The following is a 230,913-nucleotide window of genomic DNA, read 5'->3' on the forward strand; positions in this document are numbered from 1 at the left end:
GTGCGGTGCTTAGTTGCTCAGTCATGTCCAACTTTGTGACCCTATAGACTGTATGCCCACCAGGCTCCTCTGTCCATGGAATTCTCCAAGCAAAAGCACTAGAGTGGGTTGCCATTTCCTCCTCCAGGGGATCTTCCCAACCTAGGGTTCCACCCACATCTCCTGCATTTCAGGCAGATTCTTTTACCACTGAGCCACCAGAGAAGCCCTTTTATACCAATACCATTGGTTAACTAGTTTTCTTTCCACAGGACCCAAAATGTCCATGAAACTTGGTTTATTTTTCACAAGTTGTTTTCGAGAAGGATGTTTTATTAATATAATTCCAGGAGGGAGAGATGCACAGCCTTAATGAATTTCTTTTCCCTACCTAGAAGGTCATCCTTCTTGTTTAATTACTCGTAGGGCCGGCTTGAGTCTCCCTCTCATTAATTGAAGCCTTTCTAGACTTCAGACCACTGTGATTACGCCCTTAACCCTCCTGAGTATCTAGTGGCTTTACTAATGACATAGAACCTTTTCCTGTAACCCCTGTAAACCTGTCTCTCAAGAACATTGTTGGCACTTGTGAGCAAAGACCATATCGCACTTTTGTGTATTCTCAGCGTTAGCTCCCTGAATATTTTGGTACTGTACCAAAATGGTACAAATTTGGGTACTGTGTTTATTGCCAATAAAGAAAAGTACAAAGAAACCTACAACTAAGGTTTAGGTTACTGTAGGTCTACTAACTAACTAAACCTACAACTAACTAACTAACCTACAGCTGTTGCTTTCAGTTTGGTCAATTTTTGACCATAGGAAATAGAGCAAGTCAGAAGCCCTGTAGTGCTCAAAGAGCAATTGGTGTGAATGAGGCTCTGCTGCTGCTGCTGCTAAGTCGCTTCAGTCGTGTCCGACTCTGTGCGACCCCATAGACGGCAGCCCAACAGGCTCCGCCGTCCCTGGGATTCTCTAGGCAAGAACACTGGAGTGGGTTGCCATTTCCTTCTCCAATGCATGAAAGTGAAAAGTGAAGGTGAAGTCGCTCAGTCATGTCCGACCCTCAGCGACCCCATGGACTGCAGCCTACCAGGCTCCTCTATCCATGGGATTTTCCAGGCAAGAGTACTGGAGTGGGGTGCCATTGCCTTCTCTGGGATGAGGCTCAATGCTACGTATATTTTAGGAATTCTGAAGGACACATGCTTTCACACAAAGGCAGATTCCTCAGAGTCCCTTATTGGGTACCCTTAATGAATATTTTATTATGACTTGATTTTGGAGGATCAGACAGCCCAGGAGAACTTCTGATGAATTTGGGGCAGAGAGCCCTCTCCTCCAGGTGTGAGGAAGCGTGGGGTTCCTACCAGCTACAAGCCCTGCTAGGAAAAGGAAGCCTAACTGCAAGATGACTTCATGGTGACATATTCAAATTCAGTAATATCAAGTGGTAAGTGGTTTTTTACAGCTGAAAGATATTTTGGCTCTCCTCAGCCCTGAGTTCAGCATAGACCTGGCATGGAAACAAATTATAACCAACAGATTTGATAAATGAAGTGAGGGCCATTCAGATAAGGGATGTAAGAATGTGGAATTGTAGTGATAAGGGCAGACTGGGAACTTCTGTTGTGGCTCCTTAGTATAAACAGCTCAAAATTAAATTAATTGGGTTAAATAGCAGTTTACTTGAGTACGAGTATTTCTTTAAAATGTTTGAGGACATCTTAAGATATCTTCATAAAATACTTTAAAGTGGTAGGGTTTTTTTGTTTGTTTTTGCTTTTAGTTCCTAGGCTGCTTGTTCTGTCTTGACATGCCTAGAGATAAAAGTATAAAGCAGGTGATTCTTGATGGTTCTAACAGCCAAAAGATTGTGTGAGATAAAACTAACTTCTTCTGACAAGGATTTTTCACAGATCTGCATTTCAGCCACTTCCTTCCTTAGGATGGTTCTCTTTGACCTTTGTTTGCCTGCAGAATCAGTATTTGGCAATTGGTACCACTGGCCTGCCATTTGCCATTTTAGCCCTTGAGCTCCAAGTTGCCAAGTGAGGAAGTTATGGGTTCTGGTCTGTTTGCTTCAGTGGCATTATACTGAATGCTGGAGGTGTGATTCATAGAGCAGTGATTCTCAACTGAAGCTCCACAAGAGAATCACCTGGGGACCCTAATTACCCACTGCTGATGACACTAGAGACTGGAAAGCAATCCCACCAAAGATCAAAGATTATTGAGTGTGTGCTCAGTCGTGCCTCACTCTTTATGACCCCATGGACCATAGTCCACGGGGCTCCTCTGTCCATGGGATTCTCCAGGCAAGAACACTGGAGAGGCTTGCTATTTTCTCTTCCCGGGGAATCTTCCCAACCCAGGGGTTGAACCGCGCCTTCTGCATCTCCAGCATTGCAGGCAGAGTCTTTTACCATTGAGCCATGGGGAAGCCCTCAAAGATAATTAAGTCAGCAAAATGTTTGGGGTCCTTTTCCAATGACAACCCCTGCTAACCAGCCTCCATCCAGGCCTCTTCCCCTCCCCAGACCCTTTATTATGCTTTTTCTATCAAACTTTACCTGTCTCATCTCTCCTTCTCTCTTGGCCCTGCTTTCTGGGAAACAGTTAACTAATGTGATAGTGAAGTACATGAATGGATGTTAATAATTTACTATGGTTCCCTTCTCATTGATCCTCTCATCTCAGTACATTTGAATAACAATCTGGAAAAAAAAAAAAGGAATGACTAGTTTTGGCAATTTTAGACCCATTCAGATGTCATGTAATTAATTTACTTGTTACATGGGAGGAGAGTTTGAGCCAGCAGATCCAGCCTTCAGGAAGACTGCCCGGGGGTTTTCAAACCCTACTGCCTCCTCAGATAAGGACCTGTGGTTGTCTTGAATAGGAACATGTGGGTATTGGGCCCTCCTGCTCAGGACACACTGGGGAACCTGCTTTGCTGATTTTATATACTTGGCTCCATTTATTTGACACAAGCACAGTGAAAACTTCGCCTTTGTTATTCTGCCACTGGTCTTCCGCAGAGTTTCTTTGGAGCTGCTTTGCACCCCCCTCAGAAATAAGAGCAAAGGTTAATCTCGTTTTGAGAGAAGTGACCTGAAATGTGCTCATTCAACCAACAAAAAAACACCATGTATCATTCCGGAATTGGTCTTGCTCCTTGTCTCCCTATTAACAATACGTCTCTAAGCCTCCTTGGTATTTTCTATAATATGCTCCCATTTTTTCTCTCGATGAAATATTTGTGGAGTTACATAGAAAATGAGGCTGGTTCTACAGTGCTGCTTTTGTAAAAGAATCTTGTGGATTTTTAAAAACTCAGCCCCTTTCCCTATTCCTTGGGACATTTCTCTAATTGTGTTCCCAGAGCCTGAAATTACTAGAGGTACTGTAAAAAATAGAACCCAAAGTTTAAATTTGTTGCCATGCTTTTTGGGTTTTGTTTTACTCCCAGGTATCAGTTTCCAGAAACTCACTCAACGCAGCCTCGTCTGCAATGCCCTAGTGTCCAGCAGAGGGCACCCTGCTCTCACTAGAAGCTTCAGTGGGTTTTTTTTCCTCCAGGAGTCTGATTAGTTTCATAGTAGCTGTATCCTTGGTGTCAAAATTCCAGTGTAAATTGAAATATCTGAGTTATTTCTATATGCCTATATTTCTAAATATAAATTTATTAATATAATATTAATATATACCTAAAAAATAAATATATACCTATGCGTCTAAAATTGCACAATTTTCCTGGGAAAACCCATGTCCATAATTTGTGGGAGCTGGATCATCACCACAACAGTGGTTCCCTGCTTGGTAAATGACCCACAAGTAAAATTTTCACAGTTAATTTCCCTTCTGTTTGACGTGACCTTGATGGTATTCACAGGCAGTAAAAGATATGTGTTTGGTTAAGATGGGGAAGCGACTACTTTTAAGGGTAATACAGGAGACCTGGATTCAATCCCTGGGTTGGGAAGGTCCCCTGGAGAAGGGAATGACTACCCACTCCAGTATTCTTGCCAGGAGATTTCCATGAACAGAGAAGCCTGGTGGGCTACTGTCCATGGGGTCACAGAGAGTCGGACATGACTGAGGGACTAACACACACCAGTCATTTACACATCTTCAATTTTCCAAACATGAGCAAAGCACAGTCTTAACTTTGCTTCTGCTAACTTACTGATATCATCAAAGGCAACTCAAAGGATACACGAATGTTCAAAGTTCTCCCCTCCATCAGATGCTGACAAATTATGCACAGCACAGTAGCTCAACTTAATGTAGCAGGGGCTGAGCCTCCATAGAGTAAAATGCTTCAAAATACCTTTGATTGCTCCTCACGTGTAAGGCATGCGTTGAAAAGCAAACATTTGCAGAAAGAAGTAGAATTTGCATTTAAAAGCATAGGATAAAAAATAAAATAAAAGCATAGGATATCCACTTAGGCCAATGTAGGCCTTTAGGGACAGACAAGTTCAGCTCTTTGATAAAGAAGATTTCCTTAACACGCAAAGATAGATACCTATTTCTGAACTCAATCTTAGAACTTTATCAGGAATGTATTGAGGTTTGAGTTTTTCATTATTTGGGGGATTTCTTGTTTTCTTTTTATGCTTTTTTACATCCTCTAGATCATCAGATTTGCTCTGTAGAGAAATAATATGAGTAATAGCTGATATTTATTAAGTATTTTCTCCTAGGTGGCTTATGGTAAAGAATTTGCCTGTAATGCAGGAGACACAGTTTGATCCCTGGGTCAGGAAGATCCCTTGGAGAAGGAAATAGCAACCCAATCCTGTATTCTCCCCTGGAAATCCCACAGACAGAAGAGCCTGGTGGGCTACAGTCCATAAGGTCACAAGAGTCAGATATGGCTTAGCGACTAAACCACCACATGTCAAAAATACTTCAAGTTGCCTTTTTTCCCTCATACTCATAATCTTTACAACATCTTTATGAGCTTGATAACTATTATGCTCTTTTTAAAGATAGGGAAACTGATACTCAGATCACCTAGGCAGAAAGTTGTGGACCTGGAATTCAAACCCAAGCAGTCTGTCTGGCACCAGACCTTCCCTCTTAACCATGATCTTACACTCTCATGACTTCTCTTTTAGATATTATGTCTAGGTATCTGGAATGATAAGAAGGGCATAAATAAAGAACAGGCCCTTTTGCAGACACAGGTCCAGATAGCCAAAAATATGGTTTTTCCAGTAGTCATGTATGGATGTGAGAGTTGAACTATAAAGAATGCTGAGTGCTGAAGAACTGATACTTTCAAACTGTGGTGCTGGAGAAGACTCTTGAGAGTTCCTTGGACTGTGAAGAGATCAAACCAGTCAATCCTAAAGGAAATCAGTCCTGCATGTTCATTGGAAGGACTGATGCTGAAGCTGAAGCTCTAATACTTTGACCACCTTATGTAAAGAGCCAATTCATTGGAAAAGACCCTGATGCTGTGAAAGATTGAGGGCAAGAGGAAAAGGGGACAACAGAGGATGAGATGGTTGGATGGCATCACCAACTCAATGGACACGAGTTTGAGCAAGCTCCAGGAGATGGTGAAGGACAGGGAAGTTTGGCGGGCTGCAGTCTGTGGGGTCACAAAGTAAAACGTGACTGAGTGACTGAAGAATAACTACAAGAACAAGAACAGGATCTAGTCAAAGTTGTTTCATTCTTTTACCACCTTCTTATTTTGCCTCCAATAATCACAGCCTAGGGGCTATCCTAGTAAGACAGAGTGTACCAATAATATATTCAGTTTTTGTAGGGGCTTTTTGTTTGTTTGTTTTTACTTTATATTGAGGTAAAGTTGATTTACAATGCTGTTAGTTCAGTTGTGCAGCAAAGTGGTTCAGTCATGGTATGTACATATATCCATTCTTTTTCAGATTCTTTTCCCATGTAGGTTATTACAGACTACTGAGTATAGTTCCCTGTGCTGTATAGAAGGCCAGTTATCTCTTTTATATACAGTAGTGTGTATATGTTATTCCCAAACACCTCATTTATTCCCCTCCTTCTACCTGTTCACTTTGGTAACCTTAAGTTTGTTTCTAAAGTCTGTGAGACTGTTTCTGCTTTGTCTGTCTATGGCCATACCACCCTGGATGCACCTGATCTTGTCTGCAGGTGTTTTCTAGAACACTGTGAGCCCTCAGCTAATTTAATCACACAGCTAGATTAGAAAGGGAGCTGCTTTCCTGAAGTCCTAGAAGTCAGTGGAAATTCCGGTTTCTGATTACAGTCCCAGCGGAATTTCTGCTGAGATGTAAATGGTACATCCAGGGGTCTTGGCTCTGCTTCTTTCTTACTCCTGTGACCTTTTCCCTAACAGTTCTGCTCGGCAGATAAGGTAAAAAAAAATGAGAATACCATCTTCAGGGGACATCAGAGGGAACAGCTTTGAGGAGACCAGTAATATTTTAAGTCATCTCTGCTTTGCTAACTCAAATCTCTGTTTAACTGGGGTCTGGGGACACTGTGCCCTAATGCTGAAAGCTACCTATGTTGGGTGCGTGTAGTACAATCCGTGGTGAGGAGGGCTTACAAAAATGAGGGCAAAGAAGGGAATCTAACCCGTGGACATAGCAGGACTAGACAGGGACTAGTTGGTGAGGGTTGGGGTAGGGGTGGGAGGACTATGAATACAGATCCCTGCAGGTCAAGGGTGAGACCAGCCAGGCAGAGGCAGAGTCCAGTTTATGGTGTGGTAACCAAGAGCTAGAAGGTTTGATTGTTTGTTTGAATATGTAATAACTTCTTTGGTTCAGAATTTAAAAAGCTCAAATGCAATGTGTTATTCTGGATTGGGTCCTGAAATAGAAAAAAAAAACACTAGTGGAAAAATTGATGAAATTTGAGTAAAATCTGTGTGTGTGTGCTCAGTTGCTCAGTTGTGCCTGACTCTTTTTGACCCCATGGATGGTAGTTCACCAGGCTCCTCTGTTCACAGAATTTTCTAGGCATGAGTACTGGAGTGAGCTGCCATTTCCTTCTGCAGGGGATCTTCCCCACCCAGGGATCGAACCCGCAACTTTTGCATCTCCTGCACTGGCAGGTGGATTCTTTTCCACAAGTGCCACCTGGGAAGCAGTAGCACCTAGAGCTAGACATCCTGGAATGTGAAGTCAAGTGGGCCTTAGAAAGCATCACTACAAACAAAGCTAGTGGAGATGATGGAATTCCAGTTGAGCTATTCCAAATCCTGAAAGATGATGCTGTGAAAGCACTGCACTCAATATGCCAGCAAATTTGGAAAACTCAGCAGTGGCCACAGGACTGGAAAAGGTCAGTTTTCATTCCAATCCCAAAGAAAGGCGATGCCAAAGAATGCTCAAACTACTGCACAATTGCACTCATCTCACACACTAGTAAAGTAATGCTCAAAATTCCCCAAGCCAGGCTTCAGCAATATGTGAACCGTGAACTTCCAGATGTTCAAGCTGGTTTTAGAAAAGGCAGAGGAACCAGAGATCAAATTGCCAACATCCGCTGGATCATGGAAAAAGCAAGAGAGTTCCAGAAAAAAAAACATGAATTTTTGCTTTATTGACTATGCCAAAGCCTTTGACTGTGTGGATCACAATAAAGTGTGGAAAATTCTGAAAGAGATGGGAATACCAGATCACCTGACCTGCCTCTTGAGAAACCTGTATGCAGGTCAGGAAGCAACAGTTAGAACTGGACATGGAATAACAGACTGTTTCCAAATAGGAAAAGGAGTACGTCAAGGCTGTATATTGTCACCCTGCTTACTTAACTTCTATGCAGAGTACATCATGAGAAATGCTGGACTGGAAGAAGCACAAGCTGGAATCAAGATTGCCAGGAGAAATATGAATAACCTCAGATATGCAGATGACACCACCCTTATGGCAGAAAGTGAAGAGGAACTAAAAAGCCTCTTGATGAAGGTGAAAGAGGAGAGTGAAAAAGTTGACTTAAAGCTCAACATTCAGAAAACTAAGATCATGGCATCTGGTCCCATCACTTCATGGGAAATAGATGGGGAAACAGTGGAAACAGTGTCAGACTTTATTTTTTTGGGCTCCAAAATCACTGCAGATGGTGATTGCAGCCATGAAATTAAGATGCTTACTCCCTGGAAGGAAAGTTATGACTAACCTAGATAGCATATTCAAAAGCAGAGACATTACTTTGCCAACAAAGGTCCATCTAGTCAAGACTATGGCTTTTCCTGTGGTCATGTATGGATGTGAGAGTTGGACTATGAAGAAAGCTGAGCGCTAAAGAATTGATGCTTTTGAACTGGGGTGTTGGAGAAGACTCTTGAGATTCCCTTGGACTGCAAAGAGATCCAACCAGTCCATCCTAAAGGAGATCAGTCCTGGGTGTTCATTGGAAGAACTGATGCTGAAGCTGAAACTCCAGTACTTTGACCACCTCATGGGAAGAGTTGACTCATTGGAAAAGACCCTGATGCTGAGAGGGATTGGGGGCAGGAGGAGAAGGGGATGACAGAGGATGAGATGGCTGGATGGCATCACTGACTCGATGGACATGGGTTTGAGTGAACTCAGGGAGTTGGTGATGGACAGGGAGGCCTGGCGTGCTGCGATTCATGGGGTTGCAAAGAGTCAGACTCAACTGAGTGACTGAACTGAAATCTCCTTATATTTCTGTTTCCCAGATACTCCATCAACCAATGTGGTTAGTCATGTGTGTGCTCCTAGAGATTTAAAAAAAAAAATTTTTTTTTTAAATGCTCATACAAGCACATGTGTGTTCATTCTATTTTACACAAATAGTTAGCTACTACACACACTGTGTAGTATTATAATGTGTTATAATACTACACACACATTGCTTTTTAAAAAAAATCTTAAGGTATTTTAATATTAACTATTTAGGAGCAATTTATTATTTCCAAACATTTTCAGTTCAAAGTACCCTGTGTACTACAGTTTCAGTAACACCGTGTTCCTTGCTTTTTCACTTAACACTGTAACAAAGGGTATTTGTTGGACTGTGTATAGCATCTGGCAAGATACCCATCTGTCTGTCCTAGAATATTAGGGCAATAATAGGACTCAGGGGCCTAAGACTTTTGCGAAAGGTCACCATGCCTGCTCAATCACAGGGTTTGTTGCATCTTAAATATACCCTTGTGGTCAGGGAGGTACTCATTTTGACTGTTGTTATTCGGAAACTGGGGTGACAACAGACCTTGAACTTAAGCCTCCAGATGTTCTCATTATGTGTTTGGTGTGGGCACCAGATTCAAGGACTCAGTGAGCCCCTGAAAGTCAAAAACAAAACTGCCAACATTTGTGTTATGCCTGCCATTTAGCAAGTCCTTTACAGTCTGGATCTTACTCCTTGAAACAATCCTGAAAGAGAAGTAAGGTAAGCACTGTCTCTACCTTACCAATGAGAAAGCCTCCTGGAAGGCCTTGAATCAGGTCATCTGACTCTAAACCATGTAGATTTCATCAGCTTTTCACAAGGGTCCTCTTTGTTGCCAAAGCTCAGCTGATTGGAATGTTTTCTTTCCTGCTTCTGCTTCCTCAGTAGATAATAACTATTAATGGCAAATTTCTGAGGGCTTAATCTTGTCAGATACTAATCTAGGCACTACATCTTAATTATTTAATCTTAACAACCACAAGAAGTAAGGTTTACAACCATACTCTACAGATGAAGAAACGAAGGTTCAGAGAGGGTATGTAATCTGCCCAAAGTCACACAATTAGTTGGCTCCAAAATCACTGCAAATCATGACTGTAGCCATGAAATTAAAAGACACTTACTCCTTGGAAGAAAAGTTATGACCAACCTAGATAGCATATTCAAAAGCAGAGACATTACTTTGCCAACAGAGGTTCATCTAGTCAAAGCTATGGTTTTTCCAGTAGTCATGTATGGATGTGAGAGTTGGACTATAAAGAAACCTGAGTGCAGAAGAATTGATCCTTTTGAACTATGGTGTTGGAGAAGATTCTTGAAAGTCCCTTGGACTGCAAGGAGATCCAAACAGTCCATCCTAAAGGAGATCAGTCCTGGGTGTTTATTGAAAGGACTGATGCTGAAGCTTAAACTCCAATACTTTGGCCACCTGATGTGAAGAACTGACTCATTGGAAAAGACCCTGATGCTGGGAAATATTGAAGGCAGGAGGAGAAGGGGATGACAGAGGATGAGATGGTTGGATGGCATCACTGACTCAATGGACATGAGTTTGAGTAAACTCCTGGAGTTAGTGATGGACAGGGAGGCCTGGTGTGCTGCAGTCCAAGGGGTTGCGAAGAGTTGGACACGACTGTGCAACTGAACTGAACTGAACATAATTAATAATTGATAGAGCGAGGATGTCAATCAAGGTCTTCCTGACTTGACTGTGTACTGTCTTAACCACTGTATAGACTGGCCTGAGTCAGAACCATCTCTTCCCAAGAATTATATTCTTCGCAAGAATTCAAAGAAAGATTTGCTGTGGAAATCCAATACCTTTTTATTGTTTATTTTCTTGGTCACACTGCATGGCACATGGGGTCTCCACCAGGGATCGAACTCATGCCTGCTGCACTGGTAGAATGGAGTCTTAGCTTCTGGACACCAGAGAAGTCCTCCAATACATTTTACATACAGCGGTGAGCTGTGGCATGGTGGGGCTGGAGGATAAAGCAAGGTATGATGGTGAGCATCCCTGATTATGAGTTCTTCAGCTTCTTTGAGTCACTGTGCGAGTCCAGGTAAAGTCTCTTTCTTTGCTAAGTAGTCCCATCCATAATGTTGGGCTTAAAATTTTGCCACAAAATGGAAGAAGAGAAAGAAGAAGAAAAGAGTTGAGGGGCAAATATTTGAGTCTCACAGAATGAAGACATTCTTTGTATAAATATAAATTTGAAATGTCATTAATGCTATGGTGATAATTACTACTCTGCCATCAATTAAGTAAGACCTGGGAATCGGTTTCCCAGGTTCATCTTGCTAAATGAAGAGGGTTGGAAAGTATCTGTATATACCTCTGGTTTTCTGTGCCTGAACTGAGCCACCCACCTCTTTCTCGATGGCCTTCTCCATAGAATGGTTCTTCTGGGTCTGCCCTGAGAGTACCTCCTATGCACAATTCTCTCTCTGCACTCAGCCTTTGCTCCCAGTGGGGTGACTCTGGAACAGATCAGCACTTGAAGGAGTGCTTACTTGTGGAGCTCTGCAGAAGAGGCAACCCTAGTAAATGTAAAGTAAGAGACAGGAGAACACGGCGACATCATTCAGACTTCCTTAGGACTAACCCTTTTCTATTGCGACACTCAGAGCTTTGGATCCCGTCAGCTTGTGCTTCTCAGCATTCTCCATGCTTCATCTGACCAGGAACTGACAAGTCTAACCTTGTCTTCCTTTGACTGGATAAGTGAACTGTACGTGGGTGTTCGAATTCAGTGCTTTTGTGCTGAGCATATCACCCTGCTTCCCAGGGGTTGCCTCTAATCCTGTCTCATCTCAGTGGTTGTCCCTGATGCTCCTGGGCCACTAGTTTCTTATGGTGGGTGTCGAACAGGGAAAGGAGACCAGAGGGAGCAACAGAGGGGAGAGGGGGGTGTGGAAACAGCTCAGCGCCACAGGACTGGATTTGTGGTGCTTTGCTAGCTTCCAGGAATCCCGCAAAGGAGGGATCTGTTTAACTGGCAAAACCCACAACCAGAAGGGACAGAACTGTTTAGCCATGAGCAACTGGAGTTGTCATTTGCTTTTTCTGGACAGAGTAGCTTCCAGCGGCTACCTGAGCAGACTCTTCCTGAGCAGATGTTTTGTTGACCTGGAAATGATTTTTCTGGATAAACTTATCAAATCAATGACTTTTGAATATGAGTGTACATTAAAATCACCAAGGGGCATGGTAAAAATGTGCCCCATTCTCAAGGGTTCTCATTCAGTAGATCCTGGATGTAGGCCAGGTATCTGCATTTTTAACAAGCATTTTAGGTAATTCAGGTAGTCAGTGGACCACACTCCCCAAAAGACTTAGATTTAGTTCCAGTTTCCCTTCAACCCAATTTTTGAAATAGGCTCTTTCTGCTGCGGTCTATCTGTTTTAATCACTTTCTTTATTGAAGGATTTACTAGCATCTCCATGTTTACTGTCTGTTTCATTCCCACATAATCACAGTAGCTGGAAAGGGAGTCAGAGATGGTTAGCTCCATTTTATTGAGGGTGAGGGGGTGGAGGCCGAACCGAGGCATAGGGAGGGGTAAGTCGTGATGAGTCAGCCACAGAGGTGGGAATTGAAGTCCAGAATTGATGACTCTCAAACCAGGCAATCTTCTGGGGCCTATTTTCTCAGCTTGTGATTTCATATTTAATCATAGTTATTTCATAGGTGTCCAAATCATTGTGCTTGGGTAAGCAAAGTGTATTTGAGTTTTAAACAAAATAGCTTAGCATCCATCAGTGTACTAGGTTTTATATTTAGCATATTGAAGCTTGTCTAAGCTTGAGTTAATATCTGCCCTGAGAGATGATGTGGAACTGACTTAATGTGCTTCTTTCTGTGCTTGCTTTCTTTATCATTTCTGACTTTTTTTTTTTTTTGGCCTGCTTCATCATACAGGATCTCAGTTCCCTGACCAGAGTCTTAACCACTGGATTGCCAGGGAAGTCTGATGAAGACTTTTACGAGAATAGATTTCTCTTCCTCATGTCAACAGGAACCCCTCTCTGGTCTTTTGGTTAGAGGACTAAATCAAAAAACCTTTTTTCTTTTTTTCCAACTTGTATAGTACTTGGAAAATCTTGAAAACTCTGTTTACTTATTTTTATTACAGTGTTACTTAAATGTACAAATATAAAGTAAGAATATAATGATCTTTTATTTATAGTTCTTATATAACTAAAAAATATAAATTTGCAAGTTAAATACAAATGATATCATAAAACTAATACCATTCAAACTAATATTATAGCAATTTAACATGGCAGATGATGTATTTTGCTGAGACTAAATTATCCCTTGTATTGTGATTATGGTATTCCTGTGAAGGCTCAGCTTCTTTTGAGTTCAACATACCTATACCACCAAGTGACCTATATTATCTCAATTTTCTCACCACTTTTCTGTTAGAACTACTGTGACAATGCAGTCTATGATGTGGTTTGGCTTTCATTTTGTGCACGAAAACACATTGTCATTTTAAATCCACCTCTGTTCTTTTCTCATGATCCCAGAATAGTAAAAGCACCACTAAGACATACATGCAAATGCAGGTATTGAAATCCCAAGGCAATACCAGGTTGTAAAGTGGTCATTCAAATAATCCAGAATGCCTAAATTAACCAGATTCACTGGTTCCTAAACTTACACTACGATCAAAAGCCTTATCTACTGTGTTTACTTCCAAGAACCCCATTTTTTTAAAGTCCCCTAAAGTAATTGATGGGGAAACAGTGGAAATGGTGTCAGACTTTTTTTTTTTTTTGGCTCCAAAATCACTGCAGCTGGTGACTGCAGCCATGAAATTAAAAGACACTTACTCCTTGGAAGGAAAGTTATGACCACCCCAGATAGTATATTGAAAAGCAGAGATATAACTTTGCCAACAAAGGTCCGTCTAGTCAAGGCTATGGTTTTTCCTGTGGTCATGTATGGATGTGAGAGTTGGACTGTGAAGAAAGCTGAGCACTGAAGAATTGATGCTTTTGAACTGTGGTGTTGGAGAAGACTCTTGAGAGTCCCTTGGACTGCAAGGAGATCCAACCAGTCCATCCTAAAGGAGATCAGTCCTGGGTGTTCATTGGAAGGACTGATGCTGAAGCTGAAACTCCAATACTTTGGCCACGAAGAGTTGACTCATTGGAAAGACCCCGATGCTGGGAGGGATTGGGGGCAGGAGAAGGAGACGACAGAGGATGAGATGGCTGGATGGCATCACCCACTGGATGGACATGAGTTTGAGTGAACTCCAGGAGTTGGTGATGGACAGGGAGGCCTGGCCTGTGCTGTGATTCATGGGGTCGCAAGGAGTCGGACATGACTGAGTGACTGAACTAAACTGAAATTACATTTATTGTTAATTTTCCTTTTTTATTCATCAGACATATAAAATTACCATTGCAGAGCTTGTGATCACCACAGGTAGCGATCACTCTAAGCAGCATATAGTCCAAAACAAACAAAAAAGAGGACATTCTAGTTATTCCGTGCTGCCTGCACAAGGGTAAATGGAAACTTCCTACTAAACTTTGCAAGAACTCTCATACCCTCGGACCTCCTCCCACCGCTGCCTTTGAGGACTCTTGGAGTTCTAGAGAGGTCAGGTTAGCCTTTCTTGTACAAGCAAAGTAGCCGCTTCACCCAATTTGGAAGGATTAAAGCTTGTCCTAGTTTTGCTTGATTGTTGTACTTCTAGCATGCTAAAGACCTAAAAAATAAGAGAAAGAAAATACAACAGAAGGCAGCATTCCAGTACCAAACTGAAAAGAAACACAAAAACAAGAGAGCAGCATGTTTTTAACAGCTTGCATGGAGAAAGCGGAAAAAATATTGACTGGGGAGTTTGGATAGCACTGTTCATTTTCTCTCACCGCCCGCGGTATTTGTCTTACGGAGCAGGAGCCAGATACAATTCTGGCGCACATGCCGGAGGAAGGGGTGGAGGGGTTCTGTGGAAGCTTGTGGAAGCGTGAGGATATAGCGGGGGAAATTAGGGATGGAGACCCAAATGGCTCCGGGCCAGGATGAGGTCGGGGGAGGGAGGCGCTAAGTCTTTTTTCCTCCTGGCCTCAAGCATCCTCTTGGTCCCCTGAGTCCTAAGAGGGCACAGCACAGGTCACGCAGGTAGGTTCCCGACGCCATCAGATCAGCACGGGCAAGATGAATCCCTGCCCCTGTTTCTTTCGCCTGGGAAAAGGACACGGGGGCTCCTTTCGCCTTCTAAGCCCACCTGTCTTTTGGAGTTCAGACCTACAGCTCCGGAAAAGGGGACCTGGCAGGGGTCTCCACCCGCTCTGCAGGCACTCAGTTCCCGGACTTCGGCTCCCGCCGAGCTCCGGCCTTAGCCCCGCCTATCAGGGAGCGGGGCGGGGCCAGGGCGTGGGGCGGGGCCAGGGCGCGCAGCGAGCGGCGGAGTCGAGGCGGAGGAGGAAGAACATGGCGGGTGCGGCGGGGTCTGCCACCGGCTCGGGGGCCGCCGGCGGAGATGGAGACGATTCGCTCTACCCCATCGCGGTGTTAATTGACGAGCTCCGCAATGAGGACGTGCAGGTATTGGAGTCGCGCCCGGCAGCGGACGCGGGCTTGTCTGGGCGCGTGGTAGGGAAGGGGGCCAGCCGGCCCCAGTGGTCGGGGAGGCCCGGGGGTAGAAAGCCGGGACTCTGAGCTGAAACTTGACGGGGAGGAGGGGAGGGACCCATGAGGGGTTCTGGTGGCTCGACCCGGCGGCCCCGGAGCCTGCCCCGCACGCCATGTTCTGACCCGCTGAGGCGGCGGCCCGGCGTCCCACCTGGTCCTGGGTGCTCGTGGGGGAACCGGCTTGCCGCCCGAGCGCCCTTTCTGGGCCGGGCGGTGAGGACGCCGCGTCCAGCCCGGGGCCGGCGGCGCCCGTAGCGGGGCGAGCGGGAGGCGGGCGGCGCGGGGCCGCGAGGGGCTGCAGGACGCCGAGGCGCCCTGTGAAATGCAGGAGAATGACTGTCTTCCTCGCGGCCTGCTGGAAACTGGCCCGGCTCGAGTGGAGGGGTGGCTAAACTAGCCTAAAGGAGGCGGGATGTCAGCTCTGATGGAACTTGTCTTTGAAAAGCCTGGGGTGGTACTCAACCATCTCACCTGCTTTACCACTGCTACATTTCTCTCTTTTTAAAATTGTCTCGCTTTTCCGGATATTGTATTTTCTTTCATTTCTTTAATGGGCCCGTCAGAGGGTTTCTCCTGAGAAATCTTACTTTAGCTAAAGAAGGCGTGTTCTCTTATTTTTGAGGTTCCTCATAGAATAAAGTGTAAATTAAAGGTTTTTTTTATTTTTCTTTTTATCTGTATGCCATTACCTCACCTGTTTGCAGCTACTCTCTTTTGGTCTAAATCACAACTGCTTCTTTACTTCATTCTTCTTTCTACTTTTTTTTTTTTTTTTTTCCAAAGCTCCGTCTCAATAGTATTAAGAAATTATCAACAATTGCTCTAGCACTCGGAGTAGAAAGGACACGAACTGAACTGCTGCCATTCCTTACAGGTATGTGACTGTTTGAGGAAAGGCCTGGGCATTTCTGTTTTCCAGTGGCTTTCAAAACTTGGACTGTTGTTTTGTATTTGTTGCCCATAGTATTAGTAAGTACTAAACTGAGCCTGTTGTTTCTACTGTGAAGAAACAGGGCAAAGCATATATTGTAATGTTGTGGCTGGACATATTCAGATATTAACTATTCAGCTAATAGAAAAGTAATTGATGTGCGATTATGAATTTCTAGTTCCTTCTGTAAAACAAATCCATGAAGACACTTGATTGAGAAGGAGGAAAAGGCCGTTAGGATGGCGACAGCTTGTCTAGTTACACATGGAATCTCTTCCTAGTTTTGTGTGAGTGTCCAGCTTTGGGCCAGCTATCCTTGTTGATGAGTACTGGGTTCTTGTCATTTCCAGATACAATTTATGATGAAGATGAGGTACTGTTAGCTCTTGCTGAGCAGCTGGGAAATTTCACTGGCCTGGTGGGAGGTCCTGACTTTGCCCACTGTTTGCTGGTGAGTATATTCTGCCTGCTGTCCTTCTAGAACTTTTGCGGTATAAGTAGTACATTGTGTGATGATAGGAGGCACAGTGCAGCATTTTTTTATAAAGATCTTTTTATGGATCTTTAGGGTTAGCTATTGAGAAAACAAATAATGTAGGCATTTTGGACTCAACCTTTCTTATTTTTTCTGGTTGTGAATGTGGGAACTTTATCTTTTCTGACTTGTTACTTTAGCAGTTAGGAGAAAAAGGGCTGGATTGTTTCTGTTCATGATTTTTTTCCCTCTTAACAGTGGAAATCTTAATTCTCATCTAACAATGCTGTGGCTTTGGAAATGTTTATTAGTTTTGTCTTTAATTGTAAGTGTAACTTTTGATTCTGACTTCTTTGTGAATTTCATGAATTCAGTTTAATTCAGTTGAAATTTACTGAGAACCTTCTATATCAGTCACTGAAGTTCCAATGTTCATGTTAAAGATGAGCATTGGGAGTGTAATAAGGCCTCTGTCCTTTTGTGTCAACAAGTAATTACTATGTGGTGTTAGATGGAAAAATTTGAAGCACATAAAAGAGAAAGGGATTAACCCAGGGTGATCAGGGAAGATGTCCTTGGGAGAGAGTGTCTGAACTAGGGTGTGAAAGATGACTAGGAATTTGACAGCTGCACAGGATGATGGGGTTGTATGCTTCAGGGCTTCAATATTGGCTGTATTATATTGCTGACTCTCATGACTTCTGTCTTTACCTCTGACCTTTCCATGGAGCTTCAGATATAGATATATGTAGAAAGATATAAATATCTGTGTTGTATGTATCTGCTATGATTTTTCTACTTGGGTGTCAAACAGGCATCTCAAATTTAGTATGTGTGAAACAGAATGCAGTTTTTCCCCAAAAATGTATCCTAATTAGTTGTCCCATTGCAGTAAATCGCATCACCATCTACCCAGTTAGTTGGACAGCCAAAGCCTGGAAGACATTCTTGAATCCGTTTCCCCTCACTTCACACATCTAATCCGTCAATCACTCCTGTAGATTCTGCATGTATTCCAAATTAGTTCTCTTTCTTCCATCTCTACTACCACTTAGCTCATCTTTCCACTGATCTTTCTAGACCACATGGTCTTTCCTCTAGATTATTGCAGTAATCTAGTTGCTTTCCACTCATGCCTTCTGCCCCACCACTCTAGTTCACTCTTCACCCAGAGATGGATCACTTACTCCCTGCCATGGTTCTTAGAAAATTCATAATTTCTACCTTAGTTTGTACCTTAGTTTATAAAATTTGCCCCTATGAGCTTATCTCATATCATGTTCCCTCTTAATAACCTCATTCCATTCACAATAGTCTTCCTTCTGTTCTTTGAATACACCAAGCTTATTGCCCTGGATAGTCCCTATAATAACATGTGTTTTTGAGCTTCCTATGACTGACTCTTTATCATTTAGATGCCAGCTTTAATGCATCTCAGCAATGCCTTCCCTGACCTCTCAACCTGAAATTCCTTCCCCAGTCATCCCTCACCACATCAGCCTTGTTTTTACCCCCTCTTTGGCTGCACCACACAGCTTGTGGGATCTTAGTTCCCCAGCCAGGGGTTGAACCCTGGTCCTCAGCAGTGAAAGCACAGAGTCCTAACCATCGGGCCTCCACGGAATTCCCCCTGTTCTCTTTACGGAGCATTCAACACCATCTAGTTATTGTCCTGATGAGTTGTTGTCTTCCTCCATTAGAATATAAAACTGTATTCAATGTCCTGTGATAAAACGATAATGGAAAAGAATGTATATGTGTAACTGAATCCATTTGCTGTACAACAGAAATTAACATAACATTGTAAGACCACTGTACTTGAATAAAGTAAATCTTTAAAAAATTAAGAAGAAAAGTCAAAAGACACCCCCCCCAAAGTAAACTAGCGCAAAGAAATCATGGCCTTATTTCTTCCCTCTCCTCAGTGCTAGAATATAAAAGTAAATATCATTTTAAAAGAAAGAGTTTAGGAGCCTTGGAAGTGTGAAACCGGTTGATTGCAAGAGTATAGAGTGTTGGTGCTAGAGTAGGCGGAAGTGGTGGTCCCAGGGCTGTAGGAAAAGGTCATGGAGAAATAGGCCAAGTTTCAATCAAGAGACAGGAGCTTGCTCTTCTGTAGTAGTGATAGAGATTATCAATGATACTGCATGAGAGGAGATCAGAGAAGGCAGTGGACAGATCATGAAAGGCTTTTGCTTTTAAGAAAACAGTGTCTTTTCAGAGGGCTTCTGAAATTTCTCTTAGGAAAGCTGAGTACCTTGTATCAAATAATTTTTGAAATGTATTATGTAGACACCCTTGTTTCCTTTGACTCACAATTCTGTTTCACTCTCCTGGTCAGTTCTACATGTGGCTTTTGTCTATAACGTTGGCACTTCACGGTGTATCCTGAATCTGCCTGGACCGGGTACAAACCAAGAGCAGCAGTTGAGAGAATCAGCCTCTGCACTTTTCCCTGGGCTGTGCTGCACTCGCTCACTGATCCTAGTCAGGGCCAACCCCTTTGGTCTCTCCTGTTTCTAAAGCTGCAGGCAAGGTTTCCTACTGTCTCTGTACCTTTCACTTAATTGTTCTTTCATAAAGTCCCGCTCTGTGTCTGGCTCATGGAAAAATTCTGGAAGCATTCTAAGAAAAGTAATTTTGCACTCAGCCTTTAATAGTTTGGAAAAGGCAGTGGTGTGGAGTGAACTGACAGAGGTAGCTTCCACCTCCAGGAACGGTAGAATGATACTCCGGGCGCCATGCCTCAGTGTCCTGATGCGGGGTCCTCATGTATTGTGGTGCCCAGAGGTGGTCATGTTTCTGCACTCACTCTTGAGGAAGTATACATGGTTCTGTCAACTTTGGCTACACAGCTTTTAAGTCGAGTGATTCAGCTCACAGTGATATTAATATTGTGTCAGGTCTCTTCCACCGTGTCATTCGTAGACACCATCTGGGAATTGCCATCTGGGACATGAAATCTTGGCTGTCCTACAGAAATCGTGTCTTCAGGTTGGGCACAGCATATGCCATCACCGTGTGAACTGAAAGTAACCGTTTGGTGTGATGTAGCTAACATTCTGGTTACTTGTCCCACCTCCCTCCAGTCACTTTAAAAGGTGATAATCCGTATCTAACCTGGTTGAGTAAGTTCTCTCTCTGATTTTCCATTTTGGTCTATGCAGCCTCCTCTGGAAAGCCTGGCAACTGTGGAAGAGACTGTGGTTCGAGACAAGGCTGTGGAGTCCCTGAGGCAGATCTCGCAGGAGCACACGCCAGTGGCCCTGGAGGCTCACTTCGTACCTCTGGTGAAGCGCTTAGCGAGTGGGGATTGGTTCACCTCTCGCACATCCGCATGTGGTTTGTTCAGCGTTTGCTATCCCAGGGCTTCCGTTGCTGTCAAAGGAGAAATTAGACAGTAAGATATGGTATTTTTTAGTTATTCAGGGTTATTGGGAGCTCACAGCTGACAGGATACACAGTACCCTGTTAGCAGTGAGTGGCTGGTATCAGGGTAGTCAGACTGATGAGAGCAGTTCCCAGTGTCCAAGTGACATACCAGTGGGTTTTCCTTTGTGACTTCTATGAGTAGAAGTCTAATGCCTGATATTTGTAGAAGAAAACCTCTGAAATTCCTGTGTGTGTTGGGGGCATGCTTAATCAGTGGCATGTAACAGGAAATACCTTCATTATTTTATTTGCTGCAGGTACTTCCGATCCTTGTGCTCAGATGACACACCAATGGTACGCCGTGCTGCTGCTTCCAAATTGGGTGAATTTGCAAAAGTTTTGGAATTAGACAGTGTGAAAAGTGAAATTGTTCCTTTATTCACTAATCTAGCTTCAGATGAACAGGTAGGTTAACTCTTAGTAATTAAAGTACACAAATATGCTCTTACATTTGAAGAATTTCTTTGGATGTTTTGGTTCTCATGTTAGGATTATTTTTTTTCAGAATTATTACTTAATTCTGGCCTGGCTAAAGTTTAAGATTACCCATCCCAGTGTCCTTATAATTCTTTCTTAGCCAAACCGTGATTTTCTTTTCCATTTAGCAGCTGTTGAAGGGGAGTCGAGGAATTGGAAGCCATAATTAGGAAGAAAGACCAGAGCCACATTAAAGAGTAACTGTACCTTTGGGTACTGCAGGCTGAATTATTGTGGGACAGTAATGTTTCCTGGAATTTTTGGCTTTCAGATAAAAAAGTATAGCATGTATTGGGAAAGCTCTTTGACCCTCTGCATCCTCTGTATGAGTGTATAGGATAACTTTGCATGAGGGCAGTTATAAATCCAAGGATCTCCATCTCATAAGCGTAGAAATTAGCAATAATAATGGGTTTCCCTGTGACTCAGTGGTAAAGAATCCATCTGCCAATGCAGGAGACGTGGGTTCAGTCCTTGGTTTGGGAAGATCCTCTGGAGAAGGAAATGGCAACCCACTCTGGTGTTCATTCTTGCCTGGGAAATCTCATGGGAGAGGAGACTGGCAGGCTGCAGTCCACGGGGTCCCAAAAGAGTGAGACACAACTTAGCGACTAAATAACAACAAAAAGCAATAATGATACACTAGTAAGCACCCAAATGAATCTTTTTCAGTCTGTTTTAAGTGGTTTACACATGTGAAGTAATTCAGCCCTTACAACAGCCCCATGAGGTCATTACTTCCATTTTACGTATTCGGAAACAGGCACAGGAAATTGGAGTAAATTGCTCATGGTTGCATAGTGAGCAGTGTTGGAGTGTGGACTTGAGTCTGCAGCTTAGCTCCAGAGTTGTGACCTTCACTGCTAAGCTGTAGTGCTCTTCTGTATGGTGCTTTGGAGAATCAGCCCCCAGAGTTCCTGGACTCTAGAAGAACAATTTACCTAGTTCCTGGCCTCGGATCACTGTATGTGTACAGGATCCAGAGCAGCAGATACATACCTTGAGTCTCATGTTCAGATTCTAGATCTGAAGATGATAAATTTTTCAAAATAATTTTTAAAATTAATTAAAATAATATATACAAAGTAGTACAAAGTGAATATGCATCTTAAGTATTACAAGGCATGTTATCCTATAACTTTCATCTATGAAAGGAGCCAGAACTTTGATAGCCATCATCCAGGAAGCCCAGCATGATCTGCCACCCAAATACCCCTCGAAGTTCCTACTCCCTACCCCCTTAAGACTGTAACACTCTATCTTGATTTTTGTGGTAACCCCCTCCTTACTTTTCTTTGCATTTTTACTATTCATAAAGTATGGTTTAAAACAACACTGTTCAACAGAAATACAATGTAAGCTACCTGTTAAGTTTCACAGTAGCCATAGTTTACAAAGTGAAAAGCAGGTGAAATTGATTTCAATAATGTATTTTTTAACCCAGTATATCCAGAGTAACTACCATTAGAGTGTGTGGTGCTAGTTACATTCCAGGTACTCAGAAGTAGGTAGTAAGTAGGCTACTGGCTGTCACGTTGGAGAGCACAGGTTTAGAATCCTCATTTGAGATTGTGTTGATTACATTTCCCATGGTTTAACTCAGTGTTTTCTTTTGTCCTGCAAAATTGGTAGTTGAATCTAGAGTGGAGATTTGTGAATTTTTTCTGTAAAGGGCCCAATAGTAAGTGTTTTAGGCTTTGTGGACCGGGCAGTCTCTGTTCTAACTACAGAGCTCTGCTGTTGGGTGTCACACACTGCAGTATGCAAACTAACGGGCATGGTGCTGTTCCAGGAAAATGCTATTTACAGAAACTAGCTGCTTTCCGTATTTGGCCAGTATTTGCCTCGGCCCTGATCTAGAGGCTTAATGAGAGCTGGTTTGATATTTTGGGGCAATAAGATCACTTTGTTAGATGGAGGCTGCTTTTCATCAAGAGGCATGTCTGGTTGTGGTATTAACAGCAATGGAGGCTGAAAGAATTATTTGTTTAGTTGTAACATACGTGTGTGTATGTTCACTGTGACCACTAATAGAATTGCTGCTCCTTTCTTAGTCATTCGTTGAGAAAATATTTATTGAGAACCTTCTGTGAATCAGGCACTGTTCTTCATGCTGGCTTTCAGTGTTACATGAGGGACCATGCTGTCACGCAGTTTATATTTTAATGAAAGAAAGCACAATAAACAGATAAACAAAATATTAGGGATCAAAACGATGATGGAGGGGGACTTCCCTGGTGGTTGGGAACCTGCCTTGTAATTCAGGGGACATAGATGTGATCCTTGGTCAAGGAACTAAGATCCAACATGCTTGGATCAGCTGTGAAGCAGCTAAGCCTTCATGCTACAACTGCCAAGCCCTTGTGCTACAACTAGAGAGTTGGTGCACTGTATCAAAAGATCCTACATGCTGCAACCAAGACCCCAGTGCAGCCAAATAAATGTAAAAACTGATGGAAATCGGGTAGGGTAACATAGTGGTGGGGCGTGATTATAGGCATTCTTTTAGACTGGTTAGTCAGAGAAGGGCCATGAAGAGGTGGCATAAACTGAAACTTGAACAAAAAAATGCCAGCCACGCCCTTTCCTAGTGTGTCAGAGCTCTAGGAAAAGAGAATTCCGAGAGGAGGGGACATTTAGTATATATAAAGATCCTGTGGTTGGAACATAGTGGGTGAAAAGGACTCTGATAGGAATTTGGATAAGGTAATCAGGGCCCAGATTGTGGGGGACCTATAAACAGGGTGTTGAGTTTGGGTTTTCTTTTCTAGGTGTAATGAGAACACACCAAGATTTTAATCAGGGATGTAATTTGATGTCATTTAAAGTTTTAAAAGATTGTTCTGGCTTCTAGGTGGAAAACTAAATTGTAAGGTGGAGGGTGAGAATAAGAACAAGACAACTTAGGAGACTTTCACAATAATCCTGACAAGAGACAGTGGTGAACTAGGGTGGCATGGTGAAGATGGAAAGAATCTGTGATCGGTTTGGAGGTAGTCCGTAGAACTGTGATTGAATTGGAAGAAGGGAAGAGGCATATCAAGGTTTCTTGATTTTACTTGAGAAACTGGGTGGATACTGCTGTCACTGCTAAGATGGAGAAGATTCTGGGAGTAGCAGATACAGGGAAGAAAATCAGGAGTTCTGAGAGAAAAGTAGTTGATTAGTTGAGAAAGTATTGATGGGTATGTATTTACATCGGTGATAGTAGCTCCTTGATTCAGCATAGTTTCTGGAATCTGAAAATAGCTGTATGACCACTACCAAAGGTACAGTTCTGCCTTTTTTAGCCTGTTCATTTAGATAGAGTAGTGAGTGTCTTGGGCGTGTAGTAGGTATTGTTGATCTGTAATTTTTAAAATTTATAATATTTGGAAAGTTGGAGGCACTGTTGCCTCTTGTGTGCATGCGTGTGCACAGATACACACGTGTAAGTATGTTACATACTCTTAGAGTTTTTGACGTTTCATCTGGGGGCTCAGATGTTTATATATTTTCACTTCCTACTAATATGATTCCCCAATCTATAGTCTCAATTCCTAATTTTTCACTGATCTGTCTATTTGTATATTACTACTTTTACAAAGGATATATAGATACTAGGTTGATACTTGGCAGTTTACATTTGGGAAGTTGAGTTCATTAATCCCTTAACTTTCTAATTTTTTCTGCTGGGTTTTCTAGGGTTGGCTATCTCAAAAGTTATTCTGTCCTTGATCATCAGCATTTAAATTTAATGTTTTTTAAAAATTACTTAAAAATTTTGTTTTTCTGTGTATTTTTCCGAGTCATTATCTCATGCCTAAACTCGCATTATTGCCATCCTAAACTGAGTGTTTTGAAAACTGAGCTTCCTAAGTAACTCGCCTACCCGTACCCCCTTTCTCTTCCTCTGTTCTGATCTTCTATAAACAACTGGTACAAGCATGGTTTTCATTTTTATTGCTCAGCTTCTTAAGAGTGAGGATTTAGAGACATCATTAAAATGTTCTTTTTTCACATAATCTTTATGTTTTTATTTCATTTTCCTTAGGAAAAAGTCTGTATTCTAACCAACGTCGTTAACTTTGCTGTTCACTCAGAGAACGGTCATTTCTGCCTTTATGGCTTTGACATGCCTGCTATTTCAGGCAAAGGGAACAGCTATTTCAAGACATAAAGACATGAACTGCTTATAATGTGGTTTTTTTTTTTTAAGGACACCCAAGCACTACCGCAACCACACACTGCCTCATGGCTCTCAGAAAATACTGTCTGACTAACAGAAAGGAATTTTGTTCATTAGGATTCAGTGCGCCTGCTAGCTGTGGAAGCCTGCGTCAGTATCGCCCAGTTACTGTCTCAGGAGGACATTGAGGCTTTGGTGATGCCTACACTTCGACAAGCAGCAGAAGATAAATCTTGGCGAGTTCGCTATATGGTAGCTGACAAATTTTCAGAGGTAAAATTAGTGCGCTGACATTTTTTAAGTACTAAAAGGAAGAAACCCCCCAGAAGCCCACAGATTTGCTGTCATAACTAAAAGTTTCTGAATTGGAAGTGCTTGAGGCAAAAATATACATAGACCTTCTAGACTCATGATGAGGTTATGTCCTGAGAAACCCATTGCAGTTGAAAGTGCATTTAATGGACCTAACCTGCTGAACAGTATAGCTTAGCCTCGCCTACTTTAAACTTTTAAAGAACACTTGCATTAGCCTACAGTTAGGCAGAATACTCTAACAGAAAACCTGTTTTATAATAAAATGTGCAATAGCTCATGTAATTTATTCACTACTGGTACTTAAAATGAAAAACAGAGTGGTTTTAAGTGTATCGGCTGTTCCCCCTTGTGATTCCATGGCTGACAGGAAGCTCTGGCCTCCCCGCTCTGCCCAGCATCACGGCGGGTGGTGCTACATAGCACTAGCCCAGGAAAGGATCAAAATTCAAAACGTGAGATTTGGCTTCTAGGCAACGTCTATTGCTTTCACAACATCCTAAAGTTGAAGAATCTTAAGTTGAACGATCATAAGTTGGGGACTGTCTATACTTGAAGATTGCACTGTGCTTGTTAAGTTATTTTGATTAGAGTACATTAAAACCTGTACAAATTCTTTTATAGCTCCAGAAAGCTGTGGGTCCCAAAATCGCCCTAAATGACCTCATCCCCGCTTTTCAGAACCTACTCAAAGACTGTGAAGCTGAAGTCCGAGCAGCTGCTGCCCATAAAGTAAAAGGTTAAGGTGTCAGTTTATGTTGTAACTAGATCACTTGGGTGCATTTTTTTATGTCAGTGAATTTTGTAATATTTTTTTGTCTTAGATTATGTTTTCAGATAAATAGAGATGATTTTAATGTGTTGAAATGTTAACATTGTCACATAAAGCTACTCCCTTATATATTTAAAACCAAATAGCTTCTGTTTAAAAAAAAAAAAATCCAATCCAGATTGGATTGGTGTGGTACACAGTGGCATATAGATTGACCAAAAAGTGCATTTAAAAGTAGCCATTTTTCTTCCTTGGAACTTATTTGCTTAAACGTATGATTTGATTTAACTTGAAACTTGATAAATCTGGTTAAATTTCTTCATTTGGCTCCTTGTAAATGGCTCTACATAAACATTTTTTTTTTTCTTTCTCTTTATATATTTTAGAACTTTGTGAGAACTTGCCTGTGGAAGGTAGAGAGACCATAATTATGAATCAGATTCTGCCCTATATAAAGGTAAACCTAACTTTAGTTTATTTTTTGTTTCACTTTAGTTTATCTTTGTGAAGGTAACCCTGACCTCAATTTTTGTTTGTATTACCTTAAAGCTCTTTGGGTTTAAACGTGGACCAGGGATGAATGGGACAGTTATATTAATGTGTGACACTCTTGTTTATTACTTACTACTATTTTGTAAGTACAAAATGCTCTTTTTTGCATAGGTTTATTTTATCTGACAGATGGTCTGAGGAAACTTTATTGACTAATCAGTATTGAAAGAGTAATGTCTTTTAAAATTCCTTGGGAAATCATATGGAAGTTTCTGTTGTCTTTCAAAAAAACTAAAGGCTTTTAATTTTGACTTATTCTAGGAATTAGTATCTGATACAAATCAACATGTCAAGTCGGCTCTAGCGTCTGTAATTATGGGATTGTCTACCATTTTGGGCAAAGAGAATACCATTGAACATCTTCTACCTCTCTTTTTAGCTCAGTTAAAGGATGAGGTGAGTCTGGCTATAAATTTTGTTGTCTTTTGATAGTCGGTGATTTGGTTTGATTTTTGTTTGGGGTGTCACTGAAAAAGTAACTTATTTTAAACCATTGATGGTATTTGGGCATGGAGTTACAAGTTCCCGAGAAAATGGGCCACTGATACAGATGTAAAAATGTCTGTCCATCTTCTCTGCCTAATTCCTGATTATATTCATTGTTTTTTTCTTCTCTTTAAACTTAATGGGTCTTTATTTGAAAAGTCTCATTTAAATTTAGATATAATATTATAAAAATTACCCTGTTTGCCAGGCGTGATCATCAGTGCTTTGCATGTGTTATTATTATGTGTAATTTTCACAGCAATCTTATTTTTGGGGGTTGGTCTTAACTATTACTCCCATTTTACAGATGAAGAAGGTGAGGCACAGAGGTAAAATAACCTACCTGAAGTCTCAGCTGTGGTCGATATGGGATTTGAATACATGTAATTTGATTTCATAGCTTATGTGCTCTTTACATTTCTATAGACTTTTCATTGAGAGTTTTAAGTCAACTAAATTATGCACTTTGAATTATTTGTGTACTCGGTATTAAGTATGTCTTCCAAGACAATAGTTTTTTCACCCAAGTAACTTTCTCATTTTAAAATTTATTTGCTCATCATGGTGGTAGGAGAATATCGATCGAGAACTTGATCTTTATATGTGCTTTTTCTGCTCTTGTGTATTTGCAGTGTCCTGAAGTTCGTTTGAATATCATCTCCAATTTGGATTGTGTAAATGAAGTGATTGGAATCCGGCAGCTCTCTCAGTCACTCCTTCCTGCCATAGTGGAGCTGGCTGAAGATGCTAAGTGGAGGGTCCGGCTGGCCATCATCGAGTATATGCCACTGCTGGCAGGCCAGCTGGTGAGTGTGGGCATCGTGTGAGCTCAAGGATAGCATCACATAGTGAAGTAGACTCACCAGGGCCAGCAGGAGGCCCACATGGCTCGTGTGGTTATGTTCATTTCGATGCATGAGAAAGTATGGTCTCTGTCAGTTGCCTGTAGAATGGTTTTCATTTTCATCAGTGCATTTGTATCTAACAAAAAGGTATTATAAAAACACATTTCACCTCCCCACCATCTGGAAAGCAAAGCCGTAGAAGAATATATAATTTCCTGGTATATGTCACGTAGATTTTGTGATACTTAATGACTCTGTGACTTAAGGAATATTTATCTGAGAAGAAAGGGGAGTATGGTTTCGAGATTTGACTTTTGCTCAGGGAAGCCTCCCTCTCTGCCTGTACTCTGAGCAACTGTCTCTGGTTACCACTTTTCTTGCATTCTGGTTAAAGGGAGTTGAGGACTCCCCATATGAAAAAGGAGTGTTGAAGTTTATAATGCTAATATTTTGGCCAGAGTTTGTATTATCACATTATCTGTTACTATTTGAGATTTATGCATAGTTTTATTGATAACAAGTTAATTAAAATTTCAGTGTTGGGTTTTATAGCCACATCCTTTCCTTTCTTTTACAGTAGGTGCCCTAGTCAGTTCTGAGTTTGATGTGCCCTCATCATGGTGGTTGCACGTCACTATTAACTCTTAAAATGTAGATGAGGAGATAGACAACTGATATCTTTTTGGGCAGGGCTGTGTTCAGTGTTTTATTTCCAGTGCCTCCCATGGTGCCTGGCATTAATCAGGCACCTAACATTTGTTGATTGTTGAGAGAAATGAATACTTGACTAGTTTTTGAGAAAGCGCATAATGTGTCAGTTTATAGCCAGTATTACTGCAATTTGTTTCTCCTCTTTCACTTCTGTTCCTTTCATATCATAGCATATGAGATTTATTTTTTCTTTTCTTGGACTACTGAATTTGTATTGTTGTTTTGGTGTACTTAGTTTATGAAATGTGTCTTGTGCATGTCTGTGGGATCATGTTTTGTAAAACTTAAAGTGTCCCATTCTCCATAATAGATGCCAGAGAGAGCAGTGTTCAGGTTTCCCCGCTGTCTGAAAGTAGAGCATCCCTAAGAGCGCTTTTGCAAGCTTAAGGTGGTGTAAAGCAAAGAAGCAGTTACCTTAGGACACATCCTGCTAACAGATACATGAACTAGATCTAGAGAAAGCACAGATGCCCACAGACAGTTTGGAGCAGTGGCGCCTGATGCTGAAATGAGATGTTGAGTGCAGTGCTCAGGGAAGGAGCTTGGCTGTGCCACGCTTGCTGCTGCCTGTCTAAGGGTTCATTGGCTTGTTGCAAAACGAACACTGAATACTGTTTTCACCATTTTTCGTTAAAGGAGAAATGCAATTTAGATTTCTTTCAGTTAATGAAGACATGTACTCTTTTACAGCTCTTTTGTAAAAGTGAAGTGATATAAAGTGAACTTTCAAAAAGTAGAGGATACCTAATGGGGTCAAAGGCATCCTCTCGGTTTTTTCCCCACTGTTGCTGCTGTTCAGTTGCTAAGTTGTGTCCGACTCTTTGTGGCCACAGACTGCAGCACGCCAGGCTCCTCTGTCCTCCACTGTCTCCCAGAGTTGTCCTGCCATTCCCAAGTACTGAGTGTCGTCTTCTGTTCCTGAGTGTTGGCTGTCATGACTCAGAGTGGAAAGCAGCAGTGGTTAACTGGCTTGCTGAAGGTTGAAGTAACTGTCCAGAAGGGAGGGTGGATTTCAGTACCGTTTCTTTTACCAAACTCTGTTCCTTGGAAACAGACACTTGGTGACTTTACTTCATGCTTGTCTAGCAGGGGTGGCATGCATCAGTCAGAAGCATTTTGTTATACAGTTTCAGCATCTGTTAGTATTATATAGTTTATTTTTTTTTAAAAATCCATAAAGACTTTTATTTCAGGTAGTCAGTTTATAAAATTCCTTCAAGACTTTATGTATGGCCTGGTTTATGGACCATAATGAGTAAATGTAAGACTAAACCACAAGAATCAGGAAATAAAAGTTAATTAGGACTCAAAGAAATCCATGACCTGAAATGAAAAATAAATCTTTGAGAGCAGACATAGTAATCCAAATGTATGCTAAAGCCGGTTCATAACCGATTATTATGAAGCCATTTTATTATATTTTGAAAGCATTTGTATAACATTTCTTTATTTAAAATATATGGTCACTGGTCAGAAACTTCTTAGGTTCCAAAGAAGCTAAAGAGTGTGAACATGTAGGCATCAAGAGAGAGGTGCGGGGAAGGCATAGTTCACGGCCATCTCCCACACGATGTGAAGTCCACGGTGCTAGGTCTGTGTAAACCAGCTTGAGGAGCTTGTCTGCGGCCTGTGCTGGTGTGGCCACCGTTGATGGGGAGAACTGGGATGGGTCCACCTCACCTGTAGTCTTGTGCCTGCTTATTCTCTCTCTGCTTTCTCCCATGGATCCCAGGGTGCTCTCTTTAATTAGGGAGGAGTCTATTTCTTCATGTCAAGTTCTTTATCCTTAAGGATTTATTAAGATATTAACCAAAAAAAAAAAAAAGATATTAACCAAAAAGGGAAAATTTTGAGAATTATTAGTATTTCTGACTGGTATTTTCCTGATGGCTGATTTTCACAGATATTCCATAGAGATCTTTTGGCAGACTGTCCATGCTGCGTTCTTTCTGCAGTGTAGTGTCTGGTTCCGGGCCACTCTCTTCTCTCCCACTTAGCAGTCCCTGGGCCATCTCATTTACCTTTTCTTTATGATTTCTATCCAATAAAGTAGTTTTATAGTTTGTAAATCAGACCTCATGGTATTCTTTTTTCTGGCTGGTCCATGAATTCAGCTTATTTGGTAATAAGTGATTTTTTTAGCTTTTAGGTCACTTTGGTGTAATATAAATAGACCTTGATTTTTAAACTTTGGAGACATGTATTAATGGAATCTTCTGTATCCATAGGGTGTGGATTTCTTTGATGAAAAGCTGAATTCTTTATGTATGGCCTGGCTTGTGGACCATGGTAAGTAAATAAGTTAATGGGAGTCCTGTGTTTTTGCATATATCCCATTTTGTTTGTGTATTTCCTTTTCAGAAAGGAACGCTAATCTGACCATATTTTGTTTTACCAGTGTAGTGATGAAGACAGTCTTTCATTAAAGTCCAGTTAGCTTGTTCTGATCAAAAGTTTGATATTCCTATTTTCTACCAATTTTTCTATCTTAAACTTTATTTTCTTCATTGACCAATCTCTTTGTTCTGTTTCTCACTCTTTCCATTATATTATTTTTAACCTTCCTCTTTCATACATATACTCATTCCTTTCTTATTCAGAGTTCTTCTGTTCCACCGTCTTTTGCCATCTTTGTGTCTTCAGCCACTGTAGACTGAGTTGGGTAGGGGTTGGAGTCAGAAGAAAGACCTGGGGGAAGAAATGGCTCGTGGGCTTCTCTGAGGTGACATAGAGAAGCAGGTGTGCAGTGGTGCAACAAAGGTGTCAGGGCGTGGAAGGAAGACATCGCCTGTCCCCTAGGATAGAGAGGGCCCCGGTTTCTGGTTTGGGTGAGAGGCTCGCTATCTTTTCTGTGCATTTATAGCATAACTCATTTCAGCAATCACAGAATCTTTTTCCTCTAGTGCCACATACTGTGTTAAAAAATAAAAGCTGAAACTGCTGCTTATCAAAATACACAGTTGATGTTTTATATAAAACTACTTGATATGTTCACTTGTTAGCAGTTGACTTTTGAACAAGGTTTCAGGTCTGGATGTCTGCTTGTCTGCTGGGCAGTGATGGGTTGGAGAGGACCTCTCTGTACCAGTGAGGTCCAGTGTCAGCCTCCTGTCCAGACCTGGCAGCTCCCGTGTGGTCTGAGATCTGTGCAGATGAGGGCCCTGAGCACTTACAATGTCCTGGGAGCTTTGGTTCCATATTTTGGTGCTTATGATGGGTATCTTGCTTCAGTTCCACAGCACCTTATTATATACTTTAGCATATCTCTGAGGGTGCCTCTGAGACCCTCCTTTGGGAGTAGTGGGGATATTGTGTCTGCTTCTGCAGGTAGGTGGTTTTAAGGGTCAAAACAAGCAAACGAAAAGAAAAAACCCAGCTCTCCTGAGTGATTTAAAAGAATACCTCCAGCGTAAAGCACAGGACTTGGCGTAGTGGGTGTTAAATAACTGTGCTGAACTGAAGCTGAATCAGTGGACAGAAATGCTGACGTCCCGGATGAAGCATCGCACATTGCAAGATGTCAGTCCTTGTCAAACTGATTTTTTTTGAAGAAAGTGAAAGTGAAGTCGCTCAGTCTTGTCCGACTCTTTGCGACTCCGTGGACTGTAGCCTACTAGGCTCCTCCATCCATGGATTTTTCCAGGCAAGACTACTGGAGTGGGTTGCCAGTTGGATCATATGGTTAAAAAAGTGAAGAGGAGAGGTTCAAAAAACGTAAATTTCGTAAAGACATGTAAATGTAGATAATCTCATTGTTTTCAAACTAGATTGCAAAGATTTTATTTCTCTTTTTCGTGTCCTCTAAAGTTGTCTCTGTAAGGCTTCATTTTTTTTCTTAGATGAAACTAAGGTTTGGTGAAATCATAGGAAAGATAGTCTTCTCTTTTTAGAAATAAAGTGTTCATATTATTTCTGATAAATATTAATGTTAGTGAGTCCCAGCAGATTGGTCCATACTTTCTTTGAAAGCTAGTATTCTACACTTAATTTTGACATACTTTTAAAATCCTGATGTTCCACAAAGAATTGAATTCCTGACATCTTTTCTATATAGAATTCACCTGTCAATGCAGGTTAATTAATGCTTTCTTTTTTCTCTGATTTTTTGTCTTCCAGTTTAGGAGCAGAAGAGACCCTTGTGTCTTTTTCTGCAGCAGCATACTTAAGTGGCCTTTGCAAGCATTCTTTGAACCAATGAAATGTCAGCTCTGAAATTGTTGGAGGTTTTGTTTTGCATTTTAGATAACTGCCATGTAGTGATCAGTGATCTGTTAAATTTTTAGAAACTTTTTTTGCTTATTAAAGTACTAAGAGGATTTTGTGAAAAAGTACAGAGAACTAGAAGCAAGACAGTATCACTTACCCTCTTTTCCCATGGTTGAGTGGATAGTGTTGATCAGAGAGAGGAATTTAGAAGGGGAATTTATTTTTTATAGGAGGAAGGAAAAAGTACCAAAGTTAGTAATAACCACATATAGAGTGTGTTAGAAATTCAGAGGAACATTGCACATCAGCCAGACCTTGCGGGGAGAGGGAACAAAGAGGGAGAGAGACAAAACAAGCAGAGAGGAGAGGCAGAACCGTGGAGTGGTTTGTTTGCATTCTTTTCACAGCAGAATTGAGAGGAGCCAAGAACATAGTAGGCGTCTGGCCAAGTGGAGTTGAGTGCAGTTAAGGTCTGGGTCAAGGCCGAGCTCTCGTCTCTGGTTACTCTGGCAGTGAGATCGCTTCCCTATGGCAATGGCATTAGGATGAGAAGAATTTCAAGCAAATAAAAAAACAATGAGGGGAGAAGACACAGATGGGAAGAAGTTGGTGGGGGACGGTGTGCTCAAAACAAAGACTGCTGGTGAAGGGAGGGAGTTTTTGTTACGAGTGGAACAGGTGACTTGAGCGTGTTCCTTCGAGAGTGCTGCTGAATATTGCTGGCAGGTTGCCTCTCCCACATGCTCTGGTCAGGTTGCATGTTGGTAATAATCTAGCCCCTTGTTAAAGTGTCTGGCCTGTGCTCACCAGTGGTGGCGCCCGAGAGGCTCTGTGGCCTGGGAAGAAGCGGCCGTTTCCTGGCTGGGAGCTGTGTGTCAGCTGTCCGGGCTCAGAGCTGTGGCCTGGGTGCCTGTCACTCCCCAGCTGTCAGCCGGGAGCCTTGGGCGCACCTGGATGGAGGGGTAGAAGAAGGAGTCAGTAATGACCTCTCCCCTGTTACCTAAGGCCAAATTTTGAGTGTATTGGACGTGTAAGATGAAGCGTTGCCGCACCTGTCTTCGTTGGCCGCTGTATGTAGTAACTAGTTGTTGAGAAGATTGTGGCTCAGGCCTTTATTATCTAGATTTATGATGTCTTTGCTAAATGACCTTGTAGGGAATTACGAGATTAAAGCAGGCAGGTATATTCACAGAAGGCATTTGACGTGTTGCCTCAACAGAAACATTTTTAAGGGGAAAAAAGGCAAGTCAGTCTCAAGTTTTTATTTGCTGTTGTGTAGACGACAGTGGCCTCTGAATAGCCTCCTCGCTGTCGTTCTCTCAGCTGTTCTTGCTGCTGCTGGCATAATCTTGCTAAAATACCACATTGGTTATACGGCCACATCTTTGCTTTAAAAACCCATCATTGGTTCCCTTACAGTCTAAATTTAGCTTTCATGAAGCTCGGTCTGGCTCCACCCTAACTGTTCAGCCTTACAGTCTCACAGATTTCAGTTTTTTCCTTTGTGCCCTGGGTAACTTTTTTTGTCCTTTCTAGGAATTCCTCCCCTCTTCTCTCCACTTAGACAAATCCTCCATAATTTTTAAGGCCCAGTACAAGGCCTGTATTTCCCACAGCCTTCCCAGACCTCCCTGTTCTCTGTCCTCTAAACTCCTACAGCCCTCAGGGTCTTTACTATTGCATGCTTTATTATAATGCGTCTTAGACCCCACGACTTCTCAGAACGCATTATTTTTCACTTCTGTGCTTGAGTATGTGGTCTTTGGGGGCAAGTAACTTATGCATTCTTTCTGTGACATAGCACATAGTTGGCACTCATATTTGCTAATTAATGATGCCTGTAATGAGCTTCTTACTTCCCTTTTCCTTGGACATTTTGAAACTATAGTCAGACCACATCAGCATATTAGAAGTCATAGCTGAGCATGCTTGCCATTGCAGTCTGACTAAATTTGGAGTGTTTACAGAGTTTTATTTTTGGCCCACCTTTGACAATGGCGTAAGGAAAAGTAAACTAGGTTATGCTCGTGATGTGAGCAGCACGACAATATCTTCTTCACCTCTTCTGCAGTGTATGCCATCCGGGAAGCTGCCACCAGTAACCTCATGAAACTAGTTCAGAAGTTTGGTACAGAGTGGGCACAAAATACCATCGTTCCCAAAGTGTTAGTAATGGCGAATGATCCCAATTACTTGCATAGAATGACCACTTTATTCTGCATTAATGTAAGTATTACGTAGCTGTTTTGTTAAGCTCTGGTGTTAAACCAGTTATTTAGGACCGTATTTCTGAATCCTGAATATGTTGTCCTCTGTTTGGACTATATCTTACTACTGATTAAGTTGGATATTTAGGAGATGAGAGAAAACTGTCAGTTTTTAAATTTGTGTAAAACTCTATAGTCAAGTCAGTTTTGAATTCTGGTCTAATTCTGGGATTCTGTTCTGCATTTTATCTTTCATCACATGCTCACACTAGAAACATTTTCTGGTGGCCAGTTACTTTCTTATCTCTTTAGATTTGGGGATACTTTTTTTAAAAAAGGTGTTTTTTAATGTGCTGTCTTATTTCTTTTTCAAGGCACTGTCTGAAGCCTGTGGTCAGGAAATAACCACTAAGCAAATGCTGCCGATTGTATTGAGAATGGCAGGAGACCAAGTAGCAAATGTCCGTTTCAATGTGGCCAAATCTCTACAGAAAATTGGACCAATTCTAGATACCGAGTAAGATTTTTAATATTCTTTTTTAAAAAGTAGATTTAAATTTTCACCCCATGTAGGCAGAAATAGCTATAACTAGATTTGGTGATTTTCACATCACCTAAGATGTGGTTTAGGTTAAAGAAAATAATAAAGTAATTCAACAACCAATTTTGAGGGTGTCTGCTCTTTATATTTAAGCTCTATACATGTGTAGACCATTGTCCAAAGGTAATTCTGCAGAGACTTAGAGAAATTATTTAGTACAAGTTAATATTATAGGTGTTTTAAAATATTAAAAAAATTTTAAACTGTGAAAATTACCATAGAGTATAATATATATTACATACCATAAAGCATTTCTCTGGCTCAGAAGACTGCCTTTCACAAATGATACTGTTGGATTTTAGTGCTTTGCAGGAGGAGGTTAAGCCGGTACTACAGAAGCTAGGCCAAGATGAAGACATGGATGTCAAGTATTTTGCACAGGAAGCCATAAGTGGTATGTCTGTTTCTGCCTTCCAGCTTTGGCTTGGGCTCACGGGATGTGAGTGGTGTTAAGTGGGCCAGGCGATGAGTACCTGGGCCTGGGGGTGGTGAGCTCCGTCTCGTCTTTGAGTAGAACCTTCTTGGCCCACCACCAGGCAGGCCATTTTCTCAATTCCATATCTAAGGGCTGGGTAGGGAAATGATTCTTACTGGTAAGAACAGTGTTTTGTTTGGATTTTAATCAGTTTTTAAAGTTTTAACTTTGGATTAGCCTGACAGTAAAGAAGCTGACCACTGTGAGAAGCTCTTAGTCTTGCACTTTGGGATCATTGTTGTTGGGCTGAATATTCGCATACATAGTTCATGTACTTTCTGTACCACTAACTTGATTTTGTTTGGAATTTTCTAGTGCTTGCACTGGCATAACGAGGAACGAGGGGGAAGACTTTACTAAATTCTTATCACAGACTTCTAGTCAATGTGTTCTTGAAATGGGTGGAGAGAAAAAAAATGGAAAACCTTCAAGACCTCATCCGAGCAAGTGGCAGCAACTTACAAGAAATCAAATTTCAGTGACTTGATTCTTTCTAAAGATGAAATGGCATTGTTTTTCACTTGTCTTCCTTGTTGGGATAATTTAAACTGTTCTTATTGTTTGTGACCAATTTCTGATACTTGGCACAGTCATTTCTTGACTGTTTCCTAATGATTTATTTAGCACTGTCTGGGCTCCTGCATCGTCATTGTTTAATCAGGTCCCAGCCTGTTTAATATTCCACCAAGCCTGGACGGGTTTTGGACCCAGACATGGAACAGAGTGATTCTTTGGATGTTTACATGTATCTGTGTGTCTCCATTCCAAAGTTAAATGTACATGGTTTAGAATAACTTATTTTATAAGCACTCCACTTGGGAGACACACTGAGATTTAACTGTAGTGAAAGCCATATTCTCTTGGATAATGATGGTCCATGTCAGTGCCTCACGCGAAAGAGGAATGTGGATGCTCAGGGTTCATGTGTTTGTTGTTGTGGTTTTTATTTGCTCGATTGTGGCTGTAATCATGTCATTCAGAAACCTGAAATGCAGATACATCTTGCTCCTAATGTGTCGTGTTGAAACCTAACTCCATTTCCGCAGCTCCCCACTGTGACTGCGTTCAAAAATACTCCTCTTTCTCCCTGCCGAGATGCTTAAAATTTAGTGCCCCTGAGTAAGCAGTGGTTCCATTGTATGATTGTAGACTGCAGTTGCATCTCTAATGAGTAAAGGAACCAGTGGGACAGCACGGAGGATTTCCTGCTCCTTACCTGGTTCTGCTTCCAGCTGTGTGGATGTTTGGTTCTTGCTGTATTGAATAGCTTTCCAAATGGAAGGTTCAGTATTTGTTTGGTATGGGTGATGCTGGAATCTTATCATTTGAAATGTTATTCTACTTTTATAGTAAAACCTCATTAATTCCTCATGGAATTGATAATGACTTAAAGCTGAAGGGTTTGCTGAAGCAAATTAATTGTATGTAAGGAAGCCTGATGTTTCTGAACTACTTAAACGCTCTTTAAAAAGCACCCTTTTCCCACTTGATATGCCTAGTTTCTAATCACTCTCATCAATTATATTAAAATACCAGCCACACCTTTATTTAGATACATTGAATTTGCTCTTTATACCTGATAGATATACACACATATTTAATGGAGGATTTAAGTATTTTTTCTTTTAAATTTATGAACAATTTTCACCTAATCAAACTTGCCTTGCCCTAATGACTTTTTAATTAATGAGGTTTTATTGTAGCTTATTTTTCTCTCAGTGCATCTTGCTCAGTCTGAGTCTTGCTGTAGTCAGCTTGTTTCCATTTTGGTTTTCAGGTAGTTTCTTTCATTTATAGTCTCTTAAAGCCAGTGAGCCCTGTTGTGTTTTGTGAAGACACAGAGACTTCTAGGAAGCTTTGTACATTAAACCATTTCAGAAAACCAAGTTTGACCAAATACTTTAAAGTTTGTCTTACCTTAGAAAAGCAGAACATTTAAAATCAAAATTATCTGAGTGCATTTCAAACTGCCAAACTAGTTTATAGTAATTTTCTATTTTATTACTTCTGGGCTATGGATTAAATATTTTCTTAGGCAAAAAAATCTTTTCTTTCCCTGAAGAAATGATTAATTATTATGCTGTAAACAATGTTTGTTTCATGGTTCTTTTTGTTTTTTTTTATTACCTGCAGTTAATGCTCATCTTCATTGAATTTCATATTTGAGAGACTGTTGTCTTGATTGAAACGAATTTACACAACTGTTGCTTTCCTCTGGTTTGTGGACAGACTGTTTACTGGCCTTGTGGCCCAGCTGGGGAGCACTGTGCATTGACCTCCACCCTTAGATGTGGCAGAGGGGAGACTGTGACCCTTTCTTTCTCAGGCTTGGGGCAGGGAGCTCAGCAGGGCCCTGTGTTTTTGGGTCACCCTGTAGGGACTTTATTGTTTCTTCTGACTTCAACAATAGGGATCCATTTTGTTACTCTTCAGAGGAACTGTTCTTTGGCCCGTAACTTGTCCTTTTCTCCATGTATTAGTTCTCTTGCCTTAGTTTCACAGGAATGTAAGCTCCAGGAGCTCTGTAAGGGCTGGGGTTTTTGTTTTGTCTTCTGCTGTATCTGTACCACCAGCATCTGGGTCAGTGTCTGGTGTACATAGTAGGTGCTCAATAAAAATGTGTTCAGTGAATTTCTAAAACCTGTCTTCTGTTGTGTTGTGTGTGTGGAACAAGGTACCAGACTATTCTCATTCTCCTGTTGATGCAATAAAAGAATTCCACTGCTTTTATGTGGCCCTTCCCCAGTGCCCATCTTAGGCAGCAGTTGTATTTGGATTGTACAGCGCCTGGAATAAACGCCGCCATAGATACCCATCCTAGGCAGTTTACAGCAGTTGTTTGATTAGAAAAGTGAAGCAGAGACATGTATACAGTGTTATGCCAATAAAAGTCTTATCAGGAGTGGAATTCACCTTAGTGTTGTGGGGTTTAACTTTCACAGGTTTAAAAGACAAGATCTTGTTTCTCTGTCTATGCTGTCATGAAGATACGAACCTGAAGTGCATTTGGTTTCGTAAGCATAAACAGGTTAATGTATGGTTTCCAACGTGACTGTTTCCAGTCACGTTGGCGCCCTCAGGTCACAGAAATCCCGCCGCTTGGCCACTATGATTCTAGGCCCTGGGGGTCTTTGCTGGACAGCACGTCCTGAATCAACAGAGACGGCAGCCTGACCTTTGAGCGGTCTTCTCCAAGCGGTCAAGATACTGCATGGACCTCCAGGGGAATCAGACGTGTCGTTCCTGACCCAATGGTTGGGCTGTGGTAACGCTGGCTTGTTGGCAGTGTTGTTAATCGCTGCGTTGTCATGGAGTTAAAAATCTGGTTCTTCCCTGAGGAAATCACACTGGTCCCGTTGCCCTGGGGATGGCAGGGGGCAGAGTGGCCCAGCAAGTTGGGTGCTTGTCTCTCGCCTTTCACTTAAATTCCTCTGACACTTGTTTTCCTTCCTGGCCTTCTGGTCTTAAAGCCTCCTTTCTAAGCACTGCCTGGTTACAGACTGGAGGGGGAAGGAGCGGTCACCTTGTTCTCTCTAGTTAACAATGAAGAGATTGTGGTCTGATGTTATGTAATTGCTTCTCTGGGATTCTCTCATACTCCTGTTTTCCATCCAGCTCCGTGCTCTTCTTTCTCGTTCACTCACATGTCTCCAGTCTTTTTTTGTACCCAGAATAGTCTCACTATTCCCCGTTTGCCTCCACGAGCCTGCTTTTCCCAGGAAATTACATAATGTTCAGTTGAGATGGAAATCTTTCTGGAGGATGAAGAGATTTTAATTACTCATTGGGCAGAAAAGCCAAGTCATTTCTTTCTTCAGCGTTGTTGTCTTAAATTGACGTCGTCAGTTTTGCAAGGAGCCAAGTCGCTCCTGTCTGGCTGGGCTTCTGTAGACTGTCAGTGACCCAGAGGTGGGGGAGCACCCGGCTGGCACCCTAGGCCCAGTGGGGTGGCTCTTCCCATGGCCCTTGAGGAAAAGGCACCTTCAGTCAGGTGCAGGGGTGGACCAGCTCCGTGCCTGGAGGCCTGTGTGCATCCCCATCGCAGGGCTGGCACACCTGAGGGCCGTGGCGAGGAGGTGCAGGGGAGCTCCTGGGGACGCGGCCTGGCGGGGTCTGTTACCGTCTGCTGTCTGTGTCTCTAGCGGTGGCCCAAAGGCTGAGGAAGCTAGATTTTCCTGTGAAGGACAGTGAAGAGCCCAGCGCCCCTGGGGCTGACAAGAACCACTTCCTGAGGCCCAGAGGGCCTGGAGAGGACACAGGGAAGGTAAGTGCCCTCACGCCGCAGGCCCGGGCCCCTTCGTCGCCTGGGCTGAGGTGTGTGGGTGGAGGGCAGCCGGCGCGGCCTGGGGCTGCTGCCGGAGGTGGCGAAGCCAGAGCTTTGAGCTCTCTCCCTGAGAACTCCAGGCGGAGTTCTGGGGACCAGGGGAGTCTGTTTTTAGGTATGTTACGTATATTTCTTGACCTTCATTGTGGGAATGCCTTCTGAAGGGTGGGGTGGGCTTGCCAGCACCCTGCCACCCTGCCCCCAACGCAGAGGGGAGAGGTGGTTTGGTAAAGAGTTGCTTATTGAAGCAGGCTGTTTCTACACACCTCCCAGAAGAGACTGTTCTTACTTGCTACAATTCATCTCAGGTAGTCACTTCATTTGAGGAAAAAACCATTTACTATTTTACTGGGTAACAGTCTGAATGTTTTATTAGGCACCGCCCCCGCCCCCAACCCCGCCCCTTGACACCACTCTGAAGGACGTGTGCCAAGTTCAAGTTCAGCGAAGTTGGTGCCAGCCAGTGCCCTGGGGCTGTTTGTTCGGAGGGTGACGTATGACTTACAGACTCCTTCAGAAAAGCAGCACAGTGGGGCTGGCTGCCGCGTGCTGATGTCAGGCTGCGTTTAGTTTATCTGGAAGATAATGGTATTTTTGTACCCACTCCAGTGCGTTTGCTTGGTGACAGTTCTAACATCAAAACGTTTGTCTTACAAATCTTTATGCCCTCTCCTTCATGTTTTATGAACTGGGGCCATGAGAATCTTTTGCTCTGGCCCAGGCCCTGAGCTGCAACCTCATCTTCGAACGTTCTCCCCTTCCTGCCGTGTGCACCGCTCTCCCAGGGCCGGCGGCTCAGCTCTCCCTGCAGAGGCTGCCCCGCCCCGGAGGCAGGGCTGGGCTGAAGGCACCCTCAGCCGCAGCAGCCTTTGGTCCTTGCCTCTATTTCACTGAACTTGGCCTCAGGGAAACTACCACATCTGAACAACAGTTTCACATTTTTAAGCCTAAGCCACAGACTTCCTTGGGAAGGAGTTATATTTTCCTCCACATTCAGGGTCCACTGACTGTGCCATTAAACACATGGTTTGCCTGTGATCTGCTCGTGGACTAGTTGAGGCGACCCCTCTGTGGCAGACTTGCCGGGTCTGTAGGCGGCCCCTGATGGCCACAAGCTGGGGAAACAGCATTTGCTGCCATGTCCTGAACCCCGAAACTCGGTAACTGCAGACAGCTTGGCAGGCTCCCAGCAGAATCTCCCTTCGTCCTCGCAGCAGCCCTGTGTGGTGGGTGCTCGTGGCTCTGTTTCTCGGGTCGAGAACCTCCCCCAACCCTGTCCTGTCTACTGGGTGTCTTTTCCAGCACTGGAGGCCCAGATGTGCTCGGCTTCTGAGGCTCCAAATCAGTCAGCCCAGTAAAACCCCCTGTCCTGACTCAGGGAAACTTCCCTGAGTCTGTTTCACTGAAGGAAAAGGACTCGGGGTGAGATGGAAAGGGAATTGGCTGTTGCCAGGCAGAGCCCTGTGTGTCAGGGGCCAGCAGCCAAGTGAGTGATCCAGGAAGTCATCCAGTTGCAAACCAGAAATTGTTCTTAACCCCTCACTCACTGTCGGTGGCACATAGAAGATTGGCCCATCTGCCCCGGCGGGGTCGGGGTGAGCCCCGGCTACTGAGAGCCCTGGGAACTGCCTCCAGTGTCCACTGGCCTCTGGGCCCTGCGGGAACTGTTTGACAACCCGGGGCTTGGCCTGCCTCTTGACCCAAGACAGGATGGCCCCGTGGGACGAGGGCCAGTTCCTGCGCTGACGGGTGCCTGCTCGGGGCCTCCCAGGCTGGCCCCTGGTGGCTGCTGTCTGCTGACAGAGCTGCCGACGGTCCTCTGTCAGGCGAGGGTTAACAGAGGATTTGTTTATTGAATCGCGAAGTAGCTGTCACATGATTTTAATCAAAACACCATTTCCCTGACAACAGTGATGTCAGTCTTGTTATTGCAGGAAGGAGCAGCTGTGAGGGACAGTCAGGCTCCACGCTGAGCCCAGGTTCAGAGACTCAGATCAAGTGAAGCATCATCTGTAGAGGTCTCAGGCATGGCCCCCCCGAACCTGCTGTCGTGCTCTCTCTGACTCGACAGCCTGTGCCGTGCAGACGCTGGCCAGAGCCCGGCCACCCCGTCTCCACTGACATTGCCCCTTCTGCACCCATTCTTTCTTCCACCCTTGTTTTTCCTTCTGGTTTTTCCAGTTCTCCTTATTTCCCCCAAGCTCAGCGTGTCATTCATTTGGGCCCCTAGGATCTCTGACCTCTGCCTCTGGCACCTGTCTCCCTCTGTGTTTTAAACCAGCAGTTCTCGCCAGCTTGAGGTGGGGCCCTCCTGCCGCTCGGGAATCTTGGCTCCCTTTGGAGCTTGCTTCCTGGAGGAGAGGGGCAGCTTGTCCTGTCTTTTTCTCTCCCGAGAGCAGGTTGGGGGGCCTGGGTGCTGCCTGAGGGTCTCCAGGGCAGTTCTGAGGAGCTCGGCTGTGGACGTCTAAAGGAGAGGAGCTCCTCAAGGAAGAGCCAACCTTAGGGTAGGAGGTTGGTTCTCTTGAGCCCAGAATGATGAGAGGAGGCCTGCATCCAATCTGGAGATCAGAGCCCAGGGAGGGGGCAGCAGACCACCGCCACAGAGCAGTGTCCTCAGGGCCTGCCGCCTCTCCACACTGCTCTCGGGGGTGGGGACTGAGCAGCCGTCTCTGCCGAGAAAGACTGCGGGCCCTCCAGCCCTCCTGTATCCAGAACAAAAGCCTTCTAGGTGGGACATGGATTCTCACAGCTGTTCTTTTATCTGTGGTACCCATGCCTAGAATTCATCACTGAAAGGAGAAATCCTAGGCGAAGTTCTTGGTTCTTTGTATTTTTTTTTTTTTTTTTAATTTGTTTAGATATTTTTGGCTGTGCTGGGTCTTGGTTGCTGCACGAGCTTTTCTCCAGTTGTGACGAGTGGAGGTTACTTTTCGTTGCGGTGCATGGGCACCTCATTGCTGTGGCTTCCCTTGTGAGGCACGGCTTCTGGGGCCTGTGGGCTCAGTAGTCGCGGTTCCCGGGCTCTAGAGCACAGGCTCAGCAAGTTGTGAGGCCCAGCTTAGTTGCTCCACAGCACGTGGGATCTTCCCAGACCAGGGATCAAGCCCACGTCTCCTGCATTGGCAGGCAGATTATTTACCCCTGAGCCACCAGGGAAGTCCTGTTCTTGGGTCTTAACCTGGAGCAGGTGCTTGGAATAGGGCACCTTAAATCTGTGACAAGATTTCATTGGCACCAAACAACTATTTTCTATGTTGAGTGCTGGGATGATCAGGAGTTAAATGGAAACAAGAGGTAGAAGTGACAAGCCATTGAAGGGATCTTGGAGTCTTCTGAGTGCTTCCTTGTTGGAGGGCAGGGCTAGGCCAGGCTGCACTTGAAGCCCACAGTAAAGCGGTTGTTGAGTCAGCTCATCTGTGTTCCCGAGTCACCGTTGGGATAATGAGCCTTTGCAGTGATTTGCCCAGGTTAGCAGTAGGGCTGGGAATAGTTCCAGGGGCCAAGGACCCAGCCAGGGGAACTTTGCTGCTTCCCAAGCTGTCCCTGGCAGAGAATGGATAGATTCCACCTGACTGGAGGGTCTTAGTGGCCAAGTGACTGCTCCAGGGAGTGGGCGGGGGGGCTGGACCCCGTTCTTCCACACTTGCTCCTGGCCGGGCCCTTCTTGCCCAGCCCTTTCGTCCCTGGAGTCTCCTCCAGCTTCTTGGCTGGCGCAGGAGCCTGCTGAACATCAGGGCTTCTCTAGTGACCGGGGGACAGTTCTAGTAGGCCCCGAACTGGAACCTGAGCCGCCGGCTGGTCTGTGAACTCGGGGTCCCACAGTGGGGCGTGCTTCAGGGAGAGGCCTGGGGGGCTTTCCCTCAGTTCAGTTGCATCCCACCCCCGCCCCCCAACAGTGGGTGATCCCAGCGCGGTGACGCGCTTCCTCCTCAGGGTCAGGGCTCCCAGTCAGGCCCCCTTTTGGTATCTCAGGCCCCGTTTATTCCCTCATCTCTGGGGCATGAAGAGAAAGACTGAGTCAGAAGCTTTCAGAGCCTGCCCGACAGGGAGGCCGACAGCATCTCCCTCTGACAGGCCGGATTCCCGACACCTCTTTCTTGGGGCCCAGACTCCCTGAGTTCTCCACACCACCAGCTCGCAGGGCCGCAGCTGCAGCGGGGTGTCCGCCCCTCCTGGGCAATGCCCTCTCCTGCACCCGAGTTCCTCACTCAGCGGCTCAGCTCGGCACCGGCTTCTCCTGGGCTGCAGACCAGCTCTGAGTCAGTGCACCTAGGAAAGTCCCCTGGAAATTTATACAAAGGGAGCTTTCAGTGTTCCCTCAGGGTATTTGCAACTGTCAGTCCAGAGGAGCTCAGCTGGGCCAGAGGACTGGCACACCTGGGGCAGAAAGGCATGTCAGTTGAGCGGCCGGAGGCGAGCGCCAGCTTCGCGCTCTGCTGACCTGGCTTTGGGGCATGGCCTCAATTGTCTGCCACTGATGTCTGAGGTGACATCCCCCTCGCTTCAGTCGAGACCCACATCTTTCTCCCAAGGGACCCTCCAAAGGATGAGCCATGAACAATATCCTATCCCTCCAGAGCTGCTCCACCCTGTCATTTCATTTTTTAAAAGATTCTTACTGGAGTGTAGAGGACTTCCCTGTAGCTCAAACGGTAAAGAATCTACCTGCAATGCAGGAGACCTGGGTTCAATCCCTGGCTCGGAAAGCTCCTCTGGAGAAGGGAATGGCAGTCCACTCCAGAATTCTTGCCCGGAGAATCCCATGGACAGAGGAGCCTGGAGGGGTACAGTCCATGGGGTCACAGAGAGTCAGACACGACTGAACGTTACGTGCCAGATGCGCCCGTTGATTTGCAATGTTGTGTTAGTTTCACGTGTTCTGTCATTTCTGTGAAGTGGTATCACTGGGACCAAATGAAAAGGGCAGAGTGGCTGGCGCCTGTGCAGGTGACACGTGTCTTGTAGCGATGTGGTACCCAGAGTTCAGTGCACAAAGCCCAGAACTTCCTCCCGTGGTGCCTGGGGCTGCGGGCAGAGCAGGGGGCACTCTTGCTTTTGGGATCCACCCAGGGAGGGGTGGGAACACTCAGAAGCGTGAGCCCTGCTGCTGCTGAGTCGCTTCGTCGACTCTTTGTGACCCCGTGGGCTGCAGCCCACCAGGCTCCTCTGTCCGTGGGATTCTCTAGGCAAGAATACTGGAGTGGGTTGCCATTTCCTCCTCCAGGGGATCTTCTTGACCCAGGAGTTGAACCCAGGTCTCCCGCACTGCAGGCAGATTCTTTACCACTGAGCCACTACCAGAAGGGTAACTGAGGAGCATTAGGGGTTGCAGACAGAGATGCTGGTGCTCTAAGTCGGGGGTTAGAAACCCTTCTGGCCCCACAAATGGGCCTCGGTGGGTCCGGGAAGCAACTCCTCTCCTGAAATTGTCTGTCTCAAGTTGTGTATATGTATGTTTGCTCGTTGCTCAGAAGAGGATCCAGAGCCTTTTATCAGCATGTCAGAGGCATCTGTGAAACCTGTTTAAGAACTAGTGGAGTAGAAAAGAACAGATGGTCAACAGAACCCTGGGTGGGACCCTGACTGGCCGTGATGGAGGTGGACTCTAGTGAGGAGCACTGCAGATGCTGCCTTGCTTTGGAGGTGGGAGCACTCTTGACAAGCTTTAGACCCCAGAGGTCCCATGTCTGGAGCTCAGGCTGCCCTTTCCCCTTGCACTGAGCTTCTGGCTCATAAAGGCCACAGAACCAAGATTCTGCTTGTGAAGGTCAAGGGTTTGACTGGGGGCTAGAGTTCCGGCCAGTCTCTGCTGGCAGGGCTGTTATTTTTGCCTGTACCCTGGACACTGGGGTTGTTTTTGGCAACACAAAATCAAGAGGATGGAGAAATTTGGTGGGAAAGGGTAAAGTTTGCAAAACATTGTTGCTGAAATTGAGTGCTTTCCTTCAGAAAAAGAAAAAAAAAAAAAGCAGCTGAAACAGTTACTGAATTCTTGGGTAGCCAGACAGAGATTAAGAGCCATTTGGGAGCAGGACTGAGTTGCCTGTAGGTGGTGCTGGGACAGCAGGATGGTTGGTGGGCAGGCTCTGCTCTCTTTCCGCCCTTGGCTGTCTCCTCCAGGTCCCCCCCTCCGCCCCCCACCAGGGCCAGAGGGTGACCCCTGAGTTTGGGAGCTGTCTCAGTGCTGTAGCATGGCTCAACTGGAATGGTCTGAGTGAAACCAAATCTTAAATTTGCTGCCAGAAAGTAGGATTTTTTTTTTCTCCGCTTTTAATTTGGCCACACCTCACGTAAGTGGGATCTTAGTTTCCTGACCAAGGATCAACCCTGTGCCCCCTACATGGAGTCTTAACCACTGAACAGCCAGGGAAATCCCCAGAAAGTGGGATTTAATACTGCCCTTTCACTTGGGGTCCAGCACTGAAACAAGTGCCGAGTGAGTGAGAGTGCCCCAAATGCCTCAGCAAATGGGTTCTCCAGCTCCTGTGGGCACTGAGCTGGTTCCTATCGGGAGGGGGACCGTAGCCTGTGTGTGTGTCTGGTCCGGGCAGGGGGTCACAGTGTGTGTGTTCTGCAGAGACGCGCCATCCTGAGTAAGTGCCAGTGTCCCCTTGCCCTGCAGCTTGCTTGTCCTGGGGCGGGGGGAGCCCGAGCTCCCCCTCCCGTTGCAGAGACCCTCGCCTGGCTCCCTCTCTGAGTCTATCAGTGAGTGCCGGTGGCAACATCGCCCCCCCTGCACCCCAACCCGTGTGCAGACTGCAGTCGGCTGTGCTCTGGCCAGCGTTCTCCAGCACTACCGTGTGCTTGGGTGACTTCAGAGCAAGGTATTATTTACCCTGCTGACGTCAATGAGAACATATTATCCACTGTCCTTCTCTGCAGCCTGAAATGAGCACCAGAGCTCAGGGAACACAGCCACGGTCCATACTTTTCAAAATTCCACCCAAGGCCTGACGAGGGAATCGCCCTGCTTCACCCGCCTGCCATTCAGATCACCCGGGCTCTTAGAAAACAAGTTGTTTTTATTTTAATTCAAGAGGGTTGGAAAGGTAGAAACAGTACATTTTCCTTGCAGAAAATTACCCCATTTAAATTACGTTTGATACAAAGATCATTTATTAAACTGTATTTTAAGCAATTTTCTAACATTGAGTGACAGGTTACATTTTGATTTTTTTCACATTGGAGCTATTATGATTTGCACTCAAAATACCAAAGCTATTGAACTCACCATTTTTTCTTAGTAATTAAAAAAAAAAGCACACAGAAAAAATAACTACAATTAGATTAATTTTATCAAAAGTAACTCTTTCACAAAACCAAACATCCAGCAAAGACCACCCTCCTCCCTTCAGAAATAAGCAAATAATCTTGCCTTTTCTACAAAGTGCAAATATCTCTATCACTTTTGTTTTCTAAATTGCAACCCCCAAAGAGAAGCAAACCTCCTTTCTCTGTGGTTCTTTTGCCTTCAGAGATTTTGGTGGAGGCAGATTTCTTTCGCCATCAATAGTGGGATGATATCACCACATGAATTTCCTTGACTGAGCAAATCTTGAACAGATAAGCATCTCACAGCCCCTAGCAAGGCCCAGTTATCTGTATTTGCTAATGTAACATTATTCCAATCTGGGGTCACATTTTTCCAGGATGTTATTTTGTACTTCTATTTTTAAAGCTTCTCCCTACCCACCCACTTTGCCTCTGAAGACAAAAGTATTCAAAGTATGTTATTTTTTTAACTCTATGGGCCTTCACTGTAAATATGCTCCACCCCCCTCCTCAGGACTGTATTGAGCTCCTGATTCTTTTCTAAGCAGGACCCTTTCTTGGGGTTGAGTCTGTTCGTCTGCAATGGTGGCTAAAGCTGTGCAATTGGACCCCTTGGCATCAAGAAAGGGTGTGTCCTATTACCAGCTTCTGCAGGAAATTATTTTATTTTGGGAGATGGAGAAACGAGGCATCGCTGACATGAGCCTGAGCATTTGCAGTTAACTGGACACTGGAAGACGGCTCCTGTGGGCTCTCCGTCTCCCTGGGCCTCGCTCATGCACGGCTGCTACCTGGAGGGCAGCCCTTCCACCAAAGCCAGGCAGCAGTCGATTGGGAATAAGGTTTCGGGGACAATGTCACATTTATCCAGCGCTTAACCAACATGGGGCTTTGCTTATATAGCTGTTTACTCGTGAGATGCCTCAACTGCTACTGAGGAGGGAAGAGCATCCCAAGAGCCTCCCTCAGCTCCTCTACTCCTGAGCTCTGTGGCTTGGACGTCAGTCTTCACAGAGCTTTGGTTTCCTCAGCTGTAAAAAATGAGGACTAACTGCTCAACTAATTTCATAGTACTGCTGTGAGGAATTAGCAGAGATCACTTGTGAAAGTGCTGGGTAAATCAATGAACAGATAGAAGCTACTGCTCCTTTTGGACAGACGAGCTGATGCCTGGCAGGAACCAGCAAACCCACCCTGACTGTGGGCAGTGCTGCTGCGTCTTTCTCAGTCTCTGCAACAGCAGGTGCATGACTCTGCCCAATGTGTTGAAATCTGCATATGAGATATGGGCAAGATGGTGGTGTAACTAGGGCGGCTGTGAGTCTTCTGGAATCAGCCAGGCCACCTTCATGGGGAGGAGCAGTGAAACAAAGATGGGAGGGGCACTGTGAGGCCAGGGTCTCGGGGTCCAGGGTCTGGGGGGTGCTGGGGAAGGCCAGCCTGGGTCCCCTCATGCCTTCCAGGGGCCGCGGGCTGACAGACAGCGCTCCGTCATCAGCCTCCTCCCTGGGACCACAGGCCAGGGACCGCCGCACTACCAAACCTGTTAGAAGGGATACGCGGATTTGTTAAATTCTTTTGGTCCCAGTTTAGAAAGAGGCAGATGACACCGTTCTTGTCTTCCACACATTACTCTGAAGACAAGTTCTAGAAAAATTTCCAGAAGCAATAAAATCATCAAAGATCCCTGTCTGTACAGTGACTCCAACTTACTACCTGTTCTCCAGGTTTTACCTTTGATTTCTAGGCACAAAGAGACTGAGTGGCTCGTGTGGCTTCCGAGGAGGCAGTAGAGGCAGCCCAGTTTAGGGGTCCAGGTGCAGCCAAGGTCAGCCCCGAACGGACTCCGCCACTGCTCACGGGACCAATGTTGTCAAAAGACCCTACGTATTGTCTCAAAGGAGAACAAATGTGAAAAATTAGCTGGAGTGAGATTTCTCTTAAACCAACTCAAGTGTGACTCCTCATACAGGCTTTTAAATGTAATCGTGGCTAGAAAATTCTGACCCCAACACAGAACCCAGTATTAACCTGGGGCTTGACTGCGGCTGGGAGGACCCTGCCAGGGAAAGCATTCCCTTCCTCACGTCCACTCGTGGTAACTGCCCTCACCTGAGCAGGGCCTCCTTTTGACCACTATGCACTTGCACCCCTGACTGGCCAGAGCGAAGGCGGCTGCTTTTTACCTTCCTTTCGTATCTGGTTGGCCAGCCATGCAGGCTTCAGCTATGATCACACCCTTCTTCCCAACTCTGGCAATTAGGCAGAATTCATTTCTCTAAGACCCACCCTTTCGGGCCGAGAGGAAACGGCCAGTGCCGCCACGAGAGGGCGCCACTCCCTCCCCGGCAGGGCGCGGGCCCCGGTCCCTCAGCGGCTCCGGCCAGCCCCAGCAGACCGGCTCAGGTCACGGCTCCGACGCTGAGGGACAAGGGGACGCCGACTGTCTGTCCTTGGAGGTCTGACGCGGGGAGGGAGGAGCCCTTCAGCTCCGTCTCTTCGTCCTCCTTGACGGGCCCCGCATGTGGAAACTGGAGGATGGCTGGCGTGGAGAACCTTCCTCCTCCTCCTGTTCCCAAGGTGGCGGGGGAGGATGGGGCGTCCGCGTCGCCGTTTCGAGAGGACCCTCCACCCCCGCCTGCTGTGCTAACGTGCTCTGTTTGCCTTACAGGGACCCGCGTATCAGCTGCACATAAATACTAGAGACACACTTCCCCAATTGGACACTGCAGAAATAGTGCTTTTTCTCCCAAAGCATAGACTAATATCCCGGATTTAAAAAAGAAAGCATAAACGAAAATAAAGTACCACACATATTGCACTTTTTGCTGAATGAAGTTTTTACCTCACGTTCCTCTCACCAAAGTGTCTTCAGAGGAGCCTGGTTTACAAAGAGGGTGATGCTGCTAATGGTTATCATACAGTAGTGTACACACACTGGTGTGAGACAGACTGCAAAGGCGTCGTTTCAGAGTACCTCTCTTATAAAAAGAGTAGTACAAGCCTTCTTAGTGTTACCTTAGTATTTGTGAAGAGAAAACAGCTTGGAGGCTCACACAGGTCACTAGTCAGGGGACACAGCAAAGGAGATAGTCAGATGGGGTGGGAAAATGCCTGACTGAACAACAGAACCAGCCTCCTCTCACCAGCTTACATTTCAGAGAATACAGATCGTTATGGAATTTATTGATTCCTGCTTGAAATAAATGAGAAAAGCAAACAGGAGCTTACAACACAGTCCAGCAGGACGGGTCATGCTCCTCGCCCGTGGTCTGCGGTCTGAACAGACCCGGGCACTGCTGGGTGCTCCCCAGGGCCCACCTCTGGGGCCGTGACACTCCCAGAGCCTCTGCTGCCTCATCCGTCAGCCCAGTGGTCCTGCCGGAGCCCGCAGCTTTCCTGGGCTCAGCGGCTCATGGCCTGGTCTGCAACTCTGCCATCCTAGGGACTCTGAAATAAGAGGCCCCCGTCTTCAATCCGGAAGGCATTTAATTTCATAAATATTATAGCACTTCTGTAGAACATTTTGGGAAAACATCCTTCAGTCTAAACAAATCAAGCTTGTTTTACAACTGGCTTATTTTGCAAAAACTTAGAAAAGATTAGAGATCTTAATGAAAGGATCTCTTAGACGATGTTGCCTATTTCACAAAATCATCCATCTTAACCATGAGGAGGAATACACAATTCGTAGAAGGAGCCTACTTCCTTCTTGGGTTTCTGCTGCGTCTTATCCAATCACAAAAGCAAGCCCTCCACACCGCCCTCCCATGCTCACACAGAGTCCAGCCCCGAGCAGAGTGCCTGCGGAGCGCCGCCGTCAGGGAACCCCTAGACCCTGCACGCTTCTCCTCGCCTGCCTGCACACGCACTACAGAGGAAAGGCACCTTAAGGGTGTTTTCTAGATGCAGCGTCAGTGTAGTATCTCTCTTCTCTGTGCTTTAAGGGAGATGCTTTGTGCTTACGTGTTCATCTGCTCACAGGACAAGCCATTCTAAGGGACAGAGACGAGAGTCTTTGTACATAATACTGAATTTGTATCACTTGGATCTTACTGTCCCAATGACAGATTACTCATTATTTCTAGGTTACACAGTCAACTAGCTGTGGCATCTCTTTTCACGTACTCTGAAGACTGAATTGTAAGGGTTCAGTTGTACGAGTAATATATGTTTGGCAGATGAATCTGTTCAAATGGTTAACACATCTGTGGTCTTCTGAATATTGCTGTAATACTTGAACATTTCATTACACGTCAAAACTCTAAGGAAATTAAGGATGTGATTCCCACATGGTGGAAAACAAATTCTGAAGTGACTTTGGATTTAGCATTGACATAAATGGAAAACTGTTGATTTCTACAGAAAAGAAATTGTTAAAGCGTGATTTGGGGGAGGGGAAAGGCACAGCACTACCACTTCACATGGGAGATAAAGTTCATTTTTCCTCGTCCTTAAAATTTCTAAGCCCTATATGAAACTGTCCAAATATACAAAGCTCAATAAACAACTAGCAACACCTAGTGTAAAGTCAAAGTAGTTATTACATTTTTAAAAGAGACACGAGGTCCCCTACAGACCAACTGCCCCAAACCGGAAGTCTCCACAGAAGACCGTGCGGGAAGAGCCCGTCTTCCCTGGCCCGGGGCTGCTGCTCTCTACCGATTCTTGACTTTCCCGCCCCTGGTCTCCACTGCCGCGTGTCTCTTGGTTCCACAGGTGACATCTTTGGGAGCTCTCAGGACACTCGGACACTCTGGAACCCCGGGACCTTCCGAGGAGGTGTCACCCATGCTCTGACGGAGGTGGCCGCCGGTCTCAGGGATCAGTGCCCGCTGTTCCGCAGCGGACCCTGAAACAGAGCTCACGCTCTACCGTTTTGAGTGGTCTCGGGAACACCATGCATCAGCAGCTCAGAACTTAACGATTCAGCGACAAAGTACAACTTTATTTCCTGTGCATCAGTTTCAATATGTATTCTTGATTTGCCTTTGAGGAACATGCTGTTGCTTGTTTCAGTGAAAAATATATTGCCTTTTTCTTTTTTTGCCTGCATATAATGGCACATATTTTTTTTCCTGCTTTCACCGAGGTTTCCCTTGATGAACTGATGTAGTTCTGTGCAGAACCTAGGTCTGGATGTCTTTTTCTTATGAAACTTTTGTTAGTGCCTCCGGAGCTGAGAGCTCGGTCCACTTGACCTAAAGGCATGAGCTGCAGCCGACAACCACGTTCCAGCACTTGCCACAGAAAACCACGGTGGGACAGAGCCAGCAGGAGGCGACACCTGGCTGGCCGGCCCTCCAATTCCAGTTGGGTGACTTGACTTCTTCCCCTTCAGGGAGAGGGCGGGAAAACGAGCTTTTACGTTTAAAAGGCTGGAATGAAAATAGAAAGACAATACTCTTTTCACCCAACCCGCCTCACTTCCTGTGAAGCTGAGGTTAATTTACCAGGACGTAGCCGCTGTGCTGTGGGTCCACGGCTTCCAGCATTTCACAATCAAAGAGTCCGGGGAACTCGGAGAGCGCCAGAGGGTCGTACCCGGAGGGGGCCTCCTGCAGTCCTGAGCTCCTGGGACAGTCCGGCCCGTCCATGCTACTCTGCGGGGTTCCATCCGCGGGGTACTGACCGGGAGTGGGGCGCTCGGGCTCCGGGGTGGCCGCGCCCGGCAGCTCACAAGTCTGATAGAACTGTAAGGGGGCCGGGGCATTCCCCGACGGTGGCGGCGGGGGCGGCGGGGCCCCGCGGCCCCCCGGCGAGGCGGGCAGCGGCTGCAGCCGCATCTCGGGGTATGGGCTGAGGAAGGGGCTGAACGGCATGTGCTCGGAAGCCGGCTCCAGGACGGGGCTCAGGGGCTGGGTCAGGCTGAAAGGCGGCGGCGGCTGGGAGGGCGGCGGCGTCTCCTGGTGGGGAAGGGGTTGTGGGTACGAGCTCTCTGCTATCTGCATCTGATTAAAATATGCCTGCAGCTGGGACTGTTTCTGGAGGAAGAGCCGCTTCTGCTGGAGTCTAAGTTGGCAATACCAAAAGAAAGAAGTTTAGGTCTTCTTCAGTGACGGCAATTCTAACGTAAATCCAGTATCAGTCATTAGCGTCCGTCCTCCCACTTCTCTCTTTCCCAAGGCAGGAAAAAAACAAACAAAAAAAAAAACAAAAAAACGGGGGTAGGAACCAGTCATGTTGTTTCTTAAACCCTGTCTTATTTTTTGTCCCTCAATTCTGGCTGATCCCTCCGTGCTCAAGTGAACACAGTGAATTCCTTTTCTCTAAGACCCTTGGGTTTTTCCTCCCTTTGAAGCAAGGGGCTCACTCCCCATCGTAGGGTTCTGAGGTGGGGGTGGGCCTCTGGAGGACCATGGATTAGGGGACGTCTACCTTGCTCAGCTGGTAAAGAATCCGCCTGCGATCTGGGAGACCTGGGTTCGATCCCTGGGTTGGGAAGATCCCCTGGAGAAGGGAATGACAACCCACTCCAGTACTCTGGCCTGGAGAATTGCATGGACTGTATAGTCCATGGGGTCGCAAAGAGTCGGACACAACTGAGCGACTTTTACTTTCACCTTGGCCGAGATGCTTCTACTAGGGAGGCCGGACAGCACCTATTACTATAAGGGAGGCTGGAGGCCTCCTTTCCAGTAAAACCCACTTAAACTGCATTAGCCCCCAGGTCCTGAATGCTTAGGCTTATTCACAGACCAGAGGGGAAACACCAGGAGAAAATGAAAACAAAGCAGGCTTAGGGCTGCTCTTCTCTGACAGGCCTATATTCCACGGACAGTGGAACATCCGAATTAGCATATGGAAACTTGTTGTCCTGGTACAGGGAAATTTTAGAGGGAAGGACAACACACCCAGCTGAAGTCGGCCACAAAGAAAGGGAGCTCTCTGGCCGATCACTGTCTCTCACCTATGTTCTTGCAGCTGCTGTTCCAGGCTCCGTGGCGGTTCTTTGCAATAAAGCTGACAGGTGTTCTGGGCTTTTGACAGAAGGCTGGGCTTCTAGAATAGCAGAAAAAATACAAGCATGACATGCTGTCATCTAGGACACAGTCATCAGCCTGTACTTCTGCCTGGAGGATGAAGCCACGTGAGTCCTCCAGAAGCTACAGGCTGCAGGGACTGACGCTTGCTCTCTGAGAGCCCAGGAGAGCCTGGGAGAGCATTGCATCAGCAGGCCTGGGCGGTCTCAGTTCCAACCTGCTTCACTTTCCTGTCTCTAAAGTCCTCCAGGACCAGGAGGTTCATGGAGACTAAGAACAATGAGAAAAGTGGAGTTAAGTCTCTAGCAAAGGCACCTACTGAATGAGCAAATGATTCATTCTTTGTGGGATCTAATATTTTCAAGCACCAACAGAGAGCTTATGGTACCTTTTTGCTAAGTATTAAGAGGCATAAGGGCTTGCTAGGTGGCACTAGCAGTAAAGAAACTGCCTGCCAATGCAGGAGAGACGTCAGAGATCCAGGTTCGATCCCTGGGTCAGGAAGATCCCCTGGAGGAGGGCATGGCAACCCTCTCCAGCATTCTTGCCTGGAGAATCCCACGGACAGAGGATTCTGGTGGTCCAGGGTCACAATGAGTCGTGACTGAAACGACGTAGCACGCACGTAAGAGGCGTAAAACAGAAGCAAAGAAGCCAGAGTTCCCTTCCCTGCTGCTCAGTGGCAGTACCCTTTCCAGGGGTCTGAGGACAAGCCTTTTTCTGCTGCCAAGATAGAGCATAAGGCTAAGTTTGAACATGTTTCTAGAAACTACAAATGCAGAGTCAGACCTGCTTGCCTATAAAGAAATTAAGCAGCTACCCAGAATAAATACCAAGCAAAATAGGTTCCTGCTGTGCAGAGAGGCAGAGTGGGGATGATCACGGTGAGCCGGAGGGGACAGGGGGAGGAGGATCCCACCTGGAGTCGGTGCTGCAGGTACTGGGCCTCCAGGCTGCGGCGCTGGGAGAGCTGCGGGTGTGCGCTGCCCCCGGGGAGCGCAGACACGCTCTTCTGCTGTGGAGGCGCTTCCTCCTGGGGAGCGAGGGGGGACACACTTTCAGTTTCCCACGTGGGAGAAAGTTTCAAATCTGAGTGAAAGCACCTTGGCAAATGTCCAAGGGGAACTCCAACTGTTAAGACTTAATCCTCAAGGTTTTTATGTAACTAGTAGGCTGAGGGTCAATCACTTTGCAGAAGAGGAATATGGGCTTCCCCAGATGGCTTAGTGGTAAAGAATCCACTGGCTGATGCAGGAAATGTAGGTTTAGTCCCTGGGTCGGGAAGATCCCCTGGAGGAGGAAGTGGCAACCCACTCCAGTGTTCTTGCCTGGAGAATCCCATGGACAGAGCAGCCTGGTGGGCTACAGTCCATGGGGTCGCAAAGAGTCAGACCTGACTGAGCGACTGAACAACAGGATGAATGCATGCTGTTTACCCGCAGTAAACGATGACCGAGTCAGTACAGGAGCAAAGGCCCCTGCCGTCACCAGCAGTTTATTCCCTTCATGTGGCCATCAAACGCGCTAGTATATTTGATGTACTGAACATGGGCTCACATAAAGTGAATTACATAAACAGCCATATTTTTTTGTACTTTTAGCACAAATAACTCACAATATTTAATGAAGTGATATCACATCAAAAATAAATGTCAACAAGCTTCTCATTTATGTTATTACTGATAATCTCTGTGTGTGTGTGTGTGCATGTGAACGTGCATGGTGGAGGGAGGGAGTTCCAGGGAGACTAAGAGGGAATCCATATAGAATCTGTGCGATGAACGGAGCAGAGCGTGAGTGTCTAGGCTTCCATGTGGTACTGACCACCTGGGCCAGTGGGGGTGGGCCTACCCAGCCTGTCAGGCAGACAACAGCTACCCAGAAAGCTTTCAGGCTGCGGGCTTTCCAAAAGGACCTGTCTGCTCCAGGAGGAGGAAATCCTTGGAATGAAATGACACACCTTTAGGACAGACTCATGCCTCGTTCTCACAGCCACGGGGGCAGGGCCCAGAGCACTCACCTGCGGGCAACTGCTGGCCAGGTCCTGGAGCTGAGCGGCGGGAGAGGCCAGGCTGGGGTCTGCCTCTGAGCCCATCTGCTCATAAAGCAGCTGCACTTTGTTCAACTCTAGGATTCCTTTGGTTCTAGCCAGATTCTGAAGGTGTTGTCTAAATGCTACAATTCCTGAAAGAAAGAACAGTGGCCAAACGGTTTAAATAAAACACAAGGCCTTTCAAGTGAGCACAGGTATGAAGCCAACATGGCAAGGGACCCCATGGAGTCCCACAGCAGAAGTGCCCAGGGCCAGCGGAGAGCGCACCTTGGGTGAGGGAGGTGTCCGACGCCCGGCGGCCCTCTCTGAAGCTCACTGGAGACCTATTGTGGGCCTCGCGCTTCTGGGCGCTCAGGGCTTGCATGGCGGGGTTGGCAGGTCTCAAGCTCACGAAGGGAGACGTCATGCGCGGTGAGGGCGGGTTGGCTAACATCATGTCCTTGAGGGAAGGGTTGTCCTCAAGAAAGTGCAGGTCCCTCTGAACAGACCCCATATCATACTCAGAGTCCACACTGTCAAGGGAGGGGTTGTCACTCATGGAGAAAATTTTCCCTTGAAGAGAAAAAAACAAAACAAAACACCAAGATCACCACCAATAAACAGCATCTTCTTGGAACATGGAATACAAAGCATGCACGGCTACCATGTCTTCCACCTCCAACCAAAATGTTTTTTCAAAACTTTTTTACATGTCAACTGAATCTTGTGTGGGAAGATACTTCCAGAATTTGGGACTGTACAATCTTTGCCATTCCAGAAGAGCCAGAGTCCTTGATGCATTACGTAGCTCTCGGATGAGTCCCAGGAGTTGGGTGTGGGGGTGGGGGGCAACTCACAGACATTCCAGTTTAATCTCTGTGAGTTGCTGGGCAGGCCTAATCTCAACTCCTGCTGAATGCTGTCCACAAAGAACGGGACACAAACAACATTCCAGGAACTGGCTGGTATCACTACTATCTCTTGCAGCAGACGACACAGGATGCTGCAGAGACTCACCTCAGTGCTTACTAGAAATCATACCTGAACCAGGCACCACGACCAGCTGATTGGTCACTTCTGACAGCGTGTGCCGCCTCTGCCCGCCGCGTGTGGACTGGAAGGCGTTGAAGGCCTGACTGGGGTCTTCCTCGGCTTCGCCTTCGGTCTCCAGCCCTTCATCGATGGAGGTCTCCATCATATTGCTTGGCAGGGACTGGCACCCCTTCCTCGCCAAGATGGGAGGCACAGGGTCCAGGAGACAGCCGTTTACCTACATGTCAGGGGCAGAGGGACGCGAGAGGAAGCATCAGTTGCTGCGACATTTGAAAAATCCGCAAAGGCAAAAATGTCAAGAGACCTGCGGCCAATCAGAAATTAAGTAAAATATTAAAAATGTCCATATTTGTTACCAATGACAACTGTGTAGACTAGAAGTTATGGCAAGTCCACTGCAGCACTAAGAGACACAAGCCCACTATGTCCCAAACTGGCGCTGCCTCCCAGGTTTCTCTGAGTCATCATTATTACAATAAACAATTTTTTTTAGTGGTTTCCAGATGAATAGGGCATATTAGCTTGAAGCCTACCAGTTATTATTTTTAAGAAGGGAAATGAAGAGGGGGAAGATGAGATTAAAAAACATTCTACTGCATGGCTCATCGCTAAGAAAAGAGGAGTCATCAGCATTCTTCTAATTTCCAACCACAAAACGTACAGGAAGGCTCCAGATATTTATGTTCAGAATCTAAGTACCTGCACATTTGATTTAGTCTTCACCTGGGTCTATGGACCCCAGGAATGGAAAAAAGAATTCTTTAAAGATGTACATAACACAAAAAGGAGTGGAAAAAAAAAAAAATCCAAATGGCAACCGGCCAAGCCTTCCATTATAGAATAACAAATGACTCACAGGCCTGGAATTCCAGCAGAGGTTAACGAGCACCAAGGCTCTGAATTCTCTTTCCTCCAGCAATATACCGGGTATCCACGCTTCCTACCCCAAGGGGAAGAGCTCAGCACAGCTCCTGAGTGAGAACTCTGCCCGTCTCTGCAGTTCCCAAGCAAACCACCTCGAGGTGGGCAGGAACGCACACAAAGGGGAGTTGTGGTTTCAGTTCTGGCTGTAAAAGCCCCAGTGAGGAGACAATTATTTACCTCATTACCTTAACCATTCCCCTGTGGACACCAATCCAGCTTTCTCCTGTGAATAGCTGCTCAGGAGCAGCCAGGCGCGACACTGCATTCCCAGCAGCACTTTCACCTGAAATACACCCGCGAGAGCTATTGTTTCCACTGGAAGCAGGAGAGACTCATGTATGTGAGAGGGGATGTGGAATTGACCGTGCCAGACGCAGGCAACTTTCCTCTTATGGCAACCACTCGGGAGGCGCTGTGAGGCCCTTTATTTGGAGAGGGAGACGGGTGACTCAGATGGTTGTTTGCTTGGGGGAAGGGACAGTTATTCCATAAAAAACTGTTCTGGGGTTGGAGCCATTACTAGGATAAGGCGGCTAATGCACTACAAGGTTTTAAAGTGACAAGTGGTCGTTCAAAGTGAAGGATGACAGATGCTCTTTCCTAGACCGAGACAGATCATGGCACTAGGAAACAACAGCTCTGAATGCTGGCCAGCAGCAATCAGGCCCCCTTTCCCCTTCCCCAGACGAGTGTTTCCTTTTCAGGACAGGACTTCAAAATACAGTGTGAGTGGAAGGTACATTTTCCAATAAAGTGCTTTTGCCTTTCCTTAAACTCGATCAATCACTTCACTTCTGATAAGAGACCTCACATGCAGTAGGTAGCCTACACGTAGGAGTCAGACCCTCAGAAACTCCACCCCTAACTAATAACACCCCTGAGCTTACCACAAATGCAAGATTCTAGTACAGGAGATTGGTAGACTGTTACAGACTGAATGTTTGGATCTCCCCTTAAATTCACCCCCTAACTGGGGTTAAGGGAAGCCCTAACCCCAGGGTGACTGTATTTGGAGATGGAGTCTCTAGAGAAATGTAATTAAATCAGGTCTTAAGAGTGGGGCCCTGATCTGGTAGGATTAGCATCCTTATACAAAGTGACCCTAGAAAACTCTTTCTATATATATGAGAGCATAGAGGAAAGGCCATGGAAGGACATGAGAAGGCACTCCTCTACCAGCCAGGAAGAGCCCTTACCAGAAATCATACTGGCCACAGCCTTGATCCTGAACTTCCAGCCTCCAACAACTATTATGAAAATAAACTTCTGTTGTCTAAGCCACCCAGCTTGTGGCATTTTGCATGGCAGCCTGTGCTAACACAGCAGACTAATGCGTAGTACTAGCCAGTGAGTCTGGAGGCTGGAACATGCCTTATTTAATTCATATCTTAAGTGCCTGGCAAGTTTGTCATATATTGAAGAGGATTAAACCTCAGCTCTTATTAGGCAAGTTGCTTAACTTCTATAAAGCTCATTTTTTTCCCACTTGTAAAATGAGAGTAAAGTTTTCCAGGAGGGATAACTAAAACATTGTATATATTATCATGATTTCTTGACTGAAGCTAATACTTTATAACAATAAAATTGTTTAAAGCATGAGAATAAAGCAACCTTTTCTTTTGAAGCATTTTTACCCTCTTGAGGCAAATTAAAATAAACAAATAACCAGGTAAGGAAGGAAAGAACTGGATAACCCCAATTCTGGAAATTTATCCTCAGGAAAGAAGTGGATAACCCCAATTCTGGAAATTTATCCGCAGGAAATAATCAAAGCTAGTCAAAAATTTAGATACAGGGATATTCAAATCCCTGAGGCATATATAAGGCAGCAAAAAAAAAAAAAAAAATTAAAGTACTGGGTGTTTAAAAATAGGGGAGTAGTTAAATATGGGTACATCTAATATAAGGCAGTTGTTAAATATAACCCATGCTTTCAAACATGATTTCATGGTATGGAAAAAAAATGCCCATGATATATTATGTAAAAGCAGGTTTGAAATTATATATAATAGAATAAGATTTTGTTTTAACAAGACTACCTACGTGCTGAGTCACCCTATACTCATCCACCCACCCATCCATCTATCTATCCATCTATAACATACTCTAAGGAAACATGTCAAAAATGGGCTTACCTTTGTTTTGGGTAGGGGGATTATGAGTAAGTTAATTTTTTCCTTTATCCCTCTCTGAATTTTCTGTGTGTGATTCTGATTGATATTTTTTTCATTATAAATTTAAAAATTCAAATTCAGAGGAATTTCTCCCCTTGACTAAGTCTTAGAGGTTAAAACTATTAAAGGTTTTGACGATCTTTTTTAGACTCTGTCTTATGTGTGCTACCTTTATAATTAAAATATTAAAAATGTCAATAGATGTGGAACAGCTCTACTTCACAGTTTCACAGTTTCCTTCCACTCTCCAGCTATGAAGATGGTAACTTGGAAAATCCTTTTATTATAACCTCTAATAAAATGTTAAAAGTATCTGTGCGTGTGTGTGGGTAAAGTCCATTATCCCCCAAAAACTCTTAAAAGAGAAAGACTAACCCTTCAGGCTTGCTCTGCCCCCTGTATGGGCCTCTGTGCTTCCCAGGGGTCGTGGTGACTGCTCAGAGTTGGATGACTGTCTCAGAAAGGTGCTATCTTTTGCAGCAATCCCAAACCCATGTTTCCACACAGACTCCCTGAAGGATTTTACTGACAGTTTTAAGTTGAAGTTGAAAACTTCCGGAAGGGAAAGAGGTGAAACCTCTGAGAGGCGCAGTACCTGCCACCAACTGCAAGCAGAAATGACGGAGCAACACATCAGTTACTCGGCATCTTCGAGACGACAAACAGGCACTAGAGTGAGGGGTATGAAGCCAGACCAGCAACAAAGGGCCGGTATCTCTGTCGGAAGGTTTTGCGTGTGCGCTTATTTATGGGCCCAGAGAGAGAGGTGCTAGGGAGGCGAGAGGCACAGAGAGCACCGCTGACATAAATGAAACGCTCCACGAATAAGACAGCAGAAGGCTACGGCCTGGCCAGGCGCCAGGGTGGCCCTGTCGGTGTGGGTGGCCGGTTCCAGCGTGGCATTGCTCTTCCTACAAATGCAAATATGCCATCTAGCTTCTGTCTATATCTTTCACAAAATCATTCATTTCCTGTCTGTTTCCTGGTTACGGTAACAATCACAAGCTTTAAAAATAGCCTGCCCTATATAATACGGCAGACAGTGCCCAATCTGTGTTTCGGGCCTGATGCCCTTACAGCCAAGCTTTCAGCACACTGCATTTTAATTTTTTCAAGGGAATTAGATTTTAAAAATAAATGAATCATGTTGTCCCAATTTATGTCTAAATTTCCGGGTGGGAATGTAACAGCAGTTTATGAGGATCTGAACACGCTAGGCAACCGCAGGCAGAGGAAACAGACCGTCCACAGGAAGTGGCCTTGTCCTCAGGGACACGGACGCTAACTCCTCGTGGTCGGGAACCCAGCTTAACACCTGCTTATGGCAGCCTAGCTTCAGGCTGTCTTGATTACGCTCTAGCTGAACTCATTACTTAACTTCCGAATCAGCTCTACCTCTGTTTCAGAAAATGGCATTCACCTTCCTGATCCTCAAGGCTCATAATGCTGTCCTTGGTTTGGACTTCTAACAGTCTGTCAATTTTATCTGTGCAATCTCGTTTATACCATCGCCTCTTGTCCAGTTTCATGGGCACCATGTAGCTCAGTCTCTTATCAATCTCCCCTGGCACACGCTCTAACCTTCCACTGTCCTTGTCACCAGAATCTCTCCCACTCAAGGCAGGCTATGGACATTTCCAAGATTATTTCTGAAGTACAACATGGATCGTGGTGCTTCCTTATCAAAAAAATCTTCAGTTGTTTCCTGGAGAAATCCATCTGAGAAAAACTCTCCTGATAATACTGAAACATGTCCCCATGCTGAGAGCCTCAGACTAGAGAGAGTCTATCCCTTGGCTTTGCCATTCAAGGCAGGCTATTTGTCTTTATTTTGTACGACTCCCCTTCACAGGCCCGCTCCCTCAGCCATGCTGAGCTCCGGCTCTGGCCTGTAGGGACGGGGCTTTCCTGACATTCCCCCTCCGCTGAAAGAGCCAGCACTCGTTTCCATCCATCCTGATTCTGTCTCTTAATTCCCAGCTCTGACAGTTAAATCAAAGACATTACTGATCAAACTGGAACTGTCTCCTAGTCTTGCAGCATTTTAATTTTTGTCTCTTTAAGGGACCAATTAGGTATCAAATTATTCAGTTCTCGGCATCACCGCTGTTAGTTATGCATCATGTCTCTTCTGCTAGACTACAGACTTTGAGGCAGAATTAATGTCTGAGTCATCTTTTTATTACCTAATGAGGCTAAAAGACAGGAAACCAATATTTATTGAGTATCTACAATTTGCCTAGAATCTCATACGCATTCTCTAAATTAATCCTCACAACAGTCTCATAAAGTTGGTATCCTTGCTTTACAAGACAGAATGTAAGTTCAAAGAAATCAGTCACTTTGTCCAAGTTCACACAGCTAGAGAAGAAATGAGTCTATTTTAAACATACTCTAAGACCTGCCCATTAATGTGATCTTCAGTATATCACTTGATGCTAAGTATATAAAACAAATAATAAGTGGAATAAATATCCACTGGGCTTCCCAGCTGGCTCAGTGCTAAAGAATCTGCCTACCAAGCGCAAGACCAGGGTTTGATCCCTGGGTCGGGTAGATCCCCTGGAGAAGGAAATGGCATCCCACTCCACTATTCTGGCCTGGGAAATGCCATGGACAGAGAAGCCTGGTGGGCTACAGTCCAAGGGGTCACAAAGGAGTCAGGACATGACTTGGCAACTAAACAACAGCAAACACCCATTAAATGAGAGAAGCTATCATCTTCCACATACTAAAAGCCAACTTTATACAGCATGCCAGAATAAACTTATCTCCTTTAGGTATGTTCAAACTGGACACAAAGAGATATTTAGCTGAACAAAAAAGGCTCATCATTTTGTAGCTGCAGCACATGCAGAGGAGGGGCCATAGTAACAGGCAAAGCCCAAGTCAGCACAATAGTTACGTTTTTGTTTTCAGAATTACAGTTGGCTTAAAAAAATTCAAAACCTATGAGGGATCTAGAGCTTGTGAGAAGAGACTGGTTAAGGAAACAGAAGGAAGAAAGATTCTGAAAAGTACACATGAGATCTGACGAGTTACATAATCGCGGTGAAGACAAGATGGAGAGGGAGCCGAGGTCGTCTCTGGACACGTTTCTCAGGTCTTCTGCACAAAAACAACACTCCTGAGCGCCTTGAGGAAATGACAAAGTTCAGCTAAGCCAAAGTACAATGTCTGCAGACCAAGCTGCCGGCTCCAGCCAATCCGCAAGCTCGGAGTCTCTCAAACACGTCCGTACCTTTGGAGTGTCGACACACTCTTCCTCCATGAACGCTGTCTCTGCCTGACAGCCAGACGCGGGAAACGCGAAGGCGTCCACGGCGGATGCCTGTGGGAGGAGGGCAGATCGCATCGCTCGCACGCTGGGTGAATGCACGGTCACCGGGAGCCCCACAGTCTGTGCCTGTAAATAGGGCAAGAATGGAAAGTTCGGGAACATTAATCCTCTCTCTATATACATAAATGTACAAATCCCTTGAAATAAGACGATTCTTCCTGGTGCGATGAAAGGATAAACACTGATTTGTTGGAAACTCCAGAAAAGGTGTGATGAAGTATGTACAGGTATAGGTATCCATCTGAAGCAGTCTCTGCCATCATTCTGAGACAGGTTGTACAGAAGTTCGTTCCTGTTCCCACGGCGAGGTGCATAACTTTCACAGATATGACAAGAAAGCTAGTCTTTTCAAGGAAGGTAAGGATGTTCTTTTTTTTTTCCAATTCAACAAACATGGATCATCCGTATCCTTAAATATAGTACTCTAGAAAGATACAAAGCAGCATAGAACAGTCCCAGTCTCAGGGAGCAGGAGCTCAAAATGGAACCAGAGATAGATAGGCACACAACCAAATGTAAGACAAAGTACACTGCAATAAGGGCTATCTACCTGCATCTTTTTTTTTTTTTTTTTGGTGGGGTGTGGGGTACATATTTCTTGGCAAGGATGTGTGTGAAGAGGAAGAAGAGAGAAGCAGTAGCTACTTGGCCGGGGCAGGAATTTCCTTCTCTGAAGGAGACGTGCAGACTGAACACAGCCTGCTTGTCCAGCAGAAACAGAGATGCTTACTGCTGAGCAAGTTATGTTCATGAAGTCAGCCGGCTCTAGAAAGTCCATTCTCCATGTCTCCTCCATTAAACCCTCTAAGTAAACAAGTATTACAAACTTTTCCTTTGAAAATTCATTTAAAGGAGATTTTCCTTTATGATAATGGTATGGAATGACTGGGAAGATGACACTGTTGGGTAATCCTTTCCTCCCCATCTCTTTAAAACTGGCAGAATAATTTCTTAGATCTCTTTTGAACGTAACAGACATTGCAAAACATCGGAGGGAACAATCATCACACCAGTTTCTAAAAGGCAGAGGAATGGCCTATATTTTTTTCTGCCATTATCACTTCAGGAGATACAGGATGGTGAGTTTTAAATTCAAACAAATGAAAAGGAACAGAATGGTATGATGCTAGCTTTTCCTTTCCCAAGACCTGGGTTTGATTTCTGGCTCCATCACTTACTAATTGTGTGAACTTAATCAGTTACCTAAACTCTTTTAATCTTATTTTCTTCACCTCCTAAAAAGGGCATAATATCTACTACACAGTGAAGTTAGGATTGTAACAGGCAACGTGTAAAGTCCTTCACTCAGTAATGCTGATTCCTCCTTTCTCCTTCTTTCTGAAGTCTTAGAATGATGACACAATTTAATATAGGAATCAGACTGCAAAATGAATATACACTTCTGTTCTCAGATACTACCTAATGGTTCTCAGTTAAAATTTCAGACTGATGGTTTTCAATAAAGAGGGGTATGTTAGAAATATACTTTATCCTTGACTATACTTTGAATATAGAATATGCTTTATATCCCAACGTTAACATCATTAGATATACTGCATGAAATAAAGAATAAAATATAGCAATAGTAAAGTGTTGGTATTATATGGATGCTAAAAAAAAGTAAGAAAATGCACTATATACATTCTGAGCATGATAAAGAAATAGCTTTTCTTCTACCACTGCTCCTCAGGTCACTTTTGAAACTAAACATTTTTTCCCCCCCTTTCCAGCATTGCTCATTTAAATTAACTGTTTTAGCTACAATGTAAAAATTAAACTTCCTAATAAAGTCTATTTGATATATTTTCCCTGCTCTTATCATTGTCTTTTCAATCGAAGGATAAAGCTAAACTTTTGATTTCTGTTTCCTAAATTTACTTGACTGCTCCTTATTAGGGCAAAGCATTACCTATAGACGCTGCGCTGGAAATGAGACCCCAACGTGACAACTAGGATTGGGTGTGCTTCTCACTTCCTTCCTCTTATTAGCTGTGACTTTTTAAATGGCAGGATTGTGCTGGGCCAGATCAAGCATAGCACATGTTTCTTGGTAACTTTCACATCCAACCTGGACTACAACAGCTTACCGTGAACTTGGTAAGGACAGAGACATAACACATTTTATTGTGACAATCACTTCATAGGAAATACAGTGACAGATTTAGAGGTCTGCTTTTTAGGATTCTTAGAATCATGGAATTAAATAAATCTTTTTGGTACAAGTTACAGTATAAGTATTCAAACAGCATGCCCAACACTAAGAAGTGAACTAAATAATATGTTGTTATAATAAATAGATGGTTGACTAATATCCCAAACAAGCAGATATTACCCGTTTCTTCAAGAGTGGCCATAAACACGATTGGCACATGAAAAGATGCTTGACATCATTCATTATTAGAGAAATGCAAATGAAAACTACAAGGAGATACCACCTCACAGTGGTCAGAACTGGCTGTCATTAAAAAGTCTTCTCTGGTGGCTCAGACAGTAAAGAATCTGCCTGCAATGCAGGAGACCAGGGTTTGATCCCTGGATTAGGAAGATCCCTTGGAGAAGGAAATGGCAACCCACTCCAGTATTCTTGCCTACAAATCCCATGGACAGAGGGGCCTGGTGGGCTACAGTCTATAACGTTGCAGAGTTGGACACGACTGAGTGACTAACACAAACAAAAAGTCTACAAATAAATGCTGGAGAGAGTGCAGAGAAAAAGGAATCATCATATACTATTGGTGGGAGAGTAAGCTGGTGCAGCCACTATGGAAAAGTGTGGAAGTTCCTCAGAAAACTAAAAATAGTATTACCATCCTGCTACTGCTGCTGCTAAGTCGCTTCAGTTGTGTCCGACTCTGTGCGACCCCATAGACGGCAGCCCACCAGGCTCCCCCGCCCTTGGGATTCTCCAGGCAAGAACACTGGAGTGGGTTGCCATTTCCTTCTCCAATGCATGAAAGTGAAAAGTGAAAGTGAAGTCGCTCAGTCATGTCCGACTCCTAGTGACCCCATGGACTGCAGCCCACCAGGCTCCTCCATATATGGGATTTTCCAGGCAAGAGTACTGGAGTGGGGTGCCATGGCCTTCTCCTAGTATTACCATATGATCCTGCAATCCCACTTCTGGGTGTATATCCAAAAAAGAAAAAAAAAAACTATTAATTCAAAAAGATACACACACCTCTATGTTCACAGCAGCACCACATACAACAGCCAAGACATGGAGACAATCTAAATGTCCATTGACAGACAAATGGATAAAGAAGATGTGGTACATATACACAGTGGAATACTACTTAGCCATAAAAAGAGTGAAATAATGCCATGTGCAGCAACGTGGATGTAACTGGAGATTATCACGATAAAGTGAAGTGAGCTAGAAAGAGAAAGACAAACACCATGTGACATCACTTACACGTGGAATCTAAGACACGGCACAAATGAAGCTACCTAGGAAACGGAGACAGCTCACGGACGCACAGAACAGACTTGCGGTTATTGTGGGAGAGGGGTTTGCAGGAGGCGTGGACTGGGAGTTTGCAGACAGCAGATGCAAACTCTTACATTCAGAATGGATAAACAACAAGGGAACTGGGTTCAATATCCTAGGATAAACCACAGTGGAAAGGAATATATGTGTATAACTGAGTCACTTTTCTGTATAGCAGAAATTAACACAACACTGTAAGTCAATTATACTTTAATAAAAAATGTTTAAGAAGAGTGGTCATAAATAATGACCACGTCCACTAACTGCAATAACTTTTTAGATCACATATTTATTAACTGGAATCTCTTCTTCTGATTTTATGCTTTCCAGCACCATTAAAATGAAAATGCTTTCTCCTATGGGAAAAAATCTTTAGTGCTCCTGAAGGATGGCTGAAAACTAGTAGACAGAATTCACAATAAAAAGGCATCTTTTTTAATAGTCATTACAGTCAATTAGATGTCATGTTTCCTGCATACTATGTGGCAAATATAAGAACTCTCAATCCAAGATGGGAATCTCACTGTTTTCTAAGTAGTAATCATGGGCTATTTATCACTACACCATAAATTCCCAGAAACTTGTTTTCTGGGCACCTATGAAACCGGGAGGGCTGGCACTGTGTCTGGCACATAAGTGTTCTATCTGAACTGAACTGCTGGAATCAATTAACCAATTTCATCTTGTGAAGTTAAGTAGGTACTGCTGTTTCCATTCTATAGTTAAGGACACTGGGGCTCAGAGATGCTGACTTGCTGACGTCACTCAGCTCAGTATGGAGCCCAAGCTCTGCCTGACTGCACCGCTCATGTGACCTCTGCATGGGATCCTGTGACCTCCCCGGTTCCTATCGCTCCATCAAGTAATACGCGATCTGCCACTTCTTTAAAAAGAGAGCAGAACATCAAAGAATTCAAGGGGATAGGCTCTACTAAAACTTAAAGCATATTTATATTCACAAAAACAGAGAATCTATTTTTTAACAAGTTCAACAATAAACATGAGAACCCCAGTCTCATAGGAAAGGGAGAACTTCAACCCAGTGCCTGCTGCTCAGCACTCAGACGGGACTCATACTCTTTAGATACATTTCAAGTCACAGGAAATAGCTTTCTATGATAATTTAGGTCAATGTATACAATGAAAAGAACTCATGGGGTGCTCTTTAATAAAAAGTAATTATCAAATAGAAGAAGCTATGCTAATACATCTGAACCTCAAGCCAAATGAAATACAACTTGAGATCTAAGAAACTGGCATCAAATTTAGCTGTGAAAAGGAAATCATGTGCAATAACAGACGCGTGTGCTTGGAGGGATCGTTTATATAACCCTCACTTGCGTAACATCTCAGAAGAACAGAGGCCTGGGAGGGCAGCTGCTCAGTGTGGGGCTTCCCTGCTTCTTATTTTTCTGCTGCAGCGTTTTCAAGAGGGAAGGGTCCCCTCCATTTCCCTTTTGCTGCCCCAAATTTGGAAGTCTCATTTTGTCACCCCCTCTATCTTGAAAGCAATACTGCTCCACTTCGAAGGATTACAAGTGCTCAGAGATACTTCAACCCAAATATCTGGAACTTTGGCGACACATTATTTTATTCACGTTAGTCTCAATATTCACATTATTTGAGATATTGAAGTATGTATAAGAAAACATATCATTTGCCTATTAAAATCAAGAAGATTTCAATTTCCTTGGGTTTCTTTTTCACATACTCTGGAGAAATCAATGCAATATTCTATTATAATTCTATAAATTTTGTAGGACTGCCAAACAAGAAATACAAAGTGAACCTCTTTTGTTCTTACTCCCACGTTAAATACGGTACTCACGGAAGTAGATGGAAACCCTGAAAGACCGTGTGAGTGATCTGCACAGGCCGTCTCCCAGTTCTCCTTGGCGCCAGCCTCTCTCTGGGGACTCAGGTCCGTTCTTCCCCAGCAGCTGAGTCATCACCACTATGCCTCCCTCAGCCTGGGCTCAACAATGGAGCCACCTCTCCTCGCCCCTTCCTCCCCGACATTATTTATTACTTATCACTTATTATTTATGACTATGTGCTGAACAATTATTTACTAATGTAAATGTCCCAGCATCTTATAATTATTCCCATTTTAAAGCTTGAGAAACTGAGGCACAGAAAGACCTCAGGTAACTTTTTTAAGGCGCACAGTAGGAAATGGCAGAATCTGGGATGTGCTCCAGAGACCACCATGCTGGGCTCCCTCTCCAGACCAGGGCTGAGTTCAGCCAGGGCCCACCTGGGAGAGTTCCTTATGCGCGCCCTTCCTGCCTACTTCCACTGGCACCATGTTAGTTCGGTCGTCAGTATTTCTCATCAACTATAATCATCTATCAGCGCTCGCCAAATTTCTTCTCTCCCCTATCCAGTCTGTCCTTCACAATATTAGCAGATTGCTTAGCTTAAAGTGCAATATAATTTTATCACTTTTTTTGCTTAATAGTCTTCAGCAGTTCCTCATTTCTTCCTGAATTATTAGTAAACCGAAGCTGAAGCACCAATACTTTGGCCACCTGATGAGAAGAGCTGACTCATTAGAAAACACCCTGATGCTGGGAAAGATTGAGGGCAGGAGGAGAAGGGGACGGCAGAGGATGAGACGACTGGATGGCACCACCGACTCAACAGACGCGAGTTTGAGCAAGCTCTGGGAGACGGTGAAGGACAAGGAAGCCTGGAGTGCTGCAGTCCACGGGGTCGTAAAGAGTTGGACACAACTGAGTGACTGAACAACAACTCTGTCCTTTACCTTGGCTTTCAATCCCTTCACAGCATGGCTTCAACTTAACCACTCCGACTCTTTCATTTCCCTATTCTTCAGTTCAAGTGAATTAATTGGAACAAGTCTATACTGGCCCATTTGAGTACTTCTGGTCACACTGCTTCTGTCTACGTGTAATGCCTCTAGCTACTGCCTCTCCTGAACAGCTGTGAGGCTCTATCTTAAATGCCATCTCTCCCACAAAGCCTTGCCCGATCAGATGTATCTCTCTCCCCTTTGCCCTTTTTCTAAAAAATGTTCTATCACACATCTACACAAGTTCAAAATGATGACATTCATAGCATCTTCTAAATTTTGCCTTTTCATTATTTTTGAAGGATTGCTATTCATGATGTTGTCTTATTTTGCTTCTATAATGTAATGACTCTGAGGGCACATTTATACATCCTGAGGGCACGTTTTATACATCTTCTTCCCTGTAGTGCCTAATAAGTGAAGCTTTCACAGTAAATCTGCAATAAAAATTTATTAAATGAAATTGAATGTACAGACTAGTTACATTAATTCTCAACATAAATGAATGATTTTTAAAAAAGAGAGAAGCCTCTTAAAGAAAAAAAAAAACTGTCTGAAATAAAATTAAACCCTTACAAATAGGAAGATGGTAAAGTTTTTGAGAGCCTAGTAAACGACAGACAGAAACTTTACTGAGAAACAAGGTGTAGAGGATGAAATCCTAGCCCTTTGTACTAGACCATGGAAAACGTGTCAAACGTCTGAACAGGCATAGGCACCGATAAGACTATTGGCTAATAGGGCGTTACCTTGGCAACTGTTTGTTCGGCGATGGTGCTAGGCCGACGCTGGCGGGCATCAAGTCTCTGCTCCACAGGAAAACTGCTCCTGTGTGATTTCAGGCGCTCCACCAACAAGTAATAAATGGCAGCAAAGTGGTTATAGCTCTTGTTCTGCAAAGCCTGCAAGAGAAAACAAGTGCCAAAGGCGGAGAACCATAAAAACCAATTCAGTGATTTATACCTTTCTAAAAAAGAGGGAAAAACACAACACTATAAATCAACTAATCTTCAATAAAATAAAAAACATAAGGGAATATATGTACACCTATGGCTGATTCGTGTTGAGGTTTGACAGAAAACAGCAAATTTCTGTAAAGCAATTATCCAATAAAAAAATAAATTAAAAAACAGAATGCAAGGAGTCTGGCTAAAATAAGTAAATAAATAAATAAAAAAGGGAGGGAAGAGATCATGTGTTCTTAAAAAAAAACAACAACAACAACAACAAAAAAAGAGTAACAAGCAAAGTATGCCTCAAAATGAAAGGTATTCCCGATTTCAGAAGAGAAGACAGATAACTTCATTAACTGTATAAGGGTGATACCTCTGAATGACTTGACTGGCGCTTTTACATTAATTGGATCCATTTATTTTTCCGCATTCAGAGAAAACGCCATCCTTGTCTCACGCAGACGCTCCCCAGCGCTGTCACTGTGGCCCCATCTCACGGCTGTAACTAGGCTGTAAGGTTGGTCAGCAACCTGAGCCCACAGGCTCTAATTCCACAGCCTCGACACAAGCCCAAAGCATTGCCAACACTGAGGTCAATGATTAAAGTCTTTGGGGAAATTTCTGGTGATTATTTTGGGCTGGAGAATGACGTTTGGACACCAGGTTGAGAGACGCTGTGTCTCCATTCTTAGGTAATTTTTTCCTCTTGTTTTTGCAGTCCCACCCTCGTGAAACCTTGAAAATAGAGTTGCTTCCCAATTTTTCACATCCCTGGCCGGCCAGCTCTCCAACGATGCTAATGGAAAAGAAAAACAGCGGCTCCTTTGGCTTCTAATTCCACGTGACAGGCTGCATAGGTGCTCTGCAGTGGAGCTCGCATGCAGAGCAGCGGCAGCAAACATCACAGGCCAAGGGAACTGCGCTCACAGCTGCCGTCACGGGCAAGGACACAAAGGCCTCGCCGAGCACGCGATGGGCAAAAGCAGGGCAGCGTGGTTTCACTTATGGCAACAGTGAAGCAAAGGCAGCACAGGCCACAGTACTCTGTCTTCACCGGGGCGCATTTTATATTCTTGTTATACTTCATTCTTAAAAATACTGTTTTTGACTGCTGTGGAGGTATTAAAAATATGTATATCCTATGAATATGCTAACTATTAAAGGACAGAAATAAAGCTGATGAGCAATTTCCCAGGTTCTTGACCTCAGATCTATGACCCATAAAACTTCCAAATCAGGAATCCACCTGTTGTTGCCTTCTGAGTTTCTTCAGCTCACATCTAAATCCCACTGGTTTTCCTAAACCTACTGTCTTCCCTTCTTCCTTCATGTTCAGCTCTCGCCTTGTTCTGTATCTGCACACTTACATCCCATATAAGCTAGCTTATTACCTATAAGAGTTTATGTTTCATCTTAGAAGAAACTTTCTACTTTTTATTTACTAAGTTTCCATCACTGTCTTTCCTCAAACATACATAACACTTCCTTTTGAATTTTTTGGCTGATGGGGCAAAGGCAAGAATTTATATATTGATTAAAAGCAAACAAAAATAGAGTGTGATGAAATGTCCAGGAACAGTAAACTGCACGCCGAGGTGCTGGTTTGGCCAGAAGACCACGATGACATGTATGAGAATGAAATTTTAAGTTACTAAGTATCGATACGACAGAATCCTGAAACATCTTTAGTCAAATCTCCAGTCCCTTTACCTCAATGGTTTTCTGTTGATCTATTCCAAGGCCGTGCATTAATCGCAGAACCTGCTCATTAAACTCCCCGATGGACGGCTCGTTTTCTTGCCCTTGTGGATAGAGAACAGGCCTCTGAACGGGAACTTCCACGAGCATCCACTTATGCTCCTTGATTTGCGCTATGGTCAGCCGTTTGGCCGGGTCCAGGACCAACATCCTTCGAATAAGGTGCTCACAATCTACAGAAAACACAGTGTTACGGAAGTCATGTGATTCTCATTGCACTTTGGCGTGTTTACCTGACTCGTGACTTTGTACAGTGGTGATAATCTTTGTATCCTCCACAGGGCCCACTGGAAAGCAGAAGGTCAAATGAGTAAATAGAACCTGAAGGCTATTTGTATTCGTCAAGTTCACACGATGAATGGTGACACGTGAAATTAACCATCTCCGTGAATGAATACTTAAGAAAAACAGGAGGGTGTAGGTCTATAGAACTGCCTTATGATCCAGCAATCCCACTGCTGGGCATACACACCGAGGAAACCAGAAGGGAAAGAGACACGTGTACCCCAATGTTCATCGCAGCACTGTTTATAATAGCCAGGACATGGAAGCAACCTATATGTCCATCAGCAGATGAATGGATAAGAAAGCTGTGGTACATATACACAATGGAGTATTACTCAGCCATTAAAAAGAATACATTTGAATCAGTTCTAATGAGGTGGATGAAACTGGAGCCTATTATACAGAGTGAAGTAAGCCAGAAAGAAAAACACCAATACAGTATACTAACGCATATATATGGAATTTAGAAAGATGGTAACAATAACCCTGTGTACGAGACAGTGAAAGAGACACTGATGTATAGAATAGTCCTATGGACTCTGTGGGAGTGGGAGAGGGTGGGAAGATTTGGGAGAATGGCATTGAAACATGTATAATATCATGTATGAAATGAGTTGCCAGTCCAGGTTCAATGCACGATACTGGATGCTTGGGGCTGGTGCACTGGGACGACCCAGAGGGATGGTATGGGGAGGGAGGAGGGAGGAGGGTTCAGGATGGGGAGCACATGTATACCTGTGGCGGATTCGTTTTGATGTTTGGCAAAACTAATACAGTGTTTCAGGTTTAAAAAAAAAAAAAAAAATCTGTACTAAACGAACCTTTCTATTGAATTTCTCAGTTGAAAATATCTAGACACAGACTTAGATTTCCACTAAAGAAAGAGAGAAAAAAAAAGTCTTTTTCCTAGAACAAGCAAATAGCAATGGCTCCTTCTGGTCACTTCTGAGGCTGACATACTAAGGTTGCGTGAGGCAAGAGCCCTCCCAGGGACTGTTGCTATTCTCCATATCAGAGCAACTGAGGAAAAGGTAGGTGAAACAGCAGTTACTTCTGTTGACATTAGGTCAACTGTACTGCTGCAATTCTGGGCACTTGCTTATCCTCTGAGCTGATATCACCCTCTTTACTACCCCGCATAAGCTAACCTTCCATCATGAGTTAAGTGCCAGGCACCATGCTAAGAGCTCTACACAGATGAATTTAATTAATACCTCAACACCCCTGTTAGCAACTATTGTTATTTCTATTTTATAGAGTGAGGAAACTGAAGCACAGAAATATAACTTGCCAAGGTCAGACCACCAGTAAGTGGTGGACTCATGATTAAACCAGGTGGTCTGGCTCCAAAATCCACTTTCTTAAGTACTAGAACATTACTTCTGTTACTAGGAACTGGTAAGTTAAGGATGATAACCAAAATCTAAACTGAGTGAACTTAACTGCTGCCTACGCAGCAACTCAGTACAAGACTGGAAGGGATTATAGCACTTCATCTTAATTCAGTTGTTCTGCTAGTTGGTTTTAAGTTTAAATAAAAAGCTTAATTTTGTAACCTCCCACCAGAAGATATGGGAAAATCCATTTCATACTTAAGAGTGACATGGTTGTAAATCTGCATCTACAAAGTGCCTCTCAAAGGCTAAAATAAACACGTAGGACACTCACAGACGAGGGCAAACGGGAAGATTTACTGTTCTTAATCTGGGACACTTTCTGTTCCAGTTACAAGTAGGAAGGCTGGAATTTCTCTCACCTACATGGAGGGGGTTGCTTATTTCTATGACTTTTAAAGTGATTTGGTCACTTTATTTAGCACCCAAACTCTTAGAAAAAGAGAAGCCTTTCTTTAGGCATTCATTTTCAGAAAAAATTCTGTAAAGCACAATTTTAAGATAAACAGGTTGTTACCTTCTGACATGAAATATGGAATCCGGAATCTTCCTTCTAAAACTCTCTGCCTCAAAATTGGAAGAGTTGGTCCATCAAAAGGTAGAGCTCCACAGACAAGAACGTAAAGAACCACTCCCATGCTCTGTGGAAGAAAATAAGGCCGTCATTTTTCTACTGAGAACTTTGAACGCACTTTGTTTTCCAAAATATCCTCAAGCTCTTAAAATTATACGGACTGAAAATTCCTGTTTGAATTTACTACTGTCTCAGGAAAAAAAAAAGCTGGAATGCTGACTACTGCAATAAAGCATCCTATAATAAATACCAAAAGAACTAAACTTAATCATTTTGATGACTAAACTTTAAATCACCATTGATATTAGGATGATAACATCTTCCCCTAGAAATTCTTTCCTAGAATCTTTACTCTGACTAATTACAGGCCAGTGGACAGGAAAAGTATGAACTACTATCTATGTGTTAGGTACCAAGAGCTTCAAAATGGGCCAGTGTACCCAGTATTATCATGATAGATGCATTTAACACAGCAAAGCAAAGAAATACCCAAATATCCAGCTGTGGTCCTTCATACTGCTGCCCTTCAAAGACTTCTGGGGCTGCATAAGGGGGGCTGCCACACCACGTTGCCAGCAGTTCACCACTTTTAAAGAAATTTCCAAAACCGAAATCTAGTGGGATGGAAATAAACGTTACTTTCATCTATGCTCTCAAACTATACTGAATTTCTCATACTAATTTTATAATATGCTGTATCGACAATACTACTACTAATTCACTCTGCGAGCATGGGGTGGCATGTAACTTGTGATGTTTCCTTAGCATTCAGCACTGCTACTGCGGCTGCTGCTAAGTCACTTCAGTCGTGTCCGACTCTGTGCGACCCCATAGACGGCAGCCCACCAGGCTCCCCCGTCCCTGGGATTCTCCAGGCAAGGACACTGGAGTGGGTTGCCATTTCCTTCTCCAATGCATGAAAGTGAAAAGTGAAAGTGAAGTCGCTCAGTTGTGTCTGACCCTCAGTGACCCCGTGGACTGCAGCCTTCCAGGCTCCTCCATCCATGGGATTTTCCAGGCAGGAGTACTGGAGTGGGCATTCAGCACAATGAATAGCAAATATTAAGCATTCAATAAATATTTCTTGAATGAATGTGTTAATGAATTAAGTTTTCTTCTCAAAGAGAATGAGTGAGAAGCTGGAAGAAAGACTTTAAATCATTTATTTTTAAGGCTGAAAAGAAAAATTCCACTGATAAGGACAACCAGCTTGATTTTGATAATTTTAGATTTTCAATGACTCCATGATTAAGAGCTCTTGAGCTTATACAGTCTCTAAAGAAAGAAACAAATGAGTAAAACTCTAAGATATTTACCTAAACACAACCAAGGGACTGGCTGCTCTCATAGCCATTACTCCAAGGTAGCAAGAGAACCTTTTAAGGCAACTGAGGACAGTGTTTCCTAAGTAACAACTCTCTGAAGTGTTGGCTCCCACATCCTGAATAGACAGATACTCATCTGAATAGCTCATTAACATGGGATGGCTCTGCGGCTCGACCACAGGCCACTTATCATCATTATCACTTATTTACTCATTTATGTAATGTGGTGGCATTATACTTCTCAACAGTTAATGGCCTTCCCCTTATGGTATCAGTCACACCAAATCTGCAGCTTTGATATATAGCATGCACTCTGGAAGCACTGTGGCCTTCAATACACATGAAAGTTACCACGGAAGACAAACGCAGTGAGCACTCTGGGGTAAATGCAAGCTTGTACCCTTTTGCTAAGCCCTCACACGGTCCCGTGTTCTCAGCCGAGGAACAAACTCCTGTTATTTTGTAAGTTACAGCCATACTCTCTTAATGCTGCAACAGACTCCTGACTGAAGGACACACCTTAGTGATAAGAACTGGCTCTCCTCTGGCCAGTGTCTGCACTGCAGGGTGAGCTTTCAGAGGTGCCCCCAGGGGGCTGAAGCAAGTCTCCTGCATCAGACTGACTGTGGGACACAGGCTCAGTCTTCCTGAGCCTCAAGCTCCACAGCTGTAACACAGAAACATGTGTAGCCAGCAGGTTGCTGTGCAGATCCAGTAAGTTAACAGAAACTCACACTCTACTCACACCTTGAGACTATGGCACACTTCTCTATTTATTTTTATGTTTGGTTGTGCTGGATCTCGGATGCTTGTGCTTGGGCTTTCTCTAGTTGCGGGGAGGGGGGGTCTACTCTCTAGTTGCGGTGCGTAGGTTTCTCATTGCGGTGACTTCTCTTATTGCAGAGCACAGGCTCTAGGGCGTGTGGGCTTCAGTAGCTGTCTAGTAATTAAAGTTATTTAACTTTCCTGAATCTTTCTTTCTGTACCTATAAGTGTGGGGATAATTTGCCTACTCAGATAGGTGCTATGAGGAGTAAATGAGATTAAGAACGTAAGATTCTTGATTCCTGGAGCACAGTAGATGTGAAGTGTTAGCTCCCTTCTCCATAAGTGAAGCCATCATTACCAATGACTGCCCTTCACAGAAATGGGTCCTGAGAAAATACACTGGAAGGGTAAACAAGGTGTGGAGAGGGACTTTCCTGGTGGCCCAATGGCTAAGACTCCAGGCTCCCAGTGCAGGGGGGCCTGGGTTCAATCCCTGGTTGGAGAACTGGATTCCACATGATGCAACTGAAAGACTCTGTGTGCTGCAATGAAGATGGAAGATTCCACATGCCTCAGTGAGACTTGGCACAATCAAATAAATAAGCAAACAAATAAATACTAGAAAGAAAAAGAGCTAAATACTAAAAAGAAAAAAGAAGCTTAAGGGTTCAGAAGAGAAAAGATGGTGCACGTGGGGAGAGGGACGGTGTGTCTAAAGCTGGAGGAACAGCGGTGTGGCCCATCCTTGGTGTCCAGAAACGCAACGCAACGAGAATGCCGCCCTCCATCACATGCCTACAGTTCAGTCCTACACTTGGCTTTCCAAACTGACTGTCAGAGAGGTCTTATCTTCTCAGCTCCACTCTAAACCTAACAATTCACACCCCATCACAATCCGTGTATTCATATTGACAGGTGTTTCTCATTTTCTAAAAAACTACACTCAAACCAGCCAAAGACAAGATGGTCAAATAATATCTAAAGAGGAAGATGTTAATTTCAGTCACATGGAGAAGCACAAGAAGCTCTGGGATGTGTGTTTGGAGATCCTGAAATAGATCCAATAATTGCTGTCCGTTAAACCATAATCACAGGATGAGTTTCAGCACATGTAAGTTGAGGATACTCTCCAAATAGCACTGTAACATTTTAATGTCTCAAAGAGCCATTCTCAACCCCTTCAATCTGAAACCCTTCCCCCCAATCCCGCCCCAACTCCCTTTGAGTTTAAGTAGAACAAACTCAAAGAAGGACTTGGCTTGGACTCCACTCCTCACAGCACCCTCACTGGACGCTTCACTGGCAGGAAGACAGAAAAACTAGGAGAGCACCACGGTGCCTATGGTGGCCTAGACTCAACCTCAGCTGTACCCACCTGGGACAAAGAAAGCCGCCTGCTACCTTAGAAGAAGAGTACTAAACCGATGTTACCTCTATTTCCTGTAGGTAGCTGAAGAAAATAGGAACTTGAGCCTGCAGGAACATTCAAAGAAGCACTGCAACACTATCAGGTGCATTAGAATTATTATAGTAGCATTTAGGTAGATGTTGTCTATAACCCTGTCAAAGCATTAAATATTTAATTTGTAATCATGCGATCTATGGGTTAAGGAAGGCTTTGGAGTCAGGCAAATCATGGGTTTTCCACTTAGCTGTGTGATCTTGGGCAAATTACTTGATTTCTCAGAGTCCTGGTTTCCTCACTTGCAAAACAGAGACAATGTCTATGCTCCACAAAGTGACTATGAGCAATATATAATGAGTATATGTAGATATGTACACTTAAAGTAGATAATATATAATGCTTTTGGTATGCTATCGAAACACAGCAGGTGCTCAATAAACAGTAGCCGCTGAGTAAGCTACTTAATACGAGGGAAGAATAGTAATTCCTTCTGTTTTACTTATCTGTCTTCCCTATCAGACTAAACTCCTTGAGAGTGCAGAAGGCGGACTGTAACCCCAGGCTCAGCACACTGACAGCCATTCAGTGAAGGATTGCTGAATGAATATGTTGTCATCATCTCTTTAAAAAGTGCCAGAAGCTGATCTAAGCTTTCCTAAGATGATTTCTTCTTAATAACCCCATGAGGTATCCTTATTCTAGGAGGAAGTGAGGGTAGGATGTTAAGGATCTTGCTAGAAATTATACTAAGCTGCAGACTTGCAAGAGGAACCAAATCTGACTACAGAGCATTCACTGTTAACCACCTTTATGTCCTTCTCTGGCCCAGTGACATGTAGCTATTTTTTGAACAAGTTAATAATTATCAGGCAATGGGAAGACACTTAAAAGTCTTTTTATTTCTTACTGGAATCTGGACAACTTGCTTTGTTTACAGTCTGCAGCTTTCTGCTTAAAGGCATATAGTGAAACAAGGGGTGAGCAAGAGGGATGAAATATGAAAACAGCAGAGCTATGCAGGATTTTTTATCATTATTTATTCATATGGAATGGGTTAATGTTTCAGCACATCAAATTCTTTCATTCATCAAACATCTGAATGCATAAATGTGTCAACCATTCTACAAAGAAAGAAAGATAGTCTCCCAACAATAGCAAAAAATCAAGGACCCCACATTATTACCTGATTTTTGAAAAGCATTATGAACAGTCATGTGGGCATTCCTCTCTAAACCAGACCCAGACTCAACCCCTGTCCTGCTGGAAAGGAAACCTCCTTTTAGTTTAATGCCTAGTTTAATGTGTTCTCTGATGCTCTGATCTGCAAGTGAATACTTCAAAGATGGCTGCTATTTCCTCAGACACTTTTTTTGATTCTTGTTTCTCTGTCATAGAATGTATGCCATGTTATGATGGATTCGTTTTGATATTATTTAACTTTTAATTCTGAAATAAATTTAGATTTACTGAAGAGTGGCCACAAAAAGTAAGAAGAACTCCCTCTGTCCTTCATGCAACTCCCTCCTCCAGTATTAACATTCCATATAACTATAAATAATCAAAACCAAGGATAACACCGATGCAGCACTGTTAATTAAAACATGGACTTCATTAAGATTTCTCCAGTGTTTTCACTAACGTCTCCCTTCTCAATGCAGGATTCCACATTGCACTTAGTTGTCATGACTTCTTCGTTGCTGTTTGGTTGCTAAGTTGTGTCTGACTCTGCCCATGGACTGTAGTCTGCCAGGCTTGGTCTTCTCTAATTTGCAACATCTCCTCAGACTTTCCTTGTCTGTCCTGACTGTGACCAGGGCAGATCACATATTTTGTAGACTGTCTCTCAGTCTGGGTTTTCCAGGTGTCTTCTCACGATTAGATTAAGATGATTACTTTTGGAGAAGAACATCACAGCTGCTGCTGCTGCTAAGTCGCTTCAGTTGTTTCCGACTCTGTGCGACCCGAACCCATAGACAGCAGCCCACCAGACTCCCCCGTTCCTGGGATTCTCCAGGCAAGAACACTGGAGTGGGTTGCCATTTCCTTCTCCAATGCATGAAAGTGAAAAGTGAAAGTGAAGTCGCTCAGCTGTGTCCGACTCTTAGCGACCCCATGGACTGCAGCCTACCAGGTTCCTCCGTCCATGGGATTTTCCAGGCAAGAGTACTGGAGTGGGGTGCCATTGCCTTCTCCAAGAACATCACAGAGGTGATGTATTCTTCTCAGGGCTTCATATCAGGGGGAGGAGGTATTATGCCTTAATTACAAGTGGGGTTAATTTTGATCTCTTGATTAAGGTGGTATCAGCTGGGTTACCCCATTATAAAATTATTTTTCCCTTTGAAATTAATAAATATTTTAGAGAAGATACATTGGCACTATATATACCCTATTCTCCTTAAACGTGCACCTATCAGTTTAGCACTCACTGGCAGGTCTTGACTGTAGCAATGATCGCTGTGGTGGTCTAATGGGAAGCTTTTGTTTCCTGTATTCCTTCTACAGTATTAACCACAACTCTTCAAGAGTTGTCCCTTCTTCCCCTCTTATTTATTTATTGGTTAGATCATTTCTTTATTTTTTACAACACTATCATAATATGTTCATCGTAAGTATTTATTTTATTCTTTGGATTATAATTCAATACTGAAAGAAGAAAGCTAAAGTTTAATAGCTCAGTCATGTTCAACTCTTTGCAACCTCATGGACTGTAGCCTGCCAGGCTCCTCTGTCCATGAAATTCTCCAGGCAAAAATACTGGAGTGGATTGCCATTCTCTTCTTCAGGGGATCTTCCCAACTCAGGGATCGAACCTGGGTCTTCCGCACTGCAGGCAGATTCTTTACCATCTGAGACACCTTCTGATGCTTAAATAGTTCCAACTTTGGCCACTAGGAGATAATTCAGGTTGGCTCCTGTATCCTTTCAACATGTTCCCATCTTTTAAGAATTTCTTTTTATTTTAAGTATTTCCTTATCTTTTGGTACCAGAAGATGTTGCAGGCTCATCTTGTACTTTCCTGTCCCATCCCAGGAATCAACCACTTTTCCAAGGAGCCCTGATTTCTTTTACAGAGAAATGGTATTCAAGAACCAAGACTAAGACCTTGATGTACTCACTGCAGCTGGGCTGTCATCAAACAGAAGAAATATACGTATGAATGCTTATTGGTGTACACACATCCACACCCTATATTTATGTTGATTCCTTTCTATATATATATGTATTAAAAAGAGATGTTAACCTTTGAGTTCATATTGATACTTCTTACTCCAATTCAGGGTTTAGACTAGCATTATTTTGATATTATTTTTATTCATACTTGATTGACTCAACAACTCGACAAAATTTTGAAGGTATAAAGTTTTTTTCCTCGAGGTAATTTGTTATTTGTGTGGGAGTAATTGCCTGAACTCTCACTCATAACATACCTTGAATGTGTCAGATCAATCAAGATTTTCAACATTTCCTGAGCATAGCAGGGAAAAGACAAATCTTTCTCAAAGAACTCTTAGCTTCAAAATTTTAAGATATGAACGCATAAGTTTTTGAAGCAAAATGACAACTAGTCTTTCAACGTGGCGTATGAGTTATAATCAAATCCAAACATCATTTACATCTTACCTACTTTGGACTAAGCATTACACACTTGGTATTTTTGTATATATTATCTCAATCATGAATGCCCTTACCTTACAAAGGGGGAAACAGAAGCTGAAAGTGGTTGGCTTAACCAGTATTCAAATACAAGTCCTTTGAACTCCAAGCCAGGTGGGTTTTTTTGTTTTTTTATTTTTAACTGTATCACCATCACTCTTCAGAGAAGTTTAATACAACTTAAAAATGGAGGTAAGGCTATTATAAAACCTGGGGAAAATCCTTTACATTGTATGGAGATGAGAGATTTTCTAATTTATCCCTCTGCTAGCAGAACTTGACAAGTGAGGGCTTTCTCATCTCTGCAATATTGATGCTTTGTTAAAAGCATCCTTAACAAGTGAATGGGAATAATTAGGATGTTTACAAGGCAAATCTCAAATATACACCTACATTCATTTTAGAAATCCATATTTATTTTAAGAATGCATGACATGTTAAAATAGACACATCTTGTCCTTTTCATATGAAGATGATTTATGGCATCTTACACTCTGAGGCATATACTCCAAGGTTTTACTGTGACGTTAGCTTTGGGATTTCCTGCTATATCCATATTTTCTCATTTGATTTACATGTCACATAAAATGTCAATAAAGAAAGCATTTGGAGTAGAGTTTCTAACAACAGAGCAGATTAATTACTGTTGACTAGTTCGCTTGGAAATCAACTTGGCCTCACAAGCTGAGTCCTCTATTTATTTATTATCTAACTAACCACTAACAGACCATGGATGTATTTGAAAACAGTATTAGAACTGCTATTATTGTTTTCTGCTTTATATTTTTAAAGTGATTGACCCAAATCTTCTTGATAAGAAAAATCAACTATTATTACTCTTATCACTAAGTTACATAAATTATCAGTGCTCAAACACCATTAGCAAAGGGCTAATGTTTTAGGAATAACAAGGCCTTACAAAGAGTAAGCAACCTGACATCTGGTCCCATCACTTCATGGCAAATAGATGAGGAAACAGTGGAAACACTGACAGACTTTATTTTTGGGGGCTCCAAAATCACTGCAGATGGTGACTGCAGCCATGAAATTTAAAGACGCTTGCTCCTTGGAAGAAAGGTTATGACCAACTTAGGCAGCATACTAAAAAGCAGAGACGTTACTTTGCCAACAAAGGTCCGTCTAGTCAAAGCTTTGGTTTTTCCAGTAGTCATGTAGGGATGTGAGAGTTGGACTATAAAGAAAGCTGAGCACCGAAGAATTGATGCTTTTGAACTGTGGTGTTGGAGAAGACTCTTGAGAGTCCCTTGGACTGCAAGGCGATCCAACCAGTCCATCCTAAAGGAAATCAGTCCTGAATATTCATTAGAAAGACTGATGCTGAAGCTGAAACTCCAATACTTTGGCCATCTGATGCAAAGAACTGACTCATTTGAAAAGACCCCAACGCTGGGAATGATTGAAGGTGGGAGGAGAAGGGGATGACAGAGGATGAGATGGTTGGATGGCATCACCGACTCAATGGACATGAGTTTGAATAAGCTCTGGGAGCTGGTGATGGACATGGAAGCCTGGCATGCTACAGTCCATGGGGTCATAAAGAGTCAGACACGACTAAGTGACTAAATTGAACAAAGAGTAAATAAGCTGATCCTGATGATTACTGTCTGATGGGAACAAAGCACATTAGCGAATACTGTCAGAGTGAAACAGATCAAATATTAGCATGCATACAAATCACCTGGGGAACCGCTAAAATGCGGTTCTGATTCAGTAGGCCTGGGGTAGGGGAGTTCGAGAGTCTGCAGTCCTAACAGGCTCCAAAGTGATGCTCATGCTGGTCCCCTGACCACTCTTCCAGTAGTCAGGACATAAAGAACAAAACAGAGGTCGTGAAAAAGATACAGAAGATGTTGAACAGCTTGTCACTGTTTATTGTTGTGAAATAGAATTACTAAATACTTTCAGGATTTAATATTTACATGACAAAGACTAAATAGAAGTCCTTAGGTAAACTATTTCAAGTCATTTTTTTTAAAAAAGAAAAAAGTAACCAAGACATTGAAAACCAGTCTTCAGGCTAAGAAAAAAGTAAATGATTTCCAGGAATCAACACAACCCAGGCAACTTTTAATCTCCAATAGTGTTTTATAATGTCTAATTTATAATTTTAAAAATCCTCCTACAGAGAAGCAGATGGCTTTCGTGTTAAATTTATCCTTGTTTCTAAAATTGCCAGTAGAATTCAGATATCCAGTCTTGCTGAAGAGTTACATGTCTTTTGCAGTTATTATAACAGGAGAGAAGAAGACAATTATGAGGAAATGAAAGCTGACAAATGAAAGGTGGTAGAGTGTGGAGCCAGAGCTGACCCACTGCACAAACTGAATGCCAATCAGCCATCGCTGACGTCAATGCGTATTTTGTTGCCCACCGGCAAGAGAAGGCCAGCTGCACAGTTTACTGCCAAACATCAGTCACCTCCTCCCTACCTGACAGGAGGACACAAGAACAATCATCACAGCTGACGTGAAATGTGATCCTGCTGACCGGGGTGAGGCATCTGTTTGTCCAGTGAGAGTTTAGTGAGCTGAGAGGTGAATTAAATGCTCTTCCTCAGTCCAAAATGGAGTGGGGAGGAGGAAGGAGATGAAGAGGGGAGAAATAAGACAAAAGGAAACAGAAGCCTTTGAGCCACCTTCCATGTTCCAGGCTTAACGCCTGGCCAGGGCTAAGCAGGCTTGACGGATAAAGACAAGGTCTCACTTTGCTGATGCAAAGCTCTCTGCACATTTTACATAATACTAGTGGCAGGAAGATAACAAATGGAAGACTTTTAATAAATATTTTAATATTTTAATAAATATTTTACTAACAAAACCTGTTTCAGCCTATCCCACCCTTTTTTGGTTCCAGGGCAGAAAACTAGAATTATATATACAGAAATCTGATCTCCAGTTCTTCCAGTAAGCAGGAAGATTGCTAGAAGCAATCATGAGAGATGATGGGCTACTTGTAGATTACAGGTCAGTTCAGAAAGGAAGTATTCCTCTTGGGCTAACGACAAGAGACCTGTGATGCACAGGTTAGATTTATTAGGCTTATTACACACAACTAATTACACTGAAGGTCCCTCTTAGAAAAATATATTAATTTGTATCAAGCAGAAACAATTTAGAATATAAATGATAAACTTTCCTTGTACCTCTGAGATTTATATTGATAAGACTTTAAGTCTTGGTAATTAAAAAGACATGGTGGGGGGTTATATGGCTATCAATTTTTAAGATTTGTTTTCACATGGAATCAATTATACATTAAATATAAATACCTTTTACTGTTTACATGGTGCCAGGAATTTTAATTAACAATTTATTTAACAAACACTTAACTAGTACTAACTATGTACCAGGCACTGTTCTTAGAAGTGTGCAAATATTAACTAATAACCACTATGAGATATGAACTTCCGTCACTCCCTTTTAACTGATAAAGAAACTGAGGACAGAGAGATTAAGGAACATGTCCAAGGTCACGCAGCTAGTACCTGCAGAGCCAGGGTTCAAACCCAGGTAGGCTGGCTCCAGAGCCCATAATCTTACCTACGAGTTCCCTGTGTCTAACATTATCACTAATCCTTACAATGTTCCTGACAAACAGATTAATCTCTGTTTAATATATTTGGAAACCTAGGCTCGGTGAAGTTAAATAATCAGCCCAAGATCACACAGCTACTAAACGGCACAGCTAGAATTTGCACCAGTACCGTCTGATATCAAACTCCACATTCTTTACGTGACGCCTTGTCTGACTTCTGATATTTTTTGAAAACTTTCTCTGAGTAATTCATACACATTAATTCTTATCTAAGTATTCATTGTAAGCATTTCAGATTAGGAAAGTTGAAAGACAGCATGGAGGAAACAGTACTGCAATTATTAAAACTAAGGAAAGCCAAAATTTCTTTGCATTCTGCCTGATTCTGAATGTCTCAACACTCGTATTCTGTGAAGGCTGGAGGTGATGAGCATATACAGGTGTGGGTGAATCCAGGGCTCACCAGTACCTGAAGTCTTTTACCCATTAGAGGAGCATAAAAGAGAATCTGATTTGAAAGCCAAGATTCTGCATTTATTAAAATAAAGCATGTTTGATACTTCCATTCCATTTTCTGTCTTATAAACAGAGGCAAATATTTTAATTTAAACCTAGTTTTGGTTTACATGTCTCTTTAATTTCACTGTGTGTGTGTGTGTGTGTGTGTGCACACACGTGTGTATGTATGTGCTCAGGCACGTCCAACTCTGTGACCCCATGGACTGTAGCCCCTCAGGCTTCTCTGTCTATAGAATTTTCCAGGCAAGAATACTGGAGTGGGTTGCCATTTCCCACACCAGGGGATCTTTCCAACCCAGGGATCAAACCCACACCTCCTGTGTCTCCTGCATTGACAAGCAGGTTCTTTACCACTAGCGCCACCTGGGAGGTCCAATTTTGACATAGAGGATGGCTGCCGCTGCCAAGTCACTTCAGTCGTGTCCGACTCTGCATGACCCCATAGACGTCAGCCCACCAGGCTCTCCTGCCCCTGGGATTCTCCCTGCAAAAAAACTGGAGTGGGTTGCCATTTCCTTCTCCAATGCATGAAAGGGAAAAGTGAAAGTGAAATCGCTCAGTCGGGTCCGACTCTTAGTGACCCCATGGACTGCAGCCCACCAGGCTCCTCCATCCATGGGATTTTCCAGGCAAGAGTACTGGAGTGGGGTGCCATTGCCTTCTCCGTAGAGGATGGCTAAAACAGTTCATTTATTCAGCCCATTTAGTAAGAGATGTTTATAAGCAGAATAAACACAATGTATAATTTGAGGGAATAATTTTTTTGTACTTTATTCTGAGGTTCTGTAATTTTTCCATGGAGCCCCATCTTTCCTACATGTGTTAGATTTATTTAAAATTCAAGAAGAATCCTCAGAGGCCAGAAGATGATGTTTTGAAAGGGAAGCAGGGCAATAAAAAAGTTAGATGAAAAGCCATGGATAAAAATAAGTACTCTGGAGGAATTCTTTAACAGCACTGGAACACACCTACACTTCTGAGGCTGTGTGGAATCCTTCGTGAGCCTGCACGGCTACCTGTCCAGGCTCTTTTCCTATCACTCCTCACTGACAATTCCTCTCCACTAGCTCTGGTCTGCAGTTTCCCTACACACCGAGTTCTCTGGCCTACCTGCCTCTGCCTGAAGCTGCCATCCCTACCTCACCTCCTCAGCTAACTCTCTTCCTTTCTTCTTCCTAATCCCACCACAAACGCCTCCCTCCTTAATAAAGTCTTACTAATGACTTTCCTCATTCTTCCAGGCACAGTCTTCTTCTAGCCTCATGGCTTGTATGACAATTATCTTTTTGTGCTGTATTCATTTAAAGGTCTGGTTCTGAACAGATTAAGTCCTTGAGGTAAGAGCAGAGTTGAGCTTTTTTGCACTGCTGTTGTTTTTGCCTCGAAACACCTGAATTTCTAGGACTTAGCTGAGGAGCATAGTAGATGCTTAATAAACATTTGCTGAAATTTGGGGTGAATGGTGGTGAGGGTGACAAGAGAAAAAAATGTGGGCAGGAAGGAAATCTGAATGCTTAGCTAAACTGCATGTACATGTATGTGTGTGTATCCACTTGTGAGACACAGAATCAGGGACACTAAACGTATAAATACGGAATGATAGAATCCAAAGTTCAGTGAGTGAGTACTCCCTCAGGAGTAACTGACAAACCAAGCTGGTGAGCTGCGAGAAGCACAGATACTGTGGTCAGAGAGACCAGGCTTGAACTCCGGGTCTGCTGCTTATTAAAATCCGAGGCACCTTGGCAAGTGACTTAATCTCTCTCGTGTTTCAGCTTTTCGTCTAAAAAACTGGAATAGGTGCGCAGCTCCTGGGTTGCTGTGAAGGTTAAATGGCACAAGCACCCAGCAGAGCGCCTGAGGAGCGAAGGCTCAGTAAGCGTGAGCTGTTACGCTAGCGTCACCAGAGGCAACCACGGTAGGTTCCTGACATTTCACCTGTCTTCCAGGTGAAAATGAGAGGATTTTGAAGTTCAAGTATTCAAAAATAAAAATAGCAAAAACAAACAAATAACCAGATTTCACATAATGACAGAAATACTAAGTTTATCTGCTTACAGGTCAGAATTACAGAAGACATTATTATAGCCAGGCAATACTTGGTTATAACCTTAATGGAATATTCTGCATATTCTGGTTGCAAGTTTCTTTGGTGCTCTATTTTGACATGTTTGTGACAGAGAACTTTGTAATTCCTATAATATATGACTCCCACATCTAACATTTCTTTCTCTGCCTGAAATGACTCCCAGAACTCCTTTAATAAAGGTATTGTTTTTTACAGAGTAAAGAACACCCCCCACCCCCCAAAAAAAGAAAAAAACAAAACAAAACAAAACAAAACCAAGAGCCTTCTCTGACAAGGACAACTTTGGGGCAGCTGATGCTTTCAAAGAGAAGAAAACAAAAAATTCCAGTGGTCTGCACTACAGAAGGTTTGCAAAAAGAAGTGACATGAATGGGACCAAAGGAAGGGCCAAAAGGAAAAGTGGGAGAAATGAATATACATTATAAATTACAGAACCACTAATACTGCATTTAAATTACATAAACACTAATACTACATTTTTAAAACAAAAAGACAAATCAATACAAATCTTTATATATATAATGGGAATGTAGCAAAGTAACGTAAAAATGCTGTCCTATTTAGGCAATTCTATTAGAGGAAAAAAATCAAAGACTACAGAATGAAAAATCCATTACTCCCTGAAACATACTTAACAGTGGCATTTAATATTAGTTATTAAAATTAAAGTAAAAAAAAGTAAGTAAAATTAATTTGTTTGCCTTCCCTAAATGCCCAAGACAAAAACTGATGATAAATGGCATAGAAATAGGCCAGCTAAATGCATGAATCAGAGGCTTCTCACTTCTATTTTATACCACGATGCAGCAAATTAAGGCATTTGCTTTCTCCCTAAACTTAGTCCAGTGGGTACCCACCCAAGTTAGTCATCCACTTCTTGCTCAGCTTCTCTCGTGTGGATGTCTGTCCCTTTTTAATGAACCTAGGACAAATCGCCGCCTCTTGCAACTTTGCTAAACTTTTGCTTTGTGCCCTTGATGCTCTTCCAAGCTCTAACCGAAACAAACCTCTCTCCTTCCCACACCTGCAGACTCTGCTGCTGCTACTCTGGTGCCACCCGCATTTTCTTAACTGGACAAACGCATCAGATTCCTGATTCGTCTCCTGCCCAGCCTCACCCGCATCTGCCACCTGTCTGCACTCTGTGGCCAGAGTTAGACATCCTTCTAACACGCAAATCTGATCGTCTTATCCAGTCCCGCTCTATCCCCACACCACACGAAAAGCTCCAACAGGCTATGCTCCCTATTACCTGCAGAATAAACTCTACCGTCTTTTTCATGGTCTGCAACACTTTTCATATTCTGACCCTTGCAGACCTGTTCTTCCTGTATCAACCCCCCATGCCTACAGATTTTTTATTTACCCAATAGTGAGCAATCATTCCCCACCATTTGAATCTCAATCCCTTTCTCTCTCTTTTACCTGTGACATTTACACAGTTGGCCTGCCTGTCTGTAATATTTTACTTCTGTTTATCTCCCTGGCAAGCTTCTGCCTCATCTCTCAAGCTTGAATTCAAGTAGTTCCTTCTCTGTGCAGCTTCTTGATTTCTCAGGTAGACTGATGTTCCGACAACTATACTTCTATTGCAGTCTGTATGTACAGTTTTGGGCACTTATCATGTTGTATTTTCATTATTCTTACTTCTCCACTAGGCTTTTAAGATCACAAGAAATGACTTTTTGATTTGTATCCTCAGTACCTAGCACAGCATAGTACCTGACACATACTTACTGACTGAATGAGAGTTTTGACCATGTGAATAAGTAAACTTGGAATATAAACTATAAAAGTCTTTGTTAATTGTGAAAAGGGTAGGAGGAAAACTAGCAAAAATAATCTTATTCTCCACGTTGTAAATCAAAACTCCACTGTATCAGAAGAAGGCAAGGTGCTTCTGTGTCCCCAGCACTCTCATTCTCCTGCGGTCACCTCCTTTGTCTTATTTCTGTCTGCGACCTCTCTCCAGCCACCAGTCATACTGAAGAGAGCAGGGCAGAGCGCCAGCAACCTTCGCTGCTCCTCCAGCCCCCTCGGCCCCTCCAAATACTCACACTCAGTGGAGCACCACAGAGGGGCCTGAGCACAAACTAGACTGAGGATGCAAATCAGACCCCAGTCGGAGTCCTGCCACGCTGCGTGTTCAACTTATTTTCCTTACTTCTCTTTTTTTCTCTTTTTTCCCTTACTTTTCATTACACACAGGACTAAGGAACAGATAAAATACACTCTGAGAGGGTGTGAAGTCCCAGGTAGGCGTGCTCCTGAACCTCTGCCTGCAGGTCTGTTTGCACACCCCGAGCGCTGTGGCTCACGTCTGACCACGTCAGAGCCAGCAGCGTCCCAGTTACCTGCTATCTTGATATTCATGTTGTTATCCAGCAGGAGATTTTCAGCCTTGAGGTCACGGTGCACAATCTGTCGACCGTGACAGTAATCAACAGCAGACAGGATTTGCCAGAATTTGCGCCTGGCCTCAGACTCATTTAACCGGCCATGGTTAGCAAGGTAGTCTGTAAAAGGAGAAAGAATTTAGAATTACTCATACATACCAAAAAAAAGAAAACAACCCACTGTTAGTATCAGGATTTTTTTCCCCCTCAAAAACTTCTTTTAATAATGCGAGTTAGGGTTGAAGTAAAACAGTTTCCAAGTTCCTTGTTCTGAGAAAAATAATTCCAAACATATTTTACTGGAGTCTGGATAAGTGGACAGAGCCCAAGACCAGACAACAGCAATTGGCATAATACAGCATAATTCAAAAAGCTTCTTTAGGTTAAGAGGTACAAACTAATATGTACAAAATCAATAAGCAACAAGGATATATTTACTGTATAGCACAGGAAAATACAGCCAATATTTTATAATAATTTTAAATGGGGTATAATCTGTAAAAATATGGAATCAATATGTTGTACACCTGAAACTAATAATACTGCAAATCAACTAGACTTTAGTAACACAACACCATAAATCAACTATACCCCAATAAAAATTAAAAATAAAAAAACTGTACTTCAATTTTTTTTAAATGCATTTTATTTATTTATTTTTTTTATTTTTAAACTTTACTAAAAATGCATTTTAAAGCCTCAACATTCTCTTTGCTCTTTGTAATAAATTTTTGAAAACTTTTCCTAACCATCTTTTAAAAATAAAATTTATTTAAAACAAAGAACATAAATAAATTCTCGAACCTCTCATCAGACAAGGGCTATCCTTCCTTTAAACAACCATTTGTGAAGTTATTAGACAAACCATCTGTAATAGAAGATATAACAGTCCCTGGAAGTAGCTTAAATAATTCACACCTTGTTATCTTGTTCAGGGGAGCAATGCTGATCTACCCTAAAACATGCAGACTTGTTCTCAAAACCATGTCCTCTAAACAAGTATACTTTGCAAGATACATTAGCTCTTTCTATGCAATATTATAATATCTATTAAAGTATTTTATTTGAAAATTAATTCTATATGAATTCATAAAACTAAACATTACAATTTATTCAAGTTTCACCTGAAGATCTGAAAGGCCTCTGACATGATCTTTTCAGGAAAATGGGGTCAACATAAAACCTGAAACGCTTTTCAGTTTAAGATTTTTTCTGAAGTTAGGAACTGTATGAGCGCATTAATATTCACAGTCATCGTCACGTATTTTCTGCTCTAGGCTTTGTGGTTTTACTGGTTTTCTAATTCCATCTTTTTGGCTAATGCCATCCTCAATATTTACTTTAAAGTTTACTAACATTTGTATAGCACTTTACAGTTTATCAAGCATGTTCATATCACAGTATCTCGCTTAATCTTCCTAAAAGTCCTCTATGATAACTATTACTCTAGTTCCCATTTTGTAGATGAGGAAACTCAAGGCACCAAGTAATCTGGCTGAATTCAGACAATTGGTAAGTGCATGGTTGCTCTGGTACTAGAACCTTTGAAAAACATTTTTGAAAAACTGTATCAAACTTCTTTATTAGCCTCCTGCTAAAGTCCTAACTATCCTTTCAAAACCCTGCTCAAACGCCACCTTGCCCTGAATGAGCCCCTCATCTCTCAGGTGAAGGAGTGAAGTGAAGTCGCTCAGTCGTGTCCAACTCTTTGTGACCCCATGGACTGTAGCCTACCTACCAGGCTCCATCCATGAGATTTTCCAGGCAAGAATACTGGAGTAAGTTGCCATTTCCTTCACCAGAGGATCTTCCCAACCCAGGGATGGAACCCGGGTCTCCCACATTGCGGGCAGACGCTTTACCGTCTGAGCCGTTTCTCAGGTGGTATTTAATAATAGCTCTCCTCTGGACTCCTTCTCACTTATAATGCACTGTCTTGTACTTTCATTATCTGTATGTATAGCATAAACATCTAATGTGCAGACACATGCAGCCCTTATTCTAACACTCTGTGCGTTAGAAAATAAAAGATCCCTTCATTTAAGCTTCTTGAAGATAGACCCATATCATTCTCTTCTGTACTCCCCACATTGTTTATAGCACTATGCACAAAATAACAGAGGTAAAATACTGAATACACAGCTGACTAAGGTCTTAATACAGATGGTATCATGAAACATTCCAAAAACAATATGATGAAAGTATGGAGCAGGAGTGCTCTACTCTACATGTTACAGGCTTTAAATGTGAGTGAACTTTTATATATTTTTATATATGTACTGTTAACAGACTGAGATGAGTTTGTCACAACTCCCCTTTGCCTTTATAGAGCACAAAGTAGCCATTCATACTTGTAAGAGGGGAAAAAGGATCACTTAAGAACAAATCTGTAGACTTTTCAGCCAAACTGTCCAAACTATCATCAGAGTGACTCTAAATACATTGGCAAGTGAACAATGTGCTTTCTATTCATAATAGTAAACTGAGCCTCATTTCTCTGGATGAGCAGGGACATAAGTTAATTAAGGGCAAATGCAAATTCCCAAGGGGAATGCAGTATGCTTTATGTAGGGATTATCTTTTGACAAGTTAGTTATAACCTTCCTAAGAGTCTAGATAAATGCTACTTAAACTGTATCACTAAATTAGACAATCTTTCCACAGACAAATGACTGACTTTTCCAAATAGACAGAATTTCTTCCTGTTGAAAATTCTGAGTCAATGTGGATCAATGGAAAAAAATTTTTTGAGATTTTTGACAACAGAGAGAAACTTAACAGATGCAATATGAATAAGTACATGTAAATATATGTAGAAAAATAACCCAAACTATTGCCTACAAAATGAGTCCTGGGATGCACAATAGAATCTACAGTAACTGATGGTTTTTTGAAATGATCAGTCCAAACTGGAACTACTATAGCCCAGGGGGTTAAAAAGCTTTGTAGCTTGGCAGGAAGGGACTGTCTGTAAAACAAAGTGGGGGTATATCTGAAGCTACAGTCATCATATGTCAATAAACCTATAACACTGTGAGAAAAACGACAACATTCATGTTCCAGAGAGTAAGACACCATTTACAGAGGTGGAATTTTCACTTCTTAAGCAAAAATCTCAGCACGTATTTCAGCATATCTATGCTCTTCCCTACTCTTTATGATTTCTGCAGTGCAGACAACCCCCAGAACTAACCCCCAGAGATCAGAAAATAACCAAGGTAAAAACCCGTGACTGCAAATTATCATCCCCATGAGGGGCACTGTTATCAATCCAACTCAAATTAATGCACAAGGTTTAAAGATAAAATGCAAAAAGCACACATTTCAGATTAAAAAACTACTTAATTATGGTTACAGAAAAAACTTATAAGTGAAATAGGAATTCTCTATATGAACTGCCTATGTATTTTTGAGGAAGGGATAGTTCTAAAAAATTCTTTCTTATGTTTACATTTGTTCTCATTGCTAATTTTATGTTTTTTGGTTTTGATAACAAAACTTTAAAAAGTACGTATGCACTTGGCTGTACCATGTCTTCGCTGTGGCCCGTGCAGTCTTCAGCCTTTGAGCACGCCAGATCTTTAGCTGCAGCCCGTGAGACTTAGTTCCCTGACCAGAGATTGAACCTGTGCCCCCCTGAGCTGGGAACAAGAAGTCTTAGCTACTGGACTGCCAGGGAAGTCCCAACAAGCCCTTTTAAGGCTATATTTTGTATGTGTGAAAGTGTTAGTCGCTCAGTCACGTCTGACTCTTTGTAACCCCATGGACTTTAGTCCATCAGGCTCCTCTGTTCATGGGATTCTCCAGGCAAGAGTACTGGAGTGGGTTGCCATTCCCTTCTCCAGGGCATCTTACCAACCCAGGGATCAAATCTTGGTCTCCCACATTGCAGGCAGATTCTTTACCATTGGAGCCACCAGGTAAACCCTATATTTTGTATGTCCTTCCCCCCAATTTTGCTCTTATAATAATTGATTTTTATCATATTTTGATAAACATCATGGTCTGTGACATATCGGCCAATCAAAAAAAACTTTGTCTTTCAATACTGACAATTTGAGAAATATTGGTACAGACAAGTAAACAGGCAATTACAATAAACTGCGGTAAAGGCTGGGCTTCGCTGGTGGCTCAGTGGTAAAGAATCCGCCTGCGATGCAGAAGCCACAGGAGATGCAAGTTCAATCCCTGGGTCAGGAAGATCCCCTGGAGGAGGGCATGGCAACCCACTCCAGTATTCTTGCTCGGAGAATCCCATGGACAGAGGAGCCTGGCAGGCTACAGTCCATGGGGTCGCAAAGAGTTGGACACGACTGAAGTGACTTAGCATGCATGCACGTGATAAAGGCTAACACAGGAATAAATATATCCTAGTATTTTTGCATCTGAAATTTATTTTTTTTTATTACAGAAGTTTCAAACATACATGAAAGTGGAGAAAACAGTGTAATTCTCCAGATTGAAAAGTTATCAACATTTTGCCTTATTTGCTTCATTTATCTTTTTCTTTTCCTTTATTCTTCCTTGTGAAAGTGTTAGTCACTAAGTTATGTCCAACTCTTTGTGATCCCAGGACTGTAGCCCACCAGGCTCCTCTGTCAATGGGATTCTCCAGGCAAGAACACTGGAGTGGGTAGCCATTTCCTTCTCCAGGAGATCTTCCCGACCCAGGGACTGGACCCAGGTCTCCGGCACTGCAAGCAGATTCTTTACCACTGAGCCACCAGGGAAGCTATTCTTCCTTGTGATATGGTTTATTTCACACTCCACCAACACTGCTTTAATGTCCCTGGAAACTTTCTCAGCTTTCATCTCTTATGACCTTTCAATTATTAGTTTATACTTAATTGGTTCCCAAAATAAACATCTCTTCCTGTTGATTCTGTGTTTGTCTGGTTTTTCTCCATCTCTTTCACTAATTGTCTCTACTTTCTCTTCAATCACTTAAGACTACCATAGTATAGCTCTGGCCTTTCGCTGTTCTTTTCCTATGCTCCTTCCCTCATAGAATTAATCTAAACTCTTACCTTCGTAGGGATAATCTTTGATCTGCTTCATTCTTTTTTTTTTTTTTTAATGTATTTGGCTGCGCTGAGTCTTAGTTGTGTTATGAGATCTCTTAGTTGTGGCATGTGGGATTTAGTTCCCCGACCAGGGATCAAACCTGGGCCCCCTGCATTGGGAGCAAGGAGTCATAGCCATTGGACTACCAGGGAAGTCCTGGTCTGCTTTATTCTTAACTGAATGATTTTAGTTTTCTTTCACATCCTTCTCATTTATTGCCAGTCTCGGGGGTACTTCTTCAGTCACTTCAAAATATGTTGTAACATCTGACCTGGAATTTTCTGGTCACAAATTCTATTGAGAATCTAATGAAAATTATACTCACATACAAAGACACACGTAAAATTTTATGTGCAATTTCAAGGGGGTCTATAAAATCTTAATTTAATCAAAGTTAGGAAATTCTTCCTTAAGGGATTTCATTCCCTGATTAGAACTTCCTCTAGATCTAGCAAGGGGCTTCTCTTGTGGCTCAGCTGGTAAAGAATTTGCCTGCAATGTGGGAGACCTGGGTTCGATCCCTGTGTTGGGAAGATCCCCTGGAGAAGGGAAAGGCTACCCACTCCAGTATTGTGGCCTGGAGAATTCCATGGACTATCCAGTCCATGGGGTGGCAAAGAGTCAGACATGACTGAGTGACTTTCACTAGATCTAGCAAGCACATTTAACCTTTCAATAACTAACACAATTGTGGACCTACACAGATTTTCTTTCTGCTACTGTGGTGTTATCAAGACTGAGTTCATTTTTCTTTTTATAAACTTCACTACCACCTTCTAAGTCACTATAACTATCATCTTACAGTCACTCAACCTCAAAATTTCAAGCATCATCTTCTACCAATCCCTGAATTAAGTATAGCTAAAGCCCCAATTGCGCTTCCCAGATTGTTCAGTGGTAAAGAATCCGCCTGCAATGCAGGAGCAGCAGGAGACGTGGGTTTGATCCCTGGGCTGGAGAAATCCCCTAGTGGAGGAAATGGCAACCCACACCTGTATTCTTGCCTGGAACATCCCATGGACAGAGGAACCTGGCAGGCTACAGTCCATGGGGTTGCAAAGAGTCGGACACAACCGAGCGACTGGACACGCGTGCACACAAAGCCCCAAAAAGTAGGTTTCAAGATTTAAGTTTTATATGGTATAATTAATGAAAGTTTTCACCTTGCTTTTGTAGGAGTCTAGATTTCATAGCACAGTGCATGACTGTGCTCATATATGCTCAGTAAATCGTAGCTGCTACCATCATCATGGTTGTCCTCATCACCACCACCACCCCAGGTGGCACCCCTTGTCTTTCCCCTGGGATAAGGAGCAGCTTTCCAAGGCTCTTACCAGAGTGGAGAAACCCAGTCAGGTGACTCTCCTCAAATTTCAGGAGAGTCAGACTCTCCGAATGACTAACTTTAAGCTTAATGCTCTTCCCCCAGAAATTATTAGTATTCCTTAAAGCTGGAGCTGGGTAACAGAGGAAAAGATTAATACTTTATGCAATTACATACTTAATGTTATGCTAAAGGGATTTAATTTGTAATTTCATCAGTCTGTAATCTGGGAGTAAAGTAAAAATGTTGATGCCAATTTAATATTCTATGGTGAAATAGCCTTTAAAAAAAAAAAGACAAAAATCAAACGACCTCTGATAATTAAATCCTGGTCAGACATTCCTAACCCACAAATTTACAAAGACTAAATCTGAAGACAGATAGTGTTTTAGGAATCTGACCATTATGAATCCTGAAGCTCTAATAAGGTAATCAAAATTGGTTCATTTATTCTCTTCAAAATACTTTGAAGATCCATTATCTTCAAGCCCCATATTCAAATCTTTATTCATCTTTTCCTCTAACATTCCTTACCTTTAATCAGTACAAGGTATCACTATAAAATAAAACCATCTCACTATAAATTAGGACTCTGGTCTTCATCAATTTAGTCTGTGCTGGTTCTAACCAATCACTCTTGGATAAAATATAATTAAGAAAGGAAGGTGCATTAAACAAAAACCTGAAAAACAGTTTTTAGCACGTTAATACATGTACCACTTTACACTTGTAAACACGAACAGAAAATAGATTAGTTGTATGATCTGTATTGAATTAGGATAACGAGGGTTATCCTAATTTAAAATACTAGACTATAATATTATTTATACTATTAAACTACATTAAACTTTTAATGTAGACACATTTATGAATATGAAACTATAGATTTTAAAACATTTTGCTTTTCTCTGTTTGTTTCTGTAAGTACATAATCATTTCAAATTGGGAGTTTGTCAAAAATTAAAGGAAATTGTTGCTTGTGGTATACTCTGGCAGTTTAATTGTGCTTTCAGCAATTTCCCTACATTAGATTGTTTGCATCTGTTCCTCAAGCTATGTGTAACTACTGAAACAAACCACAGTCTTCTGAGAAGTAAGATGAGCTTTTAGTTACAGAGCTTAAAGTTTTAAAGATTATTTACAATCAACTTCTTTGACTATACATTTAAGTTTTGAGGGACAATTAAAAGCAAATATGGTCAAACTTTTCTAACGTTATTTGTAAACCCCACAGAGAAGCCAACAGATGGTGATATCTGACGACAGTAATGGACACAAGCAGATGACTTCAAAAAATTGTCATATCTTTAGAAAAATACATAAGTAAAATAAATTTCTGATTTCCTTGTACATAGGAAGACATCAAAATATAGCAGAAAGTTATGGGATCAGACAAGCCTGATTATGAATGCTGTTTCTACTTTTCACTGCTGAATGACATTGGACAAGTTATTTAGGCCCCTATCTACTCTGACTTTTCAGTAATAAATCTCAAATTTGTTCTTTGTGGGAATGTCCTACCTTACCTGCTCCTCAGATGAAGTCTAACTTTATAGCATGCTATGCTATGCTATGCTAAGTCACTTCAGTCGTGTCTGACTCTGTGTGACCCCGTAGACGGTAGCCTACCAGGCTCCCCCGTCCCTGGGATTCTCCAGGCAAGAACACTGGAGTGGGTTGCCATTTCCTTCCCCAATGCACGAAAGTGAAAAGTGAAGTCGCCTAGTCGTGTCCGACTCTTAGTGACCCCATGGACTGCAGCCTACCAGGCTCCTCCGTCCATGGGATTTTCCAGGCAAGAGTACTGGAGTGGGGTGCCATTGCCTTCTCCGAACTTTATAGCATAGAACCTTTTTAAGAGTATTTTATTTCCATATCTATTCTAGTCTATTGATTTCTATATATACACAGCAATTTTTATCCTGTTGTATGAAAACATCTTACTCTCTGCTGTGTCTGATATGAGTCTAGTAGTTATGACACAAAATAAGCTTCAGAAAAAAATTATATTTCCAGTTTTGAAATCTTTAATAGAAAAATCAAGAAAGAAGACTTGTAAAAATAAATATATACAAAGAACATGATTTGGGGTCCAGTTTCCATATATGTGTACAGATCTTAAAAAAGCACACAGACACATCTCAATTATGAATCAGAATAAATTCAATCGCAAAGAACAATGAAAAGTCAAAGTATTAAACTAATACAATTATGTAAAGTTTTAAAAATAAAATAAAATTAAAAAAAAAAAAAGAAAGAAAGTCAAAGTATTAGTTGTTCAACTGTGTCCAATTCTTTGTGACCCCATGGGCTATAACCAGCCAGGCTCCTCTGTCCATGGGATTTCCAATGCAAGAATACTGGAGTGGGTAACCATTCCCTTCTCCAGGGGATCTTCACAACCCAGAGATAGAACCTGGGTCTTCTGCATTAGAGGCAGATTCTTTACCGTCTGAGCCAGCAGGGAAGCCCAGGAATAATGAGCATAGTAGCATATGATGACATGGGCCCTCAATCGTACTGATTCTTTTCAGATCAGTCTTGAAGCACAGCGCTTTCTCTCTCATGGAATCAAATTAAGGAAGAAAGTCACACTTTATTGTGAGTTTAAAGTAAACAGTCATCTGTTTATTCATTCGTTCAACAAACACCTTAGTGACCTTTTTGTGTCAGCCACTACGTCAGCACTTTGACCTCATGAAATTTTTATTTGGGTGGAGTAAACAACAATAAATAAGGAGATAAAAATTATAATCATGAAGTATAATAAATGCCAGAGAAATAGGGTGACCCTCTGGAAAGTATCTGGGAGAGGCTATTTTATACAGAGTAATCAGGAGAGGCCTTTACGAGAAGGTACTATTTCAACTCTGGAGAAAAGCATTCAAGAACAGAAGAAACCAATCCAAGGCTAAGTCATAAGATCAAAGAAAAGGAGAAGGCATAGGAGGAAACTGAAAAGGCAAGGTCAATAAACAAGATCCTACTGTATGACACAGGAACTCTGCTCAATGTCATGTGGCAGCCTGGATGGGAGGGGAGTTTGGGGCAGAAGGGATACATGTATATATTTCCTTTGCTGTCCACCTGAAACTATCACAACACTGTCAATCAGCTATATTCTAATATAAAATTAAGAACAAAACACAACAAAAAAGAAAAAACAAACAAACAAACAAAAAAAACCAAGGTCAAACTCAGCAAGAATTTACAAGCCTAAAGAGGGAGTCTATATTTAAAATATTGGGAAATTTCTAAACAGTTTCAAGTAGGTGAGAGACCTGACCTAACTCACAATTCAGAAGCACTTAAAAATAATCTGAAACTCTGAACTCTATGTTAATAAGCAATACAGTTCCATCAAGTAAAATTTCAAATAAAAAATTTAACCACCCCTATGGGAACGATCCTGATGACTGATGCGAGAGCCAAAAAGAAATAAAACTCAGTCCCTAATAATGCAAACAAATTTACAATACACATGAGAAAAGAAGGTTAAATAATAAAAACTAGCTCTTCAAGATAATAGATGTCATGAGGTAATACTGGCTTACAGATGTTAAGATGAGATATTGTATAAAACATTATGAAGACTCTTAATACAATTTTAGAGCAATAGCTGGTTTTCTTACTGATTTTGATATATGTGGTAACATTTCATTAACTGTACCAGAACTGCTTTTAAGATGGCATTTTTTTTTAATGTCAACTGAATAGCCTAGGAAAGTGCCCAGACTCATATTTAATACTACCAGATGATGATGTCATCTCAGTGGCATTAAACATTCCAGACAATTCCTTAAATAGGTATTTTCATCTCACCTATTTTTATCATCTTTACAGGACCTCAAGGTCTGTTGTGAATTATTTCAGAGTAATGAATATGACTGGACTGATAAATGAGTCACTCTTAACTGAACTACTGATGTTGTATGCTATTTACCCAATTTATGGTAGTGTTATAATAATATTTATAAATGCAATCTGGTCACACTTCTAACACATTCTTTACATAGATAAATACATCCAGATAACTAGTTTGATATGCAATTATTTCTTAAGAAGGAAAGAAATACAGGCTAAAGAACAGGCTGTGGTTTACCAAACCATGCAATTTTTAGGAATTAGGATTTAAAAGCCAAACAAACAGAATAAGATGCAGATGAAGAAGGGAAAAAACATGTTAATTTTAATATTTTGGTTTCTGTATATACATACTCGAAGGACACAAGGTTAGCACATACTTGAGATCTAAGATATTGTTGTCATTCACTCATAAATCAAACAGCAAATATATTTACTTATTTTTCACTGACTTCTTCAGGTGAATTGTGAGTGGAAAACAATGAAGCCAGGCTGGATGGGTTCATTCAGAAATGTACACAGAGAACTCAAGACTGTAGTTTAAACTGTGCTGGGAAAGAACAATTTTTCAAGGAATCTCTCTCAATAAAGTTAGTTACAGAGCAAATGAAGTTTCTTGGGTAAACAAGTTCAGGAAAAGTCAAGCCCCTTAATTTATCATCCAGTGGCTTGACTATGATGTATGTTTCCTGGGGTCCTCCACAGGTAAGTAATAATGACATTGTGAAGTCACTTGTCAAAGAGGAGAAAGGAGAACACTGAAAGGGAAGAACTATCTGGAAAAAACGAGACCCTAGGTACTTGATGAAAGTGAAAGTGGAGAGTGAAAAAGTTGGCTTAAAGCTCAACATTCAGAAAATGAAGATCATGGCATCCGGTCCCATCACTTCATGGGAAATAGATGGGGAAACAGTGGAAACAGTGTCAGACTTTATTTTTTTGGGCTCCAAAATCACTGCAGATGGTGACTGCAGCCATGAAATTAAAAGACACTTACTCCTTGGAAGGAAAGTTATGACCAACCTAGATAGCACATTCAAAAGCAGAGACATTACTTTGCCAACAAAGGTTCGTCTAGTCAAGGCTATGGTTTTTCCTGTGGTCATGTATGGATGTGAGAGTTGGACTGTGAAGAAAGCTGAGCGCGGAAGAATTGATGCTTTTGAACTGTGGTGTTGGAGAAGACTCTTGAGAGTCCCTTGGACTGCAAGGAGATCCAACCAGTCCATTCTGAAGGAGATCAGCCCTGGGATTTCTTTGGAAGGAATGATGCTAAAGCTGAAACTCCAGTACTTTGGCCACCTGATGCGAAGAGTTGACTCATTGGAAAAGACTCTGATGCTGGGACGGATTGAGGGCAGGAGGAGAAGGGGACGACAGAGGATGAGATGGCTGGGTGGCATCACTGACTCAATGGACATGAGTCTGAGTGAGCTCCGGGAGTTGGTGATGGACAGGGAGGCCTGGCGTGCTGTGATTCATGGGGTTGCAAAGAGTCGGACACGACTGAGCGACTGAACTGAACTGAACTGAGGTACTTGCTCAACTATTCAGAAATCAAAGAGGACGGTTAATTCAGTAACAAACTGACATTACAAAGTTGAACTATTTCTGTGGCAGATTTTTGTTCCTGTATCTTTCCTTCACCCCTGTAAAAAGATTATATGTATCTATCCTCTCTGCTGTGTGCTTCCCAGTAGAATAGATGCTATACATCCTCGCCCTATGGCCTTTGTGCTTGGTCATGGGAAAAGAGTGTGGTCTGACTTGATCCCATGTGTTTCTACCAAGTGTCATGAGAAGAGCCTCAGAATGAGAGACACTGAAACAGACTGAACCCAACCTACAGCCTGAAATAAAGTGACCCCAGCTGACCCACAGACAAAACACAATTGTTGATGTAAATCACTGAGTTGTGGAGTTATGTAATATTATTATAGCAAAAATATGACTGATAAAGTGTCCAGTATTAGAAAAGAGAATTTGCTCAGCTATAAAATGAATTGTAATTATACAAGGAAATCTTTTGAATGCTTTTGCCACAGAATTTATGCAATATTTTGTGTTTCCTATTATATGTACACCCGTATTATTTTTACACATCTGAATGATTTTTTTAGATATCAAAACCAATTTGATTCCTCCTGAAGAACAACTGCTCACGTAGACTGTCTTAGTTATTGGCTCTGTTATATAAGATGATGCAAAACAGACTAGTCTGGTTTCCTGGCAGAAGCATGTCACGTGATCATGTTTTCCAAGCCAGTCTGCCCATTATCAGCCCCCAGCCCTTGCCCACTGCCTCCTCCTTCCAGATTCAGCGCTGGGTAAGGGGGACAACTGATTAGACATGGTTCTGAAGAACCAATTACGATTCAATTCCAAAGGAAGATAAAACAGACAGAGGGGTTACTTAGGGCTATTCCTAAGTCAAAGAAGTAATTAAAGAAAATGCACCGAAATGGACATGCACTAATGTTGAAAACACTGGACTCTACTCTCAGCTATTATGCAAATCACTTCATCTTTCTAGGTCTCAGTTTCTAAACATACTTAATACACAATATAATTTCTAGGGCTGCTTTTTATTTTGTTTCCAGTTTTATTAAGATAGAATTGATATTCATTATTGTATAAGTTTAAGGTATATAGCATAATGATCTGACTTACAAATATCATGAAACAATTATCAAAATGAACTTCCATCATCTCATATAGATACAAAATAACAGAAACAAAAAAGTTTTTTCCTTGTGATGTGAACTCAGGATTCACTCTTAACAACTTTCATATATAACATACAGCAGTGTTAATTATATTTATCATGTTGTACATTGTACCCCTAGTACTTATTTACTTCATAACTGCAAGTTCGTATCTTTTGACTGCCTCTAAGGCTGCTTTTTAATTCAATATTAATACTTCAGTAGATATCAACTTTGTGTAAAAATGTGACTTCAAACTTCCCCCTGGTTTATTTATTAAAAAAACTTTTTTGTGGTAAAACACACATAACAAAAAGTATTATCTTAACCATTTTTAAGTGTACAGTTCTCTCTTTATTTTTTTTTCAAATTTTTAATTGAAGGACAATTGCTTTACAATGTTGTGTTGGTTTTGTTGTACAACAATGTGAATCAGCTGTAAGTAACCCCCTTGGTTTATTTTTATCAAATCTTTTTCCTTGTAATTGATGGTATAAAAATCCTGAGGACACCTATTTTAGGGCTGGAGACAAGTTAGATGTATCAGGGATGTGGAAAGGACAGAATCCTAAGTGGAGATGATTCGAGAAAACATATCAAATCCAAGATGCTCACAGGAAAGATAAAAGGTAAATGGTTATGCTTTGGGCAGTATTCAGGGGTCTAATACGGTCAGGAAAGCTTGGATCCCTACTTCTGATAGTTTCAGATAACAATATCTGACATTTCATAAAGCTGGTAGTACTTTGATTCCTGGGTTGGGAAGATCCCCTGGAGGAGGGCATGGCAACCCACTCCAGTATTCTTGCCTGGAGAATCCCATGGACAGAGGAGCCTGGTGGGCTACAGTCCACCGGGCTGCAAAGAGTCAGACGTGACTGAAGCGACTTAGCACGCACGCAGTATGCCAAAACAAGAGTACTCAGAGTGACAAAAAACAATTAAGGCCTCTAATCACGTAGCTAATTAATAAATGTTTCTTTTTAACAAAAGACAAGAAGCTGTAAATGCTTATGAAACCTACTGGTTTTAAGAATATAGTGGTGAAGATCCTGAATAACAGAGGAACAGGAATAGTCTTGAGCAAACTTCTCTCTTGTGGCCTTTGAAAGATTAATATTCCACAAGGGACATGACTTCATAGAGTTGGGTGTGCAGATTCAACTCTAACATTTAATGATGTCTCCAGGTGGTTTAAGTGGCTAGCCTTGTGTTACAGGTGTGGCTAACCATAAAAGAGATCAGCATGGGTTTCTAATCATTACTATTAGGAAAACCAAACATACTATTATCACGTACTGCTGACATACAAAAGTTTAAGCACTCTAAGATACAATTTGGTACCAGTCTCACTAATCCAGAAATTTTTATTACAGTCAGAGTTTAAACCAATAATGGTCAGATCTACAGAGTTTAGAAGAGTCTGCACTCTTCTCAAAGCTCCATATCCACTAAAGTTAGAACATGGTTCCATGACTTGAAAAACACGAAAAGTCCTTGTACTCGCTCATAGGTGGTGTACATGCATTTCAGAGCAAGAGTTTTCTGACTACCTTATTGTTGTTTAGTTAGCAGTTTCTCAACAGTCTCTGACCTATCTTTCTAATCAATCTTTTAGATCCTCTTGTTCCTTCCTCTTTGAACAAAGGAAAAAAAAATTAAGAGTAAGCCCATTTTACTTTCCAGGAATTTGTTAAGGCATGCTAAATCTAATAATTAGCCAATTATTACAAGAATGTTAGCAATTTTAAAAGTAGATTCCCTTAATAATTCTGAATTTAAAATTTGCTACTCTAAGGTTTACTAAACATTCTAGGAACAGTCAAAGAATATCCTATAGGAGTTTAACATGTCTCATAATACTATGGACTTTTAGAGCTGTGTAATCCTGAGAGGAGCTGAAGCTAAAGCCTTGGAGAAAGTCTGAGGTTGCTCTATTTTTGAAGTCCATCATGTGCTAGTATTACCAACAGTTCAAATAGGATAGCTTATGTACTATTCAAATATTTGTGAACCATTAAGCTTTTGTATAAATAAGGATGTCTATTAACCAAACAAATTGGAAAAAAACAGTGAGATCTGTCAATGACCTTGGATTTGATCCTTTGAAATCTACAGGATTAAGCAATCAGTGCCAGCCTGTGAGTTGCCTAAAGAAAATTTCATCACGAGGGTAAATGACAAACACTGGACTGGCAGGCTTTTGAACTACTATAATTAAGTTGCAGTTCATGCCATGAAAAGAATGAGGCTTCATCAAACATGCATATCCCCGTAACATACAGAAAAAAGGCAGTAAAGATACTTTGGAAACAGAGAACGCGGAGTAGAGTTAGGAAATGTAGTCTATAGTCCGTAAGGAAAGGATAGCCAAGATCAGAGAGGATGGTAAGGGAGTAAAGAAATGATGCATTCAAAAGGCAAACCAAAGGTGAGGTCTAATGACCATGAAGTCATTATGGCTGGGTAAATTACCATAGCCAGTATACCACAAAATGATTAATATCTTAAGTGCTAAGAAGTTTTCCAACTCAGCTTATTAGGGATTCCTGTGGGAAAACATTTTTAATTTAACATGCAAGTCAAAATGAAAAGAGGTTTTCTTTATAATCATTTTGATAAAACAAAGCAATTTCACAAAGATAGAATATGTAAAATTATTAATAGTAACTTTTTCTGAGGACCGTCATATCTTACATACAGGTAGATTTGGAGAGAAATATACATATACAAGTGTATTCTCCCCCCTTTTACCTCTCCAATCTATTACCAGTTTAATTCAATTCCATTCAAAACAAGACCTACTTGCAAGCAGAGAGAAAAGGACCGTGTAAACGAGTCATAATAAAGCAGTTAACTGTAATTCTGGTTCTCTTTTAAACTTTATCCACTTCCTTCCTAATTTACCTATCCATGATTTAATAAATCATTCATTAATAAAATATTGACCATGCTAATCACTAGCCTCACCTCTTAACTGCCTACTCACCAGTCCACATGGATAACTAATAAGCATTTCATACTTAACATGCCCCAAATAGAATTCTTGATCATTTCTACTAAGCATGGACCTTTCCCAGTCCTCTTAGGAAGGGCTAGAACTTTCATCTGAGAGTTAATATAGAGACCCCTGACAAACAATCTGTTAGAAAATCAAGTCAACTCTAACTTCAACAAATGTCTGGAATCCTATCATTTTTCTTTATCATTTCTCCTTTAGTCCAAGTCACCATTATCTCCCGCCTGAACCACTACAGTAGCTTCTTAACTAGTTTTCCTACTTCTGTCCTTGCTTCTCTATCTTCTGTTCTTGACACAATAGCCAGAGTGATCTTTAGAAATATTTTTATATATCCTGTCAGTCCTCTGCCCAAAATCCACCCATGGTTTCCCATATAGATGGCTTTACTTACAGTAAAGGCCAAAGTTTCACCATGGCTGAAAAAAGGCCCTAACTGATCTGAAAGTGAAAAGATCTTTGACTTAATCAATACAGCAGACTCAAAAATTCTACAATACAATGAAGTATGATTGGTCATAACTCAGCCCTGAGGTGAATGCTCAAATCTGTCAAAGCTGTTGAAACCAAGGCCTAACCTTCGACACAGAATTGCGTTCACAAGTTTACAAGGATATATGCACAAGTATGTTCAGTGCAATATTATTTGAAATATGCCAAAATCAAGCAACAATTTAAATACCCATTAACATAGGAATGGTTCAATAATTTATGGCATATAATCATACCGGAAATACCATGAAGCTGTTAAAACCTGTGGTGAATCTTTATGTATTAACAGGGAAGAATTTCTCTCCCTCTCTGACACACACCCCTCACTTTAGTAAATCCAAACTGAGTGCAGTTCCCCACATCTGCCTGCCATTGCATAGGCTGCTGCCTCTGAATTTGTCTACAACACTCACTGTACTAACTTCTGTGCATCCTTCAAGACATATCACAATAGCACCTCCTTAAGGAAGCATTTCCTGATGCCTCCAGTTGGACAGGACAGGGGCTCAGGGTTTGTTGACGAGATTAAGAGTATCTACTGATACATTTTCTCTATTCTAAAAACTAGCTTGAAACATCATTCTAAAAATTAAGTGGTATCTGTTCTCTCTCTCAAATACAGTATGTTCAATAATTTATTTGTGTGTCACACATTCTACCACCGATACAGAACTATGGTCTTTCCCTAGAGATCTTAACATCTACTCAGAAATGTGTGCAGTGAGGAATAATTTTTGTAACAGCTTTACCGAGATACAATTAGCACAAACATGTAATTTAACCATTCAAATCACACAATTCAACGTTTCCTAGTATATTCACAGGGAGAATTATTATTTTTTTTAACAACACTAAAAGCATTCTTTGACTTTGGAAACCATCAATTGTGATTATCCTAAGATGTAACACAGGGTTGGTAAAAAAAAAAAAAAAAAAGAAGAAGCAATTATTACATCTATGTAATCCATCTTGGGACCACATTATTGAGCTTACAGGAGTAGGAAAGAAACCTGTACTACTTTCAGTCTCATCAAATGTTTTAAAAAAATCTCTAGGGCTTGATAAATATTTATTAAATAAAATTTCCAACTATCTAGTAAATATAATGGATATCATACCAATCCTCATATTCAACAAATTCTGAATGGAACTCATTACTAACTGGTCTTCTTTGTAAGCTCCTCATTCCTGTTAATGGCACCAGTATTTCCTTCATAGTCAGTCTGTGACACCTGGCTCTCCTTCATCCTGTCACAGTCTGTAATTTTTACTTGTAAGGTCACATCTGCAAATTTACACTCAGGACACAATTCCCCCAACTAAACAGTCCACCTGAAAACTTTCTAGCTACTAGCCTCTTAATGTTTTTTTTTTTTTAATTAATTTTTATTCGGTATAGTTGCTTTACAATGTTATATTAGTTTCTACTGTACAACAAAATGAATAAGCCATACACATAAATATATTCCCTCCCTTTTGGATTTCCTTCCCATTCAGGTCACCACAATGCATTAGGTAGAGTTCCCTGGCCTATATAGTATGTTCCCATTAGTTATCCATATTTTACACAGTACAAATAATGAGCCTCTTGATGTGTTTGATGTGAACCACACATTTAGGTCTCAGTCCAAACTCAGTTCACTACCACAAGTTGGGTCTACTGCATCATATAACAAAATAATACTCTTTAATTAAGATAACCAACAACAGCCATTAGTAAGCATTTTAAAAGATACCTCTTGAAGGAGACACAAATCTCTGGTATAATCTTGTCTCTTTCTCCATAATACTTATTATTGTTATCCATAACTAAATTTTTCTTTTTTTTACTCTCCAAAATCTGATTAGAATGCTCATGCGATCCTGGAGACTCACTTTCAATAACAAACATTTTAGAGACTGTACTTATTTTTGGTATTGCAAATCAATTAGCCATTTAGGAATTAGCTCTAACTCTCCTGTTCTCTCAGGTAGTACAAAAAAACCCATGAACACATCTTAGAACTGTAACACAGCATAAATATGTCATATAGTTATTCTCTGCAATAACTCCTAGTTTCGTAACATTTTCTGCCCTTAACTATTATTGTCGCCAGGAGTTACTAGTTGGGTGTTTCTGGAAATTTACATTCAAGTTCCTATTTTTAGCTACATATGGCATCATAAATGTAGATTTAGAAAAAAAGATTGTTAAACTTAAGTGAAGCTTTAATTGAAGCATTAGAAATTTATTAATCTGACGTGAAAATCATGAACATGCCCTAAAACTGAGAAAAAAGAGAACAACAATGGAAATAGAAATGTTTGGATTCTTTTAGTGCCCTAAAAAGAAACAATAAACAAACCAGATTACTGAAATTAGGAGTCTAGTCAGCCTTCAATTTATACCGCAAAATTCTGTTGTTGCTGCCAATAGACTGAATTACTTCAGCTTTGATGAATCACCTCTAATACACAGAATATCTTTTTTATTTTTCAGTTTCAAACATAAATGACTATCAGAAAGCAACTTTCAGGTAAAACTATCCTCCCAACCCCACAGAGGATTTTTATTAATTTCACAGTAGATCAGTAAATAACACAGAGAAGCAATATGATTCCCTGGGACAGTCCTTAAAGAGAATATACAGGTATCTGAAAGCCCATGTCCTTTTCATAACATCAGCATTTAATGAAAATCCCATTGCCACAGTGATGGCTTTATGCTTGTTCCACAAGATGGACTAAAATCTCTAGCTATGCTTGTTCCACAAGATGGACTGAAATCTCTAGCTCCACCAAGATCTCCATAACGTTGTGGAGAAGCAGAGGCACCAGACCTTTAAATCTTGGAGATACAAACAGAAAGCAAACAAGAGTGTTGCTTCAGCATTGGTTGTTATATGAGTCTTTATCCCGTCTACTACATGCCAATGCAATAGTTATAGTCATATCTCTGCTCCACTCAGTTTGGAACTCTCCAAGGTTCTGACCCATAATGGTGGTTGGCTAACCTGGAGCACTTGGAAAACCAAAGTCCAGGCAAAACAGAACTATAGGCTCAGTGGTCCTCTGCCATTTCTAAATCTTGATTCTAATCTCACACCCACTGTGGCCTTACCCTGATCACTTCATCCCACTCTGGATGTACATCTGCCTCACAGCACCCTGATACATCACCAAACTCTATGAAGTTCCAGGAGCTGTAAGAGACACAGGTTTGACCCCTGGGTCATGAAGATCCCTTGGAGGAGGAAATGGCAACCCACTCCAGTGTTCTTGCCTGGAGAATCCCATGGAAAGAGGAGCCTGGCAGGCTACAGTCGTTGGGGTTGCAAAGAGTCAGATACGACTGAAGCGACTTAGCACCGATGTACCGCATCTACTCCCTTCTTCCCAGTTTCAAACATTCTCCCAAGTCCAGTATTTTAGAAACTGGGTTCAGTGGACTGTGGAAGAAGAGTCAGATTTAATTTAACCTTGATTTGTTAGGTTAGATTAGAGACAATGCAACTGGAGAGAAGTATTTCTCTCAACATTTTAAGTATTTCACTCCACTCATTTCTTGCTTGGTTGCTTTCTCATGGAAGCCGGATATACTGGGTTGGCCAAAAAGTTCCTTCAGTTTTTAAGTAAAAATAAAAGACACATTTTTCATTTTTGCCAAGAGCTTTATTGAACAATGTATTCACCATTTTGTTCCATTACCTTCTGCCATCTTTTCAAGGCAACTTCATAATTCCATCTTCCTAAAACTTTTTATCTTTTTGGGCAAAGAACTGTCCCAGGTGCCTTTTATAGTTTTCCAGAAAATTGACATTTTTTCCATTTAGAGAATTTTGTAAGGACTGAAATAAGGAAATCCAAAGGTGTGATATCTGGTAAATGCGGGGGATGAATCAGAACTTTCTAGCCAAGCTATAGCAGTTTTTGCCTGGTCCTCAAAGATACATGCCGTCTTGTGTTATCCGGTGGAAGATTAGGAAATTTTCTGTTGACTAATTCCAGATGCTTTTTGTTGAGTGCTGCTTTCAGTTGGTCTAACCGGGAGGGGTACTTGCTGGAATTTAATAGTCTGGTTTTCTGCAAGGAGCTCATAATAGAAAACTCCCTTCTAATCTCACCATATATACAACCTCACATTCTTTGGATAAAGACAGCCTTTGGTGTGGTTGGTGGTGGCTCATTCCAGTTGCCCTATGAGCCCTTCCTTTCTACATTATTGTACAGTATACACTTTTCATCTCCCATCACAGTTTGTTTTAAAAATGGAACATTTTCATTACATTTAAGTAGAGAATTTCATGTGGAAATAGGGTCAGAAATAGGGTAAAGAAGGGTTGGTTTGTTTTTTTTGCTTAATTTATGTAGAATCCAAATATCAAAGCCATTAACATAACCAAGTTGGTGTAAATAATTTTCAGTGCTTGCTTTGGATATTTTGAGTCTATCAGCTATCTCCCATGTGGTATAAACATTCTGAATTAATGTCTCTATTTGATCACTATCAACTTCAACTGGTCTACCAGACCATGGGGCATTGTCCAGTAAGAAATCTCTAGTATGAAACTTTGCAAACTTCTGTTACATTCAATCAGTCACAGCACCTTCTCCATATACGGCACAAATCTTTGTGCTTCAGTTGTTTTTACTTTTGTTGAAATAATAAAGCATATGATGAAATAATAACATATAATATACCATTGCTTTTTATCTTCCATCTTCACCAGTTTTGATAAACTTTTTTAAAAAGGCAGGCTGACATGACAGCTGCCACAATACTACCTCACAAAACTGAAGATGAAGTTATAGACAACTAAGTGCTAATACAGATATCTTAGAGAAAAAACGGAATGAACTTTTATTGCCAGCCTAATAGCTCTCATCTTTTTTCCTTTATAGGTGAGTCCTCTCCCTCAACCCTCTGGCCTCCTTTGAAGTTTTTTTTTTTTTTTTTATCTTTGATTTTCTGCTGTTTGGATACAATATGCCTAGGTATAGCTTTTCTGACATTTATGCACTTTGGTGTTCTGAGCTCCCTGGATCTGTAATTTGGTGTCTAACATTAATTTGGGGGAAATTCTCAGTTATTGTTGCTTCAAATACTGTTTCTGTCCCTTTCTCTCTTCTCCTCCTTTCTAATTACTCATCTTATACCCTTTGTAGTTTTCCTACAGATTTTGGATACTCTGTTCCATTAAAATTTTTTTTCTCTTTGCTTTTTGGTTTGGAAGTTTCTGTTGATATATCCTCAAGCTTAAGAGGGTTTTTCCTCAGTTGTGGCCAGTCTACTAATCAGTCCATCAAAGACATTCTTCATTTTTGTTACAGTGTGTTTTTAAAAAAATATTTATTTATTTGGCTGTGCCAGGTCTTAGTTGTGGCAGGTGGAATCTTTAGTGCAGCATGAGAGGTTTTTAGCTGAGGCATGCGGGAGCTTTTAGTTAAAGCAGGTGGTATTAGTTCCCTGACCAGGGATCAAACCCGGGCCCCTGCATTGGAAGAGTGGAGGCAGCCACTAGACTACCAGACAAGCCTTCTTGTTTTTGATAGCTGCTATTTATTTTTTATTCTTTCTCAGAATTTCCATTTCTCTACTTGTATTAGTCATCTGCTCTTACATGTTGTCTACTTTTCCAGTAGAATTTTTAGCATATTAATTATAGTTGTTTAATTTCCAGTTTGATAATCCCAACATCCCTCTTATATTTGAGTCTGGTCTGATGTTTGCTCTGGTTCTTCAAACTGTGTTTTTTTGCCTTTTGATATGCCTTGTGATTTTTAAAAGGAGCTCCAGTAAGTAGGTTGTAGCTGTGTGGTGGGAAGAGGTGGGGGAGGGGGAAGCATTCTAGAATTCTAAAACTCTGAGAAGTGTGGAGTCCCCCACCCTGCCCCCTGAAGTTCTGAGCTGTCAGACTTGTCTACACTGACCTTCCAGCTATTCATCATTCAGATTTTCCAACCCCAGTACTGGTTCCTTCAGAGGTTTCTGACTGTAGACTTCCACTCTGGTTAACATGTGGTTCTTTGCATTTGCCTGTCTGCTTTACTTTCCCGGAGGTGGGGTGGGGGGAGGGGGAGGTGAGGGGGTGGGGAGGAGGGAACAGGACAGTCGTTTGCCTGGTGTTGATTTTTCAGTTTGTTCAGATTTTTACTTGTTGTTAGGACGGCGTGATGACTTCTGAGCTCCTCAGATGCCAGATCAGAAAGCAGAAAAAAATGTTTCAAATATGTGAACTCCTAAGACTGCCTCCTCTCTCCCAGAAAGGTCTCTGAAGCCCTCAAGCAAAGGAGAAAAAAGGAAAAGGTAAGAGTAAGATGACGATCAGTAATGAGAGTTCTCCTGTTTCAATCATCAGAATCACTTAAGTAGTCTGGCCCCCAGAGCTGAGCTGGAAACAAAAGGCAGTTTACAACATCCTGACGGCTATCCCATCTCTCTACCAGAAGAGGTGTTCGGGGAGCGGATGTTTCAAAGAACTGTCAGAATTAACCCCAAAGAACACCTGGAATCTTATCTCACTCTCTCCCACACTCCAGTCTGCCCAGCACCAGTTTATGCTGCCCCAACCTTTTCCTGTGGTAAAAATAAAAACTCAAAAAAACATGATTTCCCCTGAGACACTCTGAAAGTCTTTCAAAAATAGTTTCACAGAAAAACAAGGAAAAGGACAAGGCTATGCAAAATTAGCTCAAACATTTTGTAAGCAGATTAAAGAAAAACTTTGATTTTATTTCTAATGAAGTGTACATATATTCAGTTCAGTTCAGTTCAGTTGCTCAGTCGCTCTTTGCTACCCCATGAATCGCAGCACGCCAGGCTTCCCTGTCCATCACCAACTCCTGGAGTTTACCCAAACCCATGTCCATCAAGTTGGTGATGCCATCCAGCCATCTCATCCTGTCATCCCCTTTTCCTCCTGCCCTCAATCTTTCCCAGCATCAGGGTCTTTTCAAATGAGTCAGCTCTTCGCATCAGGTGGCCAAAGTATTGGAGTTTCAGCTTCAACAACAGTCCTTCCAATGAACACCCAGGACTGATCTCCTTTAGGATGGACTGGTTGGATGTCCTCACAGTCCAAGGGACTCCTGAGAGTCTTCTCCAACACCACAGTTCAAAAGCATCAATTCTTCGGCACTCAGCTTTCTTTATAGTCCAACTCTCACATCCCTACGTGACCACTGGAAAAACCATAGCCTTGACTAGACAGACCTTTGTTGACAAAGTAATGTCTCTGCTTTTGAATATGCTGTCTAGGTTGGTCATAACTTTCTTTCCAAGGAGTAAGCGTCTTTTAATTTCATTGCTGCAATCACCATCTGCAGTGATTTTGGAGCCCAGAAAAATAAGTCAACCACTGTTTCCACTGATTCCTCATCTATTTGCCATGAAGTGATGGGACCAGATGCCATGATCTTAGTTTTCTGAATATTGAGCTTTAAGCCAACTTTTTCACTCTCCTCTTTTCACTTTCATCAAGAGGCTCTTTAGTTCTTCTTCACTTTCTGCCATATATTGGGTGAAGATAAAAGGCACTGACCCAAGGTTTTCCTAATTCCTCCCTAGAGAGGGTAGGGGCCACGGGGACAGAATGACTTAATAGAGCACAGTGAAAGTCGCTCAGTCTTTCCACAGGAAAGTCAATCCATAGGAAAAGGATAGATTTGTTCTGAACCTATGTAAATAATGACATGGTCATGAAAAAGTAAAGTAAAAGTAAATGGCACTTTGTGTGATAATCGTTGTTCTGTAGTTTTACAGACAAAGCCAATCAGTATGTGTTACTATTTTCCTCTGAATCACTTTTCTTATTGTTTTGCAGCTTATACAAATATGAAATCATTATGTTGTACATCTGAAACTAAGTGAAAGGCACTCAGTCATGTCCGACTCTTTGCAACCCCATGGACTATAGTCCATGGAATTCTCCAGGCCAGGATACTGAAGTGGGTAACCTTTCCCTTCTCCAGGGGATCTTCCCAACCCAGGTCTCCGGCACTGCAGGTGGATTCTTTACCAGCCGAGCCACAAGGGAAGCCCACAGGCTCTGGAGTTAAGATGCCTGGGTCCACAACCCGGTGCCACCAAGGAAGAGCTGTAGGGCCCTGGGCAAGCTACTCTTCTGTGCCTTGGTTCTCTGAGGTGTAAAACAGAGAAAACAACTGTACCTACCTCACAGGTTTTTTATGAAGATTAAATAATTTGGGTTAAACACTTAAAATAAAACCCGACACATGGTATCATCAACAGAAATTCTTGTCAACTCTTTAACTTTAAAACTTGTCTTTAAGCCAACTTTTTCACTCTCCTCTTTCACTTTCATCAAGAGGCTTTTTAAGTTCTTCTTCACTTTCTGCCATAAGGGTGGTGTCATCTGCATATCTGAGGTTATTTATTTCTCCTGGCAATCTTGATTCCAGCTTGTGCTTCCTCCAGCCCAGCGTTTCTCATGATGTACTCTGCATATAAGTTAAATAAGCAGGGTGACAATATACAGTCTTGATGTACTCCTTTCCGTATTTGGAACCAGTCTGTTGTTCCATGTCCAGTTCTAACTGTTGCTTCCTGACCTGCATATAGGTTTCTCAAGAGACAGGTCAGGTGGTCTGGTATTCCCATCTCTTGAAGAATTTTCTACAGTTTATTGTGATCCACACAGTCAAAGGCTTTGGCATAGTCAATAAAGCAGAAATAGATGTTTTTCTGGAACTCCTGCTTTTTTGAAGATCCAGCGGATGTTGGCAATTTGATCTCTGGTTCCTCTGCCTTTTCTAAAACCAGCTTGAACATCTGGAAGTTCACGGTTCACGTATTGCTGAAGCCTGGCTTAGAGAATTTTGAGCATTACTTTACTAGCGTGTGAGATGAGTGCAATTGTGCGGTAGTTTGAGCATTCTTTGGCATTGCCTTTCTTTGGGATTGGAATGAAAACTGACCTTTTCCAGTCCTGTGGCCACTGCTGAGTTTTCCAAATTTGCTGGCATATTGAGCGCAGCACTTTCACAGCATCATCCTTCAGGATTTGAAACAGCAATTCATCTTAGGTATCATTAGATGATTCTTACTAAAATTTTGCTTTCATGTTATTTCTCTGCTCAAGAACACTCCTCTTTGACCTCAGCAGTTCTTCAATAAGCTCGGCGAGATGTTAATAGATGCTGTATCACAAGAGGGACTTGGTCATTAAGACAGTGTGGAAAATATAGGGAGGAATTTGTGTTCTTTCTCAGAGTCTTTAATATATTAATGTGCATTATAAATCTCCTGGAGAAAGATTTGATATTTCCCACTGTTTGTGACTGCAGAATGAATTCTTTTCAGGGAGCAGGTCAAGGACCAACTTTGTGAAAGATGCTCCAAGTACCTATGGCCATTTTCAGAACAGGCCATCAGGGCTCTAGGTTAAAAGGTGAAGAACACAGTTTCTTCGGTGCTTTCCTAATTCCTTTCCCCACATCCCTTTTCCACATTCTATGGGTCCTCTTTCTTACTAACAGAACTTATTAAGGGGAAAAAACCCATCTCAAACCACAGATATGTGTATTGGCAAATATGTCTGAAAAGAAGAGCCTTTCTGGGCTTCTAACCTACTTTAGTTTTCATTTTGATCCATAAATAATCTTGTTCTTCAATGAACATATGTTATATTTTGAATCTTTTGCTTGCATACGGTATCAAGCAGAGTGTCTCATAGTAGATACTCAGTATTTTTAGATTCATTAGTATGCACAAATTCAGCAAGATACAGGCCATGCAAAGTGTGACACTCTGTACTAAAAATTAAATCTGAAAATCATATTAGGTAACACAGCTTGGATAGTAAATCTATTAGGTTCAGGTTTTGGCAAGAATGTCTCTACTGGTACTATACTTATACTGAATGCTCATTGTGAACAAGGGACTTTCTTTATATTATATTACAGACTTTGCAAAAATTTTATGTGACTGAACATTTTTTTATGACAATAGTAAAAAGCACTGTTTCGCTGAAATAAATGTACTCATTACTGAAAATCTCCCAGGAAGGGCTGTATATGTAAGAATTCAGAAAATGGATCCCAAAGAGGTATAGACCTCATATATTTCAGGGTTCTTGTCTGCCATGAACTTTTGGGAAAGCCCTCACTTACAGTATAAAGTGGTTTTGTTTTATACTGTACATATTCTATATTATACCTCTCTCTCCAGGCCACTGGCTAACTGGGAAAGCAGCATATACCTCACCCAAAATAACTGTATAAACTGTCTTTCATCCTGATAGCACTTCAACTTTCTTTAGGTAAAATTCCCACAGTAAATTTCATTTTTAAAAGAGGAGTTTATATGTCAGTGTACATGGACATACACCTTTGAAGAAAAGGACTTTTCTGGGTTTCCATCGATGGACTGTCATTCCTTTCCACTCTCCAAATACAAGGCTTCATTTAGCACAGAGAAAAGTGACTTCTATTCCAGCTCCAGAGATGGGCCTGATTTAGTCTCTGGGTAATCACGTTCCCCTTGTTAGTGATGGGGCAGGAATGATACAGTCTCACCATTTCTGTTTCTTACTAAAGAGCTTATTAACTCAAACAGATCTCTAACTGCAAATTTGGTCAATGAGACATGAGGAAAAACCTGCTCATTTCCAGAGCAGATTTTAGGAAAAATTTCCTCACTCCTAAGAAAAAGCCACAGGAAGAAATGGCCACCTCCTCTTCTGAATGTTGTGTCTGGATGTGATGCCTAGAATGGTAGGAGCTATCTTACTAAGGATAAAGCCAATCCTAAGGATAGCAGAGTAGAAGGATGAAGAGAACTCAGGGTTCTCAAGAACACTGTTGAATCTCCAATCAACCAAATCTAAAGGCAAATTTCTTCCTCGGAACTTCCTATTATAGAAGATAATGCAGTTCCTCATTTTCAGCCACATTAAGTCAGGTTTTTGTTACTTGTGTTGGCTCGTTAGTCTAGGAGTATGACTCTTGCTCAGGGTGCAAGCGGTCCTGGGTTCATACCCCAGATAAGCCCGGCCTTTAAGTTTGGGCTTTCCTGTGGCTCAGCCAGTAAAGAGAAGGGAATGGCTACCCACTCCAGTATTCTTGCCTGAAGAACTCCATGGACAGAGGAACCTGGAGGCTACAGTCCACGGGGTCACAAAGAGTCAGACACGACTGAGCAACTAATACTAATTAGCTTTATCACTTGTAGCTGAATGATTGCTGGATCAGAAAGGATATGATGACTAGGACTGAGAGAGCTGGGTGAATCAGATTCACCTCTCTTGGGAAATATAAGAATTAAGAGACAAAGAGGGAAGTTGCCAGTTGTGAGGAACTGAACAAGTGTACAAAAATTTGAACTTAACCAAGCCATTATAAAAGGAGTAAGAAGACAGAGGAAGCCAGCTAGCAGAGAGAGAGAACTGGAATACAGAGATGTGCAGCAAGAAGCAGAGAAGCCATTAGAAAGAACAAGACTGCTCCTACAAGAAAAAGACGTTCTTTTAGCTTTCCAGTTCCCCTGGGGCCCACCTAAGCTTTCCCTAGCTCTGAATTACCATGACATCCCTCTAAGCTGACACTGCACTATCCTGCAGGAGTGAGTTAGGTTGAGTGTGTTCTCTGCTACTTCATAAGCCCTGTCCAAGGACACATGAGGGTTGGGGGAGAGGGGAAAGTCAAATTAGACTAAAACTGTTAACTAAAAAGGGCCAAAAATGAAGGACACACAGACAAAAAATGGATGCAGTGATAGCAAAACCTAACAAGGAAGATTATAGAAGGAAATAAAGAGTGAACAAAATTATCACACAATCAGTATCGAATAAACCGGCCACCAAAAGAGAAAAAGATCACGGGTCAGAGATATTCTATACACAGCAAAAAGGTACCCCAGACCCAGCATTAGATTCTCAAATCCTTTCCTGACACATTTTTACCTTTCATTTATTCTTATGCTTTGGAAAAGAATGCCCAGGCCTGACATTTCCTCTCCACCACCTTTCTCCCATCTGGTACCTCTTTCTTCCACTCCCCGCACCAACTGAGTTCCGCTGATATTGCCTCATATTGATTGGTCTTTATTACAGTTCACCTGGATTATTGTAATACTGGGATTCCCTGGTGGCTCAGTGGTAAAGAATCTCCTGCAGTGCAGGAGATGGGAGTTTCGATCTCTGGGTCAGGAAGATCCCCTGGAGAAGGGAATGGCAACCCACTCCAGCATTCTTGCCTGGGAAATCCCATGGACAAAGGAGCCTGGTGGGCTACAGTCCATGGGGTTGCAAAGAGTTGGACATGACTGAGTGACTAAGCAACAACAAACTATAGTACTTGTCAAGGTACTCACCATAGCTCTGGAGTCTCCTAATTCCAATACAAAGGAATCTTTCTAAAGCAGAACTGTCATGTCATTCTTCTTTTTAAAAATCCTCAGGAGCTCTTCCATGTTTATGGCTTTAATTAAGCCCGTATTACTTCTTAGCCTGCTAGTATACAGAACCTCCATAATATACAGTTTCACCCCATTTTTACACCCTTCCTATTTCCTCCTACTCTCCACCTTTCCTCCCCTATTTGCTCCAGTCAACCAAACTGCTTTGTTCTCCAAATAAACCTTATAATTTTTGAATTTTGTACCTTAGCTCATGGTAAGAAGATTCACCTTCATCTGAATCTTACCTCCCCCCACTCTAATTCTCTTCTGCCCTTGAAGGCAGCACAAAGGAGTAATAGATTTTTAGGGATAGCAGCATAGTCTAATGAATAAAATTAGCATATGAATGGATCAGAGTAGATATACACAAAATCAATCTAAGGACTACCAAATCAGTAACCCTTTACTGAAACAGAAAGACAGAATGCAGCCAAAATGGGATTTTGTCAGCAAGGGCAGCAGCGATCCAAGTGCTACCCAAAGGCACTAGTCAGAGAAACTAGATCCTTTCAATAGTCCTTCAAATTCCAACTCAAATGCCACCTTACTAAAGAAAAACTCCTGCCTTGCTCTTTAAGCTTTGTCATTGTTATAGGAATAAGTCTCATTTATTCCAACAGACTTGAAAATGGAAAACCACATCTTATTCAATTTGTAGTCCACAGCACTAAGAACAATCAATCCTAAAGGAAATCAACCCTGACTATTCATTGGAAGGACTGATGCTGAAGCTGAAGCTCCAGTATTTTGGTCACCTGATGTGAACAGCTGATTCACTGGAAAAGTCCCTGATGCTGGGAAAGATTAAGGGCAGAAGAAGAGGCTATCAGAGGATGAGATGGCTGGATGGCATCACTGACGCAATGGACATGAACTTAGGCAAACTTCAGGAGAGGGTGAGGGACAGGGAGGCCTGGCGTGTTGCAGTCAATGGGGTTACAAAGAGTCAGGCACGACTGGGTGACTGAACGACAACATACTGAACAAAATGATCTATACAGGAATACACTGAGGATGTTAAACTTTCTTGGCAAACTGAAAAATAACACATCCTCTGTTAAATAAAAAACTCAACTATTAAAAACAGAGACATGGTTAAAAGCAATGTAATTATGTGTTTGGCTGACTATCTAGGTCCACAGAAGTGCAATCTTATTTTAAAACAGCAATCCCATCAACGTTGCAGAGTCAATACTCTCAATTCCTCAAGTAAATATTTACATTGTATTTACAATACGCTGTGGGCTAAGCACTCAGCCAGGTACTGAAAATATAAATATAAATAAAAAGGACTTCCCTAGTGGCCCAGTGGTTAAGACCCTGTGCTGCCAACGCGGGAGGCGCACGTTCGATCCCTGGTTGGGGAACTAAGATCCCACATGTTCTGTGTGCAGCCAAAAGATTAAAAACTAATAAAAGTGGAGAAAATTACATAAACAAATAAATAAAACACATCTGTGCCCCCAAGGAGTTCGAGTTGGCAGAGGAGGCAGATCTAGAAGCATATAATTATAAAACGGCAAGTACAGCATCGAGACGCACAAGCCATTGTGGGAACAGAGAAGGGACCTCTGCCTAACCTGCCTAGGGAGTCGGGAGAGGCTTTTCACACCCCTGTTCTTTCAATAACTCCTATCACCTATCATCAGTCTATCACCACTATCAAGATCATCATCAAAAGTCTCTGTACACACCAAAAAAGCAAGTGGTAGATTCCCCACAGATTTTAAGCAAGAGCTTCCAAATGGCATAATGGTGAAGAATCCACCTGCCAAGGCGGGAGACACGGGTTTGATCCTTGGGTCAGGAAGACCCCCTGGAGTAGGAAGTGGCAACCCACTCCAGTATTCTTGCCTGAGAAATTCCATGGACAGAGGAGCCTGGCAGGCTATAGTCCATGGGGTCACAAAGAGTTGGACATGACTGACTGAGCAAGTTATAAAAAATAGAAATGAAAAAATTACTGACATCCATTACATTTAAGATGTCAGACTTTACTAGCAGATACAGTGACCAAATGAACAAGAAAAAAAATTTAATTAAAAAATCTATTATATAGGGTAAATATATGTCTAGATATGAAGGATCTGCTGATAAATCCAATAAATTGTTTGCTACATTGCACAATAATGTTTTAAATACTGATTAACTTTTTCCTCAAGGGAATGTGTATTCTGAAATCAGATTTCATACTCATAATTATCTTCTAAAGGATCTGCGTCTATGTGAAAAATAAAATCAGTCCTTACCTGGGAAGGGAAACTTCATCTCACATAAAACATAAAGTCATATTCTCCATGAAGCTTTTATACTGTACTCCTCTAAAAGTGTGAAGTTGATGAGTGTACAGATTCTTAATAAGACACAACAGATGGACATGGTTAGTGAAACATGGTTGAGACTGAGGAGAAGAAGCAGTTGATGACAAGCAGAAAAATGTACAATTCTCACTTGAATTTAGGTGTGGGGAACTAATTTAAAAGCTATTTGAGATGCCTGTCTTCGACTTGTAAAACAACACTTTAAAAAGTTATTTTACACTGATGAAACACAGCACAATATTAAAGAATCTATATTTCACTTCAGTTGGGTTCTTATATAGAATTATGAACAGAGTACTAGGTGACAAATCATACAACTAAGTCAAGAAATAAATAGAAAGAGGCAGGTAAATAATACCTCTTTTGGCTAAACAAGCTGACAATGGTCAAATACTGTTTGAATATTACATCTTGACTTAAATCTTGGGGCATTCTATACTACAGAGAATACAAACCTGCAGACAAGAGATTTCCAACAATCAGAGATTTTAACAAGCACATGAAATGTGTGGCACAGAAAAGGAAATCAGCTACTCTAACCCTGATTTCTATGTTGTTTTTCCCATAAGGATTCATCCCATTATTGGAGCTTCTCTAAGACTTTTTTCGTGTTTAATCTGCACTGAAAAACATTGAAATAACAAAGCAGAAATTCGTTTAAGAGGGAATAACAAGATCTCATGGAGCAAAAAATATTTATTAACATATTCTTTATCATAATCATTTTTTACCTAAACAACTTTGCTTTCACCACGGTTTTCTGTTTCAAATTCTTAACAATGGATCACATCTTACAACTGACTATAGAATTCTAAAATACATGTACATGTGCCAAAGAATGGCTAGTCAATAAAAAGGAATAAAGCAAAGTGAAATCAGGAAGGTGTTCAACCTACATAGATAACCTGTAAACTGCAAATAACAAGGATGGGGATGAAAGACAGAACTGAGAAGGGTAAAAGACCACTTGCATCCCAGAAACCTCCCAGCTTGCCACACAGCAGCTCTAAAATCATGGGTGGAACGTTTTAGCACTGGCTCTGAAATTCGACCGAGTCTACTTCCTGATACGATTCTCTGGCATAATTCTGCATCCTGTTGCTACAGCTGACCATATCTCATTGTTTTAAGTTCTTAGAAAGCTTCTGTGCAAGGCAGTATGTACATTCATGTCTGTATGTAATCTGATAGCCATCCGACGAGGAAGACAAGTCTTCATTATAGCAGTGTTAGAAGCCTCTCTCTGAAAATGTCAATTCCCTTTCCCAGTGCCCTTCTATTAATGTTTGGATTGTCTCTTCTCTTTCCTGCTGCTGGAACAATTCTTCTAGTGCAGAGGAAGGATGGAACAAGGGCTGAGGATCAAGTCACTGAGCATTTCTGAGCTACGGAGGAAGAACAAGAGGCTGCTTTCCTCATTCTAAGCGTCCCAGGATGACTCCAGAAATGACAACACTCAAATTCAAATCTGAAGTTCTTTTTATAATGTATACTGTGACTGAAGGATCTCCAACTAAACTGTCTTTTCAGAATTGAAGTAACACTGTCTTTTCCTATTACCTCTGCTGTTGAATATTCTCCCGTCTGTCCTGCTCTTGGGGTGACCCTTCTGGTGGAGGGGAAAGGTAGCGGGTCCCACAGACGAGGGTCAGGTTACCCAGCCCCTCTGTCAGTACTGCTGAGTGAAGACACACTGCTGAGACTTCCTGGAAATTTTCCTCTTGGGGCATCTAGAAAGACTCAGGGCTCAAGGTTGGGTTAAACTTCAATTGTTGGTTCATACAGCCAAGTCACAGTTTGAAGCTCCTGCTTGGATCTGTGGGTCTAGACAGGGAAGTGATACTTAAGGTTCTCAAATTTCTATAAGTTGGCCCAGAAAGGACTCCAGCCCACTTGGGGCCTTCCAAAAGTTCTAAAAGAAAAAAAAAAAGTGAGACAATCTGACATTTATTAGGGATCTGTATGCACTCGGAACTAGGTGAAGCGATGGGGACACAACAGTGAATAAAACAGAATATCTAGTCTGAAGGATACAGGTGTGAGCAAAGTGTTAATGGAGCAGAAAATGTTGGCATCCAACTTTATTCAATCTACCGGGGACTTCCTTCTTCTCTAAAGCACTGTCCTAACCTTTAATTTAGAGTTCAAAGTCCTCCAAGTCCTCTATATAAAAACAGTCTATGTTTTCCAGTGTTACAAATATTGCGAGTCCATATGGAGCTTATTCACATGTTCAATACCTCCTAAGTGTCATTTCTAACATCAGAAGTATCCTTCATCCTCCTACTCACCAGTCCTTATCATTTGCATATCCAAACTTCGTACCCGTATAGTACAGAATAGTGGGTCTCACACTTTAGTGTTCGTAAGAACCATATTGGGAAGCTTGTTAAAAATGCTGAGCCCTGGATGCCATACTCAAGAAATCTGACTCAGCAGACCTGGTAAAGGACCTAGAAATCTTACAGTTAACCAACATAATTTTTATATACTGCATATAAATTATATACATAGCATTAAAATGTATATAATTTTGATGCCTGTTGTCAACAAAACATACTTTGAGAAACACTGTTACAATGGTTAAAAACCCGAGTTTTTTTAGTCAAGACACATCTGCATTTGAATCCTACCCTTTTCACCTATATTAACTATATCACCATGGGCAAATTTTACTTTACCACTGAGTCTCCCTTTCTTCACCTATAAGGATAATGATAATACATGCACCTATGTGAAGTTTAAATGAGACAAGACATACAAAGTGATTAGCAGAGTGCTTGGTACATGGTAAGGATTCAATAAATGTCAGTTATTATTATTAGCATTATTAACAATCATTTCGAATCAGCTTTTCTGAATCTGGTTAGTTCTTCCTTTTTAAGTATTTATAGTAGTTAGATGCCCTGTTATACAAATCAAGTTACTCTCATTCATACCTAAGTGATCTGTGTTTTTCATGGCAATCTGTTTAAAACTAAAATGGTGAGCCAAAGGCAGCCCACAGCCCCAAGACGATATTAATGACATACTGTCTACCACCAGGATTCTAGGCAAAACTGTAAACTAAGTGATTTGATTTTGATGTTCTATCAATTTCTGTCATTTCCCCCTCCCTCCAGCCCAACCCTACCCCACATAGTTGTAACACCCTTGACTATAAAAGGTGTTTAAAAGTCAGAGTGATGAATTTTAGTTACAGTTTCCTAGCCACCAATTTCCAATAGATCTACAGAATCTAATGGCAAGATTTAAAGTTACATGTGTTTTCTGTGTGAATTCAGGATTTGCTTACACTGTTTTTATATACATAAAACAGTGTCATATATTTATACACATTGTTATATATACATATTCATGTTTATATATATACACTTAGATACATCTATATATAAATAATATTTATCCATTTTTATTACTGTGTGTTTTTTAGTGTTTCCATAAATTTGACAGATTTATAAAGAAATGTCTAGATGAGATCTTACGAACACCCATGTGTCATCTTCAATCACAAAGTGATATGGGATACGTATTTGTATAAAGAGCATCTGATATTGGCTCCTTGGTATAGCTAACAATTACTCTTATGTAGTATTTATATAATACTTTTGAAGTAGCGAATTATTTCCATTAAAATTATCCACCTACCAGATGCTACAGAGCCGCAAAGTCATCCTGGCCAGAGTAATATACTTGTCATTGGTAAAGCCAAAACCATAACTTATCACACTGAAACAAATTAATCAAACTGAAGTGCCTGCCTTATGGTAGGTGTTCACTGCATATCTACTGAAAGAATGAATGGACAAACAATGGTCACCTTTGTACACATGTACTGGACCAAAAAGAAGTAAACACATTATTTTATCTTTAAAAAAAAAGGCACTAAAACTAAAAAGAGCAAGTTTCCCATCAGACCTCAGCTAAAGCCTACCTAACTCCTACAGAATTGAACTGGGCTTCCCAGGTGGTGCTAGTGGTAAAGAACCTGCTTGCCAATGCAGGAGACATAAGAGACACGGGTTCAATCCCTAAGTTGGGAAGATCCCCTGGAGAAGGAAATGGCAACCCAATCCAGTACTCTTGTCTGGAAAATCCCATGGACAAGGATCCTGGTGGGCTACAGTCCATGGGGTCGCAAAGACATGGGACACGACTGGAGCAACTCAGCACAGCTCCTACAGATCACTACATTAATAACTCAAATGTAAATTACCTTTAATTTTACTTTATTCTAGTGAATTAAAAACCAATCTTCCTTGTATATGATATATGAAATATTAAGCATTTCAGCAAAGATAATATATCTTGAGGCAACTTAACAATATTGTTAATCTAACTTGAACTCAGAGGGGTTCTTCACTAAAGACTTATAAGATATTCAATAAAAGCAGTAAAAATAAATTTAATTTTTATACATAACATCAAAGGTAGAAAATACAACTTTTCCTCTCTGCTGAAAGTCAGAACGAAGCAGTACTATTTCTAGAAAATGCATGCCTACTGAGACCAGCCATATTATTAGGTAAACATAAAAGTAGAGTTCACTTTGGTTTTAGCTCTATTGAATACAACCTTTCTTTAAGCTTATTATTGCTACTTTCACTTACTTTGTACAGTTTTTATAAAAAAGTATTTTTCTAACTTTAAACATAAAATAACTTAGGGAAAAACAAGCAACATAATCAATTCAAAGAATGTATATTTTGCTATTTGAATTACCAGTGGTCTGAATAGAAAAAATAGAAGAGGTTAAGAATGATTTACATGAGCTCAACATGTAAATGTTTATAATATTAAATATAATATTTAGATATTGATGTCAGGCCTTTACTTTCCCTAAACTAATAATTATTCCAAAGATTTTACAATTCTACTAGGGTATTACATTATTATAATTTCTACAATAGGTATAAAGAAGTATTTTAGAAATAAATAAGCCTTTCTACTTTTTAGGGGAATACTATTTTCGTAAGCGTTTTTTCTTATTGACTTTCAATACAGAGGTCAAAATTCTTTGAACAAAGTCTTAAAGAACAGCAAGTAGAATATATAACAACTGATAATTAAAGTCATGTATTTCTATACAGATCAGAGATTTTTTTCTACTTGTTCAGTTCATAACAGAGATAGTTGAACTAAGTCATGAGTTGAAATTTAGTTACTTAGAAAAGTCAAAGAAAAGGAAAATTAATTGCTAAAGAGAAGATTTAAAATATATCTAAATGAAGGATATTAAGCAATATTTTAGTCAGACACGACTGAGTGACTCTTTGTGACCCCATGGACTGTAGCCCCACCAGGATCCTCTGTCCATGGGATTTTCCAGGCAAGAATACTGGAGCGGGTTGCCATTTCCTTCTCCAGGGGATCTTCCCAACCGAGGTATCAAACCTGTGACTTCTATGTCTCCTGCATTGCAGGCGATATTTTAACTGGTCATCATATTGACATAAAGTAATACCTCTACTAACTCAGTGTTTTATGAGGGAAGAATCTACAGAATCACAGTCAAGCAATAAAGCTTTTGGGGCTAATGAACTATTTATAGTCAATGCTGAGAAGGTACGACTGTATTTGCATAACCTTGAATATGTGTTTATTAGGAAACCACTAAATGGTTATTTGTCTGCCTTTCTTCACTTCCTTTTTGCACTTTTGGACGTGCAAAGACTTATGAATGCTTCTGTGAAAGTGTTACATGCTCAGTCATGTTTGATTCTTTGTGATCCCATGGACTGTAACCCGCCAGGCCCCTCTCTGTCCATGGACTTCTCCAGGCAAGAATACTGGAGTGGGTGGCCATTCCCTTCTCCAGGGATCTTCCTGACCCAGGGATTGAACTCGGGTCTCCTGCATTGCAGGCAGATTCTTTACCTGAGCCATGAGTGCTCCTAGAACAGTGAAAATTGTTTTAAAAATCAAAGACTTATTCTGGAGAAAAGATCTTGTCTGCTACGAAAAAGTGATGTTGGAACAGTACCAGCAGTATCTTCCTTCCACACACCCAGCACCCCACCAGCTGTGCCATCACAGGGACTCCTACACAACAGCAAAAGCAGATGGCAGTGTTAGAACCACATCTGCATTGTCCTTATCATTTACAAAATGCTCTCACATATATCACACTGCTTAATCCTCATGAATGATTGAATGTGAATTCCCTGTTACCTCAACAGACAAGTGTTACTAGCCCCAAGTAGATGACATACCTTATTAAATACATCATAGAGTTAGAAATAATTACATGGGACCCTTGGTATCTAGTTAAATGACTTAGCCATTGTAGTATTATAAACTTCGAGTATTCAAATACCCTCACTTGGTTACCTGGGGTTATCTTGGTAGACGCTAACTGACACGAGGGCAAAAATGTGCTACATACTTGTAATAAGAATGTATTATTTTAGAACACAGTGGTCACCAGCTCAAGTGTGTACTATATGATTAACAGATTCAAAGTCAAGAGTATAGACAGATACATGCAGTATGTGCAAGGATCAACAAAATACTGTACTCACAGATGGAGAGACAAATGCGCAGAAAAAAAAAAAAAAAAAAACAACTATGCGACACTCCCCTAACCAGCTGCAGTGTGCTGAATTATAATAGGCGCTAGAACACTGGAACTGACAAGCTACATAGCATATCAATTATAAAATATGTGTAGTCTGGCAGAATTTAGAGAAAGTAAAAAGTATATATTTTGCTGACTAACAATTCAAGAATACAAACACTGGCTGGGAGACCATAACTGATAAACAAGACATATATTCCAGCAATAGGATCTACTTGTCATAGGCTTCATCCAGTTGGACCATCTCCAAAAGATCTACATTCTAAAATGTCTTCTGAGCTTAACTGCAGAGCTGTCTCATACTTTTCCAAACAAAAATATACTTAATTTTTCCCCAACAGTGAAAGCTGTACATATTCATTGTGAAAAAATTTTAAACACAGAAACACACAAAGTACAAATGAAAGCCTCCCATAATCTCACACTTTTCAGCTCAAATCAAATTATCTGAATTTTGCCCTGTTTTGAAAATATGTATATATAATGAAATAAATGTATTGTGTATACATATATTTCTTATATGCTTCATATCAATATGAAACATATAATAATATAAACCACTTTAAATAAATAGTGTTAAGTAGTATATATTTGAAAACCTAAATGCAAGTATTGGAGACGGAAATGGCAACCCACTCCAGTATTCTTGCCTAGAGAATCCCATGAACAGAGAAGCCTGGTGAGCTATAGTCCATGGGGTTGCAAAGAGCTGGACATGATTGAGCGACTAACACACCAATGCAAGTATACTATATATGGTGGTTTAATCTCTAAGTCGTGTCCAACTTTTGAGACCCCATGGATTGTAGCCCGCCAGGCTCCTCTGTTTATGGGGATTCTCCAGGCAAGAATACTGGACTGGGTTGCCAGTTCCTTCTCCAACCATATACACTATTCTACAATTTATTTTTTTAATCTCTTAACAATTTACCTCTTAACTTTACAGATTAACTCATTCCAAGGGTAACTGTTTTATAGCCACATTTGATTCAGACAGAAATTTAATTAACTATATGAAACAAATAAACCATTTTTAAGATTCTAGACTTATTTTCACCTATAAATCTTAAAGAAACTGAAAGAAAAGTACTTCGTTACACAAAAGGAATATTTTGATAAACTGTATCTAATATATAGTTTTGACTATATCTGACATAAATTTAGTATTCAAATTTAAAAATCTGATGAAGATTTAATTTGTCATGTCTAGAAGGCAATCTGTAACAAAAGCTTGAATGTCTGGCTAAGCAATTTCAATTCTAGTCCTTTATCTTAAAGAAACAATTTAGAATATATTCAAAGATTTAGTTTCAAGGACATTCGTGGTAATATTTTTTATGATAGTGGGAAAAAATCTAAATGTCCATCTACAAAGAATTGGTTAAATACATTATATTATGTTTAACTGATGAATTACTACAAAGTGACTTACAATAATTTTTTATATGAATATATTTATTGAGTTGAAAATATTTTCATAAGATATTAGGAGGATACATAGGTATATTTTTTAGAAAGATCATATTTTTAGATCATATTCCTAGCATATGATCTAGTCATTCCATCCCCTGGTATTTAACCAAGAGAAAAGTTAAGTGTATATCTATATACAGATTTGTACATGGATATTTATAGCAATTTTATTTGCCATAGCCAGAAACTGGAAACAATCCAAGTATCCATCAACAGGTGAATGGATAAACAAATTGTGGTATATCCAGACAAGGGACTACGGATCAGCATTAAAAGGAATGAACTACTGACACATGCGACAACATGGATGCATTTCAAAATAATGCTGAGTGATTAAATGAGACAAAAATAAAAGTGCGTGCGTGTGTGTGTGTGTGTGTGTTTCCATTTATATCAAATTCTAAAAGGCTCATCTACAGTGACAGAAAGCAAATCAGTGGTTGCCTAGGGGTAGGGGGTTAGGAGGAGAAACAGATGAGAGGGAAGGATTATAAAGGGATATGCGGAAACTTTGGGGGCTGGTGGACCCATTCTTGATCTTGACTGTGGTAATGGTTTCATGGGTTAATACATATGCCCAGATTTTTCCAGTTGAATAGTTTAAATGTACATTTTACTGTATGTCAATTATACCTCAATAAAGCTGTCAAATAACACACACACACAGCACACACACTGTACTTATGCTATCATCCCACTGCTTTGTTTGAAATCCTAAATACAAATGGAAAAGTGCTTAAAGCACGTAGTTTATGAATTATCAATACCTACATAAGCACCAGGGCTTCCCTGGTGGCTCAGACGGTAAAGCATCTGCCTGCAATGTGGGAGACCCGGGTTCGATCCCTGGGTCAGGAAGATCCCCTGGAGAAGGAAATGGCAACCCACTCCAGTACTTGCCTGGAGAATTCCACGGCTGGAGGAGCCTGGTGGGCTACAGTCCATGGGGTCACAAAGAGTCAGACATGACTGAGCAACTTCACTTTCACTTTTCACATAAGCACCACTAAGGTCAAGCAATAGAACACTTCCAGCACACCAGAAGCACCTCCCCACACATTTCTCTTCCTAATCATAACTTCCTCCCTCTCCTCAGCAGTAATCCTGACTTTTACAGCAATCACTTCTTTAAAAAAAAAAAAAAAGCTTTTTTACTATTTCAGTATGTATCCTCAAACAATATAGCTTAGTTTCTACATATTTGGGGATTTTATGTAAATACAAAGAATGTATTCTTCTGTGTCTGTTTTCTTTCCCACAACAATATGTTTTTAAGAATCATTTATAGTGGAGCACATTGGTTTTTACTGCTGTATAGTATTCTTGTATGACTATATTACAATGTATTTATCTGTCCTACAGGTAGTGGACTTTTGCGTGCTTCCAGTTTGGGACTATTAAGGTAGGACTGTTATGAACATTCTTTTAGGTGCATTCTGGTTTATATGTACATGAAACAGAATAAAATTTCTGGCCGGATGCTCAAAGTAGCACTATTTACAATGCCAAGACATTAAAGCAACCCAAGTACCCGTCAGCAAATGACTGGGTTAAGAAGATGTGGCATACACACACACACACATAAATATAGATTAAAATGGAATATTACTCAGCCATAAAAGAGCAAAATACTGCCATCTGTAACAACGTGGAGAATCCAAGAGAATATTTAGTGAAATAAGTTAGATAAAGACAAATATCATTTATACATGAAATGTAAAAAAAAACCAACACACACATGAGTGTGTATGCAAACAGAAACAGATTCACAGATATAGAAAACGAACTTGCAATTATCCAAGAGGAGAGCAAAAGGGTGAGGGACAAGTTGGGAATATAGGACTAACAGATACAAACTATTACATGTTAAATAGATAAGCAACAAGAATATATTATACAGCACAGAGAATTATATCCATTATCTTGTAATAATCTATAATCTGCCAAAATTCTGAACCACTATGCTGTACACCTGAAACTAACACAATATTGCAAATCAACTATATGTCAATTAAAAAAAGAGACCCTCCCCACAAAAGAAATTTCTGGGTCACAGAGTATTTTTTACTTAATAATTTACACACTACCAAGAGCATGATTTCATGTAGCTTCATATCCATGTGTTATCTTCATAGCACTTACTGCTGCCTGAAAACCTGTTTACTTTTGTTTGTTTAATATTCATCTTCCCCCAGCATAGACTGTAAACTCCAGGAGAGCAGGGACTTGGCCTGTCTCGTGCACTGCTCTACTCCTAGTACCTAGAACAGTGACTAGATCGGCTCTCAACACACAACAGGGGCTGAACAAATATGTGCATTACTAAATGAATACGTGAACATTCTAGCCCATTAGCAATTTCAGCTGGGACTAAACAGAAAGACAACTGGCCTTGCTCAGCAACTTATATGTTATACGATAAAAATAATTATATGCTATACAATAAAACATGGATACATAATAACTTAAATAACATGATTCTAACTATTAAAAACTATGTGTATATACAGAGAATAAAAGTTGAAGGAAACAAACCAAAGCTTAGGCATATTTGTCTTGGAACACTGAAGGGTCTTTTTCTCTATTTGCCCCCACCCCACCCTTATGTTTCACATGTTTTTCCAAAATTTCTTCAATAAATGTATTATTCTGGTGAAAAAGGTAAATTTAAAAGAATGAACTACTGACACATATAATAACATGAATGAATCTCACAGACATAGAAGTAGACATAAAAGAGTATTATTTTATTTATCTGAAATTAAAAACAGGTAAAACGAATCTATGGTGATAGAGATCAAGCTAATGGTTACTCTGTGGGGATACTGACTGTGCGGAAGGAACACGGGAGAGCTTTCTAGGGTGATGGAACATTCTGTATCCTGTCTGAGGAGATGTCTACCTAAGGCAAACCAGAAGTAGAAAATTCATCAAGCTATAAACTTAAGATTTGTAGCCTTTATTGTGCATAAATTATACTTCAAATTTTTCTTTTTTTCCTGCATTGCATGGCTTATGGGATCTCAGTTTCTGGACCAAGGATTAAATTCAGGCCCTGGCAGTGGAACCACCAAGTCCTAACCACTGGACCTCCAGGTAATTCCTAATATACCTCAATTTTAAAAAAAGGAAAACATGTTAAGGAAGAATGTCTGGGTGGGAACAAAAAAATGGAAATGGGTTTTATGGTTTTCTGTAACCATCTCTTCTAATTAAAATAAATAACAGAGGTCCAGAAAGCTTTTCAGTATGTTAGTCAAGAAAGTAGTATTAGATTTATAAATCAAATTCCTTAAACCATGGAGAAGCAAAACCTTCCCATGACAGTTTATGATTCTTTTAGTTTTCCTTTTCTGTGGATTCCTTCATTTTTTTGTAGCATAAGACATACTATACATTGAGAATATATGTTTGGAAATAAACAAGTGAATGTGTAGCAGAACTTTTCTCCTCCAAAAACCTGAATTTTCCAAAATCAATGATGATAACATTACTCTCAAGAGTAGAAGTCCTGAGAGCAGTCACCTAAAAAGTGAGATACATGCCAAGTGGCAAATATGTTACGAAAAATGCCTCTTTTCTCAGTTCCTTTTGGGAAAACAAGATGTTTACATTTGTTTGACACTGGCAGATGTTACATACTCTGTCTTACTATAATGCCAATTGATAGGTTTTTTCCTATTTTATTTTCCTGTTTTGTTTCTCAAGGTACTGCCTACTTTTCATGAATCAGTAAAATCAATATTCAAGAATTATTAGTCTATTATCAAAAAGTTGCTATTGAAAAATAAAACCTATTCATACATTTGTAATGACAGCCTGACTACTCTATACTTTGAAAATGGAATATACCTTAAAACCAAAACAAGCCCTACCCCATTCATTCACCTACTGAGTGCTTGCTATGCCTCAGACACTTTACCAGGTGCTGAGGACACAGAAAATGAATAGATACTGATTCCGCCCTCAAGAAAATCAGAGTGGAGTAGAAGAAAGATACATAAACTGTAATGGTACTTTACAACAGACAAAACCATGTGTGAACGAATAGTTTTAGATTAAACTGGCAACTATCTGTGTACAGGACAGATTGGAAAGGGAAATACTAGATCAAGAGAGCACTTGGAATGCTAATCATAAGCTGGTGGCAAGTTAATGAGAGACGAAATGAGGGTTAAGGCAATAGAAATACACACTAAAGAGCAGAAATGAGAAATACTTTAAAGAAAAAATTTGTAAGACTCAGCAACTAAGTAGATAATAACATAAAGGACTGTGAGTCAAAGATACAGAGTGGTGGTAAGATGGTCAAACTGATGACAGAATTTTGGACACAGGAAGAGCTTATTTAGAAGAGGAGGTAATATGCTCAGTTTTTAAATTTATTCTCCAGATATCAAGGTAGAAAGCAAAGATTTGGAGGTCAGGCTAATGAAAAGGCTCAGATCTAAAATCCGAGAATCATCTTGGAGGCACTGAAGGCTTCAGAAGAGAGGAATTCACAGTGAGAGACTGTACAGAAGCCCTCCTCTTAGGGAATAGGAAAACGAGACAGGTAGACAGGTCTTAAGCAGCAAAAGAAACCTGTCCCAGAAAAGAATTTCCAAGAAAAAGAGAGTGCTTGCTAAGTGTCAAACTGTTGCAGTGAAGACAAAGAATGAGGACTAAAAAGAAGCAAGTATGTTTGGCCATGAGGTCAAGAGTGCATGCATATTAAGTTGCTTCAGTCATGTCCGACTCTGTGCAACTTATAGACTGTGACCTACCAGGCTCCTCTGTCCGTGGGATTCTCCAGGGAAGAATACTGGAGTGGGTTGCCATGCCCTCCTCTAGCGGATCTTCCCGATCCAGGGATCGAACCTGCATCTCTTAGGTCTTCTGCATTGGCAGGCAGGTTCTTTATTACTAGTGCCACCTGGGAAGCCCAGAGGTCAAGAGGGCCAAGAGGTCAGTCACTGGTAAACCCTTTCCAAATTACCAGTAGGTTGGTGCAAAAGTAATTCTGGTGCTGCATTATTGAAATTTGCCACTTGATTTTGGAATATATTCTTAAGTAAACATGGTTATGTTATACATTATTTTAACACACATTTCTCACTTTATTTTACTTTTTTGCTAATGACATTACTTGCTGTATATTTTATATTTATTTTAGACTAGGGAAATGTTTAGGCAAAAAGCAAATTTGAGAGATTTTCTTATTCAAGTTCAAAATGGGTCATAAAAGCAGCAGAGACAACTTGCAACATCAGCAATGCATTTGGCCCAGGAACTGCTAATAAATATACAGTACAGTGGTGGTTCAAGAAGTTTTCCAAAGGAGATGAGAGGCTTGAAGATGAAGAGTGCAGGGGCCAGCCTTTGGAAGTTGACAATGACCAATTGAGAGGATCATTGAAGCTGATCCTCTATCCTCTTACAACTACACAAGAAGTTGCCAAAAAACTCAAAGTCAACCATTCTATAGTTGTTTGGCATCTGAAGCAAACTGGAAAGGTGTAAAAGCTCAGTAAGTAGGTGTCTCATGAGCTGGGCAAAAATAAAAAATGTCATCATTTTGAAGTGTCAACTGGTGGCTCAGATGGTAAAGAATCTGACTGCAATGCGGGAGACCAGGATTTGATCCCTGGGTCAGGAAAACCCCCCGGAGAAGGGAATGGCAACCCACACCAGTGTTCTGGCCTGGAGAATCCTATGGAGAGAGGAGCCGGGCGGGCTACAGTCCATGGGGTCACAAAGAGTTGGACATGACTGAGTGACTAACACTCTCTTTCTTTACTAGTTCTATGCAACAACAAAGAACTATTTCTCAATTGGACTGTGATGCTCGATGAGCAGTGGATTTTATACAACAATCAGAGACAACCAGCTCAGTTGCTGGACCAAGAAGAAGCTCCTTTAAAGCACTTCCCAAAGCTAAACTTGCACCAAAAAAAGGTCAAGGTCATTGGTGATCTGTCGCACAACTGATCCACTACAGCTTTCTGAATCCTGGAGAAACCATTACATCTGGGAAGTATGCTCAGCAAATGGATGAGATGTGTCAAAAATTGCAAGGCCTGCAGCTGGCATTGGTCAACTGCTGCTGCTGCTGCGGCTAAGTCGCTTCAGTCATGTCCGACTCTGTGCTAACCCATAGACGGCAGCCCACCAGGCTTCCCTGTCCCTGGGATTCTCCAGGCAAGAACACTGGAGTGGGTTGCCATTTCCTTCTCCAATGAATGAAAGTGAAAAGTGAAAGTGAAGTCGCTCAGTTGTGTCAGACTCTTAGCTACCGCATGGACTGCAGCCTACCAGGCTCCTCTGTCCATGGGATTTTCCAGGCAAGAGTAGTGGAGTAGGGTGCCATTGCTTTCTCCAGCATTGGTCAACAGAAAGGGCCTAATCCTTCTCTACAATGCCCGACCACACATCTCACAACCAACGCTTCAAAAGTTGAACAAACTGGGCTGTCAAGATTTGCCTCATCCTCCATATTTACCTGACCCCTCACCAACAGACTACTGCTTACTTCTTCAAGTATCTCGACAACTTTTTGCAAGAAAAATGCTTCCACAGCCAGCAGGAGGCAGAAAATGCTTTCCAAGAGTTTGTTGAAGCCCGAGGCACAGATTTTTATGCTACAGGAATAAACAAACTTATTTCTCATTGGTAAAAATGTGTTGATTGTAATGGTTTCTATTTTGATTAATAAAGATGTGCTTGGAACCTAGTTATAATGATTTAAAATTCACGATCTGAAACTGCAATTACGTTTGCACCAACCTAATATATGGTTACCAAGTTTAACTCCTCACGCTGCAAATATTATCCTTGCTTGTTATGACTGCTTTGTCCTGACTTTCTACAGAACTTTTCTTGTACTTACTAACAGCACTTATCACATACCATATTCTTGCATAGCTGTATCTTTAATTCTCTCTTTAGGCAGTACCCTCTCCCTCAAATATCTAGGTAAGACATCTGATAATTCTTTCTTTTTTTTTTTTTTAAATTTTATTTTATTTTTAAACTTTACATAATTGTATTAGTTTTGCCAAACATCAAAATGAATCCGCCACAGGTATACATGTGTTCCCCATCCTGAACCCTCCTCCCTCCTCCCTCCCCATACCATCCCTCTGGGTCGTCCCAGTGCATCAGCCCCAAGCATCCAGTATCGTGCATCGAACCTGGACTGGCAACTCGTTTCATACATGATATTTTACATGTTTCAATGCCATTCTCCCAAATCTTCCCACCCTCTCCCTCTCCCACAGAGTCCATAAGACTGTTCTATAATTATTTCTTAAGTGAAAGTCACTCAGCTGAGTCCAACTCTTTGTGATGCCATGAACTATACAGTCCACGGAATTCTCCAGCCCAGAATACTAGAGTTGGGTAGCCTCTCCCTTCTCCAGGGGATCTTCCCAACCCAGGGATAGAAACCAGATTTCCCACATCGCAGGCAAATTCTCTACCAGCTGCACCACAAGGGAAGCCCAAGAATACTGGAGTGGGTAGCCTGTCCCTTCTCCAGCGGATCTTTCTGACCTAGGAATCGAACTGGGGTCTCCTGCATTGCAGGCAGATTCTTTACCAACTGAGCTATCAGGGAAGCCTAATTATTTCTTAATCGACAGCCAAATAAATGGCCCAAAATAGGACAAAGAAGAAAAGAAAAAATGTTATAATACTTATTGCTTACTTTGCTAGTAGTGAACTGACATATTTATTTTTTAAAATCCTGATATTTAATGAAAAGCAAATCTATTAAAAATTATTGAACACAGGACCAAAAGAGATTATTCTACTGGCTTCAAGATGGCAAACTGAGAACTGGCCAGTTTCCCCTTCCTACATCAAATCCTGGAAATGAAAAAAAATTAATTAGTGGTTAATTGAAGAGTTAGAAACTGGAAATATTATGTGATTGACAACAGACTAAATCAAATTAAAAAGAAAAAAGGGTAAGATCAATATGGATCTTCAAAGGTAACAGAGACACAAACAGCCACAGAATTATCAGTGTACCATGCCCAAAGGTGGAATATAGGAATAGGAGAGGCCAAGGGATCCTCAACAGCATTATGAGTTGGAATACCACAGTGGGAATACAACGGCCTGTATTCCCGTGCATTGTATTCTGTATTTTCCTGGCAGTGACAGAGGGTTATATGACCCCACAAGGGAGTAATCTGTATAAGATCTTAAAGAGACAGGGCAGTGTCCTGGGTGAATGGTGATACCTAGAAAGAAAACGAAGTGTTCATTCCCAGTAGATCAGTCACAAGGATAGTTAGTCCAGAAATATTCTATCCACTCGTTAACTCTCACAGAAAATTGAGTGAAAACTCCAACGGCAGATTTTAGCCCTTTTCTCAAGCAAGCTGTGTAAACAGAGGCAGAAAAGAATCTAACAAGGAATTTCAATGATAAAAATACATATGCAATCAAAGAATGAGCAAATGCATGAGGAATTTAAATCCCATTTAGGATATGAAACAAGCTCAATGAACACACCTAAAGAAAGAGTTAAAAATATAATCAGAATAGAATTTTAAAATAAATACATTTACTTCTGTTTCTAGCCATAAAAAAATAACAGGGACCAGATGTACCCTTTATTTACAACAACTAGAAAATTGGTCAAAACATATAAAACAACTGTGTTCAGACACAGGACTACAGGCAACATAAGCCTATGATTCCTAAGAGGGGAAACAAACGAGCTGAGGCCAACCATCTCCTAACTTTCTGTGCGGAGGTACACCCTGAACTTCACAGCAGGGGCAGACATCCCAAGCAGAGCATGGATGTCTTGCAGAGTAGAGGAGACAGAAATGAGAATTAAGAAGTCTCAGGTTCCTGGAAGATGCAGGGTTCAGTTCTGGAGAGAAGGGAGTGATGCAGAAGAAAAAAGAAAAAAAGCTCACAAATCTGCTATTAAGTCTTTGTTAAATTCTAAGATACGTGTGTACAGGATGAAATTCTACAAGGTTGGGCAAGGAATGACTGGGGTACTGTGAGCTAAATAGTTCCCAGAGCCACATAGGGCTGAGAATCATTCAAATTCCCAACATCCGAAGTGGAGAGTTCTCACTGATCATTCAAGGCATTCAACTAGGGACCTTAGTCATGAGGCTAAACTGTCTCTAGCAAAAAGGTTATATTCTAAAACCCACTCTAACAAAACTTGGAAAGATCAAAGAGAACTATAACTAACATAGTTGGTTGTTCAGTCACCCAGCTGAGTCTGACTCTTTGCGACCCAATGGACTGCAACACGCCAGACCTCCCTGTCCCTCACTATATTCTAAAGTTTGCCCAAGTTCATGTCCATTGTATCAGCAATGCCATCCAGCCATCCTCTGATGCCCTCTTCTTCTTCTGCCCTCAATCTTTCCCAGCCTCGGGGACTTTTCCAATGAGTCAACTGTTCACATCAGTTCAGTTTAGTTGCTCGGTCATGTCCGACTCTTTGTGACCCCATGGACTGCAGCCTGCCAGGCCTCCCTGGCCATCACCAACTCCCAGAGTTTACTCAAACTCATGTCCAAGTGAGTGGGTGATGCCATCCAACCATCTCATCCTCTGTCATCCCCTTCTCCTCCCACCTTCAATCTTTCCCAGCATCAGGGTCTTTTCAAATGAGTCAGCTCTTCACATTAGGTGGCCAAAGTATTGGAGTTTCAGCTTCAGCATCAGTCCTTCCAATGAACACTCAGGACTGATTTCATTTAGGATGGACTGGTTGGATCTCCTTGCTGTCCAAGGGACTCTCAAGGGCCTTCTCCAACAATAGTTCAAAAGCATCTATTCTTTGGCACTCAGCTTTCTTTATAGTCCAACTCTCACATCCATACATGACTACTGGAAAAACCATAGCTTTGACTAGACGGATCTTTGTTGGCAAAGTAATGTCTGCTTTTTAATATGCTGTCTAAGTTGGTCATAACTTTTCTTCCAAGGAGCAAGCGTCTTTTAATTTCATGGCTGTAGTCACCATCTGCAGTGATTTTGGAGCCCCCAAAATAAAGTCTGTCACTGTTTCCATTGCTTCCCCATCTAGAAGGCAATGGCACCCCACTCCAGTACTCTTGCTTGGAAAATCCCATGGACGGAGGAGCCTGGTAGGCTGTAGTCCATGGGGTCGCCAAGAGTCAGACACGACTGAGCGACTTCACTTGCACCTTTCACTTTCATGCACTGGAGAAGGAAATGGCAACCCACTCCTGTGTTCTTGACTGGAGAATCCCAGGGATGGCTGAGCCTGGTGGGCTGCCGTCTATGGGGTCGCACAGAGTCGGACACGACTGAAGCGACTTAGCAGCAGCAGATGGGACTGGATGCCATGATCTTAGTTTTCTGAATGTTGAGTCTGAAGCCAACTTTTTCACTCTCCTCTTTCACTTTCATCAAGAGGCTCTTTAGTTCTTCTTCACTTTCTGCCATAAGGGTGATGTCATCTGCATATCTGAGGTCACTGATATTTCTCCCAGCAATCTGGATTCCAGCTTGTGCTTCATCCAGCCTGGCATTTCGCATGATGTACTCTGCATATAAGTTAAATAAGCAGGGTGACAATATACAGCCTTGATGTACTCCTTTCCCAATATGGAACCAGTCTGTTGTTCTATGTCCAGTTCTAACTGTTGCTTCCTGACCTGCATACAAATTTCTCAGGAGGCAGGTCAGGTGGTCTGGCATTCCCATCTCTTAAAGAATTTTCCAGTTTATTGTGATCCACACAAAGGCTTTGGCATAGTCATTAAAGCAGAAGTAGATGTTTTTTCTGGAACTCTCTTGCTTTTTTGATGATCCAACAGATAACTAAAATACTGGAGCTTCAGCTTCAGTATCAGTCCTTTCAATGAGTATTCAGGGTTGATTTCCCTTAAGATTGACTGGTTGGATCTCCTTGCTGTCCAAAGGACTTTCAGGAGTCTTCTCCAACACCACAGTGCAAAGGCATCAATTCTTTGGCATTCTGCCTTCTTTATGGCCCAGCTCTTACAACCATACATGACCAATGGGAAGACCACAGCCTTGACTAACGTAATTGTCTACCAAATATCAACATGTTTTAAAAAAGACAACAAAATCCAGAGAATAGACAATGTAAAGTTCACAATGTCTAGCATCCAACAGAAGGAAAAAAAAAAGGCACTAGACATAACAAAAAGCAGGAAAATGTAACCTATAGCCAAGAGAAAAACATGATAGAAAACAGACCCAGAAATGATATAAATGATGGAATTATCAAACAATAACAATAAAAGGGTTATTTTAATTTGCTCAAGTATTTAAAGGAAAACATAGCAATGAGAAAAAAAAGTAACATTGAGAGGAAAGTATATAGGTTTAAAATCTTTCCAGACATAAGGCAATAAATCACATCTAAGAAAAAAGAATAGGAAATGGAAAAAAGAACCCATTATATTAATAGAACTTGGAAACAAAAAGTTTAATTGTTGAATTACAAACCTCAACCGACTGGAGACACTGAAGCCTCAGCAATGGAAAACACCTTGAATGAATATTACTGATCCATAAGAACTACCCCCAAATTCTGGAACTGATGGCACAAGGAACTCTGAAAGTTGGTATGAGTGAAGCTGAAATAAAGGTGATCAGTTGAATATGTTTTAAGAAGCAATTCAATCCCCAAATCTTCTCATTCTCCACTCCAGCAGAAATCTAGAGGCTTAGTGTCTTAAGAGACTAAAACAGAGGGTTCCTAACTATAAGGATCCTAGGCATAGCTGAGGACAGGGACACCACATTGAAAATGTGGTGGCCGTTTAGTCACTAAATCGTGGCCACCTCTTGCGATCCCATGGACTGTACTGTAGCCTGCCAGGCTCCTCTGTCCATGGGATTTCTGGAGTACTAAATAAACAGATGACCACTGGATACTGACAGGCCTTAGACTTCCTTACCCATGAGGTAACCAGGTTTTTACCTTGTGGGTAAAAGACTGGAAGAATCTTCTCATGGGACTCTGTCAACTCAAGAGTGAAGATATAAACATAGTGTATCTCCAATAAATGACACATACAGAGAAAAACTGGAGAAAAACTCATAACTGACAAACCCCATCCACTGGCTTAGTTTCCAGCCAGCCTCTTAGTTCCTTGTTCTTGTCAGGAAGTGACAACTAAATATGTCTAGTAATCATCTAGAAAAAAAGTTTCCTAACATCAAATATATAGACCAAAACTTACAAACTAACAGAAGAAAGTCAACTTGAAGGAAAAAAGGAGAAGAAAATATACTAAAATTATTGTTGCCCTCAGAGATCTGAGACATTGCAAAATCATCAAATAAGATATAGGTGTTCTTTTTAAAAAACCATCAGGGAAAGAAATAAAGACATTAAAAATATGACAGCAAAAGAAAGGTTGGAAGAAAATGTGTAAAATCTCCCAGAATGCAGAGCAAAAAAGACAAAAACGTTGGTATTAGGAGAATAAAAAAGAAAAGCCAAGGGCCAGTTCAGAAGGATTAATATCTGAATAACAGGCATTTGTGAGAGAGAAAATCAGGGAAGAAAATTATCAACTAAGTAATTTAGAGCAATTTCCTAGAACCCAAAGCATATGAGTTTCCAGGTTAAAAGGGCCCACCGATAGCCCAATACCAAGAAGTGGGCTTCCCTTGTGGCTCAGGCAGTAAGGAATCTGCCTGCAATGCAGGAGACTCAGGTTTGATTCCTGGGTCCGTAAGTCCCCTGGAGAAAGGAATGGCAACCCACTCCAGTATTCTTGCCTGGAGAATTCCATGGACAGAGGAGCCTGGTGGGCTACAGTATATGAGGTCACAAAGAGTCAGGTATGACTGAGCAATTAACACATGAAGTAAAACAGACTTACACTAGGGCGCATCAAAGTGAAATTTCAGAAGACTAGGGATCAAGAGAAGTCTTACAAGCTCACAGACAGAAAACAATAATTCTCAACAAAGTATCAGGAATTGGATCACTCAAAGTTTTTCAAAAGCAATCCTGGAAACTACAAGATAATGGAACCATGCCCTCATTACTCTGAAGGGAAAGTATTTAATTCTATTCCAAGACAAACTATTAAAAATTTGGCAGACGCGCAAAATCTCAAGGCAAGTAAAGTGAAAGTCACTCAGCTGTGTCCAACTCATGTGACCCCATGGACTATACACAGTCCATGGAATTCTCCATGCCAGAATCCTGGAATGGGGAGCTGATTCCTTCTCCAGGGGATCTTCCCAACCCAGGGATTGAGCCCAGTTCTCCCGCATTGTAGGTGGGTTCTTTACCAGCTAAGCCAGGCATGTATGGTTTCAAACAATTTACTACACACTCTTTCTTCAGGTTTCCGCTCAAATACGTATCAGACAGGGTTTCCTGGACCACCTTTCATAAAAGAACAAATCTAACCCTAATCCTATGCTCCTTACCTTCTCTGAAACACTGACATAGTACATTTTCTTTCAGTCCTCCCAACCTGAAACACTCTCAATAAAATATAAGGTTCAAGAGGGCAAGGACTATATGGTCACTGATGTGTTCTGAGCACTTAGAACTACATCTGATATACAACAGACTCTCTCTAAACAATATATTGCTCTGACAGAAATTAAAAAATAACTTTTCAGAAGTGGACAATGGAGCAACAGCAGTCAGACTATCTATTCATATATGAGGATAAAATGTAGGGATTTTCAGAAATACAAGGTCTCAATGGTCTCTTTCAGCGACCTCTTTCTGAAAGCAGAAAGAATATTCTCCAAAAGGGAAAGGGAATATCATTCTCTATGTGGACTAAGGTTTCCCCATTTATCCTAAGTAGGAAATCTCTCTTTCCACCTAATCAGCAAATAAATCTACTTCTAGTATTAAGTGTTAGTCACTCAGTCGTGCCCGACTTTGGGACCCCATGGACTGCAGCCCACCTCTGTCCATGGGATTTTCCAGGCAAGGATACTGGAGTGGGTTGCCATTTCCTACCCCAGGGGATTGTCCCGACCCAGGGATTGAACCCAGGTCTTCTGCGCTGCAGGCAGATTCTTTACCATCTGAGCTATGAGGGAAGCCACCAAATCTATCTCTGGTTCTCCCCTTTTGCAAACAGCTTTCTCTGAATTAATTCAATCTTATTGAAATTCCTGAAAACAACGATTCCCACTTAAAAGAAATTCATGCTTAAAGAAACAGAAAACACAGACTGCCAAAAGCCTCACATTAACAGGAATGGGCTGGGTATGGTTCTGGCCAAGATCAGGACAGCCGATGCTTCTCTCTCCCTGCACTGTAGCCGAGCTGCGGCCACGGCTGCCAGGCATGAGCGAAGCTCACTGCTCACAACACAGGAGGTCAGCTTTGAGCCGTAACTAAAGGCAAGCTGCCAATAATCAGCAGGAGATAGCTGAAATTAATATAGAAGTTAACAGGAAAACTGGACTGCTTTTCAGAAACTTGTCTATTCAATTAAGGCCTGTTACACTTGTATTTCCAAATATACGAAGCTTAGAAGCAATTTACTTAATCATCTCTGACAAATCCATTTCATTCATTAAATGCTCTGAAAACTCTGTTTCTTAAGATTTACAGACATCAGCTTTTTAGACCCAGAAAAATGACTGTTCACTCTACTGCAGTGGTCAAGTCACTTATTTCTTTTTTCTTTTTCAATTCCCTGTACAAGTTACAGGATCAAGCGTACAGCACTTGGTAAACACGCACAATCTCCTCATTTCTGGATGACGCCGAGGTTCGGAAATGTTACATGGCTTGCTCCACGATGTTTATATTACAAGTTAGACCTAGGATTAGCACACAGACCTCACTTGGGATTTTTCTTTTAATATCTGACCAAATTTTAAAAAGGTGATGGGAGACAAACAGCAACTTTTTGAATTATGAATCATGCTGACTCTTTCATGCAGTTAGTAGTTCCTAAAAGTTAACTGGAAAAATGTACAAGTAATCCAATTAGATAAGGTAACTATGTTACATGAATCAAATAAAAATCCAAAAGAAAATATCCTAAGTTTTACACCCAAGGACAGGCTAACTTTATCTGTCTGAACTTAACATTTGCATACCCCTTCTGAACTGTACATTGGTTTAGTATCTTTCTACACTGATATCTACCATCCTCAGGTACATGAAAGCAACATTTGCCTATACATCTGCATAATAGATTATGTCCAGTTAATTAAGCTCATAAAACACATGATAAGCTGCGACTGGAAAGGCAGACAGGGGGATAAATCATTATACCAATTCTATATGAACTCTTGATTTTACACACTGAAGGCAATGGGGAAGAACAGAACTATTTTAAGCAGAAAACTGACAAGGATCAGATCTGCATTTTAGAAAGATCATTCTGACAGCAACATGGAAGATGGATTAGAAGAGGGACAAATTTGGAGGTGAAGAGACTTTAGGCTGCTCAAGTTATTAAAGTGAGAAATGATGAAGGTCAAAAGTAAAGCCCTGATGGAAGACACTGGAGAGGTTAAGGACACATTTAAGCACTACTGCACCTGGGACCCTAGTTAATAATTTTAAAACCCAAAGAATGAAAACTTAAATTCTGGAATTATAAAGTAAGGAAAACCTTCACAATTTATTTAAACTTATAATAAAAGGCAAATGAACAATTTTTCAAACATTACCTTTATGCTGTTAAGATAACCAAAGGCTGCAAAAATTGTCACTTAGGGTGTCTGAGTAACCATGTGTCTAAAGGTATTTTGGCTAAAACAAAGCCCCTTTTCAGTCACCAGAGCCAGCATCCTAATACATTTCCACTGAAAGGGAAAGACAGGAAATGAATCAATAAAGCTCAGGCATATGCTTGGCCTTGAAAGATACAGAATATCAAGGAGCAGAAATTTGAAAACAAAGGCCCTGAATAATTTAATTACCAGGCCGTAATCTGCTGACTGCTGGTCTGATTGTTTGAACAGCGCCCAAAGTATCCGACAAGGTGACCACCCTAAGATTTTGCACCTTTTTCTGTGGGTAAATAAATGGACAAACATGAGAAATAGTTCTGAAGAATGCAGGAATCTTGAATAACTTTCATTAATCACACACTTAATTCCAAAGGAAAATTTCAGAGTCAAAACCTTATATTTATAAATAACTCTAGGCTCTCTTCAGCAAATTCATTTGCCATTACATACTTCACCCTACTAGATTAAGAAAATAATATCCTTCAGAGGTGCGTACTAACTGCTATATAAGAATTGAAAAACAAAAATTACTCAGATTAAATTTTTTAGCTCTTATCATTTTACTCCCAAATGGGTTATTTTAGGGACGTGGGAGTTGGAAGAAAGAATGTAACTGTGGGGTGGCAACGACCAGTAACTACTCAAAAACTGCTCAGTACACTAGAGGAAGCCAATTTTCTCCCTTGATTCAGTTAGCATTTCCTCATTCATGTTTATCTCTTGAAGAGTAGTCCAACAGCAAACTTCTTTCAAAATCTGAACAAAGGAGTACCTTCAGACTACTTCACCTGGCAGTGTTCTCCTGTTGGCTGCACTGAGTAAATAAGGTGTATAAGGTCAAAGTAGACTATTACACCATTCATCCGACAGGTGTTTATAGAATGCTGGGTATTGTGCTAAGTTCTCAGCAGGAGCTTACAATCTAGCAGAGATAAAAAGATACACAAGAAGCCCTTCAATAATAATGAAAGGCAGTATGTAGGCAAATTTTATTTTATTTTTTATTTTTTTATGTAGGCAAAATTTAAAGTGAGTTATACAGGAAAGAGAATGAAATGCTTTCAAAAGAGGAAATCAGTGTAGATAGACTTTATTGAGGAGATGAAATTTCAACTAGGCCTTTAAAAAAGACAAGACTTGAATATGTAGAGTGAAAAGAATTGTTCCTGGGCTCCAGATCAACGAGAACACAGATCTGGAATCAGAAATTCACACGTTCTATTTTGAGAAATCAAAATGAAGATTAGCCTAGTTATGGGTTTTGTGGTCATTAGATTAGATTTGGTCATTAGAGTTGGTAAGAAGTCCACCAGCCAGTTTCCAAAGTACTGAAGACAAGGGTTCAAATTCTTCCTACTTCCATTAAAGGCAAGGAGGGAACACGGGAGCAGAACAACACAGAAGCTCTATCAAGGAGAACAGTTCCATACACCATTGTGGACAGAACTGTTACATGCTTTGCCTGTTTCTAGTTTTAATGATCATTTAATTCATTATGATTAAATCAATTACATCCTTCAAGATTCAATTAATTGACATGCTTAAGGGGATGAGGGGAGGGCTCAGAATCCTTCAGGCAGAAGAAACAGTAATGTGCAATGACACTGTGACAGAAGAAGCTTGTTAAATTCAAAAAAACTTTAAGAAGGCACATAACCAGTTAGTACAGTGGGGTCATTCACAGCCCAGGCTCTCGAGTCACACTCCGGCTTCAAGCCTAGGTTATGTTGATTATTTGCTTGTGTGCTGTGTGACTTGGGCAAACTGTGTAACCTGTTTCTCAGTATCCTCTGTCGTAAAATGGAAATATTAGTGGTCCCTATCTTTTAAGGTTTTTGAGAGGACAAAGTGACACAGTAAATGAACAGCATAATGTCTAACACATGGCCAATGTCCAAGGAGCGATAGTCTTTGTTGTAATTGTTTTTAAGGCTCAGACACATAGCATGTAATCATCTTTACTGGCCTTGTTAAAGTTCCTGGACTTTATTCCAAAAACAATGGAAGCCTCTGAAAAGTTTCATCAGTTCTAATTGGATTTTGGTTTTAAAAAGATGGCTTACTTAGTACCTGCTATTAGAAACCTCAAAGGAAAAATTTATTCTAGAATTTACCACCAAGAAAATGTTTTTCTTTCTTTGAAGAATAGGCATCTTTTTTTTTAGATAAAATTCTGTAGAGGGCTACATCTTATTTTTATCTGACAGCCAGAAAGCTTAGAGCCTAACCGGAAGCTCTTAGGCCCTTCCTGCTTCTGTATTTGTGTTCTCTTCTTTCACTTTCCATAGCTGTTTTATATGTATTCTCTGATTCAGTTCTTTATTTTTGTTTCTGGTTTTAGAATGATTGCTTTTGTATTATTTTCATTTAAAGCTATTTCAATCATCTGGGGAATAAGGTGCAATCTAATTAACCAAACAAAAATTAAGGGCATAAAGACTGTAGCCTCATAACGCATGAATCATGCACTGTAGATGCATTCTCAGCATGCCACCAAAATCACTCTTTTGGCCTAAACCTAGTCAGATGAGGCAAGAAAACCAGATGGCGCAGGAAACCTCTCTCTATGCAAAGGAGTGGGTGAGGAGAGACCAAGACCTGAGGCCTTTCCCGAATGAGCAGGGCACAGTCAGGGCAGTCAGCGCTGGAAGCACACGGGAACCTGCAAGTGGCGAGGTGTCGCGAGCTACGCACAGACTCAAGGTTAAGAGTTTTTATTTTTCATATACTCATGGTTTTTCTCCCAAAAGTACTTCACCCTTGTCTTAACCTTCAGCTGCTCTACTGCTCTGTTTCTCGGCTCATGAGACGCCTTTGTTGCTTCACTCATCTCGCTCCTGAACTCGGATCCCACGGTTAGCCACCTTAACGCTGATCCCACTGGCCACTGGAACGTGTGCGGGCCTCTGTCCTCGTCCCCTCCCAGCACCCAGCCTGGCTCATTCACGGTGTCCACTGTTTCCCCTCCTGGTTTGGAAAGCACTGCTGATTGGGAGTCTACCATGAATGCGCCTCCCACAGAGCTAATGATCGACGCTTTCATTCATCCCCTGGCTGTCATATGAACACCACCAGCTGCTCTGAACCCTTCCCCATGCCACAGTCTTATGGCTTGTTCTTTCCCTGATGTCTCACTTGTTACACTACAGAATTAAGTCTATTCTATAGAAACAAACTCATCTTCCTTCTACATCCCCCGAAGTGCCTTTGTAGCCATGTCCTTGGTCCGAGCTTTAATTCTCACTGAGCGTGCACCCCTGCACACCTTCTCAGAGGAGGAGGAATTCCTCTCCTCTAAGCCGACCATTCCCTCTGTGCTCCTGATCCCGCTGTTTCTTGTCTAACCTGGGACCTTGTTTAACCAACTGTTTCTTCTTTCCTATCTATATTCTTTTCTTTCCTAGCTTCTTCAAACACTAAGACCACCACCACAAACCGTGACACACACTGAATTCTACAGACCCCAGTTTATCCCTCAGTTTTTTCCTTCTCTCCTTTCTACCTTAAAAAAGCCTCAAAAAAAGGTTCATAATACCTTTCTCCCTTTTCTCACCATCCATAAGTCCATAACCTTTTGAAATTTGGCTTTATTTCCCAATTTATTGAAAAGTACTCTTCAAAGCACTGATGATCTCTCTTCCCTTTTTTGACCAAAAATACTTTACTAAATTGGCTTTCACCTTCATCCTTTCAAACTTATGCCAAGTAAAAAATAAACATCACACACACACATTAGTTTTTTCCAACTTTGCTGCTGTTGTTGTTTAGTTGCTAAGTCATGTCCGACTCTCTTGTGACCCCCTGGACTCTAGCCCCCCAGGTGTCTACGGGATTTTCCAGGTAAGAATACTTGAGTAGCTTGCCATTTCTTTTTCCAACTGATGATCTCTTAATGACCAAACATACTCCTCTTCATTCTAAACTTCTCTCTTGTCTAATAAGGACAGAAACTATCCTCGCTTTGCAAGACACTCTTCTACTTCACTAAGTCCATTTTACTAACCTGACTTCATAATCAAAACTCAATTTTTAGCCACTTTCTCTGAGGTCTCATTATTAATTAAAGCTTCACTCATACTTCTATAGATAATTCTCAAATCTATCCTTATGTTACTAAACCCCCCCCCCACACCTTTTTTTTTGAGAGAAAACGATTTAGTGAGGTATAATTTGCATTACAACAAAATGTAAATTCTTAAGCAGTGATTTAGATGAGTTCTGATCATGGTATACTCTGTATAACCACTACTCACAACAAAAATCAACATTTCTACTACTCGAGACAGTTGCCTCTTACCCCTTTCTAGTCGATTTTCCCGTCTCCCCAGAAACAATGAAAAGAGACAACCACTTTTCAACCTCATTAACATTTATTAGTGTTGCCTGTTCTAGAACTTCACGTAAGGAGGACCATAATAGTATAAACTCTTTTCTGTCTAGCTTCTTTTGCTCAGCATAACGTAGGATTTGCTTATGTTGTTGCATGTATAAGTAGTTCATTCCTTTTCATTGCTCTGTCATCATCCACTGTATTCCTATATACATAATTTGTTTTGGATACATTTTCTTCTAGATAGACATTTGGGTTGCTCCTGTTTGTGAAAAAGATTGCTATGAATATTCTTGTACAAGTCATTTTATGAACATTTGTTTTCATTTTTCTAGAGTAAATACCTAGGAATGGAATGGCTCAGTAACAGGGTAGATATATGCTTAACTTTCTAAAAAAATGAATAATAGTTATTCTGATTTGCTATACATCACATTAGACTCTCATTGGCAATATATGAGAATATTAGCTGCTTCATATTCTCACTAGTGGCTGACTTTATTTTTTGGAGTTCCAAAATCACTGCAGATGGTGACTGCAGCCATAAAATTAAAAGATGCTTGCTCCTTGTAAGAAAAGTTATGACCAACCTAGATAGCATATTAAAAAGCAGAGACATTAATTTGCCAACAAAGGTCCATCTAATCAGGGCTATGGTTTTTCCAGTGGTCATGTATGGATGTGAGAGTTGGACTATAAAGAAAGCTGAGCCCCGAAGATTGATGCTTTTGAACTGTGGTGTTGGAGAAGACTCTTGAGAGTCCCTTGGACTGCAAGGAGATCCAACCAGTCCATCCTAAAGGATATCAGTCTTGTGTGTTCATTGGAAGGACTGATGTTGAAGCTGAAACTCCAGTACTTTGGCCACCTGATGCCAAGAGCTGACTCATTGGAAGAGACCCTGATGCTGGGAAAGATTGAGGGCAGGAAGAGAATGGGATGACAGAGGATGAGATGGTTGGATGGCATCACCGACTCAAAGGACATGAGTCTGGGTGGACTCCAGGAGTTGGTGACGGACAGGGAGGCCTGGCGTGCTGCAGTCAATAGGGTCGCAAAGAGTAGGACATGACTGAGCGACTGAACTGAATTGAAATGATTCTCACTAACATTTAGTATAATCTTTAAAATGTAAAATATTCTAGTTGATATGTAATGTTATCTTACTGTGACTTTTAATTTGCATTTCTCTGGTGATTAATTATGTTGAGAAATTTTTCATGTGCTTATTGACCATTAATATATCTTCTTTTGTGAAGTGCTTGGTTCTAGTTTTTTGCACATTGTTAAATTGGGTTGTTTGTCTTTTTTCTGCTGAATTTAAGTTCTCTTTTGAATGTCATTTGCTTCTATATCTTCAACTGCCAACAGCTCACATCAAACTAGATGTCCTGATGTTATCTCTGACAGCACATTTAAAATCTAATTTGTAAATTTCTAGTTGGGAATCAGGTCTCTCTATTGCTGTCATCCCACATCACAAATATTCTTCAATTACATCTGCTTTAAAATGTAACTCTCTCTGTTTTCCTCTCTTGTGAACTGACAGATTATAATTATTAATGTACAGACTCAGGAACTGCATGGTTCAAATTCAGACTTTCCCACATATTTGCTGTGTAGGGCTTCCCTGGTGGCTCAGAGGTTAAAGCGTCTGCCAGCATTGCGGGAGACCTGGGTTCGATCCCTGGGTCAGGAAGATCCCCTGGAGAAGGAAATGGCAACCCACTCCAGTATTCTTGCCTGGAGAATCCCATGGATGGAGGAGCCTGGTGGGCTACAGTCCACAGGGTCGCAAAGAGTCAGACACGACTGAACGACTTAACTTTCTTTAACTTTGTTTGGAAAAATTACTGAATCTTTCCGTGCCTATCTTATTATATAAGGTTTTTGTGAGGCTTAAATAAATAAATCATATAAAGTACTTTAAATAGCACCCAATGAAAAGGAGTACTCAATAAACGCTGTTATTTAGGAAATATCTCTTGCCTAAAATCTTTTCTCAAGAATCTGACAGTTCAGTTCATTCAGTCACTCATTCGTGTCCGACTCTTTGTGACCCCATGAACTGCAGCATGCCAGGCTTCCCTGTCCATTGAACTCATGTCCATTGAGTCAGTGATGCCATCCAACCACCTCATCCTCTGTCGTCCCCTTCTCCTCCTGCCTTCAATCTTTCCCAGCATCAGGGTTTTTTCAAATGAGTCAGTTCTTTGCATCAGGTGGCCAAAGTATTGGAGCTTCAGCTTCAGCATCAGTCCTTCCAATGAATATTCAGAACTGATTTTCTTTACGATTGACTGGTTGGATCTCCTTGCAGTCCAAGGGACTCTCAAGAGTCTTCTCTAACACCACAGTTCAAAAGCATAAATTCTTCAGCGCTCAGCTTTCTTTATAGTACAACTCTCACATCCATACATGACTATTGGAAAAACCATAACTTTGACTAGACAGACCTTTGTTGGCAAAGTAATGTCTCTGCTTTTAATATGCTGTCTAGGTTGGTCACAACTTTTCTTACAAGGAGCAAGCATCTTTTAATTTTATAGCTCAAGTCACCATCTGCAGTGATTTTGGAACCCCAAAAAATAAAGTCTGACACTGTTTCCACTGTTTCCCCATCTATTTGCCATGAAGTGATGGGACCGGATGCCATGATCTTAGTTTTCTGAATGTTGAGCTTTAAGCCAACTTTTTCACTCTCCTCTTTCACTTGCATCAAGAGGCTCTTCAGTTTTTCTTCGTTTTCTGCCATAAGGGTGGTGTCATCTGCATATCTGAGATTATTGATATTTCTCCTAGCAATCTTGATTCCAGCTTGTGCTTCATCCAGTCCGGCATTTCACATGATGTACTCTGCATATAAGTTCTGCATATAAGAATCTGACAACCAACATCTTAATCCAGGCATTCAGCCTCCTATCTCTAGACAATAAAATAATCTCCTAGATGGCTTCTTTCCTCCTTTACTTCACACTACATACCCCTGTTGGATTTATCTTCCTAAGCAAGTCCTCACACAGATAACTACCTTTTGGCTCATCATCACCTTTTGGCTCACAGATGCCCACTCTAACAAATCATCGTAACCCTTTATCAAAACACTCAAGGTTTTTCACAACTGACTCTACACACCTCTCTAACATATGCTACTTACTTATAGGAGTAGGTAAAGAATTCAAGAAGTATTCAAAAAACTGTGCCTTAAACAGAAAAAGCCAGAAGCTGAAATATAATCATATTACTTAGGAAAATGGAAGCAAATCTGAATTAATCAGCTGAAAGAAGTACAAGTGGCAGCCCCTGTGAAAGGGAAATAGGGGTGGGGAAGAGGATGGGAAACTGGCATTTTTTGGTAACAAATCTGACAGAATTATTTAACTTCTTACCCAAGTACATGTTTAACTTTTGTAAAAATAAAAACTTGTAAGATAGAAAGACACAGATCAAGAAAGATAGAAAGAAAGAGATGGAAGAAGGGAGGGAGGGAGGGAAGGAAGGAAGACTGATTATTAACTGAGGCAATTGGTTATCCATAACTAAGGATCATCTGTGGACCTATGTAAGGAATAACTGGACACATTCATTTACTTAGTGGAGCTACCCTATTTGCAGACTGAAGTCTGAATTTTATCCAATAAGTAATAGGAAGGTAAGTAAAGGTTAATCAACACAGTAGTAATATAATAAAACTAATAGTTGGGGAAGATTAAATAGGAAATATATCAGAAATGTACTTGACTGGAAAAGAAATAGAGGGTGATAAAATATGAGGTCTTCATAATTGAAATGAGGTGATGATAGCCTAGATAAGGGTGATGACTGTGGAAAACAGGATTTAATTTTCAAGTTATTTTCCAAGAACACAAAGTATGACTTGCTGATAACCTTTAAACTAAGGGAATGGGGAAAAAAAAAAGGTGTGTGTTGTGGGGAGAACCCAGGGACTTCCCTGGTGGTACAGTGGTTAGAATTTACCTTCCAATGCAAAGGATGTGGGTTCAATTTCTGGTCATGCAACTAAGATCCCACATGCCGCAGGACAACTAAGCCCGTGTCCCACAACTAGGGAAAGCCTATGGGCCCCAATGAAGACCCACCAGCAGCCAAAAAAAAAAAAGCCCACAATGCCCTCCAGCACAGAGGAGGCGCTAAAGGTGTATTTGTAAAGAGTAACCTCAATATTATAAACATGAACAACAGATTTTAACATATAGTTCTTCATACATAGTTCAACATCACATTTGTGTCATCTAAAACAGACTGGAAAGATTTTCAGCTCAGAATCGACTGGGAATGTTATATATATTTTTTCACTACTTGATTAATATTCTATGGGACTGCATCTTCTCACTTCTATTTTACTGTCCTCGTGGGTACCACATCAGAAACTGGCTTTGCTTGCAACTACTTAAATCTACAGCTTACTGTGTCTTATCTTCCATATTTACTCTGGCCATTTTACATTCAAAATAAAATTTCTATATTAAAAATCTCAAAATTATGCTTCAATTTATATAAAACAATGTGACCCAACTTTAATCATCAAAGGTCTTAGCAAGAAGGAGTAACTGAGAATTTTCCATTTTCATAAAAATGACATCTAACACATAATAGCCATTCCTCTCTAGTTTATTGATAAAACTGCAGCCTGAAGCTTGAAAAAATATTCCAGTGAATATTTCAAAGTCCTTCCCTTGACCCCACTGCCTTTCTCAACTATCTCCCCGCCTCTTTTTTTCCCTCTCTTTGTGAAGAAGAAATTCTTTTAAGAGCTGTGTATTTGGCTGTCTCCGGTTTTCTTCTCTCATTTGCTCTTCAACATAGCTTTGGCCAATTCACTCCACCAAAACTGCTCTTACCAAGGGCCAGATACAATGGTTAAATGTTGCTCCTCATCTTTCTTGACTCCCAGCAGCTTCTGATACAGATGCTCACCCTGTCCTCCTAAAAACACTTTCTTCATGTGTTGGTTTCCAGGACACTGCATTCTCTTGGTTTTCTTCTCTTCTTCTTTGCTGGTTCTTCTTATTTTTCCAAGTTTTTAATGTTTGACTGCCTCAGGGATGAGACATTGGTCTCTTTCCTAATATTCAATATTTGGGTGGTTTTCATCTGTCAAGAAATCCTACTGATTCTGCTTATCCAAAACAGACCATTAGCATACTTAGCACCATGTGCACTTCTGCTACCCTGGTCTGAGCCATCATTATCTCTCCTACTTGGGCTCCCATTTCCATCCTTGCTCACTATTATCTATTCATTGCAGCCAGTGATGCTTTAAAAATATTAAATTAGGGACTTCCATGGTGGTCCAGTGGCTAAATACGTGCTTCCAATGAGGGGGCATGGGTTTGATACCTGGTTGGGGAATTAGATCCCACAAGTTCTTGTTGCTGTTATTCAGTTGCTCAGTCATGTCTGACTCTTTGAGACCCCATGGAATGCAGCATGCCAGACTTCCCTGTCCTTCACCATCTCCCAGAGCTTGCTCAAATTCATGTCCAGTGAGTCGGTGATGCCATCCAACCATCTCATCCTCCGTCGTCCCCTTCTCCTCCTGCCTTCAATCTTTCCCAGCATCAGGGTCTTTTCAAATGAGTCAGCTCTTTGCATCAGGTGGCCATAGGTACTGGAGCTTCAGCTTCATCAGTCCTTCCAATGACTATTCAGGACTGATTTCCTTCAGGATTGACTGGTTTGCTCTCCTTGCAGTCCAAGGGACTCTCAGGAGTCTTCTCCAACACCACAGTTCAAAAGCATCAATTCTTCGGTACTCAGCTTTCTGTATAGTCCAACTCTCACATCCATACATGACTCTGGAAAAACCATAGCTTTGACTATACAGATCTTTGTTGGCCTACAAGCTTTGGGATGCAGCATAAAAAATATATATATGTGTGTGTGTGCATATATATATAAATTAGATGCAATCACTTCTTTGCTCAAATACCTCTCTAATGGTTCTCTAATTTTATTGAGGTAACCTTATTGAAGGTAAGAATCACAATCCTTACATGGTCTGCAAAGCTCCCAAATCTGCTCCATTGCTGCCTCATCTCTACCTTTCTGATCTTGTCTGACCTGCCTACTGTTCTTCCTTGCTGGCTCTTCCCTCTTGCTTGCTTCTTTCCAGTTGCACTGGCCTCCCTGCTACTCCTTGAACACACCAAGCACTCTGCTGCCTCAGTACCTTTGCATTTACTCCTTCCTCTACTGGGAGCACTCTCACTTCCCTACATCTACGTGACTCTGCTTTCAAGTCTTGGCTCAAATGTCAGCAAGGCCTTTCCTGACCACTCTCTCATACCACAAACAATTCTCCCACTCCACATGCCCCCTTCCTTCCTTTCTATTTTTATAGCATGTACTACCACCTAGTATACTATATACAATTTACTTATTTTGCATATTGTCTCTCTCTCCAAAATAAAATCTAAGGTTCCTGAGATAAGGAATTTTTGTCTGTTTTCCTTATTGGGGAATTCTTCCCACACAGAAGAGTCTGCGGTATACAGTCAGTTTTCAATAAAGATTTCTTGAAAGACAGTTAACATGGGGTAGCCAGCACTGTAAACTAGACTTTTTTGGCTTCAAGCCCACACAATTCTATTAAAACATCAGTTAAGAAGCTTCTAGTTGAAACAAATAGCTAAAGAATTTAAATAACTTGAAGACACAGAAATAATAATAGCTATCCAAAATGAAATGCACAGAGAAAGAGGAATTTTCTAAATTAGAATCGGTGAGCAGCGGGAGGACTTTAAACAGCCTAATATATGTGTAATTGGAGTCTCTGAAGAAAAAGCCAGAAGAATAATGGCTGAAAATTTAATGAATTTCATGAAAAATTAACATTCACAAATTTAAGAAGCAACAAATAGCAAACCTAAGAATCATGAAGAAAACCATACAAAGGCACATCATAATCAAACTGTTAAAAAGTGATAAACAGAAAATCTTAGGAGCAGCCAGGGAAAAAAAGCATACTTTATATATGAGATATAAAGGAAAAAGATGACAGCAGACTTCTTGTCAGAAATAATGCAAAAGAGAAGACAGTGGAGCAACATCTTTAAAGCACTGAAGGAAAAAAGTCAACCTAGAATTACATATCCAGTACAAGTGTCATTTAAAAACAGACAAAATAAGGATTATTTTAGATACATAAAAGCTGAAAGATTTCATCATCAACAGACCCACTCTGTAAGAAATGCTAAATGAAGTCCTTCAGGCAGAAGAAAAATGATGCCAGATAAAAGTATGTATCCAAATAAAAGAATAAAGATGAGAAAACATGCATCCACATATGGGGATATGTCAATGGTAACTCCACTAGTAAATGTTATGAGTTTTAAAAATAATGAAATCTCTTTAAAACATAATTAACTTTTTAAACAAAAACGACACTGCATTTTGTGTTTTATCAAACAGGTATAAATAAAATGTATGACAAGACAATAAAGGCAAGGAGATGTTAAACAGAAGCATATTATCAAGGACTTCTCTGGTGATCCAGTGATTAAGAACTTGCCTTGCAATGCAGGGGGTATGGGTTCGATCCCTGGTCCAACTAAGATTCCACATGCTAGGGGACAACTAAGTTTGTGTGCACAACTACTGAGCCCACGCCCCCACATGACACAATGAAGATCTCAGGTGCTGCAACAAAGACCTGACACAGCCAAATTATTTAACTAATTAAAAAAGAAGCAGTATATAATTTCAAGGTTCTTGCTAATGGTAAAGAACACGCCTGGCCAATGCAAGAGATGCAAGGGATGTGGGTTCAACCCCTGGATCGGGAAGATCTCCTGCAGGAGGAAACGGCAACCCACTCCAGTATTCTTGCCTGGAAAACCTCATCAACACAGGAGCCTGACAGGCTACAGTCCATGAGGTTGCAAAGAGTTGGACAGGACTGAGTGACTGAGCATAGTAATATATACTATATCTTAAGTGGTGAATATTATTTGAAGGTAGTCTCTAAGTTAAAGACTTACACATGATTGTTCACAGCAATTCATGTGTAGTAGCCAAAAACTGAAGCCAACTGAAATGTCCATCCACACACAAATGGATAAGCAACCCGAGGTATATTTACAAAATTATATACAACCTACAATAAAATGAAATGATACGCTGATATGTGCAACTAAATGGAGGGATCTTAAAGTAATTATACTGAGAGAAAGCAGCCAGATGAAGAAAAGGTACAGACTACATGAGTACTTTTAAACTGCAGAAGAAATAATCTATAGTGACAGAAAACACATCAGTGCTTGCCTATTGGTGAAGTGGGGCAAGAGAGATTACAAAGGGTTACGAAGAAACTGGGAAGTGATGGTTATCTTGATGGCGGTGATGGTTTCTTTCACACGTGTGTCTGAAAACTTATTAAACTGTTCACATTAAGTACACACAATTTATTGTATGTGAAGTCCTCAATAAAGCTATTTCAAAAACAATTTTGGACTTAGGTTAAAAAACAAAATATTCAGACTATTTAGGGTGTTCTTATTCCATAAAGGAACAATAAAATAGATGAAAGCTAGAACCAATAAAATAGTTATAATTTTTAAGAGTTGGAATGGATCATACAAACCAATTAATCAAATACTTTTATTAAGAAATAAAGAAACTGTGAGTCCCAGAGAGGTTTAGTGACTTCCCAGAGACCTACAGCTAAAGTTAACAGCCACAACAGCAGGGACTGTTATTTAGGTCACCACTGTATCCCCTACACCTAGTACAATGTCTGAGACATAGTACAAGCTCAATAAATATTTGTTAACTTATCTTTTACCCGGTAAAAAAAGTAAAAAGGAAGATTAAAAGAATCTCCTTTGCAGTATGACTGAAAGTTTCCCTCAACTTTGATTTTCCAATCTCTTTAACACAGATGAGAGAATTAAGCAATAGTTTTAATATCATAAATATAAGAGAACAAATTATATTCCATATTTTTAGCTTACTGTATATTTTATTACAATACTTTAAAATTTCTAATTCACATTAGCAACTTTTAAGCAAGCAGGAGAATTAATAGAAAATACTCTATTCAAAAAGCTTAGTGACATTTTTCAAATTAGAAGATTGAAAGAAATGTGCTTACCAAAAATTTCTCCATTTTTGGCATATTCTGTCACAAGGTACAACATGCTTTTGGTCTCCATTACCTATTGATAAGTAATTCCATATTAGTTTGACAGGAAAAGATTGCTATTTACTACAACATTTTGTGAAATTGTTGTTGTTTAGTCACTAAATCATGTCCAACTTTGCGACTCCGTGAACTGTAGCTCGCCAGGCTACTCTGTCCATAGGATTTACCAGGCAAGAATAATGGAATGGGTTGCCACTTCCTTATCTAGGGGATCTTCCTGACCCACAGATTGAACCTGCGTCTCCTGCATTGGCAGGTGGATTCTTTACTACTGAGCCACCAGGGAAGCCCTCTATGGAATTACCTAAATTAAAACAACCAATAAAAGCGTCAAGTTATGGACGATTCAGAAGCTGGTGATGTTTATAAGACTGACAATATCCTTATCCTAATACTTTTGTGAAAACTCTAGATTGTGCGTCTTCCGCGGCAGCACTGCCCAGACGCCTGTTAGAAGCATAAACTCTCAGACCCCACGCCGGACCTACTGACACAGGTTTACACTTTCACCACACCTTCAGGTGACTATCATTCTCATTCAAGTTTGAAAAGTACTGATATACGTAATAGGAGCTTTGAAGAACAACTTTTTAACCTCCTCACTGACTTTTCTAGCTGTGTTATATGGTAGATTCTGATTAAGAAATGAATAATAAAATATAGCTGTTAATCTGGCCTATAACCTAGCTAATCTGTCACAGTGTGGTAATCCTCTTACTACACTTTCACGTTTTTACAAAGTACTGTTATTTTAAAACATTGTTCAAAATCTTCTTCCACAGTTCCACTACAATACATTTTTATTTAAATTAGTTTTTCTAAATCTAGAAAGGAAAATACATACTGGCACATGCTAGTAAATGTAATATTTAACTACTATCTACTGAAAGGCTAAAAACCAATTTTGCTCTAACATTCGGATTTAAGACTGTTCCTAAAACAGGCTAGAAAACTCAGGGCTACCTACAATCTGAGTCTAAACAAGTCAAACAGTAAATCAATGTAACTGATTACTGGAGTTCAAATAAACACAGAATTATCATGTGAATCATGGCAGCTTTTGGTTTGTTTGCTTTGTTTATTAATTGAAGTATAGTTGAAGAATCACAGTAGTTTTAACCTCAGTTTGGGCTATGGTTCATCAGACTTCTAAGCATGTGATTAGTTTATTACAAGCATCCTCTTTAGGGAAAAAAAAAAAACAGCTTAAAGGGAGAAGTACTCTGATATAAATTTGATGTAAGAGGCCCTCCGCAGTTTAGAATCTTAGGAATTGTTTTGAGTGGCACATACACCATAGTCTCTCATTCTCAGCTAACGGAAATGCTCTCCAACAGTCTCCACAAGGTTTAAACTCAAAATCTCTCTCAATAAAGCCAAATATGTATATGTATGTATGTATACATGTAAATGTATACATACACACATATGTAGATGCATTTATGAATATATACATGCAGAGACACAAACTGTATACTTGCGCCATTTTATAAATACATACATTATAAAACGAACACAAGAAGATAAATAGAAAAGATAAACAGAATTGGAACTTCTAATTTTTTTTTTACTATACCCCGAGGGACACTTGTGCTAACCAATCTGAGTGCACAGAGTAGTGTTCTGGACTTCCCAGGTGGCGCTAGTGGTAAAGAACACACCTGCCAATGCAGGAGACGTAAGAGACGTGGGTTCGATCCCTGGGTCCGAAAGATCTCCTGGAGGAGGGCATGGCAACCCACTCCGGTATTCTTGCCTGAAGAATCCCATGGACAGGGGAGTCTGGCGGGCTACAGCCCATAGGGTCACACAGAGTTGGACATGACTGAAGTGCCTTAGCACGCATGCACGCAAAAGTGTGCTGGCTCTAGCTCACTGAGGGAGAAAAAGGCTCTTTTAAACCAATTTCTGCAGTGTAAAAATACTCCTACCGGCACTGATTCTGAGCTATTAGCATGTTAACTGACTCACAAAACTTCTGAAAATTTGACAATCAGCTCCCACAGCAAGTATAGGCTGAGCACAGCACATCTCTAAGGTCACACACTGCACTTTGGAGAGCAAAGTTATAGACTAGCAAGCACACTATAACATTTTAGCTTAAAAATAGTTTTCTAATATAAAAATTCTAAATATTAATGAATAGAAATATAAAACATTTTGTATTACATTACCATTCTTAAGCATAAATTACTCTTTAGAAATCTGAGAAAAATCTTCCTTTTAAAAAACATGGCTTACACTTGAAACTCATGCAGTTTATTTTACGAAAATTATACCTTAATAAGGTTAATTTTTTTTTAAATGAAGGATTTGCTTTACCTGATAAAAGAATCCTCCCTCAAATAAAGACTTGACTTTAGGTACTATAGTGTATGTCACTAAAGTAATAGTCTATTTTAGCCTTTGTAGTTTATATAACATAAACAGCATTATTTTTTAAATAAGCAAAACTGTTGTATCCATTAAACAACCCACCACCAAAACCCAGCAGGTTTAAGCAGATTATCATAAATGCACAACTACAAACTTTGAAAGTAAATAACTTACAGTCTGAGAGACAACTGAAAATTAAGCTGGGAGTAGTTTTTATTTCCTAATTTTTAAAATATAGAGAAATGGAAACATTCATATTAATAAAAGCATATAATTATCTTTTTAGAGACTGAAAAAACTAATATAAAAGAGAAAAATGATGATGTAAAATAGAGTACTGAATGTGAGAAGCATGGAGAAGTATAAAGTTAAGTCATACCTGATAAAGTTTTATTATGTGAGGGTGGTCTAACAGTTTCATTATTTTTACTTCTCGGTAGATTTTCTCAAGGTTCACTTCATCCAGCTGAGATTTATCTATTATTTTTATCGCCACCTGCATCCCAGACACAAATAAATACAATTAGTATAAAAAGGTTAACATTTTCCAGTTATAAATTTTTTAAATAAATGACATCTAAGACTCTAGCAGTAGGTAGGTCTCCATGACAATGATGATAACTAGTTTAAATTCAATGCTCATTCATGTATCTTACTGTCTCAAACATCTGCCACGTATAAGGCGCTGTGGCAGATTTTGCTTGGGAGTGTTTTTAATGTGGTATGATGAATAACCCTTTAAAGCTTTATTTGAATGTGTTATGAAAAATAATAACCCTTTAAAGTTTTACTTTAATAAAACATAATTCTCTTTTGGTACAACAGTTAACTCCTTACTCCATTTAAAAACTGAAGAAATAAAATCTCAGCAGTTTCAACAAGTTGTCATCTCATTACAAAGTGCCTATAAACAAATCATCAACCAAACAGAAGATAGTTTCTATGATAACTGAAATTCAATTTGTCTAGAAAAGCAAATGATAGGTTCCAAAACATACAGACTTTTCTGGGGGAAAAAAAACTAAGTATAAATAATTAAAATCCAATTAACTTGAAAAATGCCCGTTGGATTAAATTTTGTTTTAAAAATCAAGTGCAAAACTTCAAATGTTAGTAATTATATGAAATTTTTACTTAAAGGAATCTGATTTTCAAAAAACATGGCCTCTTCCTGTCATAGCCAGACAGAATAATTTGAAGGAGATGCATCTGAAGGTGAATAACTAGGCAGTCATAAAACAACAACTGTGCAATTTTTTTCATGGAACCAAAAATAACTTTTTTTTTTAATTTCAGTAGGCATTTAGTTAGGAAATAAGTCATTCTGACTTAAATAAAACTTTCAGATAACTGGGAACCACCCAAACTTAATTATAGTAAGTTCTGAAGAAATTCCGAAATGTACTTCACATTCTACCCAAAAGTATTCTGAACATAATTCAGGTTTTATGTTGTTGTTTCAGGATAATTTTAGTATCAATTCTTGTATTGCTGGCTTCCCAGGTAGCACTAGTGGTAAAGAACCTGCCTCACAATGCAGGAGACGTAAGAGCTGTGGGTTCAATCCCTGGGTCAGGAAGATTCCCTGGAGGAGGGTATGGCAACCCACTCCAGTATTCTTGCCTGGAGAATCCCAAGGACAGAGAAGCTCGGTGGGCTACAGTCCAGAGAATCACACAGAGTTGCACACGACTGAAGTGACGCAGCACAACAATCATTTTATTGCCATAACATTTATAGCTCCTAAAAAGTAACCAAGATAATTGGACTCAATTTGTCAATTCACTGATTTGAATTCACCAGGCTGATTCCTTGGTGGCTCATACAGTAAAATGTCTGCCCACAAGGCAGGAGACCCAGGTTCAATTCCTGGGTCAGGAAGATCTCCTGGAGAATGAAATGGCAACCCACTCCAGTATTCTTGCCTAGAAAATCCCATGGACAGAGAAGCGTGGTAGGCTACAGTCCATGGGGTTGCAAAGAGTCAGACGTGAGTGAGCAACTTCACTTTCACTTAACAGTTTTATCAATTCACTTAATTCCCTTCAGTTCACTTCAGTCGCTCAGTCGTGTCCAACTCTTTGCGACCCCATGAATTGCAGCACGCCAGGCCTCCCTGTCCATCACCAACTCCCAGAGTTTACCCAAACTCATGTCCATCGAGTCAGTGATGCCATCCAGCCATCTCATCCTCTGTCGTCCCCTTCTCCTCCTGCCCCCAATCCCTCCCAGCATCAGAATCTTTTCCAATGAGTCAACTCTTCGCATGAGGTGGCCAAAGTATTGGAGTTTCAGCTTTAGCATCAGTCCTTCCAAAGAACACCCAGGACTGATCTCCTTTAGAATGGACTGGTTGGATCTCCTCGCAGTCCAAGGGACTCTCAAGAGTCTTTTCCAACACCACAGTTCAAAAGCATCAATTCTTCGGTGCTCAGCCTTCTTCACAGTTCAACTCTCACATCCATACATGACTACTGGAACAACCATAGCCTTGACTAGATGGACCTTTGTTGGCAAAGTAATGTCTCTGATTTTGAACATGCTATCTAGGTTGGTCATAACTTTCCTTCCAAGGAGTAAGCGTCTTTTAATTTCATGGCTGCAATCACCCTCTGCAGTGATTTTGGAGCCCAGAAAAATAAAGTCAGCCACTGTTTCCCCATCTATTTGCCATGAAGTGATGGGACCAGATGCCATGATCTTCGTTTTCTGAATGCTGATGCCAACTTTTTCACTCTCCTCTTTCACTTTTATCAAGAGGCTTTTTAGTTCCTCTTCACTTTCTGCCATAAGGGTGGTGCCATCTGCATATCTGAGGTTATTGATATTTCTCCCGGCAATCTTGATTCCAGCTTGTGCTTCTTCCAGCCCAGCGCGTTTCTCATGATGTACTCTGCATGTAAGTTAAATAAGCAGGGTGACAATATACAGCCCTGACATACTCCTTTTCCTATTTGGAACCAGTCTGTTATTCCATGTCCAGTTCTAACTGTTGCTTCCTGATCTGCATATAGGTTTCTCAAGAGGCAGGTCAGGTGGTCTGGCATTCCCATCTCTTGAAGAATTTTCCACAGTTTATTGTGATCCACACAGTCAAAGGCTTTGGCATAGTCAATAAAGCAGAAATAGATGTTTTTCTGGAACTCTCTTGCTTTTTCCATGATCCAGTGGATGTTGGCAATTTGATCTCTGGTTCATCTGCCTTTTCTAAAACCAGCTTGAACATCTGGAAGTTCATGGTTCACGTATTTCTGAAGCCTGGCTTGGAGAATTTTGAGCATTACTTTACTAGCGTGTGAGATGAGTGCAATTGTGCGGTAGTTTGAGCATTCTTTGGCATTGCCTTTCTTTGGGATTGGAATGAAAAATGACCTTTTCCAGCCCTGTGGTCACTGCTGAGTTTTCCAAATTTGCCGGCATATTGAGTGCAGCACTTTCACAGCATCATCTTCCAGGATTTGAAACAGCTCAACTGGAATTCCATCACCTCCGCTAGCTTTGTTCGTAGTGATGCTTTCTAAGGCCCACTTGACTTCATATTCCAGGATGTCTGGCTCTAGGTGAGTGATCACACCATTGTGATTATCTTGGTTTTTAATTCCCTTAAGACTCCTGTTAATACAATTAATTCTTTCTTCTTCCCTTACAGCTCTCTGTCCTGTGCTGTTAAAGTCCTACTGTAAGGTTTATTTCTTACCGTTCTCTATTTCTATTTTGCTGTCCATAGCTTGTTGCCTAATTTGAATTAACTGTAACTCATAGAACTCAAGCTTCCCATGGGAAGTCAGATTACTAAATATAATGGGTAAAATTAAATTTATTGCCTAAGAAGAAAGGCGGTAGCTCCTTCTTTCTTTTACTGAAAAGGCAGTAAAGTTTGCAGATTTTGTGATACTTTCATTATGTTTGGTGGAGAAGGCCATGGCAACCCACTCCAGTACTCTTGCCTGGAAAATCCCATGGATGGAGGAGTCTGGTAGGCTGCAGTCCATGGGGTCGGGAAGAGTCAGACACGACTGAGCAACTTCACTTTCACTTTTCACTTTCATGCTTTGGAGAAGGAAATGGCAACCCACTCCAATGTTCTTGCCTGGAGAATCCCAGGGAGAGCGGAACCTGGTGGGCTGCCGTCTTTGGGGTCGCAGAGTTGGACACGACTGAAGCAACTTAGCAGCGGCAGCAGCATTATGTTTGGTGGTATTTTATTTATTCCCATGATCAATATATTCTAGAAAGTAAGACTGCTAGATGAGTGACTGATTAGTACTGTACTTACATTAGGAACATTATTGGACCACCTCAAATCTAAATCTTTAAGGTGACCCCCTTCACCTAATTAAGAGTATGACAGAATACAGTATTATCAGTTATTCAGGGTAACTTTGGGTAAAAGCTGGCAGATAAAAGGGTAAGTGTATATTTTAATATCCTCAATATTCCTTAGGAAGGTAAGATGGAGGTTTATAGATGCATATTTTGAAGAAAATTTCTTGCCCTACAATTTTTGGAGTGCATCTAGAGATCAGTAGTCCCTCCCAAACAAAAAACTTTTATAATGAAATGGGTCATAAATATCTACTAAATATAAAAAGAATAATAAATAGAAAGGAATCATGTTTTAAAAAATTTTAGCATGATTACTGTCATTAAGAAATTTATTATATATAACTTCTTGAGTATCATATTTAATGTTCAAGAAAAAGTTTAAATACTAAGTAACAATTAAAGTAAGGTATTACCAAAAAGATATCTCCTCTTTGACACTCTTTTGGAATCTTAAGAGATAAGATACATTTTATTTCATTTATTTCTCAATTTTTAGAAGTAAATGGAACAAGCAGTACACTGATGAGTTGATGAAACTGAGGTTGAAAAGATACTACAGAATCTACAAAGGTCTTAAAGCTCAAGTGAATTAATGGGGAAAAAAAGTCACAGGCCTTCTAACTTCAAGTTCCATCTTTTCACTATTCATTGAACATATTAGTCACACATTTATTGAGCAACTGCTGTATGCCTGGAATTATGCCTAGGATAAAAAAATGAACAAGATCTGATTCCTACCTTCAAAGAACTTAATAGGTCTATGAGAAAACATAGAATGGGAAGACATTTTGGAAAACAAATTTTATGAACAAACAAACAAAAAAAAAAAATCTGCATTTGGGGATTTCCCCAATGTTGTATGAAATTCCGAATTAGCAAAAGAGTTGCGCTCCACTAGTTCATTTTAAAGGTAGCTATGAACTTAGATTTCTGGGAACTTCCTCTCTGCATCCCTTCTCTACTTAGTTCCAAACATAGTACCAAGGACAAAATCTGCACGGTCACAACAAAGTCATGCATGGAACTCTAAAAATCAAAGTATCTTTTCTTTGTTGTTGCTCATCTAAATCGGGCCTTCCCCAGTGGCTCAGCAGTAAAGAATCTGCCTGCAATGCAGGAGACACAGATTCAATCCTTGGGTCAGGAAGATCCCCTGAAGAAAGAAATGGCAACCACTCCAGTATTCTTTGGAAAAGAACCCAATGCTGGGGAAGATTGAGGGCAGGAGAAGGAGGCAACAGAAGATGAGATGTTTGGATGGCAACATCAACTCAATGGACATGAGTTTGAGCAAACTCTGGGAGATAGTGAAGGACAGGGAAGCTTGATATGCTGCAGTTCATGGGGTCACAAAGAGTAGGACATGACTGAGGAGCCTGGTGGGCTATAGAACATGGGGTCACATAGAGCTGGACATGACTGAGCGACTGAGCACTAATTCCTAATTATGCATGCAATATCTTTTTTAAAAAACCTTCAATGAACTTATACAACAATAAAAAAATTTGGGGGATACAAAAGGAAAGTTTTCTATATAACTCGGGAAACTAGGATAATTACTATCAACTAAATCTCATGTAAAGCAGCAACACTGGATATTCAATCTCATAAACAGGAAAATGTATATATACCTAAAATAATGTGACATGTCAACTAAATCTCAAAAAATATTTTTCACTTGTTCATAAAGATGAAAAAGTGAGCACCCTTGTGAGCTGAAGTTCAATGAGATGGCTATATATATACACACATATGTATTGCTAGTAGGAATATAAAATTGATTATAATTTTTCTGGAAGGTAATCTGGCAGTCTTTACCAAGAACCTTAAAAACCATCCATCCCACTTAGAAATTATTTGCAGGAAATAATCTGAAATGATGATCAAGATTTATGTGTCAATATATTCAAAAGTATTATTTATAATGTAAAAAACAGAAAACAATAATTGGGAAATCATTACATGACTTATGGTATATTATGACTATTACATGACTTAAAATAGTTCCTTTTAACAATATGAAGAATAATGAGACTAAAATATTAAATAAAAAATGAGAATATCAGTGCAGTTTCAACACAAAGTATACATAGAAAAAGAGCAATAAAAACTAGATATAAATATGATGAAAATGTTATCAGTGGGTGAAAAACCATGATTTTATTTTCCTGATTTACTTTTCAGTGCAATTTTTCTTCAATGAGCATGAAAAATTTCTTCAATGAGAATGAACTACTTTTCTAATTAGAAAAAATGAAAAGTGAAATAGTTAAATTTATTATACAGGCTAACTTCTCCATCTGCGAAATATTGGTCATTTTCATTTTCTTGTTTTCTAAGTTCTCTATAAATGGCTATATTATTTAATAAGATTTAAATCTTAATTATGAATAAAAGTGTTTCCAACAAGATTAAGTTAAAAAAACATGTAAAAGTAACAACTATGTAAAATATAAATTTGCAAGAAGACAAAGGATTAAATATAAGATCAGAAATGAAATGGTGTTCAGCTGATGAATAAAACGGATTTTTGTCATTTTTCAAAATGTAATTTAATGGTAAAGAGTTCACTTTCTGATACTTTAAAAAAATTATTTCACTTCTCATAAAAGATATATTAATTTCTTGCACTTAAAGAAACCACACACAAAACTGGTTTTGGGGGACTTTACAAAGAAGTTATACAATAAAGTTATTCTTCTAATGAAAAATCAGAAGGCATTAATAAATGTTTGCTGTCTCAGGTAACATCTGCTTCAGTGTTATTTACTACTAATACATTAATTATACATTGTCCTTCTGAAATACCAAGTAGCAAAATCCTTACCATGAAGTGAGACCTTTGAAATTAAAACATAAACACACTTTTCAAGCTCACACATCAAATCACAGGTAGAATCTGAACATACCAGCCTATGATTTGATTTAATAGTGACTGTGATTAAGTGGTCTACAACGAAACGGTTTCTGAAAACAGTAAACTGCTAACTGCTAAGTCGCTTCAGTAAAAGTCAGTAGCAAATGGAGTTCTCCAGTTACCCTTTTAGAATAAATAAATTTAACTTTTTTCCCAATTTAAAATTTGACTTGTAATAAACACATACTCCTTGACCCAAGAATTCCACTGCTATGGCATTATTCTAAGGAAACAATCAGATAGATGCACAAAGATGTATATAACATGATTATTCTCTGAAATACTATTTTAGAAAGAGAAACAGCAAGAGAGAAATGATCTAAATGTTCAATAACAGGAATTTATTAAAATAAAATGTAGATGGTCAAATTCAAAGATACTATTTAACCATGCTTTAGACATTTTTCTGTAACCTTGGGGAAATGTTAACAAACATACTAAGTAAAAAACACAGATTTTATGTATAGGTGACATCAATTTTATTACATACATATAAAATATGTGTGAACAGCTAAGAGGCTAGGAACCAAATATTAGGTGGCTGTCTCTTGGTCTGGATGGTGGAATTAAAATAAGAATGTTTTTATTTTCTTCTTCAAGTTTTTCAACAATGTCTACAAAGAACATACATATATTTTGTAACTGAGAAAAACACACAAATACTATGTTTATTTTGAAAAAGAAAAAACAAATTTTAGCGTCAATTTTCAGTTTAATTCATCCAAGATTCATCTCTTAACCTGTTTAAAGTATTTTTAAAATGAAAAGTTTCTGATGAAATTCCCAAATGTAACTGTCTTTCATTCTTGTAATTATCTCAAATGGGATATATGGACTATTTCTCTTTGAAGGGCGGGAAAGCATTGTCCACAAATGTCCTGTATAAAGAACTTTTACCTAAATAATATATTTCAAATATATGGAGGTGGAAGGTAGAAGAGGTACATTAAAGAAGAAAGAAAGAAATCTTAATGAATTTCTGGAACCCATTCGGTTCCAAGGAAGTGAATTTGCCATCAGCATTGGCCATGAATCAAATATCATCATGTGAATCCAGGAATCAAGGCCAGTTTCAGTTATTTCCAAATAAATGTTTTCTTAATTGCCTGAGACAGAATTTCCCAGTAGAATTAAAAGCAGAATGCATTAAACTCTGGTAAGCATTTCTACAGAATATGAACATTTATACAACTTATTTTCCACATTTGTCCCCACCCTCCCTCCCAAAGAACAGATCATTTTGAACAATATTTCACAGAATAAACTTGGCAAATTTTACTTGTCTGGGTGCCAAGAAACTAGAGAACAATTTCAAGCAAAACATGTATGTTCCATGAAAAATCTAATTTTTATTTCAACACACAATTAAAGATCATACATAGACTTAGTTACAAATATTAGTGATCAAGTTATTTGGTAACAATTCCTCTTGTTGAACATAGTATAGTTGCTTCTTGACATCTGGAATATTTCACAGAACAAGATTAATAATATCAAGATTACAGAGAGGAGACTTAAAATTTTTAAGTAAAATATAAAACTCAGATGTATTAAAAAAATTGAGTTATCCTCTTCAAGAAATTCCATAATCAGGGAGTAATATGCTCTTCTCTACCTTTGCTCTAAAAATGCAATTTTGTACTTTAACTATTTGGAAAACTTTAAAAATACTTACATTTTAAGGTAGTACTTAGTTTACAAATTATGCCTAAATATAAAACCCCCTGAGCACACAAAGAATTGTTTCCAGTGGAAAAAAAGCAGCTTTCCAATGTCCTTGCTATCACTTTTATATTCCAGATTTTTTAAATAGGTAATACCTGCATGCCATTTCAATAAACTAATTTTCAGAACCTGTATGAAATATATTTAAGATCCCACGGAACAAACATTTAAAGGCTCTTTAGCCAAGCAAAACAAGAGGTATGGTATTGAGGAAAACAATGACCTATTACAGAAATGGTCTGAAAATAACTAATAATGGTTATCTTTGGGTGGTAATATTATGGTTAATTCATTTTATTTAGCTACACTTCTTAAAATGTTCAATAATAAACATGATAGATTTGATAACAGAAATACATTATTTTTTAATGTAAAAATAATACCTTCCCACTTGGTAATTTCCCTTCTAGGAATTTACCTCCAATCACTCCTTCCTAAAATAACTGAGAATGCAGATACAGAGTTATATACATATACACTGCAAATTATTTCTTGTAAATGAAAACTTGAACCTATATAATGGCAAATAAGAAAACTGTTAAGTAAAACAGGATTCATCTACAAGGAAGAACACTATGCAGCTATTAAAAATGTTTAAGAGGCTTCCCTGGTGGCTCAGTGATAAAGAATCTATCTGCCGATGAAGGAGACATGGGTTCAATCCCTGATACCGGAAGATCCGTCATGCCGCGGAGCAGCTGAGCTGGGGTGCAACAGCTATGGAGCCTGTGCTATATAGAGCCTGGGAACTGTAACCAATGACCACACGTGCGCCAACTACCGAAGCCCTCAAGCCCCGGAACCTGTGCTCCGCAGTAAGGGAAGCCACCGCAACGAGAAGCCCACACGCTGCAACTAGACAGGAGCCCCTGCTCCCTGCAAGTCGAGAAAGCCTGTGCAGCAATGAAGAGCCAGCACAGCCAAAAATAAATAAATAGTAAAATGTTAAGGTGTTTAATAAAGTTACATATAAGAAGCAAAATGTTGAGGCTATAATGATAAGTGGAAAAAAGGATACAGTTTATATAAGTATATCTACCATGTGATGTCATCTGTGGAAAAAATGCATTAAAAAAAGACTAGAGGGAAATATGCCATAATGTTAATGATTTATTTCTATTGAGGGAGGAATTACACATGTACTTTTTTGTGCACTATATTCTTTATATTTTCTACAGTAAGACCATATTTATTTAACAGTAAGAGACAAAAATATTTAAGGACACAAATGACTTTTCTGAAATCTTACCTGATGGACAATAAAAAACAACAAAAAACTAGTCATACGCTTAGTTAGAAGGAAAAAGTTATTTACTAGTGTAGTATTAATAAAATACACTTCTCAAGGACACTCAAAGCATAGCAAAATAGCAACCATGACTGCCTAAAATAGTTTAATAGTCTAAATGCTACTATTCTTTTCCATTATGCTAATTTTATAAAATTAGCTACTCTAATTCATAAATCACAAACAAATACTACAAAGCTTTTATGAAGTATTATACTAAGAAGCTGGGTTCTACCACCACCTGCCTTCCCTTTTGTGTGCAAAATTTACACAGAGATCTAACATGAGAACACTGCTTCAGATGATGATGCAATTGTATTTCTTAAACAATGTTAAGCTATTTGATAGATTAGACCAAAATGAAGATCTCTCTTGTCAACTGATTTTTTTTTTCCACCTAAAAAAGCAAACAGTCTTGGATCTCCCAAGCTCTGTAAAAATACATCATTTTGGAGATATGAAACAAGAGACAGAGAAAAGTCAATTTTTAAAAAAGGGGGGCCCAAATGCTCATTACTTAAATATTTAAACTAAACCCTAAAAACTGCCTGATGTTCAAACTTCGAAAAAAAGACCTCTACATTTTAAACCACAAAGTTACATTGATGCTAGTGCATACTATATTGAAGAAACTTTTCTAAGCAGTAAGTATAATCATGATATTTTGCCAATATTGTTCTTTATGCCATATTAATTGTTCTCGCTGTAATTAGTATGTTCAGCAATGAGAACCTCAAATGATGTTAAATAGCACTGTAAAGTTTCTACTATCCATATTACTTATAATATCTGAGGAAGTTGTTGTGCTTACCAAAGATACACATTCAGTGAATAAAAACAACAAATACTGCTTTAAAAATCCTCCTTAGCAAACAGCATACTACAGTAAGGAACAACTGTATCTGTGCTAAATAATTCTTAAGACAAATTACCACAGAAGTTCACAAAGCAACTTAATAAAACTTGAGATTTACAGGAACTTTTCTCTTCATTAATGCCTTGCTGTTCCCTTCATTCCTCTTATCTGTAATACTTCCAGTTATACCAAATTACCACACTCATACTCACCCATCCTAAACTTCACAATTTTTCTTTTTATATGTTAAGAACACTTTCTTTAGAAAAAGCAACAGTAAATGGGTTCTATGTACTATAAAGTTAGCTTTTACCTGAAATGATTTTACAGACGTAAACCATGCCCACAGTTCAGGATCTGAGTGCTCTTTCTTGATCTGACCTGTGCCTTCAATTACAAATGCCTTGATCTCACCGATAGCCAAACCATGATACTACTCCACACTGCCCCCTAGCTCTACAAGAGAGATCAGTTTAAAAGTAACACGGTTTGAGATGACAACCTCAAGAAAGTGTCAGTCACTCATAGCTCTACTTAAGTAATTCTTAGATACTATATACTAATATATACTGTTTACTAATAAGTAACAGCTGACAAATCTTTCAACTAACACTGATAAGAGCTGATGAGAAAAAAATAATATGAGCTGATGGCTTTGGAATTCAACCACTGAACAATACAGTTCAAAAGTTTTGTGTAAGCTCTTCCTAACTGTGAAATCTGTTTAGTTTTTAGACTCGTTAAAAATGTGTACTTATACAAAAATACACATTAAAAATGTCTTCTTTTCATGTAACTAAAGGGCAAACAGCATGGCATTAAGCCATGTTTCTTAAGAGGAATGGAATCAATTTCGTTTTTAAAAATACTGGGATCAGATTAAGTAATCTCACTACGGTCACATTATTTACATTAAAAACTTAAATTGCTAACTCTGGTAAATTTGTGAGAGGAAAATTTGTGAACTTGGCTCTGATGCTAAAAAAAAAAAAAAAAAAATGGTCGGAATTCGGCTGCCTCAGTCAGGATCAGCAGGGCAAGACGAAAAATGAGTTATGACACAATGACATATGCCCCTTCTTTTTGGAAACGGACTTCTTCACAGTAAGCAAAACTTCTAAGAACAACAGCTACAAAAACCACTCAAGTTTTCCGATGCCCTTCACCTTACACAGACATTCTGAAAAAGAATCCTGTTATTGCATATCCAAACTCTGGTACCTTCGCACTAACAAGGAGAAACGCTGAATAGGATGAAAAGTGGAAAGGGAAAAAAGAAAAAAAAAGGAAAGGATGAAACTCCAGAACAACTACAATGAGGCAGAGTAGAGTACGCCAAAAACACAAGGTTTTATTCTAAAGAATGGTTTTGTTTCTACCGTTTTTCTAAAGTATTTAATTTGCACGTCTTAAAATAGAGACCCTGAGGAGAGCAGCTTGAGGCGGTGAAAGGAAGGGGGGGCGGGTTAGGTAAGAACAGAGATTTGCTAGAAAATATGTGCGGTGCGCGATAATGTGCGATGGAGGGCGGGGGGGAGATGCTGGCTTCCCCGTCAGGAAGCAGTCGAGGGCTTTTAGAGTAGACAGGTAGAATCGGACGCGGCTTAAGGAACGCGTATTCACCGCCAGAACGCACACCTGGTAAAGAAATCACCTAGCATAAGACCAACCCCACCAACTGTGCGAATGCCCAGATGACCATTTTAACCGGCTCTATTGTCTGGAGTACTAAGGTGGAAATGCCTCAGGCGCGAGATCCAGCGAGCCTGACACCAGGTCAGAGATACTGTCTGGCACCAGGAGCGGAGAGAAGATGGGACCGTGGCGCTCCGGGCTCCCGGCCCCCGGGGGCCCCCTTCCTCGAGCGGCCGGTGAGGGGGCGCCGCGGTTCCCCCGGAGCCTCGAGGAGCCCCGTCCGGGGCGTCGGGGCGCAGGCGGTCCCCTCGGCCGGGCTGGCGACGCCTCTCATCGCGCAGCCCAGGAGCGCGGAGACTTCCCCTCCCACCCCACCCCCAGCTGAAAGCCGGGAAGACGCGGAACTTGGGCTCCGGAGCGGAGGCCCACAGACCAGGTCACGGCCCCGGGTGCGAGGCTCTGGGCGAAATTCCAGGGGGCCCCCCGGGGTGGCCCAGAGAAGGCAAAGCGCCTGGCGGCCCGGCTCTCCAAATCGGACGACACCCGGGTCCGGGCGACGCGGCCCCGGTCCCCGTGGTGCTCACCGACCCCTGGAGCTCCCTGGGTCCTCACACTCCCAGGCCCTCTCGCCTGAGCCGGTGACCCGGCCTCTCGGAGCTGCCCAGGCCCCCCGCGGCAGCCGCCCCTCTCGGCCAACAGCTCGTCTCCCGAACCCTCGCCTCGGACGCTCCCGCCGAGCCCCGGGCCGCACCTCCGTCCTGGTGATCCGGTGTCGCCCCAGCTTCACCACGGCGAAGTTGCCCTTGCCCAGCGTGCCCTCGATTTCGTAGAACCCCACCCGGACCGGCCCGCGCTGCAAGTGCCTCGGGCCATCCGCCATGACCATGCTGGGCCCCGCTGCCAGGCACGGCGGACTGGAGCGCGGACTGGCCGGCTGGCGGGCGGGCTGGCGGGCGGGCGGGCTGCGCGGCTCCGCGGCTCCACTCGGGCGACTGCGGCTCCGCTCTCTCCTGCGCTCCGTCCCTCCCGCTCCGCAGGGCCCAGCCAGGCGCGCGCCGCCGCTGACGTAAGCCGACGTCAGGGGGCCGGGACAGAGGGGCGGGGGCGGGACCGGGCCTCGATTGGTCACCATGGCGACCGGAGCCCCGCCGACGTCGGCGGCGAGCGGCCGCGAGGGAGGGCAGGTGGGCGGGGCCTGGACGGCGCGTTCCTTCCGGGCTCCTGCGCCCTCAGAGCTCAAGGCCGCCTAGCTGAGGAGCGGGGCGGGGTCGCCGCCTGGCCCGCCCAGCTCCTCGGCCACCCAGCCGAAGGGTAAGAGCGAGCCCTGGTGGGCGGCGCGGATGGCTGCAGCGACTGGGGCCGGACCTGGGTCTCCTTCCCCCGCCCCCCGGCATCTCCTTCCCCTGCCCAGGCGTTACCCGCCCAACCGTGGGACCTTCCCGCCAAAACCTCTCACCTATGATTACTGTTCTTCCTAAATTTGGCACGGGCGAGGAACTCTGGCTGAGCAATGCATTGCTCACAGGCTCCTTTCTTTGTATCTTTTTCTCATCTGTTTCTATATAAATCCCTCCAAATTTGATGTCTCTTATAGAGTTCATTCTGACACCCGCACGGACCCTTACAGTGTATCAGCGGTGAAGTAGACCTTGGAGATCACCAAATCGAGGGATTTGGAGCCTCAAATGGGCTTTGGGGCTCGAAACCCCTAAAATGTGTGCAGTTTTTTTTTTTTTTTTTTTTTTTTTGCTTCTTTGAGCTTGCCTCTGGGAAGATGGGAATATAGCTTTTAAACGTGTTGGTAACCGCGAAAAGCTTAAGAAATACTTATCTAATCCAGTTTCTTTTCAAATGAGGAATCAACCCCTTGGGAACGAAGGAAATTGCCAAGGTCACACTGGTAATGCTAAAGTTAGGATAGCAAATCACCACATTGATCTTTCATATGCTGACCCAGGGAAACTGGTATAGCGTTATTTTAATATTTTGAATAAAAGGAACCAGACTCTGGAGAAATGGCTTTATTCCCAGAGAGGGAAAGTATAAAATGCACTTGAAAGGTCTTGTCCCAGAAAGCAAGATTTTCAAAGAATGCGGACATGTCAAAAGGAAACAGGAGCCAGTTGGAAGTTACCTTCACTTACCCATCTGGGACAATTTGAGCATCATGAATGAATACTGATGGAAATGGACTATAACAATGAATTCTAAAAAACAATCCACAGGTGCTTACTTATTCTTACAATGTTTCAGCTCAGTTCAGTCACTCAGTACTTTCTGACTCTGCGACCCCATGGACTGCAGCATGCCAAGCTTCTCTGTCCATCACCAACTCCCAGAGCTTACTCAAACTCATGTCCATTGAGTCGGTGATGCTCTCCAACCATCTCATCCTCTGTCGTCCCCTTCTCCTCCTGCCTTCAATCTTTCCCAGCATCAAGGTCTTTTCCAATGAGGCAGTTCTTCACATCAGAAAGCCAAAGTATTGGAGTTTCAGCTTCAACATCAGTCCTTCCAATGAATATTCAGGACTGATTTCCTGTAGGATTGACTGGTTGGATCTCCTTGCAGTCCGAAAGGGACTCTCAAGAGTCTTCTACAACACCACAGTTCAAAAGCATAAATTATTCAGCACTCAGCTTTCTTTATAGTCCAACTCTCACATCCATACATGACGACTGGAAAAACTGTAGCTTTGACTAGATGGACTTTTGTTGGCAAAGTAATGTCTCTGCTTTTTAATATGCTGTCTAGGTTGGTCATAGCTTTTCTTCCAAGGAGCAAGTGTGTTTTAATTTCATGGCTGCAGTCACCATCTGCAGTGATTTTGGAGCCCCCAAAAACCAAAGTCTGTTTATTATAAATAAACACCATTTCCACTGTTTCCCCATCTATTTGCCATGAAGTGATGGGACCAGATGCCATGATCTTGGTTTTCTGAATGCTGAGCTTTAAGCCAACTTTTTCACTCTCCTTTTTCACTTTCATCAAGAGGCTTTTTAGTTCCTCTTTGCTTTCTGTCATAAGGGTGGTTTCATCTGCATATCTAAGATTATTGGTATTTCTCCTGGCAATCTTGATTCCAGCTTGTGCTTCATCCAGCCTGGCATTTTGCATAATTGATATTTCTTCATATTTCTCTACATGTTCAGTTAAATAAACAGGGTTGCAATATACAGCCTTGGTGTACTCCTTCCCGATTTGGAACCAGTCTGTTGTTCCATGTTCAGTTCTAACTGTTGCTTCTTGACCTGCATGCTGAGTTCTCAGGAGGCAGGTCAGATAGTCTGGTATTTCCATTTCTCTTTCAGAATTTTCCACAGTTTGTTGTGATCCACACAGTCAAAGGCTTTGGCATAGTCAGTAAAGCAGAAGTAGATGTTTTTCTGGAACTCTCTTGCTTTTTTGATGATCCAACAAATGTTAACAATTTGTCTCTTACAATGTTAAATAAGTATAAAATGGGGAGAAATGGCAATTTTTCTTGGTAGTGGAATGTCGACTAATACATGTAGAAGAAATGATGAAACTAGAAAATCAGCATTTTGCAACCATTATACTACTAATTGATTCAGATAATTCTATCTGAATTATCAATAGATTTTAAAATCATTGGGTGAAAATTTGCTGGGGAACATGATATTTACACAGTCTGAAAGTATCCTCAGATTTCTTATTCATTACAAATGGATAAAAACAGTACTTCCACGGTGGAGAAATCTGACAGACAGCACCATAACTAAAAGATCAAAGTTAATGTCACCAATTAACAATTAATGGGATAAAATGACATGATGTACCTCTTGGATGTGAGGTACTGAGAAGGATACAGTATTTCTTTTGTAGTATTCCTGTCAAAGATATGTGTTCTGAAAATAATCACAAACTATCAGAAAAAAATGCAAATTGAGAAACATTCTATCCAACCACTGGCCTGAATCAATGTCCTGAAAGACTGTGGAACTGTTCTATATTTAAGAGATTAAAGAGGCATGTCACCAAAGGCAGTGTGTGACCCTGGATTGGGAGAAAAGTGTTAGAAAGGAATATTTTCAGGACAACTGTTAAAATTTCATAGGGATTGCATATTAGATAATAGTATTATTTAAATATTATTTAACAAACATAGACAGCATATTTAAAAGGAGAAACATCACTTTACCCACAAAGATCCATATAGTCAAAGCTATGGTTTTTCCAGTAGTCATGTATGGATGTAAGAGTTGGGCCATAAAGAAGACGAATGCTGAAGAACTGATGCTTTTGAATTGTGGTACTGGAGAAGACTCTTGAGAGTCCCTTGGACTGCAAGGAGATCAAACCAGTCAGTCCTACAGGAGATGAGCCCTGAATATTCATTGGAAGGACTGATGCTGAAGCTGAAACTCCAATACTCTGGCCACCTGATGTTAAAGAGCCAACTCATTGAAAAAGACCCTGATGCTGGAAAAGATTGAGGGCAAGAGGAGAAGTGGGGGACAGAGGATGAAGTTTGGGTGGCATCACTGACTCAATGGACATGAGTATGAGCAAACTCTAGGAGATAGTGAAGAACAGTGAAGCCTGGCATGCTGTAGTCCATTGGGTCACAAAGTGTTGGACTCAACATGGGACTGAACAACATTATTTAAATGTTAAGCGTTTTGAATTTTATAATTGTTTTGTGCTTATGGAAAAGGGTACCCTTATTAAGAGATACACACAGAAGTATTTTGAGAGAAGAGTTTTGATATATGCTACTTGCAACCTAGATAGCATATTGAAAAGCAGAGACATTACTTTGCCAACAAAGGTCCATCTAGTCAAGGCTATGGTTTTTCCTGTGGTCATGTATGGATGTGAGAGTTGGACTTTGAAGAAGGCTGAGCGCCGAAGAATTGATGCTTTTGAACTGTGGTGTTGGAGAAGACTGTTGAGAGTCCCTTGGACTGCAAAGAGATCCAACTGGTCCATTCTGAAGGAGATCAGCCCTGGGATTTCTTTGGAAGCAATGATGCTAAAACTGAAACTCCAGTACTTTGGCCACCTGATGCGAAGAGTTGACTCATTGGAAAAGACTCTGATGCTGGGAGGGATTGAGGGCAGGAGGAGAAGGGGACAACAGAGGATGAGATGGCTGGATGGCATCACTGACTCGATGGATGTGAGTCTGAGTGAACTCCGGGAGTTGGTGATGGACAGGGAGGCCTGGGGTGCTGCGATTCATGGGGTCGCAAAGAGTCGGACATGACTGAGCGACTGAACTGAACTGAACTGATCAAATGGTTTAGCAAAGACAAGGCAAATGTCACCAAATGTTAAATTGATAAATCTAGGTAAAGGGTATATGGCAGTTCATTGTATTGCTCTTGCAACTTTTCTATACTTGAATTTTTTAATTAAAATTAATATATTTCTGTATGTATAAATTTTATTTCATTTCATAATTTTATGTTATTATTTTAATTTATTTTATTTTCCTTGTGTAAGATTGTCTGGCTCTTGGAACCTCTACTTGCTCACTGTGCTTCTGCCCTTCACTCTCCCAAAGCAGTACCTTATTCTATTGTGAGTTATGTTGTTTGTAAAAGTGAGAAGGAAATTGGGGCTGGAGGAGGGAGAAGGTTTAAGATTAATGATTGCTGGGAGTAGTATATGAGGGTTCATCTAAGTAGACCAGGATCCCACATATGTACCCCAGTCAAAAATAGTTCCCATATGCATTTTTTCTACTTTAATTAATGTGTTTTAATTGCTCTGTAAATGGGTTCTTCTGAGAATCTGATGAAAAGCCACTTACTTAAGAACCAGAAAATACACATAGAGATCCACTAGAGCTAACAACCCCCTCATTAAAAAATATATCTTTTGGACAGAAATTAAGACTCATTTCTATCTGATTATTTTAATCAGATAATTAGGCCAACTACCTCCTTCTGCAATCTAGGAATACCACTTGGTTTAGGGATGGATGGAAAGAAGATAAAGGATTGGTGGGGAATATCAAAAGGTTTCTGGCAAGCCAGAGTTCAGTGTGAGGGTGCTGAGTGTCTAGAGGTTAGAGAAAAAGAGCCTTGAGGTGGGAGAGAAGAAGGAGGAGCTGGCCAAAAAAAAAAAAACTTTGGCCACCTGGAAATGCAGCAAGGGTGCCACTGAAAATCACTGGTAGGTTGTCAATGTAACCCCGAAGAAACACATGAGGACTAAGTCAGAATATTGCAACCTTGGGATCCATGATTCAGCTCTGTTTCCTGGGCTCAAAAGATCTACTTCCCCTCTCCAGTTTTAACCCTGTATATCTCTTCTATACTTTTGCTTCCATTAATTGATAATTATATGCATTGCAGCAATTACTAATACTATCCACATCTTGCCTTTTTCTCTCCCTCTTTTTTTCTCTTCTAGCCTTTCTCTCTCCCTATTCCACCCTACACGCTCCACAGGCACCACCACCCTGCCCCTCAGGAAAAGAACTAAAAGGAAAAAGGGAGAAAAGAGAAGACAAGAGAGGCTTCATACAACTCCCATCTTTTTCATCTCCAGTTTATATTGGTGAGGTAGAGTGCTCTAGTCACCAAATTTCCTACTTGCTTGACCTTTAAAATGCAGCATTCCCAGCTCAGGCTGTAAGTCCACTTATTTGCCATCCAGTTGCTTAAAAAAATATTCATGTAACACTTCAGAAAGCAAAAGCCTGTACACATAGAAGGAATTAAGAAAATGATGAAAGTTTGAGATAAGAAAAAATCTTAATTAAAATGACTTTGCTTAGAAAAAATAGATTACAAAGTTAGAATGACTACCTTGCTTTTATAGTGCAAAAAGCAGAAAGTACATCAGAAATTCCAAATCATTGACCTGGGCCAATTACAAGTACTTGTTAAGGTGTTATTATGGAAACAAGCTAGAGGATTAACATTATGTAAAGAAAACTTTCTTTGGCTCTTTTAAAGGATGGGTAACCATGTCCCGGTTTTAATTTTTTTTAAGTGTAGTTTTAGCTGTGATGGGTCTTCGCTAAATGAAGAATGTGTGGATGTGTGGTCCTCTCTAAACTTTTGAAATAATTTGAAAGATTTTGTATCTCCTCCCAGATGACAGATTTCCTTAGGATCTTAAATTTTAAAGGGATCTTAGAATCTTTTGAGTGCATTTCCCATTTGATACAGAAATCCCCAGATACTTGACAGATGGCATCAAGCCTTGGTTTACTGCTTCATGCTTCACTACATGTCTCAGTAAAAAATATTCTTTCTTCAGCTCTCCAGGCAAAACATTCCTGAATTCACTAGCTAGCTGACAATATTTCTATTCCTTTACTCTTTCTTCTTATGCTTTTCTGGACTCTGGTTGTCAAAGTCTCTCTTAAAATATTGTTCTCAAAACTGAATGCAGTAGCCCAGATGTAGTATCAGTGGCTTAGAACACTGGCCACTGAGTAGTCCCTACTTTGATTCAGACACTCTACTCATAAGAACTCAGCCAAGGATTGTTATAGATAGCTTTCTTTTTTAACAGCCACAGTCTACAGTTAAGATTAAAGCCAACTAAAACCTCTGGCTTTTTAAAAGTAGCAATTAATATTACCATTTTTTGGAGCAATTCCTTTTTTAAAAATGGAAATGGAAATTCTGATAGTTAAAATGTCATCTTGCTGATTTTAATTATGGTTCCAGACAATAAATTTTTTTGGATTTTTCACTCTGCTGTCTTTCATGTTACCTAATCTTAGTTCTCGGCTGCTGCTGCTGCTAAGTCACTTCAGTTGTGTCCGACCCTGTGCGACCCCATAGATGGCAGCCCACCAGGCTCCCCCGTCCCTGGGATTCTCCAGGCAAGAACACTGGAGTGGGTTGCCATTTCCTTCTCCAATGCATGAAAGTGAAAAGTGAAAGGGAAGTCGCTCAGTCATGTCCGACTCTTCATGACTCAGAGTCATCAGCAAATTCAAAGCATGCTTCTATGGCCTTACTGCAGTTATTATTCTTTGTATCACTGCTCCTAGTACAAGTGTGTGATTCGTAGTAGGTTCATAACTAGATTGATAAACTGGTAAATAAGGCAAAGTTTGGGTCAGAATTTTAGAGCTTGTCACTAGACATCTAAATTGACTTCTAACAATTTATGGGTCAACATTCATTTGATTTGGTTTTTCATATAACTGTGAGTTCCAGGAAGATTATATGTCTAATGCTGCTTGTTGTTGTTCAGTCATAAGTCGTGTCTGACTCTTTGTGACCCCATGGACCCTCCAGGCTCCTCTGTCCATGAAATTCTCCAGGCAAGAATACTGGAGTGGTTTGCCATTTCCTTCTCCAAATGCTGCTGGGGTAAGATTTAAAAGAGGGTCCTCAACAGTCTAATACCAGTGTTTCAATATATAAGCTACCGCACTCTCAGTTACTTTCCCTTTAGTTCATTTCTTTCTATTATTGTAGTATTTTACTAATCTTCCCTAACTCCTCTAAGTTGTGCACTTCCTTGAGGGTAAGGATCTAATCTTAATCATTTTTTAATTTCCTTAACTTTTCAGCAGAATTCAACAAGTGCAGTTTCTTTTGACATTTATTGCATTCATCTGTCTAGGCACTATGGCAGACACTGGGGATGCAAACATTAATAAGGTATGGTCTCCCTTCTTGAGAATTTATGGTTTAGAATGGGAACTCTGAAATCTGTAACTGAGGAGTGAATTGTGGGTCTACCTTGGGAAAGTTGCTTAACCTTTTTCTGCCTCAATTTCTCATCTGTTCAACAGTGCACCTGCCTCAAAGTATTACTGTGGTCAGAGTAGATAAATAAACAAATACTTAAAGAGGTGAGAATTAAGAGGTTTGCACAGGGAGCTCAGAGGAGAGGTGATTAGCTCAGTTTAAGGGTTCGTAAGAGAGCCTTCCAAAAGATGAAAGTTGAGTAGAGTTGTAAATCCTAAGAGTCAGACAGCTGAAAAATGATGGGACGAGCGTTTGAAGACAAAACTAGTTGAGCCATGGTCACGAAAGGATGAAGAGACAAGATGTGCTCATGTAACTACCATCAGTTGTGAATATCAAGACTTAGTGATGAACGTGTTGACAGATAAAACAGGAAGATACATGGGACCAAGTGGTGAAGGGCTCCTTCTTCCCCTTTCTAGCCAGACTACTACTCCTAAACCTTTACGCAGAGAAATTATGAAGTTGCAACTGGGCAGGAAGCTGCAGGAGTGATGGATTCCAGCTGTGGCAGTGATGAGATGTGAAGGACCAGAGAGAGATGTTGAAGATTACTACCAGGTTTTTGACAGGAGTGAAGAGATACAATCAATTACTGAGATTTTACTATGTGTCATCACTCTGTTGGGCACTAAGGTGAGTGCAATAAGGACCTGGCCTTCAAAGAGCATATAATCAATATCATTCAAACATTTAAGTCCTTATTTCTTATCTATCTATCTATCTATTTATACACACACACACACACACACACACACACACACACTTAGAGCCTGTTAAATAATTTGTAGAAATCAATATAAATTATGTTTGTCTACTGGAGCAAAATGAGTTGTGCTAGGAGTCAGATGGGGGCTTCCCAGGTGGCCTTAGTGGTAAAGAACCTGCCTGTCAAGGAAGGAGACATAAGAGACACGTGTTCGATCCCTGGGTCGGGAAGATCCCCAGGAGGAGGAAATGGCAACCCACTCCAGTATTCTTGCCTGGAGAATCCCATGAACAGAGGAGGCTGGTGGGCTACAGTCTGTAGGGTCGCAAAGAGTCAGACAAGACTGAAGTGACTTAGCACGCATGCACACATGCAGGAGTCAGATATTTTGTGTTGCTATTTGCAAATTCTGGACACATAATTCTGGAGCTTGGTGAGGAGATTTAGGGTGAAAATTTAGAGGTTGATAGCACTGATCTGTGCAGTCAAGTGTGTGGATGGTATCATGCAATAAAGATATCAAGACTGAAGGAAAAGATGTTGCAGCTACTTATTGCCTTCTACTAGTCTAGGAGCTTGTTTCAGCTCTGGGAGATAAACTCACAGATTCATGGGGGCCAGGTTTTGAGTTTTTGCCATTGTAACTCACCTCTTAAGGGAATAAACATTACAAACATTATATAGTTGTTCTTTTCTCATCTTCAGTCTTGTAAAGTGTGTTATGTTATGAAAACTGGCACTATGGTAGATGCTGATTTACTAGTGGACCTGTTCTTTTTGGTCTTGTAGGTATATTTTGGGAGCTGTGAATATGTAAATTTCAGTTTTTTAATACAATCATCCAGTTTTGGTGACTATTAATTTTAACTTAGTCTTAGCAGTTACTTTTAGATTAAGTGTTTGTTGAATTTAACTTTCTTATATTTGTAACTGCAAAAATTATTTTAAGATTTGCATTTATTTTTGGTTTTCCAGGATTAGGAATATATCAGTTTGCTCAGTTCGCTGGCCTAAAGATAATAAAATACAAAAACAAACCAATTAAAAACTGTCCCTACCTCCCTCTCAGAAAAGAGTGAAGGAGAAGACAGAATCCTACAGCATTTGTTTTGTACTCACAGGAGTGAGCAAATGGAGAAATGCAAAAAGAAATGCAAGAAGGCAAAGTGGTTGTCTGAGGAGGCTTTAAAAATAGCTGAGGAAAGAAAAAAGAAGAGAAAGGCAAAGAAGAAAGGGAAACATACTCAACTGAATGCAGAGTTCCAGAGAATAGCAAGGAGAGATAAGAGGACCTTCTTAAATGAATAACACAAAGAAATAGAGGAAAACAATAAAATGGAAAAGACTAGAGATCTCTTCAGGAAAATTGGTGATATCAAGGAACATTTCATACAAGGATGAGCAGGATAAAGGACAGGAATTGTAAGGACCTAACAGAAGGAGACGAGAGTAAGAATAGATGGCAAAAATACACAGAAGAACTATCTAAGAAAGATCTTAATGACATGGACACCCTCACTATGGTGTGGTCACTCACCTAAAACTGGACATGCTGGAGAGTGTGAAGTCAAGTGGGCCTTAGGAAGCGTTACAACAAACAAAGCTAGTGGAGGTGATGGCATTCTAGCTGAATTGTTATAAATTCTAAAATAAGCTGTTAAAGTGCTGCACTCAATATGCCAGCAAATTTGGAAAACTCAGCAGTGGCCACAGGACTGGAAAAGGTCAGTTTTCATCCCAATAACAAAAAATGGCAATGCAAAAGAATGTTTCAACTACTATACATTTGCACACCTTTCACATGCTAACATGATAATGCTGAAAATCTTCCAAGCTAGGTTTCAGCAGTATATGAATCGAGAACTTCTAGATGTACAGGCTGAGTTTCAAAGAGATAGAGGAACCAGAGATCAAATTGTGAACATTCACTGGATCATAGAGAAAGCAAGGGAGTTCCAGAAAAACATATGCTAAATTGATTACTAAAGCCTTTGACTGTGTGGATCACAACAAACTGTGGAAAATTCTTAAAAAGACAGGAGTACCAGACCATCTTACCTGCCTCCTAAGAAACCTGTATGTGCATCAGGAAGCAACAGTTAGATGGAGAACAGTGTGGAGATTCCTTAAAAAACTGGAACTAGCACTGCCATATGACCCAGCAATCCCATTGCTGGGCACACACACTGAGGAAACCAGCCTTGAAAGAGACACGTGTACCCCAATGTTCATTGCAGCACTGTTTACAATAGCCAGGACATGGAGTCAACCTAGATGTCTGATGATCGATGAATGGATAAGAAAGTTGTGGTACATATACCCAATGGAATATGACTCAGCTGTTAAAAAGAACACAATTGAGTCAGTTCTGATGAGGTGGGTGAAACTGGAGCCTATTATATAGCGTGAAGTAAGTCAGAAAGCAAAACACCAATACAGTATTTTAACACATACACTCTAGTGTTCTTGCCTGGAGAATCCCAGAGAATCCCAGGAGCCCGATGGGCTGCTGTCTATGGAGTCACACAGAGTTGGACACGACTGAAGCGACTTAGCAGCAGCAGCAACACATATATATGGAATTTAGAAAGATGGTAACAATGACCTGTGTGCAAGATGGCAAAAGAGACACAGATATAAAGAACAGACTTTTGGACTCTTTGGGAGAAGGCAAGGGTGGGATGATTTGAGAGACTAGCATTGAAACATGTATATTACCATCATGAAATAGTTGACCAGTCCAAGTTTGATGCATGAAACAGGGCACTCAAAGCCAGTGCACTGGGATGACCCAGAGGGATGGGATGGGGGTTTGGGATGGGAGGACACATGTAGACCCGTAGCTGATTCATGTCAACATATGGCAAAAATCATCACAATATTGTAAGGTAATTAGCCTCCAATTAAAATAAATTAATAATTTAAAAAAAGCAACAGTTAGAACTGGGCATGGAACAGCTGACTGGTTTAAAATTGGAAAAGGAATATGACAAGGCTGTATATTGTCACCCTGCTTATTTAACTTATATGCAGAGTACATCATGCAAAATGCCAGGCCTGATGAATCACAAGCTGGAATCAAGATTGCCAGGAAAAAGATCAACAACCTCAGGTATGCAGAAAATTAGGAAGAACTATGGAGCCTTATTGATGGGGGTGGGGGGAGAAGAGGAAAATGAAAAACTGGCTTGAAATTGAACATCAAAAAGAAAACTAATATAATGGCCTCTGGTCCCATCATTTCTTGGCAAATAGAAGGGGAAAAGTGGAAGCAGTGACAGATTTTATTTTTTTGGGCTCCAAAATCCAAAAAATGACTGCAGCTATGAAATTAAAAGTCACTTGCTCCTTGGAAGGAAAGGTATGACAAACCTAGACTGTATTAAAAAGCACAAACATCACTTTGCTGACAAAGGTCCTCACAGTCAAAGTTATGGTTTTTCCAGTTATGTACAGATGTGAGAGTTGGACCGTAAAGAAGGCTGAGCACTGAAGAATTGATGCTTTTGAACTGTGGTGGAGAAGACTCTGGAGAGTCCCTTGGATGGCAAGGAGATCAAACCAGTCAATCCTAAGGGAAATCAATCCTGAATATTCACTGGAAGGACTGATGCTAAATCTGTAATATTTTGGCCACCTGATATGAGGAGTCAACTCATTGGAAAAGATCCTGATGCTGGAAAAGACTGAGTACAGATGGAGAAGGGAGCAGTAGAGGATGAAGTGGTTGAATAGCATCAAAGACTTGGTGGACATGAATTTGAGCAAACTGTGGGAGTTGGTGAAGGACAGGGAAGCCTGGCATGCTGCAGTCCATGGGGTCACAAAGAGTTGGGCATGACTGAAAGACTGAACAACAATGACAAAATACTTCTCCTCCAAGAGAGGCCAGAGAAATAAAAGGAGCATGTATCAAGAGGGGAAAATATTTTTTAAATCTAGGGAAAATTGAGCTTAAAGGAGGAGAATTTCAAGAAGGAGGGAGTACTTTCAATCCCTGAAAAGATGTCATGCAAGATCAAGATGAAAAGAAAATCTTTAGATTTAGCCATGAAGAGATAATGGATGATCTTTGCAGAGGATTTCAAAGTACTGAGGGTGGAAGCCAAACTAGTGTGAGTGGGAAGAGGTGAGGAAAAGTGAGTATAGACTGTTCTTTCAAGAAATTTGTCTGTGGAGGAACGAAGATAGAAGAGGATGCAGAGTCAAGAAAAGTTTGGTGTTTTGTTCTATTCTCACTGGTGGAAGTTGAAGCATTTCTGGGGAAGAGTAAGAAGAGAGAAGGATTGAAATAACGTGATTAGATATCTATAGAAGGCAATGAAATTTGAATGCAAGAGTCAGGAGATGAGATGCCTCCTTTACTCTGGTGTGGGGGGTCAGGAGGAAGCAGGGGCAACTCTGGCTGCAGGTTAAGTGGGTAGTTGGCAGTCCAGGAAGTTTACTCTTGGCGTCAGTTTCTTCTGAGAGGTAGAAAGCAGATTATCTGCAGAGTGAAAGTGGAGGCATAGAAAGGTATCAACAAATTGTGAGAGTTTGAAAATCTGCTCTGAGAATGAGAGAGGAAATTGATTAGGACACATAGAAAATCCCCAGTTGAGGTGAAAAAAACCATGACTTGGAAGAAATATCAATCGCATGGTCATGGGACTTTGTTTTCTTTGATTAATTCATTCATTTTTATTTTATTTTTGATTGTGCTGGGTCTTTGTTGCTGCATGTGGGCTTGCTCTGGTGGTGGTGAGTGGGGGCTACTCTTCGCTGTGTTTCACTGGCTTCTTTTGTTGTGGAGCACAGGCTTGAGGCAAGTGGGCTCCAACAATTGCGGCGCACAGGCTTAGTTGCTCTGAGGCATGTGGAATCTTCCTGGACAGGGGATCAAACCCCTGTTGTCATGGGACTTTTTGCAAACACGTTTGGTAGTGTGGCTGTCAGATTGATACAGGGCTTGAATTTGCTGGGTGGATCTTACAGAATGTCAAGGGAGTTGAGGATTTGGCAAGAAATTTGCTACAAACAATTATCATGTGGTCAGCATATATGGAAAAAAGCGGGAGGACTGATGGGCAAATGGAGGGCTCAAGAGTCTGGAGCATAAATGAGATGAGAGTCAGTACAGGAAAGATCTTGAGGAGTTATGTCTATGCTGATATATTTAAGCTAGATGTTGTTTTAGATGAGCCTAGGATCCGGAGGATATCCTCAAGAATGGGTGATTAGAGTGAGGAGAAATGGTCTGCCTCTTTCCTCACTGTTTTACCAGTTACTTCACACAATTCCTGGAACACAGTAAGTTTTCAATATATGTGTGTTAAGAAAAGCAAATACAAATTCTTTATTTTCTATTCCCAGTATATTATACCAATTCTCTTCCTCACATATTTCATTAGTTAACTATAATTATGATAAATTCTCTGAAAGAAAACTACTGCTTGCTATGAGATTGTATAATATGGGGTCCTGATATAGTCTGGGAGTGGGGGTCAAGAAGTATTCCTAAGGAAGTGATATTTAAGGTAGGATCTGAAGAATCAGTATGAGTAAGTCAGGGAATAACAGGTGGGGAGAATGCTACCACTGAAAGTGAAAAGATGTCTAAATATCTTGAGGTGGGAAAAAGCTGAAAATATTCCAACTGAATAGTAAGAATGGAGATAGAGGAATGGGCCTGAAGGGGTAGGTTAGGATCATATTACGTGAGGTCCTATATATATAGATCCTGAAATACATTTTGATCCATTAGACTTGAATTGGGAAAAGTTGACATGCTATTGTTGTTAGCTTATAAATATTAAAAAGAATTATAATGTTATATGGATGTGTGATTATACACAGTGAAATTTGAAAGCTGAAAGATTATATTCGTTTAAGAAGTCTCCCTCCAGCAACCACCACTTCCTTCTACACCAACTTATTCCTTTGAATTAAACAAAGCACATGAGATAGCCTTCCAAAAATCACTATCAAAATGCACTTAGGTTACCTGGAGAGAAAGTCTCTAGGGCATCTTTGCTATTTTTTTTTTTCCCACTAGCTTTCATGATTGGGTTAATTAGTTTTTTGCATAGGGAAAAGATACGCATATTGATGGAATGCAAAGAAGGCTAGGAGGAGCAGAGACCTTTGGATGACTATGGAGAAGTGAGGCTCAGGTATGCAAACATTGTTAATGGAGATTTTGAATTTTGGGCTGTCCTGTTGAAGCTAAAGTTTCAGGGAATACTTGTTATCACAATTTTGTCTAATAGAAATCTATGTAGCCTCTAATTTTGCTAAAATGGAGAATTACCACAGGCTGGCAGCTGATCCAAGATCCATTTTGGAGGAACTATAGGAAATAACAGGGGAAAACTCCAGAGAAATTCCCAGGGACAATAAAGCCTGTGTAGAACAGATGTGCATATGTGTGTGTGTGTGTGTGTGTGTGTGTGTGTATACACCTGAAGCCTGGGGCAGAAGACTTGTGTGGAAATTAGCAATAGAGCCCCAGACCTCTGGTGTAAGTATTCTCGAGGATGACAACCAGGGCAGAACAGAAGCCAGAGTATAGAAATCTGGTAGAGACTGACTGACTCAGAACATTTACTCACCTCTCCCTCTGCTCCCCACTCTCTCTAGCACCTAGGAGTACTTCCTTTTAAGGCTGCTTCTCCTTTTTGGGTGCAGGGTGGAGTGAGTCTAAAAGTAGGGAGCTGGTCTGAAGAGTTACTTGGCAGCATGGTACCCAGCCCAAGCAACTAATTATGTAGTCTGGTGCTTGGAACTCTCTGACCCTAAGGTTACCCCTCCCTCTCCCCTTGATTTTGCTGGATGTTGACACAGACTGGAATCTACCCTTTGGTCCTTTCTCATGCCAAATGTGAAGACAGAACAGCTGATACCATCAAAGAAATATATGCTTAAAGGCCAAAGCAATGAGATAGTTCAAGAGCATAACTATGTCAAAAGAAAGTAACAACCTGGATTACAGATGCCACCAGAAGAAAATACATTAAATCCAATGGTTAACAAACATAAAATAAGCATACTAAGTAATTTATAAGGAAATCATAAAAGTCAAGAGGAAATATTGGACATGAAAAATATGTGTGTAATAGTAGAGGAAACAGAATACTACTACTACTACTAAGTCGCTTCAGTCGTGTCTGACTCTGTGCGACCCCATGGACTGCAGCCTACCAGGCTTCTCCGTCCATGGGATTCTCCAGGCAAGAACACTGGAGTGGGTTGCCATTTCCTTCTCCAATGCATGAAAGTGGAAAGTGAAAGTGAAGTTGCTCAGTCGTGTCCGACTCTTAGCGACCCCATGGATTGCAGCCTACCAGGCTCCTCCGTCCATGGGATTTTCCAGGCAACAGTACTGGAGTGGGGTGCCATTGCCTTCTCCCAGGGAACAGAATAGACATAGCTAAAAAAAATTACCTAGAAGGTCAGGTTAAGAAACTCTTCTGGAAGGAAGGAGGGAAGAATAAAGAAAAACATAAAAACTAAGAGATAAAGAAGACTGAATTGGAATGTGACCTTCAACTGACAGGAAATAGGATTGTCAGAAGAGAAAAATAAAAGTAGAGAAGAGGAAATATTTTAAGAAATGTAAAAAATTTATCAGAATTAAAGAAAGATGAAAGACCTTATATTTATGCAATTCCAATAATGAAATGGAGGTTTTACAGGCAAAAATAAAATTCTAAAAGTTTCTAGAGAGATGGAGCAGATCGACTACAAAGGAACAAGAATCACCAGGATCTCAGGTTTTCCAAGAGCAACAGGAGATAATGGTAATATTTTTAAAGTATTGAAAATATATCCAGCCAAATTGTTATTTAACTTTGAGAGTATAATAATATTTTCAGGCATATTAGGCCTCAAAAGTTTGTCACAAAAGAACCCATATTGAAAAGAATGTTGGAAAAAGTCCTCAAATAAGGAAAGAAGCAAATCCAGGAGATGCTACTAGAAGTGTATGAAGTAAATATAATTAAATACCTGGATAAAGTTTGGTGTTGTGTTTTAAAAATTACCAAAGATCAAAGAAAAGAAAACGAGAAGGTATGTCTACCATAACCTAGACTAAAATTTTATACAATATCAAAGGTGGTGTCTTTAAGTTAAACATAGTTAAGGTAGAAAAAGTAAAACAATAAATTTAGAGAAAGTAGAAGGAAGGAGATGAGAAAATAGCCAAAATTAATGAAATAGGAAACAAAAATAATACAGATCAACAGGACTAAAAGTTGATTCCTTGAAAAAAACTAATAAAATAGGCAAGCCTATGGCAAGAGTGATCTAGGGAAAAATTAATTTAAAAACTAGTATTTTCTTATCACCTTTTAATCTCAACTTTAAAACCTCAGATGTCTGGAGCATGAATGAGATAAGAACAAAATGTGCCATGTTATTGTTTACAGTATCATCTCCATACTGTACAAACACAATTGAAGAATATGGGCAAATTCCTGGAAAAATATAATCTACCAATTGAATTAAGAAGAAAGAGAAGTCCTTCATAGCGTTATAATGAAATTAAAGCAATTTAAAAAATCATCTCACCAATAAAATTTTGGGCCAAGTGGTTTTGCAGAGAATTCTACTAAACTTTCAAGGAACATATCAGATTAAACTTGTACAAACTGTAGCAAAAACTAGAAAAAGAGAGAATACTCCCAACTCACTTCAGTTCAGTTCAGTCGCTCAGTCGTGTCCGACTCTTTGCGACCCCCGTGAATTGCAGCACGCCAGGCCTCCCCCTCCATCACCACCTCCCGGAGTTCACTCAGACTCACAGTCCATTGAGTCAGTGATGCCATCCAGCCATCTCATCCTCTGTCGTCCCCTTCTTCTCCTGCCCCCAATCCCTCCCAGCATCAGAGTCTTTTCCAATGAGTCAACTCTTCACATGAGGTGGCCAAAGTACTGGAGTTTCAGCTTTAGCATCATTCCTTCCAAAGAACACTCAGGGCTGATCTCCTTCAGAATGGACTGGTTGGATCTCCTTGCAGTCCAAGGAACTCTCAACAGTCTTCTCCAACACCACAGTTCAAAAGCATCAATTCTTCGGCGCTCAGCCTTCTTCACAGTCCAACTCTCACATCCATACATGACCACAAGAAAAACCATAGCCTTGACTAGACGGACCTTTGTTGGCAAAGTAATGTCTCTGCTTCTGAATATGCTATCTAGGTTGGTCATAACTTTCCTTCCAAGGAGTAAGCGTCTTTTAATTTCATGTCTGCAGTCACCATCTGCAATGATTTTGGAGCCCCAAAAATAAAGTCTGACACTGTTCCCACTGTTTCCCCATCTATTTCCCATGAAGTGATGGGACCGGATGCCATGATCTTCGTTTTCTGAATGTTGAGCTTTAAGCCAACTTTTTCACTTATATGGCCATAAAATCTTGACCTTCAAATAAGGAAAGGGCAATAAGAGAAAAGATAATTATAGATAATTTCCTTAGGGTTATAAGTATAGAAAACCTAAATAAAATATTTGCCAGCTAAGTCCAGCAAAGTATACAAAGTAAAATACATCATGTAGTGTTTTCCCAAAAATGCAGATAGATTCATAGAAAATCCTTAAACATAGTTCACATTAACAGCTTCAAAGACAAAAATGGTATAGTTGTCTTTAAAGATTTGGAGAAATATTTCATAGAAAATGAGCATAAATTCATGATAAAAATTCTTAACAAATCAAGAATTTGCTAAACCTAATGAAGGACAGTTATGTTATGGCAAACATTATACTTATGAGGAATCAATAGAAGTATTCCATTTAACATCAAGAATGATTAAAGGTGCTCAGTATCATCATTTCTATTCAACTTGGTATTGACAATTTTAGCTAATGCAATAAGGCAAGAAAAATAAAGTAGAGGCATAAGGATTGAAAAAGAAATAAAATTGCCATTTATTTGCTGATGACATGATTGTCTCACAGAAAAAGACAAAGTATTATATTATTCAAAATAATAAGAGAGTTTAGCAAAGTCAGTTTATTTCTATACCCTAGCATCAAATAACTATAAAATGTTTTAATAATTTTAAAGAAGACATCACTTATGATGTATTTCAAAAATCAAATATATAGAAATAAAATTTCTTTAATAGATGTGAAGGACCTCCTTGGAGAAATTTAAAACTATTCAATATCAGTATCAGTTCAGTTGCTCAGTTGTGTCCGACTCTTTGCAACCCCATGAACCACAGCACACCAGGTTTCCCTGTCCATCACAACTGCCAGAGTCCACCCAAACCCATGTCCATCGAGTTGGTGATGCCATCCAACCATCTCATCCTCTGTCATCCCCTTTTCCTCCTGCCCACAATCCCTCCCAGCATCAGGGTCTTTTCCAATGAGTCAGCTTTTCATATCAGGTGGCCACAGTATTGTAGTTTCAGCTTCAACATCAGTCCTTCCAATGAACACCCAGGGCTGAACTCCTTTAGAATGGACTGGTTGGATCTCCTTGCTGTCCAAGGGACTCTCAAGAGTCTTCTGCAACACCACAGTTCAAAAGCATCAATTCTTCAGCACTCAGCTTTCTTTATAGTCCAACTCTCATATCCATACACGACCACTGGAAAAACCATAGCTTTGACTAGACGGACCTTTGTTGACAAAGTAATGTCTCTGCTTTTTAATATACTGTCTAGATTGGTCATAACTTTCCTTCCAAGGAGTAAGTGTCTTTTAATATCATGGCTGCAATCACCATCTGCAGTGATTTTGGAGCCCCCAAAAATAAAGCCTGACACTATTTCCACTGTTTTCCCATCTATTTGCCATGAAGTGATGGGACCAGATGCCATGATCTTCGTTTTCTGAATGTTGAGCTTTAAGCCAACTTTTTCACTCTCCACTTTCACTTTCATCAAGAGGCTCTTGAGTTCTTCTTCACTTTCTGCCATAAGGGTGGTGTCATCTGCATATCTGAGGTTATTGATATTTCTCCCGGCAATCTTGATTCCAGCTTTTGCTTCTTCCAGCCCAGCGTTTCTCATGATACTCTGCATGTAAGTTAAATAAGCAGGGTGACAACATACAGCCTTGACGTACTCCTTTTCCTATTTGGAACCATTCTGTTGTTCCATGTCTAGTTCTAACTGTTGCTTCCTGACCTGCATACAGGTTTCTCAAGAGGTTTCTTAAAACTATTGAGATTCATTAAGGAAATCGTAAGGAAATGAAGAGCAATACTATGATATATATTTCTTATTTCTTAAATGGAAAAAACTTTAATATTATATTTCAATTCTCCTCATATTGGCTCATAGACTTAATGCAATTCCAACAAAAATTTCAGTAGAATTTTAATGAAACTTCATAGTTTATTCTAAAACATACATATAGTATGATGTGCTAAGTCACTTCAGTCGTGTCTGACTCTGTGCCACCCTGTGGACATAGCCTGCCAGGCCCCTCTGCCCCTGGTATTCTTCAGGCAAGAATACTGGAGTGGGTTGCTAAGCCCTCCTCCAAGGGATCTTCCCAACCCAGAGTTTGAACCAGCATCTCTTGTGTCTCCTGCATTGGCAGATGGGTTCTTTCCCACTAGTGCCACCTGTGATACTTGTTCAGAAAAATTAACTTTGGGGCAGGTAAAAACTCAGAAGCTGGCCCATGTACTATATATATGGTACTTCTGTATCTGATAGATGTAGCATGACAGTAATGGGGAGTGGAGAAACTGTTCAATAAATATATTTGTAATAACTGGTTACTTATAAAGGAAAAATATATTGATTCCTACCTCATGTCATTTGAAAAAAGTGAAATCCAGATAAATTAAAGACTTAAATATCAAATGTTAACTTTTATAAATTTTATTGGAAAAAATAGGTAAATATATTTCTGACTTTGAGGTAGGGAAGCATTTATTAAAGACACATAAAAAGCCTCTAACCATAAAGAAAAGATCAATAAATCTGGCTGCATTGAAATTAAGACCTGAACACCAAAGAAAAGATGAATAAATCTGGCTGCATTAAAATCAAGATCTGGGTCGGAGGAGCCAAGATGGCGGAGGAGTAGGACGGGGAGAACACTTTCTCCCCCACAAATTCATCAAAAGAGCATTTAAACGTCGAGTAAATTCCACAAAACAACTTCTGAATGCCGGCAGAGGACATCAGGCACCCAGAAAAGCAGCCCAACTCTTCGAAAGGAGGTAGGAAAAAATATAAAAGACAAAAAAAGAGACAAAAGAGGGAGGGACGGAGTTCCGTCCCGGGAAGGGAGTCTTAAAAAGAGAGAAGTTTCCAAACACCAGGAAACCCTCTCACTGCCGAATCTGTGCCGAGCTTTGGAAGCACAGAGGGCAACATAAAAGGGAGGGGGAAAAAAATAAATAAATAAATAAATAAACAATTAAAAATCGCGGATTGTGAGCCCTACGGTAACTCCCCCAGCGGAGAAGCAGCACAGACGCCTGCACAGGGCATTAGCAAGCGGGGGCTGGGCAGGGAAGTGCGGCACGGGCTGTGTCCCTTAGAGTAAGAATTGGGCCGAATGTCCTGAGCGCTATCTGAGCGAAATAATTTGGGCTAGCAAACCAGACTGTGGGATATCTACCACGCGAAAAGCCAGCCCTAACCTAAGACACCGCCAGGCCCGCGCACAGAACAAAGGACTGAACAGAGATAGCCGGCTGCAGACCTTCCCCCTCCGGTGACAGGCAGCCAGAGCCGGAAGGGGGCAATCGCAGCCCCAGAGAGACACTATCTATAAAACTGTAAGCAGGCTTCTTTGCTAACTAAAACTTCTTGGGGGTCTGGACGGTCAACATCTGCCTGAGAAGGTGCGCCGGTTTTACACCCAGATAACCGAGTGGCGGGGAGGCGATAAGTCACAGCATTGGCGCCCGCCAAACACCTCATCACCTGAGCTGCTCGACCTGGGAAGAACACAAAACGCAGGCCCAACCGAGTCTGCGCCTCTGAGGACTACCCGAGTGCCTGAACCTGAGCGGCTTGGACCTGGGAGCTCAGTCCAGGGCCGGCCTCTGATTGTTCCCGGCGGAACAACCTAGAGCCCAAGCAGTGTGGGCAGGGAGGTTACACGCGCCGTGAGCGGGGGCAGACCCAGTGTGGCCGAGGCACTGCGAGCGCACGCCAGTGTTATCTGTTTGCAGCATCCCTCCCTCCCTCCCCACAGCGCGGCTGAACAAGTGAGCCTAAATTTAAAAAAAAAAAAAAAAAAAAAAAATAGGGTCCTCCACCGTCCCCTTTGTGTCAGGGCGGGAACCAGACACTGAAGAGACCAGCAAACAGAAGAAGCTATAACAGAGGGAAACGCCTTGGAAGCTACAGGCCATAGATTAAAACCCTGTGGTTACTACAGACTACATAGGAAGGGGCCTATAGATCTTGAGAAATATAAGTCGGACTAAGGAACTGCCAAAAATGAACTGAACCCACAATACTCACAACAAAACCAGAGAAAGACCTAGATATATTTTTACTATTTTTACGATCAATCTTTCTTTCTTTCTTTTTTTTTAATAAAAAAAAAATTTTTTTTAAGTCCTCTATTGTCCTTTAATTTTCACTTTTATAACTATTACTTTGCAAAAAAAAAAAAAAAAAAGACCCTATTTTTTTTTTTTTCTTCTTCAGCAAACTTCATATATATATTTTATAATTTTTTGACTGTGGTTTTTTGTTTTTTGTTTTTTGTTTTTTTTCTTTTTTCTTTTTCTTCTTTTCTTTAACATTGCATTTTTGAAATTCCAAACTCTACTCTAGATTTTTAATTTTAGCCTTTTGATATATGTTATCAATTTTGTACCTATAGTTTTTTTCATAATTGCTGTGACTTTTTTTTTCCTCTGTTTCTCTCTCTTCTTCTTTTATATAACATCGTATATCTGCAATTCCAAACTCTACTCAAGATTTTTAATTTATGCTTTTTGGTATTTGATATCAATTTTGTACCTGTATTTTCTTTATAATTTTTGCGACAGTGTTTTTGTTGGTTTGTTTGTTTTCTCTCTTTATTTTTATTCTTCTTTTTTTTTTTTTTTTTTTTTTTAACGTTGTATTTTTGAAATTCCAAACTCTACTCTAGATTTTTAATTTTTGCTGTTTGGTATTAGTTATCAATTTTGTACCTGTAGTTTCTTTATTACTTTCACGACCTTGTTTGTTTTTCTTTGTTCGTTTTTTCTCTCTTTCTTTTCCTTCTCCTTTTAATTAACATCGCATTTTTGAAATTCCAAACTCTACTCTAGATTTCTAATTTTTGTTTTTATGTATTTGTTACCAATTTTGTACCTTTAAGAACCCAATCTTCAGGACCCATTTTTCACTAGTGTACGAGATTACTGGCTTGACTGCTCTCTCTCCCTTTGGACTCTCCATTTTCTCCACCAGGTCACCTGTATCTCCTCCCTAACCCCTCTCTACTCTACCCAACTCTGTGAATTTCTGTGTGTTCCAGACGGTGGAGAACACTTAAGGAACTGATTACTGGCTGGATATGTCTCCCGCCTTTTCATTTCCCCCTTTTATCTTTCTGGCCACCTCTGTCTCCTTCCTCCTTCTTCTCTTCTCTGTATAACTCCGAGAACATCTCTGAGCGATCCAGTTGTGGAGTGCACATAAGGAAGTGATTACTGGCTAGCCCACTCTCTCCACTATTGATTCCACCTCATCTCATTTGGGTCACCTCTAACTCCCTCCTCCGTCTTCTCTTCTCCATGTAACGCTGTGAACCTCTCTGAGTGACCCTCACAGTAGAGAAACTTTTCATCTTTAATGTAGATGTTTTATCAGTGGTGCTGTATAGAAGGAGAAGTTTTGAAACTACTGTAAAATTAAGACCGATAACTGGAAGTAGGAGGCTTAAGTCCAATCCCTGACTCCAGGGAACTCCTGACTCCAAGGAACATTAATTGACAGGAGCTCATCAAACGCCTCCATACCGACACTGAAACCAAGCACCACACAAGGGCCAACAAGTTCCAGGGAAAGACATAACAAGCAAATTCTCCAGCAACAAAGGAACACAGCCCTGAGCTTCAAGATACAGGCTGCCCAAAGTCACCCCAAAACCATAGACATCTCATAACTCATTACTGGACATTTCATTACACTCCAGAGAGAAGAAATACAGCTCCATCCACTAGAACATCGACACAAGCTTCCCTAACCAGGAAACCTTGACAAGCCACCTGTACAAACCCACACACAGCGAGGAAACGCCACAATAAAGAGAACTCCACAAACTGCCAGAATACAGAAAGGACACCCCAAACTCAGCAATTTAAACAAGATGAAGAGACAGAGGAATAGCCAGCAGATAAAGGAACAGGATAAATGCCCACCAAACCAAACAAAAGAGGAAGAGATAGGGAATCTACCTGATAAAGAATTCCGAATAATGATAGTGAAATTGATCCAAAATCTTGAAATTAAAATGGAATCACAGATAAATAGCCTGGAGGCAAGGATTGAGAAGATGCAAGAAAGGTTTAACAAGGACTTAGAAGAAATAAAAAAGAGTCAATATATAATGAATAATGCAATAAGTGAAATTAAAAACACTCTGGAGGCAACAAATAGTAGAATAACAGAGGCAGAAGATAGGATTAGTGAATTAGAAGATAGAATGGTAGAAATAAATGAATCAGAGAGGATAAAAGAAAAACGAATTAAAAGAAATGAGGACAATCTCAGAGACCTCCAGGACAATATTAAACGCTACAACATTCGAATCATAGGGGTCCCAGAAGAAGAAGACAAAAAGAAAGACCATGAGAAAATACTTGAGGAGATAATAGTTGAAAACTTCCCTAAAATGGGGAAGGAAATAATCACCCAAGTCCAAGAAACCCAGAGAGTCCCAAACAGGATAAACCCAAGGCGAAACACCCCAAGACACATAGTAATCAAATTAACAAAGATCAAACACAAAGAACAAATATTAAAAGCAGCAAGGGAAAAACAACAAATAACACACAAGGGAATTCCCATAAGGATAACAGCTGATCTTTCAATAGAAACTCTTCAAGCCAGGAGGGAATGGCAAGACATACTTAAAATGATGAAAGAAAATAACCTACAGCCCAGATTATTGTACCCAGCAAGGATCTCATTCAAGTATGAAGGAGAAATCAAAAGCTTTTCAGACAAGCAAAAGCTGAGAGAATTCTGCACCACCAAACCAGCTCTCCAACAAATACTAAAGGATATTCTCTAGACAGGAAACACAAAAATTGTGTATAAATTCGAACCCAAAACAATAAAGTAAATGGCAACGGGGTCATACTTATCAGTAATTACCTTAAACGTAAATGGGTTGAATGCCCCAACCAAAAGACAAAGACTGGCTGAATGGATACAAAAACAAGACCCCTGCATATGTTGTCTACAAGAGACCCACCTCAAAACAGGGGACACATACAGACTGAAAGTGAAGGGCTGGAAAAAGATTTTCCATGCAAACAGGGACCAAAGAAAGCAGGAGTAGCAATACTCATATCAGATAAAATAGACTTTAAAACAAAGACTGTGAAAAGAGACAAAGAAGGTCACTACATAATGATCAAAGGATCAATCCAAGAAGAAGATATAACAATTATAAATATATATGCACCCAACACGGGAGCACCGCAGTATGTAAGACAAATGCTAACAAGTATGAAAGAAGAAATTAACAATAACACAATAATAGTGGGAGACTTTAATACCCCACTCACACCTATGGATAGATCAACTAAACAGAAAATTAACAAGGAAACACAAACTTTAAACGATACAATAGACCAGTTAGACCTAATTGATATCTATAGGACATTTCATCCCAAAACAATGAATTTCACCTTCTTCTCAAGCGCACATGGAACCTTCTCCAGGATAGATCACATCCTGGGCCATAAATCTAGCCTTGGTAAATTCAAAAAAATAGAAATCATTCCAAGCATCTTTTCTGACCACAATGCAGTAAGATTAGATCTCAATTACAGGAGAAAAACTATTAAAAAATCCAACATATGGAGGCTGAACAACACGCTGCTGAATAACCAACAAATCACAGAAGAAATCAAAAAAGAAATCAAAATTTGCATAGAAACGAATGAAAATGAAAACACAACAACCCAAAACCTGTGGGACACGGTAAAAGCAGTCCTAAGGGGAAAGTTCATAGCAATACAGGCACACCTCAAGAAACAAGAAAAAAGTCAAATAAATAACCTAACTCTACACCTAAAGCAACTAGAAAAGGAAGAAATGAAGAACCCCAGGGTTAGTAGAAGGAAAGAAATCTTAAAAATTAGAGCAGAAATAAATGCAAAAGAAACAAAAGAGACCATAGCAAAAATCAACAAAACCAAAAGCTGGTTCTTTGAAAGGATAAATAAAATTGACAAACCATTAGCCAGACTCATCAAGAAACAAAGGGAGAAAAATCAAATCAATAAAATTAGAAATGAAAATGGAGAGATCACAACAGACAACACAGAAATACAAAGGATCATAAGAGACTACTATCAACAATTATATGCCAATAAAATGGACAACGAGGAAGAAATGGACAAATTCTTAGAAAAGTACAACTACCCAAAACTCGATCAGGAAGAAATAGAAAATCTTAACAGACCCATCACAAGCACGGAAATTGAAACTGTAATCAAAAATCTTCCAGCAAACAAAAGCCCAGGTCCAGACGGCTTCACAGCTGAATTCTACCAAAAATTTAGAGAAGAGCTAACACCTATCCTGCTCAAACTCTTCCAGAAAATTGCAGAGGATGGTAAACTTCCAAACTCATTCTATGAGGCCACCATCACCCTAATACCAAAACCTGACAAAGATCCCACAAAAAAAGAAAACTACAGGCCAATATCACTGATGAACATAGATGCAAAAATCCTTAACAAAATTCTAGCAATCAGAATCCAACAACACATTAAAAAGATCATACACCATGACCAAGTGGGCTTTATCCCAGGGATGCAAGGATTCTTCAATATCCGCAAATCAATCAATGTAATACACCACATTAACAAATTGAAAAATAAAAACCATATGATTATCTCAATAGATGCAGAGAAAGCCTTTGACAAAATTCAACATCCATTTATGATCAAAACTCTCCAGAAAGCAGGAATAGAAGGAACATACCTCAACATAATCAAAGCTATATATGACAAACCCACAGCAAACATTATCCTCAATGGTGAAAAATTGAAAGCATTTCCTCTAAAGTCAGGAACAAGACAAGGGTGCCCACTTTCACCATTACTATTCAACATAGTTTTGGAAGTTTTGGCCACAGCAATCAGAGCAGAAAAAGAAATAAAAGGAATCCAAATTGGAAAAGAAGAAGTAAAGCTCTCACTGTTTGCAGATGACATGATCCTCTACATAGAAAACCCTAAAGACTCCACCAGAAAATTACTAGAACTAATCAATGACTATAGTAAAGTTGCAGGATATAAAATCAACACACAGAAATCTCTTGCATTCCTATACACTAATAATGAGAAAACAGAAAGAGAAATTAAGGAAACAATTCCATTCACCATTGCAACGGAAAGAATAAAATACTTAGGAATATATCTACCTAAAGAATCTAAAGACCTATATATAGAAAACTATAAAACACTGGTGAAAGAAATCAAAGAGGACACTAACAGATGGAGAAATATACCATGTTCATGGATTGGAAGAATCAATGTAGTGAAAATGAGTATACTACCCAAAGCAATCTATAGATTCAATGCAATCCTTATCAAGCTACCAACAGCATTCTTCACAGAGCTAGAACAAATAATTTCACAATTTGTACAGAAACACAAAAAACCTCGAATAGCCAAAGCGATCTTGAGAAAGAAGAATGGAACTGGAGGAATCAACCTACCTGACTTCAGGCTCTACTACAAAGCCACAGTTATCAAGACAGTATGGTACTGGCACAAAGACAGAAATATAGATCAATGGAACAAAATAGAAAGCCCAGAGATAAATCCACGCACATATGGACACCTTATCTTCGACAAAGGAGGCAAGAATATACAATGGATTAAAGACAATCTCTTTAACAAGTGGTGCTGGGAACTCTGGTCAACCACTTGTAAACGAATGAAACTAGAACACTTTCTAACACCATACACAAAAATAAACTCAAAATGGATTAAAGATCTAAACGTAAGACCAGAAACTATAAAACTCCTAGAGGAGAACATAGGCAAAACACTCTCTGACATACATCACAGCAGGATCCTCTATGACCCACCTCCCAGAATATTGGAAATAAAAGCAAAAATAAACAAATGGGACCTAATTAACCTTAAAAGCTTCTGCACATCAAAGGAAACTATTAGCAAGGTGAAAAGACAGCCTTCAGAATGGGAGAAGATAATAGCAAATGAAGCAACTGACAAACAACTAATCTCGAGAATATACAAGCAACTCCTCCAGCTCAACTCCAGAAAAATAAATGACCCAATCAAAAAATGGGCCAAAGAACTAAATAGACATTTCTCCAAAGAAGACATACAGATGGCTAACAAACACATGAAAAGATGCTCAACATCACTCATTATCAGAGAAATGCAAATCAAAACCACTATGAGGTACCATTTCACACCAGTCAGAATGGCTGCGATCCAAAAGTCTACAAGTAATAAATGCTGGAGAGGGTGTGGAGAAAAGGGAACCCTCTTACACTGTTGGTGGGAATGCAAACTAGTACAGCCACTATGGAGAACAGTGTGGAGATTCCTTAAAAAACTGGAAATAGACATGCCTTATGATCCAGCAATCCCACTGCTGGGCATACACACTGAGAAAACCAGAAGGGAAAGAGACACGAGTACCCCAATGTTCATCGCAGCACTGTTTCTAATAGCCAGGACATGGAAGAAACCTAGATGTCCATCAGCAGATGAATGGATAAGAAAGCAGTGGTACATATACACAATGGAGTATTATTCAGCCATTAAAAAGAATACATTTGAATCAGTTCTAATGAGGTGGATGAAACTGGAGCCTATTATACAGAGTGAAGTAAGCCAGAAAGAAAAACACCAATACAGTATACTAACGCATATATATGGAATTTAGAAAGATGGTAACAATAACCCTGTGTACGAGACAGCAAAAGAGACACTGATGTATAGAACAGTCTTATGGACTCTGTGGGAGAGGGAGAGGGTGGGAAGATTTGGGAGAATGGCATTGAAACATGTAAAATATCATGTATGAAATGAGTTGCCAGTCCAGGTTCGATGCACGATACTGGATGCTTGGGGCTGGTGCACTGGGACGACCCAGAGGGATGGAATGGGGAGGGAGGAGGGAGGAGGGTTCAGGATGGGGAACACATGTAAACCTGTGGCGGATTCATTTTGATATTTGGCAAATCTAATACAGTTATGTAAAGTTTAAAAATAAAATAAAATTAAAAAAAAAATAAAATCAAGATCTGAACACCAAAAGATATCTTACAAAAAGAAAAGAGAGAAGATACCAACTGGAAGAGGATGTCTGCAACCCAACTAACCAACAAAGGACTAATAGTAAGAATATATAGAAGTTTCCTCAAATTAATGAGGAAACCCAGACAATCCAAGAGAAAATGGGCAAGAAATACAAATAAGAATTTCACAGAGGAGAAGACACAGATTATCAATAAATCATTGTGAGAAGGTCAACTACATTGTTTATTGGAGAAGGCATATTAAAACCACAATGATACCAACTTATACCCATTCAATGGGCAGAAATTAAGAAATGGGACAATGCCACATATTGGAGAGAATGTGCATTAACTGGGTGTTTTATACAAACTGTTGGGCGTGTAAATGGGTATTACCACTTTGCAAAGTTTGTCATTATCTAATGTTGAACATTTCCATATCCTGCTGCTGCTAAGTCGCTTCAGTCGTGTCCGACTCTGTGTGACCCCATGGACGGCAGCCCACTAGGCTCCTCTGTCCCTGGGATTCTCCAGGCAAGAACACTGGAGTGGGTTGCCATTTCCTTCTCCATGCATGAAAGTGAAAAGTAAAAGTGAACGCGCTCAGTCGTGCCCGACTCTTAGCGACCCCAAGGACTGCAGCCCACCAGGCTCCTGAGTCCATGGGATTTTCCAGGCAAGAGTACTGGAGTGGGTTGCTGTTGCCTTCTCCTGTGACCCAGAAATTCTACTGTTAGGAATATACCCAAGAAAAACTGTGAACAATAGGAGAGTTAAACAAGAATGTTCCCAGCAGCACTTACTGTATTCTTACTACTAGTAGGATAAATACCTGCAACAACCCACATACTTCTCAATAAAAAATAGAAAAATAAATTGTGGTAATTTCACATAATGGCATGTTATATAGCAAATAAATAACTGCAAGCAAAAATATGAATAACTTGAGCAATAAACTTTTTAAAAAAGGAAATTTCCTAAGATTTTATAGAACTGACACTTTTATAATGTTGAAAATAAAGAAAACTAAAAAATATAATTATTAGGAAATATATATATGTGATAAAGCTATTAATTTCAAAAGCAAGTTATAATAATAACTGTAAAATTCAAGGAAGGGGAAGTAGAAGAGTAGACTGGGGAGAAGTCCAAAGGTGGGTGTAAATGATTCTTGTATTTGGGTGGTTGGTTCATATGTGTTTATCTTATTAATAATAAACAAACTCATAAATGGATACATAGTTTATATAAATAAAAACAAAAGAGGACCATTTTTAGACAGTGATGAGCTATGAATCAAAGATAATCCACTTGTGGTCAGCTGAGTGCATGAACAACATCAGCTCCTTCACTATGTTTTGCTTTTGTTGTTAGTTATCAATAATCTGCCCGACAATCCTATTTTGGGTTATTACTATGATCTCCTTTTTATGGATGCATCAAGCTAGCACGTGGTAGATTCCAGAACTTGAAATCTCATCTGTTTGACTCTAAGGCCCAGCCCTTAACAACGGGGTTAGGCTCCTGGTCATGAAGATTGTTTTAATCACTAGGATACCAACCTTGAGTAATTGTTCTGCTGAGGATAACAGTCTCTAGATATGTGAAGGTAAGAGTTCACCAAAGAGTTCATTTAAGCATTTTGCCAAAGTATGCCATGGCAAGTTAAGGAATTTGCGCATATGTGTCATAATGGAAAAACTATGTTAAAATGAAGTATCATTGAGTAAGAAGAATTTGATTGCAAGAGAGCTCAAGTGAGAAATGTCATGCACTGTTGGAAGGGAGTGATTCATTCCTCTAGTCTGCACAATGTTCCTTTCTCTTATGCCCACGCAGGAATGTAAAGATACAGAGAGAATGTTCACAAAGCCTTTTAGTAGTTGTCAGTGCCCTCTACACCTAGTTCATTCTGCTTTGTGACCTCACCCAGCCACCTTTCTTTCTGGTTTCTTGTGTTTTTGAAGAATATCAAATATGAAGCCCAGGCCCCCTCTACTGGTCAGCCCCATTTTGACATATTGAATAAATGTCTTCCTAAATAGGGATCCATCCATCCCCATGAAGGAAGATAATTTGATGCTTATTTCTAGTGCCCTGATTTTTTTTGGAGGGCAGAGCTGACAGTGAGAAAAGAGAGAGGAGTATATATATTTTTTGCGAAGAACATAGAATGTCACCAAGAAGCTGGTTTGTGGGCAGATGTCATAGAATGACTTATACAGAAACTTTGGGGGAAGACGATTGGAGGTGTGGAGATCAGCTTTAGAGGCAGCATCTGTAAAGTCTTTGCTTTTCCGCTTAAAAGTGTATTAATTTTCTTTGACTCATCATCAAAGTTAAATTTATTAGGTAATCCCACAGACAGACATCTCTTTTGGGTATAGCTCTACCCCATTGCCCTTGAGACTGGTGTTCTCCTCTCCTTCCTGTGTTTACATGCCAAATCTATTCATCAGAGTAAAATGAGGACTTCTGAGGGCAGAAATCACATTTAATTTTCTGTCAGGTTCAGCCCCTAACTCCCAAATAGTGCATACCACATGGTAAATAACAATTATGCTACTTAGCTACCCTTCTCAAATTGCCATGTAAGGACAGAAAACATCCCCATCCAGTAGCCCAGGGAAATCCAAATCAGAAGGATGAAAGAAGATGCTGACCACTCCCCAGAAGACTAAATACAGTAATTTTATTTTTGGGCCCATAATCACTATTTGACCGGAAACATTTCAGGATATGTTAGTTCCAAGATGTCGAAGTTCAATAATCAAATTCAGAAAACATCTATTAAAACGACTTCCCTTTTCCTCCACCCCTGAACCTCCAAATCCTTAAACACAAAAGAGGGCAAAACAAGGTGGTTCTTTTATTCTTTTGGATTCACAAGACCCTGACAGAAATGCAGAAGCAACTCTGAGCATCAAGAAGCAAGCAGAAGGCTGCAGGTTCTGTGGGCCAGGAGCCAGGAGTCCCGGGTTCTGGTCTCAGCTCCACCAAATGGTGGCGAGGTTAGCACTGGAGAATCGCCTTGGTTTCTTAGTGCCTCCGTCTCTTTCTTGGTAAGCTAGGAATAATCCTATCTGCTGCGTATACTAACCTCACCGGGTAGGTAGGTAATGCGTGAGCAAGCATTTTGTGAACTCTGTTCCTAGGTTCTCTTCTCATTCTGTATTCTCTCTGGAACAGAGTGACGGGGATCATGTCACACCCACTCTACTCCATCATGTCTACATACTGGAGACTTCTGACAGCTCTCAGACTGGGCCAAGTGAGGCCTACCCTGGCTTTCAGAACCTCAGCCCCACCATAAATTATTAAAGAACACATGCCACTCAGCATTGACTTAGCATGGCCATAAGCCTATAGGAGTAAAGTTGATTTACAATGTTCTGTTTATTTCTGCTGTACAGCAAAGTGAATTAGTTATATGTATACATATATCCATTCTTTTTTATTTTCTTTTCCCATATAAGCCATTACAGAGTATTGAGTAGAGTTCCCTGTGTTATATAGCAGGTCCTTATAAGTTATCTATTTTATATCTAGTAGTGTGTATATGTCAATCCCAATCTCCCAGTTTATCTCTCCCATATCCCCCTTCCCTTATAAGTTTGTTTTCTACCTCTGTGACTCTACTTGTGTTTTGTAGATAAATTCATTTGTATCCATTTTTTAAGATTCCACATATTAACGATATCATGTGACATTGGTCCACCCTAAATATCCACTTTTATAACTAACACTGTTTGTGTGTGTGTTTGTGTGTTAAATCAGTCATATCCAACTCTTTGCGGCCCATTGCACTCCTCTGTCCATGGAATCCAGGCAAGAATACTGGAGCGAGTCACCATTTCCTGCTCCAGGGATCGAACTTGCAGCTCCTGTGTCTTCTGCATTAGCAAGTGGATTCTTTACCAATAGCGCCACCTGGGAAGCCCAACTAGCGCTGTTTGCCCCCAGGAATAGGTTTTCCGACATCTTTTGCCTTGTGTCTTCACAACAGAACATGGTTCCCTTGGAATGTTAGGAAGGTTTGTGGGTTGTGCTTTCCCAAAGATGGGGTCCCACAGTGCTGGGAAGTGTGGGGAGCATTGGGTGATGGAAATACTTGAATAAGAGGAAATACAAATTAATCAATTCTTCAGACTTCCCTTTCAACCAGAATGAATACATTTTTTCATATCCAGTTCAGTTAAGTTCAGTCGCTCAGTTGTGTCTGACTTTTTGCGACCCCATGAACCACAGCACACCAGGCCTCCCTGTTCATTATCAACTCCCAGAGTCCACCCAAACCTATGTCCATTGAGTCGGTGATGTCATCCAACTGTCTCATCCTCTGTCGTCCCCTTCTCCTCCTGCCCCCAATCCCTCCCAGCATCAGGGTCTTTTCAAATGAGTCAGCTCTTCATATCGGGTGGCTAAAGTATTGGAGTTTCAGCTTCAACATCAGTCCTTCCAATGAACACCCAGGACTGATCTGCTTTAGAATGGACTGGTTGGATCTCCTTGCAGTCCAAGGGACTCTCAAGAGTCTTCTCCAACACCACAGTTCAAAAGCATCAATTCTTCAGCACTCAGCTTTCTTTATAGTCCAACTCTCACATCCATACATGACCACTGGAAAAACCATAGGTTTGACTGGATGGACCTTTGTTGGCAAAGTAATGTCTCTGCTTTTGAATATACTGTCTAGGTTGGTCATAACTTTCCTTCCAAGGAGTAAGTGTCTTTTAATTTCATGGCTGCAATCACCATCTGCAGTGATTTTGGAGCCCAGAAAAATAAACTGTGTCACTGTTTCCACTGTTTCCTCATCTATTTGCCATGAAGTGATGGGACCAGATACCATGACCTTAGTTTTCTGAATGTTGAGCTTTAAGCCAACTTTTTCACTCTCCACTTCCACTTTCATCAAGAGGCTCTTGAGTTCTTCTTCACTTTCTGCCATAAGGGTGGTGTCATCTGCATATCTGAGATTATTGATATTTCTCCCGGCATTCTTGATTCCAGCTTGTTCTTTCTCCAGCCCAGCATTTCTCAAGATGTACTCTGCACATAAGTTAAATAAGCAGGGTGACAATATACAGCCTTGACGTACTCCTTTTCCTATTTGGAACCAGTCTGTGATTCCATGTCTAGTTCTAACTGTTGCTTCCTGACTTGCATACAGGTTTCTCAAGAGGCAGGTCAGGTGGTCTGGTATTCCCATCTCTTTCAGAATTTTCCACAGTTTATTGTGATCCACACAGTCAAAGGCTTTGGCATAGTCAGTAAAGCAGAAATAGATGCTTTTCTGGAACTCTCTTGCTTTTTCAGTGGTCCAGTGTGCCGGGGTCCAGCCCCGGCTGATCCAGGGTATTCGAAGCGGGGACGGCGTCGGCGACCTATTTATTTATAAATATTTATCAAAGATATAAAGAGTAATAGAATGAGGATAGCTCAGTAGGAAAATTCAGTGGAGAAAAGAGGCTGAGTAGCTTGGTTTATGCGGGAGACCAATAAAACTTCAAGACAAGAAGTTTGCACCACTTACGTAGGCTGCAGGCGTCCTTCTGTTCTCCCAAAGGAGAGGAGACACTGAAGCCTCCCCGGCCAGATCTTAGAAGCCCAGGCATAATTAGCAAGCATGGTGGGTTCTGTGCTCCAAATGGAGACTCAGCCAGAATTTGAGAAAGAGAGCGACATGGGGAGACCAAGTTTCGGTGAACAAGGCCCGCACTTTATTTTCCAAAGTAGTTTTTATACCTTAAGTTGTGCATAGAGGATAATGGGGGAAGGGGTGGAGTCATGCAAGGACAGCAGTTCTTGGTTCTAATCAAAGCCAGGCTTTCAAACTTATCATATGCAAAAGTTCAGGTGATTTACATCATCTTCTGGCCAGGAGGCCTGTTAACATTTTAAGAAACTTATTTTTCTCTAAAGGTGATTATTCCAAAGTCAGGCACCAGCCTCCAAAAAAGCATTGGATAAAGCTGCATTCCTATAGGGCAAAGGTGAGGTGGGCTCAATCAAGAAAAGAAGTAACTCAAGGGTCCAAGGTTACAAACATTGAGGCTACTACTTACATTTCTATGCACCCATTATATCAATCAATACACTGCCAAGGACACAGTAGGTAAGGAGTATGGAGACTTAGCAGCAAACATTGGCCCAATAAGTGAAAAACCCTTCACCAATACAATTTCTAATCAATCTTTTAACTACTCAAAGGAATCTGTGTTTAGACAGTTTAGAACATCTCCTGCCTCTCACAGTTGGGAGGCTCTGAACAATCACATGTGGCCGGAAAAACCTATTCAGGCAGGCTAGAGGATTTCCAAAGGAGTTTGTAGGTTGAAACACTGTCACACTCAGGAATTATTAACTGGAGCTGTAAGCTAACTCTTTTTTCAGAGAGAGGTAGTGGGGGACAGCCCCCGTAAAGTCAGAGGTGTAGGTGAGAGCACAAAGCAGAAAGTAGGCAGACTCTGGTTTGGGGGTAGATGCTCGAGAATTTCCAGGGGGACTCCTGAGGCTCGATCCCGCCTTTGTGTGTGCCGAGCCTCCTTCCTCATGACCTTTGCCATGGGTGGAGCTCCTGCTCCCGGCAGTGATAGAATTCCAGTTGAGCTATTCCAGATCATGAAAGATGATGCTGAGGAAAGTGCTGCACGCAATATGCAATATGCACTCAATATGCAATATGCCGGCTCCTGGCACCAGTGGATGTCAGCAATTTGATCTCCGGTTCCTCTGCCTTTTCTAAAACCAGCTTGAACATATGGAAGTTCATGGTTCATGTATTGCTGAAGCCTGGCTTGAAGAATTTTAAGCATTACTTTACTAGCGTGTGAGATGAGTGCAATTGTGTGGTAGTTTGAGCATTCTTTGGCATTGCCTTTCTTTGGGATTGGAATATAAACTGACCTTTTCCAGTCCTGTGGCCACTGCTGAGTTTTCCAAATTTGCTGGCATATTGAGTGCAGCACTTTCACAGCATCATCTTTCAGGATTTGAAATAGCTCAACTGGAATTCCATCACCTCCACTAGCTTTGTTCATGGTGATGCTTTCTAAGGCCCACTTGACTTTACATTCTAGGATGTCTGGCTCTAGGTGATTATGATTATCTGGGGCCATCATGATTATCTGGGGCCTGAAGATCTTTTTTGTACAGTTCTTCTGTTCAGTTATTGGTCTCTAATACTGCTAAGTGTACACGTGTCTTTTGTGTTCACAGATTTAGGGTGATTTCACAACTATTGCACGTGGTGGCTGAGAAATATTTTGCAACATTATGTGATTTATATCCCTCTTAAATTGTATATATGAAGGTCTAATTAAAACATTTATGAAGCATGATACCAATAATTTGCATTGGCAACTAGAAGGGCAATCAGTTCGGTTCAGTCTCTCAGTCGTGTCCGACTCTTTGCGAACTGTAGCACACCAGGCCTCTCTGTCCATTACCAACTCCCGGAGTCCACCCAAACCCATGTCCATCGAGTCAGTAACGCCATCCAACCATTTCATCCTCCGTTGTCCCCTTCTCCTCCTGCCCTCAATCTTTCCCAGCATCAGGGTCTTTTCAAATGAGTCAGTTCTTCGCATCAGGTGGCCAAACTATTGGAGTTTCAGCTTCAACAAGGGCAATAAATTCTGAATGAAGAATCATTTTATAAACCATTTAGTGAAATTTAATTACATTTTAAAACATTAAATTTAAAATACTTGATTTAAAATGTTGACATTGGATATTCCCTTGCAGTCCAGTAGTCAGGACGCTGTGCTCTTACTGCCAAGGGCATGGGTTCCACCTGGTTCAGCAGCTAAGATCTTGCAAACGTCCCCCCAAAAAGTTGACATTTATTCTTTTTATGTTTTCATTTTAATAGATGCTTTTGAGTATTTTAGAAGAGATGTAACTTGTTTGATAATATATGAAAAGTAATTCTACATTTTTATTCTTACAGCTATTTTAGTTTACATTTATAGTGAAAATATAGTAACATATAGTTTGAACACACTTACATTTTATTTTTATGTCATTATTGTCACAAAAGCACAAATCTTGCGAATGTCTTCATTATAACAGTTTAGTGACTTTGCTAAAATGAGAGCAAGTAAAATAATAGATGCTTCATAAAGATTGACTGATGGAGTAGAAAAAATGCAAATTAAAAAATAACAAATCACCTTCAAGAGTATGAATTCTTCCTCAGAGCAAAAATCTACTATATAATTTTCTCAAGTGGAGTTTTTCCAAATGGAAATGTGAGAGATGTTCCATGATTGAGGAGGGGGGTAAATTTTTCTTAAAGTCTTTCTTAAATAGACTATATCTTCAGGAATACAAAATTTCCCTTTAAGGTTTTATTTATATATGAAAAACAGAGTAGGTATGAGATTTAAACAAGTAAGATAGACACAGGACTTTAGAGAATGTTTATTTCCTAAAGATTGTGTTGGTCCATTTTCCCAGGGCTGTGCATTTGCACACATGTGTGTATGTTTGCATGGGTGTGTGTGTGTGTGTGTGGTGCTATGTGATTTTCAATGGAAAGGTTTAAGAAGCACTGAAAGGGATAATAACTGATGCTTAGACAAGGTTAGTATGCCTGGGGAGGGATTGACAAGATTCTCTTAAAATCCTTCATTTGAAGAGGAGTGAGGAATTACACCGTGTCACCAGCTTGATGGCTTATTTTTGTGTGTGGTGCAAATGAGACCAGGTCATTAATTCTCTTGCTAAGGGGGTTGGCTAGTTGAACTCTTCTACTCTGCTGAGATGGCCCTACTTTGGCCAACCTAGCGTGAGGCTGCCTGGCTATTGGCAAAAGGGCAGGAGAGAGGACACGGTGCTTTGGATAAGCAACCGGACGAGTGTTTTCTACTGAAGGCGGGTAAGTAGTGCTTCCATTTACTCTTCAGGGGGAAGCGAAAACCTTCCTGGAAAGTGCTAAAAAATAACCCAAAACATTAGAATTAGAAGGAAACTTAGGGATCATGTAGAGACCAAACCAGTCCATTCTAAAGGAGATCAACCCTGGGTGTTCTTTGGAAGGAATGATGCTAAAGCTGAAACTCCAGTACTTTGGCCACCTCATGCGATGAGTTGACTTATTGGAAAAGACTCTGATGCTGGGAGGGATTGGGGGCAGGTGGAGGAGGGGACGACAGAGGATGAGATGGCTGGATGGCATCACCGACTTGATGGACATGAGTTTGAGTGAACTCCGGGAGTTGGTGATGGACAGGGAGGCCTGGCGTGCTGTGATTCATGGGGTCGCAAAGAGTTGGACATGACTGAGCGACTAAACTGAACTGAACTGAGAGACCAAAACTCTCATTTATAAATGAGGAAAGGGGAGCCAAGCAAAGTTCAGTGAATTTGTGCTGAGTTTTTCCACAATTACTTAGTACCCAGGCAGAGCTGCGGGGAAGCCACTTAACTCCTAACATGCTGGTTTTTTTCCTGACTCTTCTCCCTAAGGTTACCACTCTCATGTTGCAGAACTGAGAAAATAGAGCAGAGAGGAACAGAAAGGAGAATGGAGCCCACTTAGGATGTCATAGTGCCTCAGAGAAACTGAGAACTCAGAGCGCAGACCTGCACAAAGAGAGCACTGCTAACTTTTAATCTGTACCTTTTAGCTGTCCTTAAGACATCTCTCACTTCTGGTTTCAATTACAAGTTTGGAGATTCCCAGGGCTTCCCTTGTGGCTCAGCTGGTAAAGAATCCGCCTGCAATGTGGGAGACCTGGATTCGATCCTTGGGTTGGGAAGATCCCGTAGAGAAGGGAAAGGCTACCCACTCCACTATTTTGGCCTGGAGAATTCCATGGATTGTATAGTCCATGGGGTTGCAAAGAGTAGGACACATCTGAGCGACTTTCACTTCAAAAGAACCCTTATTGTTCACAAGGGTTCATAAGGGACCCTAGGTCATGTCCAATTCTTTGCGACCCCATGGACTGCAGCAATGCCTGGCTTCCCTGTCCTTCACTATCCCCCAGAGTTTGATCAAACTTATGTCTATTGGGTTGGTGATGCCATCCAAACACCTCATCCTCTGATGCCTCCTTCTTCTGGCCTCCATCTCTCCCAGCATCAGGGTCTTTTCTAATGAGTTGGCTCCTCACATCAGGTGGCCAGAGTATTAGAGCTTCAGCTTCAGCATCAGTCCTTCCAATAAGTATTCAGGGTTGATTTCTTTTAAGACTGACTGATCTGATCTCCTTGCAGTTCAAGGGACTCTCAAGAGTCTTCTCCAGCACCACGATTCAAAACATCAATTCTTTGGTGCTCAGCCTGCTTTATGGTCCAACTCTCACATTCTAATATATGACTACTGGAAAAACCATAGCCTTGACTAGATGGACCTTTGTTGGCAAAATGATGTTTCTGATTTTTAATATACTGTCTAGGTCTGTCATATTTCCTTCCAAGGAGCAAGCATCTTTTAACTTCATAGCTGCAGTCACCATCTGCAGAGATTTTGAAGTCCAAGAAAAGTAAAACCTATCACTGTTTCCACGTTCCCCCCATCTATTTGCTATGAAGTGATGGGGCCTGATGCCATGATCTTAGTTTTTTTGATGTTGAGTTTCAATCCAACTTTTTCACTCTCCTCTTTCACTCATCAAGAGGCTCTTTAGTTCCTCTTCTCTTTCTCCATTAGAGTAGTATTATCTGCATATCTGAAGTTGTTGATATTTCTCCCAGCAATCTTGATTCCAACTTACGATTCATCCAGCCCAGCATTTCACATGATTTACTCTGCAGAGAAGTTAAATAAGCAGGGTGACAATATACAGCCTTGTCATACCCCTTTCCCAATTTTGAACCAGTCAGTTGTTCCATGCTGGTTCTAACTGTTGCTTCTTGACCCACATACAGGTTTCTCAGGAGGCAGGTAAGGTAGTCTGGTATTACCATCTCTTTAAGAATTTTCCTCAGTTTGCTGTTATCCACACAGTCAAAGGCTCTAGTATAGTCAATGAAGCAGAAGTAGATATTTTTCTGGAGCTCCCTTGCTTTCTCCATGATCCAACGAATGTTGGCTATTTGATCCCTGGTTCTTCTACCTCTTCAAAACCTAGCTTGTACATGGGAATTCTTGGTTCAAATACTGCTGAAGCCTAGCTTGAAGGATTTTGAACATAACCTTGCTAGCATGTAAAATGAATGCAATTGTATGGTCGTTTCAACATTCTTTGGCATTGCTTTTCTTTGGGATTAGAATGAAAAATGACCTTTTCCAGTTCTGTGGGCATAGCCGAGTTTTCCAAATTTGCTGACATATTATGTGCAGCACTTTCACAGCATCATCTTTTAGGGTTTTAAATAGCTTAGCTGGAATTCCATCACCTCCATTAGTTCTGCTTGTAGTAATGCTTCCTAAGGCCCACTTGACTTCACACTCCAACATGTCCAGCTCTAGGTGAGAGACCACACCATCGTGGTTATCCAGGTCATTAAGACCTTTCTTGTATAGTTCCTCTGGGTATTGTTGCCACCTCTTCTTAGTCTCTTCTCCTTCTGTTAGGTCCTTACCATTTCTGTCCTTTATCCTGCCTATCCTTGCATGAAATGTTCCTTTGACAGCTCCAATTTTCTTGAAAGGATCTCTAGTCTTTCCCCTGCTGTTGTTTTCCTCTATTTCTTTGCACTGTTCATTTAAGAAGGCCTTCTTATCTCTCTTCGCTATTCTCTGCATTCAGTTGGATATATGTTTCCATTTCTTTCTTGCCTTTTTCTTCTCCTCTTTCCTCAGCTATTTTTTAAAGCCTCCTCAGACAACCACTTTGCCTTTCTTGCATTTCTTTTTCTTTGGGGTGGTTTTGGTCACTGCCTCTTATATAATGTTAAGAACCTCCATCCATAATTCTTCAGGCACTATGTCTACCAGATCTAATCCCTTGAGTCTATTTGTCACTTCCACTCTATAATCATAAGGGATTTGATTTAGGTCATACCTGAATGGCCTAGTGGTTTTCTCTACTTTCTTCAATTTAAGCCTGAATTTTGCAAGAAGGAGCTCATGATCTGAGCCACAGTCAGCTCCATGTCTTGTTTTGCTGACTGTATGTGTACGTTATAATGTAATGTTAAAGTAAAATAAACATGTTTCAGCAATGCTGTGTCTTCAGGATGGACAGAGCATACTCATGCTCATGTGCAAAGACCAGCATGATAACTGTCAACAAAATTTATTCACAGCTTTTTATCTATTTTAAAACACACTTCAAGGGATAAATTAAAGATCCCTGGAGACCTGTCAGTGCCCCAGTTGTCCATACTATTACTACTTTCAGGGTGATTGTTGATTAAATCCCTATAAAATATTTATGCATTATGTCTCACTTGCCTTCTTGTAGATACTGTTAGTTATTATAGTACTTTAATCCAAGCCATTCAGTCCTGTCATGAAGAGATGTCTTCCTCTTCCCTTAACCATTGTCTGTATACCCCTGTTATTACGCTATAGACCAGTGATGGGATCTTCTGGGAGAAACGCTGAAAGAATCACAACCTCAGGAAAGGCCTGCAGCGGTACTCTTCACTATTGATACTAAACGGAATAGATTCACAGGTATAGGCTTTCCACTCTGATGTCACCAAGTGTGTGATTAAATGATGACTGAGCATTTCCAGCACTTTTTTTTTTAGGTCAAAAGAAGATGATTTTGTGACAGTACTTGGCCAATTATACACTAAGATTAGAAAATAAAAAATTAATTATCTAGTTGCTGTTCACCGCTCAGTTGTGTTTGACTCTTTGTGACCGCATGGACTGCAGCATGCCAGGCTTCCACGTCCTTCACTATCTTCCGGAGTTTGCTCAAACTCATGTCCATTGAGTTGGTGATGCCATCCAACCATCTCATCCTCTGTCACCAACTTCTCCTCCTGCCTTCAATCTTTCCCAGCATCAGGGTCTTTTCCAATGAGTTGGCTCTTTGAATCAGGTGGCCAAAGTACTGGAACTTCAAATTCAGCATCAGTCCTTCCAATGAATATTCAGGACTGATTTCCTTTAGGATGGACTGGTTGGATCTCCTTGCTGTCCAAAGGACTCTCTAGCGTCTTCTCCATCTAGGATGGAAGAAAATTAAGATGAAAAGCTTGCTTGTGGATAGTGTTCTATTTTCTACTGGGCAAATAATAACATCCCTTTTTTCCCAATTTATCACTAATTTTTGATTTAACAAGTTAACTCTGTTCAAAGTAGAACAAAACATTTTTAAGGGACGTCTTATAGCCATTGGTCTCCCAGAGTTCAGGAAAAAAACCTATAAAATATCTTAGAAAATGGGTAATATAATAATAAATCAAGAGGAAAATCTAATAAAAATATTTTTTAAAGTTACATTTTATTTTATTTATGTAAAAGATTGAAATATAATTGATATATAACATTCTCTTAGTTTTGGAGTACAACATAATGATTTCATATTTGTATAAGGTGCAAAATAATAACTAAAAAAAGTGATTCTGAGGAAAATAGTAACACATACTGATTGGCTTTGTCTGTAAAACAACACAGAACAATGATTATCACACAAAGTGCCATTTACTTTTACATTACTTTTTCATGACCATGTCATTATTTACATAGGTTCAGAACAAATCTATCCTTTTCCTATGGGGATTTGATAAAAATTTGTAACAGAAATGTCACACTCAAAACCAAATCTCATTTAATTAGGTATGGTAGGCTCACTATTGGAGAAGGCAATGGCACCCCACTCCAGTACTCTTGCCTGGAAAATCCCATGCACGGAGGAGCCTGGTGGGCCGCAGTCCATGGGGTTACTAAGAGTCGGACAAGACTCAGCGACTTCACTTTCACTTTTCACTTTCCTGCATTGGAGAAGGAAATGGCAACCCACTCCAGTGTTCTTGTCTGGAGAATCCCAGGGACAGGGGAGCCTCGTGAGCTGCCATCTATGGGGTCGAACAGAGTCGGACACGACTGAAGCGACTTAGCAGCAGCAGCAGCAGCAGGTTCACTATTAAGAAACAAGGACTGCTCAGGAATATTTGGAAAAGATGCCTACAGAATCTTTCCAGAAAACTTTCCTTGTTCATGCTCTATGACTAGTGGAATCTCAGCCTTACGGTTAATAAAGAATGTTACCTCTTGGACTTCCTTGGTGGTCCAGTGGTTAAGAATCTGTCTGCCAATGCAGGGGACACGAGTTTGATCCCTGATCTGGGAGGATTTCACAAGCCTCGGGGCAACTAAGCCTATGCTCCACAGCTACTGAAGTCCTTGTTCTAGAGCCTGTGCTCTGCAACAAGAGAAAAGAGAAAGTGAAAGTCACTCAGTTGAGTCCAACTCTACGACCCCATGGACTGTACGGTCCATGGAATTCTCCAGGCCAGAATACTGGAATGGGTAGCCTTTCCCTTCTGTAGGGGCTCTTCCCAACCCAGGGATTGAACCCAGGTCTCCCGCATTGCAGGCAGATTCTTTACCAGCTGAGCCACCAGGGAAGCCTACAAGAGAAGCCACCACAATGAGAAGCCCACAAACTTCAGCAAAGCATAGCCCCAGCTCACTGCGTCTAGAGAAAGCCCATGCGTGCCTGCGTGCTAAGTGTCTTCAGTCGTGTCCAACTCTGTGTGACCCTGTGGACTGTAGCTCGCCAGCCTCCTCTGTCCATGGGATTCTCCAGGCAAGAATACTGGAGTGGGTTGCTGTGCCCTTCTCCAGGTGATCTTCCTATCCCATATCTCCTATGTCTCCTTGCACTGGCAGGTGGATTCTTTACCACTGAGCCACTTAGGAAGCCTCACACCTCTTATGAGTCCTATATAAATTAAACTGGCCAAATAGGAAAAATCCACCAAGTTAATGACATGAATCAGAAAATCACTGAACAAACCTGTATGCTCAAGTTTATGCTTCAGGGGCAGGAACTCGCCAAGCAAGCAGGAGTAATACTCGTTCTGCTGGTCTCTTGACTTAGCACATCATGTACCATAGTCACAAACTGACCCCCAAATAAATCAAAAAAGAAATCCCAAATATTTGGCGTTCTCTCTTGATGAAAGTGAAAGAGGAGAGTGAAAAAGTTGGCTTAAAGCTCAACATTCAAAAAATGAAGATCATGGCACCTGGTCCCATCACTTCATGGCAAATAGATGGGGAAACAGTGGAAACAGTGGCTGACTTTATTTTTCTGGGCTCCAAAATCACTTCAAATGGTGATTGCAGCCATGAAATTAAAAGACACTTACTCCTTGGAAGGAAAGTTATTATCAACCTAGATAGCATATTCAAAAGCAGAGACATTACTTTGCCAACAAAGGTCCATCTAGTCAAGGCTATGGTTTTTCCTGTGGTCATGTATGGATGTGAGAGTTGGACTGTGAAGAAAGCTGACTGCCGAAGAATTGATGCTTTTGAATTGTGGTGATGGAGAAGACTCTTGAGAGTCCCTTGGACTGCAAGGAGATCCAACCAGTCCATTCTAAAGGATCAATCCTGGGTGTTCTTTGGAAGGAATGATGCTAAAGCTGAAAGTCCAGTACTTTGGCCACCTCATGTGAAGAGTTGACTCATTGGAAAAGACTCTGATGCTGGGAGGGATTGGGGGCAGGAGGACAAGGGGATGACAGAGGATGAGATGGCTGGATGGCATCACTGACTCGATGGAGTCTGAGTGAACTCCGGGAGTTGGTGATGGATAGGGAGGCTTGGCGTGCTGCAATTCATGGGGTCTCAAAGAGTCAGACATGACTGAGCGACTGAACTGAACTGAACTGAAACTAAAAAAAGGCAGAATATCCTAACACTAGCCTCTGAATGCAGAGAAGGCAATGGCACCCCACTCCAGTACTCTTGCCTGGAAAATTCCATGGACGGAGGAGCCTGGTAGGCTGCAGTCCATGGGGTCGTGAAGAGTCGGACACAACTGAGCGACTTCACTTTCACTTTTCACTTTCATGCATTGGAGAAGGAAATGGCAACCCACTCCAGTGTTCTTGCCTGGAGAATCCCAGGGACGGGGAAGCCTGGTTGGCTGCCGTCTATGGGGTCGCACAGAGTTGGACACGACTGATGCGACTTAGCAGCAGCAGCAGCCTCTGAATGAAGATCTAAGTAAGCCCTTCTTGTAAGCTGCTCAGAACCTAATGCAAACAACTTTATTCCTGATTTTTACAATATTGATATCCACAGATCAGCGACAACCCTTGCAATATGATACAAACTGATAGTAATCTTGGCAACTTCTCATTTTTCATCTAGATACCTGCTACGTTCTTTGTTTGCAGAATATATCTGTTATGAAGTATCGTCTCCCTTGCTGAATAGTGAAAGCAAAAAGTCTTTCTTTAGTGGTTCTATGTCTTGAGTTCTCCTTTCACAATTGGTAACTGTTGAAGCTGGGCAAATGAATTCTCCCTGATTTGGTATATGCTCTTGAAGTGTTAGTCACTAAATCGTGTCTGATTCTGTGTGACCCCTTGGACTTTAGCTTGCCAGGCTCCTCTGTCCATGGGATTTCCCAGGCAAGAATACTGGAGTAGGTCGCCATTTCCTTCTCCGGGGGATCTTCTGAACCCAGGGATTAAACCTGGGTCTCCTGCATTGCAGGCGGATTCTTTATCACTCGAGCCACCAGGGAAGCCCTGTATATATGCTCTTAGATTTTCATAATAAAAGTTAAAACTGTGCAGAAGGGATATAGACCATATTAAAGAGATATTGTCAGTGCTTTCATGCAGAGACACAGGCGTTAGTCTAATTTTAGTTCGTTTCCAAACTTGAAGGCTACTTGGAAGCTGTGTTCAATTGTAGAGCTGGTAGAAATGACAGATCATCACAACGATGGCACCGGAGTTGGCATCCTGGATCCAAGGAAAGTTATCTTTGTGGTTGTGAAACTGGTGTTTTCTAGCCTCACTAGTAAGGTTAGGTTCTTTAATGTCAAACAAAAATGAAAGGAGCCAGAGTTTCCATATTATTTTCTGTTTTCAGTGTGCTTGTCAAAAATATAACCCAAAGCTATGGCAACTGAAAAATATTTGTTTTAATCAGTGTTTGGGAAACAAATGCTGGTAGTTGGCTTTAGGATTGGCTTCTTCAGCATTGATATTGGCAGATTCAATTCACAATAAAGTCCTACAGCACTTGTGTTGTTTTTTAAAATCCCATATGGACTTACTCTGTAAAACCTCTTGGCACACTTGCTCATTTTTGTTTCCTGGAGGTTTCTTTGGATTTGTTTGGCTTGGTATCATAATTATTTATTATATTTCCCTTGAAATACAAAAAGAAAGAACAAACTTGTTACATTTTGTGATCTGTATGTTTAACAAGTTTTTATTGATCTCCTACTGTGTACAAGGCTTTATTCTTGGCACTCTGGAAAGATATAAAAATCAATCAGATAAATATTGTGATCCCAAGATACTTTCAGCCCAATCAGGAAGCCAAGTTATGAGCCAGGCATTCAACTAGGTGCTGGGAATGCCGAGGTGAACATATAAAGTTCCTGACTCTGTGCCACTCCACGTAATTAAGACTGAGAGCGTAGAAATCAGAGAAGGCCTTACGGAAAGTGTATCCTTGATGATAGAGTCTTAAAAGATATAGAGTTAACTAGAAAAAATTGAGTGGGGTGGAAGGTGTTTTTTGGGAGAGGAAACAGCTAATATGTATAGAGGTCACGGGATAGAGAGGACTCAGTGTCATATCTTTGCAGATCTAGAATCCGGACCCTCCCTGGGTTTCAGTTGTCTCAAGATAACTTTTCTGCTTGGTTGGCTCATTTCAGTAACCAAACAAGGTCTTCACAGTTCCTTTTAGTTAAAATTCCAATCCAACCCATTACCTCACAGGAAATATTCACTATGCTCTCTTTATCAAACACACACAAAAGAGGCAGCTCCAAGTTCCCCGAACAGCTGACAGCCTCCCAGCCCATCCAACGGGGCCAAGGCCCTTCTCTGAGCCTGAGGAAGGGATGATTTGGGGTGAGTTCTGTGTCAAGTGTGGCAACCTGCTGTGCTGCCTATTCCAGCTCACTTTATTCAAGACTCTTTTTTTAAAAAAAAATCACTGTTTTAAAATTTAAATGAAATTAAATTATTTTTGGGTGTGTTGGGTCTTTGCTGCTGTTCAGGCTTTTCTCTAGTTGTGGCGAGTGGGGGCTCCTCTCTGCTTCTAGTGCACAGGCTTCTCATTGCGATGCCTCCTTTGGCTGCAAAGCACAGACTCTGGGGCACGCAGTCTTCAGTGATTATGGCTCCCGGGCCTACAGGACAGAGCTGTGGTGCACAGAGTGAGTTCTCTGGGGCAAATGGGATCTTGCCAGATCAGGGATCAAGCCTGTGTCTCCTGCATTGGCAGGCAGATTCTTTACCATGAGCCACCAGGGAAACCCGATTCAACACTCTTTTATTCATTGTCTCTGGGGTAGGGCTTGGGGTGAAATATTGAGGACATATGTGGACAGGGGGCTCAGGGGCAGTTCTTCAGCCTTCCTTCCACCTAACTGATCTCAATCTTTAATAAAATTGGTTTTTAGAGATTCTAGATCTCGACAAAAATAAACAAAACAAAACTACCACCAAGCTTCTTTGCCCCTTTCCCAGCTTTTAGAGAATAAAAGGAAATGACCAAAATTCATGGCCTGAGATGAAGAGGGATGCTACAATTATTAGATTCAACTCTCCAACCAGCAGAGGGAGGCCCTCTGGTATGAAGAAATAACACCTTTATAGCGCATACCTGAGAGTCTCAAAACCATAGAGCTCCAAATCCTGACCCTCCCAAGGGGTCATGTGGCCTCTGTGTGAGCTTCCTCAGAGAAGGAAGACCTTACGTATCTCATTGTTAGCAGCTATCCTCCTGTGTTTCACAGAAATCCCCCTCCCTGCTCTCTCTTGCTCCATAGAATGTCTTGATTTGGGTGGTGTGTGTGTGTAAGATATATTCAATAAATCCATAACAGCTGGAAAATGCACTTTGTAGCAGAAACAGTCTTGTTGCCTCATACAATTATATTAGAAGTGTTCCGTGCTCCTAACAGCTGATATGCATTAGTCCTTTTTCACATGCTGTTCATTCCCCAGGGCTGCTGTAACAAAGTGCCACCGACCAGGAGGCTTAAACAACAGGAAAGGGAGGCTGGAAGTCTGAGATCAAGGTGTTGGCAGGCTTGGTTTCTCCTGTGGGCTGCGAGGCAGAATGTGCTCCCTGCCTCTGCCCTAGCTCCTGGTGCTTGCTGGCCATCTCTGGTGGGTCGGCTTGTAGAAGCATCACCCCAAGTCTGCCTTCCTCTTCACATGATGGCCTCCCTCTGTGAATGTCCGTGTCCAAGTGTCCCCTTGGTATGAGGACACTGACCATATTAGAGACCACCTGAGTAACTTCATTTGTGTGAACTAATTATGTCTTCAATGACCCCATCTCCAAATAGGGTCACAGTGTGAAGCACGGGGACTAGGACTTCAACATATGAATTTTGGTGGACACAATTCAACCCATTAACATATGTCCATGCTTTGCATATATTTGTGATTTTATTCTCACAACACTTTTAGGTAGGTAATGTTGCCCTCACCCTTTCCCTTACTGTTTCAGAAAGTTACTTGTCAGAAACCAATACATGTTAGCAGGGAGTAGAATTTCTATGCTATCCTAACACTGCCATCTGGTGGTGGAAATAATTAAAGCAGCTTCTAACTTCGGGCAAAAGTTGTTCAGTTGCTAAGTTGTATCTGACTCTGCGACTTGCCTTACAGGAAATGTTCACTGACTTTTTTCTGTAATTGCAACAGTTCAGCCAAATAAGTATGAGTTTTGCTTGATATTGCTTTGCATCAAACACAATCCATATGAGAAAAATTAAGAATGGAATAGCACAAATTTTGAATCCTTGATGGGCTCTAAATTTTGCTAATTAAAATACATAGCTCATTATAAAAAATTCTTGAGTGACTAGCCTGTGATAATACATATTCAACAGCTTTGTATTTTTGGAAAAACCTATTTTGAAAAACTGGTTTCTCCTGATGCCCTTCCTCTGGTGAGTCAGTCTAGACACTATTTCATTCTGCTGTTCAAACTCAGAATTCAAAATAACTTTAGTTAGCAATTACTGAACTTCCCTGGTGACCCAGTGGATAAGACTCTGCACTCCCAATGCAGAGGGCACAGATTCAATCCCTGGTTGGGGAACTAAGATTTCTGCATGCCTCATGGTGAGGCAAAAAAAAAAAAAAAATTAGTAATTTCTAACCATTTACTGTTATTTAAAGGAAAAAAAGAGGCTGTAAAGAAGAATTGACTTTGTTGCTTTTCCATCTCTGGGTGTGTTATTTCCTAGGCCTTCATTTGGTACCTCTCTCTGCAGTTTGCTCTCCACTATTAGATTATTCATTTATTATTTTATACCAGTGTGGTCTTCTGTTTATCCAGTGGGTTATAATCTATCACTATAATTATTTATTTATTCTAATGCTTAAATTATCCCACATTTGGCCAGTGCTGGCTGCGGGAAACTGGCTACTGTGACCTATGACACAGGCCCCTCATTCCTGGCTGCTTCTTTGCTTTCCTGAACAAAATCTTTTTTCTCAAGCTAATCAAGTATTTTTCCTACTCAGGCCATGGAATCAGGCAATTTTTTCAAGGAGCCCTTTTGTGAATCAGCTATACTTCAATTTTAAAAAGGAACCCTGGTATATTTTAGTGGAGAATGTTATTTAGAAGCCAGCTAGAGAATATATGTATGTGTATATATATACACGGTACATTGGAAATCATGAAGTCACACCCTATTTCAATCTAACACAAAAGCCCACTCCAGTTTTTCTCTTTTTTTTTTGTATCTACAACTCTCTCCTCTTGTGGTGAGAAACCGGGCCGTTCTCACCCTTTGTCTGCTTGTTGGTTTCATCACCTCCCTGTGCAGCCCACCGCTCATTGTCCCTGCTGCTCCATGGCACGTGTGGATGGCCTCCTCGCCACTCGGGCCACACCTGAGCCAGGTTTCTGCTCTGGATTGACCTCTTCCTTATCCTGCTCCGGCCTGACACTCCAATCGAAGGCACCAAGTCTCCCCATGTCCCCGGACATGGATGCTACCTTCTTCTGACTTACCTAATGGCTTTAGGACTGAAGTGCTCAAGAACAGGAGGGAAGGGAAGAGGAGGGAGACCAGAGAGTGCTGCACACAACTAAAAAAAAAACCCAAATTATAGCAAATTCTCTTTCACTCACTTGTGTTCTGATGTAGCTTCGTCCCCAGCTGCTGCTGTTGTTGCTAAGTTGCTTCAGTTGTGTCCGACTCTGTGTGACCCCAGAGATGGCAGCCCACCAGGCTCCCCCGTCCCTGGGATTCTCCAGGCAAGAACACTGGAGTGGGTTGCCATTTCCTTCTCCAGTGCATGAAAGTGAAAAGTGAAAGTGAAGTTGTTCAGTCGTGTCCGACTCTTAGTGACCTCATGGACTGCAGCCCACCAGTCTCCTCTGTCCATGGGATTTTCCAGGCAAGAGTACTGGAGTGGGTTGCCATTGCCTTCTCCGAGCTTTGTCCCCTACTAGAATGTAAACTCCATGAGAGGAATGTGTATCTGTTTTACTTACCATTTTATGCCTAGCACTTAGCATATATCCTGACACAAAATGGGTATGTGAAAGCGTTCTGAATAAAGGAATGAATGAATATCATGAAAAAATAAAGAACTTTATAGCTACCATGCTGGGAAATGTACATAATTACCAACCAACTTGTCTAAGCCTTAGCTTGACATCTGGCTATGTGTCATGTATGGCACAGTGTGTGGCAGGCACATAGTAGGTATTCAAGAAACTATTTAAAAAATAAAAACAAAATTTTTTGGTTGCATGGTGTCTTCATTGCTGTGCTGGGGCTTTCTCTAGTTGCGCCAAGCGAGGGTCACTCTTCATTGCAGTGCATGGGCTTTTCATCATGATGGCTTCTCTTGTTGTGGAGCATGGTCTCCAGAAGCATGGGCTTCAGTAGTTGCGGCATGTGGGCTCAATAGCTGTGGCTCACAGGCTTAATTGTTCTGTGGCATGTGGGATCTTCCCGGACCAGGGATCCAACCTGTGTCTCCTGCATTGGCAGGTGGATTCTTATCCATTGTACCACCAGTGAAGTCCAGGAAATTATTTTAAAATGGATAGACCCAAGGAATTATCTGATATATTCATTTCATCCATTGTGTGTCACAGTGAAGAAATAGCTGGGAACTACAGCTTTAAATGATGAAACAGATCAACTAAACTTTCAAACAATACCAGGATGAGTAAGCTCAGTGTTCAATTTTTTTCAAAAGACCTTTTAAGGGACTTCTCAGATGGCACAGTGGTAAAGAATCCTCCTGCCAATGCAGGAGATGCCAGAGACTTGGGTATGATCCTTGGGTTGGGAAGATCCCCTGGAGAAGGAAATGGCAACCTGCTCCCAGTATTCTCGTTTGGAAAATTCCATGGACAGAGGACCCTGCTAGGCTATAGTCTATGCGGTCACAAAGGGTCAAACACTACTGAGCATGCAATTATGCAAGATTTAAAAAAATATTTATTTGACTGTACTGAGTATTTCAAATCCTAAAATGTGATGCTGTTAAAATGCTGCACTCAATATGCCAGCAAATTTGGAAAACTCAGCAGTGGCCACAGGACTGGAAAAGGTCAGTTTATATTCCAATCCCAAAGAAAGGCAATGCCAAAGAATGTTCAAACTACCGCACAATTGTACTCATCTCACATGCTAGCAAAGTAATGCTCAAAATTCTCCAAGCTAGGTTTCAACAGTACGTGAACTGAAAACATCCAGATGTTCAAACTGGATTAGAAAAGGAAGAGGAACCAGAGATCAAATTGCCAACATCCACTGGATCATAGGAAAAGCAAGAGAATTCCAGAAAAACATCTACTTCTGCTCATTGACTATGCTAAAGCCTTTGTGTGGATCACAACAAACTGTGGAAAATTCTTCAAGAGATGGGAATACCAGACCACCTTACCTGCCTCCTGAGAAACCTGTATGCAGGATAAGAAGCAACAGTTAGAACTGGACATGGAACAACGGACTGGTTCCAAATTGGGAAAGAGTATGTCAAGGCTGCATACTGTCACCCTGCTCATTTAACTTCTATGCAGAGTACAGCATGCAAAATGTCGGGCTGGATGAAGCACAAGCCAAAATAAAGGTTTCTGGGAGAAATATCAATAACCTCAGCTATGCAGATGACACCACTCTTATGGTGGAAAGTGAACAGGAACTAAAGAGCATCTTGATGAAAGTGAAAGAGGAGAGTGAAAAAGATGACCTAAAACTCTACATTCAAAAAATGAAGATCATAGCATCCGGTCCCATCACTTCATGGCAAAAAGATGGGGAAACAATGGAAACAGTGACAGACTTTATTTTCTTGGGCTCCAAAATCACTGCAAATAGTGACTGCAGCCATGAAATGAAAAGACACTTGCTCCTTGGAAGAAAAGCTATGACAAACCAGGACAGCATATTAAAAAGCAGAGACATAACTTTACCGAAAAAGATCCTTCTCGTCAAAGCTGTAGTTTTTCCAGTAGTCATGTATGAATGTGAGAGCTGGACTATAAAGAAAGCTGAGCACCAAAGAACTGATGCTTTTCAACTGTGGTGTTGGAGAAGACTCTTGAGAGTTCCTTGGACAGCAAGGAGATCAAGCCAGTCAATCATAAAGAAAATCAGTCCTGAATATTCCTTGGAGGGACTGATGCTGATGCTGAAACTCCAGCACTTTGGCCACCTGATGTGAAGAACTGACTCATTGGAAAAGACCCTGATGCTGGGAAAGATTGAAGGCAGGAGAAGGGGACGACAGAGGATGAGATGGTTGGATGGGATCACCACCTCAATGGGCATGAAATTGAGCAAGCTCCAGGAGTTCGTAATCGACAGGGAAGCCTGGCGTGATGCAGTCCATCGGGTCTCAAAGCGTTGGACACGCCTGAACTGAACTGAAGCAGGTATTAGCTGTGGGACACATGGGACTTTTAGTTGTGGCATGTGGGATCAAGTTGCAGCATGCAAACTCTTCATTGAAGCATGTGGGATCTAGTTCCCTGACCAAGGCTCAAACCCAGGCCCCTGCATTGGGAGCATGGAGTCTTCGCCACTGGATCACCAGCTAAGTTTCTCAATGTTTCATTTGGACATAACACTTAATATTTAGCAAGCCCTTGTTAAATTTGCATGTGTGCTCACTCATTCAGTAGTGTTTGGCTCTTTGCAACCCCTGCTAGGCTCCTCTGTCTATGGAATTTTCCAGGCAAGAATACAGAGGTGGGTTGCCATTTCCTTCTCCAGGGTATCTTCCTGACCCAGGGATCAAACCTGTGTCTCTTGCGTCTCCTGCACTGGCAGGATTCTTTACCACTGTGCCTCCTGGGAAGCCCACTTTATCAAGGAGGCAAAAACATAAAAACAGGCACAAACTTTATTATTAGGGACATAGCTTAATATGTAGTAGAGCACATGCTTGTGTGCTTAGTCCCTAAGTCATATCTGACTCTTTGTGACCCCATGGACTGCAGCACGCCAGGTTTCCCTGTCATTCACCATCTCCAGGAGTTTACTCTAACTCATGTCCATTGCAATGGCACCCCACTTCAGTACACTTGCCTGGAAAATCCCATGGACAGAGGAGCCTGGTAGGCTGCAGTCCATGGGGTCGCTAGGAGTCGGACACGACTAAGCGACTTCACTTTCACTTTTCACTTTCATGCATCGGAGAAGGAAATGGCAACCCACTCCAGTGTTCTTGCCTGGAGAATCCCAGGGACGGGGGAGCCTGATGGGCTGCCGTCTATGGGGTCGCACAGAGTCGGACACGACTGAAGCGACTTAGCAGCAGCAGCAGCAGCATGTCCATTGAGTTGGTGATGCTATCTAATCATCTCATTCTCTGCCACCTTATTCTTCTGCCTTCAAACTTTCCCAGCATCAGGGTCTTTTCCAATGAGTCGGCTCTTTGCATCAGATGGCTAAAGTAGTGGAGCTTCAGCTTCAGCAACAGTCTTTCCAACGAATATTCAGGGTTAATTTCTTTTAGAATTGTCTGGTTTGAGCTCCTTGCAGTCCAAGGGACTCTCAAGAGTCTTTTCCAGCACCACAATTCAAAAGCATCCATTCTTTAGCACTCAGCTTTCCTTCTGTTCTAGCTCTCACATCTGTACATGTCTCCTGGAAAAACTATAGCTTTGACAATGTGGACCTTTGTTGGCAAAGTGATGTCTCTGCTTTTTCCTTCCAAGGAGCAAGTGTCTTTGAATTTCATGGCTGTAGTTACCGTCTGCAGTGATTTTGGAGCCCAAGAAAATAAAATCTGTCACTGCTTCTGCTTTTTCCCCTTCTATTTGACATGAAGTGATAGGGCCGGAAGCCATGATCTTTGTTTTTTGAATGCTGAGTTTCAATCTCGCTGTTTCATTCTCCTCTTTCACCCTCATCAAGAAGCTCTTTAGTTCTTCATTTTCTACCATTAAAGAAGTATCATTTGCATATCTGAGGTTGTTGATATTTCTTCTGGCAATTTTGATACCAACTTGTGATTCATCCAGCCTGGAATTTTGCATGATGTACTCTGCATAAAAGTTAAATAAGCAGGGTGACAATATACAGCCTTATCATACTTGTTTCCCAATTTTGGATCAGTCTAACTGTTGCTTCTTGACCTGCATACAGGTTTCTCAGGGGGCAGGTACATTGGTCTGGTATTGGCTGTGCATAAACACAGAATAAGAGATCTGGGGGTCCCAGTAGAGACAAGACACTAATGAAAAAGGGAACATGCAGAGGGTTATCTCTGATTATGACCTTAAGACTGAATCCTCATTTTAAGTTTTAGTGACATACGTGTGTATGTGCACACACGCTCAGTTGTGTCAGACTCTTTGCAACCCCATGGACTGTAACCTGCCAGGCTCCTCTATTCATGGGATTCTCCAGGCAAGAATACTGGAGTGGGTTGCCATTTCCTTCTCCAGGGGATCTTCCTGACCCAGGGATCAAACCAGTGTCTCTGGCATCTCCTGCATTGGCAGGCAGATTCTTTACCACTAGTGCCACTAAATAAGTTGTTAATTCATCAGCTTCTGTTTACTCGTCCCTATGCTTCCATCTTCCCAGGTAGTGGCAGTGCTTTCCAAACTAAAATAACTCAATTATCTTCCCCCAACACCAAGGTGGAGTGTGAAAACCACGTCCTCCAAACTTTCAAGCTGAAATATTTAGATGGATTGTACTTCACTCTGAAGTATTGATGGTTTACTCTGTTCATGGCACTGCCTCGGGTGCAGGAAATACACGTCTTGCTGGGTGGATTGGACCCCAACTTTCATGGAGCTTGCAGTCTAGTAGGGACCTGAAGACAGGGGGAAAGGGGAGGATAAAGAGACATATCACAGAGCCAGGAAGTTTGATGCAAAATAGGAACTTTGATGTTTTGGGCAATGGATCAGTCCTTCA

The 230,913-nt window shown here is 41.0% G+C and overlaps 2 protein-coding genes and 1 long non-coding RNA gene across 8 annotated transcripts; 1 reads left to right on the forward strand and 2 right to left on the reverse strand.

Annotated features, from left to right (window-relative positions):
* Positions 1-14,003: 14,003 nt before the first annotated feature.
* LOC123329824 lies at positions 14,004-15,064 on the reverse strand. The gene is made up of 2 exons (XR_006545415.1): positions 14,899-15,064; positions 14,004-14,376 (listed from the first exon to the last, which is right to left on the reverse strand). It is a non-coding gene; the product is annotated as an uncharacterized LOC123329824 (long non-coding RNA).
* PPP2R1B (protein phosphatase 2 scaffold subunit Abeta) lies at positions 15,060-49,344 on the forward strand. Of its 2 annotated transcripts, XM_006065266.4 has the most exons (16): positions 15,060-15,218; positions 16,089-16,179; positions 16,587-16,687; positions 19,879-20,111; positions 20,401-20,548; positions 24,906-25,061; positions 25,725-25,839; positions 26,259-26,329; positions 26,686-26,820; positions 27,543-27,716; positions 30,695-30,755; positions 34,744-34,898; positions 35,254-35,396; positions 35,783-35,874; positions 40,098-40,219; positions 49,279-49,344. In XM_006065266.4, exons 1-16 carry the CDS (start codon positions 15,105-15,107, stop codon positions 49,342-49,344), a joined length of 1,977 nt encoding a protein of 658 aa, XP_006065328.1. In that variant the 5' UTR covers positions 15,060-15,104. The 2 variants fall into 2 exon arrangements, with proteins under 2 accessions (XP_006065328.1, XP_006065329.1); XM_006065267.4 differs by lacking the exons at positions 40,098-40,219; positions 49,279-49,344 and adding an exon at positions 36,271-38,595.
* Positions 47,284-175,639, reverse strand: SIK2 (salt inducible kinase 2). Of its 5 annotated transcripts, none has more exons than XM_025266903.3 (15): positions 175,347-175,639; positions 162,228-162,344; positions 159,422-159,485; positions 90,997-91,158; positions 75,813-75,937; positions 75,267-75,390; positions 73,023-73,243; positions 71,109-71,261; positions 63,959-64,123; positions 57,608-57,836; positions 56,855-57,139; positions 56,555-56,718; positions 55,454-55,567; positions 54,462-54,553; positions 47,284-53,563 (listed from the first exon to the last, which is right to left on the reverse strand). In XM_025266903.3, the coding sequence occupies exons 1-15, from the start codon at positions 175,479-175,481 to the stop codon at positions 52,996-52,998; spliced, it is 2,718 nt and encodes a 905-aa protein (XP_025122688.3). In that variant the 5' UTR covers positions 175,482-175,639; the 3' UTR covers positions 47,284-52,995. The 5 variants fall into 5 exon arrangements, with proteins under 5 accessions (XP_025122688.3, XP_044785694.2, XP_025122689.3 ...); XM_044929759.2 differs by lacking the exon at positions 175,347-175,639 and adding an exon at positions 173,274-174,903; XM_025266904.3 differs by having other exon boundaries at positions 53,420-53,663; positions 175,347-175,637.
* Positions 175,640-230,913: the final 55,274 nt, after the last annotated feature.

The sequence above is a fragment of the Bubalus bubalis genome, chromosome 16 (genome assembly GCF_019923935.1).
Source record: "Bubalus bubalis isolate 160015118507 breed Murrah chromosome 16, NDDB_SH_1, whole genome shotgun sequence".
NCBI lineage: Eukaryota > Metazoa > Chordata > Mammalia > Artiodactyla > Bovidae > Bubalus > Bubalus bubalis.

Bases quoted from the DNA above. Each gene is read 5' to 3' on its own strand.
- PPP2R1B (XM_006065266.4), top strand. From the start codon at position 15,105: ATGGCGGGTGCGGCGGGGTCTGCCACCGGCTCGGGGGCCGCCGGCGGA. The intron at 15,219-16,088 runs GTATTGGAGTCG...TTTTTTCCAAAG, and splicing joins TCCGCAATGAGGACGTGCAG to CTCCGTCTCAATAGTATTAA. The intron at 35,875-40,097 runs GTATGTCTGTTT...CTGTGTCTCTAG, and splicing joins TGCACAGGAAGCCATAAGTG to CGGTGGCCCAAAGGCTGAGG.
- SIK2 (XM_025266903.3), bottom strand. From the start codon at position 175,481: ATGGTCATGGCGGATGGCCCGAGGCACTTGCAGCGCGGGCCGGTCCGG. The intron at 75,938-90,996 runs GTAACTGGGACG...CCATCCCACTAG, and splicing joins CATGAATATCAAGATAGCAG to ATTTCGGTTTTGGAAATTTC. The intron at 57,140-57,607 runs GTATGATTTCTA...TTTCTCTTCAAG, and splicing joins GGTCGTGGTGCCTGGTTCAG to GGAAAATTTTCTCCATGAGT.